Source organism: Sarcophilus harrisii, chromosome 6 (genome assembly GCF_902635505.1).
Source record: "Sarcophilus harrisii chromosome 6, mSarHar1.11, whole genome shotgun sequence".
NCBI classification, from domain to species: Eukaryota; Metazoa; Chordata; class Mammalia; order Dasyuromorphia; family Dasyuridae; genus Sarcophilus; species Sarcophilus harrisii.
This window is the reverse complement of record NC_045431.1, coordinates 15,051,222-15,304,711: the sequence shown is the minus strand read 5'-3', so window position 1 is coordinate 15,304,711 and position 253,490 is coordinate 15,051,222. Positions and strand designations below refer to the sequence as shown.

At 36.8% G+C, this 253,490-nt stretch overlaps 3 protein-coding genes across 7 annotated transcripts; 1 reads left to right on the top strand and 2 right to left on the bottom strand.

Moving 5' to 3' along the window:
• Positions 1-5,492: 5,492 nt before the first annotated feature.
• Positions 5,493-54,729, bottom strand: ZCCHC4 (zinc finger CCHC-type containing 4). The gene is made up of 13 exons (XM_003773341.4): positions 54,126-54,729; positions 52,857-52,975; positions 49,623-49,705; positions 44,500-44,775; positions 43,799-43,879; positions 34,205-34,277; positions 27,006-27,156; positions 25,139-25,236; positions 16,395-16,516; positions 16,062-16,137; positions 15,244-15,295; positions 13,451-13,595; positions 5,493-5,970 (listed from the first exon to the last, which is right to left on the bottom strand). Exons 1-13 carry the CDS (start codon positions 54,274-54,276, stop codon positions 5,835-5,837), a joined length of 1,563 nt encoding a protein of 520 aa, XP_003773389.1. The 5' UTR covers positions 54,277-54,729; the 3' UTR covers positions 5,493-5,834.
• A 19,224-nt stretch (positions 54,730-73,953) lies between these two features.
• Positions 73,954-174,889, bottom strand: PI4K2B (phosphatidylinositol 4-kinase type 2 beta). Of its 3 annotated transcripts, XM_031943058.1 has the most exons (13): positions 174,805-174,889; positions 173,894-173,981; positions 146,873-146,971; positions 145,588-145,681; positions 112,979-113,124; positions 110,569-110,769; positions 108,654-108,785; positions 107,958-108,111; positions 106,714-106,781; positions 104,101-104,200; positions 102,226-102,359; positions 100,568-100,627; positions 96,103-97,177 (listed from the first exon to the last, which is right to left on the bottom strand). In XM_031943058.1, the coding sequence occupies exons 2-13, from the start codon at positions 173,942-173,944 to the stop codon at positions 97,004-97,006; spliced, it is 1,413 nt and encodes a 470-aa protein (XP_031798918.1). In that variant the 5' UTR covers positions 173,945-173,981; positions 174,805-174,889; the 3' UTR covers positions 96,103-97,003. The 3 variants fall into 3 exon arrangements, with proteins under 3 accessions (XP_031798919.1, XP_031798918.1, XP_031798917.1); XM_031943059.1 differs by lacking the exons at positions 96,103-97,177; positions 145,588-145,681; positions 146,873-146,971; positions 173,894-173,981; positions 174,805-174,889 and adding exons at positions 73,954-74,429; positions 117,917-118,283; XM_031943057.1 differs by lacking the exons at positions 145,588-145,681; positions 146,873-146,971; positions 173,894-173,981; positions 174,805-174,889 and adding an exon at positions 117,917-118,280 and having other exon boundaries at positions 96,104-97,177.
• Positions 174,890-174,984: 95 nt separating this feature from the next.
• SEPSECS (Sep (O-phosphoserine) tRNA:Sec (selenocysteine) tRNA synthase) lies at positions 174,985-229,223 on the top strand. 3 transcript variants are annotated; one of them, XM_031943054.1, is made up of 11 exons: positions 174,985-175,268; positions 176,787-176,941; positions 181,375-181,493; positions 181,646-181,804; positions 189,362-189,515; positions 201,606-201,708; positions 206,584-206,713; positions 206,827-206,918; positions 219,426-219,519; positions 225,350-225,440; positions 226,917-229,223. In XM_031943054.1, exons 1-11 carry the CDS (start codon positions 175,155-175,157, stop codon positions 227,227-227,229), a joined length of 1,524 nt encoding a protein of 507 aa, XP_031798914.1. In that variant the 5' UTR covers positions 174,985-175,154; the 3' UTR covers positions 227,230-229,223. The 3 variants fall into 3 exon arrangements, with proteins under 3 accessions (XP_031798914.1, XP_031798916.1, XP_031798915.1); XM_031943056.1 differs by lacking the exon at positions 174,985-175,268 and adding an exon at positions 175,298-175,771; XM_031943055.1 differs by lacking the exons at positions 174,985-175,268; positions 176,787-176,941 and adding an exon at positions 177,024-177,575.
• Positions 229,224-253,490: the final 24,267 nt, after the last annotated feature.

Sequence of the window (253,490 nt, the reverse complement as noted above, 5' to 3'; positions counted from 1 at the left end):
TTTTTCGCCATCCAATTTCAAGGACTCCCTGAAATCTATCCATGAATTTTTTGCAGGGGACGTCTATCAAAGACTTCAATTTAAGAATCCCAGAGTCAAGAAAATGTCCTTTCTATTGAAGTAATATGAACTTTACCAAACGGTTTAATTGGATTAAGTACATTAATAATACATTTAATTAAGGCAAAATAGGAACAAGTGCAGTGAGAGCACAGGTCCCATAGGGGTGCCCTGTGTCTTGAAGAGAGGAATGGACATCTCTAGTCTCTTCTCCCTGTTTCTGCAAAGGAAACTTGAATTCTTTCCAAAAGGGAAAACAGAAGCTTAATTTACTACTGTGAGATGATAAACAGTATTAAACACTTTAGGGAAGAATTACCAAGGTGGGTCAGGTGTTCTTGTAGGAGAGAAGCAGAAAGAAAGAATCGATCTGCTTCCCCCAAATTTAAGTATCAAGAAGTTGTGAGGCTTCTGGGACTATTTACACGACAATGCTGAAGGATTGACATGGAGGGGAAAATTTCTGAGAATTTAAAATAGGTCCTGTCATTAATAAGAAGAATAGTGAATAAACATTACCTCTTTAATGTCATTTTATTCTTAGTATTTATTTTGGTGGTCAAATGGTTAAACTGGCTAAGTATATCTGTGCATGTTATGAAAATTTTAAAATGTTTTAATTTTTTAAAAATTAATTCTTTGGGGCATGGGATGAGGTATTATCAGGATGTTTTCTCCTAGTTAGGTTATTGAGCAGGCTGAAAACTGTCCCATAAGATGTGAAATTTTACTTTAAGCTTGAAACACTCCTCAGAAAAGCATCCAGAAAGGGAGTTAAGGCTTAGCTTTTTGGAGGGAGAATTCAATTAACACTGACTTCAGGCATGTAAATCTCCCCTACTCAATCAGTCCATTGTGAACCCTCTAAATGTGGCTCAATTTGTAACCTGACTTGGTTTTCCTATAGTCTGTTTAACTAGGTTTGTTTCCTTAGGGGATGTATGAGAATATAATTCTGCTTAACTACATTTAAATTTTATAACATTGCACAAAGTGTGGGATTATGTATATATATATATATATATATATATGTGTATATGTATATATTAATATACATATACACATATACATATATATAAACTTTTATGGCTTAAGAGGATTATGAGATTGCAATATGTAAAAATTATTTCTCTGTCTCTCTGATGTAACTTTATCTAAAAAAGCCTTGTTAGAGTACTAATCTTTGTTCAGGGTTAATTTTTTAAGTCTTGAACCTGGGCTTAAACATAATAAAACAAGGTTTTTATCTTTACAATTTCTGCATTATGGTAGATTTATTTTAGCGGCAGTAACTTATCCCATGAACTCTGAGGAGATATTTCTCCCATAACAGGAGAATGGATTCAGGCTCCCTTGTATAAAAGAGAGGCTCTCACAATGAAATTGGTAAAAAAAAAACCTTGGCAGCTCTATTTTATCTGTCTTCTGTCTGTTAGCCTAGACAGACAGGGGCAGGTAGGTGGTACAGTGGACAGGGTGTTGAGCCTGGAGTCCGGAAGATTCATTTTCTTGAGTTCACTGGCCTCAGACACTAGTTGTGTGAACCTGGGCAAGTCAGGTAACTCTGTTCGCCTCAGTTTCCTCATCTGTAAAATGCAGTCTGAAAGAGATTCAGGATCCTTAAAAACCAAGTTAGAATTATTTCTAAAGAGTTTGTGGATTTTGAACTTCAATCCCAAATGAACTTTCATATATAAAGCTCCTCCTCCTCCTCACTTACCAAGGATCCCAAAGGGCTGCATCCTTAGCTCTCTACTCTTCTTCCTCTATCCTGCTTCACTTGGTGATCTTATCTCCCGTGGATTTACTCATCAGCTCTATCTTGAGGATTCTCAAATCCACCTCTCTGCTGATGTCCAATTTTACATCTCCACCTGGTCTTAAATACAAGTGAACCTTACTCCTCCTCCCCACTTTGCTCTTACTGTCAAGGACAAGTAATCTTATCCTCTCAGTTGCTCAGGCTCTAACTCCTCACTCTCACTCTCCAAATCCAATAGTCAAGGCTGCATTTATATTCTGCAACATCTCTCTAAATGCCTCCTTCTCTCCCCCAACACTCCCACCCTTTGGACAACTGAAATATCATTGTTGGATCTGCTTGCCTCAAGTGTCTCTCAATTCAACCCATCCTCCATTCAGCTGCCAGAGATTTGTCACCCCCACTCAATAACTCCAGGGGTTCACTACAGCCTTCAGGATCAAATATGAAATCCTCTGGCCTTTGAAGCCCTTCAAAACCATTCCCCAGCCGCACCTTTCCTATCTTAATGCTTCCCTGACTTCCTTGAAGTCCTAACTAAAACCCCTGCTGCAGGAAACCTTCCAATACCTCTGAATTCTAAGGTCTTCCCTTCAAATTATTTCCTATTTTTCCTGCATGTAGCTTGTTTGTATGCATTTGTTGTCTCCCCCCTTCACAATGCAAGATCCTTAAGGGCAGAGACTGTTTTGCATCTTTTTGGACAGTATCCCCCGTTAGCACAGGGCCTGGCAACAGGCTTGCTTACTAAATGAAACTGCAGATCTCTAGCCTATATATATTAAATTAAACATACAACTCTCACAACTTTCCTATTATGGAGTCTTTCCATTCCTCATTTTATTCTCTTTTGCACATTTTACTTAAAGGATGCCTCCATGACCCTCCTTTTTCTCCTTCCTATTCCCTTTCCAATGGAAAAGTAAAAGCATTCTGTAAATTGCTGGGCAATTTGCAAATGTAAAATGGAACTATGGGGTAATGGACTCAATCAACAAAGGTGTTTTAGGAATTCCTGGCACTAACCAGATGAATGGACTGAATTTACCTTTCAAAATGTTGAGATGGGATCTTCTTGCTTACATAGCTGCTGCATCAGATCCCGATTATCCTAAATTGAAGGGGTTCAAACAGTAAGACTAACTTATCTTCTGCTCTCTGCAGCAGCTCTTGTGGATGAAGCTTAAATGATTTGACCCGAACTGTTTCTGATTTACCAGTTAAAAGCCTCTCATTTAAAAATGAAGTTGATTTTCCTTTATAGGAGTGATTGTCAAAGGGTGTGCTTCGAACAAGCCACGTTGGGTGTGCTGTGAAGTTGTGGATTTTGTCATTTTGAAAAATATATAATTTTAATATGAATTTTACTTACCCAGCATACATCATACGGTAAGAATAATGTTCACACAACAAATAAAATTTGCTTATTATACTAACCTCACATCAGACCTTGAACTCACAAAGACCTCAACACAAACAGCTGTTACCATTGAAGGGAAACTGCAGACACTCGTCTTCTTATTCTCCCGTAATGGTACCAACTTAACTGCTCAATGTGCCATGATTCCTCACTACAAAGAATACTGCACCATGAGCAGAGTTTGAGAACAATTGTCTTACATTTTCTCAAGCACTTGCTAGGAGAATTACCTTCCCATTGCAAATTTAAAGTTGTTAGGGTTAAATTTTCAAATCATGTCATTTTCACAGAATCACAGAAGTTTAAGTTATGAGGAACCTCTCCAGCTACGCAATAGTAAACATCCCTGGAAGAATCCCCTTTCCAACTTGCCCTAAGCATGGTCAGCCCAAATGTGCTTGAGCATTTACACCCCAGAAATCAGCAAGTGCTACAAATCAGGGCCCGATTTATTGGTTTGTTGGTTGTTTAGATTTAAGAAGTGGAGAAAGTGTTACTAATACAGATTAAACTAATAATGTGTTGTAAATTTTTTTTTTTTTTTGAGAGCCAGTTAGTTTTCAAGCATTTACCAGCACACCCTTGGGAGGAAGGAAGTGCTATCTAAGGCAGTCCATTCAATTCCTGGACAGCTCTAATTGTTGGAACGCCTTTCCTTTTTCTAGCTGAAATCTGCTTCGCTGCAACTTCTGCTGATTGCCTTTAACTTTCCTTTAGGACCAGGCAGAAGTCAAGTTTCTGTTCCAGGTGAAATCCCTTCAAATAGTTACATCCACTCACCCTGACACACAGTATTTTAAAGCACCTGGGCCTTGCCATCCGCTTTGCAGACATGCCCTCTGGTTCCTGGCCACCTTCATCTGTGATCTACCACTGAAACCTGCATCATCCACTACTAAATGCCCTTTGGCACCATCCCCAACCTTCCCAATCTTTTTACACCTTACTCCCCTTCACCTTCTCTTTGACCCAGTGACACTGGCCTTCTTGCTGTCTCAGGAACATCACCTGAGTTCCAGGGCTTTCCATCCACTCTGCAGCTGAAGTCTTTTATAAGTGTTACTTCCCCCATTACTAGGAAGCTCTCATCTTTTCCTTTATCAGTCTCCAGGATTGTCGCAGTGCTTGGCACCTAGTAGGAACTTAATAGTTTTAATTCATCCATTTGTTCTCAAAAAGCCCTTATCACACACCAACATTATATGTCGGACACTGTGAAAGGCATTTGGGATACGAAGACAGAAATGCAAATAACTGCCTTCGAGAAGTTCACATTCTAACTGGGGGATACTGATGAATAATCCCTCACCCTACATATCCAAGCACTTGCCCAATCTTGCTTTTCAACAGCACTTCTGGTCTCTAACCCTATGTCTCTTAATAAAGTCAATACCTTGGTTTAAGGATATTATCATCTCTTGCCTGGAGTATTGCAATGGTCTCCTATTTGTCCCTTGCCTCAAGCCTCTCCCAACTCAAGTACGAGATAGTATATCATGGACATGTATAATCCACATAGCAAGTGGGCTAGTCATGAATAAAAGTGAGAAATAACATGTTGATAGGTAATCTGCAACAATAGCTAAAAAATTTTAAGTGAATTATAACTAGATGTGCAATGCAATAAATAGATCTTTTATAGAGATGTGGAGAAGAATTTCACTATCTGTGAATAGTAAAGAGCTTCTCTGGCAAAAACAAACAAACAAAAAACATAGCCATCAAAGGAAGCTCACACAATTTTCATGAGAATATAAAATAAAGAGGAAATGTAAAAAAAAAAAAAAAAAACTATCTTTGGATAGATAGCTGGTAGAACCATTATGTATAAGTTTGAAAAGGAAATAGAAGTGTTTCAATACTAATATCAGCAAACATCTAAACATTCTTGCTTTTAAAAAGTAGGTAACTACTTGAATCTTTACATTTTTAGAGCTCTTTCAAAATAATGAATCATATTAGATACCATCTGAAAATAATGATATATGCTCATTGTACTTTTCAAGGAAGATTTAAGTGCATTGTTGTTATTGTTCAATACTCGGGTTAAAATTTGTGGGGGGGGGGGGAGAAGACATCACTATTTCAAAATCTTATTAATTTTAATGGTCATTGTAGACAAAACATTATAGGCTTTAATATTCAACCTTATTTAGAATCTACAGAGTAAATGGGCTTCAAGTACTGAGAGTTTTAGTAGTAAAGTGATCAAGAGAACAACCCAATCAAAGAAAGAATCTGGGTTCCAAACAGGTTCAACATGGCTCTTTACTAGATGAGCATTCTTAACCAGAAGTCTGTGAACTTAAAAAAAAAAAATTGATAACTATGTCATCAGCTTCTTTTATGGACTCTTATGCATTTAAAAGCATCATTCTGAAAATGGATTCAGACTTGAGCAGCTCCCCAAAAGGGGACCCTTACCCCAAAAAGGATAAGAACACCTCCACCAGGGAGAGCCCCCTGCCTGACAATATTTACTTTCGGAAGGTGCACATCTCTGAAAGTAACAGAATGTAAGTCCAGTATAGCACTTTCCAAAAATGGCTCCAAAGGTTAAGCTGTAAATCTTATTCTCAGGTCACTGGACATTTAGGAGCAAGGATGTTGATGTCCTCTTTTCTTCTTTTTCTTTTTCCTTGTAACAATTGCATGATTCATAGATTGTCCTTTAGTGGTCTCCATTTTCATCTTGTTACTTTTTTTTTGCTTCTGTTTCCTGACAGCCCTGCAAAACAAGGTGTTAAATTATGTTATAGAAAAAGCACAGTAAATTACAAATACGTTGCCATCCAATTAACCAGCTAACCAAATAAGCAAGTACAAGAGTTGAAAGAATTTTCTGTACAATATAAGCCCATAAAATAGTAATAACAAGGAGTTAGAGGCCTGAGCAAGCAAAACGTTGTTTGGGAAAACAAATTTCTTTGAAAGATGGTTACCAGTGATTCAGATCAGTCTATCCAGGACAAACAGCACAGAGTTAAACAGACAGGCCAATGAAAAACTATTTCTTAACACCCATACTGCTCAGCTCAGCACTTCAATCTTCAAATCATTGAATTACATTTTCTAGAAAAAGGACTAAGACTTGGAAAGTTATCAGGGTGAAAAAAAAATGTAAAAGCATAACAGATGGGGATGACAATTGAAGGGCCCATTTTATAAGCTCTCTAGTTAATTTTCCATTCCTTATTAAATCCAACAACTCTGACAAATGCTACACGGAATGTATAAAATACATGATCACTGTCTCTTGCAAGCTTGCAATTAGTTTAAAGCAATGAATGATGGATCTCAATGATCTAAAGAAGAGTTAAGCCCGATAAGAATATGAAACTACAGTAGAGAACATCGAACCTTTCAGTGTGACCTCCTTCAAAGTGACAAAAGATGGTTAGCCTTTTGAAGACAGGGACTTCCTTTTACTTCTCTTTATAGTATCTGGCAAATAGTAGGCACTTAATAAATGTTTCCTGATTGATGTACATGAGCCAATTAGTGGCTAAGAAAAATTCCATACAAAAGAACTTTGCAGCTTATCATATTTTGGAAGAAACTTGTATGCCTAAGGATCTGTCGCTAGCCCAGCCTAAGAGTCATGTCCACTTCCCATAGTTATTCTCTATAAAAAGAAGTGGATTCATTTCTTCACAAAACACAGCAAGTCCCACGATATCAGAGGCAAAGCTTTCTCTTGACATATCAAATGTGATAACACCTCCATCAATGGCCCAAGTGTATTTAAAGACTTCACAGACTTGTCGGTTACTCCAACTCAGCTCTGTATCTGATGCCTTTCTCTCCTTACTGTGGTTTTTCCATCATTCTTAGAAGTTACTTGCTTTTGATCGAAAGAGTCTAGGTCAATGATAGAAGGTAAGTGAGAGAAAAAGAACAAAATGAAAAAATATAGAAAGGAGGCATCATCTTTTACTTTAAAACTACCTAAGAAATAATAGTTTATTTTTGTTGATACAAAATTTTATAAATTTCAACCTTCTGCCTGTTCCCAAAATCTGAATGATTCTCTCAAAAAAATACTAATGAAGACCACTGTTACTAACTGTTTGGGAGAGGGACCCTAAATATTGGGCAGGCCAATGTTTTCTGCTCTGATAAGATGTTACAGATATTTAGGAAAATATGGGGGCTTTTCACTGCTGTGCTGCAATGTTCTACCAGATTTCTATTTTTTTAAATGAATATTTTTTATTGAAGTTTTTTATTTTCAAAACATACGCAAGGATTTTTTAACACTGACCTTTGCAATAATACCTTGTGTTCTAATATCTTCCCCCTTTCCCTCCAACTCCTCCCCAGATGACAAGAAATCCAATATATGTTAAATATGGTAAAAATATCTGAAAAATCCAATATAGTCAAACATTTATACAATTATCATGCTGCACAAGAAAAATCAAATCAAAAAGCAAAAAAATGAAAAAAGAAAGTAAAATGCAAGCAAAGAACAAAAAGAGTGAGAATGTTATGTTGCGATCTATACTCAGTTCCCATAGTCCTCTCTCTGGGTATAGATGGTTCTCTTCATCACAAGATCATTGGAACTGGCCTGAATCACTGTTGGAAAGATCCATGTCCAGCAGAATTGATCACTGTATAATCTACTTGTGGCTGTGTACAAGGATCTCCTGGTCCTGATCATTTCACTCAGCATCAGTTCATCTAAGTCTCCCCAGGCTTCTCTGAAATCATTCTGCTGGTCATTTCTTACAGAATATAACCTTCCATAGACCATAATTTATTCAGCGATTCCCCAGCTGATGGGCATCCACTCAGTTTGCAGTTCCTTGCCACTATAAAAAGGGCTGCCACAAACATCTTTGCACATGTGGGTCCCTTTTCCTCCTTTAAATTCTCTTTGGGCTTAGTAGATATGCTGCTGGATCAAAGGGTATGCACAATTTAATAGTCTTTAGGCATAGTTCCAAACTGCTCTCCAGAATGGTTGGACCCGTTCACAGTTCCACCAGCACTGCATCAGTGTCCCAGTTTTCCCACATACTCTCCAACATTAGTCATAATCTTTTCCTTGTGTCTCAGCCAGTCTGAGAGTTGTCCTACCAGACTTTTAAAAACAGGTTACTGTGTTCGAAAGCTTTTTTAAGCTTAGAAATTTTTATCCTAAAACATTTTCTTTTTCTGTTGTTAGTTGACTCCAAGGCCAACACTGTGTATTACACAATGTATCCAGGGCACTGGCACTTTCCTTTTCTACATATTTATTTTCCACAGCAATGATCATCCTAAGGGGGAAAGAGTCTATTTTTAATATTGGAGAGCTAAACTCTCACCATTATTCCACTGCCATGCTTTTTTGTCTGCCTCTATTTACTTTCCAGGAGGCAAAGAAGTAGTAAGTGAATGGAAGATGGGCTGTCTGGGATGTTTAAATATACTTGCTAGAATTTTTGGTCCATTTGGCTAAGTATTTCCAGACATTTAGCCTATCTGGCTAGACTAAAAAACATTTGGGTGGCACTGTGGATAGAACACCAAGTCTGGAATGAGTTCAAATACACCCTCAAACACTTCCTGGCTATGTGATCTTGGGCAAATCATTTCATCCTCTGTCTCAGTTTCCTTACTGTAAAATGGGTAGGAATAAGAAATGGCAAGCCACTCCACTGCCTTTGTCAAGAAAACCCCAATGGAGTCATAGAGAGTTAGAAATGACTGAACAATAACCAAGAAAAGTTTTGCAATTTTAAAGGATTATGTCAGTGGATATTATTTTATTATTATTATTACCATTCTCATTCTCTCTCTGGGGAGTTCCAACAGAGGCAGGCCTGTGACACTCTTGTTCTTTTGGGTCTAATGTTCTAAAAGGTAGATAAAAGATTGTGTTTTGTCATTGGATGTAGACATTGGGTTGTAGCTTATCTTCTGGGAGATCACTGAAAATATCTGCAGATTTCTCCTTGCAGACAAAAGAACAGCAGAGTTTTATACTTCACCCTGTTTCTAAGTGGTTTTAATTTCTTCCAATAGATCTTTATATTTTGAGAGCTTTCCTTTCCTTTTAGTTTAGAAATCATAGCAACATTTATTAAAAACATTGCTTTTCTCAGTAAATGTTCTGGAAGCTAGTGAATAATGTGGTAAGGTTTAAAGGATCTGGGTTTGGGACAAGTCATCTATCTGTTCAGAAGAATGGTTCAAAGGCCTATCAAACTGTGCATACCCTTTGACTCAGCAGTGTCTCTATGGGGCCTTTATCCCAAAGAGATCTTAAAGAAGGGAAAGGGACCTGTTTTGAAAGAATGTTTGTGGCAGCCCTCTTTGTAGTGGCCACAAACTGGAACTGGATGGATTCCCATCAACTGGAGAATGGCTGAATAAGTTATGGTATATGAAGGTTATGGAATATTATTGTTCTGTAAGAAATGACCAGCAGGATGATTTCTGAGAGGCCTGGAGAGACTTACATGAACTGATGCTGAGTGAAATGAGCAGAATAAGGAGATCATTATACACAGCAACAACAAGACTCTACGATGATCAATCCTGATGGGCGTGGATCTTTTCAATAGTGATTCAGGCCAGTACCAATGATACTGTTATGGAGCCATCTGTACCCACAGAGAGGATTATGGGGATTGAGTATGGATCACAACATAGTATTTTCATTTTTTTTTTGCTTGTTTTTTTTCCTTTCTCAATTTTTCTCTTTTGATTTTTCTTGTGCAGCACGATAAATGTGGAAATATGTTTAGAAGAATTATACCTGTTTAATATATATTGGATTACTTACTATCTAAGGGAGGAAGGTAGGGGGAAGGGAGAAAATTTTGAAACACAAGGTTTGTAGAAGTAAATGTTGAAAAGTAACTTTGCATATATTTTGAAAAAAAAAAAGCTGTTATTATTTTTTAAAAAAGAACGAGTCAAGTACATTGTCAAACTGCACAACACAGCTGGTTTTCATTTTGTGTTGTGCGCTCCCATAAACAACTGATGTTGGATATAACTTGTATAGGGCTAATAGTGACACCACTGGATTAAAAGGTTACCATTTAACTTTAAAAAAGAAAACAAAAGAACCATTTATTTAAAACACTAGTTTTTCTTAATCAAAAGATACATTTGACAGGATATATGTATCTGATATCCAGTAAGATTGTCCTAGGACTGATTCTACACCATTATTAGGGACAAGAAAGTATTTGAAGACATATAGTCCATGCTATAGACAACTTCAAATGCAAGGAAGAGAGGTGTTCTTATTCTAATGAGGGACTTGGGGATTTGTGACTCGGATCACCCAAGTTTTCAACATTAGTTTTTCTTAAACTTTTATAGGTCAATGTTATCTCCAAGTGACTGTGGGTGACAATCCTATCAGTGATTCTGCTCCAGTTCTAAAATTTACTAATTCTCAAGGAAATCTGGGGGTTTGCACACTTCACAGAATTAGTCCCTACTTAGAAACTATAAGAAGGGAGCCCTAACATGTGTCACGACAGGCAGCCCCTTAGCTTCTGGACAGCTCTGACCCATCTCCACATGAAACCTAACTTTGCCTCTTTGCAATTTATATTCATTTCTTCTGATTCTGTCCTCTGGGGCTACAGAGAACAAGTCTGATTCTTCCTCCTCATGACAGCCTTTCAAATCCTCATACACTGCTTTCATGGTCCCCTACGTCTTCTCTCCAGGCTAAAAACCTGCAGTTCTTTCAAGCGATCCTCATATGGCACGGATTCAATGCCCTTCCTCATCCTAGCTGTCTTATTAACTCCCCAGTTTATTAATACCCTTCTTAAACCAGAATGCCTACAACTGAATACAATATTCCAAATGAAATCAGACAAGAATAGAATTTGTAGAACTATCATTTCTTATCCCTAGCAATTATATAAAATGAAGCCCAAGATTCAACTGGGTCTTTTGGGTACCACATCATACTGGTGACTAATATTGCATATACCAAGCACTGAAACCCCTATTTATTTATTTATTTCAGATAAACTGCTGTCTAACCACATCTAACCCATCATATACTTGTTAATTTGATTTCTGTATGTATGCTCATGTACAAGGCTTCCTACTTATTCTTCTTGAATTTCATCTTATTAGAGTCACTCTAATGCTTATATGTCAATTTTTTTTAGAGCCTGACTTACTTAGTGATAGCTAGTACTTCTTCTTTTTGTCATCTGTAATTCTGATAAGTCCAGAGTTTTAACAACTCTCCTATATATTTCCTCATATTTACATTTTATAGTACAGTTCAAGAGGAAAAAAAATGGAATTTTAAGTTTTTAATATGCCAGTTATATAACCATATTTTGCTTAACTTTTCCCCCATAAAACAGATATGGGACAATTTCCTAATTACAAAGTAAAGATTTAGTTTAAAAAAAAAAAAATGACTTAGCAAACTCAGTAATACCCTGGAAAAAAACCAAATCTCAGTGTTATCTTTAGATATAAAATTTAAGATAACAACAAACAAAAGCTGAACATTTTATTTTTAAAATATATCTAGTAAATGGCTATCAGACCTTTACTAATGATAAAACAATAAAGCCTATAAATATTATAGAAAAATAAGACAATGAATAAGCTCGTACAATCAACTTTTTTCACATGTCCTGAGAATCAATCTATTTTCTCTTTCAAATTTTATGATTTTTGGATAAATTTTAAAAATTAGTTAGATAACCACAAGAGGGAGTCAGTCTCCACTTCATCACAAAAGAAATTAGGAGCTGTAAAAATGTGTTTGCTTTTAAAATAGTCTAAGTTTATATTCATAGTAAAAAGGCTTGAAAGTTCTTGCTAGAATTATGGAATCTTTAAAAAAATGTTTCAGAAATAATCACTTCTTGTTTTAGCCTAGAAATCAATAAAACTCAAGTCAAGAAATATATATTAAACTCCTAGTATGAAAAAGGCATTGTAATTTCATTATAATTAAAATACACTGAAAGCAATACTTAGGGTTAATTGAGAACAATAGCATAAGCAGGAATCTTCAGGGAGAAAAAAAATAAAGTACTATTTTAGACTTATTCAAGCATGTCACTTCCCACAGGATTAATTCTTTATATCATACTGAGATGATGAAATCTCCAACAATGAATAAAATTGAGTAATCTGAGCTACTAAATGATGTCCCTCAATTAAAGTGCTATGCACTATCATCAAACAGGCCACCTGGAAAGAAATTCGGAGAAATAGAATGATTTACAAAAAACAACAAAGAACGAAAATTTGTTTATATAGATAGATGTATAAAAAATTTTCCAGCATCCTGTTGCCTAAGAAAATCACCGAGTTGGAAAAAACTCAAAAGGTAAAGTCTAGACAATCTGCCTTCATGCAAGACTATGTTTAAACTGTCCAGACAACAGAATGTGCATTTTCTTTTTAAAGAGGTTCAAAAGCAAAATATTCTAATGTGATTTTGTTGAGTTATCCTGCAGCAATTATGACCTGTGTGACAAAAGGGTAAGTCAGGCAATCTCCTTGGGCCTCGGTTGACTAATCTGTAAACTGAGATGACCTCTAAGGATTCTGTCAATTCTAGTTATGATTCTGTGTTGATGTAATAGAAAGGAAGATTAAAATGAGTGAAAAGTGAGAACTAGGAATGGAGGCTGCCGAGTATAAACTGAGGTTACACATCAGGGAGTCTAGAAGAATGATGGTGTTCTCAATAGGAATAAAGATATTTAGATAGAAACATCTCCCTGTTTGATATTGATAATCAGAGAGTGTTCAAAGTCAATTCTGCTGTGAATATCTTAAGAAACCTTGATTAAGGGTGAGTGAATAACATAAATTCTAAGGTCTTAAAACATTGCATGTTTCTAGAAATTAAGATGTCAATTTAATATCTGAAATGATAAAAATTTTTTCTAAATAGCTTATTATCATTGCTTTAATATCCCACTGTTAAAACTTATTTGCAAATGAAGGTAGGGAGAAGAGAGAGGAGAGGCATTCTGTGGGCAGTGGATGTGAAGGGAATAGAAGGAAAACTATAGAAAGAACAAACATACTTTAGGAGAAAATATTTCACATCTTATAAATAATTAAAGAAACAGCTGATTTAACATGTCTAAATTTCTTGACCACAGAATAACTTTTTGGCTATCCTTTCAAAATTATTTGAGAAAAGTAAGCAAATCATGATTTTTTCTAATAAGCAGAATAATTCAAATAATTCAACTAACCTGTTAGGTCTTTTAGATGCAGAGAAATTAGGACACTTAGTACGTTTGTGATCTGCTTCACCACATATAAAGCAACCATCTTTAGCACCTGCACATGAATGATTTGGAAGTGCACAGTAATTGCAAATGCTGCAGTGAATCCAAGCTGCAAAACAAGAATTAGATTTTTAGAATACAATTCTAATTTAGTACACTGTTGAATTTTAACAGACATTAAGATAACTTACTTAAAGCAACATGATGACTGGGTCATTTTTTCCCTGAAAGTATTAGTGCTGAAGTTATAGATTAGAGTCCCATGTAAATAACCTGGCTTTATCATGCCATGTGACCATAATGCATGTATATAACCAAGCCAGCAATATTCCCTCCAAAGTACCATTAGTCACAAGGGACACTAAAAGGCTGTTAAATAATCCAAATGCAATCCTACCAATGAAAATGAAAGTAAACGTCCTACTGAAAATAATCAGTTGTGTTGATTTTGTAAAATGTAGGCAATGAAGCATACACACACATGTACATGTGGATATATATACACATACATGTATACACATATACTATAGACACATATGTCATATACATATGCCTATTAAAAAGAAAGACTACTATTTGATGGGAAATTACAGATAAGCAAAATATGGTATCATTACAGTATTTTTTAATGCACAGAAGAAAAAAGGGAATATAAATATAAAGAACAATTTTTTATCATCTTGTTAAATTACATGCAGAGGTGGATTATAATTATTATATATTACTTATAACATGTAATGTTACATGTTATTATTATATATAACATATAATTATTATCTCTCTCCCTCTATTAAACAAATCTGTGCAGATGTTCAATTCTATATACATTACTCTCTCCAATTCTTTGTACATTCAAACATTTGCAATTGCTTAATTTGCAACAAAAAAGAAAATAAGAATAAGAAATTTAAAAAAAAAAACTAAGGAAACTGTTCCTTTGGTTTTCACCACAATAATGGAAAATAACAGGGTCCTTCAAGCTCCTAAGGTACTTATTTTTCTGTTAAGAAAAGTGGTAGACTGGGGAGGCACAGAGCTGGTCTAATTTGGAAAGATCTCGGCTCAACTAACTCATTCAAGCTATGTGATTATGGGCAAGAAACTCAATCTCTCAGTCTGTCAAGCTCTAAAGCTCTAAGTTTCCAAGAAGTAGCCAATCAGTGACAGTGTAGATTTTTCACTGCAGAAGTTCTCTCACAAAATCATGGGGTTCTCTTTCCTTCACCAACCCTCCGTACAACAAAATCAATGTACTGTCAAAATGAAGCAATACACTAACATTTTAAAAAATGCATCAAGCCTGTTAAATTCTTCTTCTTCTTCTTCTTCTTTTGGATTGGATATTCAGCTTTAATTTAATTTATTTTATTTTTTAAATTTTTAATAGTTTTTTATTTACAAGTTATATGCATGGATAATTTTACAGCATTGACAATTGCCAACCTTTTGTTCCAATTTTTCCCCTCCTTCTCCCCATCCCCTCCCCTAGATGGCAGGAAGACCAATACATGTTAAATATATTAAAGTATAAATTTATGTTTTTACAAAACAAAACATTACCTTGGGCTCGGTCTAAAATGTTTATTAAACTTAGTTTTGATAAACTATTAGAAAATTTCATACTCTAGAAACAACCAAAAGAAGCTGATTTATTTAATTTTAATTTTTTCAAGTGAATTTTAAAAGTTATTACTAGATAAATAGCAAGTTAAATATAATTATAATCTCAGAAAGAAAAAATATTCTCCAGTACTTACAGGGCTTGACACATTTTTTGCAAAGAAGGCAATGCTTCCACCTCCTGCCATCCTACCAAAAATAATTTTTTCAAAAGTATGTTATTTAGTTGGTGTATAACAACTCATATATAAATGGAAATCAAAATAAATCTCATAAAAATATAATGTCATCTTTATTTATTCCATATTCTTAATTTCCCTATGATTTACAATGAAATATATGCTTGTTCACTGACTGACTGAACAATGATTTTAACAATAACATGTATTATATTTTATAAGTCTAGTATTTGCATACAACAGAATATGTCATAATCTATTCGTCCCACAGAAAAGTTTGCAGAATTAAAATTAAAAGAATAAAAATTCTTTGAAGTATGTTATACTGATTACATAAAATGAGCAACTTTAAAGACTAAATATTAATTACGCAGCATAAGTTTGAAAAGGTATGCTCTACCAATATTATAAATGACTGATTTCAGAAAAGGTCTTAGGAGCTTATTGTACCTTTACTACACAATCTAGTTTTTCTTATTAATTTTAAGATTCAAGAAGTTAGGATAACTTCCTAAAGAAAATGATAATTAACTGGAACACTGACATAGTCATCAGTTATTAATCATTATTAATATGGTACTACATTCAGTTCTACAATTGGTGTCAGTGCTATTAGTTGTACTACAAAATTCTATTTGCCTTTCTCAAACAATTGATAACAAAAAATAGCTTCTCAGCTAAATAAACAACCCTTACATGTTTCACACATACATGCGTCTATGTATATAACACACACATATATCAAATAAGCTCTTAAATTACAAGAAATATCTTACCTTTGATGTACATGAATTGCAGATCTCACAGTGTTGATTCTCTAAAGAAACGTAACGCTGACACACAGCACAAAACCTAGAGACAGAATTAACTTGGATAGTCAGTTACAAATATTTTTTGAGTATCTAAATGGTTCATACAAAGCATTCTATGAAACACTACTCATATCAAATGAGTAGTCTACAAATTCCTTGAAATGAAATCATGCAAGGAATTTAAATTTAAAAGGATAAACCTATTATAAATAAGTAATCTGACAAAAATATTTATACTTAAATATGTATTTTTAGTATAATAACTCACGGAAACTTGAGTCTCCTTAGCACTCTTACCTGTATCCTTCTTCTGCTGGAAGAATTATTTTGTTGGGAGGAATATTAGTGAAAATGCGCACAGGAGACTGTTTTCGACCTGTTTTTCCATGTTTATAAAGTGCATGATTATCATAATCTACCTAGGAAGTTGAAAATGTAAGCATCAGAATTTGTTTAAATAAAAGATACATTGTTATTGAAATCAAAAATTAAGTGTAAAAACTAACAAATTATAAATTAAAGCAAATTAAGAAAAGTTATATTAAATAAATATGAAAAAAACAACATTTAGTTTTTAATCTGATGATAAGATGGCCTATGATGTGATGAAATGTCATTAGCAGAGGATGAAATTTGTTTTTTATACACAAAGAAAAGTTAAAGGATTTGTCAAAAGTAACAGATAATGAACAGAAGAGTTGTGATTTGAACCTGGAGTTCATATGAATGCAAATCTAATGCTGCTCCTTTTAGATGTGAGTTTCAAATTTTTTTGTTTGTTAAGATTTTTTAAAAACTAAAAACTGAGCTCAAAATCCTAGGAAATCCCACCTTTTGGTTGCAATTGGTTCAAAGAAAGTTGACAGATAAATTCTATCATTTACTATCACTTAACAAACATTTAAAAAAAAAAGTGTATATTAATCAACACTTGATACAACACAAATTAATCTCAGAGATCAATAAAGAAAACATTCTACAAAATTCCTTTTATGAAACAAGTATGATCCTAACACCTAAACCAAGTAGGGACAGAGGAAAAAAAGAGAACTACTGATTAATAACCTTAACGGATGTAAAAATGATCAAATAAAATCTTGGCAGAAAGATTATAGGAGGGGTTCGCAACCTTTTTTTTGCATGTTAAGGACTTTTTGCAAAGAAGGCAATGCTTCCAACCTCCTGCCATCCTACCAAAAATAATTTTTTTCAAAAGTATTGCTATTCAGTTGATGTATAACAACTCATATATAAATGAGTTTTATATATTCATATATATTTATATTTTATATACTTTTTGACAATATGGTAAAGCTTAGGGATTTTTTTTTAAGAATTATATTTCTTAAATACTAAAAGAAATTTCAGTTAGATGTTGCTAAATATAAAAATTTAATTTTTTTCCCATCCAAATTCATGGACCACAAGACTATGATGAGATATGTGTGTGTGTAGTGTGTGTGTGTGTGTGTGTGTGTGTGTGTATGCACATACGTATGTGTATTTCTTTATGAACACAAGTTTAGGTAGTAATATAAAAATATAAAACCAAGAACAAGGAAGTAGACAAAGAAGGGAGCTATTTAATAATTCAGGAAGAAATAATAAAAAGACAAAGTGACTTCATTTGTAGCTTTGATCTAATGCTAGTAAGAAAGAAGATCTGAGATATTGGATCAAAAATGAGGGAAATGAGGAAAGAACCACAATTTACCTGTTTCTCATTCTGCCTCAATCACTGCTAGAAAGACTTTGGCAGACCACCAACATCTACAACTGGGAAGGAGAGAAGCCCACTACACTTTCTCCACCCTGCACCCCTCCATCTTAACTTCCAGCTCCTATCCAAATCTTAGTCCAAAGGCACAGAAATTACACAGCCTATACTAGAACGAGTTAATCCAGATTCCTGGGGGAGATGTCTTGCTGATACCCCATATTTCAAGTGGGAATAGTTTTTCCAGAGAAACACTGTTCTAAACAGTAGCCAGTTTCTATAATACAATTAATCCACACTTTTAGATACATTCTATTTTTGCCTGAAAACCTTAGAATGTATATATATATATATATATATATATATATATATAGTTCTATGTATAAAATATATGTGGACATATACATAGTGTGTATACATCTCTCTATTCACATATGTATCCATATGTATAGCCATACTCTCATATATAGATACAACATTGGTCTTACGGGTAAGGAAAAAGTACTTCTAAGTTAGAACTGATTTACAAGTGAAATTTGGGGAAAAAACCCATTTGTAATTTGGGGACTTACTATATGTTTGTACTTCAGTGAACCATTAATGGTTTTATGACATAAGATTCTAAGTTCGCTCCTTTCATATTTTCTGTGGTTGAATGAAAAGGGCTAAATCTTTAACATTCATAGTATTGGTTAAAGTAACCTTGAGGCAATGTGATGGAATTTGAAATCAGAGGGATGTGACTGGAGAAAAGGTCATTTAGCTTCTCTAAGCCTCAGTTTCCCTGTTGCTGAAATGAAAAGCTTGGATTGAATCATCCCCAGGATGTCTACTAGCACTAAATCCTATGATGATACTTTATCTCTTTATCAAAATGTTGTAGGGGAAAGTGGTGATTTTACCAAGTTCAGCTTAATACAGATGAAAAGCAGCACAACTGTTCCTTAACTGATTACATTAGAAGAACTATTCCTTCACCTTTTCTACCCCTGCTTCTTCTTTCTCTTCTTTTATTGAGCAAACACCAAAAGATTAACATGTATTTTAAATAAAGTCAACTAATTTTACGTCTTAGAGACTAAATAAAAACATAATTCTATCTTTTACACTAAAATAAAAACACAACTGTCTCAAAAAACATTTTACTGAATTAAGGAATATATATATCCATAACCAAAAAATTTAAATCCAAATAATTTTCCTTTTAAAGAATTTAAATTTATAGGAGGCCTATAGCTCTTGATTAACTATTCTCAAAAATCCAAATTGTTTTGAACATACATACATTTCAAAAGGAAAAAAAAAGAAATGGTTTTCCTAAGAAGATTTTTGAAAGCTTATTAGGCATTGGAAAATGAAATTTTATAACAATTAATAGTTCCTGGTATATGACAAATTTCATGAAATACAAAGAAAGCAGATGGAAGAAAGAGGGGAAAAAGGGGAAATTTCTTCACTTCCCAAGGAGTCAAAGAATGTATGTGTCTAGAAAGTGGTTGATTGCACAGTTTTGCATAACCTAATTGCGATTATTATTATTTTTAAATGTGGTGTTGTTGTACTAATTAACCATAAACATATGGGATGTAAAATGCATGCTGCTAGGGAAAATTAATGTACCTCTAACATACATTCATATTTCATAGCCTGAGCTACAAAAATGAGCCTCCTATGGAAGAACAGGAAAGCAGACACCATTTTACAAAAATTGAATATTACTACTGGTGATGCTGATAGGCCACTTTCCCTCCATTATCCTTGATATTTCATTCACAGTGATGATGAGAGGTTTTTACAGAAAGAAAATTTCACCCAATGGAACCAATTAATGTGATGAAGTTCTAGTCAAGAATGAAAACATTAAAATCTTTCTGACTTTTAATTTTTAATTCTATCTTTATTCAGACATTTTTATTGAAATATTGAATTTACTAAAATCAAAGTTTTATCCTATCTCTATGTAATACCTAAGACTTTTAGGGTCTTTAAAATGTCCTAAAGTACTGTGATAAAGGATTAGGATCCCAGATCCTATATGGGATCTTCAAAAAAGCTCTTTTAAAAGCTCTTTAAAAAGTACTAGAATGAACCATGATAAAGAAACCAAAGAGAATCAGTAATAACCTCCACTATCTAGTCTGAGATGACAAAAAGATGGTCAGAATCCTACAGAAGCCCTGAGCAGTTGTGAGCCAAGAGGGGTGGAAGACAAAATTAGAAACAGCCTTGAGCAAGAGACACAGTCAGAGTTCTGTCCAACAGCCTGAGCCAACTGCCAGTCAAGCCTAAACTAAGCTAGCATTCAACCCAAACTCTTAAAAACTCTGGGTCTCTTAAAACCATCCGGTAAGCCAATGAGGGAATGGCTAAACTAATCAGAGAATATAGACAAAATGTAATATTATTGTGCAAGAGACATGAAGAGATAGGCTTTGGGTCAGAACCAGGAGGCCCTTTCAAAGGGAAATGCAGGGCCAAGAGAAACACCAAAAGGCCCACCCATCTGATTAAACAAAAGGGAAATGGCAAGATGAATCATTTTCTTTCTAACAGAGGAAAAAGAAAGATATATTCCCCCAGAACGCTAAGGTCTTCAAAAGTCACAGAGAAAATTAGATGAGAGAGGGAGAGGGTCTGGCGGTGGTTTTGTTCCATTCTGTTTTGTTTCGTTGTCTTAGAAAAAAGACCATAACAGGCCATGCTTGGGAAGAGTCAAAGAAGAGGAGGGATCTCACTGTCTTCTGTAATGGAGTGCATGGTATGAAAAAAATCACAAAAAGGCGTGAAGAGAATGGACATCCCATAAGTTTTAATGTAATCTGAATTGGACAAAGCAGCTGGGCAAATACAATCCCACTCCTTCTCCCACTTTATCTCTGTGTCACACACAAACACACACACACACACACTGCAAAAATGCATTGAATTCAAGAGGAAAATAAGAGAGAAGTAACCACAGGGAAAGATGGCATTAAAAGGGAATACCCGGTAGAGAATTTAGTCATCGTCAAAAGAAAACTTCAACAGTAGAGAGATATAAAGGGGGAGGATGTAAAGGCAGATTAAAAGGAAAAAAAAAAAAAAAAGCTAAAATCTGCTAAGGGATTACAAGAAAAAGAAGAGGCACAAGAGCTAACATAATTTCTATATCACAAGTATCTGACAAATTTCTCTTTTACCACTTTTTTCTTTTTTAAGACATGATATGATATAAAGAGAAAAATGTTTACTACCTCAGGACTGGAAGGAAATACCCAATTAACTATGAATATAAATAGGATGAACTTGTTCCCAAAATATAAGATAACAAAATTGATTAAAAAAGCAAAATATCCCACTTACAAGAAATATATTTGAAACACAAATATTAATAACACAATTAAAATGAGGAGCTGGAGCAGAATCCATTAAACTTCAGGTAAACTTTTGAAAGGCACTGGCAGTAATCATGATTTCAGAAAAAATTAAAAGAGATAGGTAGGGAAAATACATTATGTTTAAAAGTGACATTGAAAACAAATAGAAATTTGAAGTACATAGCATTTAAATTCTTAATAGAAATACTTAAAGGTTAGTCTAATTACAGGAAGAAATAAATAGTAAATCTATACTAGTAAGGGGACCTCACTATAGCCTTGTCAGATTTTTGAAATCTAACAAGAAAGGAACTAAAGACTAGAATACTTGAATAGAACTTTAGAACAATTAGAGATAATAGATATCTTGCAATTACCAAATGTGAATAAAAAAGATTTTACATATTTCCAAGCCATTCACTGCATCTTTATAAAAATTAATCATGTACCAAGACATGAAAATATCCCAAACAAATAAAAAATCCCCAAACTGGTGAGTTATAAAAAATTAGAAAAACAAAAAAGAATTTTATCAAAGAAAATGACAAATAGAAAATACATTAAAATTTATTGGATACAACTAAAGCAATGCAAAGAGGGAAATTTATCTCTCTCATTATATCTTCATCAACAAAAGAATAAATTAACAAACTAGGCATACAACTAAAAAATTTAGAAAACCAACTAATCAAAAAACAAACAGACAAATCAAAAGAACCTTGAAGAAACATCTAAACATTAACAGATTAGAAAAATTGAAAGGAAATATATATATATATATATATATATATATATATATATATATATATATATCATTTGATATATGAAAATAATAGATTCTTTTTAAAGGGGTAGAGAAGAAAGCTAATAAAATAATATTTTTGTCCAATCTTCTAGAAGAACAATTTGGAATTGTGCCAAAACAGTCACTAAGTTATCCATATTCTTTGACCTTGTGATTCTACTGCAAGTCCTTAACCCAAAGAAAGAGTAAAAAGATCCACATGCACAAGAATATTTCCAGGTGCTCTTTTTATAGCAGCAAAGAACTAGAAACAAAGGGAATGCTTATTTATTGGGAAATGAATAAACAAATGAATATAATAGGATATTGTTGTGTCAAAAGAAATAAAAGGATATTTATAAAATTCAGAATAAAAATAATTCAATTAAAGTTCACAGAAATACGTTGTTTTTTAGAGGCCTTCTATTTCAATCAACCACTTTAAATTTATGGTAACAGGGTTTTTAATTCTATTACTTATATCAAATTAAACTAACTTATTCTTTACATCATCTCCATTTACATGCCCCCTAAATTTATAAACTTTTTACCAAAAGAATTGACGAAAAGAAGGAAAGGAAGTTGATAACATTTGGAAAATAACATAGTGCTTTCAGTAACTCACAACTGTCCTTTGGGTTATATACAATTTTAAAAATCTAAATGTTTTATTAAAAACTTAATGTTTTACATTAACATAATTATCTAAATTTCCTTAATAACTACTTGCCTTTAAATTAATTTCAAAGATAAAATATCATAAATTTTCAGTGACTCCCTTTAATGTTCCCATCAAGACACTGTCCTTTCTTTCTAAGAATAATTTTAATAGCTGGCATTTAGCTCTAAGATTTGAAAAGCTTTTTAAAAAATCACTCAACTTTATTTTCACAACAACTCAGGAAGGTAGGTAATTTTATATCTGACAGAGGTAAAGTCATTTACCCAGGTTCACAGAACTAGTAAATGTCCAAAGCCAGAACTGTATTAAAATTTTCCTGACTCCACCAAGTCTAGCACTCTATTATATACGGTTTCTAGTGTCTTCCTTGCTTCTGGTCCTGCTTTTTTTGCTTTGCATTATTTCATAAAGATCTTTCTAAGTTTCTCGCATTTTTCATCCTTACCAATCTTAATTTACAATGTCCCATTACATTAATGTGAATAATTAAATGCACAAACCATTTATTAAGTACTTGCTATGTTCAAAGCTCTGCTTTAATATGCTTTAATTTATTTTTTTTTCTTTTGTTGGACAGTAAGGTCACTTCTAGTTGATTTTTTTTCCCCAATTAAATAGAATTCTGCTATATAAAGCTTTAAACAGAACTCTTTTTTTCCCTCCTTTCCTCATTTTAATAATACTTTCAAGGGTATATCAATGAATCAATTTCAACGGAATAATCATGGAATTACTGGGTCAGAGGGTTTGCTTATTTTGGGGTCATCTGCAATTTTGATTCTTCTGAGAATGTGAAATTTTATGATTTGCAGCCATATGGCATCAATGGGAAAATAATGATGTCAAAAAAGATGGGCTTTTGTAGCAGGGAACAGCTTGTGATCATGGAAAGGCTTGCACAATTTCCCAAATGCAATCTGTTTCACCATGCTCCTCATATTCAATTCTGGGACCAATTCACTGCCCATCTGCAAAAGATGTCCAAGATGTATATGTGTGTGTGTGTGTGTGTGTGTGTGTGTGTGTGTGTGTGAGTGTTGGGGTGCGCACACATGCAAAGACGTACATGGAATAACTTATCTGGTTGTCTGTCTAGCCAGCTAAAGACTAGAAAGGGGAAATATGAACTTTTTACATATGTATAATTTTCCCAGTGTGGATGGCTAATCTTGCAGTTATTTGTATCTCTAACATTTAGCAGAGTTCCTGGAACATAGTAATTACTTAATATATGATCATTCCTTGTTTCTTTTTCTTTTTTCCATCTTTAAGAACTTATGAACTTCACTGAGAAGACTCTGTAGAGTTCTGGGGCTTGATGTAACATGTTCACCTGTATACCACAATGATGTCTAAGAGTAAGATTTTTTTAAAAATTAATGATGTACTAGAAAAAAAGGGAGAACTAAATCAGTTTTACTGCTTTAATGTTATTGTGGGATAGAAGGACCACCTTTCTGTTAATTTTGTTTGAATTGTGTTTCAGAGTTATGTTTAAAATATCACATATTTAAGAATGTAAATAAAAAGAGGGGAGTTTATCTTATCACTGAGAATACTGAATGATGAGTCATCAAATAAGATCCAGGAGAGCATATCTAGCTTGGACATTCAGTGAATATGGGATAGTGAGGGCTCTCTCTGCTCTGTGAAGCTGATGGAAGGGGGAAGCATGGGACATGCCTCAAAACAACATGGGAATTCAGAGAAGAGCCTAAAAGGGAAAATGAGCTTTGAAAAAGCAAGAGCTAGAAAGAAATAAGATTTTGGCCGTATCTTATAATTAATGTGATGTTAAGAAGTTCTAAGTAAAAGGAACATCTGCCACTGGGACCACAAGACTCCTAAAGATATTAGGCTAAGATGCCCTGAAGCCCAAGGTAGAAATTTTTGCAGGTGAGTCTAATTAACTAGAATGTGCCATCCTTCTTCAGGGATCCAGGATTGCAGGGAACAAGGCCTGAGAGCTAAGCCCATTGGATTCCTTCCCCATCATGTTATGGCAATGCAAACTATGGTTATCGATTCTCTTCTAGTGTACGAATGAACACTCCACCGTTCATATCGGCGAGTCAGCTCTCTAACACAAGCCATAGTTCTTATATCCTTTATCATCTTCCAGAAATGATAAAATAAAGGATTTGGTGACTAACCTATCAATCAGAAATTGTCATTAACTTTGCTTATGTTCAATACAATAATTAAATTTCATACATGATATGCCATTTTGCAATCCCGAGATAATTTCTAGACCATTACAGAAATATTTGATTTTGTTCAGAGTAAGTAAGTAAGTATTGTATGTGGATGCACATGACATTATATTTATATAACATATAACATAAGCAACATAATATAACAAATAATAGTATACTACAGTATAGTATTTGTACATACCTACAGTCATATATAGTAGATAATATACACTTCTATTAATCAAGGATTTTTTTCTATCAGAATACTATTCTGTGATTGTACCCGGAAACATAGATTTTACTGTACCTGGTAATCCAGCATGCTGAAGCTTGGAAAAAACTGAAGAATTCGAGATTCAAAAAAATAGGGGAAAATCCAAAATAATGGTAGTTCCTTGTTATTATCTAAGAGCAACCAGAAAAAAAACAAAAACAAAACTGGTCTTTAAAGAGAAAAAGTCAAATCAATTAAAAAAAACAATAACAAATCTTTATTAAGCATCTACTATATGAAAGACCCAATGCTAACTTCTGTTCATTGTGCTAAGGCCTGGACAGGCCAGATATGAAAATGGCCAGTGTCCTTTGGCTTTTATCCACAGGATGTAATGTGCCAACTTGGAGAAGACAACTGAGAGCTGAAATAGATTAGGCAATCAGTAATCACATAGATTTTTTTTTTTTTTTTTGCTAGGCAATTGGAGTTAAGTGACTTGTCCAGGGTTACATAGCTCACATGTGTTAAGTGTTTGAGGCTGGATTTGAACTCAGGTCCTCCAGTGCTCTATCCACTGGGTCATCTAGCTGACCACACGTAGATTCTTAATAAAATCAAAATAGTCCCATATAAATAGATTGTGTTGTCATTGCCTGACCTAGGAATTTTATCTTAGACCCAAACATAGTTGCAAAGAATGAATATATTGATATGATAAAGTTGCTCTTTATGAAAATGCAAGTTATTTTCTTTTTTCTTTCTTTTTTAATTAAAGCTTTTTATTTACAAAACATATGCATGAGTAATTTTTCAACATTGACCCTTGCAAAACCTAGTGTTTTAAATTTTTCCCTTCTTCCCTCCCTTCCCTAGATGGCAAGTAATCCAATATATGTTAAACATGTTAAAATATGTTAAATTCAATATATGTAAACATACTTGTACAATTATCTTGCTGCACAAGAAAATTCAGCTCAAGAGGGAAAAAAAAAAAACTGAGAAAGAAAACAAAATTCAAGCAAACACAACAGAAAGAGTGAAAATGCTAAGAGCAATCGTTACTTTCAAAGGAAAATCATTTGAGATGTTTAGCCACATTATGAAAAGTATGGTGTATGTAAAATATGACCAGTCACAGAGGAAAATTTAAATCACTGTTTCAAATAGATGATTTGATTAATTTTTGCAAGTGTTTGATATAGTCCTAATGCATGTTTTTCAAAATTTAAAAATTTACATTTAATTTTTAAGCAATAAACATGTGAAAAAGTGATTTTAAGCTCCATCATGAAAGCAGAAAGAAATTTATGTATTTATTGGTTAGTACTGCAAGAAATTCATGAGAAGGCAAGGTAAAACTTTGTGAAAGAAAAGTAGTGTAAAGAATAACATCAAAAATGAATAATGGGGAAAGAAATGTTTGCAGTGAAAATGAGTAACTGACAGCCATGCATACTATTGGTATGCATACCATGTTAAGAGAGAAGGGCTCCAGCATGGTAGGTGAAGCTCCTGGAGCAAATGTACAAGAGACATGGACATGGATCATACAGAGCCAAAGAGCATGGCCAAGTTGCCACCGGAGAAGAATATTGACACAAACAGATGAGATCACAAATCCACTGAATTATCAAAAACCCACAGACAAATGCAAAACATTCATATGAGAAGTCAACATATCATAAGAAAAGTATTTTTAAAGGGGATAACAACTTAAGAAATCATTCAGAGTTTGTCAAAGTTGGGCTAAATTTATCTTATTTTTTTCCCCTGAGGCAACTGGGGTTAAGTGACTTGCCCAGGGTCACACACCAGGAAGTGTTAAGTGTCTGAGGCCAGATTTGAACTGAGGTCCTCTTCGCTGACTTCAGGGCTCTATCCACTGAGCCCCTAAATTTATCTTTATGACAGTGAAAATACTTATGTATTTATGAGGCATTTGGTATAAATTACATACCTGGGCTTTGGTGCTCTCCCCACATATCCATAAACTTCCTGAAGGTAACAGCCAGTGGTTCTACCAAACCTCCAAATGGAGGATCTGTCACTAGAATGAGTCCTACACCTTTATCTTCTTGCAAGAATTTTCTACAAGTTTCAAAACCTGCCTACAAAAGACAGAAATTCATTTTAAAACTTAGTATTGCAAATGAGTACTTAATCTTACTCAGACAAGCATGTGCCTAAAATAAGCTTCTGCTACCTTGTCATGAAAGTAAATACCCACATTGCCATCTCTGCAGGCTTCACTACTCTCCTCGAGGCCAAAAATGTTCTTGTTCAGGCTCCATATGGTGCTATCTTTGACTTCTCTTGGCAAACAGGTGTTTTGTTTGGTATTTTTAAAGCAGATTTCGACAGTTGACTATTCTAACATCAGAACTTGTCAGAGAACAAAACATTTGAAGCAATAATGTTCAAAAATTAAACTTGTTATTGATACAGAACCCCAAAAGCATTACCATTTCCTCACCAGTATCTCCTCTCCCAATTTCAGCAGACATCTATAGCTAGCATCTCTACTTTGCCAAACACAAGATCATAAATGCTCATTTTCAAGTTCTTTTATTATATTTAGAATGCTTCCATGTTACATACATTATAATCCTCTTAACATATACACAAAATACATCCTCTACAAAATTTTCCTATCCATTAAACTGTTCAGAAACACAATTACATCACTTTCTGAACATGTTGCCTAGAAGCCCTTTTCCTGGCACAGTCTCTATGATGTGTGTTTGTACATATGTGTATAATATCAGTTATTTTGGGAAAACAAAGCTATATAATTTTTTTTTTTTTTTTTTGTGGTAACAGGTCTTTTATTTCCTCAAACAAAACTACAGGTCTCAAAAATAAAATTTGAATCATTAGGTTATATAATTTCTAGAGCACTAACTTTACAGCACATTTCACATTTCAAGAAGTTTTTTGTAAGGGTAAAGCTCTACACTATAAGGATGCAAAATGAGAATAATTTTTGAGAACTCAATACATTTGTATATTTTCTCTATAATACCCTGGGTATTAATATAATATATAATATAATGTAATATAATACCCTGGGTATATAAATACCCTGTTCTATATTTGATTCAATTTAAAAGAAACACCTTTTTAAAACTTCAATATATATATCCTTTTTCCCCCTAAAAGAGTTTTTGTAAACTTCCAAATGGAACTCTTGTAGCAGAAAATGGCTGGTTTATTCATTCATTCACCAAGGAGGTTAATCACCATTCAATTCAGCTAAGTCATTTCTTCTGCTTATATTCTCATAAGGACTAGGGACAAATCCTTTCAAATTCTATATTCAATTCAACAAACATTTTTAAGCACCTACTTTGTGAAAAGCACTATAATAAGCACTGATGATATAAAGACAAAAATGAAAGGGTCCCCGTTCTCCACAGGAGTTATGATGTGCACAGAATTGAGGAAGAAAAAGAACACTGATCGGTTGTCAAGGAAAGGTCAGGAAAAAGCCCTCAAGTAGAAAGTAGCACCTGGGCTAAGGATCCTCTGGGCCTGCAGTGATGATAGAGATTGTTCAACAACAGAAGACAGACACAGAGAGAAGAGAGGATGTGGAGGTTGGGTTTTGGTTCAAGTATATAGTGCATGAAGGAAGATTACATGAAGTAATCCAGAAGAGTAGTGGGGGGGAGAGGGGCGCTGAAGGACCACACTGAAAAGTCTATGAAGAAAAACAATGAAGATATTCTGATCAGGTGAGTGATACAGTCATGTCTGTGCTGCAGGAACATTCATTTTCCAGTTTTATGGAAGACAGATATGGAAGAAAGATTGGAATCAGAGACAAATTAGGAGACAATCACAATAGTTTAAGTGGGAGTTGATAAGGAATTCAATTTGTGTGATGGCTCCATAAGTAAAAGAATGGCCCAGATGCAAGTGGCCAAGTTGACAAGAATTGACAGGGTAAGAGGAGTGAAGGGTCAAAGGCAACTCAACTGTTGCAAAGCTGATTATTAGTGAAAAGATGGTAATTCCTTCAAAAGAAATAAGAAAATTTGGAAGTGAAGTAAGTTTGTAAGGAAAATATTGAATTCTGTTACCCAGGTGATGTCCTGCAGGAAGCCAGAAGCATGGGAATTTAAGAGTAACTAGGTCTACATATACCAATTTGGGAGTCATCTTGAACCCAGGAGAGATGCCATTATTCTGAAAAAAGTATAAAAAGAGAAAAGGTCCAGCAGAGCCCTGAGTGATATCTATGCCTTGAGAAAAGGAACTGAATAAAGATCCATAAAAGAGGGCAGAGAAAAAAAATCCAGCGAGAAAAGAGTCACAAAAGACAAGGAAAGAGAAATAATCAGAAGGGTGATCTCTGGTGTTAAAAACTGGACAGAGGTCAAATAGGATGAGGACTGAGAAGAGGTCACTGGATTGAGTAGCTGATAACCTCGGGGAAAGCAATTTCAGTAAAGTGATAGGGTCAGGAAACAGTCCACAAAAGGTTGAGAAGTAAGTGGGAACTGAGGAAGCAGAGGCAACAAATAGATAAATTCTTCTAGGAGTTGGACTATCAAAGGGAACAAAGTTATAGGATAATAAAATGAGATAATGGCAAATGAAGGTAGTAGTTGGCAAGGAAAAAAAACCCAGTAGTTAAGATAAATTAAATAAGAGAAGGATCAAATGTTCAAATGGAAAGGACTTAGAAGGGATGGAAAGGGATGAGGTCAATGACATAAATAAAATTCTGTCAAGATAAAGGATGACTTCTTGCTCAAAGACTGGAATAAAGAAGTGAGGGATGGTTTAAAGAACTTTTTAGCAGGTGTATACAAGATAAGAGAGCTAATGGTAGATGGCCTTGATTTTCTCTCGGAAAATTAGGAAATGGGGCAGCTGGGTGGTGCAGTGTATAGAGCAGCAGCCCTGAAGTCAGAGGACCTGAGTTCAAATCTGGCCTCAGACACTTAACATTTCCTAGCTGTGTGACCCTGGGCAAGTCACTTACACTCCCCCCCCCCCCCCAAAAAAAATTAGGAAATGAAGTCCTCTGCTAAGAGGGAAAAGGATGGGAATGTCGCTGTCTTGAGGAGGGAAGGAAAGATCGAGAATAGATGCTGAAAGAAGTGTGAAAATCAACTGGGGAAACCCAAAAGTTTTGTTGACTAATAGTGAGTACTCAGTGAAGATCTGTAGGAAATCCAGTTGGCACATTTGTGAGACATTCTTGGGTAGTTTCCAGCAATGGTCAAACAGAAAGGCAACGGGGGCAGCTAATGCAGTGCTGGGCTTCAAAAAACAGTAACAGTAAGTTAAAGAAGTTGTCAAAGACCTGATCCAGAAGGATCAGGAAGGCGTAAAATAAGTGCCTACTGCTGCTCTTGGCCTAGCGCTCCTAATGCTCTCCCCTCGTCCTGCCATCCCATCAGAAGCTGGCCCTTCAGATTTCAGTCCCATAGGGGACAATGCCTTTCAGCCCCAGTGGCTCCGACTCCTTCCCCACTGGGCTCCTTGAGGGCAGGGACTATCTTGCCTGACTTTGTATCACTGGCACTGAGCACACTGCCCAGCAAAAAGGAAGTGTTTAGTCAGTGTTCTACCTACATAATACAGTGTGTTGGAAATCATTAGAGAAAGAAGATCCACTATTGGAGTGTCTGTCAGGATGTAATGGCTTCAGAAGAAATGGTTAAAAGTAAATGACACTTAATCAAGAAATAAGCATTTTAAATTCTTTAAAATTTTTTTCATCACTTATTTTTTTCCCAATTATATGTAAAAATTTGTTAACCTTCATTTTTTTTTTTTTATCATTTTGACTTTGAAATTCTCTCCTACCTACCCTTCCCTCCCCCATCACTGAGAAGGCAAACAATTTGATAAAGGTTATACATGTGCAGTCACGCAAAACATATTTCCATATTAGTCATGTTGTGAAAGAAAAAATAATTATTTTTTAACAGACAGGCTCAAGGTCAATTGGAATACAGCTGTTGAGCATCTGTAGAAAACAAGTGCTCATAAACCAAAGTTGCTCTCTCCACTGCTGCCAGGCCCTTCATCCGTGGCTATTGTTTTTTTTTTTTAGTATTCTTTAAACAACCACAATCATCAGCAGCTGGGTTTTCTAAGCCTTACTCCTTGAAGTGGCAACACTGATTCAACAACAAATTTATTATCTAAAAGGCTGCTCCTAAAATAGCCGAGGCCTAATGACATTTCTTTCTTCCAGTGAAGATGAAATGAAATCTGTCAGTCTCAGAAGTCCACTTAAACGACAACATCCATAATAAGAAATTAGAGAGAGAAAACTTCCTAGCAAAAACTGATAAAATGATCCCATCACTCTTTCCTTGCAAGCCTCTCTTGGGCATCCAAATTTAATCTTATTTGTATTTTGTCCCTAATGTTCAAAATTAAAAGGCAGAAGTACGATGGATATTGGAAATGTGTCTCTACTAAACTTCTTCCTAGTTCTAGTAATGCTGTCATTCAGCTTCGCTATGAAACCGGCTGAGACAAAGGTCCCTGTGAGAGGAGGAGGGCACAGGAGGGTCCAGAGGAACAAGTGTGCCCAGAACACAAAAACCAAAGGGAGGAAGGGCCAACCCTCAAAGAGAGGCAAAAAACAACACAGATAAGATGGGCAGGATGGGTAGAAACTCAAACTCAAACAAAGTGGGGAGAGGGGGGGACTAAGAAAGAGGCTCAAGATGCAGATTCTGGAAGGAGGCAGCGCTGGAACTGAGTCATGAAGAGAGAGGAGGCTTCCAAGAGGCAGACCTGAGGCCACCCATGCCCTGGGCCCACAAGGCTGCAGGGGGACCCGAGGAGGGCAGAAGGGTGGGGTCAGGGAAAGAGCCAAGCTCCACGGGCTTGAGATGCCCAAGAGTCTGCACTGAATCAAGCCCATAACACGGCCTCACTGGAGGAAACAGGCCCACCAGGATCATGGCGATCTAGGGGGCCCACACGCACTGCTCGATCCAGGCTGTCCCCAAAGCTTCAACACAGCTCACAACTGCCCTGAGACTTTTAGGACAGTGTGTGTGTGTGCATACACACAGCTGCCATACATTGGCAGACACACATATACAGACACAAAAAATTCTATGTCTCAGACACAGCGCACACAAACATCACATACACACTCACACAATCACACATCGGTTTCTGGAAGACAACGTATCAAAGAGCAGTTTGAGAGAAGCTGGCGATCCCTTGCCCTTTGCCCTTTGCTCTCAGGGATGCCCGGGTGCAGACCTAAGTGGGGAGGAGCCATCAATGAAGCCGAAGGCCAGTTGGTTACCAAGTGAGCATCCCTCTTTGGCTGAAAGAGAGAGATGGGGTGTCCCTAGGAGTGAAGGCTGAAAGGTGGAGCCTTGGGTGAGGGTTCTCCCAGCTCGGAGTGACATTTGCTGTGTCCATGGGAATGAGCCCTGGTACTCCCTGTGGGCCTGACCCTGCGCCAGCTCAAGATGTTTCCTGGGTCTTGGAAGCTCATCCACCAAGGAGAGGGGGAGCTGGGGTCCATGAAAATAGTTCGAGTTCTAGAATTAAGAGGCCCTGAGTTCGAATGCTGCCTCTGACCCCGGCATCTCATCTACACAATGAGGGGGGTTGGGCCCGGGGGCTTCTGAGGGCATTCCCATCTCCCTCCCATGTGCCCCAGGGACCTGAGCAAGCCTTCTACTACTACACTGTTCCACCTCAGACTTACTAACAAGTAAGCAAGGAAGATCCATTTTTCTGGCATCATGCTGAAATAAAAGGTCACCAAGTCATTTCTAAAAGGAAATCTGAGGCAAAATAATGAATTTTGAAGATGACAGGACTTTTAGAAATAAAAAGATTTGACAGTCTGCTTGTCCTAGAAAGCAATTAAATTATCAAAGACTTATTCACAATTTGTTCCCCAAACATAGGAATATTGAAACTCAAGGCTATCTGAGCTACCCCTCAAAGGTTACAGAATAAAGTAGGTTCTACAGAGGTGATGTTAATTAAAAAGACAGAAAATCAAGATTTTAGGGAAATTTATAGAGAACAGTCAAAGAAAGTTTGATTGTAGAAAAGGACAGTACCAAATTTGAGGCAGGTGGAACCTCAGGAAAAGACATTTTATAATTTAACATATTCATTTTACAGAGGAGATTATCTTAGGCTGAAGAAGTTAAGGGCCTAATACCGTGCAATAAGCCAACAGCAGAATTCAATCAAAATGTTAACGGTATTTTTGGCCCTCAAGATCAACTATTCCAACAGATGATAACCTTTTGAATGGTAATGGTTAAGAATTACAGTCACCTTTTCCGGTTATCCATAAGGAAATTAGATTTGTGGATTATCTACGGCTTGTGCCTATCTGATCCCTACAATCAAACAACAGAGTTCATGTATTTGATATCAGAGTCTGAATCTGAAGCTTTAGGAATATACACACATCAAATTTTGATCTAAACATGTAACTGAAATGCTCTTACACCACAGAGTTTCAAAAGCAAATATATATTATTTTTCACTATTCACTATTTTATATCATCTGGACCTTTGTTCCTCTCACATAGTTTTGTCAAATTCTGTTATTAAGAAATTTTCAAAAAAGTACCAATAAAGGATGACTAAGGCATTCAATTTATAAGTCAATACAATTTAGTAATTGAAGTAAGCGCAACTATATTGTTGTGTATTTTGGTGAAAATGCACTCTCTGTAAGGCAAAGATCTAGTTTATCTACTGCTCATGCTACTATTTTTTCAGAGGAAAAAACCCCACAGGCCTGTAGCTTTTTAAAAGATAAATGTTGGTATAAGTGATTATATGAAGAGGCTTTAAAATCTCACCATGGGTTGGCAAAAAAGACATTCAAAGTTTTGCCTCTTTGTCCAATTTTCAATTGGGAGAAAAAAAACAACAACCTTTAATTTTGTTATTCTGCAAAGAGTGTGGATCTCATTTTGCAGTGCCAAAGGTATACTTTTGGGGGGGAAAATTTCTTTAAAATGATCATTTTTATTTTATTTTGCTTTTGTACCACTTTAAGCTCAATTAGTTAGCCAATAATGTTAACCAAAATATCTCATTTTGGGGGGATTTACATGATCAAGTTATACTTTATTAAGTTAGCAAACACCATGTTGGACTTACAAGTAAAAAAATAGTCACGGTTCTTACCTTTCCATCAAAGAAATGATGATTAAACATATTGTAATGGCAGAAGCTCTCTTCTGTATAAAACTGTGAATACCTATAAAATAATTTTTGTTAGGTTATTTGAATAATGGCAAATATTTTGGAGCAAACATTTTCAAACAATTAATTTAAAGGATTTGTGATAGGTATTTTCAGTATCAAAATAACATTTGGTCTTTGCCTGGATTTGATTATTCCCCACCATCCTTTCATCTGAGGAAATCAAAGTGTTTTCCAAACATCAAACTAACTAACAATAACTAGAGATAGAAAATATCGTGTTATTATGTCCTTCTATTCAGGTATTGTTATATACATAATAAACCCCACGAATTTACTCAAGTGCAAGAAGTAAGTGGCAAAGCTAAAGAATAGCTCAGTATGAAATGCAAACATTCTTTCTGCCTGATAAGTAGATGTATAAAAAATTACCTGGGTCATTCAACATACAAATTAAAGTCAAGGTATAATAGCAAATAAAAATGGATTTTTTTTTTTTTTTTGCATTATACATATTTAGCAACTTTAGAAAGTACTGCACTACTGCATTTGATTAGCATTAGTTAGTCATATTCACTTGTGATTAACAATGAAAAAATAAATATTTAACATTTTTTTATTTCCAATATTAATCAACTCAGCTTTATATTTAATGGCTATCAATACAAAAAAGTTGATACATACTAGATTCAGTGCAATCAGCACCTATAAAAGATAATATATTTTTACTTTCTAACATTTTACTTTCTAACAAATCCTCTAATTTATTTAAAAGTATAATCAAGTAGACCTTTTTTAGAAAAGGACAATTGTTTAATATTCCTTTAATTACTGTTAAACAAAGAATAAAAAAGGGAAATATACCCTCACCAAAGATATCAGGCAGGATTTTTTGGACATGGTCCAAGATGGATTCCCTATACAATGGTGAGGTTACAACTTATAGAAGATTCTGTGCTGCAATAAGGATCACTCAGGATCTAGCAACTTCCATATTAAAGGATTGAAGGGCAAGGAATCTGAAGTTTCGAAAGGCAAAAGAACTTGGGATGCAGCCAAGAATAAACTACCCAGCTAAGCTGAGCATTTTCTTCCAGGGAAGAAGATGGACGTTCAATGAAAATTCCATTTATTTCTAATAAGAAAACCAGAGCTAAACAAAAAAATCTGACCTCCAAATACAGGACTCAAGAGAAGCATTTAAAAAAAAAAAAAGAACTCTTAAGCTGTATTTCTGTTACAGGCATACATAATGAGTGCATGTATAATTTGATTTTACTGTTATAATACCAAAAAAAAAAAAAAAAAAAAAGGGAATTAAAAGTGAAAAGGGGATTGTATTAGAAGATCCTATGCTGAGTGTAGCACATCCCTGGGCCCCCTTAAGAGAAACCAGCCTAACAAGCTGGATAGGAAAAATTAAAAGGACAAAATGTGATTATCACACAGATACAATACAGAGTTAGATAGATGGCTGGTTCGCTAAGTTAGTCCATTAATAAAAAATACATCTGAGCACTGCACATTGGAAGAATTAAGAGACTGGGCTAGATTGAATTTGGGAAGCCAAACAAGGTAACGATCCAAAGATACTTCTGAGCACAAACTTCATCTTTTAAACATATTCTCCCACAAGTGACAATGATGCTACTGTGGTGTAGACTGAGGAATGCTGCAACCTTCAAAGAGTTGAATTGCAAATGACTCAAAGAATAACAGAAAAGTGGATGTGAACACAAGTAACATGTTTCAAAGTATGACCTACACTCAAGAAGTGGCAGATGGAATAAAATCTTGGAAATGAATCATCAAAAAAGAAAATGGATTGGACACAAGGCAAAAGCAAGCAATGGTATCTAGTAAAAGCAGGGATGTTCATCTTCCAATGGACAGCTGGGGGTTCTAGTGAGACCTATGAAATCTAAAAAGACTTAGAGCATGTAAGGTAGAAACATGGGTAGGTCTCTATGGAGAAAATGGGCAAGAGAGAAACATGGACTAGAAACAAAAAAGATAAGATAGAAAAAAGTTGCAATATGCACTAATGGAGGGACTAACCATACTGAGGAAATCAATTTAATCAGAAGCAATGAAATTTTGAAGGACAACCCAATTACTTTATTCAATAATCTTAAGGTGAATATATTGAATGTTTTTCCCAGAAATCCTTGGAAATGGTATTTACTTACACTGTAGGTCTTAAAACAAACAAATAAATAAAAACCAAACTATTGTTTCAAGCCTTTTACTCCTATAATCTATCCCTGTGATGGCTGTTAAAGAGATTTCTCTTTTTTCCCCCACATTATTTTAAATATTTTTTTCCAATTGCATGTAAAAATAATTTAAATTTTAAAAAAATAATAGCTTTTTATTTTTCAAAATACATGGAATGATAGTTTTTAACCCTTGTAAAACCTTGTGTTCCAAGTTTTTCTCCTTCCTTCTCAAAGTTTATGCCACCAAAGCACAAACTCTAACAAAACTTACCAAATTAGAAATAGTTCAAGTAACAATGCAAAGGCAGACTGTGTGTGATTTCCAGTTCTATCCAAATTAAGAATAGAGAAACTTATCACTAATGAATTAAATACTTGGTGCTGAATGTTCCTCAAGTCTATTTAAGAGCTCCATCTCTCCCCTTGCCAACTTCCATTTCTAGCAATGATAGTTGAGAAGCAGAGATGGGGGAGGGGATGGCACATGCAGCACCTCCCCCCCTCAAAAAAAAAATCAGTTTTTACATTATTTATAAATATTCATTGAACTCTTAGTATTTGAAATGTGACGTCTTTGTTCAACAACCAAAGAGGTAATATACTGTGAGAGGAACTGAACGCCGTAGAAGAACAAAAGACTTCTATGAAGATAAATGCACTTTATGTGCTATCGCCTATTGCAAAGGAAGAAAAAATTCTATGAAGAACTTGATGAGAATGTCCGAATCAAGTCGCCAAAGACAATGATACCTGGTCAGATTGATGTGAATTGAGGGTGAGCACAGAGAAGACAGCCAAAAAATTTGTTCGGAATTAAGAAGGAAATAAGGGCCAAAAGCTTGGATACTACTTGGGAGGTTCACCGCCGTATGTCATGAACCCTTCCTTAAAAAAGAGGAAGAAGATACCTCATGAAAAAAAGAATCAAATGTTATTTTAAAAAGTGGAAACGAATTAAATAATCCAACAGACAGGAAAACGATTACCAAGTGAGGAGTCATTTCTGACTCTGTATATGTAGTCTGATCACAGACTACTTAGTACTAAGGGGAAAATCCATACCAAATTAGGAAGATGATATGAAGACATAGCATACAATTATAAAAGCTTCAGTCCTATTCAAATAAGCTATTAACTGAAAAATAGTAATTGGCTGAAGAAAATGACATCAACTGATGATCTTCATTTATAATAGACATTTAACCAATGTAAAACAGTCACTATCACAGGGGGCCCAGGAATGGACTCAGCCAAGAAACAGTTAATCAACTTGCCAAAGAGAGACAATTGGCAGCCAAGGGCAACACTAGCTTAGAATAAGACTTATTTGGAAAAGAAGGTAGGAAATTACTAGCAATACATTGCCTCACAGAACAATTAAAAGCCATGAAGGGAAAAATAAGGTTACAGAAAGTTGATGTCATACTCAATGAAATCAGAATCTAGAGTACTGGTAGATTAAATTAAAAGGACAACAAATGGACGTAAACCAAAACAGATCTTCCAGGATTTCTAGAGCAATTTCATCTTCAATGGCAGATGAACCACCTTACACACACACAAACACTCACACACACACTATATGAGGAAACACAAATGGCAATTAAAAAGATGAAGTAAGGAAGTGCCACTTGCCTAAATAAAGATCAGAATAAATTCACATAAGAAATAATGATTTTGAAAGCATCAAGGGAACAATTCTTTCAAAGTATATCAAAAGAAGGGAAGACACCAAATGTCTGGGATGGTATTATTATCAAAAATGACCAAGAGGACATCAGCAAAGAATGATCCATATATCTGTTTTCATTACTTATGATATTCATGAGAATGATTTTACATATGGCTAGAAAAGGAGATGAGCTGGTTATGCAGAGAGAATGATGGACAACTCAAGTCTGACACTAGAACTCATGAAATCTTAAAAGACTTTTTCCCCCCTTGAGGCTATTGGGGTTAAGTGATTTGCCCAGGTTCACACAGCTAGGAAGTGTTAAGTGTCTGGGGTCAGATTTAAACTCAGGTCCTCCTGATTTCAGGGCTTGTGCTCTATCCACTGCCCCACATAGCTGCCCCTCTTAAAAGACTTTTAAAGGTCTTCAAAAGAAACCCTTCAGTGGCTTGGGGAAGATTTTTATGAGAGAGTATGGAAAGGCACAGGATGAAAAGGTCTAGATGGGTTATGAAATGCACCACTGGGAAGAGTCTCTAAAAGACTGTGGTTATAGCATTCTGGAAGCACTGAAGACATTTTTTAATTCTAAATAGTTTCTTAAATTGAAATTTGTTTCCCCTCAGATTTGTGGAAAAAGGAGTTTCAAGAATAGAAGTCCAGGATGAGGAATTTCAGTATGGAACGTCCTTCTACCTACTATAATCTTATAGTTGTATGGGGCACTAAAGGGTTAAGTGTCCTGCCCATGTTCACAAAGCAAGTTGGGTGAGATGCAAAACTTAAATCTAGGTTTTCCAACTCCAATGTTACTCCTCTAGCCTTCTACTACATCATGTTGCCATTCCTGAACTACTTATACTATATTAGTGAACCACATTAAAAACAAAAGCCCTCTGGAACTCATAGGCTCTATCTCATAGGCTTCCTGAAGGGCTGCACCTGAATGATCCACATTCTATACTAATTCTATAGTAATCAGATGACCATATCCAATGGCTAATCATCTTGTTGAATGGAGGGCCCAGGTGGAAAGTCTGGAAAAATCCAAGGAAATCCGAACTGACTTGATTTAAAACCAGAAATTGCTGATAGCATGCTAGAACTTCTGACTCCCCTTTTGCTACTGGTGAATGGCTATTATATTAGACACCCTTAGTCTTTCCTAGTCATGCCATTATTGCTATACAGTTTTTCATCATGTTTAAACCAATATTCTTCCTCCTATGGTTAAAACCCATTTCCTCTCATTCTGTAATGCGAGCAGATGCAAAACAACTGGTCCCCATTCTCTATATAATATTTCCTAGCATTTCTGAATACAATGTTAACACGTCTACTCACAACTAAAAAGTTGTATACTGATGAGATGAACAAAGGGCCCAGAGAAAAGGAAAATATTTAAAATATGGCTTAATTTAAGTGGACATGAAGAAATAAACATAATGTCATTGTTAATGACCATCTCACAAAGATGTAGTATAATGATTAACTCAATTTTAAACTATTTGTTTTCAATAGATAATATGCAAATAAAATAGCTAACAGGAAAGTCATAACTACAAGAAGCTATCCTGAAGTTGATAGTTTTCTTCTGCTTTCAAAGGCTAGAAAAAGATATATTTGTTACATCACCTTATCTTTTTTCATTGTTCATAAAAAGATTAATATCTTCTTTTAATAACATCCATTTGATCTTTTTTAAATTAAGAACTAGATAAAAATAGTATCATGGGACACCTGGACAAAATATTAAAGGCAGCAATGGAGAGAAAAACCAAGATTTCCGTTCCAAGCTTTCATCAAGTTACAAACAAGTGAGCATAATTATTCATATTTTAAATTATGAAAAATCACTCAACAATGCCCTCTTAAAATGAAATTGGCCACAAAGAATTATTCTCTACACTGAATAAGGCAAACAAAACCAATCAGGGATGAATGCACTAGAAAGCCACTCAAAAGGACATTCATTTAATTTGGCCATTCATTCTCTTTAAATAAGAGTCAGTTACCAAATATGAAACATGTACTATACACAGGAAATGTAATCAAGAACTGAATGAAATTAGTTCATGAGATCAACCTAAGAGATTCATTTTTTAAAAATAACTATATCCAGATGATAGGTTGCCAAATACAGTTTCATATCTTCTAAGCTAAATTTGTAATTAAAGCTTGCAGGAATCTATCTTGTGGCAAATATTAACTCTACTTTTCCCAAAAAAGAATCCTTAGGCCATAGGCTTATAACAAAAATGAAAATATAATCAGTCTCAGGTTGTTGTAATCACATCTAGTGACTGCTAGATGCTACCTACACAAGGATTCCAACATACAGTATTCTAATATACAATATTCCACGGATCTGTCATAGGAATGGGGAGGTGACATCTCCTCCATTAATGCTAATCACAAACCTTTGTAAATAGTCTTTGAGAGTTTCTGTGGTTAAAAATTGTATGTTTTTGCTGGTAACCTGGTGGTCAGCCTCTTTTGCATTTAGCAAGTTGACCCCTGGACGAGACTCGATTTCAAGTTTGATAGTACCTACCAAAGTTTACCGCCCCTAGAGATCCACCATCACCTCTGTGCCACAGTGAGAGAGTCAGCTGATGGACAAACTTGCCACTCGTGCTAACCCCCGACACTGGGATTTGTTGCAAAGTCATACAAGACTATATACTTAAATCACAGTGTGAAGACAATCCTTATTTTGACTTCATTTGTGGTTACAAATGTGTTTCTAACTGGGGCAAACCAATAGACAATATTCTCAAAAAGGAAAGTCACAAGGCAGGGGATTAAAAAAGCAATATCCACTATTGACAACATAATGTGAACATCAAATACAACTATTTACATACAAGCATACTTGGAAGGCGGTCCTAGAGTGAAGGCACCAGCTGTTGGGGAGACTGTGAAAGTTCTCCTGTTAAAGATGGGGTCTACAGGGAGCCTAAGGGGCAGAGAGGGGAATGTTCCAGGTATGAAGTACAGACCGGCCCAGGAGATGGAGCGCCATGGGGGGTGGGCTGGCAAGGAGGCAACGTCCCTGAATTACGGAGCACATCTGGAAAGGCAGCCAGTGCCCAGCTTACTAAGGGCCAAACAAACGGCTCTATTTCATCCTGGAGCTAACAGGAAGTCATAGGAGTTCCCTGAAAAGAGAAGCAACAGGGGTGGGCCCACATTTTAGGGAGACCACTTTGGGGGCTGAATGAAAAGGGGCTAGAAGCAAGAGGGCTGTGGGACAGGTTGGAGGGGATGAAGTGAATGTGCAAATAGGCAGATACAGAAAAGATAATGGCCGAGCAGAAACAAGGTTTGACAATAGAACAGATTAGGTCGGGGGTGAGAGGGACCCTGAGGTTTGGAGCTGGGGCACTAGGAAGAGGGGGTGCTCTCAACAGTATGAGACAAGCTGGGAAGAGGAATGAGCTACAGGGGAAGGATAACTGAGCTGGAATGCTCAAAGAACAGTCAATCAAAATGTCCAGCAGGCAGCTGGGGATGGGTGGCAGTGACTCAGGAGAGGGATTAGGGTGGAACACATTATGTGGGAACACATATGTGGGATTCGGCTGCTCGGGCTCCATGACTGAACCCTTTGATGAGGTCACCAAATGAAATGCACGGAGGAAGAAGGGGAGTGAGTCCGGTGTAAAGCGCTGGGGTCCGTAGAGGGCCTGGTGGGACAAGCAGGAGTACCAGAGAGAACTGGGCTGTGGAGTCTCAGCATGGAGGCAGCATCCAGGAGGAGAGAGCCCTCATCAGGGCCAGGGAGGAGCAGGACTGAGGAAAAGGCCCAAAGCTTTGTTAAATAAGAGATGGCAGATGAGTGTGGAAGGAACAGCTGCTGCTGAGCAACGGGGTCAGGAGAAGAGATGAGTGTGTGGAGAGAGAGAGAGAGAGATATGAGCACAAGGACAGTGAGACGAGCACACTGAGAGCGAGACAAGCACACACAGAGAGAGGAGCACACAGAGAGAGCTTTCCCAAGAGTCCAGTCAAGAGACAAGACAGAGAGGGAACGAGCAGGATGCTCAGCTCAAGCCAAGGGTTCTTAAAGACAGAGACCACCTGGGATGTCTGCAAGCAGGAGAAGGGAGAGAGCCAGAGACTGAAAAGTAGTAAATATAGTAGTGGGAGCAACACTGCTGCTTCCTGAAGGAGATGGGATCAAGTGTGCAGGTGGAGAAGCTGACCTTGGCCAAAAGAAAGGCCTCCTCTCCTGAAGGGGAGGATGGTGTATGCAGGAAGACAGGAGAAGGGAGAAAATAAAACACTCAGAGAATGGGCTCCATATTCTCAGTGAATAATGCACTGCTGCTGAGAGCTGTGAACTGATCCAGTCATTATAGAGCAATTTGGAACTGTGCCAAAGACATCATAAAAGGGGAAAGGGCCACACCTTTGTGAAAATGTTTGCAGCAGCTCTTTTTATAGCAACAAAAAATTGGAAATCGAGTGGATGCCCATCAACTGGGTAATGGCTTAATAAGTTGTAGTATATAAATGTAATAGGATGCTATTGTTCTGTAAGAAATGATCAGCAGGCTGATTTCAGAAAAGCCTGGAAAGACTTACATGGACTTGATGCTGAGTGATGTGAGCGGAACCAGGAGAACACTGTGGACATTAACAACTAGATTATGAGATAACTAGGATAAACTTAGCTCCTCTCAGCAATGCAGTGATCCAAGATAATTCCAAGCTTGAGACAGAAAATGCCATCTACATCCAGAGAAAGGATCATGGAGACTGAATGCAGATTGAAACATACAATTCTTACCTTTTTGTGGTTTGCTTTTTCTTTCTCATGGTTTTTCCCTTTTGTTCTGACTTTTCTTTCAGAACACAACTTTGTACACATATATAACCCATATCAGATTGCCTGCTATTCTTGGGGAAGGGGAGTTAACTGAGGGAGGGAAAAAAATCTGGAACTCAAAATCTTATAAAAAGGAATTTTGAAAATTATCCTCACATGTAATTGAAAAAATAAAATATTGAAATTAAAAAAAAATAAAATGTGTAGAAAGAAGAGGGGAAAAAAAAATGTTTTCAGTGAAATATTAACAAAGCCCTTATCTGAGAGGGGGAAGAAAGGGTATGCCATGGAAGCACTTGAGGAGAAAGAAAAAAGTTTGCAATAGGCAGCAAATGAAATTAGAACAAATCAATTATTCTCTAGTTGGTCTTCACCTTCACTCCAATAAGCAGCCAATGGAGGGAAATAAACTCTTCTCCAGATGAAATGGACCAAAAAAAATATGTTTTGATAGAACTTGAAAATTTGGTGACGAAGCAAAATTCTACAAATTCTTGTCTAAGTAAGAAGGAGTTCAGCATTCATTTCAGGATAAAATGAATGAGAAGTTTCACTCATAGGAAACCAAAGAATAACAGACTTTAAAAACAAGCCAGGACTACATTCTGTCGGAAACAGATTAGGCAAAGCACAGGAATAGAATAGATTTTGTCTCTCAAGAGACAAAATCTAACAGAATCAGCATCGAGTTCTCATGTCTAACAGCCAAAAAGTTATCTCAAAAACAACTACTGCCTTTGAGACCCAGCTTGAAGGGAAAAGAGAGATAATAAAAAAACTAAATAAAGAAAATTGCAAAAACCAGGAGATGTTTGGGAAAAAAGAACAAATATTATGTCTTGTAAACCTACCTAAAATCAATATCCAGCAGAAGGCTTTTAACGTCAGACTCCTTGTCGCCTGATGCTTTCAATCTGATCAGCTCATGCAGCCTGAAGCAATTAATGAAAGCAATTTAGTAAGAAATTACCAACACCACAGACAGCAAAAAAACCCAAAACAAACAAAAAAAAAAAACAACAAACTGAAATGATTAATCTTTTCCAATGTTTGAAAGCTTAGTTCCACAAAACTTCCAATGAAATAAGCAATAGAATTTGGACAGGTTTTTCAAAATCAACCTATCAGTTTTGTTAATGTTTAAAACATAGTGGCTTTTCCTTATCTAAAAGAAGAGTGGGGATAAAAAAATAAATAAATAAGAGAGAACACACAAATCTTTCCAAGAAAAGGCAGAAAACCTTTTAAAAAAATAATGAATATTAATGAGTATTATTTCCTTTCTCTTAATGTCCTAAACTGCATTTGGCAAGTCTAGCTGTTAGAGAATATGCTGCCATATATGAAATCTTCAATCCTGTTTGGCACAACACTATAGGCCTACATCGGTGGCCTACAGATGTTTCTCCAAAAGAAACTAATAGAGATGGGTTCTACCTCCTTGATGTCAAGAACTATGCCGTGTATCACTATGGCTAATCGGGTACTTGCACAAATCAGTTCCATAAAAATCCATTTCTAGTGATGATGGAATTTTAAAAAATTAACATACCTCGGTGTTCCAACACACAAAACTTTTCTGAATCCAAGAGTAGAAATCAGGTCCAGTAAGAACTGGCAACTTCTGTCTGTGAACAAATACTGAGCATTTGTCTTCTTATTCTCCAGGGGATACAGGAGTTGACTAGGCCTCTTTAGCTGAGCAATGGAGATATCATAAAGCACCTGGTGATCACAATGCTTTCCCCAATCATCTGGTAACAGCAACTGTTGACATGTTTGGCAAAACTTCCTTTGAGATAAAGGCAGCTCAATAAACTTCCGATACCTTCAAGAACACAATTCAACAAGACAGAACAAATTTTAAGTCAGTTTCTATGGAAGACACTGGACAATTAATATTTTAATATTCAAAAAGTACTTTTTAAAACCCCAAAGATTTGAAAAATGGACAAGAAAAATACATGGGTTATAATTTATATCTAGTTGAATAAGTACAAAGTAGAAAAGAATCAGCAATTTCATAAGAATGAAGATGCTCCAATTTAGCCACTGAATGGAGATCAATATCCATTTTAAATGTGAATTTAATATATAACTCCAACTGAGGTCACTATTACAACTACAATGTTTAAACCTATTGACAAATCTTTATATTTCTGGCTTTAAATGTTAAAATAGTCTTACTTGGTGTGTTAGTCATTACAAAATGAAAAGTTAAGGTCATTCTTCAAGCTCTTATGGCATACTTAGCAAGAAAAATAACCTTCTAAAGAAAAGATGTTTGCTATAAAGGAATTCTATTCTCAGCAATATTGATGAAACCCAGTTAAAAGGTGATTATGTCCTCCAATCCTTCGTCCCAAAAGACAGAAATGGCTCATAATGCAGATCATGTTCAAAGTCTACTCCATGAAAGAGCTGATGTGACTTTTTTTCTTTAAGAAGATTGTCATAAGGCCCAAATGAGATGTTTCCAATCATTTTTACATCCACTTTCAAAATCGGCATTCTTTAGAATTTATTGTTCTTGTGCAGAAGTCGGCAGAGGCAAAAACAACTAGTCATTGTCAATGTTTAAAAAATGTAGATTGCTTTCATGCTTGTCAATGCACATCAGTTATGAAGTAAAAGGGGGGAAAAAAGCAATTATGGAGCACTCACTATGGGCCAGGCACTGTGTCTGAATTCAGGATTCATTAACCAATGGGAACATAGGAAAGGGAGAGAGCAAATCCATCAGTCACGTCAGATGATGGTCAGAAATATCTAAATCCGGTTACATCAAATGGTTCTTCAAAGGATCCCTAGAGTTTGGGTAGATTCTTGTGATTTCGATGAAACTAAGTCCTGAGACTTTGCCAGATACACAATGAACTAAACATAAAGTCAGTATAATCAATCAGATTTCATCTAAGCACCAAGTCTTATGTTAAACTTTGGCCTTGACAGGTACTTTGGAGCATTGATGTCAACAAAATTTAAAATCATAAATTCAGAGCTGAAGCTTGGAGACTACCTAGTTCAATACTCTAATTTTATAGATGAAACCCAACGGGGTAAATCACCTTACAACAACATTACAAAGGGATACAGGGGAAGGAATTGGATTGAAACTCAGATTTACTGACTGCTACTCTGATACCCTTTTCTATTACAACACACTGTTTGATTAGATGATAAAACAAATGCTTCTGTCCCTATAATTGCCCTTTGGATGACCTCTGTATATTGGAAAAAAAACTTCAGTGATTCAGTAATCAAAGCAGCAATAGGGAAAAGGGCCGGTATGAAATAAAAGGCAAGGAAGAAGCTAGAACTCAGCCAACCAATCATAGATTTTATCCACATTTTACACTTTTGTTCAATAACTACGCCTCGAGGGGTTTCTAGGGAAATCATAGAACTGATGAGAGGCCTTGAGTTGAAGGGTGCCATTCTCTGGCCACCAAAAACCTTGCTTAGGTTCGACAGTCGAGACCAATGTACATCCTATGTCATGAGGTCAGGCAGAGAGAGGGAGCTGACTGAGGCATTATGGTATAATAGACAGAGTGCCCATATGGCTAGGACCCTGAGCAAATCATGCAGCCATGCAATATCCCAAACAACTAAGACCATATGTTACAGAATAGAAATTGATCTGCACTGGCCGAAGAACTTTCTTCAGTGATATTTTCCTACAACAATGAAAAGGTCAAAAGCTCTGCTTAGATCTCTAGCCAAGCAAAAAATTGATCCTTATACAGCTTCAGTTTCAAAGTTTATAGTAAAAGTCTGTAAGGGACATACGATGATCATTTCTTTAAAGGGCACATTGCCAAATCATAAGACTACTGAAAAGAAAAAAATCTGGAACTGTATTCAAATTACTAGCTACATAAAAATGTTTTTATTTTGATAAATTTTGTCATCAAAATATAAGGATTAATACTGTTATTCCAAGTTTATAGCACATGAATCATATTTTGCTTTTTAAAGAAATATTTATCCTCACAAGTATAAACTTCACTTATTCTTTTTGGTGGTAGTTTTATTAATTTGGGGGGAGGGGATTTTGAGATTTCTTGTGTATGCTTTCTTTCTCCTCAAGATAATCATTTGAATAAATCACTAAATTAAGATAATCAGACTTAGGCTTTTAAAAATTTGGTTAGAGGAACGTGAAGATTTGAAGGAGTGTTGATTATTCCATTTTTCCTTCCTTATTCATATTTACTACACATACCTAGGAAGGGAAAAAAAAAACATTCATTCTGCTGCTCAGCTCAGCATGATTCACAAATTGCAGGCTAGCATTTTGAAATGTCATTTTTATTGATCTCCATTTGATGTTCCATTTGCCTTTCCCGGAGTAGACAAATTATGTTTATGGTATTTCCCTAATAGCAGACTTTGAAAATCTGAGTTTAAATGAGCACTGAAAAAAAAAACAACCAAATGAAATATCAACTAAACAAAGCTATTCTGGATGCACATAAATTAATGCTGATTTTAGCATTCAAATATGTTCTCACTAGGACTCTATAGGTCACAGTAAGAGTGTGTCAACATCTTTGGTAACAGCAGCATAATGGCACACCTTCAAGAAGTCCTCTGAAACCTAAAAGGAAATGCTGATGCTTATCCACAGAAATAAATACAGCAGTTGAACTTACTCTACCAAACAACTCTTTCCAAGAGGTAAGAAAAATAATGATCAGCTCTATTTTGTGGAACCCAAAGAGGAGGGCAATAATGTCAGTTTTGTAACACAAATCAGATAACATACTATTTAGCTTTTTTAGCCACCATCATTCTTTTCTGCCATAATTTTAAAATTAAATTATTCAATCAAAGCACAACAAAACTTTGTTAACCAAAAATGAATAGGAAGTCCATTTTGATTTAGAGAGTATTCTCCTTCATGGAATTTCTTTTAAAAGACATTTGGTTTTATTTTTTTCAAGTAAATAAATATGTAAATAGGCACAAGTAAGTTTAAAAAAGAATTACAATTCAAAATTACAACTTCATTGTGATCACTGATGTTATCATAAGCATTAAAGCTATATATCATAAAAATAAAAATAAATTAACTGGAAGGAAACAAGCAAAAGGTACGCTGAAGGAATCTTTACTTTCTTAAGTCTCAGAAAAAATCAAAATTCTACTGAAATTTTTTAGAAGAAACTATTTCAAACTCAATGTGAATCAAGTGTTCAATTCTTCAATACTTCTGAAAAGTCCTCATTTGTTTCATTGCTATGGGACCCTCCCTAACCTATGAAGATGACAATTCCTCTAAACTTTAGGGAAGATTTTTATCAACTGTTGTGATCAAAAAATCACCTGAGAGCCAAACTGTGGGTGACACAATATCTAAATTAGCAAATTCCAAATTAGTGGAAACCAAATTAATAAAATTATATTGTCAAAAGAACTTTAGAGTCAGCTGAGATAGCATTTCATCCTTAAAATCTTCCCTGATTCCTGCCCCCTCCTTTTTGGTAGGTGTTTAGTTCAGTGTCTGGTATAAAGTACTTAATGAATGCTTGCTAACTGACTTCAAATTAAACTTTATCATCAACATTATCATCAATGTACTTTTCTACTGGTTGTTAACCTTCTGCAGGCATCAGGCCTCTAGCGGAAGACCCAAACTCTAGCACATCAGACACAGCAAGTAAGGAACAGCCAAAAGAGGCAGGATTTAGAATGAGAAGACCAGAGTCTGAATCTTGCCTCTTCCACCACTTATCTGTGTGACCCAAACCAAGTCACTAAATGCTTCTCAAGTTTTGACATTGATGTCGTAAGGGAAGTGAAAGAGATGCCCCAACGTCTATCCTGGCTCTAGATCCTGAGATCCCTGGTTTTTAATAAAAACTGTGTCAAAAAAAGCATTTAAAGTAAAAAGACGGATACCATCAATGATTAAGAAGTTGAAAACTATTCTCAAGGAAGACTACCACCCAATTGTAAACAACTAAAACAGTCATTTAAAGAGTTTTTTTACTTTTCCCTCCCCACCTCTCCAATACTTCATATCTCACAAAAGTACTTTACATGAAAAAGAAAGCATCAAACTCCAGCTAATCTCCTATAATCCTTTTTTCCCCTCAAAGAACCACATTCTGAGAAGAGAAATTTAAGAGCTCTAGCTGAGGATCAAAATCCTTATCACTGAAAAAAGATAACAAAATTGTCCCCATTTTTATAATCATCCCAAATTTAACATTAACCTTTTTTCAATCTTATCTTTCCTTGTTGTTGTTTAGTTATATCTACCTCTTCCTGACCCCATTTGGAGTTTTCTTGCAAAGACACTGGAATGGTTTGCCATTTCCTCTTCCAGCTCATTTTATAGGTAAAGAAACTGAAAATGACTTGCCCAGGATCACATAGTTATTTGAACTCAGGAAGATGAGTCTTCCTAAATCCAGGTCCAACATTTTATTCACTGAGGCATCTAGCTGCTCAATCCTATCCAGCCTAATTCCAAATAAAACCCACTGATTCATCTTATTCACCAAGTAAAATATTTTACAGTCCCAGGGGCTCTCTGTTCACTTTCCCAGCCTCCTAGCGAAAACTATACTTTAGAATTGTTTAAAGGTTTGGCCACAATTGTTGTTAATTTTAGGGGAAGCAGTTACAGTGAAGTAATAATTAAAAGCAATACAATAGCAGCACCTTTCTACATACTGCTTGTGAGATAGAGGAGGCCGGCAACGTCTGTTGTAGATTTCTCGGGCAGCAAGTCTCGCTTCTGACAACTGAAAAAGAACATAGATCATGTAAAGAGAAATTCTCAAATATTCTAAAACAATGGTAGGGATATTTTTTACATGAAGAAACATAAAGTCTAATTAGTTAAGATGCATCACCCCTTGATTTAAAAGAAGCCAGAAGAACCTAATGAATTTTAGGAAAGTCTTTCTTTTTAACCTCTGAAAGCACTAAAATTAACTCATGTAAGAATTTTTATCTGAAGAAAAAGAGTAAACAGTATTTCATTTGCTTCAAAGTAGCAATTTTCCTTAAAAGCTTTAGACATTTTTATATTATTTTCCATACCATATTCTCTCCATTATCTCAATTTCATAGAACTAAAATTTATCATTCAAAATTTAGAAATGTAACACAGGAAATTAATCACAAGCCCATTTTCAACATCATTAAAGGTGGAGCTTTTTATTAGCAATGTTCATGACCAACGTTCAATATCTCATCGGGGAAACAACAGCCAGTCTACTGGGTTAATACATTAATACATATATATGATAACTACTGCAGAAAGACAATGAGCTGGGCCCAGAACTGAACAGGAGAAAGAGAGCAGCTGCATGGCACTAAGGAAATTTAAAATGTTCTTTTAATAAATCCTAAGTTGCCCCCCAACACAAAAACATATCTTTTTATTTATCTTTTGTTTGTTTGTTTTTAGCAAGGCAATTGGGATTAGGTGACTTGACCAGGGTCACATAGCTACTAAATGTTAACTGTGTGAGGTCAGATTTGAATTCAAGTTTTCCTGACTTTAAGGCCAGTGCTCTATCCACTGCACAATCTAGCTGCCCCAAAACATATCTTTTTTTAACATCTATGATATCCCGATAATTACAGAACTTGGAATACCTAATTTTGAAAAAAATAAAAGTTACAGATTATCCAAAAAGCAATGGAGAAATGCATAGGCATAAACAGATTGCATCATATTTCCAATAATACCTTATGTGAAAGAACTAGCATAAAAAACAACATCCAGGAAATTCTGATTATTAAAATAAATGGGCAAATTCATGTGATGAGAGTAAGGGAGTGAAATGTAGAGAGTCAGTACTAGTCCTAGAACTCTCAAAATAGAAAAAGACCTAAAGGAAGGTCTCCAGCAAGTTTTCTGTGTAACAGAAAATGACAGGTTGAAAAGGTGTGAATTCTCCTTAACTTTCATATTGTTACAACCTTTCTTTTAAAGGTTTTTTTTAAAACCTTTTCTTTTTAAAAGAGTTTTTTGATTCATTAAGGCTGATTGATAGAGGTCTTTATTTGAATCCTATTTTTGTATATCTTGACTGTTTTATCTTTCAGGGAACGATTGCTTGCCAGAATCCTGATGAAAGAAAATAGAATTTATGTGACCAAATACAGGAAAATATTAATTAAAAGCTTTCATTTTGTATTATTATATAATTGCATATTATATATATCATGTCATCGTATGTAGTTTTATATACATGTTGTTTTGGTCTTATTCTCTCTCTCTTTTTTTTTTTTTTTTTAAAGAAATTACATTCATTTTTTTTTTTTATGATTTTTTTTTTTATTTAATAGCCTTTTATTTACAGGTTATATGCATGGGTAACTTTACAGCATTAACAATTGCCAAACCTCTTGTTCCAATTTTTCACCTCTTACGCCCCACCCCCTCCCCCAGATGGCAGGATGACCAGTAGATGTTAAATACATTAAAATATAAATTAGATACACAATAAGTATACATTTTGGTCTTATTCTCAAAGAGAACCATGAACGACATCAGGGAAGTGATAACACGACAAGCAAATGAATTGGATTTAAGTAAGGGCAAAGTTACCTGCCTCACTTTCTCCTCCAGAGCCATCTGGGTCCAGTATTGATCAACATGACTGGAAATGGCCCTGGATGTTTTTATACACATACATATATCTGTATGCATATATATACATATATATACACACACGTGTATATAACACCTTTTTATGGATTTTAAATCTTACCCAAGCATTAAAAGATGGAAAGAGGTCTAGGTTTTCAAGACAAAGATTTCACTGACCAATAATTAATATCTTTGTGATAATAAAAATTCACTAATCCTAGTCTCTACCAATAAAAGATTAGGGCACCACATTCATGGTATAATGGAAAGGGAGTATGTGATGTAGAATCCTAAGATCTTTGGACTTGGGCTCTTTATTATCTATGTGGCCCTAGATAATAATAACAATAAGTGGCATTTATACAGTGCCTTAAGATTTGAAAAAAAAAATTTACATAGATTACCTTTTTTGAAACTTACAATAGGTTTATAACACGTAGTTTTACAAGTATCATTGTAGCCCTCTCAGTTTCAAATTTTGTGTCTGTAAAATGAATGAGTTGGACCACTTTACCTCAAAAATCTTTCTCAGCTCTAAATCCTATGATCTCTCTCAGACACAAGACAGTGAAAATGTCACTGGACTAGAAATCAGAGACCTGAGTTCTAATTTTATCTCTTGTCATTAAGTAGCTATGTTACTTTGAACAAATCACTTAATCTCTACGGGCCACAAGTTTTTTTTTTTTTTTCCCCAATTAATTAGTTAATTAACTGGTCTATTTATTGCTGAGGCAATTGGGATCAAATGACTTGCCCAAGGTCACACAGCTAGGAAGTATTAAGTGTCTGAGGCCACATTTCAACTCAGACCCTCCTGATCTCAGGACTGGTGCTTTAACCACTGTGTCACCTAGCTGCCCATGTGTCTTCATCTTTAAAAACATGATCCATAATGTCCTACAATGCTCATCTTCTATGCCACTCATATTCAAAATCTATGCTATTCTTAGGTATTACCAGTTTAATTATATCACATATCACTACATCAAGGGTCTGTTGATTTCATCAGTGTGAGAAATCCTAGCACTGGAATCGGATTTGTGATACAGTCCCTTTATCATAAGCACCCTAGCTATAATTTCAGTCTTAGAGAGTTACCTGAAGCCCAGAGGGGGGTTATCTGTCATAACATACACCTATTAAGTTTCAGAAATCAAATTTGAAGCCAGTATTACTGACTACAAGTCCAAACTCTATCTGCTCTACAACTTCCTCTCTCTTACCATAACAGGAAAGAAAAAAAAGAAAGAAAAAAAAAAACGCCATATCTCCAAAAGCTTTCATACCTTTTCATCTTCCCACTGAAAGAAATTACAGTCTTTTCTATCTCTACAAGCTGAGCAAGCATAAAATCTTCGAGCCTCTTCTTTACCTTGATTCACCTTTACAAACAGAAGAGTAGGACCTACAGGACAAAAATTAACAGGATCATCAGTTTTTGCATAAGAAACTTATCTAGAACTTCACTTAAAATTGTTAGTTTCACTTTAACGAAAATTGTAAAATATTTTTTTGTTGTTGTTTTGTTCTTTGTTAAAAGGTAGTAGGGTAAAGTCTAGCATTTAGAAATTTAATACTGTGGTTGAAATCCTCCTTTTCTGGATCACAAGTTGGGTTTTGATTTTTAACTGCCTCAGATCACCTTTTTCTCACCTGTAAAACAGGTTGATTTCTACAATTCCTTAACGCTAAATCTATCAGTTTGACTAATTTAATAAGATTTCTATGGAACAGCTTTCAGTCATGAATAACCTAAGTAAATAAATAATCTGAAGTCATGAATAAATGTCATCTTTTGGAAACTGAACTCACTTAAAAATGAAACGTGAGTCCGTGAAGCTTAGTGTGGTGGAAAGGAGCTTCTTTATTGTAAAATGGTGACACGGATATTCACATTTGTAAAGCACTTTAAGGTTTACAAAACTTTCCTTAAAACATCCTTGAGACGGCGCAACTAATCTACAGCCCAGAAATCGGATGTTCAGGCGAAGGCGCCTTGCCCGAGTTCACACAGCTATTAGAAGGCAAGCGTGCCTCAGTTTCCCCCATCTCCCCCTCCAGCCCACCAGGGCTGTCTGAGTCTGTCGGGGCTCGCGCACACTGTGCCCGAGCTGTTCTCGGTGCGGCGGGGTAGGCCCCTGCTCCCTTGCCCGCTCTCCCGCGCCTACGCGAGCGGGAACCCGAGGGGTTGTCGGTAACTAGCCAAGGCCGCCGCGCGCCGGCCGGCCCGCTCCGCCCCGAGGGAGCAGAAAGCCCACGCTCGTAGGGCCCGGCAGGATGCGCGGGGGGGGGGGGGGGGGGGGGGGGGGGGGGGGGGGGGGGGGGGGGGGGGGCTCGAAGGCCCCGACACCGCGGACAAAACCGACGCAGAGTCCGGAAGCGTTTCCCGGAAGCGCTCCCGGGACAAGGTTTCTGGGGAGGGGAGGGGGCGTCAGAGACCATCCCGCTAGCATTTTACTGAGAAGGAAACTGAGGTCCTGAAGGATGACGTGATTTGTACAAGGAGCCCCTCGGAAGCGATAGGGAGAAGGGCCCTCCACTCCCCCAGGACCCACCGTGGGGACACTGAGGAGGGGAGCCCGACGTGTCTCGGGAAACCAGCACCTCCACCCCTGACCTCCCGCTCCGCCCCGCAGCCTCGACCCCGGCTGCCGCCGCTTCCTCCTCCGCCATGGTTACTCCCGCCTCGCTCCTGGGGGCCGCCATCTTGCCGCCACGATCCCGAAAGCCTCAGCGGCCAGCGACGATGCGCTTCCAGGCGTGGGCCAGAGCGTCGCCGGACGCCATATATGTCGCCCCCGCGGTGCCTGGAAGACTCATAACATCCGCAGGGACTGCTGCGTGCTCTTGCACCCCGTAGGCTGGCAAGGCAGGGGCAGGTATTGAGGCTCTTGGATCTGTGGTGCTTTACCATTTCTGCGCATATGTCCTAAATAGCCTCGCTTTACACAGCAAAATGCGCGCTTGGGAGAGCTCTGTCCCGGGAGGCAGGAAGACCTGAGTGCAAATTCAGCGCACGAGCCGGAGAAGTCCCTTACTCCTTCTGTAACTTGGGGATACCGCGCGGGCCTCCCAGCGCTGTGAGGATGGGACAGCCGAGTGTTTGCAAAGGGCTCGGCCAACCTCACAGCCAACGCCAACCAGTGCGGGGAGGCCCTGATACATTGTATCCTGGGAGGCCCTGATACTTTGTATCCTCCGAGGCCCTGATGCTTTGTATCCTCCGAGGCCCTGATACTTTGTATCCTGGGAGGCCCTGATACTTTGTATCCTGGGGAGGCCCTGATACTTTGTATCCTCCGAGGCCCTGATATTTTGTGTCCTCCGAGGTCCTGATACTTTGTATCCTGGGGAGGCCCTGATACTTTGTATCCTCCGAGGCCCTGATACTTTGTATCCTCCGAGGCCCTGATATTCTGTATCCTCCGAGGCCCTGATACTTTGTATCCTCCGAGGCCCTGATATTCTGTATCCTCCGAGGCCCTGATACTTTGTATCCTCAGAGGCCCTGATACTTTGTATCCTCCGAGGCCCTGATATTTTGTGTCCTCCGAGGTCCTGATACTTTGTGTCCTCCGAGGCCCTGATACTTTGTATCCTCCGAGGCCCTGATATTTTGTATCCTCCCAGGCACTAAAGAATGACTGATCTCTGTGCTGGGAGAGGCCTCGGGGGCTTCTGGTCCGCCGTCTGAAGAGCTGGTTTCAAATTCCGCTCAGGCTGTTTTCTCCTGTGGCCTCCTGTGGAAAGCTTCCTCAGTTTGCTCCTCCATAAAGGGAGGCCGTTAAGACTCAATGACCAGAGGCCCCTTCTGTTTCCCTGGAGGCCGGACCAGGAGAAGCGATCTTAGCCCTAATTATTAGAAGGTTCCTCTCTGCCTTTACAGCTTCCCGTCCTCGCTGATCCCCTTCTATTCTGAGGCCTCCAAGTGCTTGAGCAATGCTGTGGTGTCCATGGTCCAGCCGCAAACACCAAGTTTTACTTCTCCAGGCCAAACTCGGCCAGTTTCTTGAACCCATCCCTGTAGGAGATAAGCTTCCTCTGGCCGTCCTGCAGCAACCAGTACCCTTCCAGTCATGTGGGAGCCAGAGCTGGAGGCCCTTGCCGGTCATCTTGACCTGTGTCTTGCCGTTGGCCCAGATGGCTCTGGAGGAGAGAGGCTGGTGACTCTGTACAGCCACCCTACTGAAATCCAAGTCACGTGTCCATCAAGGCATCCCCCTGCTGATATCATTGGTGATGTCATTGATGTCTTCAAGAACCCAGAATTGACTCTGGGACTCCCAATAGCTGGAGAACAGGACGGTCCCATCCATTGCTGGTCCTGGGCGCTGTTCCGCTCCTAATGAACATGCTAAGATGGTGTTATTCTATGGCTGCCATATCATTATTTTGAGTCCTAGAGAGCTCAGTGGTTCCCAACCATTGGGCCCCTAGAGAATAATTACAAGGCGTCTGTGAGTCTGTATATGTATCAAGCATTGTTATTTTGATCTTTATTTAGAGCCAACAAAAATAGCCTTGATTCAGTAGGTAGTTATTCCTTCCAAATAACCCTCCTCCCCCAAATCTGGAAAATCCACGGAGATTTTTTTGGCCCTCTCTTTATACCAGAAAAGAAGTCGGGATGTTTTTCTTTTTATTTTATGAGCTGTTTATAGTATTTAATTGTAAAATTTGGATTGACATTATACAATAGTACACAAATATATTATGTATTTCTGAGTTTCCACACTTTTTCTGTGTTGTCTGCTGCCCTTCATGTTGTCGTCTGTGGCTTCCACAAAACTCCTCAAAAGTTCCTATTTAATTTCTTATGCTGATCGACAATATAGCAAAACCACAAAGGGGAAACTTGCAATATGGAAGGGATAAATGTAATAAATGTACAAACATGCTTTTTGTGGCCTGAATAATGCCCCACACCTACGTGTATTCTGTGTGTGTGTGTGTGTGTGTGTGTGTGTGTGTGTGTGAGGGGGGACCAGAGCTTTGATTTCATTGCCTTAGAGAGCTCCTGGTGAGGAAGCACCTCCTACCAATGCAGATAACTAATAAGTCTGGAAATAGAATTCAACTCTGGGTCTTCTTCACTCCAAGTCCAGCTTAAGATAGTCCCCCTATACCAAAGCTGCCTTCGCTTTATCCTTCCTCTATATTTTCAAAATATATATGACTGCTGTGGTGACTTTTTTAAAATCCAACCTGATTTTTAAAATTACTGAAAGTAGTTTTTTGTCATATATTTTATCTAAGGATACTATTTTTTTAAATGCACTTAATATTCTGTGCACTAGGAGTTTTAAAAACATGATTCTCTTGATCCTCACAACAACCCTGAGAGGTAGGTCCTATTGTTATATCATCTGATCCTCACAACAACTCTGGGAGGTAATTCCTATTACCACCCCATTTTACAGATGAAGAAACTGGGCAAACAAGTTAATGACTTGTCCAGAGTCACACAGCTACTAAATGCCTGAGGCTAACTTGAAACTTTTATAATTGAGGAAACTGAGACAGAGGTAAGTTCTTTACCCAGGGTTACATAGCTAGGAAGTATATAATATAGAATTTAAACTCAGATCTTCTCAGTTCCAGAGTAGCTAGTTGGTACAGTGGATGTAGAGCTGGGTCTGGAGTCCAGAAGTCTTGAGTTTAAATCCGGTTTTAGACACTGTGTGACCCTGAAAAAATCACTTAACCCTGTTTGTCTCAGTTTCCTCATCTGTAAAATGAGCTGGAGAAAGAGATGGCAAAGCCCATCAGTATCCCTGCCAAGAAAATCCGGACTGGGATCATGGAGAGTTGGACCCTACTGCACAACAATTTCTTATCTCCAAGGTCATCACTCCATCCACTGTCCCACCTAGCTTGTCGCACATTCAGAAAGCTTGCAAACCCAATCATTTACAATATGACCCTAATTGTAACAAGGGAGAAGCCAAGTCCCACAGAGAGGGAGACTCAGCCAATTTAAGAAGATCAGGACATTGGGCTTCCAAAGACTCTGAGAACTCAGGCTCCGAAAAGTCTTGCTTGTTTCTCTCAGATTCATTGTGGGCTCTTTGGGGCGATAAATTTCTCAACACGTGTTCCGAGCCCCAACTCGTGCAATTTTATTATATTTACAGACCATGCTGAGCTAATCCAACAACAAAAGCATTTAATTATACAGTGTAAATAACAGGAAAGCTCCTAGAAGAATGCAAATGAGATATGGAAATGTGCTTAGCACAATGCCTGGCACAGAGTAGGCTTTTTCTCTGACCCCAACACAAGGAGGTACAACTTTTCTACACCCCCCAGGTAGAGGATGGGAAAGAAATCTCTGAGGAAAATTTGGGGGAAGGGGAGGTAGAATCACAACTTTGGGTGTGATGGGTAGGATGAAGAAACTGCTTCCTCTCAGCATGCTTTCAGTGGATTGCTGAGGTCTGTGACAGTCTTGGTCTTGGCTGCCGGCTCCCTTGCAGAGAAGTGATTTCATGGCTAGATTCAGGCCTGGAATCAGGAAAACCTGGCTTCAGGCACTTAATATGTGTTTGAACCTGGGTAAGTCATTTAACTTGTTTGCTTGATTTCTTCATCTGTAAAATGGGGTGGTAATAGTAATTACCTCCCAGAATTTTAATGAGAATCAAATGAGATAATTATAGAGTGCTTAGCATGGTGCCTGGCACATAATTAAGCACTATAGAAATATTAGCAGCATCACCATTATTTTTATTATTATTTGGACATCACTTCCTCTGCTGCTTCATTGTTTCCTGCTCAGTAGACCATATGTGGTCCAGGACTTCGGACTACTCTCCCTTCCCTTCAGCTCCTAACCCCTTATTTCTGTTGTTTCCCTAAGAAACACAGTCTCTCTTTTCATCCTTTCTTCCCCACACTTGTTCGCTGATGCAGTCTCTTCTCATATCCCAATAAGTAGCTTTCCCCTTAGCTTGGTCCTTGAAGGAATGATGGATAGTTCTTTTTTTTTTTTTTAAATAATAACTTTTTATTTACAAGTTATATGGGTAATTTTACAGCATTGACAATTGCCAAACCTTTTGTCCAATTTTTCCCCTCCTTCCCCCACCGCCTCCCCTAGATGGCAGGATGACCAGTAGATGTTAAATATATTAAAGTATAAATTAGATACACCATAAATATAGTGTATGACCAAGCCGTTATTTTGCTGTACAAAAAGAATCGGACTCTGAAATATTGTACAATTAGCCTGTGAAGGAAATCCAAAATGCAGGTGGGCAAAAATATAGGCATTGGGAATACAATGTAATGGTTTTTAGTCATCTCCCAGAGTTCTTTTGCTGGGTGTAGCTGGTTCAGTGAATTATGAAGAGGAATCTGTCCTATTCCATGAAGAATCCATGAACTCAGCCAGGACCCAACACAAGTCACCTTACACCGAATCCACTATTCTTTCTATTTATACCTTGCTGACTTCTTGTAAACATGTCCAAAAACACAGCTGGAACCCGGGAGCCAAGCTTGCCTCAGCATTTGCATAAGGACTCTTCTCATTGGTGGAAGGAATAATTCCTGAATGTTCTGAGTCTGTGTGGTGGGAGGAATTGGTACAAGAGATCCCAAGCTTCCACCAGCTCTGACTCAAAGCACTGAATAATCACTCTCTCCACCAATAAGAACGAGTGTTTAGACTTGAATCATGAGATATACAGTCATTAGGAGCTGGGTGGCCTTTTTGAGCAAAGGCTTCAGACCAACTGGGGCTGCAGGAGATAGTAGCTGATGACAGTTGTAGCTGTAACAAAGGGAAGCTTTTCAGCTAGAAAGGATTGTCAGTTTTCCTTTTTCTCCTGCTCCACCCAGCTCCCACACCTTTTTATTTTCAGAAACACTTTCACCAAATACATTGGACAGGCTTAAGCACAGAGTATAGTTCTCACAATTTAGAACTGGAAAGAGTTTCGAAATTGCAATGCAGTACAGTGCAGGGGCTTGTTCTGGTAGACCAGCAGGCCAGGTACTGGACCTCCACAACTCATTCGTCTCCCCCATTTGCTTGTCTTGCTTCAGCACTCGGCCTCCCAGACTCTAAATCCCAGTTTTCTCTCCAAGTGCAGTGGAATAGATCATCTTTAAAGTTTCTTCTAGCCCTTCAAAGTCCACATCCTATGATTATGATGATGATCAGATAAAGAGAGAAATGGAGAGCTCAAAAGAAGCCAGACCTTTGGGACCTTCCATTCTTGAACTTTTCACTCAGAGTTGCTTTGTGGTGTTTGGCTCTGAGAAATCTCCACAGTTTGCTGTTTGTAAATACTCTGCCAAAAGGAAGTATCCATTACGGATTTAACCTCACTTTCTCTCTGTGGCATTTAACACAATGCTTCACACAGGAAAGTAGTGAACAAAGCTATCGGGTGGTATATTTGTTCTGGTTCTGTGATATCCACAATCTAGTACCACTGTTGATGACTTCAATTCGACTGGCACAGATGAGGTTGCCCTGGCACTAAAAGACATTGTATAAGCAACAGCATTGTTTTTTACTTTGAAAATGGTTCTATGACATCATAACAGCAATTAGCAACTTTATCTTTAATTATAAAGGGTCAATTTTGAAATTAAAGATATTATTTTTTCCTATACTGAAGGCAGGAAAGGATAATTCAGAAAAGATTTTTCTCTTGATAATAGCTTCTTTTGTTAAAGGGTTGCTTTTGCTAAAATCATGTGGGAAAATATATTTAAATGATCACATTAAAAAAATTTCTATGTATATATTGTGCAGATCATCTTAGTAGGAACTCTTTGTTTTTAAGGGAATCAATTTGCATAAATTGCCTACTATGTGCTAGACACTGTCCTAAATGCTTCATAGATACAATTTCACTTGATTCTCATAAGAATACTGGGAATTGCCTCTTTAACTCTTAATATTGTTAGATTTTATAATATAACAACTTAAAGGTTCTTCTGAGTTCTCATGAGTATCATGGGGTTTTAAAAATGAATTTTGTGTTTGCCTCCTTATCAAACTACCATGATTTCTAAAAGGAAACGATGTTGGCAATTTCTGTAGAAGAATTACAGCACTTTAAAAAAAATAGCTCAGTAGGTAATCTAATGAATAGAGTGCTATCATTGTACTCAGGTCAGAAAGACAAGTTCTAATCCTTTCCCAGAAATTTACTAGTTATGAAAATATGGGCTTATTAATTTCCTTAACTTTTCTTATCTTCAGTTTCCTCATCTGTAAAATGGGAATAATAATAGCACCTGACTCACCAGTGAAAATTTACATATATTATCTCATTTAATTAAATGAGATAATATATGTAAATTTTCACTGTGTTATTTTTAAAGTACATATAAATTAATGATTACTGTTATTTTAAAGTTATAAACTTTTAGGAAGCGAATGAATGAGTTATAGCAGAGTTAAGAGCTTCCATGGAAGCTCTTATTTTCATATATTCTCATTAGATTGTGAGCTGCTTGAGGTCAGAGACTGCTTTTACCTTTCTTTGCATTTCTGGTCCTTAGCAAAAAGCCTGGCAAATAGGAGCTGCTAAATAAACGCTTATCGGTTTGATTTTTTTTTTTTTAAGGGAAAAAAACAGATTGTGGTGTTCTTTTTCTTTTTCTAATATATAATGGTTCTCTGGGAGCAGGTTTCTTGGGAAGGTTTTCTGGAGGCAGCCTTAGTTTCAGTTCAAAGTAATAATCACTTCAAATGCAGCCAGGAGTTAAAATCCAGTCCTTTATTGTGTCCTTCAAAGTCTTGAGCTTCAGCCCCCAGCTCCCAGCTCCCTCTGAATGTCTCCAGCCAGCACAAAGGTGGAATATGGAATGAATTTGTCTCCGCCTCCGAGAGTGAGCTTCTGTGTCTGGCCCTGAGAGCTTCTTGCTTATATGCTGTACACTGAGAACACACCAATCATTATATCATTGGGAAACCATTATTTGATGTAAGATTAAATTAATTCTAAAACTAGATTTAAACATTGTCTCCTCAATTCCACTTAGTACCTTGTTTCAGGTTCTGGCCCATAACATCTCCTTGTAGGATCAGATCAATCATACTGAACCAGGCTAAATTAGATAATTATCATCTCTATCAATTCTAATGACTTAGCACTTTGTAGGGATTCCAACACCAGATTCCTCAAAAGTCATAAAAATAATTAAAATCTATCAAAGTAGAAAATGACCAAAGCAAAAAAGAATGATATTATACTTTATTTTAGAAATATACTCTGGAATAGCCTGAACAACTAAATTAATTGAAGCAATATAGACAAAAAAGGTGAAAAACACAATGTACCCTGAGACAGATGACACACACAATTAATTTAAACAAGAATCAATACTGATAAGAATAGTACAATAGCAAATAAAAGAAAAGCTTGTGTGGGGAAAAAAAGGCCCAAGAGGAAATGAATGTTTAATTAAAAGATACCTACTCTTCAAGTTGGGAAAAATCATTAACAAAAAAACTAATATGGAAAATATAACTAAAAAAATTTAATAGAAGCAAAAGTTTGCTATTATGAAAGATAAAATTGCAGACAACATAAAGTAAAAAAAAAAAAAAAAGAGTTTATCAAAGACAACTTTATTGAAAGAAATGTAAAGCATGCACATACCAGGGATAGATGTAGAGGGTGGGCCAAGTTTGATAGTAAAAATCCCAGAAAATTTAGTAAAACAAAATAATTTAGACACTAACTTTCTGGAAATTATTGAAGAGAAATTTTCAAAATTAATAAAAGCAAATAAGAACAAACTTTAAAAAAATCTACAATGCCCATCGATTAGAGAATGGTTGAATAAGTTATGGTTTATGAAAACAATGGAATATAATTGTTCTGTACAATATAATGTACAAGCTGGTTTTAGAAAGGCCTGGAAAGATTTATATGAATTGATGCTGAGCAAAACAAACAGAACCAGAAGTACATTATACTCAGCAACAGCAAGATTGTGCACTGATTAACTATGATAGACTTGATTCTTCTTAGTAGTTCAGTGATTCAAGGCAATCCCAATAAACTTTGAATGGAAAATGCCATCCATATCCAGAGATAAAATTATGGAGACTGAATGTAAATCAACACATGGTATGTTCACTTTCTTTTTTCCTTTCCTTTTTTTCTGTCTCTTGATTTTTCCCTTTTGTTCTGATTTTTCTCTCTCAATATGATTCATAAGGAAATGTGCCCCCCAAAATCTACAATTTCCCAGAATAAAAAAAAATTAAAATTTTAATTTTACTAGATATATTTTAGTCAACCAAAAGCCATTAATAAGGATCATAGCAGATTTTCAAGGAAGACAAGCTATGATTGGAAAGATTGGAATATGACACACAAAATTGAGCCACAGTTTAAACTGTGATTTATTAAAACTGATTTAATTAATTATGTTTGTTAATAATAATAGTAAGCATTTACATTCAAAATTTGCAAAGCACTTTACAAATATAATTTCACTGATTCTCACAACATCCTGGGAGATAGTTGCTGTTATTATCCCTGTTTATAGATGGTGGGGAACTTGAGACAGAAAGAGGTCAAGTGACTTGGCTGCTGTCACACAGCTAGTAAATGTCTGGGACCAGATTTAAGAACCCTATATAATTGTTCACACTAGTAGAGAATATATGGCAAGCTTGTGAAGTTAGAGATATCTTAGAGCCAAGAGGTGACGTCTTTTTGAAACCTTGCCTTAAATGCATTGTGGATGAAGTACTAGTCAGTGAATCAAAAGACTTGGGTTCTAGTACTGGCTTTGCCATTTAACTAGTCATATGGCCAAAAATCTGAGCCTCAGTTTCTTCCCCTATCCAATGAGATCAGACTAAATGTTCTTTAAATAACTTCCTGGTATTATAATACAATGACACAATCTAATTTAATTTTCCAATTAACCCAGCATTTATTGAAAATTCTTATAAAGTACTGCAGAAGACACCAAGGGAAATAACTACAGAAATAATTACAAATTTTTATTTATATAGCACTTTTAAGCTTACAAAGTTCTGTCCTCACAACTGTCTTGTAAGACAGAGAATAAAAGTATTTATTATCTTCAATTTGCCCTTAAGGAAACTGAGAACAGAGGGAGAAATAAACGGCACCAGATCCCAAGAATGAGAATCAGTGAAATCCAGTTAAATTTAATGAACTTTTATTAAGTGCCATCTGTATGCACTGAAGGTATTGTGATTTGCACCAGGGACATAAAGAGAAAACAAAAGGTAGTCTCTACTGGTAAGGAGACTACATTCTCCAAAATGTATAGTAGACAGAGTCCCTGTCCAGGTGAAAGCCACAATCTAATAGGCAAGAAATATCTGAAAAAATCAGTTTTAAATGCCACATGTGGGAACCATACTCTTGCTTTTCTTCTTTCTCAGGTCTATAACATTTCACTGCTTCAAAGATTCAATATGAGGGATGAAAATTACTAGTGATTGAAAAGAACTTTGAAAAGGTAAAATCCTATAAATGCAAAGGCTAAGGAAAAAGTTGTATTCTCCAGTGGAGTCTGCCAATTTCTGGGTAGAACTCCAAAGGAGAGAGTGCAGCTCATCAGGAAGAAAGAGAAAGAAAACTTACAAGGTGAATGGAAAGGAGCTGGTGCCAGAGAGAGCTCATTTTCTTTTAAAAAGAGCTATTGATTGCAATGGGGAAGAAGGAAATGGAATGTTAGGAGGATGATTCAGAAATACAGAAAGTCCTTGGCTTGGTTAAAAGCAAATCAGGATGAGGGAAGTGACCCTCTTGTTGTCAGCAACTCAATTTGGTGACCACGAGCATAAAATGTGAATCACAGAGAGTAAACAGGTTATGGAACAAGGACACCCAAGAAGCATTTTTTTTTAAACCAGTTACTTTCAAATAGAGGAAGATGAGTCTTTTAAAAACCTCACTCCAATTAGATCCACTCAAATCTCAAGGGATTTTTTTTTTTTTTTTTTTTTTTTGGATCTTAAGAGTCAGAACCACTGAATTTTAGTGGTTTAATGATTTAAAAATGGGGAAGGAATTAAAAAGATCACCTGCTCCAACATCTTTATGTTACAGATGAGAAAATTGAGTCTCAGAGAGTTTAATAGAACCCAGGTTCTGACACCAAATCTGAACATTGTAAATAATAAGATGATAAAAGTCCTACTTTGCTGATTTCCTTGCTTCTTTTTCTCCTTTGGACCTACAAATATTAAGCACCTTTCATGTTCAAGGCATAAATGAATTGGGGAACATTTAAAAATTTACCAATCTGAGGTATGGATAAGGGAAGAGTTTATGAGTAAACAAGAGATAGAATGATGGAAAGTAAAAGAGATGATTTGATTACAAGACATTAAAAAGATTTTACACAAACAAATCAATGCAGCCAAAATTGGAAGGAAAGCAGGAAACTGGGGGAAATTTTTTTCTCAGCAAGTTTCTTTGATAAAGATCTCATTTCTCAGATACATAGGGAACTGAGCCAAATTTATTTAAAAAAAAAAAAAAAGAACCATTCCCCAAGTAACAAATATTCAGTCAAAAGATATGAACAGGAAGTTTTCAGAAGAAAAAACCAAAACTATCAATAGTCACATTAAAAAATATCCTAAATTACTATTGGTGAAAGAAATGCAAACCAAAACAATGCTGAGATACTATCTGAGATTTCACTGATTCTCATTCTTGGGATCTGGTGCTGTTTATTTCTCCCTCTGATCTCAGTTTCCTTAAGGGCAAATTGAAGATAATAAATACTTTTATTCTCTGTTTTACAAGACAGTTGTGAGGAAAGAACTTTGTCAGATTGGTTAAAATGACAGAAAAGGAAAATGATAAATGTTGGAGGGGATGTGGAAAAATAGGAACACTAATTCACTGTTGGTGGAGTTATGAAATAGTCTAACAGTTCTGGATAACAATTTAGAACTACGCCCCGAAGGCCTATAAAACTGTGCATACTCTTTGATCCAGCAATATTACCACCAGACCTATATCCCAGAAAGATAAAAGAAAAGGGGAAAGGACTGATGGGTATAAAAATATTTATAGCAGCTCTTTTTGCGGTATCAAAAAATTGGAAACTGAAAGGATGCTCATAAATGGGTAATTAGCTGAACAAGTTGTGGTATATGGTTGTGATGGAATATTATTGTGTTATAAGAAATGATAAGCAGGATAGTTTCAGAAAAACCTAGGAGGAGTTACGTGAACTAATGCAAAATGAAGTGAGAAGGTCCAGGTTTTCAAAACACTGTACACAGTAATAGCAATATTATAACAATGATCAACTGTGAAAAACTTGGTGACTCTGATCATGATAATGATCTAAGCCGATTCCAAAGGACAATGATAAAAAATGCTATCCACCTCCAGAGAGAGAACTGATAAACTGAGTGTAGATTAAAACATATTTTTCTTCATTTTTCATCCTTTTTAAAAAACATGACTAATATGGAAATGTGTTTTGCATGATTTCACAGATATAATGCATATCATATTGCTTGCCTTCTCAAGGGGGGTGGAAGGAAAGGAAGAGAGGGAGAGAATTTTGAACTCAAAATTTAAAACCATGAATTCTAAAAATAAAAGAGAAATGAATGAATGAATCAACAAAGTGGAAGAGGCGTTCCAGATAGGCGAGAGCAAAGGTGTCAAAAATAAGTAAAAATGCAATACAACATAGGGGAAAAAAAGACTCTCTGTCCATTCATGTACATGTTCTATCCATTGGGTCTTTTCTGTTTAAATGCATAGGTGTGCATTTAATCCCTTTGAGTGACTATAGATCAGTACCGGAAGATTCTACATTAAATTAGGGCTTTATGCAATCAACAAAAAGTCATCTGTAAATCGGGAGCATCTGCAAGAACTTGCTAATCAGAGAAAATCGCTCTTCAGCCTGGACTCTGCACAGGATCTCCTCCATCACAATCATGAATATTTTGGGCAAACATACATTTTTTCCCCCCTATTTTATACCTTGACTGATGTTTATTTTCAGCAGTTTATGGAGAGGATTGTCTTCTAAGGAATCTCGATGTCTGGATGAGAAATGCCTTATAGGATTTTTGTTTTATCAATCTTTTTATTATTTTATATTATCTATATACTTAATATTTTCTATTATCTACATAATTCATTTAATTGTAAGATTATTATTATAAGTCAGTTAACCCCAATTGCCTCAGTAAAACAAAAACAAACAATAAAAATATAATCTGATATTTTTTCCATGCATCTTTGGTAGTTTCACCTGTTTTATATATCTTGTAAATCAATTCATGAATGAGTGCCCTTGCAACTGCATGGCCACTGGCCTAGATCACATAAACACATATATATTTATTGCTGTACAACACACACATCCATATGTATATGCATATCATATATATGAACACATATATGTATGCCTTCACACAGCACAAACATATCTATTCTATCTGGCCACTTTTCCTTCTCTTTTAGTGTGATTTCTGTGATGTTATGGTACAAATGTGGAGATTTTTAGTCTTTATGATGAACAGTTATAATTCAGTTTTTCAGACTTTCCTTTCTCTTTCTCTTCCATTTCTTGTGCTTCCACTTTCATTTTGGCATGCCCTTGAGATGACTTTGCTCAGTTGGATACCTGGACAAGCTATTTCAGACTAGTTTTACCTAAATGCATGTTGAAATATAATCAGTTTCATTCTTTGTAATGTTTACTGCTCACCATGTACCTAACCAACTTTTTTTTTTTTTTAAAGAAAAGTATTTATGATTATAGATGTACAAAACTTATCTAGAATCTACAAGTCTTTGGCTTCTCTCCTCCAGAAAGCCATTTGTAATCAGTGCCTTTACTTGCTTCCATCTCACATTCTGGCTGTCAATCTCATCATTCAACTGGAACTGCCCTCTTCAAAGTAACCGATGATTTCTAATGGCTAAATCGAATAACCTTTTCTCAATCCTAAACTTCCTTGATACAACATAATAGCCTTCTTTCTAGATTGTCCCGATACTACTCTCTCTTGGTTCTTCCTCTATCTGTCTTTCATAGTGTCTCTTGTTGGCTCTTCATCATGTCATGCCCTCTAACCTTGGGTATCCCCAAGATTCTGTATTGGAATCCTTCTCTTTTGGATCCCATAGGTTCAATAATATATATATTCAGTCCTACTTTCTTTGCTGATCTACAGCCATAGTGTTCAATTTGTTTTAAAATCAAAATACAGGAATTCATTGTAGAAATAGAATTAAGACTGATGTTGAGTCAAATATTGCAAGCCTTTGTTTAAATAAAAAGTCCAACATTGAAATTAAGATTATATAAGACTATTATGTTAGATATCTTCCAGGTTGTAACTTATTTTATTTAAAATATTATTTATATTCAACAAAATTTGTAAAATAACAGTTTTGCAGATAAAAGTCTTGCTGAATTCTTTTAATTCTTACAGAACTTCCCACTAAAATATTTGTAATTATTTTATAATTAAGAGTTTTATAATTTTATATTTAGAACTTTTATAGTTTTATTATTACTAGGTTATTAATTTCATAATTATAATGTAAGCTTTAATTTGTAGCTTTTGGGGGACAAAGGTTATCATATTTATTGTAAGCACTTAATGAACATATTTTCAAAAAAGTATTAATTACATTAAGTGTATATTAAATTACTCTGGAGGTTCATAATACCTTTATGTGGTTGAAATGAATGTGCAGAAGGAAAGAAGATTGGAAATTACTGGAAACTATTATTTAATCATGGGATCACAGATTTAGGACTGAAAAGACCCTCTTAGCCAATCTAGCCCCAAATTCTTCTTTAACAGCTAAGGAAACTAAGGCCCAGAGAACTTATTTGTTCAAGGTCATTCCCAGGTAATTGTCAGAGATATCTTTAAGTACTGGTCCAACTCTAACTTTCTATCAACATATGTGCGTTTTATAGGGACAAAGGCCCATGTTTTAAGTATTTTCATATTTATCACTCAGTATCTAACAATATTTTGCACTCTGTAGATGTTTAGTAAATGCCTGTTAAATGAACCAATCAGTCAGTCCCTTGAGGGTCATTATCTTCCCATTTGAGAACCACTCTCATTGACTAATGTTAATACCACAGTAAGAATAGCACACAACTCCCTCCCAAGAATAAATAGAGCAATGGCATGATAGACAAATGAAAATATGCTCCCCGGAGAGACAAAACTCCAACGCAGAGTAAGCAGGAATCAACAAGTAGAGTTTTGCATGAAGTCTTTGGAAGGATTTGCCAAGAAATGGAGAAGGGAATTCTGCCCAACGTAAAAGGATAAAAAGGACACACTGAGGCCATCATTTTATTGAATATAGTATTTGGTAAGAAGTAAAATATGTCAGATTGGCTATTGTAAGGTCTGAATATTGGTTAAAAAAAACCTTTGAGTGATAGTTGACATTTAATAGAATTTAAAGATGTAAAGGACTTTACATAGATAATCTCATTTCATCTTTATAAAAACTCTCCTCTTTCTCTCTATTCTCTCATTTAGTGACCTCATCAACTCCTATGGATTTAACTATCAACTCTATATATGTGTTAAAATATTTACATATCCAGCCCCACACTCTCCTGTATTCCATTCCCACATTACCAGCTGCCCCAGCAGGAATCTTGAGCTCAACATGTCAGAAACAGAACTTGTGTTTTACACAAAATCCATTTCTTTTTTAATTTTCCTGGTTTTGTTAAGGAAATCATAATCTTTCTACTCACTTAAGAGTCTAACCTGGGCATTTTCCTCAACTCTTCATTCTCCCTCACCTCACACAACCAATTAGTTGCCAAATCTTGCCTCCACCACGTCTCTCACAATCATTCACATTCATTCAGGCTCCCATTATCTCTCATCTTGACTATTGTGCTATCCATGAAACGATATATATATTGTTCCCTCTGGATGGAATATAAAATCTACTTTGCCCACTCCTTTATCTGCTTTTTAGAGGCCAACCTTCTATTTAAATAGTTCCTCCTTTCTTCTCATTAATTTATAGCAAGAATGTCAAGATGGATATAATCTACTTCCTCCATTAATTAGCAGATCCATTCATTCACTGGATATTGGACAAAGACCTCATATTTAGAGTTCCAATAGCCAAATTAAAGTCTACAGATATTCCAAAACCAAATGATTCTTAACATTTTCTTTTTTTCTTTTTTTGCCACTGTGACCATCATTGAAGATTTGGAAAGAATCCACATAGGAACCAGGATCATTTTGTATTTTTCTTTCTTTTCTGGAAGACCATCACTACAAGACCAGTTGTTTCCCTATTTATGAGCCTCTCCATATTTAGCGAAGTTGGTCCTTGGAAAACAGATTCTTTTTTTCTTATATACTTGCATTATTTATTTTTATAATCATAGCTTTTTACTTTTCAAAATATATGCAAAGATAGTTTCAACATTTACTCTTGCAAAACCTTCTATTCCAAATTTTTCTCTCTCCCCTCTTATCCCAGAGAGCAAGTAATCCACTAGAGGTTAAACATGTGCAATTCTTCTAAACATATTTCCACATTTATTATGTTGCATGAAAAAAATAAGATCAAAAAAGGAAAAATAAGAAAGAAAAAACAAGCAAGCAAACAACAACAACAAAAAGGTGAAAATTCTATGTTGTGAACCACATTTGGCCCTCCAGTCATCTCTCTGGATACAGAGGGCTCTCTCCATCAGATGTTTACTGGAATGGGCTTTGAATCACCTCATTGTTGAAAAGAGCCGCGTCCATCACAGTTGATTATCACATGCTCAGACATAGTCTTTTGCTAAAACCTTACATTATGCCTTTCTGGCATAAGTAGATCCTGCAAAATCATTTACTCTATAGGTAGAACTGTCAATGTTCTATTCTATATTACATGCAATAGTCGATGGAGTATTTTTTATAACCACTTTATAGATGAGGAAAGTAAAACTCAGTGAGGTTAAAAAACATAAGTAATTTCTCAAGGTTTGATTCAAATCCAGGCTTCTCCTGAGTATGAATCTAGTATTCTTTCCATGATTCTCTGCTGTTATGCATTATTTAAATAATTGATAAAGGCAGATCCTGCTTTGGCCAGTCTAGACATGGGTTGGGGAAGCAGGAACCTGAAACATCACTTCCCTCAGCAACCCTTCTTGGAAACTATTGACCAGGTCCATTCCCATTTTAGCACGTGGATGTTAAATAGGAATCATACCTCCCTCTGCCCACTATCCTCTGACTCCCCACAGCAAACTTTCTCCTTTCCATATCATGCTACATATTTTTTCAGCAATATACTTAATCTTATTTCATCCTTGCCAAAAACTGCCTGAAGCATATATTTGGGACATAACTTAATAATGAAATTGGTGAAATATGATTTTTCTTGGTTGGGTAAGAACAAGGGATGGAAAATGAAAGAATGCATCTTTTTCTTTATTATTTACCCTCGGCAAGGATTACTAACAGTTTGATCAATGAGGTTCTTTCGTATAATATTAGATGTCTATGTAGCAGGCCCAGTGAAGTTTATATGATGATATATGAGCAGTCTTGTTCATAGAGAACTACTGAATTTTCTTTTATAATTACTATTCTTATGTAGATTTTAAAATATATCACAAAATGCAAATTATCCCAGAATAAAGTGGTCTCTAAACTATGTCATCAATTAGACAGCAATCATTATCATTATCCCTAGAAAAAGATTATGAACATGAATAAAGGAGGGTAAGGAGGACCACTATCATAATAAACTATTACCTCAGAGTAATTTTTCTAATGCATAACTCTAATTATGAAACTCCTTTGCTCCAAAACCTTCAATAGCTCACTATTATCTAAAAAGTTGAATTTTCATAGCTTAGCATTCAAATCTAATTCTAATTCCCATTTTAGTTTTATCTCTTCATATTTTTCACTCATTCCATTGGATTGAATAACAGAATTTCAGAGGTGGAAGGGATTGAAGAGATCACTTATTCTAACCCAAATCTGAATAGAAATTCCCTCTTCAACATCTCTGATCTGAAAAGTGATCAAATCTTCTTCATTTGACAACCTTCAGAAATGAGGCAATTATCATCTGAGGCAGCCAGGGCAGTTTTGGGACTGCTGAGATTAGAAGGAAGTTTTTCTTTATATCAAACCAAAATTTCCCTGAGTTTAAAACTGGCCTCAGTCTCTTGCCAGTTGTGTGAGTGTGGACAAGCCACTTAAACTCTATCTGCCTCAGTTTCCTGATGCTTAATAGTTATAGTAATAGTACCTACCTTTTAGGGTTATTGCGAAGATAAAATGAGATTTTTGTAAAGTGCTTTGGAAACTTTAAAATGCTATGTAATGCTTATACTTATTATAGCTAGAGAATTTCTTCTAGGCTTTAAAGGAAATTCTATAGTTAGAGTTATAACCTCAGAGTCTAGAGTGATGCTATTCCTTCAATCACTGTTCTTTAGTCTAGTTATTCCATTATTTCCAAATATATATGATGATGATAGAATTTTATGATAGAATTATACTTGAGAAGTTTTGCTCTTTTTCCTTTCTTCATTATATCACTCCATTCACTCTGAGCATCAGTTCTATCCTTTGTTTTGCTTCTGTTCAAATGTAGCTTAAAAACAACCTTTTCTTTCTCCTTAGTATTTATCATCAGCCTCGGCTTATTCCAAATTTCCACCTGTCCTGACACTATACTTGTCCAACTGGTTACTTTATATATTCATCCTCAGACAGTTGTCCTTACTTTCATATTAACTGACTTCAGGCAAACCATTAAACTTCCGTCTGCCTCAGTTTCCTTAATTGTAAAATGGGAAAAATACTGCATCTCCCAGGGTTGTCATAAGGATCGAATGAGATGCTATTTGTAAAGCACACAGTATAGTGTCTGACACATTGTCAGTACTTAATGTTTCCTTTCTTCCTCAGAATTTCATTTTTGAGAGTGTATTCTTCCTCTTGAGTTGATGATTAAAATTCCAAATCTGTTCCTCTTCCAGGACTTCCATGCCTTTCCTCTCACCAACCACTATCTGAACTCTGTCCCTCTTCCCCAATCCCAGTGTCTGTTGAAATCCTTAATTTTCTTATTCTACTGCAGGTGCCATTACCTGCACCATACATTTTCATGATCTATATTTGGCCACTGGACCCAGATGTCTCTGGAGGAGAAAGACAATCACAGCCCTTCCTCACTTAAATCCAATTCACTTTGATCAACTATGATGGACGTGGCTCTTTTCAACAATAAGGTGAATCACGCCAATTCCAATAGACTTATGATGGAGAGAGCCATCTGCATCCCGAGGAAGGACTATGGGAACTGAGTGTGGATCACACATAGGATTTTCACCTTTTTTGTCGTTTGCTTTTTTTCTGTCTGATCTAATTTTTCTTGTGCAGCATGATAAATGTGGAAATATGTTTAGAAAAATTATTGCTTGCTATTTATGTGAGGGGAACAGGAAGGGAGAAAAAATTTGGAATGAGATTTTTAAGGATGAATGTTGAAAACTATCTTTGCATGAATTTTGAAAGCAAAAATCTATTATTAAAAAAAAATATCCAGTTCACTTGCGTGTCATACTATCAACCCTGAGGTCATGGTCCTCTTTGAGAACAGAGCAACTTTTTCCAGGGCCCCCATTCAAAAATGATCTTTTTCCCCTATGTCTTCAGAGTTCATTTTATTTTTTATTGAGAACGTCCATGCAATTTCTGTTATAGGTATTTCTGTTCCTTCTAATCTTTCCCTTTAGAAAGTAAACTACTTGTGGGAAGGAGCCAGGACCTTGCAAAGGGCCTTGCAAATTAAGAGCCTAATAAAATATTAGTTGACCTGAATTCTATGCCTCAGAAGTCACAATGAGTTTTCTTTTTATGCTGCAGAAAGAAGTTATTCATTACCAAGAAGCACTCAGATAAAACCCATCATACCTCAAGACTGTATTTGCCTAAATTGCAAATTTTTTTTTTTTTGACACTTGTGGCAAATGTTATAATAGCACTTCTAAAGCAATCCTGATTTGGACTGGAGAGCAGGGTTAATTCCCTTCCAAGTTAATAACGTTCGCCTAAAAGACCAGCCCAAGGCAATCAGTAACAAAACCAGGATTAACATTTAGATAACCCAATTTCAAGCTCAAACTTTAAGCAGTGTCTTTTTAAGTCCCCAGAAATACCTTTGCTGGTTTGTCTCAATCCCAGGGATAAAGGGGAGTTTTCCCCACATTTTCTCAACTGCTGCATTGCATTAGCTAATTTCTATTCAAGCAATTTATTTTTTTCTCATGGAATAAACATTTCCTAATGGACTCTTGAAAGTTTGTAATAAATTATGAATCTCTAATCTCAAAACATTTGAAAACATTTTTTTCTTGGACTTTAACATGCTGTTTTCATTTAGTAGAAGAAAAACCAAGGCACTGAGACGATGAAAGCCGAGATGATAAAAGATTTAGCTGTGACCTTGAAGAAACCACTATTTCCGCTGTAAACAAGGACCCCTGTGTAGTTTCTAAATTCCCAGACAAACCTTATCAAACACAATATGTTCATTAATTCCAGTCATCTTGTTCTAATTTGGTGATCTCCAGATATAGTGTACTATGGAATCCTCATAAACACATCTCCTGCCATGAGCTACAGGGGCACTGGCTGGACTTGATTTGTTTTTTCCCTGTGCAGTAGGAACTGAAGCCAATAGGCCACAAAAGCAAGAATCGTATCTCCAGAAGTATCTTCAAAAGAGGCAAAGAATTGTTATCTTTCCAATTGGATATAAAAGTGGAGCCCTAAAGCAGTGGAGGAGACCCTCCAGGTGACCTTCAGCTGGATTTCGTCTGGATCGTTGCTGTTAAAACACAAAGAAAATTTCACCTGAAGTCAGATGTTCTAGTAATCTCATTCAGAATAAAGCTTCAGAATTTAGGTTTGAAGATTAGAACAGATGGAAAATCGAGTAATGGTTAATCAGTTAATCAACTTTTCAAAGGACAACGGTAATAAAATCCCGAATGTTGGAAGCCAAGATGTTAAGTGTGGAGGACACAAGAACAAAAAAAGAGAGGAGGAAATGGGGGCCACTCTAAATGGTCATAAGGCATATGAAAAACTGGAATGATTATAAACAGATAAGAGATTTGGGAGTTTGTAAAATTGGAAATGGAACACTCTTGGGGAAGATGAGGTAAAAGGTGTGACCATCATATGACACTCTGAGATGGGAGGAAGACTAAGTGTTGGAATGGAGCAGATTGAGTAAGTGGGAATTTAGGGTATTTGAGGGATCATCAATGCTTTCTCCTCATATTCTCTTTCTTTTCCCCATTTCTCCTCTCCCCCCTTTTTAACTGGTAATAATAATGACAATTATTTCTATAGCATTTTATTTTATATAGTAAGTATTTAGGGAGTATTTTTCACACAATCACTATAAGATTTTCAATATTATCTCATTTGGTACTTATGATTTTATGACATCAATGCTATATATATTATTGTCACCATTTTACATTTCTTAAATAATATTTAAAATTCTCTATTCTTTTAAAAAATAAAATTGGTATTTTTTTCATTGACTTAATTTCCCTCTGTATTCTGTCAACCTTTCTCTGAAAGTCATCCTTTATTGGGTAGCTAGGTGACACAATGGCTTGGGAGTCAGGCAATCTGAGTTCAAATTTGTCTTTAGATACTTTCTGGCTATGTTACCCTGGTTGAGTCGCTTAATCATAGTCTGCCTCTCTTCTGAGATTGTATTTGTAAAGTGCTTTGCAAACTTTAAAATGTAATATAAATGTTAACTATTATTATCAGCTACATAACAAAGAATTTAAATTTAATTATTTAATAATTTAAAAATCAGGTGAATTAAATATGTTTGCAAGGAAGAAGAATAAGTATAAATTAGTTCCTTTCTGTAGTTCAAGATATTAAGATATAGAAACTTATGTCCTTCAGTGGAACATGTCCCAGATGTTCACCCAACTTGACACATCATTTGCTGATACAACCTCTCAGTTGATGTATACAAAGTCTGAAAGATCTTAGTGCAATTTTTAGGGCACCCTGATTACGGGCAGGAAGCTTTAGAACCCCCAAAAGCTCTCCAGCCTTGCCCTAAAGATATATGCATCCGGCAAATCAGGATTTTGGACTAGCTAATCTTTAAAATCTTATTTAGCTCCAGATCTCTGATCTATGACCAATGGACTAGCTAAGTAGATGCAGAAATTATCCCCCTTGTGATTTTTTTCTGAATCAGATGGCAAACACTAAGGCAACAAGTTTATAGTTTACCCAGCCCAAATAACAGGATTTTAGTTTTGGAAGAAACGTCACAGATCATTAGTCCAATCCTCACAAGTCCAACCCTAATCCCCTTCAGAATAACCCTGAAAGGCCATGAGTAATTCAGACTCATTTGAACACCCTTAGGAACTGGCTAAATTCTGTGATAGGTCCTCCAAGAAACCTTTTCCATTACCTCTAGCTGTTAGTGTTCTCCCTCCTCCAATTTACTTGCCCACAGCCATTTGCATGGCTCTGTATAGTACGTAAGCTCCTTTCATTTTTGTCTCTATCCCCAGCATTCTTTATAAATATTAAACTCTTATTAAATGTTTATTGCATTGGGTTGGGTTGAATGGGAACTCATTACTTTAGGAGATGGCCCATTTCATGCCCACTGAGCCCAAATCAGCTGCCCTGAATTTCTACCCATTGGTTTCAGCTTCTCCAGAGCAACTCAGATTATCTAATTTTTCTTACAAGAGACTGCTCTTCAAAGACCGAGTAAATGTAGCCCAAACTGCCTTCTCTTCTCCATGAGAAACATTCTCAGTTCCCTATGTGAAATGCTTTTGAGTCTATTTGTCAGTGAGTGACTTAACAGGGGAAGGTCAGGTGACTAATCAGTCCAGAAGCCAGGAGAGGACAACAGGGGCGTTGGCAGAAAAATAACAGAGGCTAATGATGAAGGCAACCCAGGAAAAAAGTTTACTCAGGCACCTTTTCCTGGGAGAGGGAAGGAATGGGAAAGGAGATATCTGCTTGATCTCAGGGGTCAGGAGGGATGCAGTTAAGGTCAGAGAAGAACAAAGCCAGGTACCAGAAAGAAAGTTAATCAAAGCAGGAAAAGCTGTCCAAGGAAGAGTGAATTCTGGAAATACAGAAACTCTAGAACAGAATCACAGTCGAACTGGACTGAGAAACGTGGTCAAGGACAAGACCACAGGGCTGTGGGGTGATTGGACTCCTTTTGACTAGATAGGGTCAAAAGTCACTCTAGCTACAAAGCAACCCAATAACTCCTTTTGACATAGTCATTGACCCTCAAAAGCAAACGATGAAAAACTGTCAAACTTCTGTTGGTATATTATGTCGACTGTATTCTCCTCCTGGAAAAGAAAGATGGATTCAGGATGTAGGACAAGACACCCGGGATGTCCCAAAAATCATATTCAAGCTGAAAATAACCTAATGCCTTTGGGGGACGGCCTGTATTTCTCTGGACATTGACAAGGTGGGAATTCGTTTTGCTTGTCAGTGCATATTTGTGACAAGGGGTTTAGTTTTCCTTTTCAATGAAGGAAGTGAGAGGGAAAGAAAATCAATTTTTGTTCACTGAAGAAAAATTTAAATACAAATTTAAAATAAAAAAAAAAACCTGTTGGTGTAGTTGAAAACGGTATTAGGGGGGAATGGGTTTGGATTCAGATCTCATTGAATAAATTTGAACAATTGATAATTTAGATATTTTTAAATAGTTTTAAAAAAAGAAGAAAATTTGGTGATAAAATTAGTCTTGGGTTACAAAATATTCAATCGGGAGAGTTCAGAATCATTTTAAAGGTTAGGAAACAGGCCCCAAAGTATTAAGAAACTGCTCAAAATCACACAGCTGATAAATGGCAGAAATGAGCAGGACTTGGCTATGCTGACTTTTTTTCAATCAGGTTCTGGATGTTTTCTATAGCATCACGTTATAGGTTCTGCCCTGAATTTCCAGGTAACCCAGCCCTGTGACTCAGATGTTTCGGCCATTAATATAGGAGCAATGAGACTTGTCCAGAATGCAGTGGAAAGATGCTGTCATGACAAATGAGCACTTCTAGCTATAAATTCAAAATATTAAGATGTGTAAACTCGCGTCATCCTTTTTACTACAGGTAGAATATGTTCCAGCTGTTCCCCCAATTTGACATTCCATCTGCTGTCTCCCCATAGTCCCATCAACCATTTCCCGTGCTTGGAATGCATTCTCTTCTCATTTTTGCATCTCAGAATCTCTTTCCTAAGACCGGCTCAGGTCCTACCTCTATTAAAAGCCCTTTTCTGACTGCTCGCCTGTCCAGTGGCTGGTATTCTCTCCTTCCTCAACTTCCCTTGAATTATACTTGTAAGCTCCTCATCAGAGGAGCTTCTGATCTTTTTTCAGAGTCTGGACCCATCAACCGGATGAGATGAAAGGACTTGGACCTCTGTATGAAGGGCAGCTCCTATAAGGGATTCACTTTCAGAGAGGATAGAGAGGCTTTTCTGCTGCTTCTCAGTGAATGGGTCTATAGTTGAGATAATTAGCAAGGAAGGCAAAAATGGCAAAATTCAGGAGAAACCGAGGGCCAATGTGCCCAGGCAAGCCTGAAAGGGAACTTTCTGGACCTTCAGTTCTGGCTGGTTTCTTCTGACCTTCTGGGTTTTTTTTTTTTTTAGTAGCTAGCAATCCTAAGAGTAGCTGTTTCCAGGCTGTGTGTGTCTGTATATGTGTGTGTGTGTGTCTGGGGGGGGAGAGGCGGTGTTTGATAAGGAGGAAGAAACCCTTTAAGAGTTTTCAAGAGAATAAAAGTTCATGAATTCAAGAGTTCAGCCTCGGGACTATCAGAGAAAGATGTCCTCAATTGGCTACTTGGAGAAGGAAGGGGATCAGCAACAAAGCCACTTTGGAAAGGACTAGAACCGTGCTGTAGGTTCCGGGTGCCAAGAGAATTGATCCTTATAAATCGTTCTATTGTTGTACATTTCTCTGCCAGGTGAATGGAAAATAATTGTTCAGAAATACTCCTCTGTGCTTTTATCTTCCAGCAGATTTAATGGACTCCTTGATTGCTTTCATATTTTTATTTGTTCATGGATACTATGAGTCTGTCTTTCCTTAGTCTCATCTCTAAGGAGGGCAAAATAAAAGTTGTCCTATATGGGTATAGATATAAATAAAAAGTTGTCCTATATCTAATACGCATATTGTACATTTGGGCCTGGGTGAGAGCGGGTACACTTACCCACTTTTGGAGAAACCTAATCAAAAGCTCTGGCTGGATTTCAATTTGGAGACGGGTTAACTCGGGGACTGTGGTAGGAGCAACATAGACTAAGATCCCTGCCACAAAGGCAAGGCTAATTTTTCCCTAACGGGCAATGAAACTGTCCTCAAGACTCGATTAGACCAGAGAACTAAGGTCATTCATACTGCTACCAGTCACCTATCAGTGCAAAAATTTTGATGCTGTGGGCTCCTCAGGCTGCTGACCATCTAGGACATCATGGTAAACGTCAAGAAGAGCTTTATCCAATGGGATCACCACAATATCCCTGCTAACTGTCCTTTTTGTATTATTGTTAGCTACAGTTATTTTTGTTCAGTGTAATATGGTCTCTGGATGTTTCATTTCATCCTAACTCTGAACCTGTAACAGCCTGATCAGGTCTGCCTATTCTAGTACAGATACAATAAATGTAATTATAGATTGACTCTGGGATCCATTCTTTCAACTCTCACCGATGGGTTGGGTGCTATTTCTCCCTTTAGGGTCTGAGGCTGTAGATTTTCTAAAACTAAAGTAACCGAATGCTCGTTTATTATTTCTTTCCCCAACCTCATGTCAGATTGCCAGCTAACATCTTCCCAGTATCAATAAACATCAGTTACAAAGGGATACTTGCTGAGAAAATACAGCCTCCCAAATGGGGATGTCTCCCGGAAGAGTGGGTCTGAATTCAAGTAGTTGCTACAAGCATTCGCTTCCCCAGGTTCCCTTTGGCTTAGCTGGTGGACGGGTTATTTCTTTGCTTTTGGGATGTGGGCATTGCCAGCTCGTTCCGCGTTGGGCTGAGTCAAGCAGGTTGCTCCTCAGGACCAGTTCCTCAGTCCTGCTCCACCTGGGTTAGCCCCTCTGCCAGGATGCTAAAGCTTCCTGGAGCCGCAGGTGGGACCTGAAGGCCAGGTGAACGGCAATGCAGGGTGAGCAGCCATGGAGGGGTTCCACAAGCTTCCAGAGCAGAGTTGATAATCCTCCTTGGACAGCCTCATATGGAGGCCTCCATAAATGCTTAAGGTAAAGCATATATACACGTAACATATACACGTGTGTGCTTAATGTGCACATATGTTTAACACAAAGCACACACATTTAAGGCATGTGTATATACATGTATGTGTTATATGTGTGCATGTTTGTATACAGGTATGTGAGTGTGCATTTGGACATACACACTCCCTACCTATTCCATTCTCCTTCTCCTTCCCATGTGGATTTTGTAGATGTTCTAAGAACTGGGTCCTAATTGGCCATTCGCCTTATTACTGAGGATCCTTTGTGGTCAGATTCCAGGTTCTTACCCAGGTCTGTGTGAGTCCAGAGTCCTTGGAGGACAGGACCACTGACTTATTATGTACCTGCCTCTCTTCTGCTACTACCTCGGTAGAAGCTCTTAGCGGACAAGGGCTGTGGGTCTGTTATAATCGGGGCTTTGTATCCCTAGCTTCGATCCCAAGACCTCATGGTCAAATACGTGAAAACGTTCTTCGAGTCATTTGATGAATTGTAGCTCTGGCATTCGGCTTGTTGTCCTTTTTGCCAGGTTGATGCATTGATTTGTTTGCTTAACTGTTTCTCTTTGCTATCAGATGGTTTGAAGAAGCGACAATGACATTAAAAATAACAAAAGGCATCAATAAAACGTTAAAGTCAAATTTATATTATATATAGACTCTCACTAAACACAACCGCAACTAATATATTGGTTAAATGCAATTAGGGATTCACTTTTAAGTATCGCAATTTAAAGAAAACAATTGCAGTGTTTAATAGCTTTCTAAGATTGTACGGTTCCAGAATCTGCCACTCAATAAATGTACCTGCGATGAACAAGAGCCTTTTCCTTCCTGGCTGAAATTAAATTGTAAACATCAATGAATCTTGTTAAACCAGTTGAAGCAGCTATATAATCTACCATAGATGTTTACTTTTTTTTTTCCTTCTGAGTGTTATCATCTTCTCTTTGGGAAAGGCAAAAACAGCCTTCTCAGCTAATTTCTTAAGGCCACTAAAGGCTTCGGAGGCTTTAGCATCATCTATGACCTGTGGAAGCATTGCTGCTAGATGGTCCAAAGACCCCGGGAGAAGAAAAACACACAATCCTTATTTGCAAATGCTTCACCTGCCATGTCTAATTTAAGTAATTTTATGATAGATGGAAAAACTTCAACCGGCAAATAAGTGAACAAAAATAGGAAATGCAATTGACCATAAAACCATAAACTCTTACTTTTTCTCTTTTTTTTTTTTATTAGCAGGAGGCAGTGTGGTGTAGTGGAAAGTACTGACTTTAAATCAGGTAAGACCTCTTCTGATAGGTTGTGTGACTATGGACACATCATCTAACCTTCCTGAGCTGCAACTTTCCAAGAGCAAAATGGAGATAATATCTGCAGAACTCATTTCACTGGACTGCTGTGACACTTAAATCAGATAAAGTAAATACAAACTCATGTACATTTATTAATGTCATAATATTGTTATTATGGTTTACATGTATAATAACATATGTATATAAGTAATAACACACGTTATTATGGTTTCCATAGTTTTTAGCCAGCGACAAATTTTGCTTTCTTCACTGTCCATCACTTCACATTTCCCCATGTCTCTTTGTATTCCTCATATTTTCATTTCTGCAGAAATAATATTCCATTCCATTACTATTGCATAATTTATTCAGCCATTATGCTCCCATTTGAAACATAGGTTGTAGGAGAGATGCGTTGGCATTAGAAGTTATTAGCTGGGTGATGAACTCTTTGGTTATTGTCAGTCTAAGAAGCATTTATCAAATGTCTGGTAGGTGCTAAGTGCTAGGGATCAACTCCTCTCATCCCAAACAGCCTCTTTTCTCAAGGAACTCACAATTTAATAGCAGCTCTTGAAGATTATCTGCTAAAAGAGAGTTTGGTGGAAGAAATACTCCACTGAGGAAATCACAGGATTTCCTGTGAGGAGTTTCATAGATTTAAAATTATTTAAGGGAACTGGGGTTCTTAAGTATCTTTTTTTAGGCTATAATCTGTGATGTGATATGTGTAAAAGACCTTGAGCAGTATTGTCAATCTTACTGCATTTTGCAAGATTATTCTCCAAAAAAATATTTCAAGAGTTCACAACATCAGTATTGTAAGAGAATACTTTTCTTTCTTCACATCTATGCTCATCTTAAATTTTATCATATTTAACTATCTTTGTCGATTTTATGGCTGTAAAGTAGATCCTCAAAATTGCCTAATTTACATTTTCCTGCTTACTACAATCTAATGAGCTCCAGTGTTGCATCACTATTGCCTCAGTCTCCTCAGTTCCCACGACTTACTCCTCCACTTAGCTACACTGGGAAATGATCACACCCTTGATTTAGTCATTACCTTCAGCTGTCTCACTTCCATGTTCATGAACTCTGAAATTCCCTTTCAGATCATAATCCTTTATCATTCCACCTTTCCTTATACTTCATAACTCTTTATTCAGGGATTCAGCTTCATCATGACTTCCATTTTCTCTCCTGTCATTATCCTCATTATTATTCTTGTCTCTTTTCTATCTTGAACTTTTGGGAAACCAACTTAATTTTACAATATCCTTTGAATCCCTTGTCCTTTTGTCTTAATTTCTATCTTTTTTTCCCAAATTTCAACCCCTTTTCTCTTCCCACCATTTGCCTCCTTCGCCGCTGTTCACTAGAACTGAATGAAGCTAGAAGAAATCACAAAACAAATTTAAGTGAGTCCACTTCAGATTCATGTTATCTAATCTAGAACGGCGGTACCTTCAATGGAAACAGGAAAGCTTGAAAGGTGGCTATATTTGAAGGAAACGAGTTCTATTTCGAAAATGCTGAGTTTGAAATACAGAAATACAGAATATTTATTTTGAAATGTCCAGTACACATCAGGGCAAAGACCATAGATGTGGGAGTCATATATATATGTCATAATTAAACCAGTGGGAACTATCGAACTATTAACTATCTCTATCAAAACAGAGAGAAGAGGGCCCAAGACACTCTTGGGAAACGTCCAACCCTTGGGGGAATGATCTGGATGATGAATCAACAAAAAAGCCTAAGAAGGAGCAGTTAGGCAAGAGGAGAACCAGGAAAAAATAGCATCATGAGAACCCCCGAGGCTGGTCGTCACTGTCAATGGCAGCAGATAGCTCCAGAAGGAGGAGGATTGAGAAAGGCCATCAGATCTTGTAATTAAAAGATTGTCACTAACTGGAGAGAGCAATTTAGCTGATGAAATTGGAAATCATTCTGCAGAGGGATGAGTCAGAGGAGAGGAAATAGAGCAAATATAGATGACTTTTTCTTCCTAAAATTTTGGCTGATAAAAGGATGAGAGACACAGTAAGACGAGGAGGTGGTAAGGTCTAATGAAGTCATTTTATCAGTGGGGAGACTTGAGTGTGTTGAAGGCAGTAGGGAAGGAACTGATAGATAAGGAGAAGCTGAATATTAGAAAGAAGGGGGTAATTAAAGGAGGCAATCTCAAAGAACATTGCAGAACACAGATAAAGGGCACATGGAGAGGCAGGTGGGAGATGGAATAGGCTGTGTGAGGAACAACAAGAAGGCAGGTTTGGTTGGACCAGAGAGCAGGGGAAGAGAAGCAGTATACAATAAGGGAAAGGCAGGCTGAAGCAAAGTTGTGAAGGGCTTTAAATGTCAAATGAAGGAATGTATATTTGATCCTATAGATAAGAGGAAGTCACTGGAGTTTATTGAGTAGTAGAAGAGTGACATCTGTGCTTTAGGAAAATCATTTTGGCAGCTGTGTGGAGGACAGATTGGACAGCGGGGAGATGAGGTAGGGAGATCTGTTAGGAGGTTACTGAGACGTAATGAAGATATGAACTACGGTAACGTCTCTATATGTTAAAGAGAAGGATAGATGAGAGATACTTTGGAGGTAGACCTTATGAGACTCAGCAACCGACAAGACTGAAATTAAAGGGAGAAAGAGAGTTGTTGTAATCTATATTATTAGTGGGAGGACCAATATTAATATGATCCCAGATCATGCAAGGATACTTATATTATATGGCTGGCTGTGAGGATCAAATGAAATAAGGAGTCTAGCACTCCGAAAACTTTCAAACACAACATATCAGTTATTGTTAAGTCAAACAGAAAGATGAAAGACACAAGAAGATGAAGAATTATTTAGAATGCTAGAAAAATAAGCATCTATAAACATAAGAGTGAATTAAAATGAGTTTATGAGACAATTTACTTTTTATTCAAATGGGCAATGGCTATTTTACAAATGTTTATCTGTCCCATAGCATAAAGAATTTGCAAATAAAAGCAGATAACTGAAATTTTAAATACAATTTTATGGGTCCTTAATCAATTAGAAGAGTAATAAAGAAGGGGAATGTGATTGCAGGGTTAAATTGATATTAAAAAATACAAAGTCAGGATGGATCAGGACAAGGACAATTTACAAAAATATTAAAATTATATAAATACAATGACAATACTAATTCAATATAAAGAAATATATTGGATCTAGTTAAATATTTATTAATGGCAATAATTAATTTTCCTGAATATTGTATTTAAAAAAAGATAAGAAGATTAAATAAACTGTGCGTCATTTAGAAATTTAAAAATCAGAAGATTAATAAATGGAAAACAAGCATGTAAAAAGAGATTACCGAGATCAAGAAAATTGCCAAAATTTTAAATGAAAAATAGAATGAATAAATCTTAGTTTTTAATTTAACAAACATTCAGTTTCTCTCCTTATTCTCACCCTGCTCCTGCCAAATTGACCAAAAAGAAAAAAACAAGAAACTTCTTCTTACAGATATGAATAGTTAAGGAAGACAAATTTCCTGAATTTTAAAAACTGAATTAAAATCGAAATAAAATTTAATTAATTAATTAAATATTAATTTAAAAATTCATCCAGTTCATTGCAGCTGCTTGGTGACATCAAGACTTTCACAGATAGGATAGGCTGGTTGGTGAGGTAAGAAGCAATAAGCCTGTTACAGATGAGTTTTAGTTCACGCAAAGAGAATCTTGAGGTCTAATTGTGAAACCAGGAGGTGAACAAAGATAATCAATGATAACCAAAGGCACAGACAATCAAAGATAAACCTGGGGGGCGGGGGGAGGCAGTTAAAGATTCACAAGAAGGAAAGGGGCCATCAGGAATAAATCCAAGGAGCCTGCTGCATCACTGGGCACCCCGATCCTCAGCCTATACCAGGAAGAGGAAAAGAACAAGGGCCATTGCTGGCACATTTGTGTTAGGCCATGATGTCATCCCACTTTTAATAGTGGCTGGGAGCCCTGGTCCTTCATCCCCTGAACATCAGGGAAGCTGAAAATCCTGGGAGATCCACCTACAAGGACACTGTGGGCACCTATTGGATCAGCAATGAAAGGAGAGGGACCGTGATAGGGAGCAGTGGGGTCTCTCTAGGCACAGGTGATTAGTTTCCTGCTTCTGATTTCACAGGTAGAGAGATACCAGAGACCAGGCTGGGAGAATCATGTAAAAGAAGTTTCTAGCATAGAAACTTTTAGATATGGAGGGTCCCAGAAAAGGAGCAGAATATGTTTGTGCCAGTTGAAGGATTGAATATGTCTAGAGCAGACAGCCTCTCTCTGTCTCCATTTCTGTCTCTGTCTCTCTTCTCTGTCTCTGTCTCTTACTCTCTCTGTCTCTGTTTCTCTGTGTCTCAATCTCTCTCTTTTCTTTGTCTATCTCTGTCTCTTTTCTGCTTCTGTCTTTCTCTGTGTCTGTCTGTCTGTCTCTCTCTCTCTGTCTTACTCTGTCTCTGTCTCTCTCTGTCTCTGTCTCTCTGTCTCTGTCTCTGTCTCTTACTCTGTTTCTCTGTGTCTCTATCTCTCTTCTCTTCTCTGTCTCTCTTTTCTGTTTCTGTCTTTCTCTGTCTCTCTGTCTTACTCTGTTTCTCTCTGTCTCTATTTCTGTCTCTGTTTCTCTTCTCTATCTCTGTCTCTTACTCTGTCTCTGTTTCTCTGTGTCTCTATCTCTCTCTCTTCTCTGTCTCTATCTCTGTCTCTCTTCTCTGTTTCTGTCTTTCTCTGTGTCTGTCTGTCTGTCTGTCTCCCTGTCTTACTCTGTCTCTGTCTCTCTCTGTTTCTGTTTCTCTCTCACACACATAAACACACAGCTATAGATGTAAGAGACCAAAGGTTTCTTAAATTACAATGGCCTAAGTATTTATTAGTGATGTTGGGATACAGCTTTTTTGGATATTTTAAACTAAGTATCTCATGACATCTCAAAGGTATCTCAAACTCAACCCTTCTGAGATAGAATTCATTCCCCCCTCCCCCCAAGACCTTCTGGACTTCTATACTTTATATTTCCATACTCCATCCAGCCAAGGTTAAGAATTAGGAATCATGTAGACTCCCCACTCTCCTCCATCTCACACATTCATCTGACTGCTCAGTATCACTGACTCTATGTCCCCAATCTCTCTCAAGTATTCCCTTCATTCTCATGAAGTGGAGAACATTGGACCGGACTCAGGGAGAAATGAATTCAAGTTCATACACTCTTACTATGTGAGCCCTGGCAAGTCACCCAACATCTACCAACCTCAGTTTCCATATCTGTAAAGTGGGGATAATAATTAACATTATAATTAGGGTGTTTGTGATTATAAAATGAGTTACTATATGTTGGAGTCTAGCTCCTGTAGTGAGATGAAGGATGTGACTTTTACCAGGGCCAGGTGGAGAGTCTTGAATATGAATTCTTTGAAGCTTATTCACCAGAGTGACAAATATATATACTCAAATGCTCATAGACTTGATACAAAATACACTCTTTGAAGTTGCTGTAGTTTTCTCTAAGAAACAAGATCCATTGAGATGTAAATGATCTTGGTTATTTAGAGATACAAATAGTTGAGATACACATCAGGGTAAAGTTTATCATACATTGTCTCCAGTATCTTTCTCCTAAATGCCTTTAGTCTCTGAGATTGTGAGCTCTTTTTCCCATCCTAACTTCAAAGATTTGCCTTTATCCAAAAAGTCGTGTTGGCATTTTGCTTCAGTCACTAGATTATTAATTTATTATATTGACAAGCAGTCTCTGCTTTTTCAATAAGGGAGTTTTGGTGAGCCTAGTTACTGTAAGATACAAGACCTGGAATGGATTCTTACCTCCTGGCCCTCTACAAATATATATAAAATACTCTGCAAACCTTAAAGCACTTTATAAGTTCTGGTTCTTCTTATGATCGTCATTATTATTATTAATTCAGGCCCTCATCACCTCTTTCCTAGACTATTGCAATGGCTTCTCTTTTGTTTACTCATTCAATCAGTCAGTAAACATTTTATTAAGTGCATTTATGTGCTAAACTGGTGATACAAAAAGAGGGAAGACAGTCCCTTCCTTCAAGGAGCTTTCAATCCAATGCTGGAGACAACAAACAAAAATTTACAAAAAGCTATATACAGAATAAATAAGAAATAAGTGAGAGGGGTTGGGAAAGGCTTCCTGTAGACAATAGTAGAACAGGTTTGATTATGTCACTCTTCTACTCAATACAATCCTTATCATACTTGAAATCAGATACCCATTATTTTCTTTGTTACTTCAAACGCTCCATAGCTTGGCTTCCATTTGCCTTTCCAAAATTGTTCCCTTCCCATGTTTTCTGCTGCAGCTGTGAGACATTTTGTCTCTTTGTAGAGCCCATCTTTCATTTCTGTTCGGTCTTTTCCACATCTGGAACAACTGTCTGATCATCTTCATTGCTTGGAGTCCCCGGTAATCTTCAAAGCTCAGCTCAAGTTAAACTTTCTGCATGAGATTTTTCATGATCTCCCCTGCCCCAACCTTGCCCCATTATCATGTAGTTATGTTATCTGCATCTTACAAAACCTCAGGGACATATTTCCTCTTTTACAATGTAAAATTCTTAAAGATGGTACCACTTTATTTTCATTTTTGTATCCTCAATATTAGACAATTGATAAAAAAAAATCTTGATTAATTTCTCTGTTTTATCCACCCATGGTTCAACTAACAGAATCAGATGGTTTCCCAGGAATTTGTTAAGGTGATTTCCTTTACCTATTATAATAAAACATAGGATTTAGTTCTTCTTTAAATATTTGATATAACTTATCTATCCTTCCAGCTTGATTTCTTTTTCTGATTTTGACTTGTTTAGATTCTGTTTTTTATTTTGTCAATATGATTATTTCATATTCATCCATTTTACTTATTCTCCTCCCAGTTTTGTTGGCATATACTTAAGTATAGCAGTCTCTGTTCTTGTTAGCTCCATTGAGGGAATTCTGCCTTCTAACTTAGTTATATAGATTTGCTTTAAAAAAATAAAATGAATTAATGACTTCTCATTTACATTGATCTTTTAAAAAGCCATGCTTTTAAAGTTTGATAGTCTTTGTTTTTAATTTCTGATTTTTCAGAATTTTTACTTTTGTGCTTTTTAATAGTTAATGTTTATTTAAAAATAAATATATTTAATAAAATGCTTATTTAATAATTATTAATAGATAAGTATATCTTTAATAGTTATCAGCTAATTAATAATATTAATAGCTTAATATTTAATAAATTATAAATTTAACATTTAATAGATGCTTTCAATTGCATGCATAATTCCTTAGATTTCTCTCTTATGTTAATGTGAAAAATTTCTGAATGATAAATTCCTCTCCAAGGACTGTTTTAGTTATATACCTTAAACTCAGTGATATTTAATCACTGTTATTCTAATGTAATCATTTATGATTGACTAACATTACTTACAAGACTTACATTACTTAAGTCGCCATTTAAATATTTATCTTTTGTTCATTTCTCCTTACTGATAACTTTTATTGCATTATGATCTATAAAGCATGCATTTAATATTTCTACTTTTCTGCACTTGCTGGAATGTGTTTTATGTCCCAGCATATGATCAATTTTGATAAAGGAGCTGTCGAGCTAAAAAATAAAATATATTCCTTAAATGTTCCTATTAAATTAAGACCAAAGACTTAGCAAGTCTATTTCTTTCCTAGAATTGAGCTGATGTTTATAATTTGTTTAACTTTCTTAGCTTTATCTGAAATAAGGTGTGTTGAAATAAACTGAATATTCATAAATATCTGAAATCAAGGTATATTGAAGTAATCTACAATTAGTTTTACTATCTCTTACCCTTAAGTACTTAGATGCTATGTCATTTGGTATAATATATTTAATATTGACCAGTTTCCTTATTATGATGCCTTTAGCATAACATAGTTTCAATATTTGTCTTTCTTGATAGTATCTATTTTGATTGTTCCATTATCTAAACTTGGGATTGCCATTCCAGCAAGATTCATGTAAAGCAAAACAATTCTACTCCAAGCTCTTATTTAACTCTCTAGATTTTTCTTTCAAGTGTTTCTTGAAAAAAAGGATTCAGCAATTTTTTAAAATTATTTTCCATTTTGTGGATGAGATCATCACATTAACATTCAAAGCTATAATGACTAAATTTCCATCCTATTTCACTCTCCCCTCGCCTTCCCCACAATCATTTTTGTAGTCTATCTCCAGACTCAATGCTTTTCCATAGGTCTACAATAGATTTTCTTCCTCCTTCCTTCTGCCTGTAAAAGCCCCAAGTTTCCTTAGACTCAGTTTGAGAAATATCATCAACACAGCTTTTTTTTGATCTTTTCAGATTGTACTCATTTTGTAAATATGTGCATACATACATACATACATGTTATTTCTTCCATTAGACTGGAAGCTCCATGAAGTCAGGAACTGTTTCACTCTTTGACTCTTCAATGCTTAGTACAGCTCTTGCCATAATAAGCAAGTAACAATTTTTTTGGATTGAAAATTGTAATAGCTGCATTTTCTTTTGCGTAGATTTTTTTTTTTTGCATTAGACTCATAAATCCCTCTTCCCCTTGTTTAGTTTAGTCTGGTCCTGTGACCACATTATTTTAGTTCCACTGTTGTTTTTAAAACTCTGCTTGACCAAACCAGACAAAAATGTGGTTTACAATGTATTGGTCAACCTGCCATCTGGGGAAGGGGATGGGGGGAAGGAGGGGAAAAATTGGAACAAAAGGTTTTGTAATTGTCAATGCTGAAAAATTACCTATACATATATCTTGTAAATAAAAAGCTATAATAAAAAATATGGTTTATAAAGTGATCATCTCCCTGTTACCCCCACATCTCTTTGAATGGTTTTTACTTAATGGGCTCAAGGGGTTTTACTTATATCCCTTTTGGCATAGTTCCAAATTGTTCTTGGAGTGGTTGGACCAGTTCACAACTGCACCAACAATTCCATGGTGTAACCTATTATCCCACATTCTCTCCAGCATTTATCTGACATGCTAGCCAATCTGATGATAATACATTAGTATTATTTTGATTTGTATTTTTCTAATCAATAATGATTTAGAACATTTAAAAAATGTGACTATTGAGAGCTTTGATTTCTTCTGAAAACTGACTGTTCATATTATTTGACCATTGACCATTTGGGGAATGAATTTTATTTTTGTAAATTTGATTTAGTTCTCTATATAATTGAGAAATGAGGACTTTATCAGATAAACTTGCTATACATCTTCCCTTCTCTCCCCAGTTTCTTTTTCTTCTAATTTTGGCTGCATTGGTTCTGTTTGTGCAAAACAGTTTTAATATCTTGTAATCAAAATTATCCATTTTAATTCTCATGATACTCTTTTATCTCCTGTTTGGTTAGAAACTGTTCCATTATCCACAGTTCTGAAAAATACTTTTTTTCCATAGTTCCCTAATTTGCTTATATCATCCTTTATATTATGCACCTATTTTTTAAATCAAAGTTTTTTATATTCAAAATATATACATAATTTTTGATATTCGCCCCTACCCAAAACTCTGTGTTCTAATTTTTTCTTTCCCTTCCCTCTGCCCCCTCCCCCAGTTGGCAAGTGATCTAATATATGTTAAAGATGTGTGATTTCTCTATACATATTTCCACAAATATGTTGCACATGAATAATCAGATCAAAAAGGAAAAAAACGATAAAACAAAATGCAAGCAAAAAACAAAAAGAGTGAAAATACTATGTTGGTGCACCTATTTTTAACTTATTCTGCTATATAGTCTGAAATATTGACCTATGTCTAGTTTCTGCTTCCAGTTTTTCCATTAGCAAATGATGAGTTATTGCCCTTAAAGCTTAGATCTTTGGTTTTATCAAACATTAGATTTTTATGGTCACTTACTACTATATATTGCATACCTAATCTATTTCTCTGAGCCGTCACTCTATTTCTTAGGTAGTACCAGATCTGATGATTTACACTTTGCAATATAGTCATTTCTATGCTTTCTAGTGTTTTTAATTGGAATGTTGCATCTTGTCAAAACCTTTTTCTACATTTATTAATATAATTATGATTTTTTTGTTTGGGTTCTTGATATAGTAAATGACACATACAGTTTTCCTGATATTGAACCAACCCTGAATTCCTGTGTAAATGCCACCTGGTTATTATGTATGATCTTTGTGATACGATGAGACTTTAAGATTCTTTAATTTCCAATTAATTTTTAATCTGTGCTTCCAGGGCCCTTTCTTGAACACTTTTATTTGCATTATGGTTTGAGAAGGGTACATTTAATATTTTTGGTATTTTTTTTGTTAGGTTATGCCTTAATTAATATATGGTCAATTTTTGTGATTGTGTCATGTGTAGCTGTGAAAGAAAAAAAAGGCATACTCCTTTCTATACTCATTTATTTTCTCCAGAAGACTGTCATTTCTAAGATTCTGTTCATTTCCCCAAATTCTTTATTTTTATGCTTAGATTTGTGTAACTTTGAGAAGGGAGACAGTTGAGATTCCTCTACTAGTATAGTTTTACTATTTCCTCCTGTAAATCATTTTTTTCCTTTTAAAAATTTGGATGCTATGTCATTTGGTCCATAGCTATTTAGTACTAATATTACTCCATTGTCTAGGGAACCTTTTAGCAAGATGCCTAGTTTTCCTTCTTATAACATTTAATTAGGTCTTTTTTTGCTTTTGTTTTATCTGGGATCATCATTGCTACCCCTGCCTTTATTCACTTTAGCTGAAACATAATAGATTTAGCTCCATTTCTTTAACCATTTGCCTCTCTTTTCAAGTGTTTCTTGTGAACAACATAATGTTGGATTCTAGTTTCTAATGTTTTTGTTTTATGGGTGAATTCATCCCATTCACATTCAGTTATGACTACTAGTTGTATAACTCTCCCTATCCTATTTTTTTCCTCTCATTTTATCATATCCCTCAAATGTTTTGCCTCTGACCACTGCCCTCCTTGAAACTATCGTCTCTTCTTTTAGCCCTCCCCCTCCTTTATTTTCTAATGAATAAGGTAAGATTTCTATATCCAATTGAGTGTATATATTCTTCCCTCTTTGAACAAATTCAGAGAGTGAGGTTCAAGTGAAGTTCCCCATCACCCACTTCTATTCCCCTTGTACTCCAGAAGCTCTTTCTTGTGTGCCCATTTTACATAAGTTAATTTTCTTTCTTCTCCCTTTCCCCCTATTTTCAGGGCATTCTTTTCTCATCTATCCGTTTTTTTTTTTTTAATTTAATAGCCTTTAATTTACAGGATATATACATGGGTAACTTTACAGCATTAACAATTGCCAAACCTCTTGTTCCAATTTTTCGCCTCTTCCCCCCCCCCCCTAAATGGCAGGATGACCAGTAGATGTTAAATATATTAAAATATAACTTAGATACACAATAAGTATACATGACCAAAACATTATTTTGCTGTACAAAAAGAATCAGACTCTGAATTATTGTACAATTAGCTTGTGAAGGAAATCAAAGATGCAGGTGTGCATAAATATAGGGACTGGGAATTCAATGTAATGGTTTTTAGTCATCTCCCAGAGTTCTTTTTCTGGGTATAGCTAGTTCAGTTCATTACTGCTCCATTAGAAATGATTTGGTTGATCTAGATTTGCTGAGGATGGCCTGATCTATCAGGACTGGTCATCATCTAGTATTGTTGTTGAAGTATATAATGATCTCCTGGTCCTGCTCATTTCACTCAGCATCAGTTCGTGTAAGTCTCTCCAGGCCTTTCTGAAATCATCCTGTTGGTCATTTCTTACAGAACAGTAATATTCCATAATTTTCATATACCACAATTTATTCAGCCATTCTCCAACTGATGGACCTCCATTCAGTTTCCAGTTTCTAGCCACTTCAAAAAGGGCTGCCACAAACATTCGTGCACATACAGGTCCCTTTCCCTTCTTTATAATCTCTTTGGGATATAATCCCAGTAGTAACACTGCTGGATCAAAGGGTATGCACAGTTTGATAACTTTTTGAGCATAGTTCCAAACTACTCTCCAGAATGGTTGGATTCGTTCACAACTCCACCAACAATGAATCAATGTCCCAGTTTTCCCACATCCCCTCCAACAATCATCATTATTTTTTCCTGTCATCTTAGCCAATCTGACAGGTGTGTCATCTATCCATTTTTTAAGATTATTCTAACAAAATCAATTCACTCCCATTCCCCATTCTAATTATATAAAGTTCTTAAGTGTCACATGTATCATTTTCCCATGTAAAGTTTAACTTTTTTGAGACCCTAATTTCTTTTTTATAGTTACCTTTTTATGCTTGAGTCTTGTGTTTTAAAGTGAAATACTCTATTCATCTCTGTTCTATTCATCAGAAATGCTTGAAGGTCCTCTATTTCATTATATATTTTTTCCACCTAAAAGTTTACACTCAGTTTTGCTGGATAGATTATTTTTGTTCATAATCCTAACTTCTTTGCGTTCTGCAACATCACATTCCAAACCATCTTCTTCTTTAAATAGTAGCTGATAAATCTTGTGATATGCTGCCTGGCTACATTCATAAATCTGATTCTTGAAATATTTTCTTTGATCTGGTAGCTCTGGAATTTGACTATTTCTGGAAGTTTTCCTTTTAGGGTCTCCTATAGTTGGCAGACTCAATTTCTATTTTACCTTTCAGTTCTAGGGTTATAACAGCAATTTTAAAAAATAATTTCTTGAAATATAATGCTCAAGCTCTTTCTTTGACCATGATTTTCAGAGAGTCCAATAACCGTTATTTCTCCTCAATCTTGTTTTCAGAATTTTTCCAACAAAATATTTCATATTTCTGCTATTTTTTTTCCATTTTTCTTTTGTTTTTTGATATCATGGAGTCATTATGAACTTCCGCTTACCCAATTCTAATTTTTAAAGATTTTCTTCAGTGAATTTATTTTTAGCATTTTTTCCCTCCTATTTGGCCAATTCTGGGTTGTTGTTTTTTTGTTGTTTTTTGGTATTTTTTATCTATTTACCAAGCTAATAATTGCCTTTGCTTAATTTTCTTGCATTCTTCTCATTCCCCTTCTCCCCCATTTTTCTTCTACCATTCTTCATTTTAAAAATACTTTTTTAAACTTTCCCAAAAATTCTTGTTAGGTTTGTGTCCAATTCACTTTTTTTCCTCCTTTGTGGCTTTTTTTGGTAGCTGTTAGGACACTATTAACTTCTGATGACTTGATTTTCCATTACCACAGGAACTTTTTATGGTCAGGCCCTTTTTTTGTTTGCTCATCTTCCTAGTCTATTTCTTGACTTTGAACACTATGTTAAAGTTGGGCTGTTTGGGGAGTCCTCAATAATGTTTTGAGGAAGGGCTTGAGACCAAAAAGTTTGAGAACTAATGTTGTAGGAAACTCTCATGAGGAAATTTCCTGTACTAACTCAGAATGACAACCATTTTACAACAATAAAGTCCTAAAAACTTAAATGTCTTAGGAAAAGTGAATCGGAGATTGTTTAACAGAGTTGACTCATTCATTTACATTCAGTTATACATCTCTAAGGAACATATGCTCCCATGTAATTCAGGATTTAATTTTAATACTGTTATACAGAAAAGGTAAATATTGTTCCATTTATATTGTAATCTACAATGATATGCAAACACACATTTGAATTATTCAACAGACAACAAATTTGGTCTTTGAGACGATGATTTTTATTATTTTAAGTTTTTTATTTGGCAAATATGCTGATTTTTTAAAAAGTTTTAATGAAGTATTTACATGAGAACTACGATCCTGAAAAGCTTACCAAAAAAAAAAAAAAAAAAAGGCGTTCTACCAACTTGTATTCAGAGTTTAGAAATATTTATTATGTATATTTTCTGCAGTTTTAAGGCATAACCTGGCCATTTAAAATAGGAGATCCTAATGATATTCATAACAATATACAAAAAATTGTAGCACTGAAATAAATTTCTGTGTTTTCTATTAAAAAAAGACAACATAGAAAAGTGTGAAATACTGAAAAACAAAAGTAATTTTCAAAAATAATACTTAACATAGGTACTTATTTTCCTGTAGGTCACAACTTTTGAAAACACCAATTTTAATTACTATCTATGAAAAAACAAATTAGGGTGCATTTGAAAGTTTACAATCAACTCTACATTATCCTTTGTCGGATGATTCTCTTTTCAGATTATTTGCAAGAGATGCCAAGACGACAATGGTTTCTACTTCATTTTTGTAATTTGATGTCAATGGCCTCAAAAATGTGCTCACAAACCAGGAGTCCTAAGTGGAGCCTAATGAGAGTGTCACCAAATTCTCAGTCTCCTATTCTGACTCAACATCTGATGAAGACCTTTTCTACAACAAATAAAGTCTTTTTTCCACCTGCACAAGCCAACAAGTCTGGGAACTTAAGAATGTGAAAGGATTATTTATATTGGTGTTATGGTAATGTGGTCATTTCTAAAGTGAAGTGACAAAGAAAGGGGGTCAATGGGCTAAGTGATGGAGGGGGGTTCAAAGCCGAGTCTCTTTCTTGTGAAGTCTGATCTTCAACACTGCTTATTTTAATTCAACTTAGCAAATATTTACTGAAAGTATTAAATATTTTCAGTGTCAGACATAGCCAGTTAAGTTAAAAAAAAAAAAATGCATTTCAGAAACAAATGTAAATGATTTTAGGATCATCTATTTAGCTCTATCACTTGGTCAGAAAAATGAATTATAATCCAAATACAAACTGAAATATCAAATAGCATAAATTACTATTTCTTAAATAAGCTTCTTTAAAAGCTCAGTACACAGTGGGGCCCCCCAAGTGCAATCTCATATATATATATATATATATATATATATATAAGGGTATAACTTTTCATTTTTAAAGTTCATTCTTAATAAAAGCAGCTTCTTAGATTCTAAGGCAAGACATATAAATGAATATTTAGTGATAAATACTTCAAAACTTAAGTACCTAGAGATTTATTTTGATACTAGTCAATGAATATAACCCCTCAATTTTCACACTCAAACTGAGTTTTGCACCTTTATTACACCGAGTCTTCTTTGATGTTAGAGAAAGAAAATAATAACATGAAGAATTCTCCAAAAATAATTTAAAAATAGACAAATGGAAGACAAGTTTAATGCAAAATTAACTATATTTTTGGTCCCTAGTATAAAATAGACTGGGTTTCTTCAGGTACAGTTTTCAAGTTTCATAAACAGCAGTTTAAAAAAAAAAAGCACTATAACTATTCTAATTTATTTTTCTATTAGCTATTGCATGGGTCAGTTTTAAACCTAAGGCATTTTGGAATCTGAAGAATTTAACAAGAATATTCCCTCCATTTACAAGGGCAATAGAAAGAGTAATTTCACAAACTCATGTTCTCTTAGTGAAACATATAATTTTCTTTCTTGAATTCCAAAGTGAATAGTCATTCCAGCATATGTAAACTGTAAAATTTTCTTTTAAAGTAGTATCAACACAATAAAGTACATTTATTATATAAAAATACAATATAAACAATGGGTCACTTGCTTATTCCCTGACGTAAAATCCACAATTTTTGGACACAAAAACTGTAAACTTTTGATTACATTAAAAATGCAACCTTTCTAAAGATTTAAGTTATCTGAGGTTTTGGCAGTTGGAGCTGTCTACAGAAGGTTTCCATTATTGCAAAATCTTTTATATAACATTCCTAATAAAAGGCAAGAGTCCAGTGTTGTTCATTTTACATTGGCTACCAGGAAGAAAAGAAAGGCTTCCTACAATGCACAGTCTGTGTGAATGAATTATTCAGATGGACAATCCGGCCCTGACTTCCACTCTGACTTCGTTCCACAATCACACGAGGCATTTGTACTAGCTGAAGAGGACTCTTTCCATCTTTCAATGCTTGAGTAAGGTTTAAAATCTACAGAAAGACATAAGCAGCAGCAACAATAAAATAAAATCTTTCAATTTATATTTTACAATATTTGACCACATATAATTAACATTTTCTTTTAACCAAGATTTTGGCAAGCAGTCATTCTTTTGAAAAGAGGAATCAATCATTGGGTTCAATAAATCTCATTTTACCTTAAATGAATAGTAGGAAAGTTTTAGATAGTTTAGAAAAGTTTTAGATAGTTTCTAAACTACAGGCTCTCATGACAATGATATTTTGGGGAATATTATCGTAACATCTCAAAAATCTCTGAAAAGAGAAAATATTTCCTCAACTCTGAAAGCATATCTCATAATAAAATGAAGAACCAATTGGAGCCAGGCTAAATGAGTTGTAGCATATGCTTGTAATGGAATACTATTGTGCTATAAGAAATGATAAATAAAATGGGTGCAGAAAAACCCAGAAGACTTTTATGACTGGATGGAACAAAGTGAGCAAAACAAAAACTTTGCACACAGTAAAAGTAACTTTTAACAAGGATATTCTGATCAAGTAAGATAAACATTCAAGATAATTCCAAAGAACCCATGATGAAAAATACATTCCACTTTCAGAGAGAGAACTGAAAAACTCGAGTACTAACTGAAATTGAAATATTTTAAAAACTATTTTTTTTTTATTTTTTGGTAACAGCTAATACAAGACAAAGGGCTTGCAAGACTTTATACTTATATAATGCTTATCATATTGCTTGCCTTCTCAATGTGTGGGGGAGGAGTCAAAGAAAGAAAGAAAATTTGGAATTCAAATTCAAACAAATATATGTTAAAAAAAACAAATCAATAAAAAAACCTTCCCAAATATTTCAGAGGAACAATAAAGAAATTAAAATGAGTGCAAAATCAGAAGGAAGAAATGAACATATGGGAAAGTTGGAAATTTGGAAAGAAAATAACTAATAATCTTCAAAGTTGCAGATGCTCTGGGAAAAAAAAATACAGTCGAGTTTCAACAGTAAACTGCAGCAATGGATGAAAAGTCATCAGAACAAAGTTAAAACAAGAAGTTTGAATGAGATCTTTGTACAAGCCAACGTAACTGAGCTTGAAGAAACAAAGCACAGAAACAAACTAAGAATCACAATTCTTCTGGAGAAACATAATGAAATGAAGTTTGAATACTATACTTGAGGAAATTTGTACAGTAACACAAAGGAAAGCTTGCAAAACTTTATACTTATATAATGCATATCATATTGCTTGCCTTCTCAATGAGTGGGGGAGGAGTCAGAGAAAGAAAGAAAATTTGGAACTCAAATTCAAACAAATATGTTAAAAAAAAATCTATAAAAAAAAAAAAAACAAACCTTCCCAAATATTTCAGAGGAACAATAAAGAAATTAAAATGTTATGGTCAGGTCATATTAACATATCAAGAATCTTGGAACTTCTACAAGTTAAATTAATAACTTTAACAAATTAAGTTATTAATTAACAAATATTGCATAGTTAACAAGAAAATACCATTTGAAACACCCACGTCTACTCTAAGATTATGAGAAATGGAAAAAAATGGAATAACACTCTACAAAGTGAAGGGCTTATATACACAAATGAATGTATTTTGCAAAGTTGAGTTGAATCACCACAAAGAGATAGACTTTAGATAAAAGAAGGTATCTGAAGCACTCTGAAGAAACCAGTCGAGAAGATTCCTACAGATTCATCAAATGAGAGAGACCTAAGGCAGGTAAATAAATACAGTGAGCAAGAAAAGTGGCCGAGGCTCAGTCGGAGCTCAATCTCCAGGCCTGCAGGCTCATCTGTCTCCTCCAGGCCTGCAGGCTCATCTGTCTCCTCCTCAGGAGGATTCACCTTCTCTGCCCCGAAACCCGTGAATGCTGCCATGTCCAATGGGAAGGTGTGCTCTGAGGGGGTAGGCACTGGGGAGTCACCCTGGGGCTCGGTCCTCCTGCAGGGTTTACTGTCCTGCCAGGCAAACCTCAAGGGCAATGATCCCAACCAGGAGTTACGTGCAAGAGGCGTTCTCCAAAGTCAAAGGAGCCAAGAACACTAAGGAGGCAGCTGCCCAAAAACTCTGAAAGAAGGCTAACTTCTGTTAGCTGAGCACCGCCGCAGCCTCCTTCTCCTCTGGCTGCCATGGTCTGGCAAGACTGGGTCAGCCAACCAATTCAGGACAGACGTCCCCTCTCTCCGTTTCCCTCCCCTTGTGCCCTGGAAAATGGGAATCCTGCTTTGCCTGAAGCACGACACGATAGTGCTATGCTCAGTTCGGAGGGAGCTCGGCCAGGATGGGTTTGGAGCTTTCCCCAGGTCCAACATCCAGTGAAGGCCAGCTCTGTTCCCCTTTCCCTGCCCCAAAGTCCCTGAAAAGAGACTAAAACCATTGAAAAGTAAACAGGAGACTGAACAGCCCTGAGGTAAGGGGCTCATATATTCAAAGAGGAAGGGGAAGGATGTAGAAAAGAAGGAGGGCAAAGAAGGAAAAATGACTAAATTTACCAAAAATCTTAGGAGAAAAAAGCACGGCCAAAGTCCTTGAGCACAAACATATGAATCAACAGGGGCTGTATTAATCATAGAAGGGACTTCTTAAGGGAAGGACAGATGCCCTCCAGTCTGCACAGCTTTTCAAAAATGGAAGGAGCTGGACTCATGGCCGTAGCTGGGGGCATGGGCAGTCTGGAGATCACAGCTGAGCTTCTATGGATTCCAGGCAATCTGAATACGTGAATGTGTGCAGAGAGAGAGAAGGGAGCACTATCACCCTTTACCAACACGGTAACTATGTGGAAATGCAATTCTTGTCCTGGAGAATAGACATCTACTTAACACTGGCCCTATTAAGAAAAAGATATTCTGGACCTCGAGAAGAAGCTAGACTGCAAGAGGTTAAATAGGAAGTGAGAAAGTGGAGGCAGCCCATATAGAAAACTGTTTCCTAGGACTTTGAATGTGAAAGGAGCTTGATGAGAGGTTGAAAGGATAAGGTCAAGTAAAGCTTTTTTTGGGGGGAAATATGGATATAATATTCAAAGGCAGTAGGTAAGGAACAAATAGATGAGTATATTTTGTCAGTTTTCAATTTATTTATTTTACTGATTTCCTCTCTTCTCCCTCTTTTTTTTTTAAAAAATATCTTATTTTAAGTGATGGCTCTCTAAAAGAGGAGAGGGAGAAGGAAACAGGGAAATTTGCATAAAATAAAATAAAAAAGATAGCCATAAAAAAGCAAATAAATGAAGCCTCACCCTCCTTTCCTTACTTCCAGTCAGGGAATAGTAAAAGAACTGGTATGCAATAGTGAAGGCTCAATAAAACTGCATAAAATTAATCTGTCATAGTCTCTTTTCCATATGATAATTTAAATATTACAAAAAGGGTGACATACCTGGCCTCTCATTACAGACATCTGATTTTCAAAAGTGGCCTTGTCAAATCCTTTATCAGTCTTTATGATAGAAGGGAGGAAAAAAAAACAGTAAAAGTTTCTTAACAGCGAGATCTTTATTTGCTTTAGATTAGTAATAATGAATTCTACAATTTAATTCAAGTTCATAAATTTAAATGATCAGATCTGATAATTCAACACAAAAAAATAGCATGAGTTTAATTCTAACAGAAATTCACTGATAAATATTTATATATATGCAAAAGTTAACTTTGCTGAAATTTAATTTTAAAAGAGAACAGTTTATTTATAGGAGTGGGGTAGTTTCATTTCTTTTTAACAGCTATTTATTCATGGCTGGACCAAATACGTCAATATGTGAATTAAACAATAAGTTTAATCAATGCTTTTCTAATATTTGTCATACTCTTTTTTGGGGTCAATTTCGTCAATCTGATGAGGGTGAGGTATTTTAGTGATAAGTAGTTTGGAATTCAATCCTTGAGAATTTCTTGTTAACATTTTTTGACTACTTATCAATTGAGGAAAGTCTCTGATTTTTATAAATTTGAAATCAGTACCTTAAATATCTTGGAAATGATATTCAGAAAAACTTTTTTCTAATTAAGAGTTTACCTTTTTAGTTTATATGTCCTGAATTCATACACACAAAAACTTTAATTTTATGTAATAAATGTTATCCATTTTATCTTTTATGAGATCTATTCCTTATTGGTCATGAGCTTTTTCTTTTTTTAAATCCATAGCTCTGAAAGACCTGTTTCTTCTTTGTTCTTCTAATTTGTTTATGACATGGCTTTTTTATATCTAGATCATACATCCATTTGTAGCTTATCTTAATATATAGTGTGGGGCACTGATCTAAACCTAATTTCTGACAGACTGCTGTTTAATTTTTCCAGAAATTTGTAAAAGAATGAATTCTACTTTAGTAACTAGCATCTTTGGCTACTAGATTTTTTTTATTTCTGTATGTCTAATGCTTAATTTGTTCAAAAAACCAACCACTTTATTTTTAAACCAAAACAAAATGGTTTTGTAATATAATTTTGAGATCTGGAATGTTATGCCTACTTCTTTTTCACTTTTTCCCCCATTTTACTTGAGGTTTTTGATTTTTTGTCCTTCCAGATCAATTCTGTCATCTTTTCTTATTTAATAAAGTAATCCTTTGGTAATTTGATTTGTATTAAATTATATCATACTAATTTAGATATAATTATTTATATTACATTAGCTTGGCCTACCCATGAGCAATTAACATTTTGCCAACATGTAGGCCTCTACCTTCCATAAACAGTGTTCTAATAGTATTAATATAGTACCTATGTGTATCTTGGTAGGTAAAATCCAAAATTTTATATAAATAATTTGGAGGTTATTTCTCTAATGGGATTATTACTAAACAGAAACGCTTCATTTGATCATGAACAACCTTGCGAGGCAAGTAGCACAAATGTTATTATTACCACTATACAGATGAGAAAACTGAGGATTAAAGAAGTTAAGCAATTTATCCAGGATCAGCCAGCCAGCAGAATGGAGTAATGAGAAATCAAAGCATATCTTTTGACTGCTAGTCCAATGCTCTTTCCATTAAATCACACTTGAAAATATTCAAATAAGATTTTAATTACCTTAAAAAGTTCATAGAGATCTTCACATAAATCTTGGACAAAGTTCATATCAGAGATACGTGGGAGAATTAATTCTCTAGTTTCTTCAGAAAAAGAAACTTTTGCTTGAGGAAGCCAAGCCCAATGAAAAGGATCTAACGGGGAGTAAAAGTATTTTCAATCAATGAAAGAAGTTTTAGAAAACTTTCATTTCACAAAATGCCTAGATGATAAGCTTGAACACATGGATAGGAAACCCATCACACATTTATTGTATATTTCTAAGGGCTGAGGGCAATACCGGACACACAGAAGGTGCTTAATGTCAGCTCAACAGAAGTATTTCAAAATGAAACTATCCAACACAAGGCTCCAGAGATCCTGGATTAAAATTAGGCAGGAAAGTTAAATACCCTACTAGAAATATTTTTTAAAGATCAAGGGTTTGTTAACTTCAAGATTCACATGTTCTTCAGCCTCAGCTATGACTCTTTATGCAATTTATATCTCAATGTCAACCCAACTTAGCACCTACTACCTAAAACAACCGCTTTAAACAATAGTATATTGAGAATTAAATTCTGACCAGTTGGTCATTGTCTTTCATTCTTGAAGAGCAGTAAAATCACCTCACTCTGTTGAGGCTGAGGGGCAGTGTGACTGACTGTGGCTGATCAGACCAATAGGAGTTTGGAAGGTTCTCTCACAGGTCAGGCATATGTAGCCTTGATGAACATCTGGAGTGGAAATGTCTAAATCTGCACACCCCGTTTATTTCTGGGTTACCCCAATTCTGCTTTGTTCAAACAGCCCCTTTTTTGATGTGAGCATACTAAGCCTGAAGGCACCATGCAACATCTCAGAATTGATTTTATGGGTCTTCAGAGAAACCTCGACAGTGTCCTTGGATCACTTCTGACCTTCATGTGAGTGTTTGCTGTGGTAAGTTCTCCATAAAATAGCCATTTAGGCTAATTTCCCCTGGGATATCAGAGCTGACTCTGAGTTATAGGAAGGCACACTATTGTCTTTGAGAAACAGAATCAGGTTGGCGGAGAGGGGGTAGCACTACTAAGTGTAGGGAGAACCACAGAAAGGTTTGTCATCCACAACATCCACTACACCTCAATCCCCAGACAGACATGGCTTAGTTCAGCTCCTCACTGTGAAATATCAAAATTTCTGTTCTATTTTGTTTGCTCTCCCAGATCTGCTATCTAACGCCAACATCTACAAAATAAAACAGGAAAATGGTGAGGAAAAAGAAATTATGAAGTAGTTTGGCCACAGTTGTGCCAATGGAAGCAATGTTTAAAGGAAGGATTCTTTCCTATAAAGGGCCTCTTGCTTCTATCACTACAAATCAAATACAGTAACAAGAATTCAAGTCATCAGAAGTTAATATTGTTATGTAGCTAATGACCCAAGATTTAAAGGTATTACTTGGACAAAAGGGTAACAAGTGATAAATTCTCTGACTCGAGGTGAACTTAACTCAGTTTGCTACTTAGTTTGCTATTTAAACTGTGGTACTAGCCTTGGGGACATGGAGAATGGGAGCAGGGAATCGGAGACAACGCCATACAGGAGGAGCAGCGGCAGAATGCCAAGGCCACAGTGAAGGGTTCCAGACTGGCTGCCAAACTTCAGGGATATTTTTCATCTGGGAAGTACTATGATATGATGAAAACTTGGTATGGGCTCTGTCTTTCTCACTTTTCTTTCATAAACCTTTCTCTGCATATGCTAGAAAGATTAGACAGGACCATATTCTATGCATAGTCTCTTTCTTCCATTGCCATGTGGGCAAACTTTGTTCCCTTACTTTTTTTTTTTTTTTTTTTTAAAGAAAAGGAGTAATATAAATATGGATAGCCATATGGATTAAATACTCACATGCTCTCCACTCATCAGGATGTTTAAAAGGAAATGCTAGACCATTATCAATTGCAGCAATTTTAATAAGCGATTCTTTATTAGTAGTCCACTCTTTTTCCTAAGGGGGAAAAATGTTTTATTGGTAAGCAACTTTATATATAAAAATACATATAAAATAACTAGCAAATTGGGAGGAATACATACTCTAAAGATTCTATCATAAACTCGTCAGACAATGTTTTAACAATATGGTGAATTTTAACAACTTCATACTAAAAGGGAAAAATCCAGTAAGAAATCAAAAGAATCTGAGAACCATTAGATTTTTTACTTTACATCTGGCATCTTTATTGAGTATATATGGGAAAAGGAGCTTAGAAAATGTATCTTCAGCTAATATAAAGATAGAAACATAACAGGAGTTTTTTCTACTTCTAGTAAGGTTTTTAAACACTACCAAAACCATCAGATGGATTAAATTAGAAGTGAATTTTACAAGATTAGCTTATAGTTAGAGATATCTTTCACATTTATAGTATTGTCAAAACATCATTACATTTTAAAGGGTATGTATTTAAAACATATACAGTAGGAAAAAAATTTAAGGTTACCATATCTTTAACTTAGGAAGCAAAATTTTTTTAAATCATATTTTAAAAATCTGTAACCTCCCTAAAGCACTACACAAATTCATCAGTAAGAAAACCTCTCTTATTATTCCCATATAGAATTTTGAATGGCAGTTACCAAATATAGTAAAACACTATTATTGAGTGCCAGAATATATTTTATTTAAAAATATATATTTTTTATTTCATTAAGTTAACCAATTATATTTTTAAAAATTAACATTCATTTAAAAAAGAATTTGATTTCCAAATTTTCTTCCTCCTTCCCATCCCTTTACCATTTCTTGAGAAGGCAAGAAATATGATATTCATTATACATGTTAAACAATGTAAAACATTGCCATATTACAAAAGAAAACATGCAAAAAAACCCTAAAAAAATAAAGTGGAAAAAATATAAGCTTCAATCTTCTGTACCCAGTATTCATTAGAACTCTCTCTGGAGGTGGACAGCATTTTTTATCATGAGTCCTTTAGACTGCAGGATACACTCTTGAAACTAATTAATTATATAAATCCAGGTCATAGTTTAATAGGGCCCCTGGATCCAGTGTATTTAAATATATGAGCATTTCCTATATGCTTATCATAATAGACTGGCAGAATACTAAGTAAAACCCAAATGAAATATGGTAAGGTAATGAAGTATGTCCCGGGAGAGATAAAATAAAAATGGAACATAAAGGTTAAAAAAAAGGTAGTTTTTGCAGTAATTTTTTAAAAATAGTTTTCTCATTGAAAGCCAATATGATAAATGTAATGTTCCTTCTTTATTTTATGAAGTGCTCACTTTTATAAAAGTCAATTAAAATGCAAGAATAAAAATGCAAAAACCAAATTATCACTAAAAACTCAGTCATCTGGAACAGAGCAATAAAATGATTTGGAATGTGGCTACTTAAAATCCTTTGATCAAGTAAAGTCTGAATCTGCAAAATTACAAATATATAAAGATTAGAAAAAGTTTTAAAGATGCTTCATTTAACTTTTTAAAAAAATTATTATTCAAGTGTTTCTCCCTCAAAACCAAAACAAAACAAACCACCTTGAGAGCTTATCTATATAACTGAAATTCAACATATTTTTGCCATATACTTGTTAGTTACTCTTTTGACACTGGCTTCCTTGCTGATCCATTCCCGAGTCTTAAGAATTTTCCCTGGCTCTCCCCCATGCCTGCAAAGTCCTCTCTTCCTCATCTCTGCCTCCTGGCTTCCTTCAAGTCTTAGCTAAAGTCCTCTCCTCTTTGGCAAGAAACCTTTCCCAGTCCTTAATTTGAATATTACCTTCCCTCTGAGGTATCCCGTATATGTCACGTTTGTCCATCATTGTTTACATTTTGTCTCTATCATTAGCCGAGTTCCTTGAAAGCAGAGACTACTTTTTTGGGGGGCTTTCCTTTGTACCTAGCATAAGGTAGGTGCTTAAAAAATGGCACATATACCATACAAACATACACATATAATTATCATTAAATTTCTGTGCAATCTATTATAATAAATAAAAAACACCTCCTTTAAGTAAAAAAAGGAACTAGCATTATCATTAATAAGATTAAATGATACTGTATCATGTTCTAAGAAATATTCAGTTCCATGCAGTGAATGCTAATATTTGCATAATGCTGTTCACTAATCTATGGAAATGAGAGAAAAAACAAGAGTAAGAAAGGAAATAGCAAATAACAGACGTGGCAACAAAACCATTGGACCCTTTTCTATCCTTAAGATCAGTAGAAACCAATTTCCAAAACTCCCCAAATTAAATTGAGCTGGTTTCATCATTTTAGCCTATCATAAACAACAAAAAGGAAAGAAAAATCAGCAAAAAGGTAAGGAAAAGAATAAAGGACAGAAAACCAAGATGATGAAAGACAAAGGGAAAAGAAGGGAAAATTAAAGAAGAAACGCATTAACTGGAAAGAGGAAGAAAAGGAAAACGAAGAGTCACAAGACCAGGGAAAGTGCAGTGACCAATACCAGACACACTTTTAATCTCTTACCTCGCTGGAACTTTCAATCCCATCACTCTGCTTTTCATATCGTATTAACCAATTATCGTTTCCCCTGTCTTTAGAAACAGAAATGTTACTTTATTTCATTTCTGTGTAAACTGTAACTTATTTTAGAAAACTCTCAAGTCAGCTCTCAACTACCCGCCTGTGGCATTCCAACTTCACTGAGTCTTGGGACACATTTCAGTTCTGACCCTGGCTTTGCCCCACTTAGCATCGCTCTAAGGAGCGGCCTCCTCTGTTCTCAGTCTCAATGGGTGTGGAAGTGTCATCTCAGACTAAGCCAAACTGAAAAGAAAATGACATCACGACATCGTGCAAATCCAAGGCACAATTTCCTTTCATTAACTTATTAAATGAATAGGTGAATGTGTTGATAGATTATGCTAGTCTCTTTCTATGGATAGTCATGTGCTGCATTAATAGGCACTTAAATGAGATATTATATGTCTTACCACCCACCCTCAATTATCCATGTTTCTCAGAGGACATTCTAAATATGAACATAGCCTAAGAAACTGGGAATAGGTAATAGAATTACAATTTACACAAAGGTGCTCAAGATTATCCCTAAAAACACAGCCTTCCCGGCCTCCTGGCTCAGGCCGGGGCTTCTGCTTTTCAGAGCCCCCAATGGCACTGTTGTTTCCCACCAGCTACCCTGGATTTCTTGATCTTCACAACCTCATTGTTCTGCAGGATGACCCCAAGTCTACAGCTCACATCTCCTTAGTCATTTGCCCCTCAGATGCAGGATAGCACCATGCTGTCCCCCACTCCCTCTTTTTAGAGGAGCCCCAGGACCTGTCAAGGTGCCTAGTGCCTTCTCTAAATGCTCCTGACAACCTCCAGAGAAGGCACCGACCTCCGACTTTCCTTCGGCTTACGCTTCCTTGGGCATCCCCCCTTTGTGATATATACTCAAATCACATGTGCCAGCAATGAGCCCCCTTCGCTCCCTTTACACCAGACCCGGAATTCTCTGTCCTGGAATCCCTCAGTCCTGACAGGTAGAAGCCCGAGTGCCGCTGCCTCCAGCAGAACTGTGCTGACAGCCTGAGGTGCTGGAAAGTCTGCTGGGAGCCCCACTTTTGCGTCCACTTTCCTAGGGCCATACACCCTGTACCGCTTAGTCAGCGCTTGTGGCTGCCCACAGTCTATAGTTCAAGGCTTAAAAGACACCAGGTCCATATACTTTAAACTGGCTCTAATGGGGGACAGAAGTGCAATACCTGTATTCCTGGTGATGTAATCCAAAGCAACTAATCTCTCAAACTGTGACTGAAATTGTTTTCTAATATTTTCAGGTAAAGGATCAGCTTCGAATTTCCTAAGCCAATAATCAGCTTCCTTATAACCATCAACAAACATCTGAAAGGAGCCCACCTGTAATTTTAATGACTATTGTTAGAAGAGGTAAATAAAACATAAAAAGATCAAATTTTCAAGTATAACCAATTTCTCCATAATAACATTAAACAAATGCTTTATGTAAACACTTTAAAAAGAAAACAAAGTGATTTAAAGAGTTCTCAAAGAGAGCAGACATTTCCTCTTTGTTTTTATCTTAAGACAACACATTTCTGTGGGTAACTTCAAATTATATCGGTTTCCCAAAGTTCTCTGTAAAGAACTTTCAGATTAAATAATGGGAATCAGAAATACAAAAACATAACCTCTCTATTTAGCAATATTTACCCTTTCTGATAAAGAGAATACAAAAAATACATAAAAGTTTCAAGTTCAGTGCCCAGGGAAAACATGATTGCAGGTGAATTTGTGTGGAATTCCTCTATCTGAATACTACATTTTAAAATGTCAAAGCTAAACAATTAAGTAGAAGTTTAAAAATGTAATTTTTTGCCGCTTAAAAAATGCTCTAGACGTTCTGAGGTTTCTCCTAAATAAAATTTTTATGAGTCACTTACCTTGGGAGGTAGTCCTATTCGATGGAATTTTTTGCCCACTTTTGGTACTTTTTCTAGAGCATATTTTTTGCCTCTTGATTTTGCACGATCTATTGCACTGTAGTTAAAAGTCTCACTCACAAGCCAGACGACCTAAAAATACACACTTTCAGTTTTACTTCAGAAGATACATGTGTCATTGTTGATGATAACAAAACAGCAAAATCTGATTACCACAAAGGTCAGGAGATGCAATAACAAGGAAAATCTAATTATTTTATTAAACTTTATATTAAGATCTGCTGAGAACCACACAGCTGGGCTTTGTACATTGGTCCAGTAATAGAAATTTATGTCTCTTGTTGGACATTTGGCTGTCATTTGCAGGGACTTGTCACTATACTTTCTGTAGGATTAAATGTTTAGCCACACCACCTCTTGAAAATGTTCTATGAAGATTTAGGGAGTTCCAATTTGAGTTACTAAAGGAAGAACCCATAATGATGAAATCACAAATTCTTGAAAAATGTACATTATATATTTTTTTCTCTTAGAGAATGATGAAAAGCTTGGAGTTTATGGTTTTGTTTATATTTGTATTCCTTATTTTGTTTGCTTATCTCTTTTACTGGGTAATCTCATTTACATTAAATATTTTAAAAAATCTCCTTATTTTGTTTGCTTATCTCTTTTACTGGGTAATCTCATTTACATTAAATATTTTTTAAAATCACTTTAAGAGTAATGATTTGTTAATTCCACGTTTATGAACCAGTCTACATGGGCAACAAATTTTATGAGCACAAAGTGTAGTATGTAAGGGAAACCGTTTTGAAATTGTATCACATATAGAACTGAGAGAGAAAATGAGAAAGAGAAGTTTTGGGCAGGAGCGAGACAAATCAAGGATAAATAGATTAAATCTATTAGCTCAAGAAGTCAGAGTTATAAGCAATGAATAGGAGTTAGAAAAAGGTAGGTTTGCGTTTGAAATAATAGACCTGAAATAAAGTTGTTTAAAAATGAAATGGGCCAACTCATGATAGAGAACACAGACTTTTACTAAGTGTATTTAAGCAGAAGTTCAACAATTATCTATAAAGGATGTTGTAGAAGAATTGTCCAGTTTGGATAAGAGCTGACCAAGAAGATTTCTGAGGTTCTTCTTGAGCCTAGCATTCAATAAAATCAGGGTAGAAATTCACCCAAACAATAGAGCCTCCATACAACCTAACAGAAGCTATTTATTTAATATGACTACGTACACGTTGAAGATTTTTGTCAGTTTGGGTGAAGAATTTCAATTAAAAAACCTCAAATGCAAACAAATTCAAGGAAGGGTTTAAAGTGAAAATAAGATAAAATAAAATACTTCTCCCCAAATAGAATAGACTGAAGTTTCACTGTTTTCATGCAATTCTGAAAATAAAAAAGAGCTTAAAAAAAAAAAAGGCAATAAAAAGCAATTATCAGAAAGATCAGGTGTCTTGTTTTCATGAAATCTTTAGACCTCACTTCCTAACTTCTTTTTCATCCTACAGTTATTTCTCCGTCTTTTTCTTTTCTATGAACAGTTCCTAAATTCTATCTATACTAATGCCAATTAATCTCCAACCATCTCTAACCAACAGAATGCAGGAATAGAGAGACCTTTTGGTTCACTCCACATTGCCCCGCCTCAAATTTAATAGATGAGGACCCTAAGATTTACAGAGGTTAAATGGTTAGGACTTTAGGCCCAAGATCGGGCAAGGCGTAAGTGATGGGAGAGACCACTGGTCTTGGTCCCTCTCACCACAAGGCCAATGCTCTTTTTCTCGGTATCACAACATCTCTAAGACTTAGTAAGTGACTCAACTTGAGGCACCCATGCAGTCACCAATAGGCAGGCCTCCACAGAGCACAGAAAGGATTATCTTGAAGCTAATTATGTTACCTTTGTTTTAGGTACAACTCCCAGAGCGAGCTTTTCGTCCACAAGATAGGCGCCAGCCTCAGAAAGGTATCCCTGATTGGGCACTAGGCAGCCTCTGCCAAAGCAGCAAGGACAGCAGAGCTTGTGAAAATATTTGGTCCATTTGGGATTTAGATGTCCATAAGGCTCTTCAGATTTTGGTTTAAAGACACCAATAATTTTCTAAAGAAGAAAAGTAATAAATTAGGTTTTAATTATTTTACCAATTGGTCAAAAATTCGTAAAACTGCGTTCTATATTTTAATATGTCTCACTTTAAAAAAAAAAAAATGACAGATCTTAGCTGAAAGCCAAACTTCTAAAAAAGATAGACTCGGTGTTCTTCAGCTCTCCAGGCTAGTGCTCTTTTTTGCTCCTCTAGTAAGCTATTTTTTATTTTAATAATACTAAGAGTTCAGATTTATATACCATTTATATACCAGAGTTCAGGTTTATATACTAGAGAAAAAGTAGTTTATAATATAAAAATTGTATTAATTTTTCTTAACATTACAATCTATACGTTGATTTTTCTTGTTATAGAAAGCAATTTGAAATAAATACTTTTCTTCTGGCTAAGCAGTGCCTGTTCTTATTCTTAAAGATTTCCTGTGCTGAAATGTTCTAAACTTTTAATAAATCATCATTATTGTTTCTTACAAATAATATATTCAGAAACCTGGAGACTGTATTTTCTTTTGAGACAAGAAATATTAACTTTGTAATAGAATTATAGTACATTGAAGTATAACAGCTAATATTAACACAAAGATGCAAAGCAAAACAAGAAATCAAGAAAAAAGAACAAGAAAATCAAATTACCCACATATATTATTCGAGCTTTAAAAAAGTTAACAATACATATTTTAAAATTTTAAGGATTTAGTGCTCCCAATTTTCTTAAACTAGGTTAGTTTAAAACTATAGTAGTTCTTTGTGAAAATAAGTGTTGGTTCTATGTTAATCAAGGAGTTTTGGAAAAAGTTATATGTACTTACGAAGGGAAAACAAGGATAAAGATGAGTTTTTTAATTTCTTGATCTAATACTGTGTATTTGGATTCATTTTTGCTTTGTTAACTTCAAATAAGAAATCTTGACAATGGGCATATGAATAAGACAATGGTTTGGAAAAAAAGATCAGAATATTTTAGCATATTGTATCTTTGATATTGTACCATACTCTAGCCCAGTCTTAGGAAAATGGTTTTCATGGCCAGTAAAATGATAATCCTACAGTACTTAGTCCCACTCAAACCACATCTAGAGGATAGCATTCCCTTTTGGGAGCTACAGCTCAGTAAGAACAACCTGCAGTATGTTTACAGAACAATTAGGGGTCTAGAGACCATGCCCACATGTTGGAGGAAGAAAAAAGTTTACTACTAAGAAGAAAAGACATGAAAATTTCTAGAACAAATGGGTGGAAGACATAGAGAAACAACTTTCAGATTGGTATTATCATTATCAGCATGCTTGAAGTTATTATTAATAGCCTCAAAAATTGATCAAAGCATTATGTATGGACTTGTGCACCCTTGTCTCCCAGCAGAACAAAACTTCTTGAGGGCAAGGGAATGTTTCTTTTTTGTCTTAAGAGTCTCTAGTACCTGACACATAGACAGCACTTAACAGAAGCTTAAGGAATCTTTGAATTCCAACAGAGAAATTTCCTTAGAGCTTTTAGATTTTGTGACTGAAATGGCTGGCATCTCACATCTGAAATGAGATGGTTTCTCTTTGAAATAACTTTTATCAGCTTTTAATTTCATCAGTATTTCAAATTACTGAAGACAATTAATATCTGTGTTTGAGTAAATGGTAACAGCAACCAGACAATATTGGGATTTAAGAAAATATTTTAAAATTCATATTAGGCAATAAACATTAAATTTATGACTTTTAACAAAAGTTAGTCCAACTAAAGTACTATATCCCTAAATAAAAACATTTTATTAAGAATTTCTTTCTATTTTTTATTCAGGGTTACAATTATTGAGGGTTCACTTTCTTTTCTCAATAGAAAAGAATCATGACAATTTCATAGCTATTTTATATAGGTTTTAGTAATCAGATGAGCTAGTTCTTAATATCCAAAAGGATTCATCTTTAAAAATCTTTTATGAGTAAAATCATGACAACCTAAACAAACAACAAAAAAATAATAATATGCACATCTTGATTACAACTCTATTAAGAACACATGGCAGTAAAAGAAAGAATACAAGTTTAACAAAAGCTAAAAGTTGAATAAAGTCAAAAGTTCTAAATCTGTATGAATTGTGTTGGTCATAACTTAAAAAAAAAAAAAAAAAAAGATTCTTACAGGAAAAGAATGCAACATTTCCTTTCCAATCTATGCTAAATATACATGTATTTAATCAGATTCTCACCCCTTTGGGATCCTTGACAAAATAACTCCCACTTGAACCCTGAGAGATTCTTTCTGGGAGAACGCCACAGTCTATCGCTTGTTCTGCCCTCAAGATTGTATCAGCAAATTCTGGATCCTCCGAGAAGACGTTCATCTCTGAAATACCTACAAAATTTACTGCGTTAAAAATATGTTACTACACAATGAGATTTTACTAAATTAAAAAAAAAAAAATGAAGACAAGATAGCAACGGACTTCAAACAAAATGGTAATACTTTATTTAAAACAATACAGATGTCTAGTATTAGAATGACTATTTTAATCTTTAAATTTTTCTATATTTACTTCTAAAGTTCATACAGTGAGAAATGAAATTAATGATCCATGGCACTTTACTTTCTGATTAAACTTTTCTTAATTATTAGCAATCCTTTACCATTTTCAGTCAATTCTCAAAATGATGCAAGGATGCTGTGACATGGATAAAAGAAAAAAAGAGATAAATTACCCAAATTATTTTCAACTCTTGTTGAACGACATGTTGAATACCAATCTTGTGGGAGTTATAAGCATTCAAAATAAAATAATTTGATTTATTTGAACTCTGCTACTTTAAAGTATGTGAAAGAAGCTACATATTGTTTTGTTGATTATAAAAAAAAAGTGTGCTCAGAAAATTCTATTAAAAGATTCTAGGGGCAAATTTAATCTTTAAAAAATAAACTTTTCAACCACTTTAGAAGAATCTGCTTGGACACAATATGGAAGATTCAAGTTTCAAGGTTATTGAAAGGAAACTATTCTGTAAACTTCAAAGCCTCATTAATGTATATGTCAAGTAATATAACTGTGGTGTTAGTTATTATAATATAACTATACAATATAACCAGTCCAGAAACATTCGGAGGTTTTCCTACCACTTCCGACTCAAAGCCCTGCCTACCTTCTTGACTTTCTCTGGCAAACATCCACTACTACTTCAGGTTCTCTCCTTATCAACCTCACTGAAGAACAGAATGCAATCATCTCATGGTTTCAAGGACAGGAGGTTAATGAGCACAAAGGTCCCTTTTGAAGGGACAGAGTTCTCAGGGATAACAACAATGAGAACCCAGCTCTCCCATATACCCTCTTTTCTCCCCTTCTTCCCGAGGACCTGCCTGACACTGACCCCGATGCTGTCACTGAGCATACAAAAACTGAACTGAGACTGGCCCAAGTTCATGGGCACTGACACATTTGAACAGAGGAGTGGCCCAAGGCAGAGGAACAGGAGCCATCACCATGAGGGGGTTTAGAAGAAACTGTTCTAATGGGGGACTTTCTCTGGAGTTGCTGGGAGCGGGCACCAAAGGAGGCCGTCTCAGGAGCAGCAGGCCACGGGGACAAGTACCGGAAGGTACTGAGCTATCTGAACACTCTTTGGTAAAGGAGGCACCAGGTGAGCTGGGCTCCGTCTCCAAGTCCACTACCAACCCATGACTGCAGAGGGCCAAGAGGCCGTTGACTTGTCCAGCTGCCGTGGCCAGACTCTGGCAGGTCTTTGCCCTTTTCGGGGCCACAAGTCTCCGAGCACAGGCTCTGGGCTTTACTTCTGTCTCCACTTCTTCGGTGTGTGGCATCCAGAGGTGTTTATTCAAGATCTAGCAAACTGACTTCTACCCATTGGCTAAGACTAGCATTACCTCCAAAAACAAAGCGGGGCTCTCACTTTTGCCATTAATTATTATTACTGGCTACACTGGCTCATTCCAAGTCTTCTAGCTCTTTCATTCTGGAAGAGGGAATAGTTATTATTCTAACAAAATTTAGAAATTCCTTCTATAACCTCCCTGACAGGTTGCTACCAGCCTGTCGGGACACTTAATTATGGTGTATTTATAGCTAAGCTATAGTTATAGTTATAGTTATAGCATGCTGGAGTTCATTCCATTTATGAAAAAAAGTTTTTACAGAAACTTCTCCTAAACAGGCCAATCAATGTTCCTCTTTAAGATGCAACACTCCAAATAGAACACAATACTTTAAATAAGTATGCTCTGACCAGGGCAGAGTACAATAGAACTATGATGTCTCTTGTTCTGAAGACCAGATTTCTAATAATAAAGCCTAGGATCCAATTCACTGTGCTAAATGGTAGACACTATGCCTTCCATATTTTTCTCCTCAATAAAAAAAAAAAAAAAAAAAAGCATCAGAGAGCTTACAATCAAGTAGGGGAAATAAGACATGTGTGGGAAAAAAAAAATAATAAACAGGTTATCATAGAAGAGGTCCAAATGGATAGTATGAGAGATTTGATAAGGAAGGGATCACATTAAACTGGGATTCTGGGAAATCTTCATGGAGGAGGGAGTAAGTCTATTAGGTCTTAAAGGAATTGAATGAATTAAACTGGCAGAGGTGTTTTATTCCAGGCCTCAAAATGACCCTAATTAGTAAGGCTGAAGAATTTATATTCTATTCGGCAAAAAAAAAAAAAAAAAAAAAAAGGAAGGTTTTTTTGAGAAAGAAATGATATGATCTGATTTGTACATTAGAATGATTATTGTGGCAGTGATAAGAAAAATCTGGAAATAGTCCAAAATTATCTTTTACCCTTTACTGTCAATCATGCGAACATTTCATAAACCACAGTTATACCTAGAGTTGTAACCAATCTATAGATAGGGACAGTCAGAAGCTTTACAATAGCCTAAACACTAGCTTCTCTGAGCAGAGTGGAGGCGGGGAGGAGGTGTGGTACAGGCAGCACAAAAGCTACCACTAAGATAGACCAGATAAGGCTTTGCAGGATGATTGGCTGAAAGGGGAAGAAACAAAAACAATCTATGTTTTCAATCTAGGAGACTGAAGACAATACCAAGAAGAAGAGCAGGTGGGGGTGGGAAACAGGGTGAAAATCAGAGAGGAAAAAAGTGGAGTTTGGCACATATTAAATTTGAGGTACCAAGAGTAGTCCACCCAGGCAGAAGTTCTGGCGCCTGTCAACATCAGGAAGATTACCCCGGCAACAATCCTAGTAATTACAGGACCATTTATCTAGAATTAGAAGGGACTTGGGGGTTAGTCTAATCCCCCCATCTCAGGAGGAAACTGAGGCTGGGAAAGGTCAGTGGCTTGCACTGTGATGGAGATGTTAGGTTCTGGGCTGGGTGGCACACATTGAGCCCTGTAATCCAATCCTGTATTCCCAAAGCCAGTAAAGACTAGAAGGGGAAGAGATCAGCTAGGAGGTTATGAAAATAACCCAAGAAACGAAGGCCTGAACAAATAGTGGGAGATCCACTGAATTTATTTTTACTTTCATCCTTGTACCTTGTTTCCTTACAAACATGCACATATGTGCACACGCGCGCGCACACACACTCAAAATAAACCAGAAAGATATTTTGTTGTAAGACAAAGATTTAAGTCTGCCCTGGGCATAAAAAGACGCCAGGCTAGGCCAGGTCCCTTCCTGCAAAAGAGAAGAGGTACAAGGATATCTGCAGGACCCAGTGGAAGGACCAAGCTCAGAATGTGAAGGGGGGGGGGTTCCCCACAGCTCCAGAACTTTGGGCAATTTATCTCATTATTATGAGCTTCACGTGCAGCAGTCAATGGTGTCGGAGTGGTTTACTGTTAAGGTTCCTCCCAGCAGTGTTGGGGTCTGTTACCTACCCTGCTTTAGACGGTATCTCCAAGCTAATTTTGTCCCCCAGTATCTTAGGGCACAGAAAACAGTGCTGTTTACGTCCAGGAAGAGGAAACACCCTGGTTAAACTGATGACTCTCTAGAAGCTGGCAGGGGAAAGTTGGAAGCAAAATAGAGGCCATGGGGCCTTTCTTCAACGCCAAAAAAGGACCACACCTAAAAATTTAGGTGTATATCAATTTCCACATTAACTTTTCTGGAAAGGAACAATATCTTTAGGCTCCACATTTTGCTCCCCAAACTCCAACTAATCTACCGTGGCGAGTAATTTAGAAAACGCTGGTAGGAGGCTGGAGGTTACTGCTACCCCATCGAACAGACGATCAAAGAAAACTAATTCAGGTGCCAAGTGGAGTCGGTCTCGTGGGGTAGGGCTGCACAACTGTCAGTTATCATCACTGACTGACGATTTGCTTAAAAAGACACCAATCAGCGTCCTCCTCAAGCCACACACAAAAAGCAAAACTTTTTGACTCGATTATAAAGTTTGAAACATCAAACTAATTCAAACTCGTCCCCTCCCTCCCCCCTCCTCACACACTTTCTGGATGCTGTTCACAAAGCCTAAAATCCCCCCCGAGGCTTCTCTAACTGCAGCCGTGCACACGCACAGCCCCTTCCCTTCCAGGCCGGCTCTCACAAAGGGGGAAGTTTTCCACAGCGATATCCCACCCGCACGCCCCGGGACCGCGCTCCCGGGCTTCAATCCCCCACCACACGCTGCGGAACGACCGCGAAGCAGCCGCAGCCCGCCGAACACAACTTATCTATGTTTACAAAGTGTGAGATTCCCCCAGGGATGGCAAATGGATGCAAGCTCCGGAGACACGCGCGCCTTTGCTGACACAGCCGGGATGGCCCCGGGGGATGCTCACTTTTGTCCACCCTCGCCCTGTCCCCCTCCCCCCCAGCGCGCGGTCTCCTTGACAACGCTCACACAACCGGCCCTTCCCCACGTGCAGCGCCGAGCTTTGGGGCCCGAGGCTCCCCGCGGGGACCAGACGGACCCCTCTGTCACAGGCGCGGGCACCCGCTTTCCCGCACAGAGGCAGCATCCCCACGCCGCTGTCGGCCACACGCAGAGTCCCGGCGGGCTCAGGCCCCTCACCGGGGGGGGGAGGGGGGGGGGGCTCGGAACCCGCGCGAGCCCTGCCGCCCCGCCTCGCCCGCCGGCGCCGACCGGGCCCGGGCCCGGGGCCCCCCCCCCCCCCCCCTCGTCGCGGTCCCCCCAACGCGCCGTCGCGCGGCCCTCGGGTTACCTGAGCTCGGGCCGTAGCGTCGGCGGCGCCCCCGTCTCCCAGCCCCGCGCCCGGAGCCCGCGGCCTCCCCGCCGGGCCGCAGCAGCAGCTCGTCCTCCTCCTCCTCCCCGTCGGACGCCGTCTCCTCGTCCCCAGCGCCGCCGCCGTCTCCCTCGGAGCCCCCGAGCACCCTCACGGCGCCGCCCGGCCCGGCCCGGCCCGGCCTCGGCAGCAGCGGCTCCCGCTCTTCGTCCTCGTCGTCGGCGGGGCCGCCCGCGGCTCCCCTCGGTCCCGGCTCCCCGGCCTCCGCCATGGCCGGCGCCTCCCCGCGCGGACCCCCGGCAGCGAACCGGCTCAGAGGAGAGGCCGGCGTCCGCAGCGGCCGCTCATCGCGGATCCCTCGCTCCGGGCGCTGGGCAGCGCCGCCCCTCCTCCCGCAAGCCCGGCCCCGCCGCCGCCGCCGCCGCCGCCGCCGCCAGCGCGCAGGCGCCGGGCCCGCGAGTGCCTGCCCACACCGCGGGGAGAGCGGGGTAGGGGCGGGGCCGTGGCGACAGCGGCGCTCGGGGGCAGGATCAGGGCGGGGCCAGGCGGCAGCCCGCGCACAATGGGCGGGGCCATGGCGACCACGGACCCTCCGGGGGCGGGGCCCAGGGCGGCCCCTCGGAAAGCCACGGGATTTAAAGAGGCAGGAGCTCCCCTGCCACGTTGTCCCGAGGCCGGGCTGGGAACTTCCGCCGCGACCTGACCCGAGTCTAGAACTTCCCAAACGCCTGGGTTCTCCCGAGGCCGCGGAAGGCGGTTCGCACAGAGTCCCACTTATCCCATTTAACAGCCGAAGAAACTGAGCTCCGGAGCATCCATAAGGGCCCCGATGTAGGGCCGGAAGGAGTCACTTAATACAAACCCTTTTAGTGCGAGTCGTTGAGTACAGACCCGTTACTCTGCAGGTGAAGAAGCCCGCCCAGTAAATAACTGCCAGCGTTCGGAGCTCTCTGACTCGGGCTACTCCGGCTGTCCCGCCCCCCTCAAAACATCCATCTCCTTTCCCTATAATACATTTTCCATACGTCGCACGGTTTCGTGCGTCCTGCGTATGAAAATCAATCCTCTCCTGAGGGCAAACCTCATTTAGAAAATGGGTAGTTTACCCTCCATGTTGAGGATAAAAATATCTGCAGTCAGTGCATGGGGATTATTTCTAAGTTACTGACATGCCACTGTGGGGGCATTCACCAAGGACCTACTACGTGCTCATGAGTTGGGTTTCAGCGCTGCGCCAAGTCACCGGCTTCGATTCCTCCTCCCCCGCTGGAATCCAAGTCCCTGGCACACATTGGGGTCCTCTTCTGAGAACAAGGGCCAACAACCATGTGCCAGGCGCTGGGTTTTACCATGTGTGGAATAAAATTTATACAGGAACAGAGAAGGAATGAAATAGAAAAGAAAATTCGGCCCTGGGAGCTACAATACAAGAGTTTATCGAGGAAGGAAGTGACATAGCCAGATTTGAGCTGAGAAAAATCGCTTGGAGAGGTTTGCTGAGGATGGAATGGAGAGGGGAAAAAAACAAGACCCGGAGCTCCTCCTTGCATCCTTTGGTTGATCACTCATCCCTTGCTGAGGGTCATCCCATGGCTCCCTGGGAGTACGGAGAACAACACTTTTAGACTCGTGATTTACACTCTAATCACACCCCTGGAGTCCAGTTGATGATCTTTCCACTGGTGGATGATTGTCCTTATTCCACTAATTCAGTCATTTGATCGGCACACCAGCCCCTGATAACGTGGGATGTCCTGGGCTTTCTGTTCTTGTGCAGATAGGAAGAAGAGATAGAGGTTCTGGGAGGATGAGGATTAGAGAGAGCCCTTTGGCCAGAGGACAGTGGTGAATCAGTTAACTGGAACGTAGTATTTATTCATTCACTGTAACATGATAAAAGGCCACAGTCCACATAAACAGCGATCTGGAACTAAAAGATGGCCAAGACTCAATCTTTGGCTCTCCTGACCTCTCCTTTACCTCTAGGGTTATCTTTCCTGTGGGACAAAGAGCACTAGACTTGACATCCAGAGATGATGTTGAGACATTTCAATTGTGTCCAACTCTCCACCATCCCCTTGAGGGTTTTGGTGGCAAAGATATTGGAATGGTGTGTCATGTCCTTCTCCAGCCCATTTTACAGATGAAGAACTGAGGTAAAGTCAAGTGCATGAGGCCCAAATCAAACTCATGTTCTCCTGACTGCAAGGCTGGTGCTCTATCTATTGGAACACCTCGCTGCCCTTAAGTCAGGCAATATGCAATATGGTTTTAAATCCTGGCAATGACATTCACTTTCTGTGTGTGCAGGAACAAGTCACTTTATTTCTCGGTGCCTCAGTTTCTTTATTTGTAAAATGAGGACAATAATATAATGTATAATGGGGACAATAATGTAATGGGATTCTGGCAAGAAAAGAGCTTTGTTAGCCTTACAAAACTATTTCCCCCTGTTTTGTCCCTTCTTTCTTTCCTTTCGTCTATTAGGTTTCCCATTGCTTCTTAGTCTCTTCGATCCTCTCCTCCTTCTCTTGCTCTCTCCTGCCATTCCTTCCTTCAGTCTTCTTCCTGTCTCTTTTTAAAAAAAATTATTTATTTACTGTTGCCATAGTAACTTTCTATGACTAATCTTTTTTCACTTTTTTTTTTTTTTTGATTCTGCAGTAAAATATTTTAAAAACACATTTCTTTATAAATCATGTTAGGAGAGAAAAATCAGAGTAAAAGGGAAAAACCATGGGAGAGAGAAAAGAAACAGAAAAAAGAAGAGAACCTAACATGTGTTGATTTAAAATCAGTCTCCTTAGATCTTTCTCTGGATGCAGATGGCATTATCTGTCCAAAGTTTGTTGGGATTGCCTTGGATCACTGAACCACTAAGAACCAAGTCTTTCACGGTTGATCATTGCACATTTTTGCTAGTATTGCATACAATATATTCCTGGTTCTGCTTGTTTCATTCAGCATCAATTCATGCAAATCTTTCCAGACCTTTCTATAATCAGCTTGTTCAGCGTGTTTTATAGGACAATAATATTCCATTCCCTTCCTGTACCACAATTTGTTCAGCCGTTCCCTAATTGAAGTGCATCCTCTCCTTTTCCAATTCTTTGCTACCACAAAAAGAGCTGCTACAGACATTTTTGTACATGTGGGTCCTTTTCCCTCCTTTATGATTTCCTTGGGGTACAGACCCAGTAATATTACTGCTGGGTCAAAGGGTATGCAGTTTGATAGTCCTCTGGGCATAGTTCTAGATCACTCTCCAGAATGGTTGGATCATTTCACAATTCCACCAACAATACACTAGTGTCCCAGGTTTCCCCTCCAACATTTATCATCTTTACCTGTCATTTCCTCCTCTCCTTAATTAATCTTCCTCCACCTTTGTAACTACAGGAAAACAACCGATTCAATCCTCACCTCCCCAATACATCCCCAATAGAGAAAACAAGACTTTAAGAGAGTAAGAAGTTCAAAGTAACAGAGTTTAGAGACAATGTTACAGGTGGGAGGTCAGATTCCCTGCCACCAATGAATGTGAATTGTAGCTGAAATAAGGTACTGATTGTTCTGGCCAGTTCTAGGTCCTTGGAGATGCTTTGGGGCAGGAGGGAACAGAAGGAGGAAGAATTTCTTTCCTTGGGGGCAGGGCTAGACTTGGGCAGAATCTTAAGAGAGGATCAAGGCAAGCTAGATCGGTGGAACAGAGAGAAACTTAAGTGACAAGAAACACAAACATTGGGGCCCAATGGAAGTAGTAAGTAAGGGATTGGTGAAAGAGTTTGAACTGACTTCTCCCTCTGTGTGGTCCCCTTTCTTTAAGGGAAAGTTAAGTCACATCATCTTTACCCATTCACCTTGTAGTTACTTCCAACATGTCCTAATATTCTTATTAGGGATCATGTGGCCCTATATCCCAAGTTCCAGATCCCAGGAGTGGTTGGCTTCTAAAACAGTCATATGGTGGATTATTGCCAAGTGAGAGATTGTTTCAGACTATTATACAATTACTTATCAGGAGCATAAAAAAAGGTTTGAACAAGAATATATATATATATATATTTTGCATTATCTCACACACTTAATAGTATTGCATTTTTCCAATAACATGTCAAGATAATTTTCAACATTCATTTTTAGAAGATTCTGAATTACAAATTTTTCTCCCACACAATTTGTTCTAGATTGGTTATACACGTATAATCATTGCAATCATAGCTCCACATCAGTCATGTTGTGAAAGAAGAATCAGAATAGAAGGAAAAACCACAAAGAAGAAAAAAAACAAAAAATAACCCAAAATCCTGAAAACAGAAAGCTTCAATCTGCATTCAGAGTCCACAGTTCTTTCTCTAATATGATCAGCATTGTCTATCATGAGCCTTCTGGAATTGTCTTAGATCATTGCATTGCTGAGAAGAGCTAAACTAAGCCCAGTTGATCATCATATAATCTTGCTGTTCCTGTGTCCAATGTTTATCTGGTTCTGCTCACTTCACTCAGCATCAGTTCATGTAAGTCTTTCCAGGTTTTTCTGAAGTCCTCCTGGCTCATCATTTCCTATAGCATAATAGTAGGAATCTCTCTCTCTCTCTTTTTTTTTTTTTTTGTAATTTTCATAGCATCTACTCTCTCAATCTTTTCAAATGACATAGTTTAATGTGAACAATTGACCCCGAGGCCCATAAAAGGATCTGAAATATCTGTGTGACTCTGGACAACTCACTTAACCTCAATTGCCTCAGCAAAAAAAATCTGAAATAAAATAGAGTCCATCATACCAACGAAATGTGTTCATTATCCAAGAAAGACTTGTAAGGGAGAGAAGATCCTTGAAGGTTGATGAGGGATAGATATGGGGTACCTAAATGAAATTAGGGTTTAATTGAGGTCTAGTGGCAGGTTCGGGGTACAGGGAGTCAAATGGAGTCCCCCTGCAACCCCATTGGATTCGGAGCAAGGATACGGAGTTAAATAAGTCTAGTAGCGGCTTGAGAGTGTCCAAAAACAGAATTTATTGACCTGAAAAGCTAGATTGATAAAAGAGGTTTATTATGGGGTTTGGAAGTAAGGTTAAAGTCTAGTTAAGGAAATAGGTAGAGATAAGAAGTGCACCGGACACAGAGTTCCAGTGGACAGAGGGTCCTGGCATGCCAGGCGTAAGGCTGCCATGTTTGGGACCTCCAAAGAGGGAGTCCCAAGTTGAACCTTTTATAATGGGAGATTTAGCTAGTGAGGCCTGTGGGTGTAGCCCCAAGTTGGCTCAGATCCGATGGGGCTGGGACAGGCCCGGATCTTCTACTGGAATTCAAAGGGACCAGGATTTGTAATTATCAATCAAGGACCTTGTGATTCACATCAACTAGGAGGGGTTGGGCATCAGAAAGAAAGGCATCTTAAAGGGATCACACCCACATCAAAGGGAACAGAGAGATAGAGTTCTCATTTGTTCAGAGTGGAATGGGAAAGAGGTGAGATAATATCCTTTCTAGAAATCTTAAAGGGAGGAGGAAGTGGAGGAGAGTGCTAAGAGAAAAGACAATAAACCAGGGAGCTAATGGCGTCTACATGCTGCTCAAGGTCTCCTTGAGTGTCCCAAGATGGCCACCTCCTTTTAATCCAGAGTTCATTTTGAAATGTCAAACAGCTCTGAGCCTCTTAATCCTTCTAAGTGGCTGCTTACGTTCCCCCATCATCCTGCTCCCCTGTAAAAAAGGGAGGTTCTGACGTATACATGAATGCACCAGGTGCATTCACCACGTAGTGTAGCCATTATGGAGCTCGTGTCCGTACCAGCATTCGAAGCCAAATAGAGTCCGGCATCAAGCCACCTTCTAAGCTCAGGTTCCAGCACACCTCAGTCAGTAGGAGTAGTAGTCAATAAACTTTAGGTCCTACTATGTGCTAGGCCTTCTGTGCAGCACTGAGGGTACCCACAAGGAGGGAAAAAGAGGGCCTATCCTCAAGGAGCTTATGATCTAAGGAGGGAAGGCAAAATACAAAAGGAAGCTGAAGATAAGGGTAGAAGCATCAGAGGACAACGAGGTTTATGGAGTCAAAACCAAGCTGAAGCACACCCAAGGTCACACAGCTATTAAGTGTCCAAGGTTGAATTTGAATTCAGCAAGGTGAGTCTTCCCAACTCTAGGCCCACTGTGCCACTTGGTTATCCAGAGTTCTGAGTTCTCTATAAAGGGAGGCTTTGGGTTTTTGTTTTATTTTGTTTTTTGCCTGGCCCTCTAGTTCTCCAGTCAGAAGGCCAGAGGCAACTGAAGGGATAAAGGAAAGTTTGGAAGTGGCAAAGCTGAAGCAATCCCCATAATGATGAGGTTTTAGGTGATGAGCTTATTCCTGGGGAAAGCAAACTGGACTTTTCACTGTCCCTTCTTTCTCTCTGTGTGTGTGTATTTATGTATTCATTCATTGTGTTCTTTAACACATATACTTTTTCTCTTTTTCCTGACTGAAACACTCCTTCTGCCTCCTCGTTGATCAATCAATATTTATTATGCATTAGTATTTGCAATATCTTCTTGGCAAAATCCTACCCAGCCTTCCAGATCCAATATAAACATTCCTTCCTCTGTGAACCCTCATGTGATATCTTCAGATGGAAATAATCTCTTCTTCTTCACACTACATGAAATACTTTACACTGCTCTTAGGCACTTTTAAAAAAATATATATTTACATGTTATATTCCTGTTCTGGATCATTAACTCTAGGAGGAAGGAACTCCACTTTAGATAATCTTTGTCTTTCTCTTAAATAACTAGCACGACAAAACAAAACAAAGTGGGGAAAAAAAAGATGGGGGGCCAGCCATGTGGTGTACTGAATAAAACACTGACCCTGGAAGCAGTAGGACCCGAGTTCAAATTCAGCCTCAGACATTTGACACTTATTACCTGTGTGACTTTGGGCAAATGACTTATCTCAGTTGCCTTACAAAAAAACAACTAGCACAGTGTTCTGCTCATAGTAGGTACCCCATAAATATTGATTCAACTTAACTGAATTGAACTTTTCTTTCAAGTCCTTCAAGGCCACGACTGGGAGCTCTAATTGAACTTAATTATAGCTCTCATTTAGGCAGTATCTTTCCATTTTTTAGTGCTTTGTGTATTAGGTGATGATAAATATTTCAGATAAAAAAAAATCTGTATCCTAAAGATGCAACTTAAAAATTTTTTACACTCTCTCACTATCTGTTTTTCTCTCTCTCTCTTTCCCTCCTTCCTTCCTCTTCTTGTCTTCCTCCTTCCCCTTCTTCCCTCTCTCCTTTCTCTCTCTCTCTCTCTCTCTTGCTATTGCTTATTTTGGAAAGAATAATTTTATATGTTTGGGATTTTTATCCTTTTCTGTTTTTTTATGGCTTTGAGAAGATCTCAGGAAACATTTATGCCTCTTCCCAATTTCTCCCCAGCTCTTTTTTTTTTTTTTTTTTTTTTTGAGTCTCCCAACATACTTTGCATTTTCTACGTAACCAGAAATTCCAATACACTGCATCAAATATAGAAGCAGAAGATCTTTAGTGCTCGGTCATATCTTTTCAGAAATACTTTCACTGTGAGTTACAGCCTTCACTTATGTTATAAATATTCTATCTCTGTGTATTTCTTTTCTGTCCTGTGAACTTTAGACCTATTTCTGTGGATGATTTACTATTAGAAGTTATTAAATCTAAGTTGGGGTGGCTAGATGGCTTAGTGGATAGAGCACTGGGAAGATCCGAGTTACCATTGACCTCACACACTTACTAGCTGTGTGAGCTTGGGAAGTCACTCACCCCCGTCTGCCCAGGAGGCAGCTAGGTGGCTTAACATAGAGAGCCCTGGATCTGGAGTTAGGAAGACCTGAATTCAAATTCAGTCTCAAACAGTAACTATCTAAGTGACCCTGGGCAAGCCATTTCATTTCTGATTGCCTTAATTCACTAGAGAAGAAAAAGGCAAATCACTCAGTTTCTTTGTCAAGCAAACCCCATGGTCCACAGGGTCAGAAAATATCAAACACAGCTGAACAACAAGAAGAATCCCAATACATATACATATATCAACAAGAAGTTGATATATCAACATCATACATATAACAACAAGAAGTTCCCAATACAAAGCAATTACTTATTTTGGCCAGGCAATCAGGGTTAAGTGACTTGATTAGGATCATATAGCTAGTAAGTATTAAATGTCTGAGTCAGGATTTAACTCGGGTTTCTCTGCTTTCAGGGCTAGGCCTCTATTTACTGCACCACCCAGCTGTCCCTATTTCCTAGATTATTAAAATAACTTTTTAATTTATCTCCCTGTATCCACTCTCTCCCCTCTCCCATCTATCCTCCAATAGCTGCCAAATGTTTTTTTCCCTAAAGCAAAGGTTCTGACCATGTCACTGCCTACTTTAAAGGCTTCGAGGGTCCCTAGGATATTGTTTTCCCATATGGAATGAGTTTATTGAGGGCATTTCATCTTTATATCTTCAGTCCACAGCATGATACCCTGCATAAAAACATGCTTTGACAATATGTGTTAAATAAAAATTTGATTGAGTTCATTTACTCTTTGATAAACAAGAATTCGCTTTCCTGTCTCTAAGGTGAAATTTCCCTAATAATGTAATGCCGGCAAAACTGAGCAAGATAGAGATTAGAGAGTATTTAATAATTTATTAAGTGGAGAGATTTACTGGGACCAAATGGATCCATGGTTTGGTCCCAGGACTGAATGAGACTGTCGTCTCCAAGAATCCAGCCCTGAATGTCGGATACAAGATTCTTTTATAGGGTAACAAGAACAATGACATACTGGGGAAGGAACCTGGATGGGGCTGACCTAATGGGGGGAGGCACCTAGGATGACCTAATGGAGGGGGAGGCACCTAGGATGACATAATGGAAGGTACTGGAGAGGCTCCTGATATTCTAATGATGTCTAAAATGGAGAAAGACCTTTATCCCACCAAACATTAAGAGGGAATGGTTATAACCTGAGGCAGAAAAACTGAATAGGACAATTAGGGAAACTGGGTCAGGACTGTGGCACAACAATATGATCAAATACATATATACATATACACACACATTTATATATATATAAAAGTTGCTTTATATAAATGATCTCCTTGGATCCTCCCAAGATTTCAGTGAGGTTAGGATGACCAGCATTATTATGTCCATTTTTAAGATGAGCAAAGAAGCTCAGAGAGGTTCGTTGATTTGCCAGTAAGACGGCCAACTAGTAATCATAGGAGTCAGGACCGCAGTCTAGATTTCCCTTGACCTTCAATTCTTGTGCCTTTTTTTTTTTTTTTTTTTTTTTTAAACTATAGCACATTGCCTCTCAGCAACAGGTAATGAATAGACTTGAACCAGGGAGCTGACAGTGGGAGTGGAAAGCAGGGAACAGATACAAGAGGTCTTATGGAAGTGGAATCTATAGGGGTGTGGTATAGGGTATCATCACCAGAAATAGATGAGCTGGGAGGAAGAATAGATTTTGTGAGAGAGAGCGGAAGAGAGTCAAGTTCAACTGTGCCCTTGCTGAATTTGATATATTTGCAGGCCGTGCAAGTAGATTATGGTATTTGGTAATATAAGACTTGAGTTCCGGGGGCATGCTGTGACCCGTTCTTATCAGAGGTTGGGCTTTGCTTTGCCTGAAGCTCACTGGAGAAAAGCAGAATCCTGCTGAGTAAAAAGCTGACTAGATTTATCAGCATTGCCCAAAGGGTTACCCTAGTGTTGCAATTCTTTGGCTTATGGGAACTTCTTGTCACTAAAAAGCGCAATGTTGATTTTTAAGTTTTGCTAGAAGACAGCTCACTTTCTCAGGGCCCTTTTAAGGGGTGTCTGTGAACTATGAGAACTTGTTACTGCTTCATTGGCTCAGGAGCCAGAGGACTGGCTCTGTAAAGCAGTTCGGTTTCCTAAAGGGATTGGTTTCGTAAAGCAGATTGGTACAGTCCAGCTGACAGAGAAGCAGCTTTTTGGAGGGCAGATTGTCCCAAAGGGACCTGGAACATCCCATACTGTGAGGCGCCTAACAGACAGCCTTGCTCCTCCTATTGGCATGTTTCTCATAATTGTACGCTTACCCTCCCTAACTGACACTGTGTACTTTGAGGTGAGAGTAGAATTCTAGGTTGTCATGTGATATCATGATCATTCTTGCTTTCACTTTCTAATAAGTAAATATTATTGTTGCTTTTGCCTGGTTAAACAAATGTATTTAATGTTAACAATGTCATGGTGACTGATTTCATTTAAATATAAAGCTTGCCACTGGGGACTGGATAGTAGGAGTGCATCTCCTCCATACTAGCAGCACTCCTTGGATTCTGAAAGAACAGTGAATCATGGCTATCCTTCCTTTTCCCTAAAAAGTCCCCAGACCTGACAGCAATAGGAGTTGGTCTCAGGGCAGGAGTTAGGGCTGCACTGGATGCCAGGCCTCCAGCCTCCATCGCTTCTGTGGGGGTGTGTATGCTGTTATTTCCATGTCTTTACACTTAAATCTATTTAGATCAGCTTCTAGAAGGGAGGCTTGAGAAGTCTATTAGGACAGTGCGGGTACGTGGGTAGAGCGTTGGACCCGAAGTCAATAAGATGAGTCTCCCCGAGTTCGAAACTGACCTCAGAAACTAGCCGTGTGAAGCTGCCCGATCAAGAAGCAGTCAGAGACGCCGGAGGACATTAGGCAGAGGGCCTCATTTCAGACGGAGAAGCAGAAGGTGTTAAGGAGCGAGTCCCCGATCAATCATGACTCCAGAAGACTGATGATGAAATTGGCCTCCCATCTCTTGCCAGAGGTGGCAGATGAGGGGTAGAGGAGGAAACATCTATTTTCAGACACAGTCAATGTGTTGATTTGTTTGGCTTGGCTATACTTATTTGTTACAAGGGAGGATGGAAGGGTGGGAGGTGGGTGGGAGGAAATGATGAGCTGGTGAAAAATGATAGAGATGAAAAAGACAGAAAATGAACATCCACATAGCATAAAAATGCAGAAGAGGAAACAAATTCAGAAGAGGACAATTATGTTGCCAACTTATCAAATTTAATATATACATATTTTAAAACAAATGATACATAATAGAAGTTTATAGTTTCTTCTACAGTCTTTTGTTCTTTGTGGTGTTTATTGAAGGTTAAATTCATAATAAAAAAAAGAAAATGCTTAAATAATTGTGTGGGTTTTTCTATTTTATTTTAAAGGAGTGGATTAAGGAGAAAGGTCACAGAAAGGACAAGGAGAGTTCTGGTCTCCCAGCTCCTGAAACCTTCTTTTTTAGAAACTATATTTCTGCGTCTGCTAGTAAAGTCTTTTGATGCCTCCTTGGATCATGGAGATGACTCTGGTTTCTCCAAGACTATACTCATACAATATAAAATCTATCAATCTGGATGAGCTGTTGAGTTTGAACTTGGTGATGGACTTGTCTGACCCTTGGTCCAACTCAGTTTTGGTCAAACTCATTACTAATCTGGCTGAAGAATGATGAATTCACGAATATTTTGAATATAATATAATACAACCATATATAACAACTATACAAGAACCACTTCTACCGTAGAGAAGGCTTTCCTTCTGTGTCAGAACCTAGAGTGACCAAATTACAGATCCTTTAAGTTTTGGGCTATTTCTGTCTCAGGTCCCACCTAGTGCCCCACTTTTGTTTCATTTCCTCATTCCCTCCCACCATCACCATCCTTTGAAATCTTCATGAAGGATGGAATTAGGGAGAGATTGTAGCAAAATACTAGGACATTAACACACTACTCTTTTTTGTTCTTCCTGTTGAGTTCTTTCAGTCATATCTGACTCTCAGTGACCCCCATTTGGAGTTTTCTTGGCAAAGATACTGGGAGTATTTGCCATTTTCTTCTCTGCCTCATTTTACAGATGAGGAAACTGAGGTAAATAAGGTTAAGTATCTGAGGCCAGATTTGAACTCAGGAAGATGTATCTTTCTGACTCCAGGTCCAGTACTCTAACCACCATGTCACCTAGCTGCCTTAATATACTTCTCATATCTCCCCTTTAGAGCCGATCCAAATATGTTCAAGTGTGTAGACATGGAAATAACACAACAAAAATCTCAAACCACAAATGAATGGACCGAATGGTATTGATATGACATATGAGGCAAGAATAAATATAGGTTAGGATTGAAAGGCGGGGATAAAGACATATTTGATGTGTGTGTAGATCAGGAGGAATAGCCAAGGAAAATAATTGATTTCTGATCAACCTGTGAAATTGCCGCAGAATTAGAATGTGAATGGTTTAAGTAAAACTAGAAAGAAAGTTTGGTAGAATGGGAAGGGATGGTTATCTAGGCATATATTGCCCTGTCAAGGGAAGCAAAATGGGAAGTCCGTGGAGGAAAGAAACACTGGATAAATGAACTCGGGGCAAATGAAGAAAGGAAGCAAAGATACGAGCTGAGTGGCGTGCAGGGTATCCCGAGGAAGTGTTTTAAAACACAGAATAAGGATTTTGGAGACAAGAAATAAGAAGCCATCATGGAGCTAAGAGGAATGGGGTAGCATGGGTAAGGGACAAGCACAGGAAATGGTTGGAAAGAGATGCTAAGAAAAAACTGGGTTTAGTAAGACTGGCTACGGGAAAGAGGCCCAGTTAATCCAGTCCAAGGATGGTAAGTGTCTGAATTATTCTAGTAGCAATAAATGAGGATACAGAAGATAGGAATAATGAGAGGTAAGAAAATGTTGTGTCAATTTAGAAACTCAGTGTCAGAATTTAGTAGGGAATGACCTACTCTGCAAGAGCATCTGGTGCTGTCCCAGATTCTGTGTGCTGAACCTCATTCCCTCCTGATTTACCCTTTTGTTGGGTTAGTTGGACAATTTCTGGTGATAATTGGCAAAGTGATTCATATTTTTATAAAAAAGAAACAAATTTAAATTTATTCTATGGCAGAAATTGCTCTATAAATATAAATGCCCATGAAAGCCTAAATACAAAATTGCCATTGGCAGTAAGTATTTTGGCACCACTGAAGTAACAAAGTCAGGATAAACATGATCTGTTTGCCCCATACATTTCAACTGGAGTTAGGTACAGAGTGCATGTAGTTGGGTCCAGTCTACCTGTTTCTGTTATGGGTCCTTCCGCCAGAGAGCTCCCATCACTGGCACAGCGTCCTTCCTGGCAACAGCTAATCCATCACCCTTCCAGTCCTGGCCTATCAAGCTTACAATTCTGAGTTCTTAATGTAATATCCAGAAAGAGTCTGAAATAACGATACTCTTGTTTCATTGTCAGAGTTTCAAGGTTCTTTGGGTAAAAGAACAACAGAAATCATGATGGCTTTCCAAGTTATTGGAGGGACATGGCCTATCAAGCTTGAAATTCAAAGTTCTTAATTTAATATCCAGAAAGAAGTCAGATAAGCCTGAAATAATTATACTCTTGTTCTATTGTCAGAGTTTCAAGGTTCTTTGGGTAAAAGAACAGAAATCGTGATGGTTTTCCAAGTTGTTGGAGGGACGTGGCCTATCAAGCTTGGAGTTCAAAGATTCAATTTAGTATCCAGAAAGAAATCAGAGAAGTCTGAAATAACTATACTCGTTTCGCTCTCAGGGTTTCAAGGTTCTTTAGGTAAAAGAGCAGCAGAAGTTGTGAAGGCTTTCCAAGTTATTTGAGAGACTGCAGTGATGACCTTCAGCTTTCAGAGCTGGGTCAGTGATTTTGAGTAGCTAAACATAATAAATTTTGATTTTTTTTTTTGGTTGTGTCCTCATTCATGTCCCCTACTTGATCCCATTTGGGTTTTTCTTGCTAGAGATATTGGAGTAGTTTGCCATTTCTTTCTCCAGCTCATTATACAGTTGAGGAAATGGAGTCAGACAGGTTAAATGACTTACTCAGGCTCATAAAGCTAGTCCATGAGGCTGGTGGGTTTGAACTCAGATCTTACTAATTCCAGGCCCAGAATTCTACCCACTGCACCACCTACCTGCTAACATGTAAACAAACTTTTCTCTAATTAGTAAATCCCAGAAAGGGCATTAGACATAATTCATTCAACACAGATAATAAGTGTTTTCTATAAGTAACAAATGTGAATGTGCCTCTTTAAGCACCAAGAAGCCATATCCCATTAGCCAAGAAGAGTCATTCAGCTCTGAGTTGGAGGGTAGAAGGTCATCATCTATCAGCCAGTTGAGCACCATTATGGTCCAGGAGTCCATACTCAGCCAACAGCACTGCCACTTAAAGGCTGCACCTGAGGCCATATTCTATATTTGGCTACACCAGTGACAGGTCCTTTGAGTCAGACCACGGCAGCCTCCTTAGGACATCAAGGCTCCCTGCTGCCCTTCTGACAGCTGGGGCCAGTCCAAGTAAAAGAGTCCAGAAAGCATTCTCTCCTCATACATACTCTGCAGGCATGTTTCTGGACAGAGCAAGGCTTTCCCAGAGGCCTCTGGGGCAGAAAGCTACAAACAAGACTTCACTCAGCACTTTTTCTGGGCCATATTTACTTGTTAGTGATGACTTTTGCCACATCCATACTCAGAGTAAATCCTCACTATCTCTTTCAGTAAAAGCCAGCACTGAAATGCCCATCTTGGCACTTGGTACTTTAGAATAAGAAGCCCTGGGTTGTTTCTCACAGAAGGAATTACCCCCTAGGATTTTAGATCATCTTCTCTCAATGCAGGTAATTTTGAAAATCTGGCTAAAGAAAGTACAACTTTTGCCTTGTTGATGATTTTCTTTTTTAAGGGCTTATTCCCATCCTCTGTGCCACATTCAGAACATAAGCCATCTGTTTATACTCATAGCAACCCTAAGACTTTGGAAAACATTTTCTAACATTTGGATTTTTTATACAGGTGAAGTTAATTCTCTGTTCTGGAGAATCCAGAGAACTAGAAAGCTCAATATCCCAAAATATGTGTTCAAAACCTTCTTATTCTATCACCATGGAAAATTTTTTGACTTCACGAACTTTATTTCCAATATTTTGCCGGATTTAATGACCAAAAGGAGGCTATTTGTATTTGGAGACAATGAGGTGGTGAGTGTGCCTTTTGGGTATATGAAGTGAGTGTAGGAGATATGGCAGCTAGGAGTCCCTGGCTCCATGGACTTCCCTTAGGTTCCCCCCCCCCCCCCGGAGGGTCATCACGGGATATGGCTATGTATACAGGGTAGAAAGTGCTTGCGGGCTCCGGCTAGAATTCTCCACCCAATGCAGAGTGATCAATGAACCAGAGGGTAAAATCAAATTTGGTGATCAGATTCAGTTTATTTGAATGATGGGCTAGCTGAGCTCATCCTCCTGTTTTCTGTTTCTGAAGGAGAGTGAACGCGGGGATATCAGACAGCCTAACAATTTGTCTAATTAGCAGAATCCATTGCTGCTTCCTAGGACAGCCATCATCCATCAAGAGGAATTTCAGGTCAGCAAAGCAGGGAAAGAGGAAGCGCTTGTTTCCCTTTGCTAATGAAAGAGGGGTTAAGCCTTGGGGCAGCTCCAAGTCCTTCCAGTGAAGTGCCATCTGACCCTGATGCTCCAACAGGACTAGGGCTGACCTTGTGAGGTTCCTCAGAGAAAGCTTCCAGTCATTTTGGGAGTATTTTCATCTTTGCTTTCTTGCTATTGGTTTCTGATAGAGTGGAAATGTAAGGTTCATGCCTCAACACACGATAAACAAGGAATTGCAAAGGAGAAGCAATGTAAAAAGCATCAACGAAAAAGTCAAGGCTCCAAAGAGACATGGCCAGTCATGTGGGAAGAATAATGGATAAACTAGTGGGGAACCTGCATCCCACCTGGATATTCTCATATAAGGATCAGGGACAGGGACATCAAGAAAGGAAGGCCCTCGGCACTTTGGTTCAATGGCAAGCTTATGGAAGGATACGGGCAAGAGATGCTCACACAGACTCAGACAACTCATCTTTGGGTGAAGAAAATGTCAGTATGGGGGCAGTTAGGTAGGTGGTGCAGTGGGTAGAGAACCAACCTTGAAGTCAGGAGGACCCGAGTTCAGATTTGATCTCAGACACTTAACACTTCCTGGCTGTGTGACCCTGGGCAAGTTACTTAACCTCAATGGCCTCAGCAAAAAAAAAAAAAGAAAAAAAAAAAAGAGGATGAAAATGTCAGCATGCACAAGATCACAGATCCATGGGGAGGATTTAAGCGATGTAGGTCTTATTTTAGTGTCCGAAAGTCCTAAAACTCTGATGCATCATACAAATCACTGCCACGTTAAGCTTCCAATGCCCCCCAAAACACAAGGTCAGGTCTCACAGAGTTGGGTTCAAATCCAGCCTCAGACATTTTCTAGCTGAGTGACACTTAACAAATTGCTTGACCTCTGCCTGTCTTAATTTCTTCAACTATAAGGCACCTGCTTCTTAATATGATTGTGAGGACAAAACAAGATAATAGTTGTAGAACACTCTGCTAATCTTAAAGCACTACATAAATGCTGTTATTATTATTCCAAGACCAAAAGTTCAAACTCTGAATGCTAACATACAGGGCTCTCCATAATCTGGCTGCATCATAATTTTTGAGTCTAATTTAATGTTACTGTTCCTTCCAGTTCTTCCAGTCAGAGTAGACTACTTCAGATCCGTCCCGTGTTTTATCACCTTTACACTTTTGCTCACAGTTTGTTACACTCACCTTCTATACCATCCCCACCTTCTGCTGCTGAAATCCAGTTTTCAAAGGTTGTGTATCAAAGGCAGAATCATCCCACAGTATGTGATACATGGAAAGCTTTCTCTACCTTTATATTTTTGTACCTTTCTTTCAATCTACTTATCATTTATCTATCTATCCATCTTTCTATCCTACTTACGGAGCTTTCTATTTCTCCATCCATGTACCTATCTCCATCTTTCTACTCATCTATCTTTCCATGTTTCTACCCATCTACCTATTTATCCGTCTGTCATTTATAGATTTTTCTCTCCTATCTAGATATCTCTACCTCCCTATCTTTCTATTCATCCATCAACCCCCACCTCCCTATCCATCCATCTATCTGTCCATCTCTGTCTATCTGTAATGGGTGTCTGGCATGTATGCAGAGTGCCTGGGACAGTGCTCCCCATGTAGAAAAAAAGCTAAAGAGCCAAATACCTTGAAGAAATTGTGGAGCACAGGTAGAAATCCTACTGGATCCAGTCTGCTAGCCACATGGTAAACAGGAGGCTCTTTGATTGGCTAGGGAGGAAAAAGCCTCCGTCAATTTTCATGTCTTTTAAGTACACCTGATGACTCCTTTATTCACAGCACCTTGGGAGAGGCAATGGCACCGGGGAGAGGCTTAGAGCCTTCTCCCCTCTGAGGCCATGTGGCCCCATGAAAACCTCTTTATTTGGCTTCTGCTCTTGTTCTTTGCTCTTGTTTGTTGTTGTTGTTGCTATTGTTTTTTTGTTTTGTTTTGTTTTTTGTTTTTGTTTTTGTTGTTTTGTTAAGGAGATTCATTTGGAGGTCATCAAGAGAATAAGCCACAGGGATCCAGGATGGGAGGCTCAGCCAATACTAATGCTCTGAGAAAGGAGGAGTGCCTTCCCGAGTACCCATCTGACCCCAGGTGAGCAGAAGCTTAGATGAAGACTCATGTGGAAGTGATTATCTCATTTGGAGACGAACCAAGGTTACGTAGGAACGTAGCTAAACTTTGAACCAACCATCCCCAAGGACTGACCTATTCACAATTGTGCCTCTGTGATGTTGAGGGGGAAATGTTCATGTCTTTGTTCACACTATCATTTCAAACTGAATATCCTTTTGTAAAAGCTAATTGATATTAAGTGATTAAATGGAGCTCAAGAAGTAATGATAGGCTCCTAATGAGAGAATACAGATGGTGGGGGTTCTAGCAGATGGCAGTAGAGAAAGACCCCCAGGATTCTAGAATAACCTAAGATCCTGAGAGGGCAGATGGAGCTGGTCTGGTGCTGGCAGAGTGAGCCAGGGCACTCTCTCCATCTCTGTCTCTCCCTATCTCTCTGGGCCTGTGTCTGGGTCTCAGCTCTTGTGCTTTAGGGAACTGCAGACCTCCTAAGTATTTCTAGGCAGTTGGTAGTATAGAGCTGAAAGACTGAAGCATGTGGCCATTAAGAAGAAACTCCAGGTGGTCTCTTGGTCCTTCCCTACCTTCATGACGGAGCCAGGAGGGTGGGTATTGTATCAGTTCAGAGGCGAGACAGCCCCTCCAGGTGACATCATGTACCTCTGAGCCTTCCCCATGTTGGCTCATGGCTGCTACTTTGACGGTGCTCCTGGAGAGGGAGGACTCCATGAGGTAAACCTGCCTGGGATATCTTTTCTGTTTTGTATTTCCTTTTCTGCTCAGGAAACCAAGGATCATCCTCAAGGTAGACAAGCCTCGACTGAAGGGAACCTTGTGAATCCAAGACACTTTGGAGTTCCCGTGTGGGAAGCTGACTGCTGGATGTCCTCATTGGTAAAGATGTCCAGCAACAAGAGGAGGAGACTGAGAAAACATGACCTTTGAAGGAGACTGTGTAAAGCTGAGATGAATTGTTAAATGTTCAGTCAGTAGTTCCATATACCGTTTTATGTTTGAAGAGATTTAAGCATCGGCCTCTGTGAATAGGTTATAAAATTAGCAAATTGTAAAATTTATTTTAAAATGTAAAATGCTTAGATTATAAAATATGAGTGGTAGCTAGTTATGTGTACTACTGATGGAATAACAAGAAGAATAAACCCCATGGGGAGAAATTGCGAAGAAGTAAATTTAGATTTGATATCAGTAAAAACTTCCCAGCAAAGCTTCCCAGTTTTGGGAATGGGCTATCCTGAGAGGTGATGGATTGGTCAGCTCTCCTTGGAGGACTTAAAGCAGAAGCTGGACAAACATCTGTCGGGTTCAGTTGGGGCTACAGCACTGGGGTCCTTTACAACTCTGATTCTGTGATCCTGTGGAGTTACTGAATCCTGTTTTTATCAGGGTCAATGTGGGCTGTGCTGTTACTTTTATGACCTGGGTCTTTTATGTACGTGTATGTGTGCATGTGTATGTGTGTGTGTGTGTGTGTGGGAAATAAGATTTTTACTCCTTCCTTTGAGAACTAAACAGGTATCAGAAACCTAAAGTCTAAATAATTTGCTCCTGGTGTGAGTTAGGAGTTTAACAAGCTGAAGAAAGTGAGTGTAGAGGCCTTTTTCATTAGAAGGCATTCCCATGCTCCCTTGCACTGAACCCCACCTAAAGTACACCCCTTGGGCCAGACCTCAGAAGGGTCCCCAAGGGCTGAAGTGCCCCAGCCCCTGGATCTTACCGTTACAAAAAGAAACCGAAAACCACAGTTTGTTGCCCAAGTTCTGAGGGACTGCAGATGGAATCTAATCCGACTCCCTCATTTTATAGATGCAGGTACTGAGGTAAGGAGATGAACTCTCCATTGCCAAAGTGCATGCCGACTGTCAGCCCTCCATGACCTTTTCCCTTAACCCTCCCTCTTGTGTGCCAATATTGGATCACTCTTTGTGGCTAAGGACCAGGCCTTCTTCCCTGCACATCCCATGCAATACATGTGGCACAACGCTGAACAAAATGATATAATGATAGCCCACATTTCTGGAGCTATTCTTTTTTTTTTTTTGCTGAGGTAATTGGGGTTAAGTGGCTTGCCCAAGATCACAGCCAGAAAGTGTTAAGTGTCTGAGACCAGATTTGAACTCGGGTCCTCCTGACTTCAGGGCTGGTGCTCAATCCACTGCCCCACCCAGCTGCCCCTTGGAACTATTTCAATGTTCAAAGCTCTTAACAAAATTCTTCTTGAATCAGTAAATGAATATATAAATTTACAGAATGTAAATGAAGGATAATTATTTTTAGTATTCCTCTAACAAAAAGCCATAGAATATCAGAATTTAAGGCACTTTAGAAGTCATATAATACAGCTCTTGTTTTATAGAGAAAATGAGGTGAACATACTTCCCTCCTCCATTTAAAATGCTACTGGTTTTTCAAAATTTTGACTTTGATGAAACTTTGAAGAAATATTAATACGAGCTACACTAGCACTGTAATAAAGTAATCTCTATAGCACTTACTCTGCATTAGTAATTACTTTTCCCTTAATGCAATCATATTTAAAACATGCAAAACTGAAACTAAAGAAAATACTGAGGCAGAAAAGCAAATTTCCATGAGATACCAGGGTTCCCAAATAGTGAAGTGGATATTGAATATTCCATGAGCCCAAAGTCCATAAAATTAAGTGGTAGTAAAGTTAATAGATTTAAAGCTTAGGACTTTTCTTAAATATTCAGATTCAAGTAATATATCAAATAGACTAAAATCCCTCTCTTAGCAACCCCCCCAAAATCACACCCTTTGGCTTAGTTTCAAAGAAAATTTTGTTCCTTTTTCAAAAAAAAAACTTGAAATATATTATTATTCCTTTCTAATCATGACTGTGAAACCTTAGCTACCTTGGAGCCAGCTTTCTTTTGTCTGTGAACTATTTCCAAGTGAACCTTAGAAGAATAATATTGTAGAATCAGGATCTCTTTAAATTCTCTCAAAGTTACATATATTTGGCTTTGTCAATCAGTGATGTAAATTATGTAATCCTCTGCATCTAGATCCTGGAAGAACTTTCAGGCTGAGTCCTTGCACAGATTAGATGCTGCATGAAAATTGGCTGATTTGATTTGGAGGCAACCTGATGTGGTTGGAAAATTACTAGGAAACGTACATGAAAAGAATGTGGCGGATGCTGATCCAGGAGGTAATGTTGGTACCATTTCATTTAAGTGTCTGAAGATTCTCAATCATAGGGGATCATCAGGGAAATGGTGGGTGAAAACAGGATGCAGCACGTTACCAAGGGTAGCCTGAACCCCAAAAAGCAGCATGAAAGGTATCATTCAGGACAACTGGCTAGAGTGTTGGGCTGCTCAGGTAGCAAGATAAGGGATGACCGTTGGACAGACCGAGAACAACAGTGGTACCCATGGTATATTGTTAGGAATAGTTACAAGTAGTACTAGTGGAGGAAATATCCTTATCTGTGAAATACTATTGACTTGATGACTGACAGCAAGCAGTGGTCAAATAGGATCAAAGAAAAGGGACCTTAGCTACATTATAATATCATGTCTAATTAAAAAAAATCCTAGATGATATGGTCATTTGATATTTGCATGCCTCAGTTTCTTCATCTGTAAAATGGAGATAATAGCAGCATCTACCTCCCAGGTTTTTTGTGAGGATAAAATGAGATGATATTTGTAAAGTTCTTAGCATGGTGACTGGCTCTGAAGGCTAGTTTCTGTTCTTTCTTCCTCATTGCCTCAGTTTATTTGTCAGTAAACATTTGTCACATAGTAAATAAGGATTTTGATGTACTAGTAGCCATGTGTATCCCAAAGGATGCTAACTACAAGACTTTCTGAGGAAGATCTCTATATTCTTCAGTTAACAACAATAAAAGGGTGCCTTATGAGACATATATTGAAGATTCCAGATTTCAATTTAGGCTACTTTGGGAGTATGGGCTATCAGTCCATACCAGATGGGGGGATAAATCTGTGCTGCTAGAAATATTTTATACTACAAAGGCTAGGCTTCAGACTGACTGCTAGACTAAGGCCAGGATCTTCCAGATCTATTTTATTTTATCTTTTACAGGAAAGGAGAATGCAGGCGTAATTGTCTGAAATATAACAAAGCAAGGCAGTGATATTCCATAAAGCTCTTGGGTCCCTTGATTTTGGGCACTTTGCAACTCTTGAACTCTATTTTTCCTTCAGGGAGTAGGGAACACATGCTAAGAGGGGGTTCCTAGGTATAAGGAAATAGAAACAAACTGAATAGCCCTGAGATCATAACACTATTTGACTTAAACAACTACAAGAGAATTTAAATGGAGCTACATTGAAAAGTGATTTCTATGGGAACAGACAACTAAGTTTATTTTTTTCAAGATTTTAATCTAGTCTCGTAGGCCAGGAGAAAATAACTCAATGTTCTGAAAATAAATTTCCCAGAGGAGGCCATTAAGGCAGCCCTTTTGTTTCCTGTCATACCCTGAATCAGTTACAAGGACAAACTCTATTTGTTTGGGTACATTAATTCTGCTCAATGGCCTTTGTATAAAATGAGCATCAAATTGATGGGACTGGACTCCAGTAAAGAAGAAGTTCCAATTTTCTTTGGATGGATTGTCCTGGACATGCAGTAGAAAATTATTATTAATAGTGATCCTTGTTTACTATCCAGCAAGCACAAAAGAAATATGGAAGCTAGAAATGCAGCAGTGTCCAACAAAGCACTGAATTCTATCGGGCAAATTCCTCAGAGGACAGCGCCCAATTCTTTAATCCCCAGCAAATGGTCAGTGTGAGCCCACTGCTCCAGTCTTGCTCCATAGTCTATTCCAATCTCCACAGTTAATGCTTGAGAAGAACTTTCAAAAAACAAGGGAGAACCTAGATTTAACAGTGTGGTACACAGACAGGATGCTGGATTTGGAGGTAAATGACTTGGATTCACATCCTGGTTTGACTTCTCATTGCCCTTGTGAGCATGGGTAAATTAGTAAAATCTTCCATTCTCACTCCCTTGTATATAAAATGAGAGGATGACACTGATGGCTTTAAAAGGCTCTTCAAGGCAGCTCTAAAGCTATGGTCACTTACTAAGTCTGACCCTACTGCTCAGCAGATTCCACTTGGTCCTAATATTTTATAGTAAAACGGATTGATTTTTAGTTTCTTTTTGGTTGCAATTATGAAAACCACTTCCTTATTAGTCATTTTGGACAAGAAGATGAATAAAAGAAAAAAATTTAAAAAGAGTGAAAAATAGCATGCTTTTGTCTGTATTCAAACAATCTCAGGTTTATCTCTGGAGGCAGATAATATGCTTCATAATTCATCTCCTGGAATTATCTTACATCATTGTATTGTTGAGAATAGCCAAGGCATTCCTAGTACTTCATTGAGCAGTATTGCTGTTACTCTCTTCACCGTGTGTCAATTCATGTGAGTCTGTCCAGGTGTTTCTGAAATCATCCTGCTTGTCATTTCTTAGAGCACAATAATATTCCATTACAATCGTACACCACAGCTTGTTTAGTCATTCTGCAATTGATGGGAATCCCTTTGATTTCCAATTCTTAACTACCACAAAAGGAGCTGCCATAAATATTTTTTTGTACAAATAGGTCTTTTCCCTCTTTTTAGATGTCTTTTTAGATATCTTTTGCTATATAGACCCAGGAATGGTACTGTTGAATCAGAGAGTGCACAGTTTGATAGCCCTTTGGGCATGGTTCCAAATTGCTCTCCAGAATGGTTGGATCAGTTTACAATTCCACCAACAATGCATTAATGTACCAGTTTCCCCATGTCCCTGCCAACATTCAACATTTTCCTTTTTTGTAATATTACCCTAGGCTTTTCTTACATTGGATCAGCGCAGGAACTAATTCAATCTCTAGACTTCCGTTGAATCTGACTGTAGCAGCCTGTTAAATTCTTTTAAAACAAAAGAAAGTTGTTCAAACTTCTAGCACCTTAAGACTATGAAGTATAATGAGATTGCATTTCTGAGTCATTTCCTTTAATATCAGATTGCCAAAAATACAAACAACTTATAGCCTTCATCTTATTTCTTGGTTATAATCACCCAAGATAAGTCCTCTTCAGAATATGCACAAAGATTCTCTCTCTCTGTACTTGAAGGTATAGTGGAGTAATTTGATAGAACAAAGTGTAATAGTTAATACCATGTAATGAATTAACCATGCAATCTTGAACTACATCAGCATAATGTTCTTTATTTGATTTTATTTATTTTTTATTTTCCTGTGGCATATGATGACTTTATTAACGGTACATAGTTTAAGACTTGATGCTTCTCTCTCTTCAGGGGTACTTTGGGCTGGGACTGTGAATGGGGCAGGAGATTCTCCAGTATAGGGAACTAGACTAGAAATGTGGGCTCCCCAGTGGTGGAGTTCCTCTTTTGGTCTGGGGATGGAGGTCTTTGGCTTTCGATGTTAGTTTTTTTTTTTTCCATGTTAGTTTTTAAAGGTCACATAGACTATGAGATCTACCACATAGTTGCCATAACTATATTCATGCATATATCAGGAAATTAGATCCTTGAGGGCAGTTCCAGTGCGAGATAAAAATGTAGGTGATGTTGTTAAAGTCCCAGGCTACGGCTTGTCTTCTCTGTAGCCCAAGGGGGTCTTCCAGGATCCCTCTGATTCTTGCTTCGCCACTTTCTGGATGTCACTATATTTAGCAGGTTTGTGTGGCAGGTCAGATCCACAGCAGATACATCGGGAACCTTTCCATTAAGTAAAGTTACCACGGATGACCCGGACCAAGGGCACAGACAGTAGTTAGGAGTCCAGGAGGCAATACTGATTCTCCTAAGAGTGTTCTATTTCTCAAGATTTACTCCCATACAGACACCAGGGCATCGCCAGAAGGGGCAGAGAAAATGACTTCTTTTGCCCCATCCTTCAAGCAAATCCGACCTTTTCCACAGTATAAAAGATACTTGTTATCTGTAGCAAAGAATTTTTCCATTCAGAATGGGTGGATCACGCTCCTAGAAGAGGATAATGGATTTTCCATTGGTCATCAGCTTTTCCCTTTTTAGCCTTAGCAGTGTCCTCATATTTGCATGGGTAAAATCATGTCAGAGCATGTAAACCATGGAATTGAAGCTAATGATGGGGTCATCGGTGGCTCTGCCTGGCGTCAATGGCAACCGTCAACAAGAAGGACATCTGTACTGGAACACAAGTTATATAGACCTCTACCATGGTTTAGACATCAAAGTGGTAGATAGTAATTCCCACTAGATCTACAGCCATTTGTCTGCTGGATCTTCAAGTGAGATGTGACGGTGACATACACGACTTCCATCTTTTCTTGTCGTGTCAATGGTTTGTTCTTTCCCAGACATCTCCTGATTAACCCTCTGTGCCGGGCATCCAGCTGTGCTCACATCTGGTTCTACTAGACTGTTTTTTCCTGACTTTGAACCTGGGGAACAACTATTTTAACTTAAGGAAATTGAAAAGTATTTTCTGTGCAGGAAGAAAGGTTGCTCTTTTCATGGATTTCCATGGATTAGGTTATTATGATTTCCCAGTTGAGAGCAATTTGAGGTATAAGTATCTTAAATATTTCTAATATATTTTGAATATTGGGGGGGTTATTCACATATGTAAAAAGAAATAAAAAAGAAAAAGAATAGAGAAACTATAAACATGTCAGTTCTAAGAGCTATAAGAAAGTCACCCTAAGAAATGAAATAGGTATTAAAATTGGGAGTGGGGTGGAGAGTATCCTGACTTTTTTTAAAATTTTAAATCAATGATATAGGTTAATCCAGCCCCTACCCCTGGTCACATTGTTCTTTCCTTCTATTTGGAGAGACCGTTATGGAGCCAATTATACGAGAGTACAGTTGGTCCTTTCCTCCCACACACGCATTAAAAGAATTTTTATGGAATGGCGATCACCCTGTCATGGGTAGATGGATCATTTTCATTTTTCAATTATATGTGCTACAATTTAGGACTTTGGTTAATGGTTTTGCAAGACATTGATTAGAGAAGTCTTTTTCTTCCCTGATTAGTAATATAGATGATGTCTTCTCTGTCTTATATTTGTATCTAGTCATTGTGAATCAAAATAGATGACTAGGGTGATCTGTCACATGGCTATATTATATGAATTTTTCAAAAAACAATAATTATTTTAAAAAATCATCCCAGAAGCTTGCCATTAGTCAGTACAGAGATTTGAGAAGTAAATCTTAAGTAAGTTATGCAGTTTCAATAAATGCCAGGAAGAAAGAGGAAGGAAGGAGAAAAGAGGAGTGACATTCAGGACTATTAATATACATTGTGAGGAATACCTGGTGACTGCAATAGATAGAATGCTAGTCCTGGGTTCCTCTGGACTTACTAACCCTGACCCTGAGCAAGTCACTTAATCCTGATTGCCTTCTCCCTCAAAAAAATTGTGAGGAAATGGAAAAGTCAAAAATTAAAACAATCTTTTTAAAAAAATGTCCATAAAATTCATCTGTCCTTATTATTAAATATCTACACAACCATCAGTCGTTCTTCTAGACATAAATATGTCAGATGGTGGCTACACCTTTTACCAGATATCATCAGGAACAAGGACCAACATTTATTTAACACTTTACATGTATTATTTCCATTTGACTTCCATCACTACCTTGTGAGGTCTACCTACCATGGGTATTGTTCTATAGGTATCGCTGTACCCATTTTGTTGATGAGACAACTAAAACTTTAGTGAAATTAAATGACTTGCCCAGAGTCATGTAGTTCCTATCCAAAAAGAAAATCTGAAACTATATTTTCCTCACTTCTAGTCCAATTCTTTATTCATTGGACCAACAATTCTCAGAATGTAATTTTTGGGGACTCCTAAAGGACCTTGGGAGTCTTTCAGGGGACCTGCCTACAAGGACAAAACAGTTTTTCTAATACTAAGACATTTTAATTTCTAACAAATGAATATCATTAGATATTCTATCACTAGATAGGTTATTTAAGAGGAGCTCTTGGGGAGAGAGATCCTCAATAATTTCTGAAAGTATAAAGGGCCCCTAAGACCAAACAATTTGAGAACTGTTGCATTCTTAGTTCAAGATACCCGACCAGTACCATGGGTGTTATTTCTAACTCTTACTAAAATTGTTGCCCAATTTCTTCCATGTGGCAAAAAATGTCCTTACATTCACATCTTAAATAGCTGAATCATTGCCTGTTTGTTTTGTTTAGAAACTCATATGCCTCCCTTATTTCATACCTTGCAGATTTTATTAAAATGGGTTGCCACAAGGCTCTTCTATGTGTTCACATACCTGTAATTCCCACATGAAAGCCAAGAAATGGCTCTGAGTAGGTTTCTGTTTGCAGAATGGGAATGATGCTCAGTAGCCATGAGATAGAGGCAGCTTGGGTAAAATTTGGGGGGCTTAGGCATTTAAAAAGCTCATTTCCTTCCCAGAGCCATTACAAAGTAGTATTACCTGCCCCTAGCAGTTCTATTTACAACAGTTTGAAAAGAACCAGAATCCTTTGCTTTGGTAAAAGCTAGTATTGTTACCCAATTATGACAGGACTTTTTATTGTCACCTGAAAGGAAGTAGTTGACTAGAAGCTAAGTTCTATTAAGCCTTCTTCTTGTTTCCTTTATCCTTCTCTTCTTTTTCACTCTTTTCCTCTTTCCCCTTTTCCTTTGTTTCCCTCCTCTTTTTTCCCCTCCATTGATAATTTCATTTATTCTTTAGCTTCAACTGTTACTTTCTGTAGATTATTCCCAAACAAACTCTCTCTTACCTGACTTACATTTTCAAAAAGCCTTGTATTGATCTTCTTTTGTCCCATTTTTGCTTTTTGAAATCCTTTCTGTCTTTCAAGGGCCAGCTCAAATGTCACCTCTGGCGTAAAACTATTCCACTAATCATAAGTGATCCTTCTTTGCCCACCTTTACGACTCCTTTATGCATTTATCAAAGTCTGTACTAGAATTTTGGTATAGATAGTACCCAAGGACATATTTGTGATACTTATGGGTAGTCTCTTTTCCCCCCAACTCACAGAGTGGGTTCTTCTGATAAAGGTGTCCCATGTTTGACCTTCTTTGTAGATCTGCTTCCTCTCCAAAATTAGGAATCCCCATCGACGTATTTACCTTTAATAAAGGTTAGGATAAAATTAGTTCAAAACAAAGGCATTCTTTATTAAAAAAAATAATAAAACATTTTCTTCCTCCATAAATCTGGGACACTCTTCCACAAATATACACACTCCATCAGTGAAAAGAGTGGATCCATATACGGAGCACTTATGGAGAGGAACACTTATGGTGAAAGTCCATGCATGGAGGGTCAACTCATGACTCAACAAGGCAGCAATAGTACTTTTCTATTCCCATCATGCACTTAGCACATGGTTGGATTTAATAAAGAGCTATTGAGTAAATAAATGAACAAACAAATTTCTTCTGGATCTCAGAGATTTAAGCTTTTCTATACAGTATATATGAGGTAGAGATGATATTGTAGAAAGGTTTTCTGTTCCTAAATGGGCATGTTACATGTGCCATCTAGAGAGCAGTTTTCAACTTTTCTAGTCTGAGTACTATGGAGTAAAAAATCTTTCAGATTATTTGTCCCAGTTTCTACCATGAATAAAACCGCCACTTGAATTAATGGATGAACAGCACTATCTTTGATGAGACACCAGTGAGGCAATGTCTGGTTTTTATTAAATATCATGAACAAATTATTAATTTATGCCAGAAATAAAATTGACAGTTATATTATAAACATCTCTGAACTACATTTTGAGAAGCACTCTTCGAGACAGACAAGAAAGTCATACTTTATTATACACAAATTGGCCTACTCATCTGGATATTTGAGGCAAAAACATTATTGGATTAAATTATCCAGGTTGGTTTTTTTGACTTTCCACCTTCTTTTCCTAGCAGACCATACATAGTTCATAGTCTGGAAGGACTGCTGAAAAGAAAAAAGATGAAAATTTTTTGCTTTAAAAAATTATGAAGATTAAAGGACTTTAATAAGTAAGATGGACTGATAAAGGCAGAGGACCAGGTTGAACACACACAGAAGACTGTGTTTCCCTCCAGATCTCTAAGACCCAAGGTCCCCTTGGTGAAAAATCCTATAGAAAATCAACATCTGGGAGGCACCAGTTAATCTTCAGTTTAAAGCATCAGCAGAATGGCAACTTGACATACTCATAGAATGATAGTTCCCTCACAGAGCAAAGCTGCTCCTCAGCCTGGGAGTCAGCAGGTATTCAGCCCTTAAATTTAGCTAAACTCAGTTTTAGTAAAATCAAAAATAACATTTACCATAAATATCTCCACACCTGTAAATGGCAGAGAATGTGCTGATCTGCCTTTTGCAGAGTTATTTCCTTGTCTGGGCTCGCTATTGATGAAATCATAATTCTGATTAAAAAAAGAAAAAGAAAAGAAAAAATAAGCATCTGACATTTAAATTCATGATTGGATAAAAAAACAGAAATATTCTTAATGTTTATTCTGATATATTTCATCTAATTGAGAGATTCTCAATCTGGGGTCCATAATAAGCCTGTAGAAGGATTTCAGGGGGTCAGTGAACTTGAATGGGAAAAAATTCCTCTTTATTGTCACTAAACTTTAACTGAAATTTAACATTTTCTTCAGTTATGTATTTTTAGAAATAAAAACATTATTCAGAAAAGAGTTGTCTGGGGTTTACTGCACTGCCAAAGGGGTCCAGGGCACAAAGAGATGAAAAACTCAAATCCACATTTAAAGTTTTCACTCTCTGAGGCCTTAAGTCTTTGATGATATTTATTGGTTTCCTGGAAGAAACAAATTCCTTCCCAGAACCAGTACTAGGGAATTAGGTTTGGCCCCAGGGCTTTTGCTTTTCAGTACTTCCTAAACATCCTTCATTATCTCCAAACCCAAGGCAAAGAGTCTCCTGGACTTTCTGGAACCTTGAACCTACTTGGATGCCTGGATTCAGCAACTTCTGGACTCTGGGTAACCCTGATTTTAAAGAAAGATTTTCTCATCAAAGTCTCACCTAACTTATTGCACTTTTGGAGCTGGATATCCTAGAAAGATTTCAAACTCAGAATGTCCGATGTATTATAACCCGCCCCCCCCCCCCACTTTCATCCCCCATCATTTTTTTTCTGGCTTTTGAAATTTCTCTTGAGGACCACCATTCCCACAATCTCCCAGTTTCTAACCCAAGCATTGTCTTCAACTACTGACCTTTATTCACATGTCAAACCTTAACATTTTTACCTTCCCAATATGGCTCTAGCTCAGTATCTAGTATTTTTTTTAAGTTCATTTAAAAATTTTGAGTTCCAAATCTCTTTTTCCAGTTTCTTCCTCTCCTATTAAGTAATGTATCTATTACACATATAAAGTCACGCAAAACATATTTCCAAATTAGCCATGTCAAAAAAAAGCAAGAAAAAAATGAGTATCGGTCTGCACTCAGAATTCATCACTTTTCTCTCTGGAGGTGGACAGAATTTTTTATCATAGGTTCTTTGGAATTGTCTTGGATCATTGTCTTGATCAGAATAATTAAATCTAATAGTTAAGTTGATCACTGTTATGATATTGCTGTTAGTGTGTAGAGTATTCTCTTGGTTCTGCTCATTTTATTTTCCATCAGTTCATCTAAATCTTCCCAGGTTTTTTTTTTTTTAAATCATATTCCTTGTCATTTATTATAGCACAATAGTATCCCAACACAATCATATGCCACAACTTGTTTAGTTCAAATGATGGGCATCCCCTCAATTTTCATTTTTTTTTTTGCCACCACAAAATTGTTATAAACATTTTTGAATATCTAGAATCTTTCTCTTTTTCTTTGATCTCTTTGGAATACAGATCTACTACTGATATTGATGAGTCAAAGGGTAGTGATGGTTTCATAGCCTTTTTAGCATAGGTCCAAAGTTTCCCAGGAGAGTTGGATCAGTTCACAACTCTCCCAAAAGTGCATTAGTGTCTCCTCCAGCATTTATCATTTTCCTTCTCTGTCTTATTGGCCCATCCGATAAGTTTGAGGTGATAATACAGCTATCTTCTTAAGAGAGTCCTTCATTATCACACACTGACTATTGCAGTGGCCTCTTAATTGCCCCCAGGTTCGTCTCCATTCTTCAGTCTATTCTCCCAGCTACTAAAATGATTTTCCTAAAGCACAAGTCTTACTCTATTACTCCAGTGGTTTTTCCACTGAATCCTTGCTATTCTGAAGTTTTTGTAGTGCCTTGTAGTGTTTTTGGTAAGTTACCTCATTATCCCAGGAGTCTCTTAGCCCTTTTGTGAGTTAGACAAACAATTGCATCTCTCCAGTACAGCAAGAACCCCTCAAGCCTGACATTTTCACTATTCCATTTTCTTCTCAGATATTTTGATTGGGATCCTTGACAGTACCACAGAGATAGAATTTATTCTTTGGTAGTATAGAAGGGGTTGAGAGTGGAGCTGGTGACCTTTGTCCTATAATTCAAAATTGTCAGACTCGTTATATTTAAAAGCCTTTATTGAAGAATGTTCTGACTTTCAGCGTGTTCTTTCACATTTCTCTATAATCGTTGATGACCTAAGTCTCCTCTTTGTTACCAATGGAAATATAAAAGTTAAGGATCTTATTCCCATTTCCTCAAAGAGTGAAATAATTCAACTCCAAACTGTGACTCTAAAGTTTACCCCCCCCCAAAATTGCTCTTCTGTTCCCCCATATTACCTACTCTTCATCTGATCTATCTTTAGAACTTCATCTTTTCTTACATGCTCTTAATCTGCTTTTTTTTTTTTTTGTCTCTCATTGTTAGTTTCTTGCAGGACCTCCAAATTAACCCTTAACCCCAAAGATAGGTTGGGGTTAAGTAGGATGAATCCCACTGCACTTGACCTTCACTAAACATGAATATGGCACTAACCCTGTATTTTTCATCTAATACTAAATCAACATTTGATAAAATGACAGCACAACTAGAAGAAGGAGAATATGTATTTCATGTTGTTATATAAGCCTACATAATTTAGAAATTATAAGACTGGAGAAATAATAATTTATTGTTTTAGGAAACCAGAGAGTGTGCTAATTTGAGTCAGTGACAGGGAGACCAATTGCAAATGACCAGATTTTCTTGGTTAGCAAACACATGAAAAGATATAATGTTGTATGGGTTCTAGATATCAAACGCGCTTTACTTTTAAATGTTTGTTTTAATAGCTTATGAAAATGCTGGGGTGTCTTTTATTGCAGTAATGAATTTCAGGAACAAGAGACCACATTGCAGCTTTTTAGCATTAAATCTTTACAATGCAGAGAGTAAAGGCTTCATGTGCTTCAGCGAATTACCCTCCAGTGACTGCATTCGTCCACTTGCCTCTACCCATTTTTTTTTAAACCACTGAACTTGAGTGTGGAACAAATGCTAATTGAGCCTCATAGAATTAGTGCCTAGAGAGCTGGCAACTATACTAATGAGCATCAGTCTACCTTATTCAGGTTGAACTTCAGCCGCTTAATTCAAAGCCAGGAAGCCTATTGCACATAGGCTCTAAAAATGCTCTTTTATTGGCTCTAAAGCTGTTTTAGAGCAGTAGTCTCAGACTTTTTAAAATGATGGATGAAGTGTTAAAGATAAGGTGTTCATATATTACTAGCCAGCCTTTACTCCCCCCAAATAATTTCTAAACCTCTCTGTGATGCATGCAAGAGTAAGATGAATGTTTGCCTTTAGGACACACTGCCACTCATTCTTCAAGACCCCAGTTGGGATTTTTCCTCCTCTATGAAAACTTTCCAGACCAGGTTAGCCCACTGTCATCCCTCCCTCCTTTCATTTCCTACAGAACATATTGCCTGGATCATTCACTTGACAACTGATCAATCATGTCCTGCTTTAGAACAGCTTCCTCTATTTGGTGTATTTTTTGTGGTGGAAAAAATACTAGATTGGAGCTAAGTGGATTGGGGCTTGGATTCTGGTTCTGCCATTGACTCCTTTTATGAACCTTAAGCAGTCTCAGTAGTTAAGTGGTGCATGTTGCAGAGGGCATCTTCTGAGTTCAGATCTGATCTCAGATATTTACCAGCTGTGTGACTCTGGGTAAGTCACTTAACCCTGTCTGCCTCAGTTTCCTCATGTGTAAAATGAGCTGGAGAAGGAAATGACAAACCATTCCAGTATTTTTGCCAAGAAAAGCCCAAATGGGGTTATGAAAAGTAGGACGTGACTGAAAATGACTGATCAAAAAATGCCCTCCCTTTAATTCACCTTGCATCTTCCACCAACCCTCATTATCATGTATGGCATGCTATTGCCCTCATGCCCTTCTAACCTCACCCCTACCCATGCTAGAGCCCAAAGGGATGGGATGAAAGCCAGACTACCTCCCTTGATAATGTAGCAACACTCAAAGTTGGATTGTATTCTTTGTCATTACCTCTGGTCATCTAAGTCTGCAACTGTTTTTACCCCAAGGAAAAAAATTCCCAATTCTGTTTCTGATTAGACCTGTTGTAGTTTAGTGTTTATAGCCTAAACACTGGATTGCATTTTAATTTTCTTCCCCCTGTAGAAAATGGTATGACCATTATCTATGTAGCACAGGAAGCATTCCCACAGTGCAATTTATAATTGCCCCAAATCTGATTTCCAAATCCTGAGACGGGCATCTCCCACAGAAGTTCCATGTGGTAAAAGTTATATTCAGTGAAGTGATTTTACAGTTTTCCTTCTCCCTGCACCTACTGAGTCTTTTGTGGAAATGAATGTTTTCCCCAGGTGCTTGATACTATGGAGGACACTGAATCCTCACATATAATAATTTTCTTCCATTCACACGTTTCTGCCTATTACCAACACACTGGCAAAAATGGGGAGAGATGTTAGATTCTTTAATTTGCAGTTTCATTTGTAACCAAAAGTGAAAGCATCTAAAAGTAAAATTAAATGAGAAAATATGTGATTATTGTTGCAATTAGCTATATTTTGAGGTTTAATGTACCAGGAATGATATTTATGAGCAAGTTAAATTACACATAATACATTACGATGTTATAAAATCACAAGGTAATATTAGATCTGTCTTGGATCCTTAAAAATTAGTACTGTATATATCTCAATTTTTCTGAGAATTTTTGTCTATATATTTTTTTGTCTATACTTTTCCTCCCTCCTAAAAGTCTTTTTTTCCTCCATGGTTTCCAAATTTCCATAAATTGTATATCCCTCAGGAGCCTTTTCACCCAAATTGAGCTTCACCCTAACATGATTAATCTGCGCCATACTTGTTTGTTGTCTATAAATTGTTCTGAATCCTGGGAACTATGTAATTTTTGATGTTTTCTCAAATAACTGTATACAGTACTCTAAAAAGGACCTGACCTCTGCTGAATGTAATCATCATTTTATTTAAATATATAATCATTCTTATTTAAAAATCAACTTTGAATTGAAGGCATTCATAGCTTTCCAATAATATCTTCATCTTCCCCTCCTTCCTTACTGTGTCCCTACGTCCTAATCAACTGGTTTATCTTATCTTTTTCCATTAAAGACCTACTTCAAGGCCTTATCAAGGTCTAGAGTTGATTGAGCAAAGGTACCTAGTTCTTTATTCCAGCTCGGTCAGGTCCTGGGAGTACAGAAAGGCTACTGTTTGACTATAAGGAAGCTCTCTCAGATTCTACCCAAGGAAGGCCACAGAGGTCTACCTACTATCAGGTGGGCTGTAGGGAGAAGACATGTTTGACCTCAGCCACTTTGGAAGACTCTCTACTAAGTCTCAAAGGAGTCACAATCCGCATCAGTGGACAGAGTGCCCACACTGAAGCAATGACAAAACCATATGATCCGGGGAGAAGAGCATCGAATTTGCATCAAAAGGCCTGATAGTTTAAAGCTTTTTAGTACCTGGATAACCTCAGTCATTGAAACTATGAACTCTGTTTCTTCTTCTGTAAAACAAGGTGAGGTTAGACATCCTCTAAAATCTATTTTAGATCTAAATCTTTGATCACTGAAGAACTGAAAACTTATTCATACTTTCCTGCCTCCCATCTATTTTCCTAAAATCTAGATAACCTGAGTTCAAGTTCAGCATCAGATCCTTTCCAGCTGTGCATCTCTGGGCAAGTTACTTTAACTCCTGTCTGCCTCCATTTCCTTAACTGTAAAATGGGGATCATAAAAAGCACTTACCTCACAGAGTTGTAGTAAGATTCAAGTAAGGTAATTTTTGTAAAGTGCTCAGCACATAGTTGTGGCTATTGTTGCTTATTAGTCATTTTTGTCATGTCCGATTCTTCCTGACCCCATATGGGTTTTTCTCAGCAGAGATACAGGACTACTTTCCTTCTCCAGATCATTTTACAGATGAGGAAACTGAGGTAAGTAGAGTTAAGAAATTTGCCCAGGTTCATTCAGCTAGTAAAATACTTAAAAGATTGTAGGCACTTAATAAATGCTGTTTTCCCTTTACTTTTTCCTCTCCCCCATTTCATCTTTTTCTAAATCTTAGCCACCTTTTTTATTTTAAACAACATATTACCATTATAATTTGTGCTATTTATTTGGCACTAATTGTATACGTTGTTTGATTATCTTTTTATAGTATTTCCCCAAGTAGGTTATAAACTCTCTGAGAGAAGGAAATAAGTTTTCTTTGTATCCTCAGTGCTTAGCACAGTGCCTGGCACATTGACTCAATTTCTCCAATGCTTCACACATAGTGGATGTATGCATATAGATAGTAGACATATTGTCTCTCTCTCTCTCTCTCTCTCACACGCACACAGTCCCCAAAGTTTTAGAGCAGTTTAAAACTTATTATATATATATATATATATATATATATATATATACATATATATATATATATATATACACACACACAAATATACGTGTGTGTGTGTATAAATAGGAAGTTTTTAGTAGGATCTTGTGTGGCTGGGACTACAAAGAGAAGATCAGGAGTCCTTTCTTCATGTGATGGATTAGAACATATGCCAAGAAAGCCTCAGGATCAGTAATAGAGAAATATGGTGAGAAAAAAAAATCAGTAAAGACAGCTGACCTTTGGATCTCAAAGAGAACATAAAGATCTTCATCCTGGTACTCCTTCCAAATACATAAATATCCTCAGGGATAGACATCAGTAGATCATTAATCTGGTAAGAAGCTGCAAAGTGGACAGACTATCAAAACCAGTAGATGCTTCAAAGGGCCATGAATTATCAGCTTCATTCACCTGAAAGCAAAGGCTATTCTAAAAGTAAAATCCAACTCTCAGGCTTCTAATTTTCTCTACAAAACTAGGGAATGATGGGGCTCAAGACCATACTATATACATATATTTTTGTTGTTGTTTTTTGTTTTGTTTTGTTTTTGCTTTTGCTCAAGTTCAATAAAACTTGTTCTATGTTTAAAAAAAAAAATAAAAAATAAACTGGAGAATGACTGGGCTAGGACTCCGACCATGTCTATAAATAGTCAATAAATACTTGTTAGTAACAGTGATAATGACTAAAATAATGAGGTGGGGCTGATTTGGATAGATTAAAAGATATGATTGATCTGCATTTACCACAGCTCATTTGGGTGATATAAGTGATAAACCTGTAATTCCAAGGTCCAAATGGAATCAGAATCTCTTGAGTTCACCTGAATTAGCTTCTTCCTTATCAGAGTAAAGGTTGGTCCTACTGCAGGACTCACAGCCTACTAAGAGATGCACCTTAAAGAATTTCTCCCAGTGAGTGAGGGCCTTTCTTGGCCCTAAGAATCATGGTCCATTGTCCATTGGTATAAATGACTCACATGCACAATGATGACATAAGTATACATACAGTGTTTGAAACATTTGAAAAAAGTGCTGTATTGTGAACATATAGTTGGTCAATAAACATTTACTGTTTAATAAGAGCTAGAAATCTCTTCAGAGCTAGTAAAAGTTAGAAATTTCCTTCTCCAGCTCTTCATCCTCTTTCTTCTCCCACTACTTCCTTTTCTACACTATCATCATTACCAATACCATCAAATTCTTAAGTGAAATTAAACTTGGATTCAGAAAAAAACAAAATCTTTTTTTTTTTGGTGGACTTTATTTTCTAAGATGGACATATTGATAGAGACACATAAACCAAAACATTTTTATAAGGGATAAAGTACACATAATACAAACATATGCATATGCATAAACATTAGTTCGGGCAATTGCAAAATACTAACATTTAAAGTTTCAGGGAAGTTTTTTTTTAGATGGTATCCAAAACCTACACAGAAAAGGAGAGATATATGGAGGGAATTATAAGCCATCTCCTTAAATCAAAGTATATTGATATAATATATAACTCAGAACCAAGTATAAATTGCTGTTTTGAGCTCTCTGAAGGATGAAAAGTTAACTTGGATTCTTTGTCTTTGGTCATATCTCAATATCTGTAACCTAAACACATTTGTTTAAGATTGAAGACAAAGTAAAACTATACTGACATGTCTTAAGACACATAAAGACAACTTATTCGTTTGATTACTCTTTTGCAACAGAACTATAGCTGACTCAACTTTCCAAGGTACAACATTCTCATAAAACAGGGATGAACAATATATGAACTGACACTTGTAATGGGCTTTTATTTCTATTGTAGGACTGTGCTTAGTTTCTAATATAGTATTAGCTATACCTTCACTCTGAAAAGTTCTGTCATAAATCACTGAGTTCAACATCATTCTTCAATGATATGTGGGACTAACATGCTCTTAAAAATGAAATGGTTTGTATTTATATGGAAACTAAAAGAGAATTCTCCAGTATTAGTTTAGGTCACAAATTATATGAAATTTTAATTTTTTTCTGGAAATGTAAATGCATAGTAAAGAGCTTTGGTTAAATAATTTTGACTTTTTTGAAAAAAAGTATATAAACTGACAATAGTAGTATTGGTAACATTGCTAGAAGACTGAAAATGCAGAAAATAACTATTGACCTATTAAATAGCTTGTTATCTTATTTTTGATGTAGTTATACTTAACATGTTCTGACAGAATTGAAGAGCCCAATGAATATTTTTGTTCGGCTAGTAAGAAATGCTTTTAGAAAACTTATTAACTGGAATTCAAGCAGGTTATACAATAATTTTATTTATTTTTATAGGATAACTTTAAAATTTTGAACTGTCTCATTCTATACCTTTGGAGTTAAGTGAGTAAGTAGCTACTATTAATATTAAAATGATGGTGCCACCCACTAGTTGTAAACCTTCACAATTAGTAAAGCTCTAAGGAGACCAAAACATTTAAATTAGCTGCTTATAACAATATAGATGTCAAAATGAATTCCATGATATTTTAAAAGGATATTTTAAAATTTCAAGTTTTTTTTTCAAATAGACTAGATTCGGGAAAAACTGTCATTGACATATTGCTAATTCCTTTTTCTCTTGGGGTTAAAACCATGAACTCTAAAAGCATCATTCATCTATATATAATCAAACCTATTGGTTTTGTGTCTAATAATTTATTCCATCTTTTGAATGATTATATTCCTTCTCTATATCACTGAGGCAAATATATTATTCCTTTTTCTTCTATTTTTTTGGGAGAGTTTAATCTGTTTACATTTAATATTGAAGTTATTAGATTTGTCTTTTCATTAAGCAGATAATAAAGCATGATGGATAAAACATTTATTATGTGCTTACTACATGGTGGATGCTGTGCTAAACACAAATATAAGAAAGCAAGATACTTCCTGTCCTTCTGGAGCTTATAAGGAAATCAACATGTAAAAAAGAACTAGAAATTAGGATGAGGGGAAAGGAATTTATATGGAAATTTAGTTATGGCTATGATAAGATGAAAGCCTATTAATCAGATCTTGATTCTAAGGCGAGAATGGCCTTCTAGTGGTTTTTGTGGGACGGGGGTGAGGTGATAGTCAGAGGCTGAGTGCTTTAGAAATGGCTAGGACATGAAAGCATTAAAAGGGAATGTACATTTTAAAACTCTTACTTCTTTTATTAATTAAAACTTCACAAGAAAACCCACTCCAGATAAGGTTCTTCTGTTTTATATTAATACTTAACTATGTAGTTATCTTTTAATATTGCCTTTATTTTATTCCCTTCCCTTTTATTGCCTTCCCTTTTTTTATTCCACATTTTTTGGTTTGTTTCTCTGAAGCATTCTTCTGAAGTATTTGGTGATTTAATCAATATAACATCCCAACAGCTCTCAAAATGTTAGCCACTGGTTTATTTTTTTTGAGAAGTTTGAATTATTTTAAGTACTTATATTTTTGTCCGAGAGTCTTGGATATTGTTGGAAGCCTCCTTTCAATTTGATAATATCTTTCTGTAAACTTTCTTAATTTTTCAATCATTATCTTTTCCCTTGAAACTACATTCATAGTTTGCTGTTTATCAAAAAGAAGAATTAGATATGGATTAGGAGGATTTTCCCTTGAATATTAATTACCCCCTGGTGGTGAGTTTGGACCTTTGGTAAAAATAATACTTTTATCACTTGAGTGTTAATCTTTGCTTCCATAAGAGAGCCATGGAGAAGTAGTGCACTAACTGATGCTATATAAAAATAGAATGAAATCAGTCATCTGGCCTAAAACAGTTAATATCTCTCTAGACACTCAAGTTAATACAAAAGTGATTTGATCATTGAAGAGCATAAATCACAAATAGTACCTTACATGTTATATTTTACAATATGGAAAAAAAAACCTGTGGAAACATTTCAAGGTCAATGATAAAGAGTATGGAAAAAAACTGACGACTGTGAAGAGTCCTAATTCTGTGCCTCAGATCTCACTCCACTTTGCAAGAAGATCTGAGTTATAAAAATCAGTGAAATGAAATCTTATAGGCTAAGCAATCATTTTGTTGTTTTTTTTATGAAGCATCCCAAACCCTGAAAAACATAGGTCACCCAAAATTTCTCCAAGAATCCCTGAAATTCACAGGAAATGCAGCTGGAGGTCCAAACTCATCCTTCTCTCTGATGAGCAAAAAAGGAAAGCAAACTTATACGAGCCCCTAAAGATGTGTGAAATCACCAAAAAGGGATGAAACATTTAGGGTTGATTGCTTTGGATTTCTAGGAATGATGGAAAAAATATTCTAACCCCTCCTTCCTTTTAGTTTTTTTTTTTTTTAAAGGTATTGAGGCTATCTTTGAGTGACTCAAGAGATTAAAAGCTCTTGTGGTTGATACCATTTCCAGGAGTCCAAAGCACCAAAAAAAAAAAAAAAAAAAAAATTCATGCAGTATACCAGGTGTTCTCTTTGATACTTGGCATTTGGAAAACAATGGGCAATTCAGGCAAGGGAGCTTTGCTCAGCTGAATCAACTCAAGATGTCCCCAATGCCCATCCTTGTTGAATATCCTTTTCCTGCTGCTCTGGTTAAGTAAATTTTTTTTTGTTAACTGTTAAATGACTCCTGAGCGGTTCTTTTCATTCTAATATCTGGGTAAATTGTTAGGAAAAGTATTCTAGAAATATAAAATCTACATTGCTCCTATTTATTTCCATACACATAATGGGCATAGTAATACAATAGATAGCAGCACATAAAGCAATAACCCAAGCAAAAATGATCTCAAAGAAACTAGTCTGAGTAGTAAATACAGGAAAACAGAGTGTTTAAATGTAGAAAATAGTGGAAAAAAGATACCTTTTTTTTTCTAGAGGAACCCTGCAAAATGAGGGCATTCTGGGAAAGTCCCAGATTAAAAAATCTCTCCAGTGGATTCCTGCAAGTAACTAAGGGATCCTAATATTCCAGAATGATATAGTGTATATCAGTCACAAATATATATATATAAAATATAGTAGCCTCAATGACCTACTTTTCCATTTTTTCCCCCTCACACTTGAGGATTAGTCCTCAGTGGGACAATTACCTCAGGTTCTATCTGTGAGTTGGTATTCCTATCACTATAATAAGGTAGCACTCATGAGCCCCAACTGGTGTATTTCCCATTAACCATCAGTAAGTACCCATGATTAGATCTTGGCAAAAGCATTTACTAAAATTGAATAAGAAGAACATAGTAAGTACAAAACATTTCCCATAAATCTGGACCATCCTATCTCTTACAAAATATGAAATATCCATAGAAAGAGCAGCGTCAAATACAACTGTAGTGATAATACAATTATAACGAGTCATCTGGATAGGATCCATGTGTATTAAAGACATTTCACAGTTTCTGATACTACAGAAGTAGAAGTTCTTTCTCTCTTCACCGGAGTGATTTACTGGGTTTTTAGAAACTATACCTTTTCATCACTCTACTTTCTTCTCTTCTAGTGTTGTGCTCTTTGAAGCTGCTTCCTTCTTCAGGTGACTATCTCTATAACTGTGTCTTTCTGGAGTATATATTTCTTTTCTCAGTAGATATACTGTCTCCTACTGAGAGGTTCTTTAAAGTAACATGACCAATGTGCACAGAAAGGAGACATTTCTTATTTTTTCCTTTTAAGAGCATTCTCCTTAGGAAGTTTCTGATGACTCCCCCTCTTGAACAGTTAACTCTGAAATTCATATGAGGCTTAGCTATTTAGAGCCTACAAACATATGGCTAATTTCTTTGCTCAATCATTCAAGCTTTCCCTTCTTGATTCAAGAAAGCCTGTGCAAAGATATAGAGGTGGGAAATAAAGTGTTGTATTTAAGAGGCCACTTTAGCTCCAATGGAGAGTATGTGAAGGGAAAAAAAAAGTTTAATTAGCCTGGAAAAAAAGGCTGAAATCTCATTGGGAAGGGTTTTTATTCTAAAGTCAATGGAAAACTACTGAAGCTTCTTCAACATAGAAGTAAGATGGCCAGGCCTCCATTTTAGGAATATTGGTCAGGCAACTGAGTAGAAAATGGATTCTAATGGGAACAGACAATACAGGGAGATAAATTAGGAAAGTACTGCAATAGTTTGGGTGGAGGTGAAGAAGGCCTGAACTAGGATGGTTGCAGTATGAACAGAGAAAAGGAAGCAGATAAAAGAGATGTGGAAAAGGATAGGACTTTGAATCTGATTAAATATAGTGAGGGAGACTGAAGAATTGAGGGTAACTCTTATCTCTACACTAAGGTTACTAAAAGAGTAGTGGTATCCTCAACAGACATAGAATACAGGCCATCCTAAGATTATGAGGAACTTAGAATACTCATAATAGTTTCTTATAGTAGTTTTTCTTAGCCTCTTGCTCTCAGTTTAGGATGTGTTTTACTGTTATTTCCACAGGCAGGGAAATGAAAGCACTGAAAGATTATCAAGTAAATGGGAGTACCAACAACTAGGTCGATAGCAGAGGGCCAGTCTATCATCAATGATTTAACCCGCTGCCTTTTTCTATGATTGGTTTACATTATGACTTCAGGTGAATGATCACTCCTCTTTTCCTCTCATCTAGAATATGGTATTAAAGAAATTTGCCAATTTCCTCTCTCTCTCAGCAATAGTCAGTGCTTAGAACCGATTTGAATCTCTTAGGAGGAAGGAAGATATGATAAGATGGCCACTTTAAAACTCTGAAGTGAAAATTAGGCCAACTTGATTTCTTTTCTGTCTAGGGAGAGGAAAAGCTATCATTGGACTGTCCTATCCCTTACAAATATGGCTTGTTCATTTGAATAACAGCTTAGGGGAGAGTAACTGAACGATTTTTTAAAAATGTATTTCTTGAAACTTTGAAATCTAAATGTACAATATGGTTCTGCAGTGAAATAACTAAAAATGGAAAATGGTGGCTAAGTGTTGATTTGATCTTGTGACAGGTAAAGCAGCCTGGGGTAGTGGAAAGCCCTGGTCATGGGTTTGAATCCCAGATCTTTTGTTTCCTATGTAGTTGAATAAATTACTTGTCATTTCTAAATTTTAGTTCTCTCATTTATGAAATGAAGGTGTTGGATTGGATCGTCTCCAAAGCTCTTTCTAACTCTAAATCCCAGGATCCTACACTGTAAGCTAATCTATCATTTGTGACAGAATCAATTTGCTGGAATAAGCATGAAATTGTGTGTATTGGCTAAGAGTTTGCTCATTCTAATGTAGGAGATGAGGATAATAATATGAGTTCAAATTTAAGCTAGCAATTTAAGGTTGATTCTGACATCAGTCCTATGAGAGAGATGCTATTATCATCCATCTCATTTTGAGAATATTGGGAAACAAGTTGGAAAATGCTGGGAGAGATTAAAAAACCAGAACTCTATTGACTAAACCACACTGATTCTCATGATTACACATGTTCTGTTAAAATTTGTGGATGTTCAGCTGTTTCAGGCGTGTTCGACTCCTTATGATCCCATTGAGGGGTTGTCTTGGCAGAGATATTGAAAACTATTTGCCATTTTCTTCTCCAGCTCATTTTACAGATGAGAAAACTGAGGCAAACAGGGTTAAATGACTTGCCCAGAATCACATAGCAAGTAAGTATCTGAGGCTGGATTTGAATCATCATCTTCCTAACTTCAGATTGCTCCAATGGGCCATTTAGCTTCCACTTGATCATTGCAATAATCCCGTGACACAGGCTATGAAAAAAAGTGTTATCCTTATTTTTAAGTTATTTTATAGAAAAGAAAAACCAAAGCCCCCAAACTGACTTATTAAGCGGTCAAGCCAGAATTTGAACCCAAGTTTTCTGTATCCAAATTCAGGACTCTTCATCTTCAACTGGCTACTTTAAGATTTTCTTCTTATTTATGTATGAGCTTACATAACATGAGTCCCACTTCATTATCCTGAAATTGGCTATCATTATGGAAGCAGAGGCTTGCCAACCCTTTGCAGCTCATCTCAACGTCCTTCCAAAAGTTCACCACCGGTAGTCCTTCAACAGCTAATCCCTCACTCTTGCTACCTGACCAGTCCATTTTCTTTAATTCTTCTCTTCTTTAGCATTGGTTACCAGTCCAGTGACTTCTGCTGGATGCTCATCCTTAGTTCTTCAGAGTCAGTGCATCTCCTCACAATATAGCAATACCAACAAAACAAAATTGTCAACATTGGTGCTTTCGATGTTATGGAAAGCTTGAGGTCAGGATGAATACTTTGCACCTTTGTGGGACAGAGAGGAGAACATATAGTATTTAGAAAAAGCAATACAAGCACACTCTCCAGGTCTCTCTTTAACTTTACAATCAATTATATGATGTGGGAGATCTCTCACAAATAGTATTGCTTTTTCTGAATAACAAGAACTATTTGTGTCTGACCCGTGGCAGAGCATTTCGAGCTCATATTGGTCTGATCAGCCACAGTCAGACATACTGTAATTCGACTCTAACATAGTATAGAATTTTAGTCCTATTCAAGAACCAACAACAACAACAAAACCAAATATTAAAAAATGGTGTCCAAATAAATGATAATTACTATGAAGATTCAAAATTTAAGGATATTGAAGAGATACTTGATGAGCTGAAAGCTGGCAATGTTCCAAAACTGGACCAAGAAGTGGATGTTTTTTTGTGAACCAGCTGGTGGTCTTACATCTTTGATTGAGCCACCCAAAGGATCTGGTTTTGATGTGCAATCAGGCCTCTAAGTAATTTGCCTGAATTTGTCTATAAACCTAAACAAACCTGTGAAAACATTTCTCAGTACATTTAAAATAAATTAAAACTAAACTTCCCATCTAGGGAAATGCTAAAAAAAAAAAAAGAAAAAGAAAAAAAAAAAAGCCAATAGTGTCATGTCCTACATTTTACAACATAGGTAAATCCTTAAATTTGGGCCAAAGTTGCTACTGGACCAAATATGACCCAAATTTTGGTACAATTCCAGGGTGTGGAAGACCCCTGGGCAAACAGGAGCTCACAGAGATTCCAAACAACTAACTGCAATTCAAATTCAGTCTGAGAACCAGTGAGTAATTCAGAGTCTTTTAGAGTTGGGGGGAACTGAGGACCATTTCATCCCACCTGAGTCTTGAGAACTAATTCAGAATTGTAATAAATCTCCACAAGGAATATGCTTCCTGGAGCAGGTCCTCAATGTACAAATTCAGTTTTAGGTCCGAATGTTGGAAAATCCTGGGTTTTCTAGGATGCTGGAAGATAAGAACATTCATTGGCATGGACAATTTGGCCACAGGGATGACTGACGCCCGGAGGACCCAAATTTTTACAGGCTCTAGCATGCAACTGGGTTACAAGAATACAGCACTGTACACATTTTTTTCATCATTCTCCTCACCCATTTTCTACCTTGTTTTTGTTTTTATTATTATTCTATTTTACCGGGCACAGCCTAACATCCTGACAAGACAATGTTGGCAAGCTATAATGAACTTTGAAAAATATACTTTTGAAAAATCCATTCAGTCTTGAAGGAATTTTAAGAAGGGTACCATTTGCCTGCAGAAAGATGAGTTAAAACAGCTCTCTTGTGATGGCTTAAGATAAATTGGTGATGAGAAAGTTGATGCATAAATATAAAGCACAAGGCATTATTACAGTACTCTGACACTAAGTGAGGGAAGATGGTTAGGGGAATATTTTTTTCCCTAATGAAATAACTCAAAATACTCAATGTTCTTTGTATTTAAAGTTGACACTGCTTCCAGCATAGTCTGTCAGCGGCTGTCAATTCCCAGCTCTCAGAAGCTATATCACAGCACTTTAACTTGTTTTTTAGTCTTTTTAGTCAGCATGTCTTTGAAGCATCTCCTTAGCTCATCTTTTCCTCAGTTCACAATAAAAGAAGCATTACAGCAGCCCAGCAGGACATCAGGTAAATGCCTGGCAGCCACTGACTTTTCAGAGTAGCTCAGGCTTTTAGGACTGAGACAGTCAGCTCCTGAGCTGTATCTTGGCATGTTCTTGCCCCTCCCCTAAGGGAATATCCCATGAGCCATTACTGACCAGCAGGACCTTCTCTGGTGTTTGGTTTTTTTGATTTTTTTTTTTTAAATCTCTTCTACGTTGCATATTACAGGATAGTAAAAAAATCCTTTCTGGACAAATGAATGAATCTCCATGTAGAGTCCATGGGTTCATTTTCTTCTCAATCTATTCCATCCTCCATTTTCCCTCTTCTCCCAACACATATACACTCACTCTGAGTTCCAGTAAAAGAGGCTCCTAATAAATGTTTTGGTGCAAAAATAAAAATTAAAACTAAGATGGCCTATTCTGTTTCATGGGGCAACAAAGTGGCACAGTGGATAGAGTACCAGGCCTGGAGTTAAGAAGATTCTTCTCGAGTTCAAATCTGACTTCAGACATTTCCTAGCTGTGTAAGCCTGGACAAATCATGTAATTCTGTTTGCCTCAGTTTCCTCATGTGGAAAATGCACTGGAAAAGGAAATGGTAAGGCACCCCAGTATCTTTGTCAAGAAAACCCCAACTGGGGTCATAAAGAGTCGGACTTGATTGAAAACTGACTGAACAACTACAAAATTCTATTTTTAGAATTAATTTTTTCTTTAATTTTTTCAATTGATATAAATTTGCCCATTGTTTGTAGAACAAATCTAATCTATCTTCCACAAAATAACTTTTCAAATACTTACAAATAGGGCAGCTAGGTGGTGCAGTGGATAAAGTACCAGTGAATAAAGCACCAGCCCTGAGGTCAGGAAGACCTGAGTTCAAATATGATTTCAGACAATTAACACTTCCTGGCTGTGTGGCTCTGGGCATGTCACTTAACCCCAATTGCTTCAGCAAAAAACAAATACTTACAAATAAAAATAATATCCTTCCACAATCTTTCTCTAGGGCTTTTCTTCTACACTTTACAAGTCCATTATTACTTTTATCATACTGAAATAGAACTAGAAATAATACCTTTTTTTGCAAGTCACATCATCCTATTAACATATCGAACATGTAGTACACTAAAAACCTGGGTCTTTTTTATGTATTACTTTTTAGCCAATTTTTGAATCCTGTTTGGTTCTTCCTCAATTGATTTTTTGAACCCTGATATAAAACTTTACGTTTAAGCTTAGTAATTGGATTCTTATTAGTGAAAGCTGTTCCATTCTATTGATAAAATTTTTGTATCCTGGTTCTGTTATCCCAAATGTTCAGTTTCCCTCCTAGCTTTGTATCATCCCTTTACTTCATGTCATCTGAGACACTGATAAAAGTGTTAAATTATATTGGGCATGGTATGGATGTTTGTACCATTCTAGTAAAGTCCTTTCTCCAGCTTCTTATCAATCCATCAATATGATTTTGATACAAATGAATCAATGAGAAAGAATTTGAGAGCTCATTTTCTGCCAAGGAGTGTGCTAAATATTGGGGATACAAATAGAAAAGGAAGGTTTCTTCCTTCAAGGAGCTCATACCCTAATTGGAAGAGACAAAACCAAAAAGAGTTTAGCTTCAGGGCAAATGGCAAGTTTTTTCCTTATGTTACTGAAAATATAGAGGGAGGGAGGCTGCAGTTGCTAATAGCTAGAATTTATATTTAAAGGTCTGTCAAGTGCTTTTCAAATATTATCTCAGTACCATTATCATGATAAAGCCCCATGGATCTTAAAATGCAGTGGTAGGGCCTGGTGGGGCTTGACTTCATTAGAAAGATTATAGTTTTTGACTCATGTTATCTCCATGGTGTGAATAGCCATTGGCAGCCTTAATAAGGGGTAAGCAACTTGGGATAAGGGGAAGAGAGGTGGAAGGAAGAACAATAATGGAGGAGATCCCAATAGTGGATCTTTCTAATATCTATTTGCCTTGGGTCTGGGAGGCTGATCCAGAGTTGGATAAAATAATATGCTTATTTAGTCAAATCTGAACCTACTTAACCGTACATTTAAATAAATGACTTTATTCAGTCCACATAAATGTTTTGGATTCTATGTGGTAAAATGCCCATGTGCAGATGGGTGTACCTATTTGAACAGCCATATGGGACCTATCTAAATACAGAGAACAATTTAGGTCCATTCTCAACCAGAATATCAACACACTTTTTAAAAAGGCTGTTAGTAATGCAAATGTTAAGTTATCTCTAAGGAGCTAAACCGAGTAAGCAAACTCTATTAGCAGATACTCATGAGACATTCATGCTTTGAAAACTTTCCTTTGATTACTTTGAAAGGTAGAGAAAAGCAACTGAACTATTTCTCACTTGGGTAAAACTTGGTTTATTCTACTTAGCACAAATCAAAGTTAAAAGTTTTGAATTTTTGTAAATGTTTCTCCATATTTGAGCTTTTTAGGTTTGAATCCTCTATCTGGACACACACACATGTGCACTGTGTATATATATGTATATAGACATGTGTGTAGATATGTAGATATATTAGTAAATAATTTTTTTTTTATCACTACTATGTGCAGGCATTATGTTAAGTGCTAGAGAGAAAAATAATTAAAAGAAAGACAGTCTTTATCCTTAAGGACTCAAGGATCTGATAATCTAATTGGGGGAATACAAAGCATAAAGGAAACTGAAAAGAGGAAAGGGGCTGAGAAAGAAAGGACCCAGTCTTGGAGCATGGTAGAGCCCAGTGTAAGGACTGAAATATGGGAAATTTCTCACACATGTATGTATATATACATATTTATATCTTCACTTACACAACACTTTTTAATCACATTTCTATAGCTTTTCCTTTATCCCACAGCAACCCTGTGAGGTAGGTAATTATTATCCCCCATTTTACAGCTAAGAAAACTGAGGCTCAGAGAAATGCAGTGAAACACATTGTTATGCACCTAGTGCACTTAATTTGAAATTTGAAGTGGGATTTTCCCCACTCCAAGGTTCTATCTATATCCATCTCTTGAAGGTGTTAGTTAGAGAAATAGAAACAGGATTCGGATTGATCCTTCCAGTCAAATCTGTCTTTTAAATTCACTTTGTTCATTTTTGCATCCCCAGAGGCAATTTTCTCCAACACAAATATAGGCTGACCTGGGGATCTTGTTTCTGGAGGGAAGCAAAGTGAGTTCAGAAGACATTTCATCTGACTCACTGGCTGGCTGGATGTGGCCAAGGATCTGAATCTCAAAAGAGCTAAATTATGTCCTGGAGATAACTGTCCTCACCCCCGTTTAGGAAAGAGGCTACATAGTAGCCACGATTCATCAGAGAGCTGTTAGATGGCAACTGTATCTCCATGTAGAATCATCAGAGAGCAACCCCAGAGAGGTAGCAAACCTCGAGATTATAAAAAAGGTTTTTATGATTATTTCCTCTGGGTTACAATGTCAGCAGCTTCAGTAACACCTATGGAGGCATGGCGATGTGTTGTCAATTAATTAATATACATTCACTGAAAGGTTACTATGTGTGAGGCCCTGTACTAAGGAATGGGGATACAGATGTGAAAAAGAAAGATAGTTCTTGTCAAGGAACTTATACTCCAATGAGGGAAGAAGACAAAGTCAATAAGCTAAGGGGCGCAGGGAAAGAAGAGAAAACTTAAGTTTCAAATTTTGAATTAAGTATCCCAGGGGAAGATATTCTGCACTGGGGTATAACAGAGTTTGGTCAAAGGAATGCAGTTGGATGGAGAATGAATAGTGGCTAGTCCAGGAGCCCTCTCTAAATGGAGGATTGAGTATTGTTTCATGAACCAATTGGTTGGGTTTTCCTCAGGCAAGAATGCAGATGAGGTGGACGTTGTATTTTTGGTAATTTGGAGCATCACATCACTCCATATTAGAAGGGATAGAGGGCTCACCTTGAAGGCAAAAAGAGCTGGATTCAAATTCTGTCTCTGACACATATTACAGCATGACCTTGAGCAAGTCACTTGCTCAAGTGCTTTAGAGAGTTCCTGAAGTCCTTAACTTGCAGAGAAGAGATAGAAGTACAGACAGACTTTTGTCTCCTGGGAATTCTGTGTGCCAAGAAATCACAGGTCTATTTACCTTTATCTCTATTCTAAATCATGTCTTAGTTGGTAGGCTACTTACAGGTAGTCCGAATGCCGTCTGGTAGACAATTAATATGTTATCACCATTTACCACCAGTTAATTAATTATTTATGTGACATTTTGCTGCATTTTATTAGGGAAAGCACAGGAGTGAACTAGTGAAAATGACTATAGTGTGGTAGAATCTCATGTGAACCTCGGTCTAGCATCTACCACCTGACTCTGCTGTCACAAATATATGTGTGTATGTGCGTGTGTATGCAAGTATATATATATATATGTATGTATATATATACATACATATATATATATATATATACTAATTTGCATTTGGATGAATGATTAAAGCACTTAATATGTGCAAAGTACTGGGAATACAAAGAGAAGTAAGATGATCTGGTTTCTGCTCTCAAGGAGTTCACATTTTAGGGGGAGCACAACCCATATGGAAGGTTTCAGATACAAGTCAGAGAGAAAGGTCCCATGGTCCTTTGGGTACAGTGACAAAGCAGATGGCAGTGCCTCTTCTTTAATGTCATTTCCACTGAAAAAATCATTTCAATTTCTGATGAGAGACCAATTTGATGGTGTCAAAGACTTTGGTGACAAGACAATTTTTTTTTCTTGGACATCAGTAGATGTCCCAGAAGACCACAGCACCTTTAGGAGCAGTTGCTGGGCTGTAACTCCATAAGATTTGCTTCCCACGATGATGTTTGAAGATACTGGGCTGAAAATATTTCTCTTCCCAAGGCTCTTGGGTTCAGAGTTCTTGACTTCCCATCAGGGCATGAAGAGAGGTGGTGGTCAGAATGATAGTGGGATTTTGATTTGTCTGGTACAAGTTATCCTCCTATCTCCCCTTCAGGGGTGCCTTGTTGTTTTAGTTAAATTAGTTTTTTTAACTTTTGTAAGTACTCTTGGTCCCTTCTTCTCAGGATTGTTTTCCCCTGATGATGGCTGTGAAGGCTGGGCTAGAAGTAGCCATAATAGTCTGGGGGAGGGGTGCTGTCACTCCTAGAGCTCCTGGGTCTGTTAATGGCAGTTCCTAAGCAGTTGCTGTTGGAAGTGGTGAAGAAGATGAAATCCATCACTACCATGATTTTGCCCTTCGATGATGGCTCTGGGAGGTGCACTAAAAGCAGGTCTGATGGTTTGGATGATCACAACTATACTCTTGGTTCAAGGTCCTGTTCTGTCCTCATTAGGGTCTTAGGGGAGAGTGTGGTCAAAGCAGTGGTGGTAGTTTGACTTACCTGGCACATGCTGCCTTCTGCAGCATATAAATGATGTCAAATACAATTTAGAGCAAAAAAAATTTTTTTTTAAACCGCAGCTCTGTTTAAATGAAGCATTTTTCTCCCTATACTTCAACTATTATTATAACTGCCGAATACAGTCTGGTGCATTGTGGAGCAAATTAGAACTGACATATAAGAAATGCCATAAAATGCATTGTCAAGGGCATATATCACCAGAAAAGGAAGGTGAATTAGCCACATTACAAGAATAAGACACTGTAGATGGACAGAGAATGGCACATGGGTGCTCTCAGACAGCAAAAGAACAAGAGGAACCTCCGAAGAATCGGATGAATTCTTTATGGAGTATTTGTGGGAAAGCCAGGTCAAGAATGGAAGGGAATTAGAAAGCTGAGAACTGCCTTGGCAGAAGCACTATTCCCACCGAGATAATCACAAGTTCACCAGAGTCAATCTCACAATGCGTTCTCCTAATTCTGGTTAAAGACTAGTCTGTGACTTTCTCTCACTTATGGTACTTGAGGCATTGAAGAGCCCATGGCCCTTAACATTTCTGAAGTACATAAGCAGCACACAGATTTTCTTCTATTGCTGCTTTAACTAGGAGTCTTAAGGAGCTGGACTCTTCCTGTCGCTAGCGGGTGTCTAGCTCTCTCAAACTGATTTCTCTCTCTCCTAAAATAGAACTGTTTTTGCTAATCTTAGGGTAGGCCTTTGCTTTTTCTTAGAGCATCATTTTATTATTTTTTCTTCCAGATCATAAACAGAAAAGTACTTAAGGGCTTTAGTCCGGTCTGTGAAAAATCCGATGATTGCCTTTTTTTCCAGTCAGTAGAGTTCCCTTGGAAACCAAATGAGTCATTTTTGCTGGCTCTTTTCTTCCAAATTACCTTAGAATCATCGGATAAGAAACTTTTGGAGATTATCAAGTTGAACCTCTTCATTTTAGTCTCTCATTGTATCCACGTCCATCTCCAATCATCCTGATCTATATCTGGCCACTGGACCCACATGGTTCTGGAGGGGAAAGTGAGCAATTCCTTGCATAACCCTTCCCCACATAAATCTACTTCCCTGATGTCATGGATCTCTATATTAAGTCTTGGGGACCCTGACCCCAAAGAGGATCATGCTTATCTTTCTGCCTCTTTCCACCTGTATTCTTTCAGGAAAAACTCTAAAGCACACTAAGTTCACGTCTAGGGACTCCCCAAAAGAATCCCTTCCCACAAAGGCGATTAAAGAGTTTCTGGCATGGTGCAACATTTTTATTTTGTCCCACATGAAATGTCTAAAACACAGAGGCCTCATGTATGCAGGAATAAAAATAGGAAACATAAAATAATACTTCTCATTATACTTATTATATTCCATTCAGAAGATAAAATTCCTTTGGAGGACTGAGAAAAGATTTGTAGTGTCTGAGCATCTCATAGCAATCATGGAAGGTTGGCAAGGTTCTGGTCTCCTGATCAGTTAGTGTCTGACTTCCTTTAGTCTGAATGACTTGAAATTAGGATTAAGCATAAGATTTAACTTCCAAGGTTCAAATTTCCAAGACTGGAAATGTCCATTTCTCAAGATTGTTAGTCAGTCAATTGTTGGAATACACGGGAGCCACCTGACGGTGGCTTCTGGAGATCCAACCCAGAATGGATCTCCTCTTATGAGAGGATGATATAAGGAAAGGGACACAATTGCTGTTCTCTGACCTCTTTGACTGAGAGGCTGCTGCGTTGCCTGACCTTTCTCCTCTTCCCTCTGCCTCCAGTTTATCTCATTCCCATTCTGCAACACCTGTGTCAGCAACTCCTTCAGATGTTATGATCCACAGCTGTGGAGGCTCTCAGAGAATTGCCCTGGCCCTTAAGAGTCAATAAACATCTATTAAGCACCTACTATGTGTTAGTCCCTGTAAGAAATGTTGAAGATACAGAGAAAAGCAAAAAAGAAAAACCAGATCCTGCTCTCAAAGAGCTCACATTCTGATGGTGGTGATAATATACAAACAGCAGTGTATAAACAAGATAAATTGGAGATAATCTCAGAAGGAAGGTATTAACATTAAGGGAGATCAGCATAGGTCTTTTTAGAAGTGAGATTTTAGCTGGGACTTAAAGGAAGCCAGAAGATATAGATAAGAAGGAAGAGTGTTCAAGGATGTCAGCCAGAGAAAATGCCCTTAGTTGGAAGATGGAGTGTCTTGTTTGAGGAACAATGAAAGAAGGCCAATCTCCATGGATTGTAAAATACTTAGAGGGGAGTAAAGTGTAAGAAAACTGAAATGCTAAGTATAGGTCAGACTGGGAAGCATTGGGAACAGCAAACAGAGGATGTTATATTTGATCCTGGACTCTATGAATTGATTGACTAGAGCAAGTTTTAGTAAGATCACTTTGATACCCAAATGGAGAAAGGACTGGAATGGGGAGAGACTTGAGGCAGAGACCAGTCAGTAGGCTGCTGTGATAGTCCAGGTATGAGGTGATGAAACTAGGTGGTCCGGTGGATAAGAACACTGGGCTTGGAGGCAGAAAGCCCTGAGATTAAATGTGACTTCAGACACTTATTAGCTGTGTGACCCTGAGCAAATCACTTACTCCCTGCCTGCATTAACCTAGAGAAGGAAATGACAAACCAGATCAGGATTCTGGCCAAGAAACCTCCATGGCCAATTGGTCCCAAGGATCACGACTAAATAACAAGAACCAGGTGATGAAGAGCTGAGCCAGGCTGGTGGCCATGGCAGAAGAGAGAAGGGAGTCCATAGGAGAGAGGTTAGCAGAATAGGATTGGTAGGACTGGGCACCAGATTGACATGGGGAGTGGGAGATAATGCATCTAGATTAGAATTCTGTGAGTCTTTGGTTCATGTACAGCTGTGTGTCTCTGATGCAAACCATCACCACCTGAAGGAGAGAAAATGTAAGAGGAGAAAGTCCTAAAGGAAAGGGGCTGAGTCGTTTCTATTGTCTATCAGAGCAGGGAAGTTCACTACAGATAATCAGGAGTTTGATGTGTCCTCCCAGCAAACCACGGGCAGGGGAGGCAGAGATGGGCAACAAGTACGTCTTATGGTACATGCCCAACTTCTCAAGAAGTGCTCCTTTCTGACAAGAGACCCTGTAATCTGATAACAGGAGTTGGGGGGTCCTAGTAATTAAATTATTAATTTAACAGAATTAAATTAAATAGAAACGGCCCTGTTCTTGGCCATATCTATTCCTTATCTCTGCCCTAAATGATACGTCAGTGTGGCCATGGGCCAATTTACCCTGCCACTCCTGGCAATAATGCATGCTGACAGAAGGGCCTGTGAAGCTTCTATTCTTGGGCCTTTATGATTTGACTAACTTGACTCAACTTCTTGGAGAAGTCACTCCTCTGCTTGGCACTTGTCCGGGAGACCCCATCTTTAGCAAGAGATTACACCCCATCTTGGGCAAGATTTTTCAACCTGCATGATAGCTGAACCTGAATTCATAATACTGTGCTTCCAGAACCTCAAACTGGTCTGGCTTCCTGAATGTAGACTAACACTTATCTCCCTGTTTTTCTGGTACTATTTCTTTTTGTAAAAATCAATTATTTTTAAATTGGGGAGGGGGTCTACTCTTCCTTGAAACCTATTTCTAGCCCTCCCTCTGCTTTCTTTTCCTGTTGCTATATCCTCCAGGCCAATGAACATTTTGTTGAGATTTTATTTATGAGAGGGGTAAGATAGTAAGATAATAATATATAAAATAAAACTCCCAGATTGACATCTAAACTTTCTAATCTAATTGTAACAAGTTTCCTAGACATGGCCTGATTCTCTCTCAGACTGGAAAGAAGTGTCTAAACTTTTGCTTGTTTTATGTCAGAATAAAATCTTTTCTACAAGGATACCTCAAGGCTGATTTTGGGATTCATCAACTCTGGCTCACTGAATTGAGTTCATTGCTGGTCTCCAATCCCTATCTCAATCAATTATTAAGCCTCTACCTAGTGCAATAGATTAATGGTATTCCATATTTCTATTTGCTCTCTCTCATCTTCTTTTCAACTTTAAATGTTGAAATACTTTGATCTTTTCCACATTACACACAGAATTCACAAAAGACAACTTCTTCTTATACTGAACTTAGCCTAAGCAATAGGATCCTTTCAGACCAGGATGGTCTAGTTCTTCCAGAAGAGTTGTAGGCTATACCTAGTACTTATACCTGCCTCTGGGGCAATTCAGGGCCACACATAATTACTTCTGTAATGTGTAACACACAACAGTAATCCTTTCTTGTTCAGCTTCCCTGTTTTTGAGGAGGATTCCTGAGAGATAAGTGTTCTCTTTTTATACCTGCAACTTTTAAAACTTTATATATTGTAATTGGATACAGACATATAAGACCATCCTTTATTACTGACTTCCAATTGGTTATAAACTAATGTTCTTGAGTCTTTGCAATTAAAACTTTATATATTGTGATTGGATACAGACATATAAGACCATCCTTTATCCCTGACTTTCAATTGGTTATAAACTAATGTTCTTGAGTCTTTGCAATTAAAACTTTATATATTGTGATTGGATACAGACATATAAGACCATCCTTTATCACTGACTTTCAATTGGCTGTAAACTAATGTTCTTGAGATTTTGCAATTACTAATAAAGGATGCCAGTTTGTGGCAATATTGCATAAATTCTGCTAATTATGACGCCTTTGGCATTTCTTCCTGGGCATTTAATGAGCAGATGATCCCCAGTCTTCAACTCAGCAAATATTTATGAAATGTGAATGGCTTTGGACTAAAGTCCTATTCTATCCTTCTTGGTGTGAAGGTGAACTTGGAATCTCAAAAGCTATATCAGTGAAAGACAAACATGAGTAGGTCCCACCATGTTAAGCTTTGAGTATGGAGCTGATGATGCACTATATATATTGTTGTTGTCCAAGGACCAACCTCGCTAAATTCAGAGAAACTCACTACTGGGTTAGTTGTAGGGTGATGACTTTTTTTTTTTTTTTTTGGTTTCAACAACTTTTCAACACTATCTACTATGTTATAGGAGGGTTTTTTGTTTTATTTTTATATTCCTCCCACCATATAGAAAGGTTTTGATCTGTGTCATCGGAGAAAGTATGCACAGCAACAAAATTACATTTCCTTGAAATATGTAGTTATGAACAATGCACTGCGCTAGGTACTGGGTACCCACCTTTTCTTTGGCAACAATCTCCAATTCTGTATTTGGACTAATGCCCACCATGTGATGCTGCTGTTCCTAAAGATTCTCTTTGATCTTCCTGGCAAAAAGAGGAAAGGAAATTGATTTGATACTGCTCCAACTTTACTTTATCCAGTCGTATTTTGACTTTCTTCTAAGATTTCTCAATATTTAGTAAGTCTTAGATCTTTTATTTTTCATTTGGTAAATATTTATTATATACTAGAGGTGTTTAGAGTCCTGTGCTAGGGTGTACAGTTGGGGTGATATTGAGATAGAAAGTCTAATTAAGAGCTGGTCATTGCCTTCATGAAGCTTACAGTTTGCTGGTTTCCACATGCACAAATAATGCATGCCTATAGAGGCAGTATAAATGGATAGATATTTAGGATGTAACTTATCTAATTGGATTTTCTTACATCACCCTAGTTTTCTTGCAGTCCTATTTCTTAAATCACTACTTTTGAACTTTAAAAAGTGTTTTAATTATATATTTAAAAAAAATCTCTTAAAGCTAGTCTTGGGGAAAATAAGGTCATCAAGTGTAGAATATGAGAGGGCTGAACCAGATCGGGCAAATCCGTGGCTCCTGAAAAGGAGTCCAACAATCCACATAGGAAACCCCAAATGGATTGAAAAGGCTTGATTTTTCCAGAGGACGGTAATCGAGGCAAAGTTCACTCCGAGGTTCCCAGGGCATCAGCAGGGAGGGGCGTTCCCATTCTGGGCAGAGCGGATTGGAGAGAGAAAAGCCCCGCCCACTGGTTGCCTGGTGACTAGTCCCGCCCTTTCGAGGAAGGACAAGGGCTTCCCAGACTAAAAGATTTGATTCCCCGTTCAGGGGGGATCGATGGTGATTTGTAATCCCTGTGTTTGCTCACAGTATGAGGTAAACAGCTTACTTCATTCCACCCCGCGAGAAATGCTGACTTATTCTTGTGGGAGGACGAATTCTGTTTGCCTAACAGCGGCTCCGGAACAATCAAGGCTTCCGACCAATTAGAAGTGTTTCCTAGGAGAAGGGGTGGAGCTTGCTGCCTTATTCTCCCCGCCCCCTGCTGGCATTATTACCGGGCGTCACCGCGCATGCTCCGTTCTCCCGAGGAGCGGGGGTGTGGGGAGAGAAGGAAGAGGTGGGAATGGCCACGCCCCTGCGCGCAGCGTCTCCGTGACTCGCCGCGGACGCTCTGCACCTGGGTTCCGCCTGGTCTGCCAGTCCTCGGCCCCCCGCGCGACTGCCGCCGCGGGCGCCATGAATTGCGAGAACTTCGCGGCGGGCGAGCGGTTGGTGTCCCCGGCCTACGTGCGGCAGGGCTGTGAGGCCCGCCGCTCCCACGAGCACCTCATACGGCTCCTGCTGGAGAAGGTACCGAGGTGCCCGCTCCCCTCCCCCCTCGGCCGGGGCTCCGCGCGGGCCCAGTCATCAAGCACCCATCGGGCGTCTGCAGTATCTGCACGGTCTCGCGTGGTTGTCACTCCCCTCCCCCCTCCCTCCCCTCCCCCCCCCCGGGCCTCAGCCCCCCGGGAGCCAGACGCGACTGCCCGGCGGCCCCGAGCGGCCCACGTGGGTGTAGCGGCTCGCCCGCGGAAATCCGGTCAGTCACCGGAGGGGAGCGCCTGCCCTCGGGGAGCTTCCCGTCTAAAGTGCCCGGGGGGAGGGAGAAGAGACTCCAGAGAGCCCGGCCCGCCCCCACGCTGCCTCGCTGCGAATGGCCCTCGGGCTTCCCGGGGAGTGAGTGACCCGCTGGCCGGCGCAGACACGCGGGCCTGCGCGACTGAATGGGGAATTTTCACAATCATTCCGGAAAATTCAGAACCTTCTTAGAATAATTCAGGAAATTGTCCTGAAAGAAATGCCAAGGGTCAGAGGTTAGTGGGCGGAGTAGGAGTTGTTCAAGTTTATTCAGTGTTAATGAACTTTTTCTTTCAAGTTCATGGACCCCCGAAATCTGTCCACAACCCCCCAAGGTTAGGAACCCCTATTTTTTAATTTTAAGGGACTGGTGGCTCCTGTGTCCGGAGGCTGCCGGCCTGTGTGGACAAATGCCCAGTGAAGGTCACGGCTGGTGCCCTGATGTTAGTGTTTTTGTTTTTTTTTTTTTTTTTAGAAATGTCTAGTTTTTCAAATGATCCCATAACGGAAAGGTTAATGGAGGTGACTTGGAGTAGCCCAGTTGTTTCTTAGCATCCTCTCCCTTTGTCCATCCACCTTCTCCCCTACATTGTATATATAAGTAGAGGAAACTGGGAATCAAGCCCCACACTAATCTCTGGTATGATCCTGGTCAAACGTCGGGGAGGAAAATGGGAAACCTCTGGAGTCTTTGCCTGGCTCTGGGCCTTCAGAAAGGTGGCTGTAGCTGAACAGTCATAGCTCCCTATAGCTCATCCAAGCTGAGCTTTAGATCCCTGTGAAGATAGGCGGGGGAGGTATTTTCCACAGGAGGAAACTCAGGCTCGCAGGAAGCCGATGACCACAGCTAAGTATTGGCTGTGCCCTTGGATGGGCAGCTGGGTGGTCAGAAAAAACCTGTGTTCAGACTTGGCCTCAGCTGCGCACCAGCTGGGTGACCTCGGTCATGCCACTTAGCCCTCCCTGCCTCGGTTTCCGTATCTTAAAATAAACTCAAGAAAATGGTGAACCACTCCAGTGTCTTTGCCAAAAGAAACCCAAGTCGGGTTATGAGGGTTGGATGTGATCAAAAATAATTGTACAGCAACAGAGTGCAATTGGAGCCTTTGTCTTCTTGATTCCAAGTCTGGCCCTTGATCCCCTCTATGAAACATGGAAATGTCAGTAAAACCCTTATAGTAGTAGCAAATCAGGCTACCGAAAGCCAAATTCTTTAATTAAATTTTTCAAACATATTTTCCTTTTCCAAAGGGTAAATGTCCGGAAGATGGTTGGGATGAAAGTACTATTGAGCTGTTTCTCCACGAACTTGCCATTATGGATAGTAACAATTTCCTGGGCAACTGTGGTGTGGGAGAAAGGGAAGGTAGAGTAGCGTCTGGGTTAGTTGCCCGTCGACATTACAGGTAATTTTTAAAAAATAGTGTGTTGTTATATCCTATAAAAATGTTTAATTTTGTAAAGTCTTTGAAAATGTTTAAAATGTTTTAAAGAGCAAATTATATGGTTGTCTCTATTTTCTAATTTAGAAGTTCTTTGAACTTAAAAATAAACACCTGAAAATTGTTCTTCAATTGCATTTTATTTTCTGTAATACTTGTTAAAAAGTTTAAATTTCACTTGAATAAATTGAACTATTTTCTATTGACTTATCTTATAATTTTAGAGGCTTTCCCCATTATTTACCATTTACTGGTTGGTTGGTTACTTCATGTTAGGTATAAGTTTAAGAATTCATGGACCATTTATGTCTTTTGGTTTTAATATGATCTTATTAAAGTGTAAAACATTGCTTTAATTTTAATTTCAATCTTATTTATATTTCTAAAATCTTTTCATTAACTTTTAGCATTTTTATTGCATTTTCAGTTCATTATTCTCTCCTATTCACTAGGCAGGCAAGTAGTATGTCACTTGTACATGTGAAATCATGCAAAACATTTGCATATCAGCCATATTAAAAAAAAAAATCAAGAAAAATAAAGAAAATGAAGAAGTTATACTTCAATTTTCCACTCAGAGTTCATCACTTCTTTCTAGGTATATAGCATTTTTTCATTTTGGAATTTTCCTGATTGTTTTATTGCTCAGTTAGCCAAGTCTTTCACAAGTTGATTATCATTAATTACAACATTATTGTTACTGTATACAATGATCTCCAGATTCTTCTACTTCACTTTGCACCAGTCAGATAGGTCTTGCCATGTTTTTTTTTCCCTGAAACCACCCCCTTTCATTTCCATTAGCACACTAGTATTCCATCACAGTCATATGTCACAACTTAATCAGCCTTTCCCCAGTTGATGAGCATCCTCTCAATTTTCAATTCCTTGCCACCCCAAAAAGAGCTTCTTATTAGAAATATTTTTGTACACATAGGAACTTGCCCTTCTTATTTGAGCTCTTTGGAATACAATCTTAGTAGAAGTACTGCTGGGTCAAAGGACATGCACAGTTTTAGATCCCTTTAGAACCTAAAAATCATATTGCTTTTAAATATCTCTTTGAAAGGAAGAAAATTATATATCTATATTAAACACCTGTAGTAGTGAAATTTTATATGTCAGATTTGGGGGGCCATATTTTGTCTAATGTATTAAACATTTTTGTTCTTACAGCAGCTCACAGTAATGAAATTACTCTCATAGGTTAATAGCAACAGTGAATTTACTAATGTTTATGAAAGCTTTTTGAAAGTGGCTTAGCACGATAAAGTTATAATTGTTGAGGCATAGGATTTTAGAGTTCATCTCAATGATTCCATATTTGCAAGTGTCGGTCACAGCTAGCATTTATCAGGGGCCGACTCATCTTTGGCAGTGTGCTAAGTTCTGGAGATGCAAAGAAAGGCAAAAGACAGTCCCTCTTCTCAAGGGATTCTCACAGTTTAATTTGTTATTATTAATTGGCCGTTACTCTTTTTATTTTATTGGAGCTTAGTACTGGTACGTTCTGCTTTATCTCAGCCTGCTGTGTAGACTTCTGGCTAGCAAATTCCCAAGTAATGTTAAGAGAAATTTTTTTTTTTAATTTGGTGATTTAAAAAACTGTGATAATTATACTTTAGGATCAACTTTTCAAGGAGCACATTTTGTGTGTATTGTCAGGTATACCAATATGACAATTCACTTCCACTAACATTTATTAAGTGATTGCTATAAATAAGACCCTGATAAGGGCTAGAGGAAAGAGATGAAGAATGAAACGGCCTGTGTACTTAAAGGACACATAATCTAATAGGGTGATAAAGTGTATATAAGTGATATAAACCAGATTATGATAAGTGCAAAAGACAGGTGTGAAATTTGAAATAAATGTGAGGTAAATCAAGAAAGAAATGGCACGTGAAAGTCAGAAGTAATACATTCTTGATATGAGGGTTAGATCTGCATGAATGCTTAAGGGTGAAGAAAATCTTTTGGGGTACCATACTAGTTGGCCATTTTGACTAGTATATGGAGTTGATGAGAAATAAGACCAGAAAGGTATATTAGTGTTATATTGCTGTGGACTTTGACTATCAAGTGAAAGAGTAGGCATTTTTATCTAGAAGGGTGTAAGGAGCCATGGAAAGTGTTTAAGCTGAGAAGTAACATTAATTCTATGCCTTAGGAAAATTATTTTGACAGTGGTATGATAGGTTGTAGAAAAAGGCCAACCAGTGTCAACAGTAATCCAGGCTGGAGGCAATAATAATGGTATGAGTTGGAAAGGTCTGAGATGTGTTGGAAATAAAGTTGACTAGATTTGGCAGAATGAATCTGGGGTCCTGGGAAGAAGGAAACATCACTTAAAGGAGAAAATTGTTTTTTAGCGGAATTGTGAGGATAGGACCCCGTTTGCAAGTAATTGATTTGAATCATAAATAAATCAAAAATTAGGAGTCTTTTTAGAAGTTTACAGTTAAGGGGAGGAAGGAGAGTTTGATAGCTTATGGGCTAGCAAGATAAGGGAAGATGTTTTTTGAGGAATGAGCAGAGACCTGAACACATTGTATGGCAGATGAGAAGAATCTATATAGTGTCAGAACTAGCAGTTGAACCCAGTTTTCCTGGTTATGAGATCCAGTACTCTTTCTGCCATACTTCCAAGATTCAAAAATTACTATAAATTAAAATCTCTTTTTATTGTATTACCTTTAAATTACTAATTTTTTTTTTTTGTATAGGTATTTTTTGACATCATTAGACAATATGGAGTATATGGTGTTTGGCTCTGTAGTTCCTTAATTTCATATAGAAACTGTGATTTGTACTGCCTACTTTAAAACAAAATTTTAAATTTTAATTATTATTATTATTTTTTTTGCTGAGGCAATTGGGGTTAAGTGACTTGCCCAGGGTCACACAGCTAGGAAGTGTTAAGTGTCTGAGATGAGATTTGAACTCAGGTCTTCCTGACTTCAGGGCTGGTTCTCTATCCACTGCACCACCTAGTTGCCCCATACTTAATTTTTTTTTACATTAGAATTTTGTTCAATGAATAAAAATCCTTTTTTTTCCCTCCTTAACCTCCCCCATTGGGGAAAAAAGAAAGAAAAACAAAACTCATAATATACATAGTCATGTAAAATTAGTTGCTTCATTGCAATATCCAAAAATATTTATATCTCAGTCTTCACTTTGAATCTGTAACCTCTCTTCTCAAGAGATGGAGAGTGTGCTTTATCATCGGTCTTCTGGAGTCATGATGATTCACTGTGTTAATCAGAGTTCTTGTCTTTCAAAATTGTTATAATCTTGTTATAGACGTTATTTTTCTGTTTCTATTTCTTACTGATCAGTTCATATAAAGTCTTCCTGGTTTTTTCTAAAACAATTCTTTTCATAATTCCTTGCAGTACAGTATTATTCCCTTCCATTCACACACATTATCACTTGATGGTCACTTTTTTGATTTCCAGTTCTTTGCCCCCACAAAAGCAATGTCTGTCATTATTTTTGTACATTTGGACTTTTTCCTCTTTCTTTGATCTCTTTTGGTGTATGCCCTTAGTAGTTCTAGTTGTGTATCTGCACTGTTTTCTTATAATAGCACTCTAGCATTGTGAGACTTTGAACTGTGATAGTAGTAATGGAAGCTTTTTTCATTGCCAAAGTTTGGACAGCATTGCTCTGTTCACATGTGTGATTTTTCTCTCAGGTCAGTGGTCCCAATAAATCTTACCATACGGAGCTTAAACAAATCACTGGAGTAAAGTGCAAATAGCTACCGTATGTTTGTACTGCTCACTTGAATTTTGAGCCTGTTGTAACACTTGTTACTTGATGTAACACAACATGGAGTTCAGCATTTTCTGGTATTTAATAATAAGCATTTTAAAAGGTCATACTTTAAAAATGCCCTTTGTTTTGTTCTCACTTTTATTTTTATTAGATTATTTCCTTCTTTTTCTATTCTAATCCTGGTTCTATTGGTAAGCTCCAGCAGCAAAGTAGCATAGTTTTCTTTTATCTGGGTAGGAAATTGTACAATACAAAAAATTTAGGATGAAACAAATGTTACTCCTCCTTACTGCCCAAAGTGTTGACAAAATTTTAGCTTACTCATTCTGGTTAAGGGAAGGAGAAATTAAAATTTTGTGGATGATTAATTGATCATTTAATTATCATAGTTTCCATATTATAAATATACTTATTGGTAATATTGTAGAGGAGATTCTTATATCCAGTGAAAATTTTAACTGGATGTTCTGTGGACCCTTTTAAAAAAGCCTCAGATTCTACCCCTAAAAGCTAGCTCTTGCTTCTGATTTTCTAGATTATCTTATTTGCATACATGTACGTGAATTATTTTGCATAAGACTTTTTTCCCATTCATTGACCCTTCTTTTGTTTAGGTTCATTCATGGGATTGGAAGATCAGGTGATATTGCTGCTGTGCAACCCAAAGCCGCAGGGTCTAGCCTTTTGAACAAAATAGCCAATTTATTAGTTCTGGACATCCTAAGGCTGGCTGGTGTGTATGATATTCATTGTGCTACTTTTTGCTGACCTGCTACCAATAAGGGAGTTGGGCTAGATGGCCTTTGAGTTCTTTCCAGCACAGAATTTGTGATTCCATGAAATGCTTTTAGTTGACTTCATTTCTAATTGCTTCTTCATTTACAGGTGTTCGTTCAGTGGCTGACTGCTTTGTTGTGCCAATGGCAACTGGTATGAGTCTAACCCTGTGTTTCTTGACATTACGGCACAAGAGACCAAAGGCAAAGTATATTATTTGGCCACGGATAGATCAGAAGTCCTGCTTTAAATCCATGGTCACTGCAGGTAATAGAATATATTATTAGTGTTTCATTAATGTTATAATATTATGATACAAGACAGCTCAAGAGATAGAATTTTGCAGTTAGAGTCAGGAAAAAAATCATTTGTGATCTGGACTCCAACACTAGCCATGTGACCAGAGAAATGTTACTTAAGCTCTTTGAACCTGAGACTCTAAAAATCATTTACTCTGTTTTCTTCAAATTTTTCATTTCTAGGATTCCTACAGTTATATAAATCACAGATCATTTGATACAGTGAGGTTAATTTGCAATTACATAGTCTTTTGGACTTGTTTAGAATCAGATGAAAAACAAAAAAATTTATTAAACAGAATATAATAAAAAGTTGGACTCACACACACACACACACACACCCCACAAAAAATCTAGTAAAACCATTACCATAAATCAAATAGGTATCCTTCCGAATGACTGGATCTAATGGAAATAACTGTTGAAAAATTGGATAATAATAATAATAGTAACAATAATGGCTAGCATTTCTAACTTTAGATTTTAAAAGTGCTTTACATATGTTATCTTGTTGGATCTTTATAACAGATTTGTGAGATAGGTTCTATCATTATCTCCTATTTTACAGAAGAGAAAATTGAGGAAGAGAAGGGTTAAATAATTTGTCCAGAGTCTCATAGAAAGTGTATTAGACAGGAATTGAACTGAGATTTTCCTACTCTTAAATCTAGCCCTCTGCCATGCCATAGTGTCTTGAAGGGAAACAAAGCCTATAACTAGGTTGTGATATTCAAGAAAATTAAGAAGTAAACATAGTTTAAGATTATATAGTGAGGCAAGATCATTTCCATAATTTTCAAGAAGGAAAAAAGATTAAAACAGCAAATAGTGTTAGAAATTTAGGTTGGGGTTTCTATATGTTTTATCAAATAAGGCCTAGATCATAAATTTTAAGATAGCATATTTTGGCATAGTCTCAAATTAATTTGAACTTCTGTATTTGTACTGCATTCCTATAATTGAACTACTTATCAAGCCATCAAAGTATTCTACTTCCATCAGAATTGATTCATATTGGTTGAAAGATGCAAAGATCATAGCCTTGAGAGCATCAGGGCTAGAAATCAAAGTCTGACTGGATAGGAAAAATTTTCATTAAGAATTCAGGTTAACTCTTCTCAACTATTGTATTTGCAGGAGAGGGAGCTCCAAGGTTCTATGAGGAAAGAGTTATAGTTAGTGTTATTATTACATAATTTTAATAAATGCCATTTCTTTGAAAGAATTCAAGATAGGCTTACTTTTACAAATGGTAATACAGAGAGGGTTTTGTAGTTTACAATTCATTCTTATTGTTGTATTCCAAGGCTATTGGAAGATATAGAACTGAGTTCAAAATTTCTTTATTAAAGTTTTGGTGATTCCTCCTTACTTCCAGTGAGGGAAAGGTAGAGTTGAGAAAAAAGATGGCTGCAGATAGATTGGGAAAATTATCTATTGACACAGATTTGAAAGACACGTAAAAGATGGAAAATGTGCTCAGTAATGGAAAATGAATACCTAAGTGTTGCATTGTCCAATAAGAATAATATCAGAAGAACCAAAACTCAGAATAAGTTGAAGTTGGTGCTAGCAGATAAAGCCAAGGATGACCAAAAGCTTTTGTTAGCCATATTGGAAAGAAAAGGAGAATTGGACAAAAGAGAGGCCTGCTACTTGGAGTGCATGGGATGATGATTATTAATGATAGAAAAAAATAGGGCTTTTCAGTTCTTCCTTGTTCCTGTTTTTCTCTGCTAAAGACAATAATCTTTGGACTAGCAAGAACAGAATAATAGTAGCTAATTGGGAGTTGATACTTATACTGAGTTGGTTGAACTAGTTACCTCTGAGGTCTGAGAATCTGTTAATAGTTACACTTTAAGTCATATGAGCTTGGTGAGAGACTATTTGTTATCTGAGGATCATTCTAATTGAATTGGGAAAAATTGAATTGGGAGCCATTTCCAAAACATCAGTCAGCCAGTTGATATTATTTTTTTAATCTTAGCAACCTTCTAAGATGCTTAGGAAGTTTCACTTTCTGTCAGTTGAAATAATGGGTCACTAAAGCATATTTAATATATACTTCAGAATAAGTGCCTAGTGATGAATGGCCTAGGAATCATTCTTTCCTCTCATCACCAAACCTCAGTTTTTATCTTTCCTTTCTTTTCTTTCCTCCTTTTCTAAAGACTTGATAGTTGAATCTGGGTATTTCTTTGCTTTAACTATTACAATACTCTTTAAACTTTTCTCATTCAAAAAATATTACTGTTTTCCTGGTTTTACCAGTCTGCAGAAGTAGAAAGTACAGTTTCTGTTCCTAATCAAATGATGTCCTCAACCAAACAAGTAAAAGGAAAAAAAAGGGAAATAGTGATAGCAAGTTATAGAAATAGTATGAAGTAGTAATTGTACTTAGGCAACAGGAAATTAGAATTCTTTTACATCTGTAGCTTTCTAATGACAGGAAATAGAAAGATTAATGACACTAGCTGGGGTACTAGTCCATCTCCTCCCATGGGTTTGACACATTATTCTAAAGGTACCTTATTTTTTCTTGACCACTTACTGTCTCACATCTTCACCATATGACCTTGGCCTTTCTTTTCCTTTTATGCAAGTTCTGTATGATATATTTTACTCCTGTTCTTCAGATTTTGCCATTATTTATGTGTCAGTCTGCTAACCACTGGTACCTCTCCATTGTATTGTATGGTATTCATGTTTAATTATTCAAAGGTCATTGTGTTCCATGTTTTACTGCCAAAGCAAACCCAATAGAATAATAATATTAAAAAGACAAGCCATTGTTTTCATGGGAAGCTTAGGGTCAATAGTGACAACTTTGCCCTTTCCTGAAGGCAGTACAGCTTGCTTTTCTCTTATGCAAGTGTAGGCCCAACTTGTTCATTTGTGTGTTTTATTCCAGGTGTGTGTGAAAATTCTCATATTCTGTCTGTCTTTCTTTCTCTAGCTCTCTCATGAGCTCTCTAGGTTGCCCATTCCAGTACATATAATCTGGGTAATAGATATTCTTTATCCTCTTGGTGTTTGTTGTGAGGATGCAAGTGAAACTCTTTAAGTGTTGCAAAAGGCTTCTAGAAGATAACTCATCCACAAATCTGAATACCTTGAGGATATCACAATCCAAAGGGAATTCCTCTTAAACTTCAACTCTGCTTGATCTGCTTTGTCTTATTTGTTGAAAAAACTTCTATTTTGTAATTTTCTTGGTGTTTTTGAGCAGAGGGTAGTTGAACAATGGTATAGTTTTTGTTTTATCTTTGAAAGCTATTTCATGAATGTATTTAAGATACTTTTGGGGAAGAGAGCTACTTTTTCACAGTCAACAGAATGGTAAAAACAATGGATTTTCTATGAGCTCTTCTAATTATTTATGAAACAATGAAGATTGATCTTCCATTGTTGAATATTCCTTGCAAAAGCTTGCTTGTACTCTACTCTTAGCTTCATTGGGTTAATTTCAAGGGTTGAAGAAGTAATAAAGCTTCTTCTTTTCCCCCAGCATTTAGCTATTAAGGTTACTCACATGAAGTTACATGATAAACACTATTCTCTTAATGGTGAAAGCAAAACTTAATACACCACAATATTGAATTTTCCAGTGGGATTTATTGAAGGAGATCAGTTATGGATGAGATGAATTACATTTGGCTGATGAATGAGTGCAGGGAATGCGAAAGCTCCATGATCTTCTTGTATACTTTAATTGAAGGGCATATTCCTCTGAGTCTGTAGAGTTCCTTTTAGTCTTTTACAGGCCAGTATAAGTATTCATGTTTGTACAATGGTAACAAGATGAATCTTTGGATTATTCTTGCTTATATAATGAAGAAGCTATATTTCTAATGTCAGCCTTTATTATTAGGACTCCAGTTCGTCAAGTGTTCTTGAAAGTTTATAAGCCTTAATTGCTCAGGAAGGTTTAAGAGCCTTAATTGTTCAGGCAGATGAATATATAAATTCATGTATAATTTTTTTTTCTGAGTGATAATTGGCCAGGGCACTTAAGATGAGTTTTTTTATGCATTCATAATTAGTCATTAAGGCAATTTAAGTTTGGTACATATTCATGATCCTCGGTGGCCTTAGACATAGGTGCCTGTTTTTTTGATGTGCTTTTTTTTTTTTTTTTTTTTTTTGCTGTCTTATGGTTGTACATCACAAATCTCTTTCTGTATCTCTTTTCTCCTTAAATGGGAAAGCTATTAGATATAGTGAAGAATTTAAAAGAAGAGGAGCAAAAAGAAGAAAACTATTTAGCCAATTAATACATCGAAAAAAATAGGTGATATTTCATACCCATGGACCTTCAACTTCTGCAAAGAAGTGGGAGTGGAAAAAATCTTATATCTCTTCTTTGGGGTTGGGATTTTTTTCCACCCTGCTCCCCCCACATTAGTTTTTTTTTTTTTTTTTTTTTTTTGGTTTTGTGCTTCTTTCTCTTTACCTTGTTGTAGTTGTTTTGTTTCTTGCATTCTTGGCCCGATTTCACTTTGCATCAGTTCGTTCCATGCCTCTCTCTGTTGGTTGTGTTTTTCATTTCTTATGGCACAGTAATATTCCATCTGTGCCACAGTTTTAGTCAGAGACATCACATACCTGTTTTCTGTAGGGAGAACTAGAGTGGGCTGGTTTTTATCATAGAGTTGGTGACATGGGCCATTGGGTGGTTATCTCAGCAGGGTCAGTCTGCTTGCCTGTGATTCTTAGAAACATCCTGAGAGGAGCTCCTGATACCTTGGGGCTGGGGGGGAACCTTGTGTGGACGTTGGAAATCAGTTGCAGAAAAACCACAAACATCCTGTTGAGTTTTATCTTCTCAGATTTATAGGGCTTCCAGCAGCTATGCTTCAGTCAAACAGGATTACAATAAATCACACTTAATGCGGTAGGAGAATCCCAAATGGAAGTTGTGCTTGTAGTTTCCCAAACAATACCAGAGACTTCATTTGTGATTTAGTCTTGGTTCTTTCTACAAAATACAAATGTCAGAAGGTTTTTTTTCCCCTATAGATGGGAAAATGGGCATCTGGGTTGCTGGTGGTTTCTCCCCCTCCTGGGACACCTGTGTGTGGGTTTTTCTGCAGGGTTTGTGACCTTCTTGTCCTCTGACTTGTCTTGCCTCCAAGCTTTCCTCACTCGCCTTGTGATGTCCCTTTCCTCCAGGCCACCTCACGAGACCTTTGTCCTGGGCCTTCGGGTCTGTCCCCTTTATTTCCCTAGATGATCTATCTCACCGTTTCTCACGTAACTTCTCCAGACGGAAGATTATAGACGTAGGCAGGCCTGACTTCTGTGCTGGCCTTTAGCTTTGTATCTCCACTTGCTTTTTACACATCTCAAAATGGATGCGTCAAAGACATTTGAAACTCCACACGTCCAAAACAAAATTTGTCCTCTTTTGTTTACTCCAAACCCTCCCCTCTTCCTGACTTGTCTGTTTTTTTGTTAGGAGTCCACGGTCCTCCCAGTCCCCCTTCCTCTCACCCTCTACATCCAGTCTATTGCCAAAGCCTGTCATTTTACTTTTCTGATTTTTATCGATCATTTGATTGACTGAATGTGGATCTCCTTTGTATATATTTAATTTTATTCAGTTCTCTTTTCCACCATTTAAACTCCCTTTCTTTGTCAACACATCTGACAATGATATTTAGTTGTGCTTATTTGTCCTTAATTGAAAATTTGTTATTGTAATCTTTGCAGACCTTTTTTTGACAGGGATATATAATAAAAACATAAATAATGCAATAGAATGAAATAAACATTGATTCAAAAAAGTATTTCGTCTTAGAGAAGCACGTGTGATTCAGGCCCTTCTTCCTGTTTGCCAACTTGGTCTCCCTCTTGACTGGCTATCCTGTCTCTTTAGTCCTTCCTCTGCAGTTTGCCAGATTTGATATTCCTAAAGTAGAAATTTGACCATGTCACCTCCTTAAGATGTTTCAGTAGCTTCCTGTGGCATCTAGTATAATAAGTAAAACTTGTTATTCAGAGTTCTTTACAATCTAGCTCCCTTCACTCTTTCAGATTGATTTTGACTTTCTCCCTTTTACTTGAGAGACTGAAGGGCATCTTATAAAGAGAACTAGCTTTGGAGCCAAGGAAACCTCATTGCAAGTCTTGTCTCCATACCCAGCGATTGAAACCGTTTTTGGCGAAGGTGTCGCCTAGATAATTAAAGGAATCTGGAGGTTTTATGGGAAACCTACACAAGAATTAAAGGGTGAGCAAGTTATGAATGTGTTGTAATAGAGGAAAATGAGATCCACCTGACATTTCAGAAGAAATTTTCAATTTCTCTCGAGAGAACTGGACGGGGAGCCAGAGAGTCCTGCGTCTGACTCAGCGTTTAGCACCTGTCATTCTGGGCAAGTCACTTAATAGCTCTGTGCCTTAGTTTCCTCATCTGTAAAGTGAAAGGCTTGATCTTGATGATCTCTAACACTCCTTCTGCTCTAAATCTATGAAACTTTGATGCTGTTTTTACTCAACAAAACATCATTCATATTCTTCAAATTGCGGTCAGGTATTTCCCCAGTGTACGTTCTGTGATTCAGTTGGTCTTGGCTTAGATTGGCTACCCTTCTGTCTTGGACAAATTAACTTAATCTTTTTTGCCCTTAGTTTCCTTAGCTGTAAAGTAAATTGGGCTATGTGATTTATAAAAGCTCATCTAACTTCTAAAATTCCATTGCCATATTACTCTAGTTGCATAGTTGCTTGTTAATTGTAACACTTTTTTACTTTTTTTAACTCATATTTTGAAGGGCAATTTCATCACAATAAAAAAATTGTGCTTGTGCTTGATATGCAAACAGCCTTAAATTCATCACTTCCCAATTTATGTTTTTACCAGTCCTCAAGGCTTGTACTCATAATTTTTTTTTCTTTCCTTATAGTAGTTACCTTTATGATATACTTAAAATAACCTCTGCATTTTTTCTAGTTAATGTCTTAGCAAGAATTTCTCCATAAAGATATATAAATAAACAATTCTTTGAAAATAGAAGCATAATATCTTTGTGTGGAATCTTTTAATTTGCTCTGGCTTAATGATGCATACAAGTGTCTGAAACAGTTTTTCCCTCAGTTTAAAATGTGTTAGCTTTCACTGAATAGCTGTTTGTTCTAGTGTTAAATAGTTGTACTTAATGAGTAGAATTTGTATGTGATAGATCAATCCACAGTGATTTCTGTATTTTAATTTCATTGTTTCCCCTAAAAACTCATCTTAAGTTGATTTTAAATCTTATACTGTTACTCGAATTGCTGTTTTACTTAATACTTAATTGAAAAAAAAAAACATTCTTTTTGGTCATCATTGTCTATATTTATATAAATAAGTTTACTTTCATTTCTTATTTCCTACACTGCTTAGGGAATCTATCTTAAAAAGCAATAATCAGCCAAACTTTAGAAATAGAATAGGACTAATTCCTACTATTTTTATAATCTTTCCTTAGTAGGAACAGTTTCATGCATAAATACCTTTCTTTTTGTTTATCTTTGTCAGGTTTTGAACCTGTGGTGATAGAGAATGTGTTAGAAGGTGATGAGTTACGCACAGACCTGAAGGAAGTGGAAGCTAAAATAAAGGAGCTTGGGGCTGATAACATTCTTTGTCTTCATTCTACTACATCCTGTTTTGCTCCAAGGGTGCCTGATAAGTAAGTAATTCATGTATAGTGCTCTTTACACATTAACTGATTTTGTTAATAAAGTGTAGATATCCTTATTTTAATATGTTTAACTAACTTTGGGGAATAATTAACTAAATTGATCTCTTTCTAAGAGGAGCTAGAGAATTCCTCTGAATTGTTGAGGAAAGCTTAATGGAATATGAAAAGAATATACTGAAATAAGAGAAGGAGAGGAAAAGGAACTAAGACAATGTAAATGATTGTTGTTGTTTTTTTTTTTTTTCCTTTTCACTTGAATAGATTCAACTCTCTACCTTCTGCCTGTATTAAAATTATGATTGCTTCCCCTCCCCCAGTACTATTAGCTATTCTTCATGAAAAGCTGCTCTTTGTCTTATTGTTTATAAGATGTTTTCCTGCAGTGCTGGATGTCATCTTTTTTTGTGTTCATTTATTTCTGCTGCCATCTCTAGTTCAGTATTCGTTCACTCAGTGGGTTTTTTGTTTTTGACACTTCTGATAATCAGGGGTGGGAGCTACCAGTGAAATTTGCTGTATGATAGATGAAGATTAGTAATGTTGATACATATCTAGTTTTTATGTCAAGATATAGCAGTGTTTAATTTTATACTTTAAACGTGTTAAGATACATCTCCCTTGGGAAAAAATTTAAAGTTAAAAAAATCTTCCTTGGAAATTATTATTACTATAATAATATACTATTATATATTACATATGCTAATGCTATTAATTATTAGCTAGTTTTTAGCATTTATGCTAACAAAACTTTGTGTTCCAAATTTTTCACTTTCCTTTTTCTCTTCCCCTAGACAATAAGTGATCCAATATAGATTAAACGTGCAGTTTTTCTAAATATATTGAGAATCACTTTTTCAAAATTGATCGTATGTTAACTTTATACATAATAGTTCTTTTTCTTTGTTTTTAGTGGGAAGAGACAGTATAATGCACAGATGTAAATATTTTACTTTCTAGATGAAAGCAAATATAAATTTTCTAGTCCAAATTTTACTTTGCCCTAATTTAAAGCAGTTAAGCATTCAGTGAGTGCCTACTATGTGCAGACACTGTTGCTGGACATTGGGGACACAAAGGCAAAAATGAAACAGTTCTCTTCTTTGGTTCTATTGAGCAAAATAACATGCTTATGTAAGCATATACAAACATAGTTAATTGTGGGGTGAGCACAAGGCAGTAGCAGCTAGAGGGATTAGGAAAGGCCTCCTTTGGAGGTAGAGTTTGAGCTAAGCTTTGATGGGAGCTCAGGATTCTTAGTAGAGGTGATGGTAAGCAGCCTCTGCAAATGCATGGAGGTAGGAGATGGACTGTCATGGGTGAAGAATATCAAAAAGGCTCCCACAGAGTGGGACACAGGATGCATGAAGGTTGGGAAGCTAGGGTAGGAACAGATGTGTGAAAGCTGGAGGAGTTTGTATTTGATTCTGGAGGTCATTGGGAGCCCCTGGCATTTATGAATCAGTACAGAGACATGGCCAGACTTGGGATTTAGGAAAATCACATTGTTGTCTACATGGAGGATCATTTTCCTGGAACGAAAAGATTTGAGGTGATGAGACCAGTGAGGAGGCTTCTGCAGGAGTCCAGGTAAAAGGTGATAAAGGCCTAAGTTAGGGAAGTAGCTGTATTAAATAGAGAGAAGGAGATGTTGTGGAAGTAGAGTAGACAAGACGACCTCTGAGGGGCTATGTTGGGTCAAGGAGTGAGGAGGATGACGTTCATCTTGACAGAAACAGTGAAGTTCAGAAGCAGAAAATCAATGAGTTTTATTATGGATTTGATGAATTTGTAATCCTTACAAGACATGTAGCTTCTTAATTATAATGTATCCAGTCTTTTTAAATTTAATTTTATTTTTAAATTTAAAAAAGTCTATTCTTCCCTGCCTCCCCTTGACATAAAGGCATAATATGCACAGTTGAGTAAAACAAATTTCCAAAATTAGCCATTATTTTGCATTCAAAGTCAATGACCTTTTTGTCAGTAGATGGATAGGAAACATCCATCCTTAGTTTCTTAGAATTGAGATTGGTCATTGTGATGATCAGTTTTTAATTATTTCAGAGTTATTAGTCTTGATAATGTTATTGTTTAAATTATTTTCATGACTTTGTTCACTTCATTATTCATCAGTTCCTTTGAGGCTTCTTAGGTTTTTCTTAAAGCACAATGGTAGTATTCCATCACACTCATATATCATAATTTATTTAGCATTGTTCTTTGTGATGGGCACCTCTTTTAGTTTCCACATTGCCACTATAAACATTGCTGATATCCGTGTATGTATATGTGTGTGTCTGTGTGTGTGTGTGTGTGTGTGTGTGTGTGTGTGTATATATATATATATATATATTTATTTATTTATTTATAAATATGTATGTGTTTATATATCTTATATATGTATATGTCCATATACACATACATATATGAATTCTTTTCTTTGATTTCTTTGGGGTTTAGTTGTATAAGTTATTGCTTAGATCAAAGAGTATTCATAGTATCAATTATGAGTTTGGGGGCATAGTTCCAAATTGCTGTCTAGAATGACTAGATACATTTATAACCCCTGAATAGGCATTTAAATTGCCTGTTCTCATAGTACCTTGAACATTTATTATTTTTCTTTTTTTTTTTTTTCAGTGTCACTAATCTGATAGATAATATGAGGTAGAACTTTTCATTTGTTGGGACATATCAATAACATTGTTCACATATGAGTATCTTGGGATATTTCATGTAGTTGGGATATTTCATACTTTGTACTTTTTTTTCCTGAAAACTATCTATTCATATTTTTTTTTGACAATCAGTTTGAGAATGGTTCTTATTCTTAAAATTTGTCTTATATATCTTGGAAATGAGAAATTTGTCAAGCTTTCCCCCTCTATTTCCCATCTAATTTTAGTTGCATTTGTTTTTATTCATGTATAAGTGAATTCATAAAATATATAAAAAACATGTATAAATGTTTTAATTTTATGTAATCAAAATTGTCCATTTTATTTTCTGTTATCATTTCTCCCCTTGTTTGGTTATGAATTCTTTTTCCCTATCCATATGTCTGAAAGGTAATTTTTTATCCTTGCTCCTCTAATTTAGGTTGTCACTGTATGTGTAAGTCATGTATCGATTTAGAGATTAACTCGGTATATTTTGTGAGATTTTGTTTTTTTCAGTTAAGTTAGTTTTCTAACTAGATGTTGCAAAGTAGTGACTCATTTAAAAAAATGTAGGAACATAATAAACATAGTATCATAACTTTATACATGTTGAATGGTTGAGAAATACATGGGTACTATAGTAAATATTGGTAGAGACTATGGCATAGAATTGACTGGGCTGCTGCTTGGCCTATATCCAGATTCCCATGGATCAGGTTAGCAAAGAATTGAGCAGACCTCCAATACTGGCCTCTAGGTTAGAGTCTATGGAAGAAAGTGGGATGTGCTGATGTGAACCCGTCTTTTTTTTGTCAGAAGCTACTAGTACACCAGAAAATATATAATAACTAGAGCATTGATTTTGTTGATGGGGGGAAAAAAAAGAAAAAAGGAAGAAAAGAAAAGAACTGAAGTTTGCTGTTAGAAGTGGGTACTATAATGGTTGTAACTTAAGAGTTACTATAAAGAGGTATAGTTTTATCTATTCTTTCTGTCTCTCCAGGAAGAAATTGTACAAATTTGAAATTTGCATTACGTTTACATTATTCCCTGATATGTCAGTTATGTTGGAAGAGATTTACATTTTCAAAACAAGTATTGATAGATTATATTTAGTTTATGCAGGAATTTTTTCAAATAGTTGCTACTTCAGTAGCTGAGGGTTTTTGGATTTATCAGGTACTAAGTCATTATGTTCATTTGTTTCTGTGTATACATGTATATCTAATCTGTATTATTAATCAACTTTTATTTCTGATACCAAATCACTTTGATGGTTACTATTTTGTAAGTATAGTTTGAGATCTGATATTGCTAGGCTCCTTTTTCCTGCTTTTTTCCATCATTTCCAGTGAGATTCTTGACCCTTTGTTTTTCTTGGGGAATTGTTCATTTTTTTCCTAGTGAATAATCCTTTCGTAGTTTGATTTATCACTGAAATAAGTAAATTAATATAGATAGTATGTCATTTTTATCATATTGGGTCCACTTATTCATGAATAATAAAAATTTCTCTCATTATTTAGGTATGTCTTTAAATCTGCAAAAAGTATTTTGTAATTGTATTTATGTAATTACTATGTGTGTCTCGATAGGTTGAGTCACAAGTATTTTATATGTTCTGTAGTTTTAGAAATGGAATTTCTCTATCATTTCCTATTGGTTTTTGTTGATGTTAGAGAGAAATGCTGATGACTTATCTGGATTTATTTTACATTTTACAGCTTGTAAAATATTATTTCAGTTAATTTTTTAGATAACTACATTTTTCTAAGTAAACCTTTATATCATCTGCAAAAAGTGATAGTTTTTTTTTTCCTTTTTGCTTATATTTACTCCCTTAATTTCTTTTTCTAACTGCTTTAGCTAGTAGCATCCTTGCTTTACTCCTGATTTTATTGGAAAATTCTTTAGTTAATCCTTAGTTTTTGGATAAGCTTTCTATCGTATTAAGGAAGGTTTCATTTATTCCTTTGTTTTCTAGATTTGTTTTGTAAAATGGAAATGGGAGTGATATCTTGTTAAAAGTTGTTTTTGTATCTACTGATATCATAATGTGGTTTTTATTATTGAAATGCTCTGTTACATTGATAGTTCTCCTAATTTTAAAGCAACCCTGTGTTTCTGGAATAAATCCATCCTAGTCAATGTGTAGGCTCTTTGCTAGTACTTTTTTTTTTTTTAATTTAATTTTTACTTAATAGTTAATTTTACTTTATACTTTGAGGCCAGTATTTATTAGCAACATCAGTCTGTAGTTCCCTCTGTCTCTTTGTCTCTCCCTGACTTGGGCACCAAGGCCACATCTGTATCTTGGAAGGAGTTTTTCAGGGCTCCCTCTTTTCCAGGACCAGGGCCCTGGACCCAGAAGTGCACCGCTGCAGTGCTCTGCTCCTCTTCCTTGCCAGCCTCGATTGTTGTTGTCACTTTGTCACGCTTCCGCAGCTTGACAGTCCCTAGGAGCGTATCTGCCTCTAGGTCACCCTGACTCTGCGGCCCTGCTGTGAGCCCGGCTGACATGGCTGCCTCATGGTGCCCCACCTTGAGTCATGCTTCTGCTGTGGATCCAGGCTGACCTCTTCTTGCTGTCGGATGTGGCTGATGGCCCCACTCAGGCCCAAGGTTCAGTGGCTTTGTGAGATCCTTCTTGGCTGGACCTTGATCTCAGTGACTGTAGACCTCTCTCTCTCTCCCTGTGCTGTCCTAGAATAAACACGGGACTCAGATCAGTAAGCCTTTGTTAAATGCCTTGTGAAGTGCTGGGGACACAAAAGGAAGCTCAACATAGTTCTGGGGAGGATGGGTCAATAGTGCAGCTTAGAAGGCATATATTTGTTCACCTATCTTCCAAATGGATCATTCACTCTTTGCCCAACGTTGTAATCTCCAGGTCTGTGCTCAGGTCATCTCTCCTGTGTACAATTTTACTCCTTTCCTGTAGGGCAAGATAGATTTGTATACCTAACTGAATGTGTATGTGCTTCCCTCTTTGGACCCATTCTTATGAGAGTAAGGGTCATGCTCTCCCAATTGCCTTAATAACAAGAAAGTTTTTAGGAGTTAACAAGTATCATTTTCCCATTTAGACGTGTAAATAGTTTAGCCTTATTGTATCTTCTACAATTTTTTCCATGTTTACCTTTTTATGCTTCTTTTGAGTCTTGTATTTGAAAGTTAGATTTTTCTATTCAACTCTAGTATTTTCATCTGAAATGCTTGAAAGTGTAATTTGTCTTTTTTTTTTTCCTCCTGAAGGATTGTACTCAGTTTTGCTGGGTATGTGACTTTTTAGTTGTAATTTGCCCTCTAGAATATCTTATTTCAAGCCCTCTGATCTTTTTTTTTTTTTTTTTTTTTTTTTTTGGTTACCTTTTAAAGTAGAAATTGCTAGCTAAATCTTTTGTTACCTTGATTATGATATTTGAATTGTTTCTTTTTGGCTGCTTATAATATTTTCTCCTAGGTTTGGGATTTGTCATTCTGAAATCTCTTTCAAGAAAGTGATTGATGGAGTCTTTCAATTTTTATTTTACTCTCTGGCACTAGAATATCAGGGCAGTCATCTTCGATGGTACTTTGAAAGATGATGTCTAAGATGTTTTTTTTGGTCATGGCTTTCTGATAGTCCAATAATTCTTAAATGATCTCTCCTGGATCTGTTTTCCAGGTCAGTTGTTTTTTCCAGTGAGATAGTTCACTTTTTTCCTTATTCTTTTTTTCTTTTGATTTTATGTTTCTTGATATTTTGTGGAATTATTAACTTTTATTTGCCTGATTCTAATTTTTAAGGAATTATTTTCTTCAATGAGCTTTTGTATTTTTTCAGTTTGGTCAATTTTACTTTTTTACTTTTTAAAGGAGTTTTTCCTTTTTTTCTTTTCTTTTCTTTTTTTTTTTTTTTTTTGAATTCTTACATGAATTTTTGTAATTCATTTTTTGCATTTGGCCAATTCTGTTTTTCAAGACATTCTCTTCGTTGGAGATTTTGTGCCTCTTTTATAATTTGGCCTATTCTGATTTTTAAAGGGGTGTGTGTGTGTGTGTGTGTGTGTGTGTGTGTGTGTGTGTGTGTCTCCTTTACTTAGCTGTTGATTCTTTTTAAATGATTTTTTTGTATCACTCTCATTTCTCTTTCCATTTTTTTTTATCTTTATTTGATCTTTAAAAATCCTTTTTGAGCTCTTTCATGGCCTAAGACCAAATCACATTTTTCTTTGAAGCTTTAGATATAGCAGTTTTGAGTTTCTTTTCTTTTTCTGAGTGTTTTGATCTTCCCCTTCACTGTAATAATTTTTGGTAGTCAGGATCTTTTTCAGCTGTTTGCTTATTTTCTCAGCCTGTTTCTTGATTTTTAACCATCCTAAAGTGGGATTCTGCTTCCAAAGTGGTGAAGGCAATGTTCTGAGGTTCAGATTTCTTGTGTAGATGTTTTCAGAGATAATTCTGGGGACTTGTAAGTTTTAGGTTCTTTCAAGATGGTATGAGTTAGGGAGAGGTGTGTTTACTATTCTCTTGGCTTGTGTTCTGGTCTGATAACCACAAGCACTCTTCCTCCCTGGAATTGTGACCAGAGTCCCTGCTCCCCTGTAATCATAAGCTTTGCTGCTAATATTCTTCTTTGTCCTCTGAGGACCTGGAGGTCAGGATTGTGACCTACATCCACATATTGGCAATGTAACAGTCCTGTCCCCGGTTCCAGCAAGGGGTTCCTGTAAACTCCTTCTCACCAGTTGTCTGACTCTTTTACCTTCTGTGGGCTGAGAGGTCTACGAACCATCACTGCTGCCACTGATTCACTTGTCCCCAGTGCCCATTGCTGGTTTGCTGGGGCCTGGCTTACCTTGGATTGTGCTCCCCTGTGCAGTGGACCTTTTCTGCTAGTCTAAGATGTCTTGAATATAAAATTGTTTCATGCTGTCCTTTTGTGAATTCTGCCACTCCATAATTTGTTTTGATTCATTATTTTAAATTGTTCAGCTGAGAACTTGCCTTTTCTCTGCCATCTTGGCTCTACCCCTCTGTGTTTTCTTCTCAGATTTCCTGATCACAACTCAGTTTTGTTTTCTCTCTCAATTTTTGTTAAAGTAGTTGAAGTCGAGAAGAGTTGAGCTGTACTATTTCTAACTATACTGTCTTTACCAATTTTCAGTATTTCCAAATTTGAAAACAGCATTTCTCTGCCTTATAAATTTTATTTTAGTACTTAGAATGGTTATGATCATACATTTTTAAAAAAAAATATGGTAACCTTTTTCTTTTTCTATAGCTTGAGGAGACTTAGTTTGGTTTAAGCTTATAGATACCACATCATTGGGCAATATAATGAATGCATGTTAATTTTCATTACAACACAAATAGTTTTTAGAGGACTACTATAACAGGTTAATACAACTTTTTCATGATGATAGACCTGACTGTCTTCAAGAGCATAGTAGTTTTGTTTGTAGGTTACAGTGTTTTGCTTTCAGTAGGCACATGCTTCTGGACTAGCCTGGGAGAAGGAGCTCACTCTGACTTCAGTGTTTACTGACTCTGTGACACTGAGTTAATCTTTTGTCACTTGGTAGACCCAGTTCCTCATCTGTACAATTAGGACAGTAATAGTAATGCTTGCTCTATTTGCCTTGTATGAGAAAATATATTCCAAAGCCTCTTCTGAAGTCAGATGGTAGAGTTCAGGTTGAGATGCAGCTGAATGCTCCCAAAATTCTTTCCCAAACAATTTTAAAATAATGCATCAAATACAATTTTAAAATAATGCATCAAATACAATTTTGGTGTGCCTTGTGTGTGATAAAACATCAGAGGGAGACTTGACCTAAGACAGCTTAGAAGGTCTGCAGGAGAGGTCTTTAACACTGGGATGAGTACAGGCCTGGAGTGCTGCAGGAACATCAGCAGTGGGCCTCTGTAGCTATAGTAGCAGATTCAGGAGTTCTTAGTCCAGAGACTTTAAAGGGGTCAGACAGCTGGTCAGAAAGAGATTACAAGGAATCATTTGCTGGCATTGGAAGCAGTTAGTGCTAATTGGCAGCTCCATTGCCCATAACCTATCCTCAGTTGCAGTTGAGGACAGAGAGGAATTCTTGTAATATGTCACAAGGGACCAGGGAGGTTGGTCACAGTTCCAGGGCCAAGCAGAGCCACTAGTATTTGTGGATTCAGGGAACAGGGGCTTTTCCTGGATAAATACAAGAATATAGATCAGGAGAGCAATCATTACCTCTTTCCTATGATATCACCATTTTGAAAGCACCAAAAACTTGCAAACCCCCCAAACTAACTGTGGAAGCATGGGAAAACCTGAAGGTTGGGATAATGCCTCCTCATTCCCAGGTGAGCAGATTCTAATTTTTTTTTTTAAATTTTATTTAATAGCCTTTTATTTACAAGTTATATGTCTAGGTAACTTTACAGCATTAACAATTGCCAAACCTCTTGTTCCAATTTTTCACCTCTTACCCCCCACCCCCTCCCCCAGATGGCAGGATGACCAGTAGATGTTAAATATATTTAAATATAAATTAGATACACAATAAGTATACATGACTAAACCGTTATTTTGCTGTACAAAAAGAATCAGACTCTGAAATATTGTACAATTAGCTTGTGAAGGAAGTCAAAAATGCAGGTAGGCATAAATATAGGGATTGGGAATTCAATGTAATGGTTTTTAGTCATCTCCCAGAGTTCTTTCTCTGGGCATAGCTGGTTCAGTTCATTACTGCTCCATTGGAAATGATTTAGTTGATCTCATTGCTGAGGATGGCCAGGTCCATCAGAACTGGTCATCATATAGTATTGTTGTTGAAGTATATATTGATCTTCTGGTCCGAGCAGATTCTAATTTGAACATAAAGTTGAAAGTGAAAAAAATAAGCTAGGAATAAGAGAAAACAGCAAAAAAGAACCCAACCATCAAAAGCTACAAGGGATTCAAGGAAAACCAAGGCAGACTTAGATGATGATAACAATGTAAAAATAGCTTTAAACAAATTCTCAAAGAAAAATGTTAATTGGACCCAAGATCAGCTAGAATTCCTGGAAGAATTAAAGAGATGAGAATAAGAGAGGAAAAATTGGAAAAGAAATGAGAATGACATAAGATAATTATGAAAAGAGGCACAAAAAAGAACCTTAAAAAACAGGATTAGCTTAATGGTAAAAGAAACAACAGTTCACTAAAGAAAAGAAGCAGATTAGACCACATGGGAAAAGAGGCACAAAAATCCACTGACAAGAACTCCTTAAAAATCAGAATTGGCCAGATAGAAAAGAAGGTACAAAAATTTACCGAAGAAAATAATTCCTTAAAATTAGAATTGGGCAAGTGAAAGTTAATGAATGACTCCATGAAACATCAAGAAACAATCAAAATCAAAAGAAAAAAAATAGAAGAAAATGAATCAAAGACTGTGTCTCAGAGAAGTGAATAAAATTGGATAGATAAGAGAAGGCTAAATTACAAAGGGCTTTGACTGCCTAACAAAGCATACTTTATATCAGGGATCCTCAAACTACGGCCCATGGGCCAGATGCAGCAGCTGAGAACGTTTATCCCCCTCATCCAGGGTTATGAAGTTTCTTTATTTAAAGGCCCACAAAATAAAGTTTTTGTTTTTACTATAGTCCAGCCTTCCAACAGTCTGAGGGACAGTGAACTGGCCCCCTATTTAAAAAGTTTGAGGATCCCTGTTTTATATGCTCCTGGAGACAGTGGAGTTCACTGAGTAGGGGAGTGATTGGGCCTATATATGAGTGGCTGAATGGAGGATGGATTGCAGTGGGGAAAAGATTTTGAGGTTGACATATCCACCAGCAGACTGTGCTAGTCATGTGTGTAGTGATGAGGTTCTATGCTGGAGTGGTAGAAAAGGGGGCATGTTGGAGAGATGTTGCAGAGGTAAAATCAGTAAATCTTGTTATCAGTTTGAATATAGGGAGGTGAGAAATAATTGAAGAGTATAGATAAGATGATTTCTAAGCTTTGAGCCCTACGGACTGAAAAGATAGTGTTGCCCTCTTGGGAATAATGAAGGTTGGGGTTAGGGTAAAAATATTGTTTAGTTTTGGACATATTGAGATTGAGATGATTACTGGACGTCTGCTTCAAGTTGTCTAAAATCACTTAATTCTCTCTAATAATATTTTTGTATTATTGTAGTCTCTACAATAAGATTATTCTATTCTAGAAACAGAATTCTAGGAACTATTTTCATTTTTTTCTTAATTTTTATGATAGTTTAAAAATAAACTACTTTGTTTTCTAGGACTTATAATGTGTTTAAAGACTACTTCCCTTTAATTGTTCATGTGAGAAAGAGTTGTTTAAAATTGTTTATAGATTTTATTTTTAAAAATTAATACTGAAATGTTCTCATTTAACAGAAATTCAAGTAGGCCATTTGAAAATTATGGATATAGCAGTATTATAATTTTTTTTTAGTTTTAAAAAAGAACACATACTGTAAAAAGAGTTATTTATACAATAACCAAAATGATTTCACAGACTGTTTTTCCTCGCATTTAAAGCACTCTCTGTATATAACTTGCAGCATTTTCAGTCTTAACTCATATTGGTCTCCTTTATACATATTAACTCTCCTGCCAAACTATACTCCTCTTAATAACACCAATGAAACAAATACTGTATTTGCATTAATTTTGGCCAAAATGGCATTAATACAATATTATAGATTTTAAAATACTTCACATTAGCAAAAAAAAAAAATCTTATATTAAGTTCATAGAGTTAACAAGTGTTCTAAATAATAGCAGAAGTTGTTTTGAATTATGGACAAGAGTATATTGGTATTAGCTTTTGGTCTAAAATCATTAACTTTTTCATAGATTTAAAAAAAAAAAAAACTTTTTCATAGGTTATCAACTCCTCGCTATAAACTCTCAGCAGCATCATTTTAGATTTAGAGTTGAAATGGCATTATCTTTAAAGTGTCCGCAGTATCTTAACTATCTAAAAACTTTAAATGTTGGTACCAACATATAAAGATAAGTTTTAAAAAAAACATTTTATAATTTGTAACTGGCAAATTTGATTTCTTGGTCATGACAATTCACCTCTTAATTTTTTATTTCAATATAAATAAATAGAAATTTTAAAATGCTTCACTAATTTGACACAGGTTAAAATTTGTCTTTTTTTAGTATTTTAGACAATTACATTAAAATTTTCTAAATATATGCCGCCTTTTATCACCTGATACCATTACTTGAATTGAAAAATTTTTTGTTGCTGTAAAATAACAAAATGATTTTCAATATATTTGAGTGATGTTTGTGTTGGTCAGTAGCTTTATTGCAATAAACATGAGATCTGAATACTGTTAAAAAATAATTTGAATACTATAACTTTACAGTATTTCATGTGACTCACTAAATTAATGTTTTATATTTGTAGACTGGAAGAACTGGCTGTGATCTGTGCTAATTATGATATTCCACATATAGTCAACAATGCATATGGAGTACAATCTTCAAAGTGTATGCATCTTATACAACAGGTAAAAAAAGTTTTAATTAAAAATTAAATTTTAAAGTATAATAAAGTTTATTATCTTTTAAAAACAGGAAAGTTTTGGAGTGTATATACATGTTAATCACCAAAGCTTAGAATACCATTTCTGAAAAAATCTGCACTTTGAGAGTGTAGAGGCTAGGTATAAAAAGGCATAAAAGCTATTGAGAACTCAAAAACCCAACAACTACATGGCATTGGGAACAGAGCACTGAAGAAGCGATCATCTAGTTCTTGAAATCTTTAATTTCCTTTAAACTTCTATTTTTGATTACTCCATGGCCCAGATTGACCACACGCAAATCCCTCCACTAGAATAAGGTCATAGAGAAGGAGGAATTGAAAACACTTAGAAGCATCAATTTTATTCTTTCAGAGGGATACCTAGAGCTCATTTTCCTTTATATATTTAGAATGGGGAGAAATACAGTTCCTACCTCTTACGTCCATCTCAGTACAATGCAAGGAGAAATTATTTATGTTTTACCTCAGAGAAAATAGGCATTTAACTTAGAATTAGATGACTGACTCAAATTGTAGCCTTGCCACGTTCTGACTATGATGATTTTGGACAGTGCTTAAGCTCTCTGTGTCTGTTCCATAGCTATTAAATGAAAGGGCTGACAGAAATGGTCTCCACAGTTCTATTCTGTAACTCTGTGTTACCTTCAAACACCTTCATTTTTCCAGCATATGCCTTCTTATTGACAGTCTTACGACCTCAAGCTGTGAATTGAGGTTCAGGTACCTAATAGCAACTGTTTCTAGACCTTAGACCATCTGCCAATACATTCTTCATCTGAAATATGTTGACCTCAGTCTGTTTTTTCATAGTTATAGATTTATCTTTATGAGGAAAGAATGGGAATGCTGGTATAAAGTTTTGCTTACTAGGGCATTACTTCTTGGCTTTCCTGCTTATAATATGGTCTTTTTCTTTTGGGACATCTTAAGAAATATTTAGTAGCCTGAGATTGTGAAAATGTTACCCTGACATCAACACTTGGAACAATTTTTAGCTCTTTGTTTTACAAATTCTTTGAGTCTGTTGCTTTTTCTCTTCATTTTGCAACTGGTGGGATTTGTCCCCAGTTAGCTTGAGCTTTGGGGTAATCAAAAATAGGAGTTTACAAAGGAAGTTAAGAGATTTAAAGGAGCAAGTTATAGTGTTTTTAGTACTCAGAGTAGCTTTTGTATCTCATGTTGGACTTACAGAGCATGTGACCCACAAGACTAGACATTTCCTCTGATCTTCATAAACTCCAAAACAGAAATCATGTATCAGATAAAGCAATCTTAGCTGTCTCATTGGCTTAGGAGAGCAGTTTTAAACTCAAATAGAAACAGGGGTCATTTAAATGTATATATCATTATGTTCTATGCATTATATAACTAGGTGCATCATAGGATATTTATATGTTATCTAGTTGGTTTTATTTACTTTGTCTGGTTTTGGCCGCACTCAGGCATGCTGTGGGCCAGGGGCACATGTCTGATGGCTCTGGTCTAGATCACCAAGAACCCAAAGAAGGCAGCTTTTAACTTGCCTCCCCTCAGCAGCAAGCTGCTCAGACTGACCCAGCTCATGGGCTTAAAGCCCCCTAGACCCAACTCCCTCACTTTGCAGGGCCTGGAGGTCCGCGTTCCAAGTTCCAAAAAAGAGCTGAAGTCATGGTAGCCAGCAGGGTTCTAAATGTATCCAACCATTCTAGGAAGCAATTTGGAACCAGTCCCCCAAGTCACTTTACTATGAATCCTCTTTGATCTAGCAATACAACTAAACTCCAAAGAAATTAAAGAATTCATTTACATATATATGAACTTATACATATACAGCACAGAGGGAGCAGGACAAGACTTTGGTCTGGGCTGGCAATCGAGCTCCTCTGTACTCTAATCCTCAGCTTCTCAAACTGTGGGTTGCAACCTTGTCTGGGATCTCGTAGCTGAACATGAGGCTTGTGAAATTGATTTATTATCAACAAATGTGTGATTTGGATACTCGTATGCCTGGCATCATATAAAAAATTTCTCGGGTGTAATTTTCCACTCGTGAGGAAGGGGTCACGAGTGGAAAATGTTTAAGAAGCCCTGCTCTAATTCCTGCCTCTGCCCAGTGTCACAGAGATCTGCATTTTAAAAATCCATACAGCAGAAATTGGCCCAGGCTCATAATAGTGGTGATGGGAACTAGGCAGGACACTCTTTGGGGGGGGTGGGGGGGCTGAGAGATAACATCCAGCATCTAACTGGGGCTAATTCTTTCCCCCCCCAAAAGGCACTTGAAGCAGAGACCAAGGATGGTAAAATATGAATTGCCAAGAGTAGAAGAGGGCTGAGGCACTTGGAAATTCAGCCCCCCAGAGAGATCATTATCATAGGGAAGAGAGTCAAAAAGTGAAGAATAAGGGAAAATAAGAGCAAAAAAGGCTGAAAATACCAAAGATCCTAACTCAAAAGACCATGAACAGAGGTAGATAAGCCAACAAGAAAGACATAATAGATGAAGAAATACTGCTTCTCAATCTGGTAAATGAGTTCAGCATTTATAAATACATACTGCAAAACAAGGGGAAATGATTCAACCTCTGGTGAGGTGGATGAATATCCTTGTTCCAACTCTTTGCCACCTCAAAAAGAGCTGTTATAATACCCTGATACAAATAGATCCTTTTCCTTTTAGTTCTTTGTATTTTTATTAGAGCATGGAACCACAACTACAAACCATTCCTGAGTAATTTAAAAGAGAAAGGAGAATTGTGAAAACAGAATTTATGCAATGTGCCGCTGAATTATTGGAAAAATACAATTTATTAATACAATAGAAAATTTGGAATTAGTCACATCAAAGAAACAAATGGAAGGACATTGGGTTGGAAATTCAAATCTATAAAAATGAAGAAGGACAGTCTAGAAGAGAAACAAAAGGAAACAGCATTAAAAGAAAACATTTTCCATATAAGCAAAGTATATTTCCTGTGTTTTTCCCAAATGTTTTAAAGAGCAGATGTGGAACTATAGGTTAAAATATGTATATTTATGAGAATTGTGAATGCAGATAGGAAAGATGTGGATGCAAATAAAGAAAAATCTGTCTGAACAGAACTTGAGAGTATTGTTTATCAAATGAGGTGATGGAAACATATTAAGATAAGCATAGGTTGTATAGACCAACAAGCATAGATTGAATAAAACTTAATTTTATATTTCCCATTTATAAGTTTTTTAGTGTTCACTAGGACTTAATTGTCTTTTAAATTTTCATTTGAAAGCATTTATTAGAAATTAGATTTAATAAATTTAAAATAATTTGACAGGTGATTATACAGAGAATTACTTTTAGAATTTAAAAAACAGAACCCAGATCAATTTCTTTGCTTGATCTTAGGGTTAAAGTTTTGTCTTGTTTTGTTTTGCATTAGTCATAGGTAAAGCAAAACTTGGGGTTTAAAGTAAGTCATATAAATCAGAAATATCAGTTCACCAGGAACGTCACCAGGATAATCCATTATCCAAATGGATAATTGTGGATCTTCTTTGGAATCTGTGTAGTCATCCTGAATCTTAATGGACAGTGATTTCCTTAGGCCTAAAAAATATGATTGGTACTTAGTCTTAAGGCTTGGATGAGTGCTTTGAAAGGCCAGTGACTGTTGCACAGTACTTTCTACTTGGACTGAGATTAATGTTGAACTGTATTGGAATATTAGCTGTTGTTAAGATTCATCTGGGTCAGCTAGATGGCGCAGTGGATACAGCACTGGCCAGGAGGACCTGAGTTCAAATGTGACTCAGATTCATGAAGCTGTGTGACTCTCCGCAAGTCACTTAACTCTGATTTCTCCCTCCCCTCTCCCCTCAGCTCCCAAAAGATTCATTCTAAATAAAACTGAGAGTTGGAAGTCATAGAACGTGAACATTGATTTTTAAACACTGAGAATGGCTTTACTTTCCATATATGTTCTGTTTTTTGGTTTTGTTTTTAAACCTAGACCCTACAGGTCCTGTGCTATCTCCTCAGCCTTTGTTCTTGAGACATTTCCTCTTGGTGTTCTCTGTTTTTCTAGCCAGAGTGGGGAAGCATGAATCTTCTACTTGAGTTACTCTTCTACTATATGTGTGCTGCTCATTCTTATTTCTTTACATTAGTTGATGGTGTTAAACCTACATGAAATGTTCTCTTGATTATACTATCAGCCAGTCCAATCTTAGACTTCTCTGAACCACATTTCAAATTCTATTTGCATCTTTTATTATTCAGTTGAACATTTGTTAATAGCATTTAAGACTTTTCTCAGTCTGGCTCCAAACTATCTTTCCCAAGATTCTTTTTATTGTTCTCAAACATGTACTCTACCTTCTAGCCCAAGCTGCCTTCCCCAAATTTGGCGTGCCATCTTATGCCTTTGGGCAGGTGAGACTGATTCCAGAAATGAGCTTTCTAGCTAAACTAAACTGAAGTATATTTGAGGATGGGAAGTTTTTATTCTTTCTATATTCCCATAATTCCAAGAGAAATGATGAGAATAAATCTATATATCTATTGACTTAATGGATGGTAAACATTTGTGAATGTATAAAAATGTAAGTGATTCTATACCGTGGCAAAATTATAGCTTTTAATTAAAGTACTAAGACTAAAGTTCATGTTTCTGTATTGCTTTACTTTTTCTAAAAGTTAAAGTTGGTTTATGAAGAAAAAAGATTAATATTTATGTAGAATTAAGCTTGTAAGAAAACAGTATTTTGTTTTAACTTCATTTAATTTGTTCAGATTCCTTGGTATTTTTTAATTTCAGTTTTGTACATCTGATGGTAGACTAACATTAAATATCTATTATTTCATGTTGTTTGATTTTAGGGTGCTCGAGTAGGTAGAATAGATGCTTTCGTTCAGAGCTTGGACAAAAATTTTATGGTTCCAGTAGGTGGTGCTATCATTGCTGGCTTCAGTGATGCCTTCGTTCAAGAAATCAGCAAGATGTATCCAGGTAAATAAGTTAATTGTCCTTCAGAAGAAATTGCATTTGTTTTGCTCCAGTGATAACTTTTCTTCCCAGAACATAACCTTTTTATGAGAGTAACCTGTCTTTTATTATTTCAGGAAGAGCCTCAGCTTCCCCATCTTTAGATGTTGTTATTACTTTACTATCCCTGGGATCAAATGGCTATAAGAAGCTATTAAAAGAAAGAAAGGTAAATTAAATGTATTTAATTATAAATATATTGTATATTGCATCACCCCTTGTGAGCACGACTGTGTTCTGGGAGGAGCTGGGGAGTAATTTGGATTAGTATCAGTGTTGAGGGTTTCTTCTTTGCTCTGTACACAGTGAAAGTACATACGCTGGTGTGCCAAGGGTATGTGGGTCATTTCCAAGAAAGCTACAACCGCAACTTCTGATTAATTTAATTACAGTTCAGATACCACTTTCAAGTGGAGGTTCTTGAGTATCAGGTAGCTGCCAAAGAATTTTTATTTACATTTCTATTCCAAGATTGAAGAGCCTTTGAGGTCTGAGGAGTCAGCTCTGAAGGAAGATGCTAGAGAAGACACTTGCCCTTATTCTACAAATCTGCCTTTGCAAAAATTGGTCCCATTATTAGTCTAGGAAGGCAAGAAACTCTTAAAATTTTTGGTTTTATTTTTGTCTTTGAAAACTTACTTAAAACAAATCCCAAAGGATAGGAATAGTTTGTGATGGGTCAAGTGAGTAACAGTTCGGGGAGTGTATTGGTAATCTTATCAGCTATCTGAAGGGTCTTTTAGAAGCTGTTTTAAAGTTAGCTACCTAAAAAATTAGTTCTGTTCATTGGAACTTCTCAGCTTGTTATCCCATGCATATGATAGGTACTCAGTAATGTAAATGTTAAGTGGGAAGTTTTGTGTTTAATTTGCCTGTTCTTCTCTATCTCCACCCAATTTTTAGAATCAACCCATGGAATAACAATTGTTTTATCTTAATAAAATTTATATATTTCTTAAGATGTATGGATTTAAAAATCACATCCCCTGAATTCCAGTAATACTGTCTAAAATTATTTTGTGGCAGTGGGATGAAATTGCTTTTGGTATTCTTTAAAATAAATGGACTTATTAGAATTTGTAAATGTAATTATATTTTGTTTTATAACAGCAACCCAGCATAAATAAGTAAACTGAGGCAAAGAACACTATATAGATAGAATACTATCGAATTTTGTGTTTGCATAAGATATTAAGTTTTGGCCACATTTGTGGTGCATTCATACTCGGGTCCAGGCCAAAATTAGATGTTAAGTGATGACTTGGGTATGTAACATCCATAGATTATGCTTGAGTTCAAGGAACTGACTCTAGAATTATTCTGTCACACTGGAGAGCCCTTTCCCCCTTTTCTTAATATCTCGAAAGAGTATGATAAAGTAATTAATAACTAGCCAGACAATTGTAAAAGTTTAATCTAATACAAGTGCAGAAAAAGACTCTGAGTGTTTTAGACATAAGAATTTAAGGCACAATGACATAGGGGAAGGAAAAACTTGTTTTTTTTATATAGGATATTGTCTATGTTGAAAAAGGGATTCCAGGCCCAAAGCTTGAAATCTCATTGTCTTAGAGATAACTTTTTTCACTAATGATGTAGAATTTTTAACTTATTATTTGGAAACTGGGACTCAAGCAAACATTAGAGACTTTTCAGGATGCATTTGAATGCAGTTGAACAGGGAACTCTGGGCCCCCAATGATGTGCCTGAGATACTTGTCTGCCTTCATTTTCCCTTGTTCTCCAAATCCCTGATGTCAAACTCAGATGGAAACGGGGCCATTGGTTTCCATGTGAGGATCCCAGTGGGCCATCCATTGGCTTAATTTTAAAATGTAATGTTGGCTTTTTGTATTTTTTGTTTGTTCTGTTAAATATTTCCCTATGACATTTTAATCTGATTCTGACTATACTGAAGTTTTGTGTTTGATGTCTCTGGTCTCAATGACTAAGAAGTTGGCCCTCAGGGCCAATTAAGGGAAATGGGGAATTTATCCTCGAAGATCTCACTGGCTTAGTGGGAGTGGTGGTGAGATATCTAACTAAAAAGATGGTGGATAATTAGGATGTGGTAGAAAGTATATTTTGACTGAGGCCATAATTCCAGTGCTGGTTCTGACATTAAGTAGTTATGTGACTGTAATCAAGTATTTTTACCTCTCCAGGTTTCACTTTCTGTAAAGTGAGGGGGTTGACTACGTTGGAATCAAAGCTTTTATTGCCTCGTGATACACAATAAATACTAAGTGAATGTTACAGAATTTAGAAAACAAGTGCTATTGGTTAGGAAGGAGAAACCACTGGAGCTGAAGTGATCAGTGAATGCTGGACATAGGTGTTGCTGTTAGAGCCAGTAACATAAACAGTTGGTCAGACAGTAGGGAAGAAAAGAGAGGGAAAAGTCATTCTGGGCAGAGGCAGCAAGAGAAGCCACATCTTGGAATTAGAAATATGAAGGTAGCAAGAGATGAAGTTGGGGAAATGGGTTGCAAATGAATTTTAGAGGATCTTAAAGCAAATAAAATAGTTTGGGCCATTATAGATATCTAGGAGTTTCTGAAGGTTTTTGAACAGGGGAGCGATAAGCAGTGTTTTAGAAAGATTAACCTTTTAAAGTGTCATTGATTCCTCTTGATTTGGAAAAAACACTGGCCTCTTGAAAACTGCTAGCAAAGTACAAACTCTGGTCTTCCCTACCAAATGAAAAAAAACTTTGATTATGGCTTTGTCAGTGCACTATAACCTAATTAACTATGGACAGGACTCAACACTGAAAGGTTGATTTTTTTTTTGGTGATACACAACTCAGGAAATTGTCTAAAATACTAAGACATAGATGAAGTTTCAGTCTATGTTAATGGAAGAAATAATTGTATCAGTAATGACACTTCAGATATCTTTTGAGGTATTAAAGAATGTGATAATGTTATGTGTGCTGGGGTGGAGGGGCGGAGGAGTAGGAAGTGTTAAAAAAAAACAAAAAAAAAAACAAAGAATGCTTCTGACAGCCTCTCAGACCTATCATCTTGGGGATTTCTTTTGAGTATGGGTTAGCCTAGGTGACCTACAGTCTCTTGGAACTCTTAACAATTCCGTGGTTAGATTGACCCTAAAACCATATGTCAGCAAGAATCTTGTTTGAAAAGTCAGTGTGTTTCTGTTGTGTGTGCATCGTTGTATTCCAGATATTATGATGGATATAGAAAGCAGGCTTTATTTTAAAGGAGCAGCAATCTTATTTGGGAGAGAAAACATTAGAAACAATTAGCAAACAGTGATAAAGCAACATATTTCAGGGTATGATGATGTAGTGCTTCTTGGGGAATACAGGAATCAAGATGGAAATTTTTAATTATTAGTATCATTTGGGAATTAAAGTATAAAAATAAACAATTTATTATTTTGCTTATTTGTGTTCCAATTTAAAATGGATTTATGTATTTAGATCCTTTTTCATTTGGGCTTTTTTTTTTTTTTTCTTTTTTGATCTCTTTGGGATACAGAACTAGGAATGGTATTTGCTGGGTCAAAAGATGTGCATGGTTTTATAGCCCCTTGAGCTTAGTTCCAAATTGCTCTCCAGAATGATTGTCAGCTCATAGTTCCAATAATGTGCTGTAGTATCCCAATTTACCCTCTGATGTAAGGTGGTTGTTTTAATATGCATTTCTCTAATCAGTAGTGATTAGAGGGTTTTTTTTTTTAATATGACTATAGATAGCTTTGATTTCTTCACTGAAAACTGCCTATTCATATCCTCTGACCATTTATCAATTGGGGAATAATTTGTGTTCTTATAAATTTGACTCCGTTCTACATATATTTGAGAAATGAGACCTTTGTCAAAGAAACTTGCTGTAAAGGCTTTTTTCCATATTTATCAATTACTAATTGTCTATTTCCCTCCATCCTATTTTCCCCTTTCTCTCTGTTTCTCTTTCCCCTCTCCTTTCTTTTCTGTCACTTCTCCAAAGTGTTTTACTTTCTAACCACTCTCTCCTTTATTTTGGCAGTCCTTTCAGCCCTTCCCCTTCTCTTTTCCCTTCTGCTTCTGTAAAGGTAAAATAACATTGATTTCTGTACTCAACTGAGTGTCTATTTTCTTTGAGTCACTTCTGATGAGAATAAAGTTCAAGAATTGTCCATCACCCCCCACTCCTACATTAACCTGCAGTGTAAAAGTTTTTTCCTGCCTTTTTCATGTGAAACAAATAACTAACTCTATTCTACATCTTTCTTTACTTTTCCCCCTTCTCCTAATACATCTTTCTTATCATGCCTTAATTTTTTTTTTTAGACATCATCCCATCAGAGTCAACTCAAAATTGTGTCCTCTATATATGTATACTCCTTTCTGCCCTAATAATGAGAAGGGTTTTAGGAGTTACAAGTATCATTTTGTCATGTAGAATTATAAACAACTTAATCTCATTGAATCCCTTATGATTTCTCTTTTCTATTTACCTTTTTCTGTTTCTTGTGGACTTATATTTGAAAGTTAAGTTTTCTCTTTAGTTTTGTTTTTTTTTTTCATCAGAAATGCTTGAAAGTCCTCTATTTTTTTAGTATATTTTTTTCCCACTGAAGGATTATACTGATTTGGTTGGTAATTTTTGGTAATCATAGCTCCTTTGCTCTCTGGAATATCATCTTCCAAACCCTCTGATCTTTTAATGTTAATGCTGCTAAATCCTGTTTATCCTGATTATGTTTCATGATATTTGCACTGTTATTTTTGGCATCCTGCAGAATTTTCTCCTTGACCCAGAGCTCTAGAATTTTGCTGCAGTATTCCTGGGAAAATTTCCATTTTGGGATCTCTTTCAAAAAGTAATCATTGGATGCTTTCAGTTTCTGTTTTACCGTCTGATTCTAGGATATCAGGACAGTTTTCCTTGATGCCTTCTCGAAGCATGATTTCTAGATTCTTTTTCTGATAATGGCTTTCATGTAGTCTAAAAATTCTTACATGATCTCTCCTGTATCTGTTTTCCTGGTCAGTTGTTTTTCCATTGAGATAGTTTACATTTTCTTCTAGCTTTTCATTCTTTTGACAGTTTTATTGGGTTTTTTGGAGTGTTATGGTATCATTAGCTTCTGGGTGCCCATTTCCTAATTTTTAAGGAATTATTTTCTTTTTTTCCCTTCAGGAGTATAGTTTTCATCATATTTTTTTAAAGAGTATGTATTCTAAATTTTTTTCTCTCTCCCCTCTACCTAAGACAGCAAACAATCTGATATAGGTTATACATGTAAAATAATTTAATTTTAAATGTATTTCTATATTTGTCATGTTGTGAAAGAAAAATCAGAACAAAAGAGAAAAGCGAGAAAGAAAAAGCAAACATACAAACAAAAAGGATCTGCATTCAGTCTCTGTAGTTCTCCCTCTGAATGTGGATAGCATTTTCCATTTCAAGTCTATTGGAATCATCTTAGATCACCTCATTGCTGAGAAGAGCTAAATCACTCATAGTTGATCATCACACAGTCTTGTTGTTGCTACAGTGTTTCCTGGTTCTACTCACGTCACTCAGCATTAGTTCATGTAAGTTTTCCCAGGCTTTTCTGAAACCATCTTGTTCATCATTTCTTATGGAACAATAATAATCCATTACATTATTACACCATTATTTATTCACCCATTTTCCACTTGATGGGCATCTACTCAGTTTCCAGATCCACACCTCTACAGAAAGATTGGTGAAATACATTAACTTAAAATTCCTTAAAGTCTTATATTTAAGGTTGTATGAAATACTGATAAATGGTAGTAGCTCCACAAAGTCCTACTGTAATGATGAAGACAAGACTACATTTTCAAAGGCTATCTCTATAATGAATATAATCTGTGAAAGATTCTATAGTGTGGCAAATGCTTTGAAAATGATCCAGTGACAGACTGATTCCACAGGGTGGAAGAGATTTATCATCGTAGCAAGTTGGCATGTAGATGTTGAATTCTAGGGTCATGTCAGCCTATAAATCAAAGAAATATTAAAAGGGTCTTCTTTTCTGTAATAGTTGTGGAATATTGTAAAAAGGGAAAAGAAGACATTAAGAATCAAAATTTCTAGATCAACTAAAACAGTAACCATAACCATTGATTTTCATAATGCAGAATATTTGTTCATTGATCATTAGAGTAGCACCCTACTGAAAGAACTAAAACATAACAATATTACTCTTTTTGTGAAAACTTAAACCAGAACATACCAAGAAATTGCAAGATTGGTCAGCATAGAATTAGAACAGAGCAATGTATAAAACATAGAGCACACAGTATTCAGAAGAAAGAAATATTAATACTTTTCATATATTACAAAATGTTTAAAAAGGGTGAGGACAGAAGAAAGGCCTTTGGATTTGTCAAGAGGTCATTGGTAATCTTGGAGGGAGAAGTTTCATTTGAATGATGAACTTGGAAACCAGATTATAGATTGTTTAAAACAAGTGGGTAGTAAGGAATTAGAGAAAATGAATATTTACTAGGAGTTTGCATGTGAAAGGATGAAGATAACAAACTTGAGGGGATGAGGGGATCCATCTCAAATGAATGGAGATCTGGGCATGCTTGAAGACTTGGAGGCTTATTGGAAAATTGGGGAAAAAGGGTTTGATTGAAGGGGGAGACTCCTAGATACTTGTAAAGGGAATGGGATAAAGGGTATGAGAGGAGTGGCTGGCCTTCTTCTGAGGCTAGAGCAAAGGAGGAGGATTGGGGAGGATGCTGAGAGATTTTAAGTTTAGAATTGAGGAGCATAAGCATTTCATGCTTTTGATATATGGTTTCATTATTCTTTATAAAATGTGAGATGTGCTCTTTTCGCTAGATAGAGGGAACAAGGAATGGAAATCTAGTTGGAGAAGAGAAATTAATGTTTGGAAAAGCCACAGGAGAAGTGCAGTAAGGTGTCAAGGGAAGAATAAAAGTTTTGTGGGACAAAATTGAAGACTTAATTGAGATTACATAATATAAATTGGTAGTGGATTTAGGCTGAATGATTGTGCAGCTTCATCCAGCAACTGTACAGCAATCTGCTTGCTCTTTTATCTCATGATTCTCAATTCAGTACTTTTGCAGCTGTCCATAATTGTTAGACATCTTTTTAGGTATATGTGTCTTAGCTCCCATCTACCTCTGTAAAGACTAAGATTGTGTCAAGAGAGAGGAAGGCAGGTGATGGAGGTTATACTGGGTTTGGCTTAATAAGGGATAAATTGCAGTGGAGTCAGTTAACTTCGGGTCAGTATTTTGAAGATGGAAGAATGAAACTCGAAAAGTAGTAACAGATTAAAGAGGAGGGAGGGTTAGAAGGATGAATTTGGGGATGATGAAGAACAATTCTGAGGTGAATGAGGCATAGGGAGAGGAAAAGAGACAAGATGGTAAGAGGAAAAGGGTAATGATGAAATTAAAGATATGACCGTCTCTCTGTGGGATTGAGATGGAGTGAAAGTTTAAGTCATAGAGATTTAGCAGGGTGCTTTAGAGGTTCGTCAGCATAGACAATCTAAATCTTCCAGTAGAAGAGAATATTTTAAGATGTAGAGGAAGGCTGAATCAGGTCTTGAACTTCTTGAGAATAGTGGAAGAATAATTAGAAAACTGGTAGATAACTATCTCCAGGATCTAGATGAAGCGAACCACCCAAAAGGAAAGATTGGTGACTAATTGCAGCAGGAACAGTATTTGAAAGTTTTATTAAGAGCCCCAGTGTACAGAGGAGCATAAGAAAAAGTGTGGTTATTAATGGAAAAAGCACCCAACAATGGAACAAATTTGCAAAGATTTCTGTAGTGACTTACTTTTGTCATCAGTGGCACAAGAACCATTGCATTTGGATTGGAACTGGACCAGACTAAATATGAAATGAGAAAATCCATGCTTCTTTCCATTGATGTCAAACAAAATAGAAACAGGCCATTAAACCATATGTGGTGGATCTCTGAGGCCTTCAACTCAGGAAAACCACATGTTAACATTACCTATGTTCTATAGTATTTTTATTTATTTTGTTTAAATATTTTCCAGTTATGTTTTCATCTGGATTGGGCAAGACTGGGGAGTGTTGCTGGCCACAGTGGATTACATTTTTGATTTTTGTTCCAGGCAATATTATCTTTGGAAACTTAAGGAAAAGCATGTACAAGAATCACAGTATGAGAAATAATGAGTCAAATACCATCTTCACCAATAGAAATACCTATGTCAATAAGTAGAAATTATAATTGATGATTTTTAAATAATGGCTTAAAGTTTACACAGGATTTTACATATATAATCAGTTGAATCAGTTTAAAATCCTAGATATTTTGTTTATTGAGAACAAGGGATGTTTGTTGGAATTTTCAAAAGTAATGAAATCTTATTTTGGGATTATATTTTTACAAGTAAATAAAACTAGGTTTTAACAACTTCATCTAACAAGCAAATCTTTTCATTAAAAATGTAGATATTCTCCATAAACCATAATTGCAGATATGTAATATAAATATTGTTTTTTTATTGGATTTGTTGCAGAAGCAAGGACCTCTTTTGTTTAAATGTACTTGCTCTTGAACTGTGAAAATTTAATAGTGATAGTTTATTGGTTCAGCTCTGGAGTAGCTAAGGCAGAGCTATTATGCTCTCAGCTAGAGCTATTTATATACTATCACTGAGAACTCCTTTTTATATTATTGGCATTATTGCCTCCTAAAAAAGGAGTGTTAAAAGAAAACTTAGGAATTTTTAAAAATTCTATGCCCTTATTCGCAGCAATGATATTTTTAGAGGTTATTTCATCCAAGCTTAGATCTTTGCAGAAAAGGCTTTATCTTCTTTGCAGTAAAAGCAGACAAGAACTCAGCTTGAAGTCTTTCCTTCTCAATCCTTCTGTTTTGAAGGGGTGAAAGGATCAGGCGGAGTAGAACTCAGTTTGTGAATTAAACCCTTTTGCCTTGCCCCCCTTCTGATGAAGAATCTACTTGATTGAGGAGAGAGTTGCCTGAAATTGTCTGCTTTTTAGTAAAAAGTTTAAACTCCCAAGAAGCTGCTTCTGAACTTCTCTGGGCAAAATGAAAGATAAACCTTAGCAGTTATCCTTTTTCCAATATTGCTTTAAAAGAGAATATTTAACTTGGATGGTTTTTCTTTTCAAAGAAAAATATTCTGGTGTAATAGGCCAGGTAAACATTCCTTCAGAGTTTGTCCATGTGAACATCTATTGGGTTGGTTATATACCCAGGCTAAGCTACTGCAGGATACCTATTTTCCAGAAGGAAAATAGAGTAGACAAGAAGTGCTGTTCTAAGAACAAAAGTATCTCAAATGATATTATTAATAATTACTGACATTTATTTTTTACGGTACTCTCTCGATTACACAATGCTTTAGAATATGGTTTTATTTTCCTTATTTCACAGCTGAAATATAAGATTGAAGGGCTTAATGAAGGTCATTCAGCTAGGAAATTTAAACCCAGATCTTTGAGCCCAAATCCAGCTTTTTTTTTTTTTTCAACATTACCACTTCTCTCATAGTTATGGAATATTTGAAACACCAACTAAGTTCATATAGTCCAGAGCAGATGAATCAGAGGTTAGAAAGAGAGAGAGAACAAGCTTATTAGACTTCTTACATCAAATTATCTTTGAAATCATTACTATTTCCTTGTTTTTATGAACTGTTACCTACATAATTGCACAGTCATTACAATCAGATGTGAAATTCAATTTTCAGCTTAACCTAAAAAGTGAAATAGTAAGTATTTCAAAGGAACACACTAATCATTGTGTCATTGTCTACGAATTTTTAAATGATTATTTAAGACCAACTTCTGCAAGACTTGGTGAATTTTTTTTGCCTCTGTGGGGGTTTTCAAGGCATTATGTTTCATGACTGCAAATCAATTTGCAAAAAGTCTACTGAAGTGTAATACTTTAATATAATTTAACATGCCCACTACTAGCATCATGTATTGTGGTCTGACGTTGTTTTTTTCCCTTTATTCAGAAATAAAGCTGACATTAGCATTCAGGTATACAGTTCAGTTTATCTTTAGTGAGAAGTCTTTTAAAATTAAGTTAAATATAGTACAAAGGGTAGAGAGAATCAATAATATTTCATTTCTTTTAAGTAAGGCCTTTCTATATATATTTTCTTGGAGTGCTTATAAATTTCTCATTATAAGAATATTTTACAATATATGTCAGTTATAGATTTAACCATAATAAAAAAAATAGTACTGTTCTGAAATATCTTTTATCTGCCCTGTAGAAAACTGCTTAGCTCTGGCTTTATATAGGAAATAGATATTTAATATATATTTAAAATAACTTTTTTAAATACAGTGAATGTTAATGTAAAGCAGTAAAACCTTAACGCACAGTAAGTATCTTGCTATATAGCACTGTGGCTAATGAATAGATTTCTGAATTTTGAGACCAAAAGACTTTGGTTTGAATCCAGGCTCAGATACTTATTATTTACATGGTTATTGCCAAATTACTTCAATTCTCTGAACTTCAACCACCTACCTCATCTGGAAAATCACAATAATAGTTAATATTTATAAAGTGTTTACTATGTGCCAGGCACCACGCTAATATAAGTGCTTTATAATTGCTATCTCATTTGGTCCCTTTATATTATCCCTAGCAGGTAGGTGCTATTATTATTCCTAGTTTATGATGAGGATCTGAGGCAAACGGGTAAAGTGATTTGTCCAAGGTCACATAGGTAATATGTGTCAGAAACTGAATCTGAAGTCAGTTCATCCTGGCTCCAGACCTGGTGCTCTCTCCACTGAACCACCTAGCTAGAAAATAATACTGGGGCGACCTACCTCGGCAGAGATTGCCGTATAAAGTGGATTAGGATCATCATGCTTAAATGATTGGGAAGTCTTCTACTTAGCAGAAAACACCACACTCTGTGCAGGAGGTGCTCGCTAGGTATTCTTCAGTTTCTCAGTAGAGCTGGAGCTTCCTCATGGGGCTGTTCTTGTATATGATACAGGTCACCCGGCCTTCACGTTTGATTCTTATATGTGACCTTTCATCAGTTCCTCATGGGCTTTGGGAGGGGCCACTTTACATTACTTGTGGACCATTGAAATACCAGCTCCTTGATCTTCTTCTTGTACCTGGTCACACATCTCTCAGATGACTTCTTTTGGGCCACTTCCCTTGCATGGTTTTTGATGTTTGTTGTATTACAGCTTAATCACGGCTTCCCTGAGCCTTTCCATTGCCTTTTGGGTGACCTTCAACTTGAATTCTCAGGAAACTGATATTCCATGACTTGTAGCCATGTAGCCTCTTTAGAAGGATGTTGTTAAACAATGGGCTTTTGTTTCAGGAAGCATTATCATGTTAATAAAAAGCCCATGTTTTTGCCTACTCTTTTCCTCCATTTAACTTGGGGGCTTAGCTCACTGCCCATGGACAACATCTGTCTAAGATGGATGTACTGATAATGGACCATCTCTTTGATTATTTTTTTTTCCTAGTTGCATAGTCTGAACTGGAGACATTCATTATCCACTTAGTTTTTCTAATTAGATGGTTAGGTTGAATCCTCTTGAATGACTGTAAATGGCATTTCGGAGTCTCTGCAGTATAGCTATACATAGCTATCAATAATAGTAATCTGCAATTTTCAGTTATTTTAACATTTTTATGGTCTAAAGGTTTTCATATTGCAATGATAGTTGAAACCATGCTACCAAATATAAGGATTGTACCAGCAGTTTATACAGTAGTGTTAACAAATGGATAATAAAAATGACCAGAGTATTTTCATTAGAATATTAGAAATGAACATTGAGCAATTATCTTTTTAGTGTATCAATAAATTAAAAAAAGCTGTAGGTATTTCTGTTGTTAGATCTTTGGGAAGAGTTTTTTACTTAATAGAAGTAGCCAAATAAAGGGTAGGCAGATTAACTATAAATCAGATGCCTGAAATTGTGCTATACTATTATCACTTGGGGGTTGGTTGTGGCAACAATAATAGACCCCATGATAAAAAAAAAAATCCAACATTTATATAATACTTTAAGGCTTGCAAAACACTTTACAACTATGATCTCATTTGATCCTCATGTGGAATTCCTGTTTTATAGAAGAGGAAATTAAAGCTTAGAGAGGGTTTCGCTGCTTGTAAGTAAGTTATCTGAGGTAGAACTGAATACTGAGTCCAGTATTCTATCCACTGATACTGTTTTTGTGTCTGTTGTAAAAGGCTGCATTTCTGATTCCTGAAGTGTCACTTTCTGTTGGATGTGCCAACATTGAATTTACCTAGCTGCATACTTTTTGTTTCTTCTCAACAAAATGTAAAGTTCTTGCGAACTGGGAGTAATTTATTATTATTGTCTTTGAACTCCCATTTCTTAACACAGAGCTTGGTATATACATGGTGAATATTTATTAAATATTTGTTGAATTAATAAATGAATGAAGAAATGAATTTTACCACATGGGATCAGAAGAAAGTTGACTTACTTTTAATTCCTAAAAAATTTCTTTAACTCCTAGGTAATGTTTATGGATAGGTTAATTTATGGCAGGTTTAATATTACTATCTATTTATTATTGTTATTTGGTCTGTATTAAGGCTAGCAAGTAATAAATATTCTTTTGACTCTTTTTGAATGCCATTTTTTGTTTGTTTTTGTTGTTGTTGCAGGAAATGTTTTTATATTTATCCAGTGAAGTAAAAAAACTATCAGAACTTCACAATGAAAGACTGTTGGATACATCTCATAATCCTATATCTCTAGGTAATTTTTCTTCTTATTTTTTATAAATATTTCTAACTTAATGAGCCCTAAACTACTTTCTAGAAGAAAATAAATCATTTTTGGTAGCTTAGGTAACTTTTTGGCTTCATGGGTTTCACAAACTAAATCCTCTATTCTGGTAAAGCTTCACTTCCACTTGACTTATTTCTTGGGAGTAAATACTGAGAAAATCTCAATCAAAAAAGATAATAAATTTGTAATAACTACTTAAACTGCTTATGTACATACATAATGGCATGTAATAGGAATTCATTGTGTAATATGTATTAAATTTTATTTCTAACAGTCTTTTTAAAGAAGTTGGTTGTTTTTGTACCAGCCATTTATTTCTCCTTAATTTCTTTTCTTCATTAGCTCTTCATTTTTAGAACAAAAAAATTTAGGCAAAACCAAAGGATGTAATTGACTGTGTCTGAGAATATACAGTGTTTAGGATCTACATTCACCCTTCTTTCTCCTGAGAAGCAAGAAGAAATTACAGTAAAAAATTCTGCCAAATAACAAGCAAATCAACCAACCAACTAGTAAGACTGGGGGCGGGGTAAAGCTAGATTTTTTTGTTATTGTTGTTACATAATTGCTATATAATTTTGGAAGAAGGAGAGTTTTGATTGGAAATTTCCATTTATGTTGGGAACTCTTCTAAGAAAACTCCCTTTACCAGAGCAGGTTGACAGTTTACAAACTTAGAAAGTAGAAGTGCTGAGAAGTGACTTTTTTTCCCTAGGGTCACAGAGCTGGCCATATGACAATAGAATTTGAACCAGTTTTCCTGACTCCAAAGCTGCTGCTTTATTCACTGTAAATTCTTTAGATTGATTAAAAAGAGGGGTAAAGGATCTTTTTGTACAGAAATATTTATAGCAGCTCTTATGGTGATGGCTAAGAATTGAAAATCAAATAGGATACCCATTAACGGGGGAATGGCTAAACAAACTGTGGTGGAATATAGGGTGATCTAAGAAATGACAAGCAGGATAATTTCAGAAAAACATGGAGAGACTTAAACGAATTGCTATAAAGTGAAGTGAGCCCAGGAGAACATTGCACACAGTAACAGCAATATTGTATGATAAAGAATTGGTACTGACTTAGCTCTTTTTAGTAATACAGTGATCCAAGACAATAACAAAGTACTCATGATGAACCATACTTTCTATCTCCAGAGGAAGAATTGCTATTGTTTGAATATACACTGAAACATGCTGTTTTTCACCTTGTTTCATTCCTTTTCTTTCATTTGAATCTTCTTGTATAAAATGAGTAAGATGGAAATGTTTTACATGATTACATATATATAACCTATATCTGATTGCTTCTTGTCTTAGGGAAAGATGTGGAGAGGGAAGGAGGGATAGAATTTAGAACTCAGAACTTTAAAAAAATAACACATAACAAAATAATAAATAATTGTATTAACATGTAATTGGAGAAAGATAAAATATATATTTAAATATATATTCTGGGTGCCTCAGAAGTGAGTGCAGCTTTAAGCTGTAACTAGGGTGCACTGGGACTTTTGGGATATATTGTATTTGACAATTTCTATAAAATACATATGTGTGTGTGTGTGTGTGTGTTTGTGTGTATTTATTAAAATCTTCATGGAATGACTGTCAAAGAAAGAGGAATGTCTGAATTTCTATATGTCCTTGAGTATAAAAAATTATATTGCCTGCTCTATTGCTTTAAAGCACATTTATCATTATAACATGTGACTATTTTTTCCACATAAAACAGATTTTTAAATGTATAATAATCATGTAAAGTATATTTTAAACTGTTAAATTTTGTTGTTTTAAAAAATATGGACTCAGCCAAGATTGCTGACTAAACTGAGTAAGACCTTCCAGCTTCCACCTAAATATTCCAGCAAAAACCAGAAATTCACAACAGACTGAGTAATGATCAAGGAATCCAATGCAAAATGATAGTAATTTATTCTTCTACTCCCAAACCCAATTAAAAGTCAGAATCCCATAGGCAGTAGGAAAAGGGGTTACTGACCCAGGTAGCACCAATACAGGCAAATAAGCTGACCAGAGATAAGAATCCTGCAAGACTACATAGATATAGCAGGAGCAAAATACTCCCTGCAGAAAGCCCAGCAGAGAGAGAAGCCCAAAGAGGAGGCCTTGGACTAGTAGGAACCATTTTGACAAAGTACTGGCCAGATCTAGGTGGTCCAAGAGTTCTGAAGGCCCTATGCTGTCCTGAGCTATAAAAGGTCCTGAAGAGCCAGTTCTCTGAACTTTAAGGAAGCATAAACCTGTAGAGTGGAGGTCAGAGTAGGAATTTGTGGGATCTTGAGTGAGACCAAGTAGAACTTGGTTTCACTCAGTAAAGCAGGTGTGAATTTAATCCTGGCACAAGAAAGCCAGTTCAGGAATTAAAATTGGAAAAATCAATAAATGAGAGGAAGCTCCTACATGTACCAATAAAAATATAGATTTAGTGATACCTAAAATTTCAGCCTAGAAGGAAAGAGTATGTCTTCAAGCAAGAAATTTTTAAGTCTCAACTAAACCCCTACTTTCCACAACCCCAACACAACTCCTATTAATTTTGGGCCTAGGTTTTTTAATTACCATTTTACTTTTTTGTATTAAGTATTTCCCACTTACCTGTAAACAGGTTTTAAGTCATTTTAAAAATTCTGAGTTCCAAATTCTTTCCATTCCTCCATCTCTCTCCATTTCTTGAGAGGACAAGCTATTTGATATTGATTATATATGTGAAATCATGCAAAACGTATTTCCATATTAGCCATGTTCTAGAAAAAATACATTTCGGTCTGCATTCAAAATTCATCAGTTCTCTCTTTAAAGGTAAATAGTATTTTTCATCATGGGTCCTTTAGAATTGTCTTGGATCATTGTCTTGATCAAAGTAGCTAAGTATTTCACAATTGATCATCCTTATAATAATGCTATTGCTGTGTACAGTTTTCTCCTGATTTTCCTCACTTCATTTGGCATAAGTTCATATGAGCAATTAATATTTCTTCTGTTGGCTTAGACCTGTCTTTTTGTGTGAAAAGTGTTTTGTAATTAATTGTGTTCATCACAATGTAGATCATTTTGATTATATTTAGTTAAAAAGGTTTTGTACAAACAAAACTAATACAGACAAAATTAGAAAGGAAGCAATAAATTGGGAAAACATTTTTTCATTCAAAAGTTCTGATAAAAGCCTCATTTCTAAAATATAGATAGAATTGACTCAAATTTATAAGAATTCAAGCCATTCTGCAACTGATAAATGGTTAAAAGATTTGAAATACAAACACAAGAATCAAAAGAAACTTAGAAAGGTAATAGGAGAAGAAATAGGCTTTCTCTCAGAATTTTGATATCTTCAGTGGATTGAAGGAGTCAAGAAAGAAAGACAATCTGGTCTATCCTGAGGGTTTGAAGATGAATAATAGGAAGATAAAAGGAAAACACTAGAAAGAGATAAATGTGGGACTTGCTCTTAGAATCGGAGTCTGTAAGATACAAGATTCTCGCATTAAATTCATAACATTAAAAGATTAAAGCAAAGATAAACGGATCCAGTTTTCTAAAAAGTCAAAACTCAGGAAATCCTTTTTTAAAAATACATCTTATGAAGATCAACAAACTCAAATTTTAGGTTTTAGAATTGTTACCATTGTCCAGTCTTTTCAGTAATGTTCCATCTCTCTGACCTCATTTGGGTTTTTGGAGGGGACTAGAGTAATTGGCCATTTCCTTCTCCAGCTCATTTTACAGATGAAATGAGACTCATCCAGAGTCAGCCAGTCAGGTCAGAGGATTTGACTGAGGTCTTCCTGCTCCCAAGCCTAGTGTTCTGTTTCCTGCCCAAGCCAGCTGCCCAGTCTTAGAATGCTTTTTCACCCACAAGGTCCAGCAGACGGAGCCTGCACTTAGAGAAAGAATACTTTGTGTCCCACCTCTGACACTTTTTGACGATGTGAATATGGACAAGCCTTTCAATTTCTATGAATCTCAATTTACTCATTGGAAAAATGGTTTTCATAATTACCTGTATTACCTTTCTCACAGGGTGGTTGTAAGAATAACACTTTGTAAAGCCTAACAATTGTTATATAAATATGAGCTATTAATATAGAGAACACATCTTGGTCTCATTTTATATGTTAGAGATATTCCTAAGGAAGAAGCAAGTGTCTAAGCTGGCTGTGTTCTGCAATCTGGAGTTATGCCCATAGTGTTAGAAAACTCTATATTCCTTTGGACCCAGTAATACCACCATGAACTCTGTCTCTCAAGATGATCAGAAAAAAAGTGCAAGAATCTGTGTGTTCTATGATGTTTACAGTAGCTCTCTTTGTGCTGGCAAAGAACTGGAAATTGAAGAGATGCCCTTCAGTTGAGGAATGACCAAATAAGTTCCCAGTATATGCTTGTGATGGAATACTATCGTGCTGTAAGAAATGAGGAACTGATTGATTTTTTAAAAAATCATGAAAAGACTTGCATGAAATAAGGAAGAGTGAAATGAGCAGAACCAGGAGAGCGTTGTGTACAGTAACAGCCAAATTATTCAAAGTTATTACATACTCAGATCGTCTACAAAGGACCTGTGAAGGGAGATGCTCTCCACCTCTAATAAAACTTCAGGGAATTGATCAAAAGAAATATGCATAGTTTGTTTTCACATCAATTTGTAAAAATCTGTGTCAAATGGGTAGCCTTCTGTAGTGTGGGGGTGGGAGGGAGGGAAACAAACTTAAAATGTAACCAAAAGTTAAATTTAGTCTAATTTTAAAAGGTGCAAATATTCTGCTAGCTATTCCCTGTGCATAATGTTCTATCTTCTGTCTTTATGCTTATTTGTACATTTTCCCCATACCTAGAATACTCTCCCTTTTCTGTTTTTTGCCATCTTTCAAAGTACAACTCAGGTGCTATCCACTCTACAAGGTCTTTGATGAATCTGCTGTCTTTCCTTACCCCCCTTTTCCTGAGACACTCTCTTAAAATAACTTTACAAAGACTCAGAAATTGAATGATTGTTGTATTTTCATAATAGAATACAAGCTCCATAGGGGCAGGTACTATCTGATTTTTAAAATCTGTATCCTTATTGCTCAGCACAATGACTTGCATATAGAAAGTACTTAGTAAATGTTTGATGAATTTAATTTAATTAAAATCTCTTTTCCTGCTGATTTACAGTATAACTTCAGACATCTATTAAGATGGAAAACATTTTTTGGCAATAGGTGTTGAAAATCATAATTTAAATTCTAAAATTTTCTTCTAGGAGCATTGAGATTTTCTTTTTATCTTTTCTTTTTAAACAAATAGTCAATGGGCATATAATAATCTCTAAGAGAAGATTAGCTCCATATGCCACTTGCATAGTTTTTGCTTAGTTAGTAAAAGCAAATATATATTAAAATACATCCCACTTAGGAAATTTTCATAAGCTGCAGTGGATTTGAATAATTAGGCAGCTCCATTGACCATGTCATTGTCCTCATTATTTTCTTGGCTTTCTTACCAGCTGGAAAAGTTATATAGTGCCACCTTTTAAACCTTGAGGTGGTTTTAATCAAACGAATTTGCATTGTTATGATGTTGTAAGTATACATGCACGTTGAATTTGGATGATAATTTATTTAATACTTAACAGAATTGTCAGAAAATGACTAAAAGATGATTCCTTCAGTTAGCACAGTGCCTGGCACCTAGTATGTGCTTAAATACTTGTGTTCTTCCCATTCTACTTCCCTATTCCTGATGTCTTTGCAGTTTCTAGAAGAAATAAGGCTGTATTAAGATCCTGTTTTCTTTTTCAGCTATGTCCCTTACGACATTGGATGAGCAAACCAATAGAGCTGTCACGCAGCTTGGTTCTATGCTGTTTACCAGACAAGTGTCTGGAGCCAGGTAAGCATGATTTGGGCGTTGAGTTTGGCTTTTTAAGCTTGATATTTAATAATCTATCTTTTACATAGTAATCATATGGTAAGTATATGCTGACGCATACTTTGGGACTATTGAAAGGAAGACTAGTTCTTTCCAAAAATACTCTTAAGTTTTTGAGAATGTGTTTAGCCCATATTCTTCATTTTTAGATATTTTTATACTTGAAACATTGGAGAAAGATGAGAATCTTGTCTGTTTTGTAAAAATCTTAAAAGTTTAAAAAACAAATAAAAACTTCTCTGGGTAAATAAGGCACTAATAAATCTAATTGAATTGTTTTGAGTGATTCCAAGTATAATACTTTTGTGTTCTTGTAAATAACAAATGATGATTCCACCAGCAATTTCTAATAAGTCAACCATTGTCAAGGAGAAACTTGATTTTTAAATTAAGAAGAGTGTTGAATTTCATCTCTGAGAAAATTCACTTGAAAATTGTATATCTGTGGGTATTTAGCTTGAAAAATGTGTATAAAATCTGGCTCATTTCATTTAATTTTTGATTAGGTCAAGGAGAAAAATGAACTCAAATATTTTGATGTAACTATTTTTCTTAATTTGCTTCAGTTAAAGGGTTTACATTTTCTGTGGGGAGAGAGGAGAAGGGTTTTCCTTTAGATGATAAACTCTTTTCCTTCCAGTGTTCCCTGCTCTTTTGGTGAACTTCTGCTGTGTGCATCTTGATTCTTTCCACCTCATCATCATGACCCAATCCTCATTTGAACTGAGCATTGAGTGCCTCTGGTGCATGGGACTCTGGACTAAGAGCTGGAAAGACTCTTAGAGACCCTGAGACTGACTTTTTCATTTTATAGTTCAGAGCGAGGATGACTTGTACAAGGGCACAGCGGTAGAAGTGGCAGAGGGGAGAGGAGTTTCAAAGAAGTGCCTCTAGTTGATTAAGACCCTTGGCTTTGAGTGTGCACGTATTGGTCTGCCGATAGTAAACTAGCCATGAAACGATGAAAATCAGGCCTTGGAAGCTCACCTCTAAGAGCTGGCTCTTATTAATCACCTGCCTCTCCCCATCCCTTCTACAGGATGGGTCAAGCACTTGACTAGCCCTTCTTCTAAATCACCCACATTTCACTAAACCCAGTGCTGAGGAAAAGGGATAAGTACTTGTTGATTGACTCATGCAGGACATTTGAGTGCAGTTTCTGTTGTCTGGGAGAAGGGGGATGGCCAGAGAGCCATTTGGAAGGGATTGAGACCATGCATTTCTAGCAGTATTGATGTGCATGGTTTGAGGGTTTGTTCTCAACCTATATTTATATATACATACATACATATGTGTGTGTGTGTGTGTGTATATGTATGTATATGTGTGTGTGTTATATATCTGCTACTATGCATTAACATTTATAAGTGTTATTGTGTCAATAGCATCAAGTATATTAAATAGCTCATAGTTGACCAAATAAACTTTTCCTTTCAGGGTTGTGCCTCTGGGGATTGTCCAAACTGTGAGTGGCCACACTTTCAAAGGCTTTATGTCACATGCAAATAACTATCCTTGTGCTTACCTCAATGCTGCCTCAGCAATTGGAATGAAAAAACAAGATGTAGAATTGTTCATAAAAAGGCTTGATAAGTGTTTGAAGTCAGTGAGAAAAGAAAAAAGCAAAGAGAGTCATGGTGACAGTGCAGTTGATAATTGTAACATCACTGAAGATGTGAATATCCAGGAGATGGCCTTAAATCTGGATAATGCAGTTGTTCTTGATGAAGGCAACGGAGTTTATTCCTGACATTTGTAATTTTTCACTTATTGCTTGAAAAAAATTTTAAAGATATAATTCCTTTGAAAATGGTTAATGTACTTGAATAGAGTGAATTCAGTTAGCAAGTGGTTATATTATTTTGGTTTGGAGCTGTTTGATAATTATACCTCAATCTTTATAATCTTCCACAGAATAAAATACACTATAACATTTTTCTAATTGAAAACTAGTCAGCTATGCACTTTTATTCAAATGGTCCTTACTAATATAAGGATAATAAAATTGCCTATAATTCTTTTTAAAATATTTGAACTGTTTTTTTTTTTTTTTTTCTTGATTGTGCTCCATCATTATATATATCCTCTGTTTGTCTTATTGTGTGATTCATATTTTGGTTGATAAATAGACATGTCCTAAGGAAGGTTGATTAAAAATACTGTTTAGTTTGTTTTTATTAAAATAAAGAGCTTTTCAAGAAATGGTGAATTTTTCAAATTTTCTGTGGTAACTTTAGCTATCTAGTTTTGCTCTTTAATGAAATACTTCCCTATGGCTTCACCGTGTGCTGAAGTGACCAACCGCAGGATTTGAGTGAGAATCAGGAGGCCTTTCTTTTCATCCCAAATTTGTCACTGTCTAATTGTATAATCTTGAGCAAGTCAACCACCTTCTGGGCTTCAGTTTCTATCTCTGCAAAGATTGGATGATATTTAAGATCCCTTTTTATCCTAAAATTCACTGATTCCAGATTCCTTGAACCTTTATTTTGACATATGAGAAGCAGAAGTGATGGTCAACATGAATGGCTCCAAAAATGCATTTTTATTAAAGCAATTTTTAAAATGCATTTGCATATGCTTTCCTTGAAGCTCATGATGATATTTGATCTTTCATATCTAGCTGCTGTACTGTGCTATGCTTACAAAATCTTTTGGGGCACAACCAACACTGGGATTGATTAACTGAAGCATAATTGGGTATGTGCATCTGCTGGGGTAGAAAATGATATAATGTGAAAATAGTTGCTTCTCTTGGGAAGGTATGCCTGAAATTCTTTGACTTAATAACTATGGTATATGTAAGTCATTTGGCTTATGTTTCACATAGATCAAAATGCCAGACAAACTCCCAATTGAGATTTGACTATACCTTTGATTTTATGATTGCATCTTCTTTGATTGATTTGGCTAATTAAACTTATTTTAAAGAGAGAATTTTCTGGTATCTGGGCTTACATGAAGCATTAAACTTTCATTCTGTTGTCAAACATCAGCTACGACTTAACACCAGTTTCACTAAATGTGAAAGGAATATTTTATAAACAAATGTAATGATATTTAAAAAATCTTGGTAGTTATGTGCATTCTTCTCTAAAACTCTTAATTAGGAAATGTTATATTTCAAGCATTACATTCATTCCTGTGTTTTCATTGCAAATTATGTTTTAAATTTGAACAATATTTTTAAAATTAAATTTACTTTTGAAATTTTGACTCATTTCGTAAAAGTTGAATATTCATGAATAAAAACATTGTGCAGTGATCATGTTTTTTTTTTTAATTTTTACTATTTGAAATGAGATTATAGGACAAATAAAAAGCCATCCAGATGCAACAAAATCTCTAGAGCCTAAGAAAGGAAATTAAGTAGTGATGCAAATGTAAATGCTGGCATTGCAGCTTAATATCCATGTAAGCCAAAATTGTTTTATAGAAAAAGTCATCTGTATTGTATGATCATCATTTAGCTTAAGAAAGGGTAGAGCCCAGAGACTAGCAAATGTTTTCATCTGCAATGTATCAGCAGTTCTTAGGCTTCAGCTGCTGAACAGATCATAATACTAATTGAAGATAAATTACATGAACCCACATATAAATGATAGATATGGTATAACATTTCTGTTCTTAATGTATAAAGTTTGAGTTGCTATTTTTATTATCCCTTTGTAAAAAAGTTTTAGATTTCTGGCCCTAAAACATCTTTGTGATTTGGGGCATGTGTCTAGCCCCCCCCCCCTCCCCAAATATATATATATAACATAACATGTTTATGGTCATATATTTGTGAATGGCAAATTTCTTTTTGTGGTTGAATTCATAATTCAGTTTAGTTACATATTAATTCCAGCAGAGGATATTTCCCATTCTTGTATAGGAAGGGTTCTTAATTTGCAGTAAATTCAACTGCCTGAGCTAAGTGATTTTAGAAAAAATAGTAGTGGAATATCCTTGAAATGAATTAAAATCAAACATTGGTTTTAATAAAATATAATTTTAACATAATGTGCCTCTTACTACTATATGTATACATTTTAATGTATTTAGACCATATTTTTATTTTCATTTGGCATTTTTAGCCTCATGCTAATAATTTTTTTTGGATTACCAATAAAGTGACTTCAAAAGAAACCCAGTGTCAGTAACAAATTTTTAAAGATTTAATTTTACATGTTGATAATCCTATTAAATAATTGAACATAACCTATTATTTAGCACAGTATCATTTTTATATTAGAGAACTTGATGATAATTTAGAGTGATAGGAATTTTCAGTTCCATCTCAATTAAACCTAATCTTATTTTTCACTGAATTATTGACCCATATAACTGGTAATTTTCTAAGGCACATTTTATTTAACTCCACATAACATGCTATGGTATTCATGCTTTACTTATGCTGGTACAAAATTTAAAAATAAGGTCTAGTCTTTATACTGTTATGCCTGTTGACTAGTGACATTTAAAAATTGGATAAATTTTGACGTTGTGTTGGTTTTTTAAAAAGATATTCAATAATTTATTCTCGTAGTTCTAACTATATATTTGCATCCATTCCAGGAACTCCCAAAAGAAATTAATATGCTTATAAACTTGGATAAAGGAGTTTTTGTCATCTTCCCATGTAATAGAAATTTCTTTGAGTATTTGAAAAGGTTGTTTTATTTTCCCCTCTTAGTTGATAATGTTTTAAGAACAGCATTGAACAGCATCTACGTTAAAGTTTGGTATCAAAAATGTTATAACTCTTTAAGACAATGCAAATTTGTTTTTTTTAAAAGTATTCATACTGTTGTCACACAAACTAAAAAGAGCTGTTTGTAGTTACAATAAACAGTATTTTCCTGTAGCCTGATACATGCTATTAATTTTTATTTGCATATTTAATCCTTTTGTGCCTTAACTTTATTTTTTGTCTTTTTCTTGGAGTATTTTGAATGCTGCACAACAAACACAAGATCAATAATCATATTTGTGTACTTGCTCACTTATTATACATCGTTCAGTCTCATGACAAACAGGAATTCTAGAATGTTTGTACTTGTTAGCAGGTTGGGTCGCCTTTAATTCTTAACTAAAACATGAAGAATTGTCTATTTTTGTAGAATGAGTTTTTTTTGTTTCATCATTATAATGGGAAACTTCCAGTGAATGACAACTAATCATTCACCCACTTGTTTTGCTAAATGAAAAAGTTGTTTCCAGAAATATTTTTGATGTTTGATGTTAAAAATAAACAATGCTTACATTTATAATTTTGAAATCATCAAATACTAGTGAGTTGTATTTTATTTTGTCCCATGTGAAAATAAAATCTGAAAGGATTTGTGATAATCATAATCTTTGCTCTTCTTTTCTTTTTCCTTTTGTAAGTTCCTGGCACGATTTGTATCTTTGATTTAGTTATTCAGTTTCAGTCCCGTTCTGAAATCACCTCGAGCAGTTATACCTGTAATGAGAACTGTGAACCATGATTCTTGATTAAAGGAAAAAAAAGTATCCTAGCCGTTGCTGCAGAGGGTTTGTTAGAGGAGACAGAAAGCTTAAAACCATTAAAGGGTTTTCTAAATTATCTAGTCCTTTATTTGGAAATGCAAAAATAATACCGATCCATATCATTGTCCATTTTTTACTTGCAGGCTTTAATGTTTGAGTTCTATAGGCATAATCTTAATTTCATAAAATGAAGCTGCATTAAGTTGTATTGGATCCATTGGTATTCCCCATTGAAATCCAATTTATCCTGCAGGACTTTGACCATTATTGTTCTAGTCCCTGGTGCAGTTTTAATTTTAAAAGTATAATTGATTTTAGATAAATTATCTGAAACTTTTCAGGAAACAGCTTTTTCAGAGCTTTTTATTTGGGAGTCTTTCAGTTTCCTTTTGCATTTAAATTTGTAAAATGCCTTTGGGCTCATGAGGAATATAATTTGCTTTTATTTTATACAAGTGAAATTTCAGGTCACAACACAACAAAGTTGAAGTGATGTCTCATTCAGAGAGACAGAACAGAAACAGAGAGAGAGAGAGAAAGAGAGAGATAGGGACTGGACCTGTGATCTGGTTGGTACAGACACCTCCCAGGTGAGGAAACTCTCTACTAATGCAAGTTGGCATTCTTTCTGTAGTAAGGTTGTTAACTGACTTAATGGGGTTACATAACCATTCTGCTTTCAGAGGAAGGACTTTACCCAGGTTTTCCTGGCTCCAAGGACCAGCTCTCTATCCACGAGGATACTATTGCTGCTGGCGAGAAGCATAGACGGATACATTGATCAAAATGTGTTTATGTGGGCATATGAGAATATAGAGACTTTTACAACACTTACATTAATTGATCAAAGCTTTTGATGCAGTCAGCGGACCATAGCAAATCAATCGTTCACTAAGATTGTTCTTATACTAAAATTCACAGTAGAATATTAATTTTGCTATTTAGTTTCTGATCTATTCCATATTACCAGCAAAAAAGCAGCCAGGCCAGTATTATTTAATTTATTCTATACAACCGTGCTTGAAAATGCAGAAAACCCAGCTGTTCTTAAGACTATTTCAAACTTTAAAATTGATGATTGAACTGATGGTTCAGCAGGCAGCCTAGACTAAAAGTAGTTTAGCAAAGTCTGCTGGTGATTATACCTTGGAGAAAAAATGACCACGCACAGTGTATCATATTGTAATCACTATATTATTACAGGCAATTCGGTCTTTACAACCTATAATCACACATATATGTATATAGAATAATCATGTACTCTCTAGGTGGCCATGGCCCAGTGCTTGAAGATTCATTATTATCGCTTAAGTTCTAATCGTATAGTGGAAGGTCTTTTCACTTGGATATCACATTTTTGGCACTTGTAGGTACCACATGGTATAGAACTAGATGCGTACAGAGTAATGATAATTCCTTTCGTCACTGAATGCTGCTGCTTAATATTTGGGAAGTCATACCAGATACTGCATCAGGTGTAGAGCCAAGATGGTCACCTACCACTTTGTCTTTCCTATAACAGAAATGATTAAGGGGTGTAGGAAGCTGGAAGAAACCGATTTTGTCTAGGAGATGAAAAATTGGAGGAAGGTGGTTTAGCAAAGGGTGCTGCTTTCTACAAAAGGGAAAGCCAGCTGGAGGTGGCACTGTAACTCACAGTAAAATGAAACACAAGTAACTACTGTGGAACAGGACCTGATGTCCAAAACTCAAGTGGAACTGTCCCTATCTCTGAGGAGTTTATGTTCTGTGGTGGAAGAGAACGTGTCCATTTACGATTTTCAAAGTAAATGTGAGGTAACGTAGGGTGGGAGGAAAAGTGCCATTGAGGAGGGGGCCTATCAGCTGGGCTTTGCAGAACTGAATTCTAAGAAGTAGAGGTGAGGCGGGACTAGATTTTACCCATTGCAAGGATTTGGAGATAGGAATTAGTCATTGTGAAGGAACATCAGAAAGTCCCCTTTGGTGAAGTGAAGAGTGTGTGAAAGGGGGTAATAAGGTGACCCTGGAACTTGTGGAAGGTCATAGACTTGTGCTTTAGCCGTGTGGAGAGTCTTAAGGGAGGAAGATCCATTAGGAAATTATTTAAATCTATCTAGGGTAGATGTGATGAGGGCCCTGAGTAGTTATGATGTGAGTGAAGAAAAGGGGGCATTCTAGAGAGACATTAAGGGAGTAGAATTGATCAGATCTGACTGACGGTGCATACAGGAAGGAAAGGAGAGTAAAAAGTTGAGGATGTCGCTAAGATTGCCACCCTGGGTGACTGAAAGGGTGGGAGTGCCTTCAGCAAAAATAGGAAGCTAGGAAGAAAGGGGAAAATGATGAACTCTGCTTAAAGATGTTGAATTGGAAATACATTTGAAAGAACCAATTGGAATTGTCCAATAGGAAGTTAGTGATGCAGAATTGCTGTACAGGAAACCAGTATCCCTGGTGTTATTGTTACAGAGTGGCTGCCATCTTAAACTGTTCATTACCACTTTCAAAACATTTAGATTTACTTTGGAATTTTTTCATTTTTGGAGTCAGCATGGGGTCTAAAATGAGATTCACTTTATCGCCATCTTTGCCAGAAATGAGTTATTTCTCCCAAATATGAAGGATGCCTGTCCAGTTCTTTTAATAAAGCAACACATACGTGAAAGCAAGAAACAGTTCCCTCTCCCATTCGTGCCTTAGCTGTGCACATCTTATTGATAAAATGTTTTATGCTTATATTTATCTATGTGGAATACATCCATATATGTCAATGTTAGTCTGTAGTGTCTCGATACATGTCAAATTTGATTTGTTTTAATTTAATCAAGTCATTTAAAGTAGGAACACCCTTCCATAAATTCCCATGACATCAGCAAGAGACTCCAGACTAAAAGCTCTTCAGCTTGCTTTCTAGATGGAAAATTTCCCTTCCTGGGAAGATGCCCTTTCCTACTTCCCCATTGATCTCCGACTATCATCGGCAAGAGGTATTAGAGGTATTATTTTTACCTCTGCCAAACTGCAAGTGGTGATGATTCAGAGACAAAACTCAACTTCCCCAAATCAAGGAATCCTTTTATCTCAAGAAAATCCCAGTCTGAGACTGAGGACAAATTGCCGGGAGGAGCTTTTGGTACCACATTGAGTGTATGAGTGGTCAGTGTTTTTCTTTTTTAAAAGGTAAAGGCAGGGAAAAACTCAAAATAACCAAGGTTGTGGACTAGCTTAAAGTGTGGAAGTGGCTTGTAGGGCACAGTGGGCATGGACTTTATGAGATATGTGTCATACCAACAAGTCTTTCCAGAGTAGGAGCCAACAAGGAACCAAAAATCATCAGGACCAATTAGGGAGATTCCAAAAAACAAACAAACAAACAAACAAAACCCAAGATCTGAAAACTCAGAATCCAGAAAGAAGGGGGAGGCAAAATGGGATCAGAAAGGCCAGAGGGACTTGAGAATAGGAAATAAGAAAAGTAACAAAAATCAAAACAAAGCAAAACAAAAATTCACAAGTAAAAGAAGCTCCAGAATTGTAGATGCCCCAATTTGTGTGCCCGTTTCTCTAGACTTCTTTAAAAATTTGTCCTTTTATTTGGTTTTGTTTGCTTAAATTTAGTTGTTTACATAAAATTCAATTTTTATTTTTAAAAATTTGAAAATCATTGATTTAAACCAGTGGTCTTATGCAAATGGTCTCTATCTTGAATGCTAGAAAACTCATATTTTTATTTTTTCATGTCTTTATTTTTATTTCATTCATTCATTCATTATTTTTTATATATTTACTCATTTTTATTTTTCAATTTATATTCTTTCAATAAATTTATAATTGTATAACCAGAAGGTACCTTAGAAATCATTTAGTACAACTCCCTCATTTTGTTGATAATCTGTTGATAATCTCAGTGGCAAGAGATTATTCAATTGTCACATGGCTATCTGTGGCCAGTTAGAACTTGGATGTCAGCAAGTGAAAAATCTTGGGAGTCTGAACCACTCTCACAGAGTACCTCTTTTTCCCCTATTGGTTATATAAATTGCAGGGTCGCTTCAAGATGAGAGGAATGATTCCTTTGGATATTAAATCTGCAAACTAAAGTCAGCAGTAGCTTTGTGACAGTCTTCTCACATGTAATTGGTAAATTGGTAATTTTTGATCCTGGGGCACTACGTAGCATACAAAATAAGGATTTATTTATGGAGGAAAGACCCTGTGTGTTTGTATGCATGTGGATGTTGGTATGGGTTAAGGGTAAAGTGGGACAAGGCTGGGGAGATCACTTCCACTTTTATTAATTACTCTCAATCTCAGTTTCTTCATATGTAGGATCAGTTAACCTGGGTGGTTCATTCTATTTCTAAATTTGTGGTTCTATTCTTGATAACTAATAGGCTGGGGAGATCACTTCCACTTTTATTTAATTATTCTCAATCTCAGTTTCTTCATATGTAAATGAGAGGGGATCAGTTAATCTGGTTGGTTCATTCTACTTCTAAATTTATGGTTCTGTTCTTGCTAACTAATTGTTCCAAGTGCTAAACAACTAACTACTAAAAAATAAACTAAACCCAAATTCCCTACTCTGGTTTCTATTCTAGATGCATTTGCTGATTGCTCTTCTTGGCTCTTTTCCATCCTCCTCCTCAACTTCTTCCATCTTTCTTTATTTACAAAGCCCCTGTAACTCTAACAAGACTTTCCCATGGAGTCACGAGCCTTTCACACAATGCCCTCCTGCTAACTTTTGCTCCAGGGCCAGTAAAATACTTTTCCATTTATATTTACTAATTACAGGCAAATGGGCCTTGTAACATTAGGAAATTCACATTTTTGTTTGTATTTATAATCATCATCTATTTTCCATTTATTCCCTTCTATTTGTGCTAAGTGTATTTTTAAGCCAGCTCAGTTTATGCTGTTCCCCAGGAAAACAAAATAAAACAAAAAACTGCTTCTATTGCCATCCCCATGGAGCCCAGAGCTTCCTAGGCATGAAATTGACTGATGCACACAAAGGCAGCAGGTGCGGATACACATGTCACTAGCCACTTTTTTTTAGTGCGTGTTTATAATCAGCAAATGGATGTGGCTGGTTAAATGGCTCCCTAATACTGATGGAGAGCGGATGCTATTATAACTTGAACTCATATTGCCACGCAGATGGTGGAAATAAACATCCAATTTTGTACACAGTTTTGTTGGGTTTTCACTTTGAAAAGATCAACTCGTTATGAGCCGTTCTCTGTCACCGAGCTGCTCCAGGACAGGACGGTGCTGTTCGCTCTCGGCCTTTCTCGCCGAAGTGGGCCATGGCACGGTTCCCTGGGAATGGGGAGGGCTTCTTGTGCTTGTCCCCTGGGCTTCCCAAGCAGCAGAATGGACTTTCACAGACCCCAAATGTGCATCTGCAAAATGCATCTGCATGAAAAAACCAGTCTGACTTTGCTCACTGTGGAAGCATATCTGAAAAGCTCTTTTTTAGTTTCAGTGGAACGATAAGAAATATTATTTCTCTGGCCTTGAATCTTTTCCTTTTAAGAAAATGGAAAGAACAAAAGCTCAGGTCTTTCTCTGAAATGGAGTAAGGGTGATAACCAGACTTAATGATTGCAATAATTGGTACTATGATCCATCTATGGTATCTTTTTTTTTTTTTTTAATTCAAGGTTAAGATAATGGTCATAACTCAAGGGGAAGAGGTTCAGGTGGGAACTGTGATGATCTTTTCCTTCTTCAAGATCTTTCTAAATGTTCCTTGTTGGGGCAGAGCATGATGTCAGAGGGCATGGGCACCTATGCTAGTTTTGATAAGTGGGTAGGATGAGGAGACTGGAAATAGGAAGTTGGATTCAAATGTGGCCTCGGACTATGTGACCGGGGGAGTCACCTCACTCCGTGTACCTCAATTTCTTCGTCTGTAAAATGGCCTGGAGAAGGAAATGGCAAAGCACTCCAGTATCTCTGCCAAGTAAATCTCAAATGGAATCACAAAGTCATCCATGACTGAACAAGTCTCTCCCTAAGCTAGAAATAGCTTAGGTATAGATTAATGCTAAATTCAATAAAATTATTTCTGGAAGAGTTGAGTCTAAATCAGAGTACTATATTAGTATTCCCCAACCCATCTTTCCCATCTTTCTCCTCTGAGTTTCCTTACTTTTGCACCGTGACAATTCCGGAGGCTCCCATCCCATTTAGTGTCCAACTGTTTACTTTTTTGTGGGTTCAAGGAAATGGGGCATGCCGGCAGGAAAACTGAAGCAGACATAATTTTGTTTGTTCCCCTGAGAGTTTTCTCTTCACATCCTTTATTCCTCTATATTTCCTCTTGTTCCCTCCCCACAAAAAAGCAACTCTTGGAAAAGGATTTGATGAACTTTTCCACACTATAAATTATCAGTTCAGTTTATGAATCACCTACTGTGGGCAAAGCACTGTTCTGTATAATGAAGATATAAAAGTGAAAAATGACCTGTCTTTTATTGTCCTTAAGGGGTCATGATACATAGACAAATAAGTATAGTAAAGGATAGCATTTCATATGGTCCAAAAAGAAATCCAGACAAAAGCCACTAGGAAACTTTGAGGAGGTAAAGCAGATAAGGGGAGGCTTCATGAGGATGGGCGGTAGAGCCCAGCTTGGAAGATTTCAATAGGCAGAAACAAAAAAGGAGTGCATTATGGGTATGGGGGATAACATGCACAAACATGCAGGGTAAGATTTGAGAACACCCAGTCTTCTGCTTTGGCTGGAATGTTGGGCGTGAGAGAAGAGAATTATAATATCCCTGCCCAGGAGGCTGATTCCCTGGACAACAGTCCTGGGATGCTGCTGCCATGTAGGGGGTGTGGCTGCTGGTTGACTGAGAGACCTTTGCACTGTGGTGGCTGGTTAGAGCATCCCTCTGAGCCCAGATACTCCTGAAAGATCGGGCACCTGTGGGGGGAGATAGACTTTGGAGAGACTGGAGAGAGAAGAGCAGAGTTGGAGAGAGATGGTACCAACGTTGGCAGGGCTCGCGGTGGTCCCGGAGCCAGATGTGGGGAAAGCTGTCCCTCGATTGCCCCTGCCTGCATTCCCAGACCCTACTGTGAGCATCCTTGTCTGGTGTGGAGCTGCTATTCTCTCTCTATTCCAAGTGGACAAGCCAATCTACCCTGTGCATTCTATTGCCTATCCTACTCTGCAAAACTTCCTTAATTTCCATTTTTACCACTTATTGTAATAGAGATGCTTGCTCGTGCTCTGTGATTGTCTTTCACACAACAAGCGTTTACACAAAACTCATGGGAGAGAGCTAAGGACGCTGACAATAAGCAAGAAAGTGAAAAAAAAATTAAAAAATCCTCCCTCCAAATAAGCAAGAAAGTGTCTGTCCCCCTTCGCCCCCATGTAGAGGAGAACACCTTCTTCCACAATGCTTCACAACCAGCACAGGGAAGGGAACCCACAGGAGGGAGTCTCAGTAGCCAAGAGACATTATAACACCAGAGCACTAATGCCTCTGATGCTCGCTGATGAGGTGATCTGGTCAGCTGCTTTCTCTGCTGAGCATTTTCTTCTCTCTGCCAAGATGCTCTCTGCTAAATGCCCCCACCCGTCTCAGGGGGAAGGCTGACAGCACCTTAGCTTAATAGCCCCAAGGGCCATCTTTATCTCTTTGGTAATAAAACCCTTCTGAGCCAGCATGCTAAACAAACCCTAAGGTTTTCCAAAGTCTAATTTTTCAACTGAATTCCACTTTATAGGCTTATGCTTTCTGCTCCCACTCTCCCATTTGACTAAACTTTGTCAGATCCTAGTAATTAATCCGCATCCTCCCAAGTATTGCAGGGACTCCCTTTAGCAATCCTGGTCAAGATGTGGTTTGGCTAGGGGCCTCTACTGGAATGATGGTTGGGAGACCAGTCAGGAGAGCGGGATTTCTGCAGGATGGGAAGGCAGTTGGTGAGGAGATAGAGAATTCAGGAAAGTGGGTCAGGCTGGGAGGCATGTGCTGGGCTCTGAACTGGAGATGAAAAGACCAAAACAAAACAAGAACTAGTCATTGATGTCCAGGAGCTTCCCTTCTCCAGGGTAGGAGGCAGTACAATTAGGTAAGGGCAGGATAATTTGAGATTGAGTGAATGTTGAGAATGAACCATCAAATTTAGTAACTGAAACATAAGGCTTTGGTGTTCTTAAGATACTGCACCTGGAAGGATGATGATTCCTAGAAAATAAGAATATTTTAAGATTATTTTATGAGATGAAAGAATAAGAAATGGCTTTTTTTTTCATTTCATATTCTCTTTTCTCATGGCTGCTATCCCAACTTGACTTTCATTTAATATAAATCACTACTCTCTAAATTCATTTCTTTAATTTAAAAAGGTCCCTTTGTCAACACCGTTTGTTTTATATTACCTTCCTTTCTAAAGGAAGTAACTGCCTCTTTTCCCCATACAGTGAGCCATCCTTTATTTAAATTTTTTTTCATACCAAGATCTGCCTTTTCTTCTTTACATATCCTAACATCCTCCCTTCTCTTCCATCATTGGGAAAGCAAGAAAAATAAACTCCCTGTAACCAACGTGTATAGTCCAACAAACAAAATAACTTTACACATTGGTCATGTCAAAAGAAGAAAAAAAAAATGTCTTCACTGAGTCCGGCACTTCTGTATCTTAAGGTAAGCAGCAGGTTTTTATCATCTGTCCTCTGGAATTGTATCTGGTTATTGCATTTTTCAAGGTTGTCTGTCTTTGTAATATTGTTTTTATTATAGAAAATGTTCTAGTTCTGTTCATTTCACTCTGTATCAGTTCATGTAATTCTTCCCAAGTTTCTCTGAAACTGTCCTCGTCATCATTTCTTACAGCACAATTGTATTCTATCAATCACATTCATATACCAAAACTCGTTCAGTCATTCTCCAATTGAAGAGCAACTCCTTTACTTTCTAATTCTTTGTCATTGCCAAAAGGGCCATTCTAAATGCATATTTTTTGTAGTATAGGTCCTTTTTTAATCTCTTTGTGGAATAGTTGTAGTAGTAGTATTTCTGGGTTACAACTTATGAAGTTTAATAACTTTGGGGGCATTGTTCCAACTTATTTTCCAGAATGATTAGACCTGTTCACAGCTTTACTAACACGTCATTAGTATATTTATTTCCTTTTTTTTTTTTTGGTCAATTTTGCCAATCTAATAGTGTGAAGTAGAAAATTAGACTTGTTTTAATTTCCATTTCTTTAATTATTAGTGATTTAGAGTATTTTTATATGGTTACTTGTAGTATGGATTTCTTCCTCAGAAAACTGTCTGATAATATATTTTGATTGTTAATCAAATGGGCAATGGCTCTGATTAAAATTTGACTCTTTTTTTTATCTTAGAAATGAAATCTTTATTAGAGAAACATGCTGCAAAGATTTCTCCCCACCATACATACACACACACACACACACACACACACACACAAACACACACACACACACATACACACACACACTTATCTACTTCTCTTCTAATTTTAGTTATATTAGTTTTGTACAAAAGCTTTTTAAATTTTATGTGACAAAAACTGTTCATTGTATCTTCTGTGATCCTCTATTTCTTGTTTAGTCCTTGCTTAGATTTGACAGGTCATTTCTTTCTTCTAATTTGCTTATGTTGTCACCTTTTATGTGTAAGTCATGTTTCCTTCTGGAGCTTGGAATCCTGGTATACACTATAAATATTGGTCTACAACCACTTTCTGCCAGATTGTTTTTCAGTTTTCCCAACAGTTTTTGTCAAATAGTGAGTCCTTACCCCAGTAGTTAGGAGCGTAGGTCTCAAATAATAGGCTACTGTGAAGCCATCCCTTATAATAAAGGTGTGTGTGTGTGTGTGTGTGTGTGTGTGTGTGAGAGAGAGAGAGAGAGAGAGACAGACAGACAGACAGACACACAGACACACAGAGACAGACAGAAACAGAGGGAGAAAGAGGGAGAGACAGAGTAAATATGAGAGACAGAGAGGGAAAAAGAGAGAAGAGGGAGAGAGAAAGAGAGAGAGAGAGAATATGAGAGACAGAGAGACACAGGGAGACAGAGACAAGGAGAAGAGAGAGAGAGAGATTGAGAGACAGAGGAGAGACAGAGACAGAGAAAGTGAGACAGAGAAAGAGCATTTCAGCAAAACCAGCTGATGAATCAGCATATCTGACAGACAGTATAAGTGTACATAATATTCCATGCCCAAAGTCCTCCACTTACACAGAGGAGAAGGAAGAACATTGCTTTGTTTATTTAAACAGATAATCTAATATCAATAGGTTTAATTTAATTTAGCTTCATTCAATTCAACAAATACTTATTAACTATATATATATATATATAGTTGCACAGTATTTGGATTTTCTTTCTCTTTGCATTATTGCAATCATTGCTTCACCCCTTTCTATAGGAACAAAGTGTTTATGAGCTGTTTCCTCCCAAATCCTACTCAAACTCTTACTACAACTTAAAGCAAACAGACAAAGGGCCATCTCTGCCAAGGCGTTTTCTCTTCTCAGCCTTGAGAAATGGGGATGGGGATCAGGAACTATGGGCTTGCCTTTGCCAAGTTGGGATGTTGACTGGCCTCCCCTTCTTCCTAAGAGCTATTTGAAAACCTTTTAATCCTTCTTTCCTTTTCCTCCACAATCTCCTTCTCGACTTCTGCTCCTCTCCTTGCATTCTCTTTTTCTTTTTCCCCCATTCTCTTTTCTTTTTCACTTTCCTCCTTTACTTTAAAATTTTCCTTTTCTTTTTTCTCTTTTCTCTTTCTCATTTTTTAACCAATCACCATTCCTCTATGTCCTCCTCATCCTTGAGCGCTAGGTGACTGTTCTTTGCTGATGCTTCCAAAGAGGAGAAATCCATCCTTTTGCTCCCACTCTGGCTGCTTAGATTAGGCCTGGGATCTCTGAAATGATCCGTGGAAAAGAGTTATTCCAGAGCACTCCTTGAATCAGCACTTCTTGAATTCCCCAAATAGGGTGTTCAAATAGGGTTCTAAATAAGGAAGAAAAGAGGGAAGGAAGCATTCTAAATAAACCAGTGTGACTGCGCTGAGACTTCAGCTTTTTATATAAAAATATAAATATATATGCATATATATATATATTTCACACACATATATAAAATGCATATAATGCAAAATATACAAACACATGCTCTCTCTATATAAATATATTTTAAACACACACACACACACAAATATCCCAGTAGCTAGGTTTTTTAAAACCCCAGGCTACTGTCAAACCATCCCTTATAATAAAGGTTTAAAGAGACAGAAAAAAGGCAATTCAGTGAAATCAACAGACAAATAAGCAGTATCTGGCAGTATATGTAATTCCCATGTTCCCAGTCCTCTACTTCTACAAAAAGGGGAAGGAGACACATTTTGCCTTTTTTTGTTAAGAAGGTGATCTAAATAGGCTTAATGAATATAAAATATGTGTATGTATGTGCGCAGACATAGATGATTATATGATGCATAAGAATTATAAAATTCATATGTCACATATATAAAATACATATACATATATTTATATATACCTATATAATGGAAATGAAGTGGCTCAGTGCATAGAACACTGGGCTTGGAGTCAAGAAGAGCTGAGTTCAAATGTGGCCTCAGAACCTAACTTGCTGCTAGACTCTGGGCAAGTCACTTAATCTCTGCCTTAATCCACTGGAGAAGGAAATGGCAAACTGTCCGATATCTTTGCCGAGAAAACTCCATGGCTTCACGGGGTCACAAAGAGTCTCAAACACATTCAGAAGACAACAGCAATGGAAATGAGAGAATGTGAACAAAAAGAAATGAACACAAAAAAATCTGGAGGAATGGGACCAGAGGGTCCAGAAGGAGCAAAGTCTTGTGGGAAATGTTAAGGACACAATGAAAGAACTCCACTTAGAGAAAGGACAGGAAGGGACAGTGCTATGATTTTGGGAATACTAGAAGCGGATACTTATTTAGCACTTCAAGATTGCAAAGCTCCTTACACACGACATCTCACTGGATCTTCATAACAACTCTGAGACGTAGGTATTAACGTGTGTTATTATTGCCTTTTAACGATGAAGATCCTGAGCCTCAGAGTGCTTGACTTGCCCAAGGTTATGAGAGGGTGATCTATTATTAATATATTTAATTTAATTTAATTCAACAATTAAACATATATGTGCAAACCACTATGCTTTGAGCAAAGACAAAGACTTGTCTTTAAGGCGCTTACACTGCGCTGGTAGATGCAAGATGTAAACAGCAATAGAAATAAGTAAGTCAATAGGAGATGTTAAAGAAAAAGAGAATCAGGAGGTGTCCAGGTAGGAGGGGGCACCCACAACGAGCTTCGAAGAAAGCTCATTCTGAGGAGATGCGGATGGGAGCTGTTCCAGACGTGGAGGGAACTGATGAAAAAAGCTCACACATGGGAGATGGAAAGCTTAATTTGGTGAACAGCAATAATAGGAAATCTGCAATAATTGGAATGCAAAGTACTTAAAAGAGAAAACCAAAATAAATCTGGAACATTAGGCTGGAGTTAAATTGTGGGGCATGTTAAATCTCAGGCTGAGGAGCCACTGAAGACTTTTGAGCTGGAGCCTGATATGGTTAGACCTTTGTAATGGGAAAGGAATAAACCTGAAATCTGGAAGACTAGTTAGAATAGTAACATTCTGGGCAAGCGGCATTAAGACTATTCAGTTCCCTCTTGTTTCCATCTTTCCCATCAATCAGAGTTGGAAAAAGCAGAAGGAATATTTTTCAGAAGGAGCTGAAGCCCAAGAGAAGTACAAAGGGATGTCCAAGTTTCTGGTTCTGGGCCCAGAGATTACGTTGAATTCAATAAACATTTATTAAGTGTACGTTATCTGTACACTTTAGTGTACATTTGGAATTCCTGTAACTCTTCATCAGCTCTTCTCTGATTCATGTATCTTACTGCATTTTGCAATTTAATCATTCCTGCCTTCATCTCTTTTCTCTCCTAGACTATATATACTCCATGAGAGCAGGAGATACATCTAAATTAAAGTTTCTTCTTCCCTCCCTCCCTCTCTCTCTCCCTCCTTCCCTCCTTCTGTCCCTCCCTCCCTCTTTTCTTCTCTCCTTCTCTTCCTTCCTCCTCCCTCCTTCCCTCTTTCCCTCCTTCCTCTCTCTCTCTCTCTCTCTCTCTCTCTCTCTCTCTCTCTCTCTCTCTCTCTCTCTCTCTCTTTCTCTCCCCCTGCCTCTGCTCTCTATACAGAAGGCACTTAAATAATATTTGTTAAGTTAGTGTTTGTTATTGTCTGAACCATCCTATTAAAATCCTATTTTCTTTTTTAAAAAAATTGTTAGCTACACTAATAATAGCAATAATGACGATGATGACAACAATGATGATGGCATACATTTAAATAACATTTAGAATTTTGTGAAGCTTCTTGCAAATATTATCAACCCCATGAGAACTTTGGATAAAAGTGCTATTATCCCCATATTTTTCTACAGATGTAGAAACCGAGGCAGACACCGTTAAAGTGACTTGCTCAGGCTCACACAGCTGAAAAATATGTGAGGCAGATTCTCACTTGAATCTTTGTGAGCCCAGATCCAGCACTCCAGCTGCGGTACCCGCCTAGCTCCAAAGTCAAGTGTAGGAGTACCTATATTTAAACAAGGCATTTGATGACATTTTTCTTGATAGTTTAATAGGTAAGATGGAAAAACCTCTGGGCCAGATGATAATATAGTTAAGTTTTTAGCTGACTGAATGGAAATAACTAAAAAGTCTGACTGATTGATTAGTTTAACTGCAGGAACGCATTTGCATCTTTGCTAGGACAGGAGCAGGGGCAGGAAGCTGGCAAGAGGCTTAGAGTCCAAACTCATCGCAGCTCACTCTGAGCACACGAAAAGCCAAGATCTCAGCCTTGGGTGCCCTGGGCAACCCTGCACTGGAAGGTCCACTTAGCACCATTTCTGGCTTCCATTCAACATCTCTGGTTCTTTTTTTAATATACCAGTAGCTTATTGGTACCTTTTTGGCAATGACCTTTCACTGTTGTGAGTTGGCTGCAGTTGAATCCATTGAAGAAAAGTTCAATAAAGACCTGAGAACATCATGCAATGAAAATCTACTCATGGCTCTGTCACGTTCAATATTTTTTATGAACAACTGCTTCCCTTCTCTAGCCTAAACAATTGTAGTTCCTCAAGTGTTATTGTTAAGATTTGGTTTCCAGACCCTTAACCAATCAAGTCACCTTCTTCTGGGATCCCTTGAATTTTCTCCCATCACATTGCCAACATTGCTCCTCCATTTTCATATTAGACGTATCCTCTTCCTGCCCCTTCTGGTTTTTTATTCCATCAACTCTTTTTCTGTCTCTGCATCTCTTTTGTTTCTGTATCTCTCCCTTCTTTAGATTTTCCCTCCCATATGAACTTGCTCAGTCATTCTTTATTTTAAGAAAGCCTTTTCTGGATCTTGCTATATGTCATCTTGAGTTACCATTGCCTCATTCTCCATTCCTCTGTCAAACTTTTGAAACTCCACTTGCCATCCTTCTTTCCCTCATAGCTTACTTGGTCCTTTACCTCCTTGTACACTTGACATTTTTAACCACCCCTATCCTTGAAGCAAGCTCTGTTAATAGCACTACAAGTCTCCCCATCAGATAGGTTTGAACTGGATTATTCCTGGATTATTCCTCTTGCTTCCCACAGACAATTGGTCGTTAAACCGAGGCTATTTCACTTCTGAAATATCTCCTAAATTCATTCCCTTCCCTTCATTCCCAGTGATACGCCCAGTTTGAATCCACATCACTTTCTATCTGGATGCTTGCCATGATGGTTTAGTTTTGCCATTGTCTGTAACTAGTATCCTTGCTTTCAGGACCCTCTGCCTCCTTCAATTCATTTTGCATACTGGTGCCACATTAACATTTGAAAACTGCCATTCTGATGATACAATTCCTCTCCTCATACATTATGAAAAAAACACAAACTTTTTTGCCTGATATTCAAAGCTCTCCATGCTTTGATTATAGAGAACTTTCCAATCTCATTTCCCAACATTTCTCTTCATTTCCCCTACATCCCAACTGGACTAATAGTTGTCTTCAGAACAATCTCTTTCTGTGATTTATGAACTTGGGATTCAGAATTAAAGAATTTTCATCTGAATCCTAGATTTTCTTCTTACTTTAGACAAATCATTTAAATTCTACAACTGCAAAATAAAGAGGTTAGACTACATGATTCCTGGATTCCCTTTCAGCTCGAACTCAAATCTTTTGACTCTATCTAGAATTCTTGACCTGACATGTCTTTCCTTTGGTAATTACACATCCTCAACCCTCACCCATCATTAGTCCGGGTCTAATGTCCAGAAATCTCATTTCCTCCAAGAATTCTTCCCATACTTTCAGAAGTAACCTATATCCTTTCTTTTTTTTTTTAAATAATAGCTTTTTATTTTTCAAAATAAATGCAAAGATAGTTTTCAGCATTCACTCTTGCAAAATCTTGTGTTCCAAATTTCCCCCCTCCTTTCCCACTTCCCTTCTCCCCTAGAAGCAAGTAATCCAATATCCCATTCCTTTTCTAAATTCCTAGAGCACTTTGTACTTTTCTTATTGCCCTTTACTACTATACCTTAAATTTACTTGTATAAATATATCTTTTCTTTTTATGGATTGTAAGGAGTGTGTGAGCAGGGACCATTTCTTTTTCTTCCTTATCTCTCTCCACACCCCCAATACCTAGCACAGTTTGTTGAACCTAGTGAAAGCTCACTAAATATCTAGTGAAGGAATGAAGTGATGTTTATGATGATTAGAGACTGGATTTCCAACAGAAAGGCTGGCTTCTGAGACATTGGGGAATTAGAGGGAAGAATGCAGAATTAAGGTTAAGGCAGAATAGTAGGAGATTAGTGGTGTCTTTATTGGATTGGGAAAATTCCTTTGGCTCTTTGCCTTTGCCCAAATTAAATGATGGATTAAAGGAAACGCATAAGGAATTTCCTGATAACATGGGGAAATCCAAGATGAGTTTTATTGAAAGCCCCTGAGTGTAGAAATGCACATGAATTTGTCAACCTTTGTGCTGGGATTTTATTTCTAGAATAAAAGTCAGTAACTGAGAAGAGGCTGTCAGAGACAAAACTGCAGTTCAAGCAGTTTTAGAAAGTGAAAAAGAATGTAAAGAAATGATCTTCTGAAGAAAAAAAAAGTTTGGCCAAAGAAGATCAAGACGTTGAATACTAATAAGTGCCCTAGTTAAACTGGTCTCTTTTCCAAGTCCTGGCTATAATATGTATGTGTAAACCAGCTTGCAAATTGTGCTTTAAAAATACATACTGCATCACAGGGAAATTGTGTGTATGTAAGGGAAATGGAGGAGAATGTAGATCATGGACTGCAATAAGCCAGAAACCTGGCCCCACTAGGGTTGCTCACTGCAGCTGCATTTGGTTACTTTATTGGCTTGTTACTGGATTTTATTTTATTTTTTAAAGGCCCCAACTCTCCCTTACCTCCAGTCTGACAATAGTGTACTCACCTCTGGTCCTTCAACATCCACTGGCTCCATGAAGTCTTCTCTGATTCCCCTTTGGAATCAGAGATTTTAATCATGTTTTTGCTTTGGATTCCAGTTAGTTACATAGAAATGTATTAAATATTTATTAAATTGGATGTGTCTTATGTGCTCTATTGGTCTGTAAACTCCATGAGGGCAGAGACCTCTATTTGCTTTTATATCCCTATGCCTCCCATGGCCCTTTGCCAGCAATGAGTACTTATTAAGTGCTAAAGTCTGTTGTTGAATTCTCCTTAGTCCTTTCTCCTTTTTCTCTCAAACACATTGAGGAGAGCAATGTAACATTTATTAAATACCTTCTATGTATGGAGTACTATACTAGCACTGAGTTACAAAGGCAAAAATGAAACAGTTTCCTGATCTCAGCTGGGGGGATACAATGTGTTTTTGTTATTGTTTTATATTTTAACATCTTTAAATTTTATTTTTTTCTCATGTAATTCATTATATGTAATTCATGTAAAAACAATTTTTATATGCTTTTAAACAATTTTTAAGTAACAAATGCTCTCCCTCTCTCTCCTACCCTCCTTGAGAAGGTAATTTTCCATAGATTATACATGTATTGTTATAAAAAACATTTCCATATTATCCAAGTTGGAAAAGAAAACACACCCATCCAAAAAGGGGAAAAAAAATAAAGTTAAAAAAGCATGTTATGATCTGCATTCAGATTCTATCAGTCCTTTTTCTGGAGGTGGATGGCATTGTTCATCAATCTTTTGGGATTATCTTGGATCCTTGTGTTGCTGAGAATTGCTAAGTCATTCACAATTGATCATACAATATTGTTATTACTGTGTATATTGTATACAGTATACAGTGTATATATATACATACACACATACATATATATGTGTATATATATATATATCAGAGCCTGTATACTCAGGTATACTTACTAATTCTGCTCACTTAACTTTTCATCAGTTCATACAGGTTTTTCTGCAGCCATCCTGCTTATTGTATCTTACAGCACAATAGGAGTCCATCACAATCACATATAACAACTTCTTCAGCCATCCCCCAATCGGTAGGCGTCCCCTCAATTTCTAGTTCTTTGTCACTACAAAAAGAGCTGCTATAAATATTTTTCTAAATATAGTTCCTTTTCCTTTTTTTTAAATAGTTCTTTGGGATGCAGACTTAATAATGGTATTATTGATCAAAGGGCATGCACAGCTTTATATCCCTTTGGGCATACTTCCAAATTGCTCTCCAGAATGGTTGGATCATTTCACAACTCCACAATAGTACTTCAGTGTCTCATTTTTTCCCACAGATGGATAAAATATATGCATCGATAAGAAAATACATACAGAGTAATACAATATGATTTCAAGCAGATGAGCACATTAAGGAGCGGGAAGGGGAATTAGGAAATGTCTCATGTGGCCATTTTATGGCTAAAATCTTTGAGAACCATTCCCGATAGATGGCTCCACTTCCTTTTCTCTCACTCTCTCAGCCCTTTGCAGTCTGACTTCTAACTTCTTTATTCATCATAAAATGCTCTCTTCAAAATTACTACCAGTCTCTTAATTGCCAAATCAAATGGCTTTTTCTCAATCCTCATCTTCTTGATCTGTCTGCAGCCTTTGGCATTGTCAATCAATCTTTCTTTTCTCTAGGTTATCTTGACAATACTCCTTCCTGGTTCTCTTCTTAACTATCTTACTTCTTTTAATCGGTTTTCATAGCTGGCTCTTCATTCAGGCCGCACCCACTCACTATATGTGTCCCATAGGGCTCTATCCTGGACGCTTTTCTCTACGTTATTTCACTTGGTGATCTCACTAGCTCTTACCCATTCAATTATCATCTTTCTGCTAGTAATTGTTAAATCTACTTATTTAACCCTAACTTGTCTGTTGATCTCCAGTTTAACATCTCTAACTGAAATTTCAAACTAAATGTCCCAAAGACGTAGTAAACTCAACTTGTCCAAAAATGAACTAATTTTCTTTCCTCCTAAACACTCTCCTCTTCTTAACTTTCTTAAAATGTTGAGGATTGTTCCCAGCACCCAAGCTGATCATCACCCTCAATTCCTTCCTCACTTGCCCCATATTAAATCTATTGCCAGGGCTTGTGGGTATTATCTTGGTAGTATCTTTAGTTCCCCTTCCTCTCCTTTGCCATTGCCATCATCATGGTGCAAGTCCTTCATCATCTCATGTAATAGCTAGCTGGTTTATCTTTCTGTCTCAAGTTTTTCCCAGCTCCATACTATCTTCCACTCCACTATCAAAATAATTTTCCTAAAGTGTGGGTCTGCCTATGTCAGCCATCCTTCCAGCTCATTAAACCCTGATGGCTCCCTATTACCTCTAGAATCAAGTGCAAAATCCTCTCACTGGAGTTCAATGTTCTCATTATGATCTTTTCCACCTTACAACCTTCAAATACTTTGCAATCCAGTGCCTCCATGCCATTCCTCAAAGAAGACCTTTATCCCCCAGTTCAGGGCATTTTCACTGGCTCTCTGGAGTCAGCACCTACTGACTCACAAGAGCTGACTATTAAATTTTCAGTGTGAGCAGTTACACATGGGAAACTGGAAAATGCTACAAAACCAGGGCTTTATTTATTGTTTTTTTGATTGCCTGAACTTAAGAAAGTAATAGAGAAAATGTCAATGATGCAGATTAAACTTAAAAGTATTTCTCCGTCATTGTACATGGCAACAAGAAGATTATATGAAGATCAATTCTGATGGACATGGCTCTTTCCAATAATGAGATGATTCGGACCAGTTCCAAGAGAGTCATCTACACCCAGAAAGAGGACTGTGGGAACTGAATCTGGACCATTTCACTCTTTTTGTTGTTGTTTGCTGGTATTTTGTTTTCTTTCCTTTTTGATCTGATTTTTCTTGTGCAGCAAGATAAATGTATAAATATGTATACATATATTGGATTTAACATATATTTTAGCATATTTAACATGTATTGGATTACCTGCCATCTAGGGGAAGGGGTGAGGGGAAGAAGGGGAAAATTTGGAACACAAGATTTTGCAAGGGTCAATTACCCATGTGTATGTTGTGTAAATAAAAAAGATTAATAAAAAAATTTCAAAGCAAAAAAAAAGTCAAAAAAAAGTATTTCTTTGCCTTGGCTCATTGTTAAAGATTTCCCAGCATACCCCTGGTTAAGGGTCAGGTTACTTTTAAAAGTAGTTCCTGCTATTTTTCAAGAAGTTTCAACTTTATGCAACTAATCAGAATTTTTAAATTATCATTACCAAATCTATCATTTATTAAGTAGCTGCTCACAGACCTGTCTGGGGAGTTGGAAAGGAAGTAGAAGAGACTTTCAATGTCCTCATTTTCCTAATCAAAGGAAGCGAGACATAACTAATTATGAGCCCTGTCATATCTTTTCGAAAGCCCAGGACCTGGGGCATTAACAGACCACAGGGAACCCATCATTGGAAGGGTTATCTAGAGCAGCTGGGAGTAGTCAAGGACAACTGAGAATGACAAGGATGTGAAGCTCCATGGGGATCGCCAACAACTCCAGGACCTAGTTGAGATTAGAAAATAGATGTGTGCCTAAGGAATCTCTTCTTCACCTGCAAAGTTAAAGTTGAGAATGGATCCAGAGAAGCGGCAACTGGAGTTATAATCTTGTTGTCAGGAAAATTCAAATCAAAAAGTTATTTTTGAGCATCTTGGGATGAGGATGAGGAAAAGAAATAATTTATAGTTTCTAGTCTCTGGAAATTTACAGTCTAATTAATAACCAAAGAGATACAGGATATAGAAAACTAGACATGATGCAACAATGTGATGAGACAAAGGAAAGGTCCAGGCAAGGTGCTATGAGAAATTTGAGGAGGAAGAGATCCAAGAGGGAACTCAAAGAGGCTTCATGGAGGCCATGGACTCTAGGTCTTGAAAGAAGGAAGAGACTTACCAGATGAAGATATTTGGTGATATCTATTCCAAGAATGGATGATGGCATAAGCAAAAGCCCAGAAATGGAGAAGGCTATTTCTAGGAAATTGGAGATTAGGGTGGGAACGAAATTATAAGACAGAAAAGGAACAGTGAATATCAATACCAAGAGAAACAAAGAGGAAAACCAAAGGCAAGCCACATGGTTGGGGGATTTCTGTTTCCTAGTCTATAAAACTGAATTCTGTGATTCCTAAAACCTTTTCAAGAAAATCCTAAGAATTAAAATTCATATATGGACACAGATCAGGGATAGTTATAGGCATGATATCCAGATAGGAAATCCTCCAAGTCAGCTACTTCTACCCATAAACTTTTGGGGCCAGCTTTGTTTTGGAGATTAATCTATAAGTATGCAGAGATATAAACAGGAGTCAGAAAACAATAAGGGAATAGAGTAAGGGTGATGGAATTGAGCAATGTGATTGGTACTGGGGAGTTTACAAAGAAGCATCAGCATGTACAGGTGCCAGGTGTAGATAGTTGTGTTCCTTAACTCTCCAAACCTGTTGAAGCAGCTAGTCTGCTATTTCAAGGGTTGCATGAGAAAAACCAGGACGATGTTTTCTCTTTTATAAGCAGACAGCAGAAAACCTTCTTCCTTACTCAGTTCAGACATTTATTGAATGGCTGTTGTGTCTTCTGGTTCTCTGCTAGGCAATGAGGAGGATAAACAGTTGAAGGGGATACTTTCATGGTTCTCTCTGTAGGGGCTTATAAATCTCACTCTATTTCCTCCATTGCACACTTCCTTTCCCCACAAAGTACTTCATCCTTTTTTTCTCCCAAGGTGAGGAAATTTTTACAGCTATTTCTGTGACTTAGGAACCAAGAAAACCTTGAAGGTCATTTCAGCACTACAGGGTGAACAGCGACCAGTTTCTATTATTGGCACTCAGTTCACTTAGCTGTAAGAATAACGGGCTTTTATGAGGTTCTTTAGGATACTCCATGTTTTACAGTGGCATAAGCTGCTGTATACTATGACCTATAGAAAAAAAGCCACGTAACCTTTCCCCATTGTACACATGGTTCCTAGAGACCATGGAAGAATCTCCTGTAGAAAGCTCAAAGTGAAGTGCTCACTGCTAAGACCTATCTCAGTCTTCCTTCTCCAAGAAGTCTTCCTTAATAATTCCTGTCCCATTCCCCAACTACCCTATAGCTGCCATAAATCCTATAGTGCCATATCTTCTGGCATTCGAATAACTGCCAACTCTAGCTTGTTTATTAAGCTGCCTTAGATTGTTCTCTTATTGTTTCATGTATATAAGTCTAATTTCCCCCAACTAGACTGTAATATCCCTGAAGACAGGAGCTGTTTTATACTTCTCAGTCTCTTATAGTATCTAGCATAGTATTTGGCACATAATAGACATTCAAAAATCCTTGAATGCTTATGCTGTGTACCTTTAAGTGAATCATGCCCCTTACTTATAGAGGCAGAGCAGAATTAAGGAGAAGATGTATACATTTGTTCTCCAGCTGAGGTCAATGCACAAGTTTCCCCTGGTGACTTTACCTCTCCATTTGTTTGTGTTTTCTTTTAATAAATATATTCTGAGTTTTGAAACCATTCAATACACAGTATAATGACAATAATATATATTTAAATCTTCAGTGGATATCATTCATGTGGATATTCCCTTCACTGGTACTCAAAGCAATTTCTATGGTTCTTATTCATGTCTTCCCAGAAAGTCTTTATAAATGATCTACTCACCATGCTGGAAACCTTCATCTTAAAAAAAATATTTTGTGCGGTGTTTGGGTTGTGCGCTGATTGCTCTTCATTCTCTTTATCAAAGAAATGCTGAAATCACTGCAGTCTTTAAAACTATTGAATTTGTGATCAAGGCTGTTTTGGATTTGGTTTTAAAAAATTATATTTTGTTTTCTTGAAGAAGGGCAACTAGGCAGTGCACTGGATAGAGCTCTGGTCCTGGAAGATTTCTAT

Bases quoted from the DNA above. Each gene is read 5' to 3' on its own strand.
- SEPSECS (XM_031943054.1), top strand. From the start codon at position 175,155: ATGAATTGCGAGAACTTCGCGGCGGGCGAGCGGTTGGTGTCCCCGGCC. The intron at 181,494-181,645 runs GTGTGTATGATA...CTTCATTTACAG, and splicing joins GGACATCCTAAGGCTGGCTG to GTGTTCGTTCAGTGGCTGAC. The intron at 189,516-201,605 runs GTAAGTAATTCA...TTATATTTGTAG, and splicing joins GCTCCAAGGGTGCCTGATAA to ACTGGAAGAACTGGCTGTGA.
- PI4K2B (XM_031943057.1), bottom strand. From the start codon at position 118,208: ATGGCGGAGGCCGGGGAGCCGGGACCGAGGGGAGCCGCGGGCGGCCCC. The intron at 113,125-117,916 runs GTAACCCGAGGG...TAAATTTTGTAG, and splicing joins ACGCTACGGCCCGAGCTCAG to GTATTTCAGAGATGAACGTC. The intron at 97,178-100,567 runs GTATGTCACCCT...GTCTTTCTGTAG, and splicing joins TGTCTGTAATGAGAGGCCAG to ATTTTAAACCTTACTCAAGC.
- ZCCHC4 (XM_003773341.4), bottom strand. From the start codon at position 54,276: ATGGCGGCCCCCAGGAGCGAGGCGGGAGTAACCATGGCGGAGGAGGAA. The intron at 44,776-49,622 runs GTGCTGCTATTG...GTGTTCTTGAAG, and splicing joins CACAAGCAGTATGTAGAAAG to GTATCGGAAGTTTATTGAGC. The intron at 34,278-43,798 runs GTAGGTTTACAA...ATTATTTTATAG, and splicing joins CTGCTGGATATTGATTTTAG to GTATTCACAGTTTTATACAG.